This window comes from Lissotriton vulgaris, chromosome 5 (genome assembly GCF_964263255.1).
Source record: "Lissotriton vulgaris chromosome 5, aLisVul1.2, whole genome shotgun sequence".
Lineage (NCBI taxonomy): Eukaryota > Metazoa > Chordata > Amphibia > Caudata > Salamandridae > Lissotriton > Lissotriton vulgaris.
The window spans coordinates 1,543,906,377-1,544,194,734 of NC_141693.1; the positions used below are offsets into that span (position 1 = coordinate 1,543,906,377).

Consider the following 288,358-nt stretch of genomic DNA (forward strand, 5'->3'; position numbering starts at 1 on the left):
TTGAATTTAAACATCATGGATGGAATGGGATTGTGCTGATTTTGCAGTGTTTTTCGATTTTTGGGGGTGTTCATGGGGAGGGACATGCCATGTGGCTGGTGGCCATTTTGAGTGCAGCTACAGGCACTTGCCATGTGCTGCCAGGCAAGTGGCCATTTTGAATGCAGGCTTTGTTGTTAGGCCTCCAACCATTTTGCCTACTTTTCAACCTTTATTTATGCCAGGGGTAGTGAGTCTTGCATGGGCCTAGTATTTCTGTGGGTTGTCTTGAATTTAAACATCATGGAGGCCATAGATGAATTGGGATTGTGCTGATTTTTCTGTGTTTTTCGATTTTTTTTTTTTGTACAATTTTGTGTTTTTCGATTTTTGACCTGTTGTTGGGGCCTTGACCAGGGGTAGTGAGTGGTGCATGGGGCCTAGTCTTTCTGTGGGCTGTCTTGAATTTAAACATCATGGATGGAATGGGATTGTGCTGATTTTGCAGTGTTTTTCGATTTTTGGGGGTGTTCATGGGGAGGGACATGCCATGTGGCTGGTGGCCATTTTGAGTGCAGCTACAGGCACTGGCCATGTGCTGGCAGGCAAGTGGCCATTTTGAATGCAGGCTTTGTTGTTAGGCCTCCAACCATTTTGCCTACTTTTCAACCTTTATTTATGCCAGGGGTAGTGAGTCTTGCATGGGCCTAGTATTTCTGTGGGTTGTCTTGAATTTAAACATCATGGAGGCCATAGATGAATTGGGATTGTGCTGATTTTTCTGTGTTTTTCGATTTTTTTTTTTTGTACAATTTTGTGTTTTTCGATTTTTGACCTGTTGTTGGGGCCTTGACCAGGGGTAGTGAGTGGTGCATGGGGCCTAGTCTTTCTGTGGGCTGTCTTGAATTTAAACATCATGGATGGAATGGGATTGTGCTGATTTTGCAGTGTTTTTCGATTTTTGGGGGTGTTCATGGGGAGGGACATGCCATGTGGCTGGTGGCCATTTTGAGTGCAGCTACAGGCACTGGCCATGTGCTGGCAGGCAAGTGGCCATTTTGAATGCAGGCTTTGTTGTTAGGCCTCCAACCATTTTGCCTACTTTTCAACCTTTATTTATGCCAGGGGTAGTGAGTCTTGCATGGGCCTAGTATTTCTGTGGGTTGTCTTGAATTTAAACATCATGGAGGCCATAGATGAATTGGGATTGTGCTGATTTTTCTGTGTTTTTCGAATTTTTTTTTTTGTACAATTTTGTGTTTTTCGATTTTTGACCTGTTGTTGGGGCCTTTTCACCAGGGGTATTTGAGTCTAGCATGGGCCTAGTCTTTCTGTGGGCTGTCTTGAATTTAAACATCATGGAGGCCATGGATGGAATAGGATTGTGCTGATTTTGCAGTGTTTTTCGATTTTTGGGGGTGTTCATGGGGAGGGACATGCCATGTGGCTGGTGGCCATTTTGAGTGCAGCTACAGGCACTGGCCATGTGCTTGGCAGGCAAGTGGCCATTTTGAATGCAGGCTTTGTTGTTAGGCCTCCAACCATTTTGCCTACTTTTCAACCTTTATTTATGCCCAGGGGTAGTGAGTCTTGCATGGGCCTAGTCTTTCTGTGGGTTGTCTTGAATTTAAACATTATGGAGGGCATGGATGGATTGGGATTGTGCTGATTTTGCAGTGTTTTTCGATTTTTTTGTGCTCTATAACTGAACTGATGTTCCTCTGTCTTCCATTTTTTTTAGGTGCACAAGACTCAAGAGAACCACCAGTGCCAGGAAGAAGTCCTGCAGCGGTGTGTGTGTGCAGCATAACGTCACGCGACGTCACGTCTGGCCTCAGACAACTCTACAATTCGTGCAACTGCGGCCTGCTGTCTGACCTGCTCTGAAGAAGATGGCCCCGCCCCCAAAGAAAGTTCTCCGTAGCTCCTCTAGCAAGAAAGTTGCTAGTAAGGAGCAGAAGAAGCAAGTTACCAAGGAGGCTGGTGTGTCACCCGCCACTTTTTTTGGGAGCAAAAGAAAAAGTACGCCTGCAGCAGCAGGATCTGCTGGGGACCAACCTGAGAGCAGCACCCCTGCTCCATTGGGTTCAGTGCCTCCACCACCACGCCAACTTAAGTCAAAGCCCTTGAGTGCTTCAGAGGCAGTCAGTGTACTTCTCCAATCACCATCGACCAGTGATGTTGGCTCATCGCAAGAAAGTAGCAGCAATGTCCCTGAATCAACACAGGTTGTTGTAACTCATCTGACAAGTGTTGAACAACCACAGCCGCAACAACAACACCATGTGCAAGTACACGCCCAAGTACATGTGGAAGGAGAGGCAGCAAAAGGAGATGCGCAAGCAAAGGTGCATGGACGTTCACAAGTGCCCACAATAGTTGTTCCTCCCGAAGTAGGGGCACATTTGGAAATCGACAATGAAGCTGAGGTATCATTGGAAGCCACTCCTCCTGATGATCATTCATTGTCTTCCACATCCCTAGCAAGGAAAAGATCAAGGGGGGTGTCTACATCTTCTTCAAGCCCACCTCGTTCTGGTGCAAGTGATCTGTCTTGGGAACCACGACAACTGCGGTCTGACAGTGAGGCAGAGGCACACCATGATCTGCCACCGGTACCTAAGCGTAAAAGGAAGGTCGTCCAAAAACTCAAACCTATGGAGTGTGATGAGGCTCAACAAGAAGTGACAGATACTGCTGGTGATGAAGCCTCTCACGATGACGACGAGGCAGTCATCACAAAGGTCACTGCAGCCCCACCGGGCATGCAGCAAAGAGACATTTTGACCCTATCCCGAGAAGCTGCTGAGCGTGATGATGATGTCGGCGAGGAGGCAATGGAAATGGAATCATTAGATTTGGAGTTAAGTAGTACACCAAAACCTACCGCTTCCATATTTCTTCCTCGCAAGAAGGTACCCACCTCGTCCTCGACCTCAATTCGTGGTGGTGAAAGTGCAAAACGTACTGAAGTTCGGCAATCCACATCCTCCACTTCATCTGTCATTAGCAGCAGGACCACCACCACCAGTATCGACGCCTCCTCCGGCGGCGGCCCCCGAAGACATTTCAAGTCTCCAGTTTGGGACTTCTTTAGTGTTTGCCCAAAAAAGGCAAACGTAGCCATTTGTAGCCTTTGTAAGCTTCGATATAGTCGTGGTAAGCTTGGTTCTAACTATGGTACCGGAGGCCAGAGAGGTCATCTTGAGAGAAGGCACCCTCTCGAATGGTTTCCGCACCTAGAGGCGGTCAAGAAAGCCGGAATTGCACGTAATGAAAACGTTGATTTGTCATCTGCTGATGACGAGGAGGTAGAAGAAGACGATCCAAACACTTCACTTACACCCAGTTCCCATGTCAGCAGCACACCCCATGGGAGCCACACTAAGAGTGTGGGAGAGAGTGAGACATCAATGCGGAAAAGTTCATCAGCGAGCGTAACTGGGTCGAAGAGATCATCATCCCGTAAATCATTGGTCCAGGGCAACATTAAAAAGATGTTGTTTACAGAAGCGCAATATGAACGCAACCACCCAATGACCCGTCTGTATAACACTAAGCTGGCTAAAATGCTAGCTCTGGACCTTCTCCCTTTTTCTTTTGTCGAAGGGGTTGGTTTTCTAGAATTAGTGGCAGTGCTCTGCCCTAAATGGAAGGTTCCTAGCCGGTTCTATTTTGCCCGAGTTGCGGTTCCAGCACTACATGAAGATGTTCTGAAGGCGATTGGGGCAGCTTTGCAGAAGAGTGCTGTTCACACTATACATCTGACAACAGACATGTGGACCAGTGGCGCAGGCGCTGATTACATGTGCATCACTGCACACTGGGTCTCTTTTTCAGGGGCTAAAGCAAAGCTAAACTCAGGTGTTGACACTAACACTGTTTTTAAAGGTGCTCGGAAACATGCAACACTAGCCATGTTTGGTTTGGAGAAACGTCACACAGCAGAAAACATTTTGGATGTCTTTAACACAAAGGTCCTTAACTGTCTGTCCCCACTAAAACGCAAGGTTGGTTATGTTTCCACGGACAATGGCTCCAATATAGTTAAGGCCATGAGGGACGGTTACTATTTCAGAGTGCCGTGTTTGGCGCACTGTATAAACCTGGTTGTCCAAAAATTCTTGGGTAATAAAGACAGTGCAGCGTGCAGTGTATTGGAGAACTGCCGAAAAATTTGCAAGCATTTCAGGCATTCTTTTAAGGCCCGCAAGCAGCTGAGGAGCATGCTATATCAATGTCAAATGCCAGTGAAAGCACTCATCCAGGAGGTGGTAACACGTTGGAACTCAACCTTCTACATGCTTGAGCGTCTGTATGAGCAGTATACGCAACTCGATCAATATTTCTTGAAAGAGGGTATAGAGGAGCTGAGGATGGGTGGGCCGCAATGGAACATAGTTGAAAGCCTAACACGCATGCTTCGTCCTTTTGAGGTCTTCACGCGTGCAGTCAGCAAGGAGGACTCTAATTTGGGAAAAGCTATCCCATTGTTGTACATGCTGGAGGACCAACTGAAGGAGGTGTGTTCTGTGTTTCGAAAAGATGACAAAAAGAAAGGCTCTTCTTTGCTTCTGGCTGAGCAATTATTAGAGCTCCTACAAGGTGATGAACGTCTTCAAAAGATCCACTCAGAACAGCATTACATTTGTGCTACTATTCTGGATCCACGCTACAAAAAGGCGCTGGCAGGCAGAGCATTCTTTGCTTTTGCTGATGAAGATGTTACAAAGTACAAACGTTGGCTAGCCTTGTCAGCCAAGAAGTTTGAAACAGAACGGCTGGAAATTGAAGGAAATGGCAGTACATCAGCAGGCCATCCCCAGTCAAAACAATCCACTTCTGCACCTGTGGCTGTGGCACAAGTGACCTCTCAGCCGTTAAAGACACCGGCAACCGCATCATCTGCACGAAAGACAGCAGAAACATTGGAGGCTGAAGAGGATTGGCTAGCTCTGCGTGGGTTTGGTTCTCAAAAGGCCAGAGGCACAGCAAGAGCTACGCAAAGTGGAGGAACCTTGGAGGAGGACCTTGAGTCGATGGTGAAGGACTATCTGAATGACTCCACAGAGGTCTATGTTAATTCTGACCCATTGGCGTATTGGCATGGGAAAAAAGAATTGTGGCCACAGCTCACCAACCTGGCTTTAAACTACTTGTCTTGCCCACTCGCAAGTGTGTCTTCTGAACGGGTTTTCAGTGCGGCTGGTGGGATTGTAACTCCCAAACGGAGCCGCCTCTCGCCCAAAAATGTGGAGAGGTTAACAATGATCAAGATGAATCAGCACCTCATACCACCAGATATAAGAGTACGAGAGAGCGTGCCGGATGAAGAGGAGGTGGCCAGCACCATAGATGAGGGAATTTCTACTCTGTCAGGTGGCACTGACCTCACCCGGGCTGAATTCGCAGAGTATGATGACGAAGCCTTATTCTTATTCCTGGACCGTGATTCCGACTTCGAGCCCTGAAAATGAGACAACGAATCAATAACTTTCTTTTTCATCCTTATTCACTTTTATTCCTGTGTGTCTGTCTTTCTTTGTTGTGCACAGTTAATATAATTCAAACTTTAATCAGATTATCACAAAGACAAGCCCATCAGCAGAACTGTCTTCACTTGTTTGCTAATTTATTTGAAGGTGCCGCAGTCTGCATTCCTCAGGTTCACAAGTTCAGAAGAACATGCTCCTCTATCCTCCTCCTCCAGACTCCTATTTCCATCAAAGCAGAGGGCTGGTTTACGCCCAATGAAGAAAGACTCAGCACTTGTGGGGGTGTTGTTCTACCTCTTTGCAGGTGAGTTGACGGGTCTGGGGCCATTGCTGGGAAGCACTAAAAGTGGTTTGTGCCAAATCCGAGGCGGAAATTTTTTTGTGTTTTTGATGACTTGCTTGCCTTTGAGGTGCTCTTAGGGGGGGTTCCGTCTGTTTGTGGGTGAGTTTCATGGTCTGAGAGCATTGCTGGGACACTCTAATCTTGATTGCATTTGCTTTTCAGGAAATCCGTCGTGCCAACCCCGACTTATGGCCTAGCTACGCAGCGCGTTTGGACCGAAGGCCCAGAAATATTGCAAGTATGAGATTTTGCTTTTGGCCTGTTTGGGGGTGTTATGCTTCTTGGCGGGTGGGTTGCCGGGTCTTGGGGCATTCCTGGGAAGGTCTAATACCGGGTAGAAGTGGTTGGGACAAAATCCAGGCCGATTTTTTTTTGGGCTATTTCAGACATTTTGCTCTATGTAGCGTTTTCGGGGGCCTGTTTGGGGGGCTTGCTGGTGTTTGCGGGTGAGTTTCGTGGTCTGGGAGCACTGCTGGGACACTCTAATCTTGATTGCATTTGCTTTTCAGGAAATCCGTCGTGCCAACCCCGACTTATGGCCTAGCTACGCAGCGCGTTTGGACCGAAGGCCCAGAAATATTGCAAGTATGAGATTTTGCTTTTGGCCTGTTTGGGGGTGTTATGCTTCTTGGCGGGTGGGTTGCCGGGTCTTGGGGCATTCCTGGGAAGGTCTAATACCGGGTAGAAGTGGTTGGGACAAAATCCAGGCCGATTTTTTTTTGGGCTATTTCAGACATTTTGCTCTATGTAGCGTTTTCGGGGGCCTGTTTGGGGGGCTTGCTGGTGTTTGCGGGTGAGTTTCGTGGTCTGGGAGCACTGCTGGGACACTCTAATCTTGATTGCATTTGCTTTTCAGGAAATCCGTCGTGCCAACCCCGACTTATGGCCTAGCTACGCAGCGCGTTTGGACCGAAGGCCCAGAAATATTGCAAGTATGAGATTTTGCTTTTGGCCTGTTTGGGGGTGTTATGCTTCTTGGCGGGTGGGTTGCCGGGTCTTGGGGCATTCCTGGGAAGGTCTAATACCGGGTAGAAGTGGTTGGGACAAAATCCAGGCCGATTTTTTTTTGGGCTATTTCAGACATTTTGCTCTATGTAGCGTTTTCGGGGGCCTGTTTGGGGGGCTTGCTGGTGTTTGCGGGTGAGTTTCGTGGTCTGGGAGCACTGCTGGCTATATATACTTTACTTTGCAAGAGGTTTGAAGCAAATCCATGGTGGCTGAGGGGACTTAGGGCCTAGCTGCAGAGCGCGCGCGGAGTGATTTGGGAAATTTGTGAAAAAGTGACTAAGTCCCCATTTTTGTACTTTTGCTCTTTGGCTGTTTGGGGGTCTTCTACTCGTTTTCTCCTGGGTTGACGGCTCTGGGGCCATTGCTGGGAAGCTCTAATACCGGATAAAAGTGTTTTGGACCAAATCCCAGGCGGAATTTTTTTTGTGTTTTTGATGACTTGCTTGCCTTTGAGGTGCTCTTAGGGGGGGTTCCGTCTGTTTGCGGGTGAGTTTCGTGGTCTGGGAGCACTGCTGGGACACTCTAATCTTGATTGCATTTGCTTTTCAGGAAATCCGTCGTGCCAACCCCGACTTATGGCCTAGCTACGCAGCGCGTTTGGACCGAAGGCCCAGAAATATTGCAAGTATGAGATTTTTCTTTTGGCCTGTTTGGGGGTGTTATGCTTCTTGGCGGGTGGGTTGCCGGGTCTTGGGGCATTCCTGGGAAGGTCTAATACCGGGTAGAAGTGGTTGGGACAAAATCCGCGCGGAAAAGCCTTTAGTTTTGGCACTTTTTGTAACTTAGGGTTCGTTAGGGTTAGCCCTAGCACCAGGATTGCATGTGTATCGGGGTGTTCTAGATTTTTCAAACTGAGTTCTGGGGTCTTAGAGCACTCGTGAGAATGTGTAATTTTGGTTGCAAGTCATTTGAAGAAAATCCATGGTGGGAAAGGGGGGATTTGGCATAGTTAAAGAAAGCCTTTGCCACTATTCTTAACTTAGGGTTCGTTAGGGTTAGCAGTATTTCTATTGCATGTGTTTGAGTGGGGGGGATTTCGAGTCTTGGAGCGATGCTGGCTATGGCTACTTTTGCTTGGTTGCTTGCAAGTGGTTTGAATACAATCCACGGGGGGTAATGGGTAATTAGGGTACTTCGGCCTACTTTTACTTTCAAAGTAAGTTTTGTCTCCAGTTTTCTGCTCGGCCTCGTTTTTTGGGTGGGAGCACTGCTAGGAAGATCTATTTTTGTTCTAAAACACAGTTTACAGTACACCTAGCTTGAGGGGCAAGATCCGCTACATTAATTTGCCCATACTTACTTATCCTTCAAAAGGTGACTCAGAGTACGCACTTTCAAAAACATTGTACTGTCTGTCTACTAGGAAAAACAAATTGTGACTTTTTGCACTCCACAGCCTACATACCTTATATTTATTTATCAGTGGTGTTGTAATATTATATCACTTCCTGTTTTTCGTTGAATAATTACAGGCCGGGTTTCAGTCTCTGCAATGGGGAAAAAAGGATGGAGTCAGGCTTCACAGTAGCGAGCCACAATTCAGCATCAGGCAGGCAGTGGACAGGGTGTCTTCTGGTGACCAACATCGGTGGACGAAGCGTCGGCTGCAATGGAGGAGTGCCGCTAATAGGAGGATTTTTTTTCTGCGGGCAACTTACTTACCACTTCCAACAGGACCACTACAACCACACATAGATACAGTATCCCTTGCCTTTTTCTCTGACTGTGACTGCATTTCTTTGCTCTCTCTCGGCTTCTACATTGATCCCTTAACACATCACTTAGTCCACTCCACTATCTGCACCACACATAGTCATTTGTAAGTGCTCCTACGTAATTCGCAAGTCGCAGCACGCCCCAGGCCGTAGAGGACTGGGATGGCCCCAATGATGAAGCATGTCACCAAGGGGCAACCCTGGTGAGTGAGGGGACACCTAGAAAAAAAGCAATTTCTCCTTTTCTATCTACTATACCTTCTGTCAGGTTACGCAGCCCCTAAGCGCCTACCGTACTATGAAACTACATTTCCCATGAGTAGGCGGGAGACTTGCAGACTATTTAGTGAGACTATATGAGAGTACCCTTGTATGTTAGGACATCACTTCACTGATGCCTGTCTTGTCTTCTCTTACAGGTATCCTTTCCCTGCTGACCCTACCTTTACCCATCCCACATTTTTTATTTTAGTTTGTTATTTTTCTCCCTCGCCTAATGCCTCGAACACCCTGTGTTTACACTTCTGGGTGTTGGTGACATTTGGAGGTGGAACCATATTTGCATCGACTGGATCACGGGGAGTAAACGTGACACCTTCCAGACCAACCCCATTGAGTGTTGTTGTGAATGGATTTATAGTGACCAGCAAGGCTCTCGGGTATCTGGCTACAGAGACCTTATGTTGAATATAGTTATCAATAATTCCACACAGGCCCTGTACTGTCGCATTCTTTCTTTCCACAGTTGTCGATGATATATTCTTACTCTGCTTGACAAAGAACCATTGCTAATGTGAAAGAACTTCAACCGAATTAGTAGTTATACTTTACCATTTGTTAGGCTACAATGTGGCACTGCTCTACTGTACTTCTGTCACCTGCTATATTCTCAGTTGTACCGTTGAATTGCTCAGGAGGACAAACCAGATTTCATTTTCTTTTTTTTCATAGGCATGCAACTGCCACTGTGGCACACCACTACTACCACCGCTATGAGGAAATTTTATCCGACCAAGATTGCCAACGTTATTCGGTGTTTCCCGTGGAGCCAGCCCTGGGCCTAGCCCTACTTTCAAACACAAATTACAGGTAAGATAAGCGTTTGGTGGTTTGGGGGTATAATGGAGTATTAGTACGAGAGACGAGAGCCTGAAGGTAGTACTACTAAAGTCCTAGGACTCTTGGATTCACTTCACTTAGTCTGTGAGAGGCACTTAGTGTTGAAAACATTTGGGCATTTACACTTAAAGGAAGAAAATGGAACTAAACTTTCAGGAAAACAGTCAACGTTAAACCCCCACCCACCAGGCAAGCAGTAAAAAACAGGTATGCTCAGATAAAGTTTGAAAAAGTATATTTATATCCCTAACAAAATAATCTCCCGCAAGACCCTCCCTAACCCCAACGATTGTCCTTCAAAAGTCCCCAAAAACCCAACTCCCAATTCCCACCCCCCAAAAGTCTCTAAAAAAGGGGCAAGGGACACTAGGGGTGGATGCTGTTCACTTTTTGGGCCAGGGCATCATGCTCCTCGCGGAGCAAGGCGAGCTCCTGCTGAAGGCGGGACACCATCAGGGTGGTGCGGCGCAGGCGTGCCTTCACTGCCTTGCAGGTGCAAGGCCTGTGAGAAGCAGCTGTTGGCCTTGCTGCTCGGCGGTGGCGTTTGCCTTTGGCAGCCCGGCTCAGTCTCGGTGGACCACTGTGCTGGGTCACGGTGGCAGCCGGTGAGGCCACGGAGGACGACGTTGTCGTTGTTGTCGACCGCACACTTTCCACGTCCTCCAGGGCCACCAGCCGCCGATATTCCGCAACAGTGGCCTCGATTCTCCGTTGCCGGGCCGCTCTAGCCAGCTCCTTCCTCCTTGTTCGTTTGGAAGGAGAACCTATATGAAGAAAGAAAGACATAGTCTGTAACCAATGCTCTTTAAGATTAACTCAATCATTCAGCAGAAATGTGTGCTGCAGTACAACTAGCAACTTGCAAGCGCATTACATAACTATTGAGGCCAGTATCTATCTAACCTCACACTTCTTCATCCTTGCTCTAACATTAGTGGGAGTTTAAGGAACAAATTCTATGAGCACTGTGGACTTCCATTGGAGTCGACTATGAAAGTACACCAGTCTTATTCTTCTTCTTGTCTCTTGTTTTGGAAAATTGGTACGTTATTTTCTGCAAGCCGGCATAATGCCAGCGCGGTAAACTTGCACCCGAGAAAAAGAGACGCACGCCATGAGGAGTGACCTAGACTTGCGTTGCCGTTGCGTTACTGTACCCGTCCAGTACATGCAGGTGGTGAATCTCTTACTTTTCTATTACGGGTGGCACTGAGAATACTCTGTTACAACTCAAGGGCTACTGCTTAATTAATTTAACTTTCACCCTACAGTGGAAATGAGTACTAGAAATGGAAAATTGAAGAAGATAAATAATCTGATTATCTATCACTTCACATGGGATGTTTTTGCTTATATATGGGATGACTTTAGGTGCTTTGCTTTTTATTGAGTGACAGGCAGTGATACATCCACACATGAATGACTGAGTACTACTAAACTTATTAAGAGAGGTAGGGAGTGGCCACCATAATAACCGGATCTATGCAGTGCTTGCAATACAAACTACTGCTACTATTTATGGTAGTATTTGGACAAAATTAAAAGTTCTTTTCCTTGCCTTTCCTACACTGGAACGGACGTGCGGGTGCAGTGTTAGTGTTACATGCTCTTCAAAGTTACACTTACTTCATCCACTGACCGTCTACTCTCTCTAGATCATGGGTACTCACAAACTTTCTCTCAGGGGCTACATTTACAGTGTAGTTTGGGGCCGAGGGCCGCACTGGTGGGGGCGGAGTCAGAGGGGGCGGGGCTAAAGCAAAACGATAACTTGTGACCATGAGGTTGCACACAGGTCCCTGCAGCAGATGCCCTCATCCACTGAGCCACCAGACCCAGCATTTACATACATCTCTCTCCCTCCTGCTGTCCCTCCTGCCCTCCCTCCATCTCTCTCTCCCTCCTGCCCTCCCTCTCCCTCTGTCATCTCACTGTGTGTGTGTCTATCTGTGTCAGCCTTCAGCCCGGGTTGAGACCGCTTCCTCAACGCGCACACACAGACAACAACACCAAAGTACTTAACAGGTCTTTAAAAGACCATTAACATATTATTGAGGCTTTGTTTGTTTTAGCGCCCCTGCTTCTCCACCCTGACAATCACTGCTTGCCCGGCCCCACAGAGCAGAGGCTTAGTTCTATTTCACCTCTTTGTGGCCTTGCATCTCCACTCTGCTCTGTGGGGGCCGGGGGAGCAGTGATTGTCAGAGTGGAGATGCAGGGGCGCTAACAGGTGAAATACAAAAAAGCCTCTGCTCTGTGGGGGCCGGGGGAGCAGTGATTGTCTGCAAGGTCAGCGCACCGCCAACGAAGGCTTGCCGGGCCACCACCGGCCCGCGGGCCGTACTAGGAGTACCCCTGCTCTAGATACACATATGCTATCTAAGAGTCAGATAGTAGCATGATCCAGGTATATGGACACATACAGTTTCTGTGTCACCCACCCAGGCTGTTGTCCTTCCACCCATCATTGCTTCATCATTCACCCAGCCATGCATCTCATATTCTTGCCTTCCCAGCTAGTCTTCAATCTCAATAAGTAAGGAATATATAAGAGCTTACCTCTGGCCGCCACCACCACCGTCTCAACTCTCACAGCTGCCGCCGCCGCCTCCTCCCCTGAAGCATCGCCCGATTCGCCCTCCGCCTCGGTGTCGAGCACCACCACCTCCACACTGGCCCCGCCACCAGATGTTCCACCTACAAAGTACATTTAAGAATGTTAGAATAAAGCAGTCACTAGTATTTGGTCTAGGAATGAAGACATGTGAAAACAATGTAATTTGTGACTGTCGTTAAAGTTAAAAAAAAAATGTCCCTTTTTCCAGGGAAGGTTGTCTTGCTGCACTTTTTGGCACAACTGATGAAGGCTGTTTTTTTAACACGCACCATTTTTCTCCACACAGACAGAAGATGGACTTCTAACAACAAGATCAAGTTGAAACCAGGTGAGAGCTCGGCTCGACCACAAGAAATGTCTTCAATTAATCGTCAGCACTAACCACTTTTCCATTATCAGTTAAACGTTTAGTTTTATTATGACTTCATTTTAATAAATGTGTTTACTTTTAATAAAGCTTTTAAACTTAAATACAATCTGTGTTTTTTGGTCCAGACTAGAGTGACTGAGCGAAAGGTTTTGCAATTTTTGCAAGCATGAGTCCAGATAGAACACTTCAAAAGACATTATGGACAATCCCAGAGGACTGCACTAAGTTGATAGAGCTATTGCTGACTAGAATCATGGGAGTTTCGCCAACCGTGCAATCTTAGTTAGCTACACAGACAGACTAATAAGAATAATCTAGTAATACCACAGGGAGTCATAGTAGAGGCAGGATAAGAATTTAGATACAGTCTACAAGAAGAGCAAAGACAATTTTGAAAAAAGTCAAATGAGGAACGCTAGGAAAAATAGGTACTAGTCTAAAATGAAAACTTACTGGGGCCAGCAGAGGAGCCCTCGCCTGCCCGATCCTGGCCCTGTTGATGAACAGCATCCGCCGCCTGCTGCTCCTGTGTCCTCCTCTCGCCCCTGGGGGGAGCTGACGTACAACATGAAAGAAAGAACAGAAAACATGGATGATTGTTGCTTGTCAATGTCAACCAAATCAAACATTTCAAAAGAACAATAACAAAATATTTCTGCGAAATTATATTGATTATGGTTACTTTTCATTTATATGCGGACCTGTGACTTCGAAAGTCACGTAACTCACTAAACAAAGTACTGAAACGTTCACCTAGGACTGGCAGGCAGCAGTCCGCAGGCAAGACGCAAAGTGACAGACAAACTCCATTGTGATTTCAGTCAGATCAGTGACAACACTAACAGTTGCCTGCTACATTACCAGTCATTTAAATAGTCAAACTATCAATCCACCGCCACTATTTTTCTTATTGTCAGGGTTACAAAGGAAGGGGCAGATTTAAGCCCTTGCGGCTCTTTTGCGCCGTTCTTGCGTGACTTTTGTGACGCAGCAGCTAAACAAAAAAGGGCGCCATGGTGCGGCGTATAATATTATAACAACGTGACGCATTTGGGAGATGCATCCCGTTATAAAGCCCTGCGCCATCAGGGGGCGTTCCGGCGCAAGGGAGGGCATTCCTGCGCTGGAACACATCCTAATAGTGGCTGAGGGAAATCTACAAAATATCAATCAGTCACCTTTAGGACAATGATGCGTCACACAAACCCTGCACCTGCTTGAAGCAGACGTACGGCTTGACCCAGCATTGGGGAGATAGGGTACCCCAGAGCATTGATGGAGCTGCGCCATCGTTGCGACGCAACTCCAGCAGTAAAGCTTCGGTGACGTTTTGGGCCCATGGGGCGCCGCCGCCGCATTGCAAATACGGCGCACCATGTTTGGTGGTGGTAGCGGGCCGCACAATTAATGGCGCATCCCTGCTACTTTGCAGGGATGCGACGGTAATTGCAATTCTGCCCCTTAGGGGCATACTTACTTACGCGTTCTGGCGCATCTCCAGAGATGCGCCAGATCAAATGCGTCACGCAAAACTACCCTTGCGACACGGCAGATGTGCCTCATTTACAATGCGGCGCGCCCTGGCGCAAGGGTAGGCACTTGCGTGACGCATCTCGTCACGTAAGAGCGGCGCATCGCTGGAGTCACGTCGCCAACGCAATGCAACTCCAGTAATGCTCAGGGCCACCCAATACTTTACATGCTGTGTCAGTCCTTTCGCCTGCTTCGAGCAGACATAAGGAATTGAATTGACGTAGCAGCGTCGCAGAAGTGCCTGCGTTAAATCTTGTAGATTTCACGCAGGCAATTTTGCGAGGCGCACAGCCGCTGGACCGCCCACCCTGCGTACTAGGAACGCACCCATTGTGGTGCAGGCCCATGGCTTTATAACGTGACGCATCTCCCTAGATGCGTCATGCTGTAAATGACTTGCAGGGATGCGGCACGTTTACGCCGCTGTTGCGTCACGCAAGGCAACGTAAACGTGGCGCAAGGGGCTTGTAAATGTAATCTGCCCCCTAGTGTCTAGCATTACGCAGTTCTGTTAAGTACACTCATACATAATAGTTACTCAGGCCAATGAGACCACGAAATAGAAAACAAATAAGCATAGTAGCAACCCCACTGAGAAGGAGAGCAGTGCACCTGAAATGCACAGAAGATTTTGAAATATAATTTAACTACAATGTAATCGTCATCAGCGGCATTATTGGCTTGCTCCATGTAAAAAACAAATATTTGCAATACAACAACACAGAGCAGGAGAAAACATCATAGTAGTGAGTGATTAAATGCCAATGGCTACTACTACTCACCAAGGCCGGGGATCTCCAAGCCGAGCTGGTCCAGCAGGTCGCGCTCGCGGTCCAGGAGGTCCGTCCAGCGATGGGTGACCTGGCTGTAGGTGCGCTGGACCCCGTAGAGGTGGGATATGGCCCAGCACACCTTCTCCCACCGCTTCCGGCGCTCCCGCATGTTATAGCCGCCGGCCGCGATCCTGCCGCCTCCCGCGATGGTCCTGGGCAGGCGGCGCTGGACAAAGTACACCAGCGCGCCCACTTCCTCCGGGCTGAATATCTCCCGGCGCGTCACCTGCTCCCCCCTCGATCTCACGCCTGCTGTCCTGCCACTGGGTCCAGCACTACTCCCCGCCGCCGCTGCGGCCCTCAAGTGCCTGGGCAGCTTCACGGCGCCTGGCTTGACCATGGTCTGGGCAGGTAAGGTAGGAAGAAGTAGAAAATTAAGAAAGAATAGGATAGGGAAGAAGAAAAGAAAAGAGTTTACAAAAGTAGTTTAAAAGTAAAGAAAAATAGCAGAAAAGACAAAAATATACAGCTAGGAAAAGAGAGGGATAGATAAGAAGCAAAATCGTAAAAAAAAAACTGAAAACAAGCAAAGGATGGGAAAGATATCAAGAGGATTAAACACCATGCCCAGACACAGGAAATGAATGAAAAACAAGATGGCCGGCGCCCGTTTCCGAGCGCGAAAGTCAGTTCGCGCGAGATTTTCCTCGCGATCTCGTGCGAACCTCTAGATTTCCCGCGCGATCTCGTGCGAACCTCTACTCGCAATGCGCTTACTGCGCGAGATTATACATAGCGGGCGGAAACGGAAATACGTCACGCAAACAAAATGGCCGCGCCCGTACTCGACCTTGGGGTAAATTCGCGTGTTGCGCTGCAAGCGGCTCGCGAATACTGCAAAAAAACTCGCGAAACAACAAGCCGCAAAAAAATAAAATGCTCATTCGCACGAATTGGCGGCTTCCGCGGTCGGTTTCGCACGACGCCGCGCCCCGCGAATAGCGCGAAAAAAACCGCAAAACGATTTCAGCAAAAGCAAAAGCAATGAGCAGGTGCAAAAGGTCAACCTCATGATTTGTAACGATTCTTTGTATTGCTTCCTGAGGGGGCCCTCCAGAATTCGGTTGCCTGCTTGCAACTATTGTGTGACCCTGCTCTGACCTTAACTGTATGCCACAAAGGTCCTGATTTACAGCTAAAGGAGCAGACAAGCAGGTGCCAGGCTGGAACTTTAAATTCTTTCAGTGACACATTAATTAGCCCCTAATTCATTATTGTCAGTTGGGGCAGGGCAGGTGTTGTAACTAATTTTGCAACAATGAAAGCACTTAGCAAGTGCAAAAGATCACTAATCAGGGCGCACTAAGGAAGCAGGTGCCAGCTAAAAAAATATTCTGTGACACATTAATCAGCCCCAAATTAATTCAGGTCACTTGAGGCAGGGAAGGTGTGCTTTGCTTTGCCGAAAATAATGTACACTGGACAACCAGAGGGTGTGGTGATGAAACAGAGGGTGGCATGGGTGGGCCAGAGGGTGGCATGAGTAGTCAGAGAGTGGCAGTGGTGACAGAGAGTGGCAGTGATGAAGAAGAGTGTCCCAAACAGGCTGGACATGTAGAAACAACAAGTTCGCAAAACTTGCGACCCGACAGGTAAGTTCGCAAATTGCGAAATTGTAAAAACCCTCGCGAACTGGCAGAAACACGGGCGAACACAAAAAAAAAAAAAAATCCGCAAATTCGCGGGAATTCGCGGATTTTGCGGATTGCGAATCCGCAAATCCGCAAAATTCGCGAACGCGAGATCCGCAAAATTCGCCCATGCTTAATTTGAGCATTATTTTTGAAATTATGATCAGAAGTCTGGTTATTCAAACATTTGAATAGGCATTGAAACGCCCAGACTGCTGAAACGGTTAGTAAGAAAAAAGAATTCTGGATCAAGTAGAAGATAGATAGAAAATGCAGCTAGGAGAAGGCACGTTATGAGTTGGTCACAAGAAGAATTACATCATCAGACAGCAGGAAACGCAGGAGCACTGACATTAGATTGGCAGCACCAAGGGAAATTATACATATACAATGAGAAGAACCAACATGACATTACCTTTGTAGGAGAAAGTAAATGTGATCATACTTTTGAAGTTCAAGGAACGTGAAAGTTATTTCTGGACGGAACTGCCCCTGTGATTCCTGGAGTTTATTTTGTTTGTGGAAAGAATTCTTATTTTAAATTGCTGAATAAATGTTATGGTACGTGTTATTTAGGAGCAGTGTTTCCACAGTTTTATCATGTGGAGAATTTTGATAATCCTGTTTTGGCGGGTCAATATCTAGGTCGAAATGTATGCTTGTGCTGGAGAGATTGTGAGAGATATCTTTGGAGTGATCATATCAAATGTAGGGATAATACTGAATGACATCACGATAAGAAAGCTTTCTACTGTAGTTGATAAGCTATCTACTAATACAGCTTGAGTGTTGCTGCTTACAAAGACTGAGATGATTGCTATTAGGGCTATGGTTTTGAAGTACCATTTTGCGTTAGATGTTTTGCTCCCAAAAGAAGGCAGTGTATGTCAGATGTTAAAGGCCCACCGATGTTATACTTGCATCCCAGACAAATGTAAGGATTTGCAAAAGTGCTCACATTCACAATGAGCTGAGTGAGTTGACAGCAGAAGGTGTTTGGGATTCAGTTGGAAATGGATTTAGTGTTGTAGGAAGATGGTTTGCGAACTTGCAAAGGGGTATAATTGGTTAGATCTTGTGAACACTGCTGACTATTGCACTTTGTGTAATAATATGGATTGTGGGTGCGAAGGTTTACAGGAGATACAAGGCAAGAAAAGGAGTCACTTGAAATAGAGGAGACATACTGTTATAATGAGATGAAGAACTTGGAAGAGTTCAAAAGAAAAACAATTGCCATGACAAGGGTTTAACTTGTTTAAATCAGATAAGATCAAGAGATAAGATAGGGCGATTGTGTGATGGCTTTACACGACATCAGAAGGGGATTGGAGACCAGGTGCAGCCGGCACAGGTAAGAGCGCCAGGGTGGGGTGGGGCAAGGCAGGGTAGGGAGAAAGTCGGCAGATGACGGGATAGGTAAAATTAAATAAATATAAATAAAACCACTTATCTTGCATTCGCCACATCGTGAACTCGGTGATACAGCGAGCGCAAGGTAAGTGTTTTTAAAAATGTTTTATTTACTTTTGCCTAGCCCATCATCTGTCGAATCCCCTCCGCCCTGCCCCCACCCCTCACCACCGCTCATACGTGTGCTTGCGGAGGGAGAGCATTCATTCGGTCTTTTTCTCCTCTTAGGAGAAACATCTTGAGACTTTGTAGGGTGCAACCATATGCTCTGCATATGTGGCCTTATGCTACTTCACTCAATGCTTGGAGTACTTCTACTGAAGACTCCAGCAGTTGAACACCTTTCTTTTTTTATTCCCATTCTGAATTCTAATACGTGTTAGAATAGCTGGTCCCCATTAGAATAGTATATGGAAAGACAGGACTAATGTTCTCTTTTGAAAACCGATCGATGCAATTTAACTCACACTTGTTTTTTCTTGTTTTCTGTTTGACGATTATTGAATTGGTATTATTCTTCCTTCTGTATAGGGCACATATGTTTAGGAGAATTGTTCATGTTTTGTTTGTTTTGCACTTTTATATTTTTTTGTTGAGATTGGTCTATGTAAACTTATTTCTGAATTTAAGAGTAAAATTACACTAATCCCAATTCCCCATTATCTCTCAGAATTCCAAACAAGCATTTACAATGCAATGGTTTTGCCTTTGACAAAGTTAGAGCTATTGGCATTGTCAATGACAAATGTTTTATTTATGTGTTGGTTTTAAAAACAGATAAATTAATGGCCTTGTCATTTACAATGCCAATAGCGTAATCTCACGCAAATGGACGATGGTTACAAAAAATTTGGAAAAGTGCTCTATAGAATCAGGAGGAGTCTGGGAGGGATAATGATAGATAGATAGAGCCAAGAAGGAAAAACAAATTAGGGTGAGAGAAAGTGGTGCATTGGAGAGAGTTAACAGTGTGTTGAAGGGAGAGTGAGTGACGGGATGAGAGTATGAGCAGAAGAGAGAGAGGCAGTGAGAGAAGGAGAGTGTGGTGAAAGGGAAGAGTGAGTGACGAGATGAGAGTATGAGCAGAAGAGAGAGAGTCAGTGAGAGAAGGAGAGTGTGGTGAAAGGGAAGAGGGAGTGACGGGATGAGAGTATGAGCAGAAGAGAGAGAGGAAGTGAGAGAAGGAGAGTGTGGTGAAAGGGAAGAGTGAGTGACGGGATGAGAGTATGAGCAGAAGAGAGAGGCAGTGAGAGAAGGAGAGTGTGGTGAAAGGGAAGAGTGAGTGACGGGATGAGAGTATGAGCAGAAGAGAGAGAGTCAGTGAGAGAAGGAGAGTGTGGTGAAAGGGAAGAGTGAGTGACGGGCTGCCGAAGATCACACGCGGTCCCTCGCCTCACGATTGGTTTCCCTGTGGCTCACATTACCCAGAGCAGTGTGTATTGTAAGACTATGATTGGGTGAAATGCACTCTGACTAACAGACAGTGACCTAAAAAAAACAAGCATTTGCAATGCAATAGGTCTCGCATTTACGCGAGTTTAAGCTATTGGCAGTGTAAATGACAATGCCTTTTATTTATGTTTTAAAAACGAAAACAAAAATAAAAGGCATTGTTATTTGCAATGTCAATAGCTGAAAGTCGCCTAAATGTGAGACCTATTGAATTGCAAATGCTTGTTTGGATTGAGAAGGGTTGGGGAGGGGTTGAAAAGGGAAAAAGGTGGCACATCTGATCACCGTGACAGACATCTCTCACCAGCACTTTTCAGATCTCAACTGGAAACTGAATACAATTATGTTTTTCCTGGTATGTGGACGATCGTTAAGAATTATGAGGTGCTTGGAATACAAAAGTGCAGGTACTCGCTAGTCACTATCCTTAAGTACCTGTATGTGCACCCCTGCACAGAGAAGTACAGGGACTTTTCCCTTAAAATTAAAAAAATACATGTACTCGGTATCTGTGAGTAGACACTGGTTTAAAGCGCTGGAGTAAGCTCCATCTGTGTAGTGCACATCCACAATTTCCTATGGCCTTGTAGTGCTGTTTGGAATGACGTTTTCGGTACGGTTCTGACACTCTTCCTCCCAGTATATCAGTGTGCCTACAGTGATGTGAATGATTGGAGTGTTGTTGGGCGCAATGACATTGAGCCTTCAGCAGCGCGTATTCAGTATGTAGTTTATTGGAAGTAAACCTGTGAGGGTCGACCTAGGTGCAAGGCAGCCAGACTCCTGCAGGATGCTCAGGATGTCCAAATTAGATATATTTACGTAATTAAATAGAAATAATCTAAATGAAAACTATTTACAAAGGCAGCGGTTATCAGGAAAAAAATATGCAGGACCTAGCCTTCCTGGACCTGTGTTAAACACCCCTTGAAAGCACAGACCCAGTGATTAGCATTTATTTTGACTGACCAAGTTCAAGTCATAACAGGTGACCTTACATGCCCTTTGACCCGCAAATGACATTGCAGTGCTGAATCGTAGTTTTACCTTTAACCCCTAAATAACATCCTTTGTTTTTGTTCCAAAAGGGTGATGTGGTGGAGGGGGGTCGGCAAGGTGTTGAAACTACAGCACCCATGTTCACCAACGAGTGGATGCCAAAGTCCTCTACAGTAAACAAAATATATTGCAACTTTGGGTAGCACGGAGGCAGATAACCAGATCTTAGAGAAACTTGCTCCCAGCAATGACATCAATATGTGGCCTAGTGCCCTGGAGCCTAACATGTGACCCCTCCAACTGTGGTTCCCAAGGTCTGTGAACCAGAATAATATATACAATTTCCTATTGAAGTAAAGTCTACAACCACAGTATTACGAGCTGGCCAACTTATGTGTGCCTGATCCTCGGCATTTGTGCTGTATAAAGGAAGGCCCTTTGGTTATGCCTGATATGAAAGCAGAGCCACAGCAGTTGCTCCAATGGTGCTGGTGCATCTAGAGGCCTGTCGCTGCCTCTGATTTACAGCTGGCCGTGATTATGAAGATTGCAGCTTGCAGCTAAGAGACATTAGACTCCCTCACTCACTCTGCAAGCTTTAAGGTGGCCACCTGACTCCAGCTCATTATGAACACTGCTTCCAGCCCTGAGCTTTTGTGTGGGAGCATAATGCATTCTGGGTGTTGTAGTCTTGTTTTGCTTACATTGAACAAATTAGACTAACACCTTAAATCAGACATCTGTAGATGAAAATGTCAGCCCCACAAACAGCGGCTGTAATGACCTAAAGTCAGGGGGTCACCCTGGCAGGATTCAGACATCATGAGACTTCAAGCATCTAAGACCATTCACCTGCCGAGTGAGAGCAGGCTGTGTGCAATGCTACCAATTCAGCACTTTCAAGATTTATATCACAATATTTTGCCCTTTAGTTTGGTTTTGCAGCATCTTTCGCGTTATTTTGTTTTATTAAAAGTCTAATCCTTTATTGTTCCTTTTCAGTTTCTGTCTTCTTTCGTTGCCTTTGGACTGGATGAACACATAATACACTTTTTGGTGTGACGACTCTGGCTGAGAAGCACTGCATCGCCATAGCAAACCAGGTGCAACGAGTTGCACGGGCATAAGTGCACTCTGAAAAGAGAGGCATCCCCGTTCGACCATCATTGTCCTCCACATTCATTTACTGGAGTATCAGTCTGAACTTGTCGTCGTGGAAAACATATTTCCCGTGCCTTCTGGACTGTGGCGAATTGGCTCATAGAATCACGTCTAATAATAGTTGTGTCTGTTACAAGGTCAGAAGTGGCATTCGCTCGAAAACAGGGGCAGATTGCAGGACAGAAACAATATCCAGCGCCCCCTTTGCAGAAACATATCAGCAGATGTAGACAAGATTTTAATGGCTACATAAAGAGAAATGCATGACAAGCTCATTAGGGGGAGGATAATAGCCCCGCAGGATGCTGGGAGGGGACAATATATCAATGTCTGGTTTGTTACAGCTCCGCCAAGGGCTGGAGTTTGCCCCCTCACAATCTTTCACTCGGTTTCTATTGACCTGCTTTTCTGTAATGCTTCCCCACCACGGGCCTCCCGGCCTCCTTTCAGCTGCCTCACAATTGCTGACATAACTCTCTGAACGCGGGCGAATCCGGCCCGCTCGGTGACAGTAATAAACAAGCATTTGACAAATACATCACCGCAATGAGCAAAACAACACTTACTGTCCGAAAAAAAGGATGGCGTTCAACTGGGGCCGCGGCGGGACTGGGGCTTTCCCCGGGGCTCCTCCTTCGCTCGGGAGCTCCTCCGGATGACGTGGCGGAGGCTCGGCCGGCTGGGCCAATCCCAGCGCGGCCCTGGCTGGAGGCACACGGCTGCTTCCCTATACAAAACGGTGGCGGAGTTCGCTAAATGCCCCCGCACAAGCGCACATATTACCATCTACCTGAAGGTAAGCGGCGCGAGGATGTTACTGGGACGAGAGACACGTTTAACCCCGAGTCTACTTCATTTGCGATACATTTACCCGCGCGCATGCTCAGAAGTCTTTTTTCCTCTCCGATAGCGTCGTCACAGCAGTTTATCATGAGGTTAGGAGGAGACCGAAGAGCCCACGTCTGAACGTTTGCATTGCGTAGGGTAGCTTTATAGATACATCGTCATTATTTCATGGCAGCTTTATAAATACATCGTCATTAATTCATGGCAACATTTAGAGTGCCGTCAATGGCGGACCAGATCCGGGGGCGTTCTCGGCTTTTGGCTGACGTAGCGTGACGTCGCCAAAAGCCAAAAAATCTCGGGAACGCCCCCGAATCTGGTCCGGCATTGACGGACAGTTACCTCTCCCAATGGCTAGCCTCCATTTATGGAGCTAGCCAATGGGAAGAGGGGGCGGAGACCCAACGCCACATACAACTCATAAGGTTTTTTGGCACATGCGTACTGCAGTACGCATCGCCAGTCAAAACCTAAAAAGGATCATCGCATGTGGGTAAGAGTGAAAAGGGGCTGAAGCTCTCAAAACTGGTATCAGAGCTTTAATAGGGGAAACGGCCTCTACAACAAAGCCGTTTCCACAAAATCATTTACCACGCATGCACTACAACGCATGCGTGGTTACAACGAAAGGGTTTACCACGCATACCTTTACTACGAAATACGTAGTAAAGGCATGTGTGGTAAATGAAAAGAAAAACGAAGGGGGGTTTGGGGGGTCTCCCCCATAAAAAAAAATAAAGGTCTGGGATAAAAAGGGGGGCTGGGGGGGTCTCCCCCCCAAAAAACAAAACTAACCTGAGGAGCCGAAGAAAAAGCCGAAACCGAAGCTGAAGCAATCAACGTTGTTAGGGAGGAAACGGAAAGTAACTTCCGCTTCCTCTTAACGAACGACCGACGTAACCAGAGAAGATGGAGGGAAGGCGAGTTAAATATTAAGGGTTAAGGGTAAATATAAGGAGTGAGGCTGGGGGAATGTAAGTGGAGAGTTTTAACCTTTATCAAGAGTATGCCCTCACCATGCATACATTTACAACAAAAAACGGTGTAAATGTATGCGTGGTAAAGGAATATTCGAGGTAAAGGTTAAGCGTGGAAAACGAATTCCGTTGTAACGCATGCGTGGTAAAGGCATGCGTTGCAACGGAATTCGTTGTAACGTCATACATTCCTTCAATAGTAGGTAGCAGTGGGTGAGCCCCAACACATGCAAAGCTGATGTGTGCGAGTTCTCAAACACTTCTGGTACAGAGGCCACCAGCTGAACTGTTGTGTGATGTGTTTAGTAGAAGATCTGCTAAATATTTTTTTTCAAGTAGTATTGTTGTAGCAGGGTGCCTATGTCCGAGGATGGGTCCCCCTCAACATTTCAAGGCTGTAATCAGAAAGCGTGAAAGCCCTCTCAATGCGGCCTTTCCGGTACTCCCGATGCAGAATTTCCGCACTATGTAATTCCAAGATCTCAGTGTGTAGTAATTTCTGGGTGTTATCTTAGACTTCATTACAGAAGGGGCAATTACTATCTATTTCTGCACTGATTTCTGTTTGTAATTCACAAATTCAAGGCTGTTTCTGAGGACACACTCTTTACCTTGTAAAGTGCCTTCTAAATACTCCAGAGTGCTGGAATACACAATGCAGTAATAATATGCTGGTTTCCACCTGAATCAGTAATTCTGTTACACTCAAAATGAGGGCCTTAGTGTAATGAAGATCAGTGGCATGTCCTGTGAGCAGAAAACACTTTCAGTAAATAGCAACAATGCTCAGTCACTCTGTCACACATACGAACACCTCCGAATTTACCAACCCCTAATCGAGTCCATTCTGGGTATACACACGTTGTTGCAGGATCGCCAGATTATGATGAAGAAGGATGGGGACATTCCAAACAGTTGAAGAGTTACAATTTTGCATAGCCCGAGGGACACAGAACAACGTATTGACAGCACTGGCCAACATTGAAAGCAAAGACAATGAGGTGCTAAGAGAGATAATTAAACAATCTATACACACAATATCATCTGTGTTGATTTACAAGGCGGCATTAAGCCACGTTAAGTGGCTTAACCCCGCCTTATAAATAAGGTGAAGTGAAGTTCTGGTGGTGTTATGTCCTTGTAAATATGCCCCTAAGTCTGAACCAATTAATCTGAGATGAATGGTTCAGTCTAAGCAGATGTCGGGGGATCTTGAGGGAAGGATCTCAGTGGAAGAATCTCGGGTGAGGGAAGTATAACTATTTGGCAACAGATCTCAAAAAAACCAGAGTCCAGAAGGAAATCATGCTACCCATAGGCTGCTCAGCTCAGGGAATTGATTAGCAGCATCAATGAGAAGAGATTAGCGCTTCGTTTCAGAAGTTTGCAGAATTGGAGAAAGAACTGGCAAGGATGGTGGCTAGATCCTTCTAGAGTTAACCCCTGCGAGTTTCTCCATCTCTGCAGTGTTAAGTGAAGGTGGTTGAATTGAATGGCTCTGGGGCATATTTACAAGGATATAATGCAACGCGGAGCTGTGCCAAATTTGGCAGCGCCATTTCCAAAACACAGGGATGCCCTGTAAAAGGATGCAGCGCACCCCTGTGTTTTCCCTTGTGCTAAAAATAGCTGCCTATCGCCATTACAGACACCCTTGCTCCATAGTGCAAAGGTGCCTGTGTTGCAGGGATAATCGTTTATGTGCAGGAGTGTCCCTTCCTGCACATAATGGTGATTTGCTCTTTCTGTGTGTGCTGCAAAATGCAGCATACATAGAAAAATAAAAAACGAGGAGAAATAAAAGTATTTCTCCCCGTTGCACCAATCTAACTCCTGCTTTTTCATGGCATTAGCTTTTGGCATGGGGTGTCAGATTTACATATCCTTATAAATTTGGGGCAGCATCAATAAGCAATGGGTTTTGAGGTGGAACGCCCACAGCAACACCCATTGCATGCCACTTTCACACAGAAAACTGTGTTAAAGGGTACCATATTTACAAACACAACTTTGTAAATATACATCAGGGCACCAGCGGAACGTCAGTAAAAGTGACGTTCCGGTGGCGCAATGCGCTTGTAAATATGCCCTCCAGTCTTTACAATATGGTCATGAAAAAGGTGTGGCTTAATTTGGGGTTAACCTTAGTAAAGACACTAATCATACAGGACCAGCAGCAGACAGGCACCAACGAAGAACAAATGGTCCCAGTCAGTGGCAGTCCTGATACGCGAGAGACCCTCCCTACAAAGAGTCACATCTGCTGCAGAATAACTCTGCCTTTTAGGTTTGTTCGAGGAAATAATAGAACCAGACAGTCTCACTATGAGTAAGCTTATTTTATTTAATGAAAATGCATTAATGAAAATTGCAGTTAAATATGCTACACAGCAAAGCCACTACTAATATAAACAGACTTTTGAGAGCTAAGTGTGAACTACTGAAATACAATGGAATGTGAAGAATCAAAATGCAGGAATGCCCACCATGATACAGTATCCTTTTTAACAGCCAGTCACAGAAAGCGTGAAGCCAAGGGCACATTTACTGACCCGCATTGACAAGAGGTGTTAATAATGCTTGAGAGACCCTCACAAGTTGCCTTCCCACAAACAACCCCAGACACTTATTATGTACACTCACATAGTAATCCAGTGTTTAATTTGAGCCGGTGGTTGCTGGTGGGGAGCACCAGCACTTATGATTGGGAATCGGCACTCATTTTCCCACATCAGACACTTCCTGAGTGCAAGAGAGGGAAAAACGCACACATCTGAAAAATGCAAGAAGTAAAAGATGGAACGCCATCACAAGGCAGAAGGCAGAAACTTGCAAGAGTGAAATAATGAGTCAGGGAGTGTTTGGAAGTGATTTAAAGAGGCATTTGAGTTGATTTAGGACTACCTGTGAGTGTAGGCCTTCAGTGTGCCGCTATATAATTCCACGGCTGTGGGCATCTGAGCCGAACTTCAGCCACTGGCACTCACTCTTTTACAAATTAGGCACTGCACAACCTATAGTGAAAAGAGCTGTCCCAAAAAACGACCTCCACCCAAGGATGACCTCTGAAGATGGATTGTGGGATCTGCTTATGAGGATGTAAAGGGGACAGCACAGACGTCGGACATCCCCAAGCCTGAAAGATGAGCTAAGTCCAGAGTATCTTAAAAGATGTAAACAGACCCACCAAAGAGCTGTAATTATGACAATCTAATCCAAGGAATCTGATGAAGCGAAACATGAGGAAGAAAACAGTAATCCATAGTGTTTTTTTTTTCAAAGGCCCCTCATATGGAGTGATTTCTCTTTTACAAACTAAACATACATGTTTCAAGCACACTAGTGCTACTTACCTAGCAGACTGAACTTGTGGGAGGGAAACTGTGGGTTTTGTGTTTTCAACATAGCAGGCATGCAGAAATGTTGCAAGACCAGCTTTTAAATAGGAATATATATTGTTTATTGCTTGAAATGGAAGTATAAAAGTGCAGGTACTCACTATCCTAATCTTCCTGTTGAGAAGTGCAAGTACTCTCCAACTTAAAGTATTGTGGCTCTGCTGGGAAATTATAATAACCTCCACATTTAAGAAATGCAAGTTCTCCCTACCTAACAGTACCTGCCCATTTAAAACACTGGTTGACTGTACAGAGCATAACAACACATGTGAATAGCATACAAACTCACTGACATTAACTTCCACTCTGGTACTTGGAGTGTGTGGATGGGTGTGAGTGTGTATTTAGGCGGTAGACCAGTATGACATAACAAATATTGGAACATTCAAACATAAATAAGGAACGTTCTTTTTGGTGCCAGCACTGCTTGAGCAGCTGAACTGCAGCTGGCTACCACGTCACAGAGCAGCTGCAAACCCCAGCATCGATTACTACTGTGCAGAGACTCCACACACAAGTGGCAATTCACCTCTGTATTAAGGTTTCTCTCTTCATTGTCTCTATGGGAAGTATGCCAAAGCCAGGTTTCAGACGCAGCACTGTGTGAGCTGGCTTATCTGTGCTGGCTTCAAAGGCCACGAGTTTCCCCTGTAATTGGGAGTTATACCACTTGTTTTCATTTCTTCCTTCAAGAGCTTAGAAAGGAGTGGATGAACCCGAAGATGCATGCAACTGTCAGAGAACATACAGATGTTTCAGCATGTGGGTAGATTCAATGCCCATGGCATGTGTGCATCCAGAGGAGGCCACACACGCACTACCTGCTAAGTTCACCTCCAGTAAATTGCTTGCGTTCTGTCAAAGACGATGCAACGATAAGTCACATTTGGGTAATCTTCAGAAAGGAAAATATGACAAAAATCCAGCTTCTTTGGCAGAGACTGAGTGTCAGACATGGGCACACTGGGACACCTTGAGGGGCCCGGCACGAGATTCCTTTGGCTGCCCTGCATGCTTTGAGCATGTGCAGCATTGTGTGGGAGGGGGTCAGTGTGTTATCACATTTAACTAGGGGGGGGTGTAGCACAGAAGGTGGCCCACTACTTGCAGCATTAGAAACACATTATTTACCCTTGGGAGTGCGAATGAGCAAGCATCTTATCACCTACAGTGGAGTGGCACTGAAACTGCAGGCAGACCCCCAGGATTATGCAATTTTTGTGTACAAATAAATCGCCACTTTTGTAGAAATTCCACGATAATTAACAAACCTGCTACAACTGTATATTTTTTATAAAGGAAAATGGCACCAACTGTCCTTTTTTTGCACTGTTTTGCCGCTGGTTCAATAAAGGGGGACGGGGATGAGCAGCAAACACGAGATGTGACTCCTCAAGACGACCCCTCCTGATGCCCATTGGCACTTCTGGCCCCCTCTCCTTGCTGTTCCATGTCAATTCAAGCCCCTCACCTCACTTTCCCATGTCACCACTGGACATCCTCCTCTAGCCCTGTGTCTCCTATGCCCCTTCTTCCCACGCCTCTTGTGCTTCTCACCCATAACCTTAGGCTTCCTCTGCTGCCATACGCCCATGTTTCCTCAGCCTCACGTGCGATCCCTGGTCCCCCTCTCGATGTAGCCCCTTGCCTCTCTAACCACCGTAGGTCCATGCCTTCTTTGCCCCTCACCAAATGACTTGTCTGGCCCACCCACCTACCCATGTAGCCCAGTGCCTCATAAGTCCCCATCTCCCTGTCTCTTGCACCCCGCTACCCTTTATAGCTCTATGTCACCAAAAGAAGAAGGAATGCCTGGTCCATAGAAAGCACAGCTCTCACAAATGCAATGTCTCTGGCACCAGGCGTCCTCCTGTTCCGAGGCATAGTGATGCTGAAGACTCAGCCAGAATAATAGACCGTGGCATTGCAGAGCCTCCCGCAGCGACAGACCACATGCTAAGCAGTATTTGTGTGACAGGATAATTTCTGCTACTTTCAAAAAATAGCACATTTTGGAGGGTTGCACTGTGCATTTAGCTTTTATACGCAACAACTTGTCAACCCGGGCAACAAAGCTTTTATGGATCCTTTACTATTGCTCGGGCTGTCTGGCATTAGCTATTTGGAGTTTTGGTATCTAACAGGTTAGAAGTACTGCATGCGTGAGCAGCTGTCAACGCTGGGGGAAGAAAAGCCCTGAAGCCTGAGTGGCAGAGTAACTCTGTACTCTAAGCCCATACAAATGTTTCAACTCTACAGGTTTTATGGGCAGTAATATATACACAGCATGTATGAATCCGCAGAGACAGGTAGATTGCTTTCTCACCACCTACTAAGCGAGGTCCATGCTTCTCCTGCATATGGAACAGCCTAGAAGTAGTGTTGCGTGACCGTGGAGCACAATGATGCTCCCTACAGGTAAAAAGACACTAATTTTACCTAACTTGAAAGATAATCCAAAAGTGCACTTGGATCTTTCTTAGACCACTCTCTACCAACAGGAAAGAGTGTCCTGCCCTAAACAGTGGTCATTGGTTGACTCTTCTAAGCCGTACTATCAAAAAGGCATGTGGCGTGAACAATGCCTATTTCTAACCAATAGGAGCTTTGATTCATCGCGACTGGGCAGCTGGTACCTCTAATGAGTGGAAAGTGAGCCAAACTGTGCCCATGGGTTGCTTCCAGGCAAATGCCCAGGGATAAAGAAAGCAAGGAACATATCTCACTGTGACTGACTAGCAACCAAGACTGCTCTGGTGGATCCAAGTACAGCCTGTAGCTTAAGATTTGAGAAACACAAGGCAGCATACTTAGGACAGAAACATCAACAAAGCTTCCCTCTCTGCTGTCCGCTTTGGTTTGAGGGGATGATATATGTTGCCTATTCATGATGCTTAGGATACCCAAATGTACAAAGTGCACTTGCACTCACCTGCTAAGCTAGCACTAGGGGTTTCGCATCAATTCCGTGAGAGCGCTGCTTGCTCTTAAAAAAACATAGATTTTCAATTATTCTCAAAGGGGAAGGCATCCCAAAGGGAACCCTTCCCATTCGTGAATGGGTTACCACCAACTTTGAGTTGGTGGTAAAGTATGAATGTTTTGCAAATTCATTTTGGTCGCAATAAAAAAAATTAGTACATACCATTCATATTCCCTATTTGGAAAGGACGCAGTAAACACATCCCTTCCAAATAACGGTTTTATTTTTGGGCGCAAAGCCAAATTGCAACTCGGTTACAAGTTACCAAATCGCAATCTGGTGCTTGTAGATTTTAAAAAGCAACGGCCTAATTATACAAATCGTGACGTTTGCAACACCATCTGGCCCTAGATTCCTTTTAGAATTATTCTTTCTAGAATTAACTGTGTTCACTATTAAGAGCCCCTTGGCAGCAATTAAAGCTCTTAGAGGCACATTTTCGTCTGTTGACAAACTAGATACAGGAGATTTTTTCGGAAGTGTCTGATGGTAGACTCACATGTCCCTTCATGTAATTTAAATCTAAGACTCCAAGGCTTTCAAGGTCATGTGTTTGAGCATCTTCGAACGGTAGAGCTTAAGATTCTGTTTTTGGTAGTAATTTGCACTGGACGCTATGGAGAGTCTGGAGCTCTTTTCTGCGAAGAGCCTTATTTAAAATTCTTCTCTGATCAAGTTGTTTTGTGTCAATCTCAAACCTTTAAACTCAAAATGAATCCAGTTCTCTGCTTTTCAGGATTTGGTTTTCCCATTTTGTTTCCATCTCCTTTGTCTGAGATTGAGCAAAAGTAGCACTGCTGGGATGTATGTAGAGCTCTCTCCATTTACAGAGAGAGTACTTTTGTGTTTGTCTCTTTTGGAATTGTTGCAGGGCAGGGCCTTCTTCCTCAATACTAATCAAGATTCATTTGTTTTGCTATTTCCTTAGCAAATCAGACAAAGTGTTTTTATTTGTCAGTTGCAGTTCAGGGCTCCTCCACAAAAGGCATGTCCTCTCCTCAATAGGAAAAATGCAATGCTGCATCCTGGTCCACCCTTCACCAATCATGCCCCATTATCACTTACAGGCAGGGGGTTACTCAGATAACTTTGCAACTCATGTTGTGAGTGCCGTCAACTCATGAATTCAGTTATTGTTTTTCAAATTTTCATTAGTAAACCCAGTCATTCAGAGATTGTTGTAGTAGATATTAATCTCTACCTCCTGGGACAACTGAACTTAGCTTGGTTGTAGGGACAGTGGCTAGAAGACTGAAGAGGAGGTAACAACCCATTTACTTACTGATAACCTTCATTGCACTGGAGTCTGGGTTTTCTTCTCCATAATCATACATTTCCACCCTCTTCTCCCCTGGTTGTCATAGGGTTTGGTGAGAAAAGGATAAACTACCTATACTTACCATGCATGGTAAAGGCATGTGTGATAAAAGCATATGCTTGATAAAAGTATGCGTGGTAAAGGCATGCGTGAAAAAGACTTTGTGGTAAAGGATATTTCCTGTATTTGGGTCAATAGTCTACGCTGGTTCCTCATCAGCAGCAACCTATGTTGTCTAGTGATCCTTGGTCACTGGGATTACACTTGAGCATATCAGACTGGGACAGATTAGGAATGTTGAACCCAAAAGGGAGCAATGTGGTACGCGCAGTTATCACAAGAAGCCCTCAAAGTCTAACTAACCATATATTCTATGCTAAGTTTAAGTGCAAGTAGCGGCAGAAAGTAAACCAGCTGTAAACTGCTTGGCCCTCTAAGGCAGATCAAGAGTGGAGTAAAAGACCTATTTCAGAGTGGGAGGGCTAAAGGAAGGAAACCTGGCCAAACGAAGACTGTTGTACATTGCAGAATGTACGCAGGATGGATGACTGAATTGCAATCAGAGAAATACATTGTTTTCCAGTGAAACGGTTATATAAGGTGTACACTTAGACTAGCACTTTAAAGTAAACTGGCAACGGGGAAAGATTGGCAATTATTCTCATCTCACATTTCCCTGGGGGCGGAGTTATTGGAGACCAGGTTTTGATGGTCTGCGCTGGTGCCACAGTCACTCTCTCCTGCTTCCTGGGGTACCGTTTATTGCAATATGGGCAGTGGGAACATAAGAAGAAACTGAAAGAGAGTGAACGCAACCAGAGACAGAGGCAAGGGGAAGAGTAGAAGGAAAAAGAGAGACTGGAGAAAAAGAGAACTGAGCCAGAGAATGGATGGATGGAAGAGAAAGGACCAAGGAAACGGGGATGGTTTGAACATTGGTGCCAAGGATGCATTTGGCTCCCAGTCTAGCACTAACAGGAAGACAATAAACAGTCAGCCAAACTCATTCTATTGCCTTTGGATGTGAAAGTCAATCCCCATGATACAGGTACAATTGTGGTGGCAAGGACCTATGGCATCCAGTTAATCCGTGACACGCACTTAGTCCACAAGAGAACGCCTATGATATACCAGGCTCTCTGCTTGAGCACTCTGCACATGCCCATGGGGTGAAGCACTCACTACAGTACTATGTGAAATGATACTCCTGAAGACCTGGAATAGGCTACCAAGGACCAAAGGAGAGGTGGAATCAATGGTTCTCACATTGGAAAATGCAATGCACTCAATGGGAAACCTTTTCATGAAAGAGGTTTACGGTAATGTTTTCATAGTAAAGTTTCAACAACAACCCAGTCATCGTGCTCTTTGGAATGTAATGAATATCAAAAAACACCAATGGAGTATTGACCTTCAACGGTGGGTTTGGCGTCCACAGCCGCCTATGACAGTGTCCAGTAGATGGCAGGCCAGGTCAAAAGCCCAGAACTCCGACCACTCCCACTCCACAGGCCTTTAATTGACATTGTTGGACTCGATGCATGGCAACAGCGCGGTCACCACTTTCTCCATCATCTTGCTACTGTCGCTGCCGGCTTTGAGCACTTCCTCGTGGTTGACTCGTGCCTCGCTGTTGTAGTCCATCACAGCCTGGTTGGTGATGAGGGAAATGCCAAGCACCCGCAGGCCACAGTGTCGAGCAACAACGACCTCATGAGCAGTGCTCATTCCTGAGAAAAAAACATGAGAGGTGGAATGAAGTGTCGCACAGACCAGTAAGCAGGTCTCAATACCTTAGTAATCAGGGGAGTTGCACACCTATTCATCCTCTCACCACCCCACAAAGAAACACTCAGGAACCAGGAGCAGCCAGCTGTGATTCAAGGCAAGGCATAGGCAGTGTCACTCTGGTTAAAGTCGAATTACAATAAGATGTCATTCATGCAAAGAGGTGCACGGCAGCATTCGGCAGTGGTTTGTTGTGCTGTTTATTGACAGTCCCCAAGTATTCAACTGTGCTTGTTTCTTCATGTTTCCTTTTATCTTATCTTAACTGGCTGTTTTATTGCTATTTCTTTTCTTTATGTGAACATTTTTACATTTCTTATACGCTCCAGGTGTTTTTTCCTGCAGACTAACTAATGGTGATGACGATATCAGGGTAGTCTCCTCAAAAAAGCACTTCCTACTCTCCAGAACCAGGACTGCAACTCCAGAGACAAACTAGAGTTCTCATAGTTCAAATGTGTGATTAACAAAACGAAAAAGATTGTACACAATGTTCTTGTGTTCTGGCTCTCTCTTATTCCCAATATGGAGGATGCCTACTGGCCAGGTCGTGGCTAATGAAGTTACTGTAGCAATCTGAGCAGCAGGGAGCTCGGAGACCGTATGCCAGTTGGTATTCAGTTTGGGCATTGTGGTAAGCATGGCAAAAAAGCAACAGGTAGTTGCAATTGGATAGAGAAAAACAAGTTACATACCTTTAGTAACACTCTTTCTGGTGGAAACTTTATCTAACTGAAGATTCCTCACTTTTAGAATATTCCCAGTAGTGACGGCTGCCACCGAGTAGCACAGGTGAGGTGGGACGGGGTGGGGGGGTAGGGTGGGGTATAAACAAATCAATGTAAAAAGTTACTAACCTTGCTGCTGGACCACCGGCTCGCATCATCCTCTTCTGTTCCTTCTTAAAGCAGGAAGCACACACAAGCTCTCCGAACCCAATCACAATGCTGCATTCACAATGCTGCGATTGGTCTGAGCGCCGTGGTTCAGCGCTCAGACAGGCAGTGGGAATCTGTGCATGTTCCTCACCAGGCTGGTGGGGTACATGCAAAGAGCGCATGATGGTTTGGCCGGCCCAAGACGGCCAGCCAAACCATCATGCACACTCAAGTGTCCACCACTCCTCCCCTTGCAGGCAGTGATGGCAGCCAAGCCCCACCCACCTCCTAAACCTGCCTGACAACAGAAAAATCAAATCATAATAAAGTAGTGTTATTATCACTTTATTTTTACTTTTCCACTGCTCAACATGCAGTGAGGCGGCGCTCCTCTGCCTTTCCGGAGGAGCCGCCGATGATCCAAAGTCAGGCACCAGACTGTATCTGGAAGATTTCAACGGCAGTACTACCATGTACCGATGGTGGCATTGTGTGGTGTTGTAAATAAGTAATCTTCAGTAGCCAGATGATGTGTAAATATATATTGTAGATTTATTAATAAGTAGACAGCATCAGAAAGTTACTGGAAGATGTTAAGTCCATGTGATGCCCCACCAGGAGCAGCCTCTGTCCTGCTCAGCCTGCACACTCCGAACTGACACTCACAACCTCTTCAGGCACCCATGCATTCCACGACATCATCAATCATCCAACATTCCAGACATCTCCAGGCACACCAACACACATTCTGGCTGAGCAGTAGAGAAGAGATACATAGGCAAGGGGAAAGGCAGCAGTAGATCATAACATGTGGCACCACGCCTACTCCGCCCCATCCCCTGAAGTGATACAAGGAGTTGCATAGAAGCACCATCCCTTTTCCCCAAAAAGCCTGCACTCCTTAGAGCAAGATAGACAAGTGCTACTCTGAGAAATGTTATGATGTAAGTGGAAGGTACTGCAGGCCTAAAAGTAATGGCAATGTATAGTCCCGATGGATGATCCGGAGGACCCACTAGTTGAGTATTATCTTTTACCACCCTTTGATGAAGTATCGGATTAGACCTCCCAAAGAGTGGTCATATACCGCCAAGGTCAATTTAAAGCAGATTGGAGGTGGATGCTGGAGGCGGCAAGGTACCGAAGGTTGTGGTCCCTCATGGCCTGGGTATTACCTGTGTGCTCCTTGCCCTAGACAGGACTAGGGTTCATGTTGCAGTGACAGAGGGATTAAGTGTGGACAGTACACTAACCCTCGGGAGTAGACTCGAAAGGAGTAAAACTGTTAATGACACTGTCTCACTAGGGTAGGAAGGCCTAGGAAACGTGCAGTGCCCTGACTTTCCTTGAAATGTTTGTTGGACCTGTCCCTTTCTGCAAAGTCATCCCAGCTATTTATCTTGCTCTGCCTTCCTTTGCTGAACCTGTTTTTGTCAGCTTTTAGGACTATGCACATTTTCCCTACTAACCAGTGGTAAAGTGCTTTATGCTCTCTCTCCCTAAAACATGGTAAAATAGACCAACACTTGTTTGGTACATTTAATTTACTTGTAGGTCCCTGGTATATGGTACTACATGACCCCAGGGCTTGTAAATTAAATGCCACTATTGCGCGGCAGCACTCATGGTGGCACCTACTAAAGTAGTCTTTTGGAACATTTCTCAGGCATGCCACTGCAGCCTGTAGTGCAGTTTAAAACTGCCATTTGTAACTGGCAAAATAAAAAGTTGTCCAAGTCTGACTCTTCCTTTTTAATACTTATATGTCACCCCTAAGCTAGGCCCTAATGACATTTAAAAGGTTGGGCATGTGGATTTAATGTTTTACATATCCCTGCAAGCAAAAGCGCCTAAAGTCGTTTCTCAGTGCTGTAAGGCTGTCTCTCCCATAGAATAACACTGGGTTGCTTTAATACACTTAATAAGTGGTAACGTCAGATTGAGAAGAGATACACTAAAAACAATTGTAATTTTAAATTCTTCTTTATGGTGAAGTAGTATTTTAAGTTACAATTTTTAAAATGCCACTTTTAAATAGTTGAAAGTTTTCTACCCACACCAACTATGTTTTCCTGCCAGTGTCTTGGGTCACATAAAGGTGAATGGCCATGCTGTTGCTGGTTCTGCATTGCTTCCAGACAATGAGACAAAGGAAGCCCCGATGTGAGTGATGATTGTCTTCTTAATAGGATAACTGAGCAAGAGCTATAGCCTGCTCCGATTGAACTTCAAGGGACCCTGTCTGCAGCACTTAAAAAGGAACGTGATACCAGGCCTTCCATGGACTTTGTCACCCTAGACAGTTAGGGCCAAAACCCAGGGAAAGTGGAAGGACTGACCAGAACCAGCTTTGGCGGTAGGTCTGGTAATCCCCCCCTCCCACCCCCCCCACACACAAAGGCTGGCAGCAGGAATAAAAGTTACGTTTTAGATCACTTGGGGCCATATGTATCAAAGGGTTTTACCCATTCTGTGTCTATGAGAAAATGTGTTCTACATATGGCCCTTGGCTCCTGGGACATAAAGGCTTTCACTGATGACACATGGAATTTCCTTGTATAAGGTTACACTGTCCATGGCCTTGGTATATAGAAAAGTATACTTTTCAGTGCGGGTCTCATACTTTCTGGAACACAAAGCCCCCCTAGGGAGGATCCCTGGCTGGTATTGTCATACTTGCAGGACAGTCGGTTCTAAAATTTGTGTCCAAAGCTGGGCACCTCTTTAATCTGCGCTACCAATACACCACTCAGGTTTTTCATCAGGCGCTAACACTATGCCCCCTCACTGCGTTCACTAAAGACATCTGGCAGTGTTCACCATTTTTTGTAGACATTAAATAGAGATCCGACACGGCAAATGCATTTACTCTTTAGCCTTCTGGCCCCCTTATTGCATTCACTATAGACAGTATTCGTCATTACTGGTAGCCACAATAACAAAGAGAAGCCACATGGCTCCTGCTTTTACATCTTAGTCTCCATCAGACTTAGCCAATCCTGTGATTGGGTTACACCTTTCCTGTGTCACTGACGAGTATAAACTCCTCCCGGATAATTTACCGGGTAACCATGACGACCGACGCACGCGCGGTGCATCATCAAACCTGGCCACACCTAGGCCCCTGTTAGTCTGTTGTCTATGTCCTTTCACCAACAGAAAGCAACGTGAATGGAGCACATCTGCCCCCACCGCAGGGATACATAAGCTCCTCACAGACCGAGGCCCCCACCGACGGAGATCCGAAGCAGACGAACACGTCTTCACATGGGTACTGAGCTGCGTTGTAGTAAGTTGACACAGCTCTTCCGCAACACAGAGGGTAAGCCTTTCATTTTCAGCGAATCACGATGGCAACCATGCAAGGGGGGGAGGGGTTGTCTGAGGAGCAGTTTTTGTTGAGTTTTTGTTTTACACTAAAACTGGACGAGATCTCTTTTATGGGCAGCTCAGGTGGGGAAGGGATCCAGTGTGGGGTGTTTTTGGTCAAAAATGTTTTGATAGGTTTGGGTGGGCTACAGGCTGGTTCTAAGAGGCTGCGGCAGCCTGTCACTTTTGATTTACTTCAGCAAATGTGGTCACAGTTGCCTTCTTGCTGTTAAGATGATTTTGAGTGCATCAAATTTAGGTTGTGTTTTGTATGGTTATTTTTGGGGTAATTTGGGCTTCAGAACCCTTGGGTCTGCAACATAGGTCTGGCATGTCTAGTACTGAGGTTTTTGTGGAAGGGGATAGATTGCGCCTTTGGCTACAAGTCTCTAACACAGATTCATTTGGGTAGGGGTACGTGGGTTTTCCTGGGGAGGAGTGGTTTGGTTCTTGTTGCCCGGTTCGGGAATGGGAGGTTTTCATGGATTCTTCTGCTTTTAGGCCGGTAGTTATTTTTGCCATGCGGATGGCAGCCCGATTTCTGTTGCCCAGTTATTGGCCGTTTTAAAGTAGGTACTTTTGAGGTTGGGGCAGAATCCTTTACACTTTGGCACTCATTCTTTTAGGATTGGGGCGACGACTGAGGCTGCCAGATTGGGGTGGGATTGGTCTCAGATACGCAGAATTGGGAGATGGAGGTCGAGATGCCGCGATTAATATGTTAGAAAGTAGTGCATCTTCTTTTTGTTAATATGTGTTCTTTCCCCTAGGTCTTTTGCACTGGATGGTCAGAGTTACAGGAGGGTTTGGATTGTTGGGCACTCCTTCTTGAAATGGGCCGCAGTCTCTGCAGAACGCCATAATTTGTGGGTGGTCTCTTGGTCTCAGCAGTTAACACATGAAGTGTATTGGCATGGTAAAGGGGGAATGTGTTAGGGGGATTGTTTCATTTTGTCTACACTCTGTGAGGGCGGGTCCACCAGTCTTGCTAGTAATACCTGGGTGAAAATGATCTGGTTTCTCTATCTGGTCTAGCTTTGATAAGAATGATGAAGATGGATTTGGAAGTCATCAAGGACGCCTGGGCGAGCACCATGGACGGAATTTGTGCCACGTCTACGCTGGAATGGAGCTCTGAATCGCACAGCTATGGACAGAGCGAGGAGGAAACTGAACCAATCTATGCAACTGTTTTGTAAGGGCATGATATTTTCAGGTTGGCTCATCTTCCTTACAAGTTTCTGAGCGTCATTTGTTTCGTGAGGATGGGGTTTCACCTTTCCCAGTTGGATCAGTCCTTTTATTTATTAGATTTATGTGCTTTTATTGCCAAATTTTTGGGATGTTCAGTTGCGGTGTTCTCAGAGTTATGTTTAATTTGCTTTCTAGGTGGGGCAGGAAAACTCTAAAGGTTTTCCTGGATAGCGGGTTTTTAGTGGGGGGTGGGCAGCCTGGAGCGGGTTGGTCCATCCTCAAAGGGCAGGTAAAGGACAGGAGGGGGTAGTACAGGAGTTAGTTGCCTTTGGTTTGTGAGGTTTTACTTGGTGGGGGTTTACTTCTTATTAAGGTTGCTCAGTGAGCTGAAAGATTTGGGTTTAATAAATAAATAAATGAAATATGTTGAAAGATGTTTTGGTTTCACACCTGTCTTAATAAAGTGGCCTTTCTTGCTTACTAAGAAGTTGTGGACAGTGAATTCATGCGCGAGCAGCGATGCGCATGCAGTCTGTCTGTACAGCTGTTCCCCCCCCCTGCCTTTCCATTTCCAGCTTTTATTGGCTCAGCACGCGCTCCACAGCTGTCCCTCTGCCTGTGGAGACCGATTCTAGCCTTTCTTCTGCATTCCTTTGCTCTGATGGAGAGCACACTTTACAGTGCCTCTGGGGCACAAGCATGGTAGACTAGTTTTAGGACTTGTGCCCTTCCTGCAAATAACTATAACAGAAATCAAGTAAAATACAATGAAACTACACTCAAATGTGTACTTAGAGGAATACAGCAAGTGTTAGTCTAATGCCAATTGGAAATAAACATAGATATATATATAAGCATGTTTCCTTCCAAATGTCTGACAGAAAAGCACAGTAAAGGTATTTTCTCATTGCTAAAAGCATCTAATTATGCCCGAAAGCAGCAAGGTGTGTTTCTTTACACAAGGTTAAATAAAACACTAACTTATATAACACAATTACCACATTCCTCCTAGACGCCGATCAGATTCAGTTTGTGAATTGTCTGGATGACATGACAACAAAGAAGGACGTGACATTGAGATAAACGTACTTCCTGTCAGTCGACACCCGGAGTAAGTTCCAGATGCTGGCAGTGGCACAGTCGTAGAGAGTGACACCTCCGATATGGAGCCGTGAGCGCCCCAGATACAGGAAGCACAAAGTCACCAATGCAGCCGCAGCTTTGACCGGCCTGTGTGGCCTGAGGTCCCAGATCCCTTCCTGGGAGCTAAGAGGGCAAGATGAACACTGACGTGAAGTTAGACATCCGCTACAATTACCCTTGGTGCAAACTGCTGGCCAACATCAAACAGGTACCCGCTATGCATAACATCCTCCTATTATATACTAAGAAACACTTTCTGCCTTTAATAGTAGACGTATGATTGGGGCGTGGCTTGACTGGGGACGTTGGTGGATGCTTACTTGAGGAGCTCCGCACCAGCCGTTCATTAATCCTGTTGCCAGAGCTAATTGGGGCTGCTCCAATCCGCCCTTCTGCTACAACAACACCTGGAGGGTGGCTGGCGGCCGCTTTGCTTCCTTTGCTTCCGCCCGATATTGTGATTCACGCAGTGGCGCACTGCCGCTTTCACTTACAACTCTGCCTGTTGCTCGGACCACTGGTTGGAGAGGCCCTGAATTACATGATTGTCGGTGTTCTCCTGCGTTGGTCTGATGGGCTGGTGGTCCCACATTGGTTCAAAACAGAAGTGGCCCCTGATGGGCTGACTTCATTTTATACTTTGGAACGTGCCCACAAAGTCCAATAGTGGTCCGCCTGCTTCACTTCCGGGATAGGGACATTCTGCTGCAGAGAGCAAGGATGGAGGGCCTCTTTCGGGTGGACAATAGTAAGGTCACTCTGTTTCCGGATTATACTCTGGAAGTTCAGTGGAAGCAAGCTTCCCATATGGAAGTCGAGAAAGCTCTGAGAGATGAGGGGCGGCAGTACTCCCTGATGTTCCCGGCCCGGCTGCGCATTGCGCTCCTCAATACCACTCGCTACTTTGATTCTCCTTTTGAAGCGTGGGACTGGCTTGAAGGCTACAAGGAGGGCCTGGCGACGGATGTGTCCTGGGAGGGGACGACTGCAAGGACCAAACGTCCTGGATCACGTGGACTACGGAGATTAAGGAGAAGAGCCCTGGTGCCACCTAGCACAACACAGACTAAGAAGGAGCGGGCGGCAGGATTGAAGGCAGTGATATCCTTATCCCATACTCGGAGTCTGCCTCCAACGGATGATGACGTGGGGTCCGAGAAGGGATCAGCAGACAATGACAGACACTTCGAATGTTAGCAGATTGAAATTGCCAGAGATAACATCCCAAAGTGTAGACGATATTGTGGGACCTAGCTATTAGTTCCTGGCAGTAGTTTTTCACTCTCCCTCCATTACTGTAATATTTTGAGTGGGGTCCCTGAGCTTGCTTTGATTCATTGCAGCTGGTGCCCCATGAACTGGGTACATGTCCCTGGTCAGTTGTGCCCACCACTGCGTCTGAAGTAGTTGGAGGCTTCACTTAGTTTTAGTTTATTAAGGGTTTGGATGGGAGCACGTTTCATAGTTACTGTCCTTGGGAGGGGGAGTTGGGGTTTTGGGGATGTTTTATTGGGACCCAGGCATGACACCGCTAGTACTCGGTATGACTGTTGGGCGCAGATAGAACCATGGGATCGTTGGTGGATTTAAAATGCATATCTTGAAATGTTAGGAGCCTGCACACAATGGACCGCCATTATAAGATACATGCTTATTTAATACGTAGGGGGATTCAGATAGCCTTTCTCCAAGAAACGCATATCACGGGCTGAGAGGGTATTACACTGCAGCGTAGATGGAGAGGCCAAGTGTTTCATACCGCTTATTCTGCTTTCGCACGGGGTGTTTTATTTTGGGTTAGAGCAGGGTTCACTTTTCAGCTTGTACAGCAGCTCACGGACCCTGAGGGCAGGTATGTGGTGGTGTTGGGCCATCTTAATGGCAGGGATATTAGGCTGTGTAGAGTTAATGCGCCTAATATTGATCAACCGTCCTTTTTCGCTCAACTCTTTGGGAAACTGGCACCTTTTTTGACCGGCGCTGTTCTTATGGGAGGGGATTTTAATTTGCTCACTGATGTACTGCTAGATAGATCTTATCCGCCCCTCTCTCCTGCTCCTACTCATAAGATAGCTAGAGCTAGGAGGGCCTGGCAGGAACACTTGGGACTGGTAGATACATGGAGAGCTCATCACCCGACTGACAGAGACTATTCATTTTTTTCGGCCCTTCACAAACTTCATGTTCGGATTGATGCTATACTCTGCTCCCCAGAACTGCATACTATGATCACGCTCAGTGAATTTCTCACCAGGACACTGTCGGATCATAGCCCATTACTGGTCAGTGTTAAGTGGTCTCAGGTGTGCCTGGCGATCCCAAATTGGCGTTTAAACCCGGAGCTTTTAAAAGATGGAGTCTTTCGGGAGGCTGTGGGCACTGGGGTGACTCAATATGTTTTAGAGAACGAAGGCTCAGCATCTTCCATCGCTGTGGAATGGGACGCCTTTAAAGTGGTGGTGAGGAGTCTGTGCATTTCCAATGTGGTTGGGGTCAGAAAGACCTTACTCCAAGACCTAGATACTGCTGATTGATGCTTACGAGAACAGGAGCGTGCTCGACCTGGTCAGCCTCAAAGACACAGGGCCTTACTGGAAGCAAGAGAAGCAGTCACTGTGGAAGTCAAAAGACTGCGCTGTTTCAATTATAGGAAGTATGTTGCACGCGCTCATACTGAGCGAGACAAATCTGGCACCCTACTGGCTTGGCTGACCCACCAAGAAAGGCGGGGATCACTTATTTTAGAATTATATTGCCCATCAGGGGAACTTTGTCGCACACAACAGGGAATAAATTAGCAGGTCCATGCTATTACACTGAGCTTTACCAGAGTAAGGTCATGATGAATGAGGTGATCCTCGGAGAGTTTCTGGCGGAGGCCGATCTCCCAGTAATCGCTAACTCAGAAGCTGAACAACCCCCCCAAGACATCACATTGGGAGAAGTGAGAGGTGCGATTAAACATATGGTGCATAAGAATACCCCCGGAGCGGATGGGTTGCCGGTCGAATTTTATCTCACCAACGTAGATCTGCTTGCCCCTAAATTAGTGACCCTCTATAATGTGGCAAAGAAGGTAGGACATCGTCCTGCCACTACCCGTGAAGCAATAATAATCCCCCTTTTGAAACCAGGAAAGTCACCCTAAGATAGAACTGTGTACCGGCCACTGTCTATGCTTCCTACCAATTATAAGATCTTGAGTCAGGTTGTAGGAAGGTGGATATCTGACTATATGGTTACCCCAACTTTTTGCCTAGAGTTTTGCTGGTTTTGGACTTAGTTGGCCTGGGATCCTGCTATTCAGTGCCCCAGGCTATCTGCTCTCTCTATAAAATGGACTCCATGTACTTTAGGTACATACCTGATAGGGTATTGGGTCACCTTGTGAGCCCCTGTATAGTGTACCATAGGTACCCAGGGCATAGGAGCACCCAAGGCCTACCAGGGGCTGCAGCATGTAGTATGCCACCCCTGGCTTGCCATCCAAACTGACACCACAGTCTGATCACTCAGCTTGGGTAAGGTGGTGTAATTACCCCTTACTTAGATATAGTATATCTATATTTACCTTACATATAGACACATAGTAACCTATAAGTCACTCCTATGGCAGGCCTTGACAATCCTGGAGGCAGAGTGTTTGGTTTTATGTGAGAGGGTGCCCTAGCATGAGCTGAGCCCCTCTGCAGCTTTCGGAACCATCTCCTTATAGCTGTTCTATGATATAGCCATACCATATACTCTTAAGTGCATTATAATCCTCACGGTTAATGCTAACTTTGGTTTGGCTTTATCAAAACATGTTGTGTAAGGTGTCAAACACTTTGGAATACTACCCCCCCGCCAATTCTGGCGGCGGGGATAGCATTCCACCCTCCTAGAGGAAAAAGACATGTATGTTACTGCTTTACCCGGTTAAAGTTAAACAGAGCCTCAGCATCACAAAATGGATGCTGCTGCCACAGACACGAGTCTGACCTCCTGCTGCTGCTGGATGAAACTCCAGCAAGGGAGGCCTGGACAATAGGTTTCCTGTCGAGGGAGGTGGTAGCACCTCCCTAGACAGCCTGTAGTGTATTGGGGCAGGGAGGGTTGAATGGAAAGATGCTTTTCCAGACACCTCCTGTGGCACACAAGGTGCTCGATGCATAGCCCGGTTCAAACCAGTTGCTGGGGCACTCCAGCCCCGCTCTGGCGTGAAACTGGCCAAAGGGAAAGGGGTGTAACTAATGGAGCAGGTATTCGCACATTACGCAACCTGCTTGTATTCATGAACCTCGAAATACGTTAACCTCATAACCAACCTGTTTGTCTTGTTAATATTGTACTTTTACACTCCACGCGGGTGTCCCAGTGATGCTTGCCTATGTGTTTACTTATCCTAACTACGCTTGCATATAAAATGGTCGCTGCTTTGCGGGATTCTAGTCTGCGCATGCGTTGGTCATACCCATGTGATGTGACGCACTCGCAGTTCTGGAGGGAAATTGTCGCTCATGCACAGTACAGCTAAAAATGGCTGTTTTGTTCTCACATGCTCTTTGCTTGCCCCGCTGCTTCAGCAGAGCTGTTTCTTTCTGCTTAATTCCTAATGCTATAGTTATTATAAAGTAAGGGATGTAGTATAGAAAATGATGGTATACAGTGTATTCAAATTTTTCTGTGTTTCTAAATTGTTTTCGCTTACTTTTCATGTATCGATCTTTGTGGGCCTGGGAGCGGTGCACCACTCCATCTTTGAAGCCCGTATGGTACTAATCACGTGATGAAGGGAAAGAGAGTCTTACAGCAGTGGAACTCAGCCAGCTGGCTGCCGAAGCTAAGATGTTCCTGGGAAGCTGACCTGCGCCCCAGCGAGAAGACTCAAACTCATACCTGTATTTGCTACATTGTAGTTGTTGTACTCTGTACGCTATTGTTTTCTGAATTTCTATGCCATGGGAACTGGAATGTAAGGGGTGGGTTCGAGAATTGAATATTAATATGGGAAAGTCAAAAGTCTAGGTGGTGTTATGACCTAACCACCTCTCCTGTCCAATCCAAAGTTGGGGATCCTTTCATTTACAACATTTGTGGGTGGTACACTGACCCGAAAACAGTATAACTAGCCTAGGTTTAGCTAGAGAAATTGTCCGACTTGTCCGAATAGCTGACCTGTCACTGACCCAACGAACTCTATAGGTGATTTATACAGAGAGCTGCGGAGCACTCTGTCCGTAATTTCCACAAACTCAGTCGGAGTTTGAGACACCTTAAGTGCTGGCGAAGCACTTTGCTGGGAGATTCAAAAACCCAATCGGGGTTATTGGCAGATTCCTTGCAGAGAGGGAGTAGCACAGGCGTTGCATCCGAAGCTGCAGGTGTTGGTCGTACCCTTTCTGATCCAAAATCCTGGGTTATCCTGTCCTGACTGTCCATGAGCTGTACCTGCTCGCCTACTGGCATCCTAAGTCCTTGAGGGTCCTTTTCCCGCTTTTCCAACTGACCCGTGGCCAGGGTTAGTCTCCATTCTGTCCTAGGTAAATATAATCTCCATGTGGGTGTTTGTCCATCTAAACATTTCCTCTCCGTCTTAAATAAAGCATACTTGCCTATGTCATTTTCCTATCTTCCTGTATAATTTGACTTTTTCCATGCAAAGTGTTTACTAGTATGTTCCATTCTTTTCCCCTACCTTTAGTCAAATACTGAATCATTGCATATATAGTATGTTCCATTTCTTACCTTCCCTATAGAAATTAAGTATTACATTCATGAGCTCTGTTTATTCTCAGCTGTTAGCATATTTCGAAAGCTTATAGTAGGTTCCCTTTTCTTTACCCGCCTTCAGTGACGTTGTGAAAACCTGATAAAAATAAATAGCGTGTTCCTTATTTTCCCTTCCCTTTATTTTTCGCTTATAAATGATTCTTACTCTGATTCATAGTTACACTATCTTCCTGATTTTAGTTATTGATAGTCTGATCTGTGTAAATTTCATTCTCATGGCATATGAAGAAAATGATGATTAGATAAAGGTTTTAAAACTTCTTGCGTTTGTGGTTATTATAAAAGTGTCAACTTATTTTAATATACATGGTATTATGTTTGGGGATTTTAGCTCCTGATCTATCGTAATCTTAGGTACCTGTGACATGGATTGGTAAGTCAGGTACACAGAAGTAATCAGTGAAGAACAAGGGTTACTGATAGTAGTGTGCAGGTTGTCCGACTTATTACACATAGTAGTGAATATATTATGGGCCCAAGTACACATTATTTGGTAAAATAAGAGTCGGGTGACCTGCGCGCTCTATCAGTGTAACCACCCCCATTCCAGGTCCACCCATAGGAGGGACCTAGTAGGTAATTCAGCCCATTTTCCTAGTATAAAGATAGGTGCTGTGTCCCCAAGACTTTAGATTATCCTGGAACGAAACTCTGATACGAAACTTTGGGACCTTCAACGTTCTATTTCGACTAGAAGACTGAAGACATTCCCCTTGTGGTCAAGGAGTGACCATCCTGCGCAAACAGGCACCACCAGTAACTTGCCGGTTTGCTTTGTCGATGCCTCTGCCGAAACCCGAAGACTCAGCGACACAGGAACTGGACTACCAGACTTCTCTGACTCCGATCCACATCCATAGCAAAGCTGAGACCCGTGGCCGACAGGAGAGATGTGGGACCGGACACCCTGGACTTTCTGCATTTTGCTGACTGCATCGACTCCTGAGATAACTCGTAGTTTTGCATTGGGGTACGAGAAGCCCCAGACCTGAGGGCCATTTGCACCCAAGCTCAGCCCTCCACACTCCACGAGTACCACGTGGGTCCTGCTCCTGCACTTCAGCTTGACGCGTCTTCCCGGTTGCCAGCCCGCTGGCTAGTTAGCCCTCTGATGACTTCGTTTTGAATTTACACTGCTGGCCTGGTTGCTCCAGGCTTGCTCCAGCTTCTCTGCAGCAGAGAAGCTCTCCAGACCTTGCTGGTCTGACTCAAAGCCAATCTTCACTTCCTGCATGGGTTGCGGTTGCCAAGGCTTGTTGGGTCCAATCCGGATACCGACACCGCAGTCAACTAGATCCTTCATGGGACAGCTCGAATCCAGCTCCTGGTCATCGTCGACGCCTCCTGGTCCTCGTGGCTTCAGAGACAAGCTTCACCTTTTCACCTGAAATCACCTCAACATCGCCTGGTTGCTTCCTGGTCACTGGCTAGTGACCCAGACTCTGTCCCCTCTGCTTTCAGGTTCTTCAGTTCCTCGATTCACCCTTGGATCCACCCGGACACTTCATCTGGTCGCCTGCAGCACTTCTTTGCAGATCCCCATTGAAACGATTGACGAAACCCGACTTCAAAAGGCACCTATGCACCCGGCTTCCCTGGGTGAGGTAACACGAGTACTCCGGTGCTCATGTGGGTCTTGACGCTCGAAGTGTCCTATTCTAAAGTTGTGTTATTGTAGTCCATCCGGAAGTGCCCGAAATCTTTAACTTTGTAACTTTTACCAGCGATTCTCTAGAACCTAGGCCTACTCACTGTTTCTGAAGTGGTCTTTATACCACTTACTTAGTATATGGTTTGTGAGGCCCATAGGGCATAACTGTATTTGTGCAACTTATAGTATGCTAATTGAGTAACTTGTGCTGTACTTCGATCTCTGACCTCATAAAGAGTGCAGAGGGGTTGTGTTAGAAATAAATACATATATATTTGATGTATACCTTGTGTGGTGTCCTTTCATTTGGTATTCAAGGGATTATAATTGGTAAAACAAACAGCTTCACATGCTACAGCTTCACATGCTCTTTAGAGTTTAGCTTAAGACTGCTGGTCCATGCTGCCACTAGGATTGACTTTACAACCACCATCAATAAGGGTCGTTTAGACTGGTGCAAGGTGCCAACTAGAATAGTGGACATCATATGCCAGGCTAACTTCTCACACAGATACTGGCGGTCCGGTTGCTCCCCCACATGACCCACTTAGTCCCGCAGACCAGGCTGGATTTATTCCGACAGCTACTCCACATATTGGAATCTGACACATACTCGAGGACATCAGCTGCCAAATTCTCGGTAGATATCGAAAAGGCCTTTGATAGTCTAGAATGGCCTTTTTTATTTCAGGTTATGCGCACATTTGGGCAGTGGGGGAGGACTTTGTGAATTGGACAGCATTGTTATATAGGTCCTCTATGGCACGCATTAAGACAGGGTGGTTTGATCACAAAAACATGTGCGGTGAGCAGAGGGACTTCGTCAGGGTTGCCCACTCCCCTCTATTATTTGCTTTGGTTATTGAGCCATTGGCGGCCCATGCCCAGACGAGACATCAGTACAGGGGTCTCGATGTCCATGGCGGTATTCAATACATTGCACTTTAAGCTGATGATCTTCCTATGTTTTTAGTGGACACAGGAGCTGCCCTCGTTGTGGCGAGACGGTTGCTCCGAGACCTCGAACTGGTAGCGGGCCTTAAGGTGAATTGGGAGAAGTCCTGCCTATTTCTTGCTGCTCCAGTGAGGGAGGGTCCTCCGAGTACTAATGGAGTTTATTGGGAATACAATTGTTTGACTTACCTGGGGACCCGTATTTATCATACTCAGGCAGATCTGTTGGAGGGAAATGTGGGCAGGACCATCCGGGGGCTTCAGGGCAGTATGGAGTTCTGGGGGATGCTCCCGCTATCTGTGGCTTAAGATGGTGGCACTGCCTAGGCTCCTATATTATTTTGGGACCCTCCCCATCTGGATCCCGGTGACGGTCTTTAAGCGCCTACAAACAATGGTCACTGGATTTATTTGGCTCACAGGCAGGCGAAGTGTGGCCCTGAAGACCTTCTTGTGGCCGAGTGGAGAGGGTGGACTGGCGGTACCGGACTTCGAGTCTTATTATTTAGCAGCCCTACTGCAATGGCTTACCCAAGCAGAGGTTCTGGAATTCAGAGTGGGCGAGAGGGAAGACAGACGGGTTCCCAGACAGATATTATCCTGCATTATCTTACAGCAATCACTGTGTCTCAAAACAATACCTACGGAATACAAAACTTTTAGGGTGTGTTGGAACAGAAGCCAGAGGAGAGCGCAGATTGCGCGCCCTTATGCTCCCGAAATCTCCATCACTATGTGTATGATACTTCCTCACGGGGGGTAACTGGTCAGCACTGCATCAGTGGAGGGACCTGGGCCTGACAGCGCTAGGTGACCTGTATGTTGATAATGCCCTTATACCGTTCGAGACTCTGAGGAAGCAACATGATCTACCTCGCAGGGATTATCTGCTCCAATCGGCCCTTATAGCGCCCATTAAGAAGCACTGGGGGAGGGTCCTTCTGAGCTGCAGACTTCCATAGTTTGCCAGTATGTGGTATTGGCGGCGGGTACTATCAAGGCAGTCACGTGTTTATATAGAGGAACAACTCAAGAGAGGCTCGCTCCACTGGTGGACCTGCAGCGGAAGTGGGAGGAGGACTTGGGCGAAGAGATCCCTGAGAAGGGGAGGTCTGAGTTGTGGAAAGGCCTTGGAAATGCACTAGAAACGCTCAACTGCAACTGGTTCCATTTTTTATCTTGCATAGGGCATATCTGACTCCAGCAAAAATGTACAAATATTTTAATGTGACCACAGCGCTCTGCCCCGATGCAACAAGGAGGGGGCAGATCTTTGCCATATGCTCTGGGATTGCCCCAAACTGACAAGTTACTGGGGGGAGGTAAGGGAGCTGCTCTGTGACATCACCGAGAGGATGGTAGAACTACTGCCAGGCCCCTGCTTACTCCACTGGTTCCCTCACACCTCCAAAACCAAGATCACTAGCAAATTTATAGACATGGGTCTGGTGTTAGCCAAGCGAGAGATCACAGCGCACTGGAAATCTAAACGAGGCCTGAGCTTCAAGAGGTGGAGGGTTGTTCTTCTCTGGGCGGAGTGGGAGGGCACTGCTAGGATTCAAGCAGCTAGTCGAGCACATAGCGAAAAAAGCCTTAGAAACTGCAAGGGCTTGGGAGGCGCTCACGCTTTTATTGAAGACATCAGAGGTGGACTTGGATGTAGACTCTACCACTAGGGATCAGACTGTCCAGAACTGATGACAACTTAGTTAACACGCATATGGAGGAGCGGGGGTTCCCCTGTCAGCCTGTTATCACTCATGGTCTTGTTGCAGGCCTACACCACCATCCAGTGTAAAGTTGCATATTGTCCTCTAGAAAGATGTATTTAGCCTGACTACTGTAGTTATTAGCATTGTTGTTTTACGTGCCATGCCTGGGGGAGGGAGGGTGGGAGGGCGATGAGGGTGGGAGAGATCTTCTTTTGGTTGGGTTTGTCTCAAATATGGTCATCAGTCTTCTCTATTATGGACCATTTTATACACCAGCAATTATTTCTGACCAGCACACGCAATGGTATGGGGAGGCACCATCATCTATGGTTTGCTTGATTTGGCATCCCCAACTGCAGCTCATACCTATGTAACATACTACGGTCGTTGGACTCGTTTAAATGCCTGAATGATGACTGAGGAAATCATATTCTGTATGTGTCAGTTGATTTTGATGTTAATTGAATAAACATATTTTAAATAGTAGATGTATGCTTAAAACGACACATCTCAAGCTGTGCACATGAATTATAAAATGGAAATATTGCATTATTACAGATTATGCAGGTTACTTTTGGAAATCTAGACGGCGCGTTATACAGGGAAGACTTTTACAAAGTGCCACTGAACTCCTACTGGAATTATAAGGCTGTGGAGGGGGGAATTGTGCATGTAAAGAGATATTGGACTCACTGTAGGTAACTGCAGTGCCGAAATAATATTAGGTTTTTATAAAAGACCCCTCACACACCAACCTGGTTGGTGTCATACTTCATCATTGGGGTCCCAACCGGGTTACCGAGTGCCGCCCGGTTGTGCTACAATGCCTGATTACAGCGGAGCTGGTGTGGTGTAAGAGCGTGATGTGGTAATGTGCTGGTTAAAAATACCTCTGGGAATCCTTGCCGGATATTTAAATTCATGGCGGCCCAGGATATGGTCAGATAAAAAAGGGGACAACTAGTGGAGTAGTTTGACTCGCAGTTGTCAGAGTAGGTCTACATGTTTCAGCCCCAAAGAAATAAAGTGTAGGGCTTTCGTCAGGACCAAGTGCAAAAAGGTGAGTGGCAAAATCACGCCATGTGAGTGATAAAATCTCAACACACTAGCTAAAGTGTGTTGAAAAGGAAGATGTAGAGAGTCGGTACTTACGACCCCTGTATCGTTACCTGTAAGAGAAAATGACAAGACAAGACATATAAAACATTTAAGAAGCAACATAAAATGCAATGTTTTGCGTGATCAAGTGCCTGCCTATGTCTCCGAGGTAGGCACAGGAGTGAATTCAGTAGAGTAGGCGAGTGATAAAGTGCTTATGACAAGTCATGGCATATGGCATATTAGTCGGCTTTGAATTTAAAATGCGTGCTTATGATGTGGTTGATTCAGGGCATTAACACAAGCATGCAGCATGCTGGGTGGTACTTTGTGGGGCACAGTTAGCCCACTGCCACCCGCCGGGTGTGGAGAACATCTATACTGACATGGTGGTGTTGCAGATGTGTCGCTTAACATAATGTATTAGCAGAATATAGCGGTGCGTAGAAGTGAAGTTACACAGAACTTGGTTATGCTAGATAATAAGTGAGGTTTTAAAAGAAAATAATTACACGAGGTGGAAGCGTATGGCAGCGTATCGGGGCCCGGGAGGGGAACTGCCTGTAGTGCCACTCGTCGGCAGAAAAAACAGGAAGAAAATGAGGGAGAAACACAAATAAATAATGAGACTTTTCTCAGAGCCAGTCGGAAGCCTGTCAGCGTTAAAAAAATGATATGTGGAGTCTAGCAGCGTGCACGCTAGGGGTCCTGTGTTACTTGGTTGGGGCGAAGTTCCCACTGGAAACTTAATTTGATCTCCGATTGTCCTGGCTGCTGGCGCCTGTGTCGGTGTCAAGGTAGCAGGGGCAGCGGAAAGCGGAAGCGCGTGATGACGCGCATCTGTGGGAGTACAAGAGGGTATGGGGAAGGCGTACCGCACATGTGCGGGCGCAATGTTGGTAGTCCCGGAAGGGACCATGGACCGTGGATGTGACCTGATAATGAGAGGGCAGCTAGAGCACCTGGCAAAGGCGAGCGCTATGTAGAAAAGTGCCTGTGATGTTACAACGGTTGCTTGTGTGCACAAATGTGGGCGCGTAGTGTGATGGAGGAAAGCTGTTACACTAAAAGTGTGTAGCAGGCCAGATGTATGTGGGCGCCAAAAGGTGGGTGGCTAGGCGAGCACATAATTGGCAGCACAGCCAGTATGGAGTGGGCCAAACTTCCATGGGCATGCTGCTAAAGATAAAAACAAAGAATAAAGAAAAACAAAAAGTCGGAAGTGCCAAAGAGGTAGATTCAGAAATTTCATAAGGATTTGAAAAAATTCTCCTATCTCAAAACCTATCTATATGCTGAACAGGACTTCAAACCGAAAAAATGCTGACACCTCTGGAGGCTCCGCAGACGAGGATTCATCTTTGATCAGCGGCTCCAGTACCGGGAGCTACCGCAACAGACAATGGGGAAGAGGTAGGAACAATGGCTGGCAACAACGATGACCACAATCCCCCCAGAACGGAACATGCAATTTCAAGCACCATACCCCCAGATGAACCCTCACTTTATGTATGGGTGGAACCCCCCCTTTGGGCCCCCACCATACATGAATCAGAACCAAGGGTTTCATTTTTTAGGGGGAGGCCGCCGCAGACGCGGCAGCAGACGCAGACAAACCCAGATCCAGTGGGAAGACGACCAACAATCAGGCGCACAGACAAGGAGCAAGACAAAGGAGCAACAACCAGGTCTGAGCTCCAGATAAAGCTGACCAATCTGGTGACAAATCTCTCCTCATACGAACTCACCCCAATTGAGGAAAGCATCCTCAATAAAGAACTAGGATTTGCACCAACCACGAACCTGGATAAGTTCAAGCTACATTACGAGCTTACGGAATTCTTCCGCAAGCTCAAACTCAAAGCCTTCTTTGAAATTCTTTCTGAAGCTGCAGACACAAGACAACAAGGAGACACTCATTTAAAAATTAAATCCACCTCCATGCCTCCGTCCAGCACCATACCACCGGAAATCTTGGTCCACGAGCAAGCAGTCTTTAAAGAGATTGAAGCTCTCAAAGAAGAGCACACCTTTCAAAACATGAGCAACAAAGAGCAACAGGCCATAAAATCACTCACTCAAAGACAACAAAAGTATAATCATCAAACCAGCTGATAAAGGGGGAAGCATCGTCATACTGAACAAAGAGGATTATCGCAAGGAGTGCAAACGCCTTCTTGATGACACAAAAAACTACCAAAGACTCACAGAGGACTGCACTGCAAATCTCAGAACCAAAATACATGACTTGGTGAATGAGGCAAAAGACACCGGACAGATCACCAGATCATTACCACTGAAGGAAAAGGTACGTATTTCAACACAGTCCCCAAAATACACAAGACCCAAAAAACGCCACCGGGAAGCCCTGTTGTCTCCGGCATAGGGTCATTACTGGAACCCCGTCTCCCGCTATTGTGACTTCTTCCTACAGCCATTGTACAGCCTACCAACATCTACCTAAAGGACACCAAGGACCTGCTTAGATTGCTTGAGAATTTACCATACAACCCAGTAACCTCCTTCCTTGTCACCCTGGACGTGGAGAGCCTATACACCCGTTCACCACAAGACGACACTCTAAATGTACTCAAAAAGGCTCTGGACAACACAGCCTGGGATTACCACACACCAAAACAAGTCATCTTAGATTGTGCGTCATTGGCACTCAAAGACAACTACTTTGAATTTGAAGGCATACCATACCTGCAAAAATATGGAACTTCCATGGGAAGAGTTTTTGCTCCCAGTGTAGCGGGACTCTATGTCCATCACTTTGAAATGACTCATCTCTTCATCCAGAATAGACCGAAATTCCCTCAGGTCGTATTCTATAAACGCTACATCATTGACATCCTTCTCATATGGGAAGGAGATGAAGCGTCAAAACTTCAGCCATTGGATCAATACATGTGACGCGAACCTCAAGTTCACACATAACATCCACAGGCACAACGTGGTGTTTCTGGGTCTAGAAATTGAAGCGGACAATGGAACACTCAAAAGTAAAACACACTTTAAACCCACATCTCACAACTCACTATTACACTTCTCTAGCTTTCATCCCAGAACACAACGGGAAAATCTCCCCTATGGGCAGTTTTTACGTTTACGTATAAATTGTAGCGATGTACACAACTTCAAGGCACAGGCGAAAGCCCTCAGCACAAAGCTACAAGCTACCTTTAAAAGATAACAGCTAAGGCTCAAAAACGTGCTCGCAATCGGAGCCGAAAGGGACTGCTTGAGACAACTAAACGCATTGAAATCTCGACCCCCCCCTCACCTGTGTGGTCACACACAACTCTGTCGCTAACAAAGTGTCACAAATCAAAAGAACTGAAACATACTGCACACTGGGAAACTAAAGTGGGACAAACCCCTGCTATCCTATAGAAAGTCAAGATCCCTAAAAGACTCCCTTGTTTCTACTCGACCAAAACAACCCTCTCGTCATAACAACCCCATTCTGACATAGTGGGGTATTTTCCATGAGGGAACTGTAGCATGTTCCATATCACTGAAACAACCAAAACTCTTTCACTGGAACAAGGAAAAAACTGTACCATAAGAAAGCACACCAATTGCAACACAGCACATGTCATCTACCGCATTGTCTGCCCCTGCGGCCTCACGTACATTGGCATGACTAACCGAAAAGTCAAGACCCTCATTTGCGAGCACCGCAGCACAATTCGCTGCAAGGAAAACATCACTAGGATGACCAACCACTTCTTAGACGCTGGCCATACCACGAACAAGATGTGTTCGGTTGTGATTGATACATTGGAACCAACCACCCCCAACATTCAAAGTTGCCTCCTGGAAAAACAACAGCGGTGGATCTATCCCTTATCCAGCCATCTTACCGGACTTAATGTCAATATCCTGTTGAATTTCCTGAGCAAGTGACATATGCAATGTTATGCATAGCACATACACCTGGTATATACTGTGATTGGTGTCAACCATATGACACTACCATTACACATGCTACTGTCATGCCCTTCCTCTCTATTCTGTTGATGCCACCTACCTGCCCCCTCCTAACTTGGAGCACTTTTTTTCGCACTTTTGTCTTTTTCTTTATTCTTTGGTTTTATCTTTAGCAGCACGCCCATGGTAGTTTGGCCCACTCCATACTGGCTGTGCTGCCAATTACGTGCTTCCCTAGCCACCCACCTTTTGGCACCTACATACATCTGGCCTGCTGCACACTTTTAGTGTAACAGCTTTCCTCCATCACACAACATTGTGCACACAGGCAACCGTTGTAACATCACAGGCACATTTCTACATAGCTTTCGCATTCGCCCAGTGCTCTAGCCACCCTATCATTATCAGGCCTCAATACACGGTGCCTGGTTGCTTCCGGGACTACCAACATGGTGCCCGTGTTATGTTGTGATTTATTCATTAGTGCAGCTTTAAGGCTCGTGCTGTTATGAGCTTCTAGAATGTTTATCCTTGCATGCATCGACTGTATTCTCTCTGTGGTCAGTTACGTCCTGCATTGCTTGGCTATGAGATGTGTTGCTGGCTCCGCCTGTGCTTCTATATTCTGACTTCAATAAACTACTTGAAGAATCTCCACTTGGACTCCTTACTTAACAACTGGCGACGACGAGGGATCTGAACTTTAATCTCTTTTTTTTTTTTTTACGTATTTTAAAAAAAAAAAAAAAAAAAAAGAAGGAAAGCATCTTGGGACACTTTAACCCATACCGGAGGATTCATCAACCTTTTCTACTCTCCCCGCGCCTATGGACCGCTACTTCGCCCTCTCTAGCACAACCACGGATGGACTTTGTAAGGCTGCTTAAGGTAGGCCCAAGAAAAATCGTTACCACTTACGATTTTAGACGGCACCCGCCGGCATCTTTTAATTGCCGAACAAAGTTCCACTCGCGCTCCATGCTGCGCGACCACTGCTACCTACGGGACTCTCCTACGTCATTACACTCGCAATAACGGAGTGACGGAGGCGCGTAAGGTCACGTTGCGTGACCCTGCGTAGCGGCCATTTTGGGGAATTACTTCAGCGATCGGCGTTTGTCAATTTCACACGCCGTTTCACGCTGCCTTTCTTTCAGCGGTCAGCGTTCGTCAATTTCACACGCCGCTTCACGCTGCCTTTCCTTCACAGTGCCAACACGGAACAGGCACATTCATTATTACAAGCGGAGTTATTTATTGACCATTCTTCACGAGGAGCACAGGTGAGACTGTCGGAACACTTATTTTTACATTTACGTGCAGTATCTTATTGTACTTGTACTACTTTTCTTTCATTTTATTTCGTTTATGGATACTGGTGATCAAACCAAAGATACTGCAATGGCCCAACAAAATTTTGTTATTAGTCCCCCACAACCTTTTTGGGCTACAGGTTCTCAACCTGACATGAAGTGGGTGGAATGGAAGGAGTATTTTAATAACTATATTTGTGCCATTGATGAAAACGGAAAAATGAAACCTGAGCAAAAGAAAAGGATACTATTACATTCCTTGGGGCCTAAAGGTTTAAAAACTTTCTCACGAATGCAAAAAGTGGTGGATACTGACTTAAGTGAGTTTGATAATGCAATTGCTGATATGGACAGGTATTTTGCTCCCAAAGTATGCATAGGTGTTGTAAGGCACAAATTTTTCCAAAGGAAACAGAAGAAAGAAGAATTGGTTGATGAGTGGTTGGATGATTTAAAAAAACTGGCTATTGACTGTAAGTTCGACAACCTTCATGATGACCTCATTAGAGACCAATTGGTTATGCATAATGACAATTCACCAATTCAAGATCGACTTTGGGTCAATGGTGATGCACCTCTTGATGATGTACTTGCAATTATGAGGAAGTCGGAAATGTCAGGGAGATGTGCTACTATTGTCAAAGACACAGTGAAAGAATTAGACAAAACGTCATCTGCCGTTTTCAAGATTCAAGGTACAACAAAGAATCAGACCAAACAACTTCACAACAAGAACTTTAATCAACCATTCAGGAATCAAGCAAGGGACCACAAGCCAGAGGACAGGAAATGTTACCGTTGTGGTAGCAAGGATCATATGGCTTATTTCAAGTCGTGCCCTGCCTTACGGAAGAAGTGTAGTGTCTGTGGTCTAATAGGACATTTTAGCAAAATGTGCCGCAAACGCAGCAATGTCAAATGTATTTGGAATGATGATGGCAGTGCAAGTGAGAGTGGGGAGGATGAGGATGTTTGTGTCAAAAATGTAAGTGGTAATTACATGCTAAATATCACTGATGAAGCAATGGAAGGTAAACCAATTTGCGAAGTGTCTTTGGGTGGCATTAAGGTAAATGTATATGCTGACTCGGGATCCCCATACACAATTATAAATGAGGAGGTATGGAGGAAGAAATTTATTCACAAATTAGGAGATAAGTTAAATCCTTCAGATGTCAATCCTGTGAGTTACACAGGTGATAGAATAGGTTTATTGGGTTTTAGGTGGCTCACTTTCCTATTTAAAGGTAAAGTGTACATAGCAAAAACGGGACCATCTGTCCTTGGTTGGTTCGACCAGAAAAACCTCCACATCATCCTAGACCCTAATAGTAAGGAGAAAGTCTTAGTTGTAGATGAGGGCAGTAAGTTTGAAGACGCCTTGAAACGTAAGTTCACTAAAGTTGTGAGCGGTCAATTAGGCAAATTAAAGGGTTTTGAGCACAGGATCATGCTCAAGAGTGACGCTCTACCTAAAGTACATAAGGTCAGACCTATTCCCTTGTTGATAAGGGATGAGGTAAAAAAAGAAATTCAAGGTCTTCTTGCCAAGGGTGTTATAGAAGAGGTAGATTCCTCAGAATGGATTAGTCCAGTAGTTGTAGCTAGAAAATCCAATGGCAAGATTCGTTTGTGTATCGATTTACGCCACCTTAACAAGAATATAGTAATTGAACGTTTTCCTTTACCAAAAATTAACGAGATGGTTTCTTCCTTAAGAGGGGCAACGTGGTTCTCCACGGTGGACCTTTCAGCTGCTTACCACCAGGTAGTTTTAAGTCCTGAATCTAGACACTTGACGGCTTTTATCACGCCGTTTGGCTGTTTTCAATTCATAAGGATGCCATTCGGCCTTGCATCAGCCGCAGCTGTTTTTCAGCGTTTAATGCACAAATTGTTCGGCAATATGGATGGCATTTGTTTCTTTCAGGATGATGTTTTGATTGCAGGTAATGACAAGGAGGACCATGATACTAAACTCTGGAAAGTTTTTGAGACACTTAATTCTGCAGGGTTAACTGTTGAATTGTCCAAATGCAAATTCGGTGAGAGAAGCGTTTCTTACCTTGGCCACATAATCAGCGAGGAGGGTGTCAGGCCGAAGGCATCTCTTATTGAAAGCATTGTTGTTTCGCCTGCACCTGAATCTAAGGAAGAAATCAAATCCTTTTTGGGAATGGCAGAATACTGCGCTAAGTTTGTTAAAAACTTCGCTTCTAAAGTATACCATATCAGGTCCTTGCTAAAAAAAAATGTGAAATTTGAATGGACCAAGGAGTGTGAACGTGAGTTTGCTGAGATTAAGTGGGAACTACAGAAAGTGAATGCCTTATCTAGCTTTGATCCCAATTTAGATTGCTGTTTGACAACCGATGCTAGCGACAAAGGTTTAGGCGCTGTCTTATCACAAATTGGGGAAAATGGAAAGGAGAGGATCATTTTGTTTGCTTCCAGAGCCTTGTCACCAGCAGAAAGCAGATACCCTATCATAGAAAGGGAGGCCTTAGCTTGTGAATGGGCTTTAGAACACTTTCGTGCCTTTGTGTGGGGTAAGATGGTCAATATCAGGACAGACCATAGACCGTTAGTCCACATTTTGTCCTCTGAGGGCACGGCAACTGCTTCGGCTAGATTAGCCAGGATCTCCATGCGCATGAAGGAATATATATATAACATCACTTATGTACCTGGGAAAGACAATGTGGTAGCCGATTGTTTATCAAGGTTACCTTCCCCTCTAGAGGAGTGCGTGGATGACCCGTGGGGGAAATTCACTGTGGCGTTTGTACACGATTCTGGAGCTCCAGCCATCAGCAGGGAGGATTGGTCTAAAGAGCATGGGTTGGACAAGGATTTGGTACAAGTTTCTAAGTTTATCTGTCAAGGGTGGCCTAAAGAAAGGTATTTGTCAGGCAGTTTGAAGTCATTTTGGGAGATCCGTTCTGAATTATCATTAGAAGGAGACATGTTGTTGAGGGGTGATAGAATCGTCCCACCTGTAAGTTTGAGGAAAAGGGTTTTACAAATGTGCCATGAGGGGCATTTCGGCATAGTAAGAACTAAATTAGCGGTCAAAAATTTGTTTTGGTGGCCGAAAGTTGACAAAGAAGTTGAGACCTTTGTTAAAGCGTGTTCTGTTTGTAGTTCAGCCGACAAGTCCTTGAAGACTTTGAGACCAACCATGAGTGAGGGACTTATTCCTAGTCTTCCGTGGGAGACTATTGCGGTGCACATTTTTGGTCCAGTTGGGGATGAGAAAGTATACGGATTAGTTGCCATTGATCTTTTTACCAAATCTCCTATAGTTAAGTTCGTAGGGAATGTGGACACTAAAACTGTGTTAAAGTTTTTAGACAAAATTTTTGTGGTGGAAGGACTACCAGTTAATATCCTAACGGATAATGGAGTTCAATTTTTATCAAAAGATGCTAAAGAGTACTTTATTAAATGTGGCATCACACATAAAACCACCTCTTTGTACAATCCCAGCGGGAACGGGACAGTAGAGCGCTTTAATAGAGTTATTAAAGGTATTTTGCAAGCTGCTAACAACAAAAACTTGGATTGGAAGTTGGAGGTACAGAAGGCTGTGTGGTCCTACAAAGTCACTTTGAATAATTGCACTGGTGTCTCCCCCTTTGTTATGATGAGAGGTAGATTGCCCAGATGCAAGTTTAATCCAGGTTGGGTTTTCAAAGACAGTGTTCAGGAGTGGTCCCCTGAGGAAGTTAAGAGAAGTCTGGTTTTGGCTCACGATAAAAGCAAGATTTACTATGATAGACGTCATGGTGCTAAGGATGCTGTTATAAACGCTGGCGACTGGGTAAGAGTTAGGAAACCTTATAGAGTAGCGAAGGGTGAGAATAAATTTGATTCACCTAAGATGGTTGTTGAGGTTCTCAGGAATTCTGTCAGACTTAACGATGGCAAGGTTTGGAATTTAAAGGATGTTGCTTTTGATGGTTGCCAAGACCACGGGGTAGAGAACGTGGAGCCAGAGAAGGTATCTTCTGGTGATTTTGGTTGGATTGAGGATTATTTTGAGAATACTGATTTACAGTCTCAGCTAGCCCCGAATTTGTCACTTCCTCATTTAGGGGAGGGGGAGGTGGTGATCAGTGATCCTAATGTGTTTGATACTAATGCATCTTCTTGCCCTGCTCTCACTCATGCTGATCCTGTTCCAGCCTTACCTGTCTCTGACAACGCTCTCACTCATGCTAACTCTGTTCCTGCTTTACCAGTCACAGATAACTCTAAGAGGTTAAGAGTTTCGCCTGGTTGGCTTAAGGATTATGTTAGGTAGACCTTATTGGTAGACCCCTGTTTTTTTATTTATTGTCCTTGTGTCCTCTCCCTTTTCTCGTCCACCCCTTTTTTCCCCGGTTTTCCTTTTGTTCCTTGTAAGGGGGGGGGGATGTGTTATGTTGTGATTTATTCATTAGTGCAGCTTTAAGGCTCGTGCTGTTATGAGCTTCTAGAATGTTTATCCTTGCATGCATCGACTGTATTCTCTCTGTGGTCAGTTACGTCCTGCATTGCTTGGCTATGAGATGTGTTGCTGGCTCCGCCTGTGCTTCTATATTCTGACTTCAATAAACTACTTGAAGAATCTCCACTTGGACTCCTTACTTAACAGCCCGCACATGCGCTATACGCCTTCCACATAGGCTCTAGTTCTCCCGCACATGCGTGTCATCACGTGCTTCCGCTTTCTGCGGCCACAGGCGCCAGCAGCCAGTACATTTGGTGACTAAATTTAAGTTTCCAGTGGGAACTTCTCCCTTACCAAGTAAGACACGACCGCTAGCACGCACGCTGCTCGACTCCCAATATAACTTTTTAACACTGGCTCTGAGAAAATCCTTGTTATATATCTGTGTTTCTCCCTCATTTTCTTCCAGTTTTTTCTGCCGCAGAGTGGCAGTTGAGGCGGTTCCCCTCCCGGGCCCCGATACGCTGCCACACGCTTCAACCTAGTGTAAATGTGTTCTTTTAAAACCTCACTTATTATCTAGCGTAACCAAGTTCTGTGTAACTTCACTTCTACGCACCGCTATATTCTGCTAGTACATTATGTGAAGCGACACATCGGCAACACCACCATATTAGTATGGATATTCTCCACACCCAGGGACTGGCCATGTACAAACCGTGCCCCACATAGGTACCACCCAGAATCCTGCACCCTTGCATTAATGCCCCAAATCGTCCACAGCATAAGCACGTATTTTAAATTCAAAGCCGACTAATATGCCCTATGCCATGACATGTCATAAGCACTTTATCACTCGGCTACACTATGGGATTCACTCCTGTTCCTACCTCGGAGACATAGTCAGGTACTTAATCACACAAAAGATTGCATTTTATGTTGCTTCTTAAATGTTTTATATGTCTTGTCTTGTCAGTTTCTCTTACAGGGGTCGTAAGTACCAACTCCCTACATCTTCCTTTCCAACACACTTTAGCGCATGTGTTGCGATTTTATCACTCACATGGCATGATTTTGCCACTTAACCTTTTGTACTTGGTCCTGACGAAAGCCCTACACAATTTTTCTTTGGGGCTAAAACATCTAGATGTACTCCGACAACTGCGAGTCAAACTACTCCACTACTTGTCTCTTTTTGTATTTTAACATATCCTGGGCCGCCACGAAAAAAGATATCCGACAAGGATTCCCAGAGGTATTTTTAACCAGCATATTACCACATCACACTCTTACACAATACCAGCTCCGCTGTAATCAGGCGTCGTAGTACAACCTGGCGGCACTCGGTCACCCGGTTGGGACCCCAATGACGAAGCATAACACCAACCAGGTTGGTGTGCGAGGGGTCTTTTGTAAAAACCTAATGTTTTTTTGGCACTGCAATTACCTACAGTGAGTCCAATATCTCTTTACTCAATTTCTGGGTACGCCCACATTGTTTACCGATAACTGAAGTTTTCCACAAGGAAAACATGTTATGTGATTAAAAGAATATCATGCAATATGTTCCGTGGCATTCTTATTTGCTGTTTTGACACAGTTACGCACCTTCGTACAAAACTGATCGTAGTGCTGTAAAAATACATGGATTTCTTAAGAAAGATAACTGCTCTACAAATACCTACCTCGCCCCTTGGTAATAAAACTATAACTAACTGGTCTATTTGTGAACTTACATATTTGTAGTAGTAAAGGACTGGTCTTCACGAGACAATATCAATGACTGATAACACATGTCCAAGTAACTAAATTAAACAGCATCCATAGTGATGACATAATACTAAGTGGTGATCAGTAATATCAGCAGCGATGTGACCAGTCTTTTCGGATGTGTGAGGTCTTAAAGTGGCCATTTTGTGGGGGATTTATGGTGTGAATGGGTCAGTGGCGATTTCTGAGTTTATGTAAAAGGTCATAACTAAAGAATGTGGGAGTGCTTTACATTTTGTTATGGATTTTTAGCCTTACTTTTAACTGTTTCGTCACAGAATGTCTTTTTTTCCCATGTGACTTTTAGTGTTTGCAATACCTGAGCTATATCTTCATTTTAACAATTTTTCTGTGAACATTAGTTAGTATTTCTGTCTGTAGTTGGTACTTTTGGATTCCAGATAGTGTGCATGGTGCAGCATGTTGGGGATTATTTAAAGAAAAAACTGATTATAACGGCAGGTTTAAGAAGAGTCAGTGACATGCACACGAAGACAAAGAAGAGAAAATATTTTTCCACCTGGGCTACATTACATTTCAACTGTTTCAGATTGTTGTTTCCTGCTGCAGGCAGACAACCCCCCTTCCATTTAATTAATTTGGAATGTTTAACCAAATTGGCACTCGTGTAATTTCCTGCAAGCAACACAGAGGATGCTTGTGCACATACAAATTATGCCAATAGTGCATATAGTAAACACACTTCGAGTCCCACTCATTCCTTTTCGCATTGAGTGACCACATGTTTCCTGTGAACACACAACGTCAATTTTGCCCAGCACACGTTACACAAGTACTGTGCTTTTGAAGTGCAAAGTTTCAGTTCAGCCCAGGATTATTTATAGTACTTTGGGTTCTTTTACCTTTCTGTGTAAGGAAGTGTGAAAGAGGTATGTGTAAATATACAAAATCATGTCCTGTCCTTATTTATTGTGCTCACTCTCAGCCTGAGTTATGGTTTGTGTACGTACCCTAACTGTTGTTGTCTGTTTTACATTGGAGCTATGACATTTTCACTTTGTTTCTGATTTTTTTAGGTCATGAGCTATGTTAGCAGTAACTTTAACAAATTATTTACAGTGAATTTGTGTGTGTTTTGTTTAATATTCAATACTTCCCTCTCCGATATTCTTATATTCCTCTATGCCAAACACACTGAATAGTGAAAAGCACTATTCACTGCCTTCATCCATGTTCAGACAAGGTTGCCTTCAATGCCTGGCAAGCAGCCATGTCCGGAAACAGCCCCAGGCACTCATGCCCTCAACTAAGCTGTGTGAAGCATGCATTGTAGTCTGGGTGCAAGGCAGACTGACACCAGCTTCCATGCCACTTTCCCCATTCTTGCCTCAACCCTGCTGTGCTCAGTATGCGGATTCACCTTCACCATCCCTCCTGCCACCGAAGCCACTTTATATGGCCTTCGGCTCTCCTTGTTTTGTGGCCTTGCCTAGTTCCTTCAAGGCTGCCTTGGTCAGTGGGCTGTGGGCCAGGCCATGCACCAGCCTATGCTCATCGAGCTTCAGCTGTGGTGAGCTGTCCCTGGATGCAGGGCCTGGTGCTGGGCCATCTTACATGAACAATGACTGCTGCGCATAGCTTTCAGTCACACTCTCTGGGTAGTGGCCCCGGGCTCTAGTCAAGCCTTGTAACAGTCCCAAAGAATTTCAGCCAGGCACAGCAGGCTCTTTGTGCAGGGCCTGGCTGCACAGTAGTTATTGAATTGAAAAAATATATTTTTTTTAGAACTTGCATATTAAATCTTTTGAAAATATAAATACCTGGAAAAATGGTTCCTTTTTTGGGAAGGCCAGTATTTAGTCCTCCGAAAATCTATCTCCTCCCCACAATCAGCCTTACAGTTAGTGAAAGCTCCCTTGCACCCTTAAGCCCCCGCATTTTTTTTCAGAGCAGAGGCTTTAAAGATTGTTATCCTTAAATGGCCTGTGGAGAAAAAATGTTCAATTGCTGCCAGTCAGTGGGAGTTATTGGATTCACTCAACCTCCCAGCCCAGATATACATAAGAATTAACCCTTTGCTGCCTTCCTGAGTTCTTTTGTAACTCTCATTTCATTCATGCCAGGTTTTCTGTAATACGTGTCAATGTTTCTTTTTCTTAACAGAGCTTAAAAGTTGCTTTTAGAGCCAAATGGACAACACTTATTTTGACCTTCTATGAACTTTTTACAATGAGCTAGACATGCTAACATTTCACTGGATGAGCCACGTGAATGCTGAAATGTGTGCCTACTCTTCACATGAAACCAGAAAATGCTCTTTAAGCAGAAAGTACATCTGAACCATAATTACAAAGTAGCCCCTGCTGATGACTGGGGCGTAACGGAGGCCCCCTCACATTGTGGGGGGTGCAGAGATTCTTGTTTTGGAGTGTGGCCCCCTCATCGGCCAGCATGCTTTGCAGAATTTTTGAAATGGCATTGAATAAGAAATGCTTGAATGCTCAGGGAAGCCACTGTGTTTTACCAAGCAGGCCCCTGCGGTGTAGGAGGGTCCCACCCATTCAGGGAATCCACACTACGCCCAAGACCAATTAATATCTGTCCCGTCTTTTAAGCGCCAGGGTGCCTTAGTACATTCTGGAGGGGGGGGGCTCATCATTTTGCATTAAGCACTGGCAGATTCAGCACTTTTTTGTAGCTAAGTATCAGCATTTATCTCCATGCAGACTTATTTTTTGTGGTGGAAGAACGAGAACGGCATCATAGACAATGTTGTAAGTGAGCATATAAAGCACCTGATTACACTAGCCAGTGTGTCCCCGTGTTGTACCGCTGAGGAACCCATCTTGTGAGGCACCACTCATGGGCACCCCGAGGTGAAACCAGGCATCCTTAGCGATTAGGGCCACGGTGGAGATTAAGTAAGCTATTGCCCAGAGTTGCAGAGTGGGACCCAAGATTAGAGTAGGCACCGTGGCGAGAATTATCAGGTCTGCAGACATTGAGCCCAAGACCCTGCCGCAACGGGAATCGAACCCTGGTCCCGGGTCAGATCTCTGCATGAGGGTATGCCGCTCTAACAAGTGAGCCACACTTCTCCACTTCTTGTATATGATTCAAACTCAGACTGGATTACTTCTAAACTCCTATATTTGATAGTCATACAAAATACTCTGTTAGGCAAAGTGAGTTGCCTATGATATCACAGTTTGGTTAAACAGTTAAGCAGGCAAGAGGGTATTTGGTCCCAAGTTTACTAGTCACACACTGCAATTCAGTCACTGGCTGGTATCCATTTTCTCTCCAGATTATCCCCAAAGATACAATGGTTGATGCATTATTTTTCAGGAGCTAATTTAGTACACTGCGCTCAGTATTTCTGGCTAACAAAATACTTATTGTATCAGATGAATTTTACACTTACAACTATGTTGTTACTTTGCTTACATCTCAAAAGCCCAAATTACCCAATAAATTAATCATTGGAACAGACAAGACAGCCCAAAAAATACAATGCTTAAAATGTATACGTGTTGCTCTCGCTTGTGCAAAGGATTAGGAATTCCGATTATTCTATTTCAAGGTCGAGCCTAAGCAGCGCACATGCGATGTCTGCAAGACCTGCTGTACTCGATAGAGGACGTAGCTCCCGCCTGCGGCCATCCCATTCGTTCAATGCAGTGTCGCTCTACTTTGCGGCTTCTTAAATGATTCAAGCAGCGATGTCCCGTACGTTTTTTCGAACAAGAATACCGCTCAAATACAGTCTCTTCCGCTTCCATTATTCATGTGTTGTTTGGGAACTGTATGTTCATGTATGGTGACAGCGCCTTTCTTTTATTCCACAAAGGGGTGGCCCGCCCAACTTCATGTTTTAATGACTTTCAACATATTTTGACTGTCAGCATGCCGCTTATTTCAAGAGCACTGCGCTTTATCTTGTACCTGTTGCTTCAGCGCTACATCCGTTTAGGCCTAGGATTACCAATGCGCTGGAGCTCAAAAGAACGGGTGTGAGCACTTCTCCTTTAAAAGAGAAGTTGTTGCAACATCTCTGTTTCAAAGCATCTTTTTCTGGCCAGGACAGCACCTGGTTAAGTGTTTGCTGCCATCAGAAAACCAGCGCGGGCTGGTCACCATCAATCCACGGCAAAAGCGGGGCTTTACATGAACACACAGTGTTACATTTCTAGGCAGGAGTGCAGTGTTGAGGTACCCGCAGCCTTTCGCACACTGCTGCAGCGTCTTCCAGGTGGCCCAATTACCATGAAATCAAGAGCAGGCCAAGCCTGCAAGGCTCAAGCCATTGGCCACTTCCCTGGATCAGGTGCGGGTGATCCGCCATTTGCCCAGTGCTGCATCTGAAGTCGCTGGCCTCCTTTCATGCTCCAGGGGAGCTTGATGCTTGTCCTGTGCTTCAACCACAGTTGGCAAAAGCCACTTGGGCCAGTAAATCTGCCCTGATATCACCAGGATAGACATGGCTTGGTAGTTCGGGCTGGACTGTTCCCATGAAGCACAGGGTCAAAGCTGATTTGCATATGGCCATGTCTGAACTGGGGCGGTGTGGAGTGCAAAAAAACGATGGATTTAGGCCCAGATCTCTGTACTGGGGTGAATGTATGACATTGTTCTGCATTCTGTCCATCAACTGTTGTTTTTGCATTTGTCACCCCGAGTGGGATGGGTATGCTCAGACGTGAGTCCCATGCTCTCCACACCATTGGAGTCAAGCTATCCTGGCAGAAGACGGCTGATAGACAGAAACCAATCCTAGAATGCTTGATTCTGGTCCAGGAAAGACATGACTTGGTAGTTCGGGCTGGACTGTTCCCTTGAGGCACAGGGTCAAGGCTGATTTGCATATGGCCATGTTTGAAATGGAGTGTTGTGGAGTGCAAAAAAACGATGGATTTAGGCCCAGATCTCTGTACTTGGGTGAATGTATGACATTGTTCTGCATTCTGTCCATCAACTGTTGTTTTTGAGCTGATATCATCAAAGCCGTGACTCCATCCTGCGCTCCCCTGTTGTCATGCAGGAAGGGAGCCATCGACTGTGACCCGTGAAGCTCCGAGAAGGCTCCAAGCTCGCCAAATCTTGGGACAGTGCCCCACCTCCACTTTACGGGGTAGACTTCTAATGCAGACCCCAAGAGGAGCAGGAGACAGCTTTGGGTAGGTCAATACTGCATATGGTTGCAGAAAATGTCGTAAGGAAGCTAACGGAAGCAAATTCACATCTGGATGTTTACTTCATACATTTAGCGAAATAATTTAAACCTGCATATTTCAAGACGTACGCTACGCATGAATGAAAAATCACTGTAAGTACTGTAACTCACATAATAGACGCACAGGTGCCTCTTGGCACCTAAGCTTGCTGGCTGTTTACCAGATAAAGTTTAGTAGCATGCAGGTACAGTTGGCTAAAAGGCGAAAGGAACGACTCACAAGTTAGCTCCAATGATATATGTGGTTCTGTGGCAAATCTCTGCTTTCTAGACATGTGATCTCTGGGGCACCTTCCATGCCTCAGCTGTGCAGAGACATTAAAGCATTGCGCCTTAATATTTAAATCACATTATTTTTATCATAAACAGGGAGGTAATATGCGTGGCTTCAATAATGTGCGTGGAACTGCTGTTCAACAGAGACATTAAAGCATTGCGCCTCTGATACTGCATTCAATAGAAAGCAGTGCAGGAACAAAATCATTTAGTAGGCTGCATTAAAGGTGCAGTGCCTTATGTGTCTAATAGAGGTCCCTTTAGAACTCCAGATGGACACCTAGTAAATAGCCTTTTGTAATGCAGCCCTTTCCTTGCTCTGTGGATTTTCTTTTATTGCTTATGCTACTGCTGAGATGTTTTTTTAACAACAAAACATAACTAAGAAACATTGTCATTTGCAACACCAGTAGCTCTAACTTTCAGTAATGCGAGACTGATTACATTGTAAGTGCTTGTTAATACATATAAGCCAAGCACCATCTTTTCAAGCTACACCACATAGCCCCATTGAAACTAAAACCAGAGTAAGGTATAAAGGGCCAGATGTACAAATATCTTGTTGCAAAATACTAGTAACAATTGGTAACCAGTATTTTTTGTGACCAGTACATCATTTTCTGAAACGCTTCATGTATAAATACCTTTTCTGAATGGGTTACCGCCCCAACTTAGGGGCTGGTAACTTTTCAATTGTTTACGACTGCTATTGGGGTCCAAAACCATTGATACAAATGGATAGGAATTGGTATTTGAAAGGGGCTCCTTAAACACGCCCCTTGTAAATAGCAAATCCTTATACATTTGCAAGCACATTTTAAGAATTGGAAAAACATTTACAAACCCTTCATGTTGGTGTAGTACACTGCAAAAACATTTTTGCACTCACAAATTGGAGTGTTTGTGACCACAAAAATGCTTTGCACATTTGAGGCGTATTATGGATAGGGCCCACTTTCCCTGTTTGTACCACAGTGCACCTTAACACAGGTGCGCCTGTCGCAAACAGCGAAAGTGCGCCTAGTTACATTGAATGCGCTGCCCCAGGCCTGCTGTGAACACGTGCTGCCCTGGGGGCAGTCCATTCAATTGACAATCAGAGTGACTTTGAAGCAGCTGCTCCGTGTTACACTGTGCACTGCACTTTTAAGAGGGGAGAGAAATCCCCTTGCAGGCAGGTGCAGTGAGTGACTGCACCTGCCTGCAAGGGGGTGTCAGGAGGGATCCATGGAATGCCCCTTTTCCCCCCTCCCGACGGCTGCCTGTAGGGGGCGCACTGACAGCTTGTGTGCATTTCCTCACTTGCATGGGGCCATGCAAATTAGGGAACGCCCTCAGGTGATAGTACTGGGGCACTTTCGTAATATGGCCCATGGTCTGAAATGCGGTAGGTGCTGCAGCCCCTTCTCTTTCATTCCCATGCAGGGTTAACTGTGTGTTCAGTGACTACCAAACGTCAACTCTAAATGAGAAGAGTTGTGGGAGAAACTTCTTAGGAACTGCTGCTAATTTGTTCTTCAGGTAGATAAAGTTTCTATTTGTCTGCCAGCAAAAATCTAATTTTTCCAAACTAGAATGTTTGGAACTCGATCAGGAGTGGCCCAGGAGAGGTCGACAAGAGGGTGAAAAAGAAGAGTTATATAGGTGTGAATGAGTAAAGGTTTGAATGTATGACTGAGGGTATGACTACGTGCACAACTCAATCAGTGAGTAACTGATTACATGATTACATGGAAATAGAATTAGCGCAGGGAGGAATTAATGAGTTTATGGAGGAAGGGTTGAATGAGTGTAGCTGATGAATCAGTGCATAAATGGATGAATTTGTGAAAGAGTGCAAAAGGCATACAGATGGGTTATAGCAATATCACAGGCTAAGGCTATTACGACAATGTTTGTAACAATGTTATATAAATTACAAATTACCAATTGTTTGCCACTGCCAGAATTACCTCAGCGATGGGCAACATCAGGCCAAGATAGCTCAAAATACATCACATGTTAATTTAATGCCATTGCAAGCACTACACAGGTTTAGAAACCATGATGCTAAGAATGTCCATAACCTGTCAAGGAGTACCACGGTTATGCATGCATGCTCGGAGTAACACCATCAATCACTAATCCTTAATGTACGTTCAGACATGCACCATTACTCATTGATCTTGTGTTTACATCTGCCCTATAACTTAGTAATTCTTAGTATATGTTCAGATTGACACCATCACTCATCCATGTAATGTAGAATGCATGTTTCATTGTGCTCATTTTATTTAGCATTCTTAGCACCATAACGTTTTGATCAGAAATGTTGACCGGGGGATTGAAGAAGGTAAATAGGACAAAGTGGAGTTGTTTACACATAAAGTCAATATAACAGATTTGTTGTACTGAAATACACCAATGTCTGGGTGTAGTTGGCTAGGACAGCAGAAAGGACAAGAATATTTCAAACGAAGTATCTAAGATCTAGGGGTCCATGCCTTATAAATGCATACAGTGGCAGGCTGTTATCCAGTTACTTTCTCATGTCTCAGTCCAGCAGTCAAAGCCCAAGTGACATATAGTAGGTCGTACCAATGGAATGGGCCTAGTAGGTAGTTGGCAAGATAGTTCGAAGCAGCAAATAATGACTTAGGAGAGGTAAAAAAACTGATATTAGTGGATCAAAAAGTGCACAATGGCATGCATATAGCTAGGGGTTGTCCAAGATTGCCTGTATGTTTGTTGATTGAAACACACATATTGTAAAAGTGTAAAGTGCTCTGTTTTGGCACTTAGCTTTCCTAGTTTATTTATTTAGGAGTTTTATATAGCGCTGGCAGGACCCGGGGGTATCAGAGCGCTTTACATTAGCATATTATTACAACATGATAACAAGGTATGTCAACTCAGTGAATGTTAAAACAACAAAGTAACCAGATAAACAGCTCAAGTAGGTCAGATCAAGTCAACTCTGTGGTTCAGTATAGGTAAGGGGAAGTTGCGGGGGGATTTTCAAGACGCGATGAAGGTGGAGACGTAGTCTCATTGGGTGGTGGGTTTTTCGTTAGTTGAGATGCCGATTAATTAGGAGATAATTTAACTGCCTCTTAAAGTAAGGGAAAGAGGGGTTTGTCCTAATATGTAGTGGTATATAGTTCAATATTTATGAGGGTTCTGAGGTTTTTTTGTTTGTCTTGTCCTTTTAAGCTTTGAGACGAGGTAGGTTGGTTTTCTGGTGCGTAGGGATTTGTGGGTAAGACAGGCTGTTTTGAAGCTACAGCGCGCTTCTGTCGAGAGCCATCTCAGACCTTTCAGGGATTGGGAGATGTGGTCGAATTTTCTGATTCCTGTGACCATTCTGGCTGCTGCATTGAGAGTGGTTCTGTTGGACGCAAGGTGGGATTTGGCAGCGCCTGTGAGGGAGGCATTTCGGTAGTCTAGTCTCGACAGTAGCAGTTGGTGGCAACAGATTTAAATAGTGCTGGGCCTGTGAAGGTTAAATAGATTTCTACTCCAACATCTTGAACCCTGGCACAGACAGGTACTTAGAAGCCTCAGCCGCATGGTCACGTTGGCACTATCAGTCATCAATGGATCTAGTACCTGCTCAAATTTGTCTCATTACTCATCACTAATTAGAGCATGTTAAAATCCCAAACCATCACTTCCTTATTCTCATTACATACACAAATACATTTTCACTACTGTTTAGTTATATATTAATTTATAGATTTTAAATGTCAACGCATGTTACCATTTAATTATTTCACAATACTAGGGGGAAAATGCCAACATAGAGTGTGAAGGGAAGAGTAGAGTCAAATCAGATAAGGCAGATGTCCATGGTGAGGTTCCGTGACAATTGTAAGTGGTGTTTTCGACTCGCTCGAATATAGACGAGTTTGGTATCTATGAACCGCAAATGACGAGTTTGGTGGGTGTACGCGTTTTCGCTACGCTAACCTGAACCGTTCATCTTGTTCGTGGGTTTCTTTATCTGAACCCACGGGTTCCATTTTAGATGCGGCATCCATTTTGTTTCTTGCCCTCAAGTAGCCAGCGAACGGACGCTGTCCGCTTCGTGACCCTGGGATTCCCAAATTCTTGCGGAAGACACGTGTTCCTTTGAGGGTGTCTTTATGACGAGGGGGATGACACAGCAGAGGCAGATGGCCTCGCTCGAGGCTCATCTTGCCGTGCCGGTCTATTGTTTCAGCCGTGCATTCATTAGGCACGTCTCCTTTGATCCTGCAATCGTGGTCCCGATATCACCCCCCTTATACTCTTTTCAATCTGTTGACTATCTTTTTCTTCCCTTACACCTGTTCTTGTCTTCTACTTTAACTCGTTTACAGCCGGAATGGAATGTACTCATGGTGGGATAATGTACTTTTACAGTTGGGAACCGGCGATGCCACTGTAATTATGTTATGTTATGTAACTGTATAAAGGGAGCGATCCACAGATGCAATTTGAAGCAGTCTCCTAGAACCTACATACGTTGTACATCTTGTGACTTCTGTGTTCCCTGCAGTAAATAAACCTTGATCTTTGACGCCGAAGGAAGTGTCCCGTGTCTCTGTCATTTGTACGCCGGAACAGGTAACCCACGAAGGTTTCAGGTGTTGTCCCCTGGCACCGCTGGGTCTTAGAAAAGCCCAGTCCTTCAGTTGGCGCCCAACGTAGGGCGACATCAGCGGTACCGGTCCAAAGCCCGACGATCGTGAGGAACTTCGTGTGAAATCTCCGAGGGAAGGTGCACCCCGCTTCATCGATCCTGTTGTCGAAATAAGTGGCCCGAAGACTTTTCCCGTGAAGATCCCCTGCCTCTTGACGGCTGCGACGGACTGATGCCCTGACTGTCGACCTGTTTTGGCGCCTGGCGTAGACCTTTGTACAGTGAGACGATTGACGGGCCTTCCTGGTGACGCCATTGTCCTTTCAGTTAAGTATTTGTGGGTCGCTCCCAGAGTCCTTAGTTGTTGTTGGTGCTTAGTTGTTGCATGGTTCCATTGCATTTGTGGTTCTTCGTATTTTGTTCTTAGTTATTCTATTTGACGATTGCAATCGCCAAAGACCGAGGGTCTTGCATTTTTGTGAGGATATCGTAAATAGATAACCCTTGAAGTTTGTGAAACTCGGTTAGTGTGCACGATGCCTGGCCGTAGTACTTAGTTTAGTTGCTTTAAAAGTTGTGGTGCGGATTCCCGATTGGAGGACTCGTGTCCGATACCTCCAGTTGGAACTCTGGTCTATGAGTTATATAGTCGCCATGGTGTGGGTCCTATCACATATAATGAGTGCTGAGTCCGTTATACTAAAGATGACGGTGTCCTTAGTTGACCACCTCATGGTAGTTTCGAAACAGCAATTTTGGATAATCTAGAAGCAAAATTGTTCAAAAAGAAAGCAAGGCCGGCCATGTTTGATTCCTTTCGGTTATGGCATAAAGAAGCCAAGCAGAAAGAAATCAAACAGCTTAAACGTAATAAGAGGGAAGGTATCGTTACGACGATGAGAAATGCAGAGCAGTTTCAGCGAGATAAAGACGAGAAGGAAAAGGAAGTTTTTGATAGATTGCAACGTATAGCGGTGGATAAGTGTTATCCCGCTCTACCATCGATTACTGATAAGAAGGGAGAGGAAGCAGTGGAGGATCCCTTGTTATCATACCTATTGAAGTCACCACCTCCATATGCACAGGATACTACAGTGCCTGTGGTTCCCCCTGTTCCTCAACCTGTTGTTCCGGCGGCTGCTGGTCAGCCTGTCGTTGGCCCTGTTCCTGGGAATCCTCTTGTTCCTATTCCTTTACCTGCTTCTGTTCCTACTGCTCCACTGCCTATGTCTTCTCAACTTACTGTTCCCGTCACTTCTGCTCTTGTGGCTACTCCTACCGCTCCTACTGCTCCTGTATTTAGTCCTCATGTCGTTGCTCCTGTACTTTTTTCCTCTTCTCCGTCTGTTCGAAGACGCATTCCTAACGCTGTTGCTAACCTTTATTCTCCTTTTGCACCGATTCTTGGGTCCGATGTTTCTGATGTTCCCCAACGACGAAGTCAGCTTCCTGGTGGTAGGGAACGTGATACATTAATTCGGATGGCGCGTAATTGGATTAGGTATCCCCTTAAAAATCCCCCGCGCATAATTTTTGAGACCTTCTCTCAATTCAATGAGCCCACACAGAGATTCGCGTTTGATGAAATGTGCAAATTTTTACGTGAAGCGATATCAAATGATGAAGTAAACGAAGTACCGATCGATATAACTGAACTACAGCTTCAGTTTTCGAGTGGTATGATTGTGGGTAGCAATGTTCGACGTGCTATAGAACATCTTCTATCCTTTCGTCCCACTGTCATACCTCAAGCATTGTTTAAAGATGAATATGAGAAGTGGATGGCGATGCCTGGTCAGTGTCCCATGCAAGAAGTTCCCCCAGTGTGGATGCCAGGTGATGCCAATGCCGTTCCTATTATTCCGCCACACTTCCAGAGAGTTTGGATACACCTCCCATGGAAGCGATCGGAAGTCTTGCAGGTTAAGCAATCTTTGCCTGACCCTCGCAAAAATCCAGCAGGATACTATAAAGAGTTGTCCCAATTAGTGGATGCTACGATCATGAATCTCGCCGACATCAACATGTTGTTCGGCAATGTAGTACCTCAACCGGTGTGGGTGAAAATACGTTGTGAAGATCACGCAGCTGAATTAGGCGGTGATTGGGCTGCGCTTACAGCGGCTGACGGATTGCAGGTTGGTGGGGCTAAGCCTGAGCAGTTATTCACGGCTTTGCCTCAAAGAATCATTACCTTAATGAAGACACTTATGCCAGCCATGAAAGTTAATTGGGATAAACTGTCTGCGTGTAAGCAAAAGAAGAACGAGAGTGTCTCCGATTTCTTTACGAGATTTGAGGAGGCATTCATCGACCACAGTGGTCAAGATATGAGCACTGAGGGAGGTCAGAGGCTGTTCGTAGATAAGTTTGTAGCGAATTTGTTGCCTGATCTCAGCAACAAATTGAAAAATTCTGAGAGCTCGTGGGCTGTTTCTACTTCCGCTCAGATATTGGCCACGGCTCAGTATTACGAAAATAGGGAGAAGGAGGAACATGATCGTGCGGATAAAAAGACGAAAGATCTCAAAACGAAAGTTCTGTTGCAACAAGCGTATCCTTCGCGCTCAAATCAGAATGACTCTCAGCAGCGGAATAGATCGCAATTACAGTCTGCTAGGTCACAGTCGCGGAATGACTCTTCTACACAGAGATCTATGCTAGGATATAACCCATGCGCATATTGTAGAGGTGAGGGTCATTTGAAGTTTGATTGTCCGGTTTTGCGCGACCGAAATAATGGTGGTTCATCTAGAGGAGGTCGTGGTGGTCCTCAGATGGCCTCGCGAGGTAGAGGTCGTGGGGTTACTCAAAATCAGAATGAACGTTCTGATAATTCGTCTGATTCTACTAATTGCTTTGATCAGCGTGGTTCATCGTCAGGTAGATCTGCACAGTATCATGTGGATGATTTTTATATCGAGCGTGATACTGATGACGGTAACTACTAGGACAGCCATAGACAAAGGGAGGGAGTAGTATCAGTTCCGGTTGATCAGAGAGGGCCTTACGTCGCAGTTGCCACATCGGGCGTAGTTGAGCCTTTTCTGTTGGACACTGGTGCAGCGAAAAGTTCCATCATGCATTCGAAACTCCCTGGTGCACCATTGTCTGGCTTAACGAATGTTTCCGTTGGATTCTCTGGCGCCCCCGTTAGCAACCCGGTTTCCAGCCCTTTGCCCCTTACAATTGGGCCTTGTGAGCTGAAAGCTCCTTTGATTTTGACTACTGGTTGTGGTGAGAATCTTTTGGGCCTGGATTTGCTGAAACGGTTATATGCGACTCTGTATTGTTCTCCTGCGGGAGTGGAGCTTACTTTGGGTCAGAGAGTGATCTCTCCCATGTACTTGTCATCTGATAAGCTCCCACCGGAATGGAGTTCTCTTCCGGCATCTTTGTGGGCAACGGTTCCCAATGACGTGGGCCTGCTTGACATCTCTCCTTATGTTGTTCAACTGAAATCAAATGTGCGATTGCCACGTATTCCCCAATATCGTATCTCCCTTGATGGTGAACGTGCGTTGTTAGCAATCATCTATGATTTGATCGAGAAAGATGTTATCGAGGAGACTCTGGGAAACGTGTGTAATAGTCCTGTGTTACCTATCTTGAAACGCACTGATCCGTCCAAGCCTCCTGTTTATCGTTTTGTTATTGATTTGCGGGAGGTGAACAAAATTGTGATCCCACAATTTCCTGTGGTGCCTGACATTACGGCTTTACTGACTCTGATTCCAGCCTCTGCTTCTTGGTTCTCAGTGATCGATCTGAAAAAGGCTTTCTTTAGCATTCCGATTGCTGAGGAAAGTAGAGATCTATTCGGTTTCTCGTTAGGAGGTCGCAGCTTTAGGTTTAAACGCGCTCCTCAGGGCTACTGTGAGAGTCCATCGATATACAGCCAAGCCCTGAAGAGTCAACTTGATGCATTTGCTGGTGCGGCTTTGATCCAATATGTGGATGACTTGCTGGTGGCTGCTGATACAAAAGACATCTGCAAAATTGCCACGGTGTCGCTGTTACAGCATCTCTGTGACTTACATCACAAGGTATCACCTTCTAAACTGCAATATTGTTGTCAAGAAGTAACCTATCTAGGTCACTTATTGTCAAAGGAGGGAAGAAGGTTGACCCCAGAGAGAATTGCAGCGATCGCTCGAATGACTGTGCCAACAACTCAGAGAGATGTGCGTGCCTTTTTAGGTATCACGTCATACTGCAGGCAATGGATTCCGAATTTTTCCTTGTTAGCGAAACCATTGGTAGCCCTCACGTGCAAGGATGTTCCCACTCCTTTGCCATGGACGGAAGAGTGTCAGAAAAGTTTTTCTGAATTGCGTGATGCGTTGTGTTCGGCTCCTGTGTTAGGTACTCCTGACTACAGTAAGCCGTTTACACTATACGTTCACGAGAGAGAGGGTTGTGCGTTAAGTGTGTTGACGCAGCAATTTGGCGGTAAACAGCGTCCATGTGCATATTTTGCCTCGACTTTGGACCCTGTAGCTAGAGCGTTGCCGAGTTGTCTAAGAGCGACAGCAGCGGCTGCGGTGTCCATTCGACAATCTGCAGGATTGGTCATGGATAATATGCTTACGGTGATGGTTCCGCATGCAGTTGACACTCTCTTAAATCGTACAAAAACTCAACATTTGACGAGCGCAAGGTTGTCCGGTTATGAGTTGACGCTTTTGGCAAGTCATATTCAAATAAAGCGCTGTAATGTCCTAAACCCGGCGACGTTGTTGCCAACTAATATGGAATCAGATGACGTACTACCACATGATTGCTATTTGCGAACTGAGGAAGAAACGAAGGGTCGTGTTGACCTAAAAAACACTCCATTGGCAGACCCCGATGGCACCTTGTATGTTGATGGTTCGTGTTTTAAGTTGCCGAATGGTGATGTGACGACTGCGTATGCTGTGGTAACATTGAGTACGGTTGTGGAAACTGCGAGGTTGAATCAGAATTCTGCGCAGACGGCAGAGTTGATTGCGTTGACGAGAGCGTGTGTTTTGTCAAAGGGAAAGCGAGTGAATGTGTTTACTGACAGTCAGTATGCTTTTGGGGTTGCGCATAGTTTTGGTCGATTGTGGCGAGAGAGAGGCTTTATGACATCGCATGGCACGAAGATCCAGCACGGACAGCTTGTGAACGAACTTTTGGATGCACTTACATTGCCCAAGCAGGTGGCAATTATTAAGTGCAGTGCGCACCGTAAGGTGACGGATGATGTTGGTCGTGGTAATGCGTTTGCGGATGAGATCGCTAAAGAGACAGCTAGAAATCTTACAACTAGAATGTACGTGACGAGTTCAGTAAGGTGGCCTACAGAGACTGGTATGTGTGAGGACACTGTTGAGAGTGTAAAAGCGATTCAGAATGAGGCCACCGAAACTGGAAAAACTAAGTGGAAGGAGAGCACAGGAAAGTTGGATGCGAACGGATGTTGGATTGATTTGTCGGAAAGTCAGAGGTGGATGTTGCCGGATGCATATGTGCTGGCTGTTGTGACTATGACACACGGCTTGTCACATATTAGCGCGAAAGGTATATGTAAGTTGCTGTCCCCTGTATGGAAGAATGATGGTATTGCTAAGTGTGCTGAGAGAGTGGTTAAGAATTGTATGGTATGTATGATGTACAATCCCGGCAAAGGCACCCCTACACCACCTGGCCATTTTGCTCCTCCTACATGTCCCTTTGAGGTTATTCAACTAGACTTCATCCATATGGAGAGATGTAATAACCTGAAGTACGTTTTAGTTGTGGTTTGCGCATTCTCCCGATGGATCGAAGCCTATCCTCTTAAAGATAATACAGCCCTGTCCACAGCGAAAGTCCTACTGAAGGAATACTTTCCTCGGTATGGAATGCCACGGATTGTATGGTCTGATAACGGAAGTGAGTTTGTGGGGAGTGTGATGAAGAGTGTGTGTAAGGGCCTTGGAATTACACAAAAATTCCACAGCGCCAATCATCCCCAGTCAGCGGGTTTGGTTGAAGGGTACAATGGTACTCTAAAATTGAAACTTGCAAAGATTCAGGCTACGACTGGTTTGTCATGGCCTGATGCTCTGCCCCTGGCTCTCTTGTCAACCAGGGCGACTGTACACTCTCGAGTAGGGCTTAGCCCATATGAGATTGTGTTTGGCCGTCCTGCAAACATTTGGGGGGTTCCTAGACCTGGGTCCTTTAGCAGTCTTGAGTACCTAATGTTAATTTATTATCTTCATGATCTGACTGCTAAACTGAGGTTAATTCATCAACAGGTCTTTGAAGCACTGCCAGCACAGACAGAGGGTCCTGGACATCGGCTCCAACCAGGTGACTGGGAGGTCACCAGAAATTTTGGCCGCAAGCGGAATTTGGAGCCGAGATTTGTGGGACCCTATCAGGTTCTACTCGCCACAAGACCGGCATTGCCGCATCAGAAATAGAAACTCCGGTGAAATTTGTGCCGTTCAGTGATGCTCAGCCTGTAGGAGACACTTCAGTGCAATCAGATAACTTTGTTGAACCTTCACCATTGGGAAACTCAAAACTTGAACTATCGTCTGACCGACAGGACTCTGTTCCGCAACCTGAACAATTATTTGAAAAGCAGACTCGTCCTGGAAGAAGCAGATATTTTCCTCGTTCTCATACCAAAGACTAATAAATATTTTTTCTGCTTTTTCCCCTTTTTGAACTTCACGTTACCCCCTCATTATCATCTAGAACATTTTTTCAACAATTGTAGTCTCCATTAATTCTTGAGTTCTTTTCCACGTGTGTGTTTTTCCACAGCTAGGAGATTTTGTATTATAATTGAACATTTTGATTAAAGAACCTTATATCCGGGTTGACCGTAGGGCCGTGCGGGTACTTCCTTCTGTTTAGCAGGTTCCTGACACTAGGTCGGTACTTTTGTCGATTCCTAGGAACTCCTGGGGATTGATAATCGCTACTCAGAACGAAGTGCGTCAAGAACGTTGCGGACGGTGTTTAGAGGATGGAATTCTCAAAGTTGTCGGAAGTAGAGAAGACTCTAGCGCAAAGATTAGTATTACACAGGGTTGTAAAGACTAAATGCTTTCTGTTTCAGGTGTTCCTACTGTTCTTGACTGTTTCTATGCTATTGGTGGGTGGAGTATATTATGGAATACTATCGTTATTGCCTTCAGCTTCACCTACTTCTTCCTCTGAACCGAAATCTGTTCCTACTGTTTCCCCTCATTCCTTTCACCCTCTACCTCAACACGAACAGGTTAGACGTGCGGATTTCATGAACAATTCCTTTGTCCAGCTCCTACATCAGCATCAGTTGGTGATGAATACTACCAACTGTTGGGTGTGTGGTTTAATGCCACATACCATGGATAGGGGAATTCCGTACTTGGTCCTTCCTTATAGTTCCCAGGGGTCAGCTCGAGCATTCCAAACTATGTTTCATAGCGCACTAGATTCCGACCCCCATCGAGAGCCGCGCACTGCAGATCATGGTCCTGGCCCGTACCACAAGCCTTTGGCAAGAGCGATTGCCGATTTAGATAGGGATATTTTTGACGCATCGCTCATCCCAGAGGAAGAGGTGCGAGCATACAGAGATCTGAGTGAGGCTGAGTATAGCATATCAGTGTGTGATCGGCAGCTTAAAAGCTCGTCTCCGATCTGGATCGTACCCCATCTCGGTAACTTCTGTTTGAAAGGTCTTGGTCGAAGTCCGCGAGCCCAGCTCGGGAGGAGTGCCTGTACTGAAACGTATGTTTTACCAACGGCCTCTTCCCCTGTTCTTTTGACTGCCAAGGGTACATACTTTGTCTGTTATGACCGCGCATATACATGGTTGCCACGTGACTTTTCAGGCACCTGTTATATTGCGAATCTGTTGCCACCGACTTTCACCGTCGGGTCAGACTATCACAAGACCAGAGTTGTGAGAGGTGTTATTAGCGAAGAAGACACTGCTGGTCAAGAAGCAGGTGACTTCTTTAAGGGTTTCTTGCCGTTTTGGGGACCTATGATCAATAGTAGGAACCTGAGACAGTTGACTCGAGTGGTGGAATCAACTGCTAATATCACTGCCAGTGCCCTTGGTAATATAACAGCGGAGCTGCAGGCGGACAGGCTTATGACGTTGCAGAACCGTATGGTTTTAGACGTTGTTCTTGCAGATAGAGGTGGAGTATGTAAGTTGATCCATTCGAGTTGCTGCATTTTCATTCCTGATAACGCTCCAACTGTCTATCAAGCCATCTCGAAGTTGCATAAGATCTCCGAGTCCATACACGTGGACGTAGGTGATTGGATGCTACTAGGATGGTTTTGGGGCTTGATGTCGACGTGGGGTTGGAAGATTCTGATGATCATTGGGGTTGTTGTAGCATTTCTGTTCACGTGTTGTCTTTGTATGCAGTGTGGTCCTGCCTTATGTGGCCTCTGTGCTACGACGTGTATAAGACGGCCACCTGTTACCAAGGAAACATTGATGGATAGAATAATGTTGCAGCAACATCTGGATGGTCTGATGAATATCGAGATCGATTTTGATATCGACTAGTGCTTGCCTACATGAGGGCAAAAGGAGCGTCTGAGGTTCCGTGACAATTTTAAGTGGTGTTTTCGACTCGCTCGAATATGGACAAGTTTGGTATCTATGAACTGCAAATGACGAGTTTGGTGGGTGTACGTGTTTTCGCTACGCTAACCTGAACCGTTCATCTTGTTCGTGGGTTTCTTTATCTGAACCCACGGGTTCCATTTTAGATGCGGCATCCATTTTGTTTCTTGCCCTCAAGTAGCCAGCGAACGGACGCTGTCCGCTTCGTGACCCTGGGATTCCCAAATTCTTGCGGAAGACACGTGTTCCTTTGAGGGTGTCTTTATGACGAGGGGGATGACACAGCAGAGGCAGATGGCCTCGCTCGAGGCTCATCTTGCCGTGCCGGTCTATTGTTTCAGCCGTGCATTCATTAGGCACGTCTCCTTTGATCCTGCAATCGTGGTCCCGATATCACCCCCCTTATACTCTTTTCAATCTGTTGACTATCTTTTTCTTCCCTTACACCTGTTCTTGTCTTCTACTTCAACTCGTTTACAGCCGGAATGGAATGTACTCATGGTGGGATAATGTACTTTTACAGTTGGGAACCGGCGATGCCACTGTAATTATGTTCCGGGACCCTGAATACATGAAAGCGACCCTTTTTTTGACTTTTACTGTGGGAACCGAGTCGTAACCTTTTGTTTGTCATGTTGTTCTATGACGAAAAACTGTATAAAAGGAGCGATCCACAGATGCAATTTGAAGCAGTCTCCTAGAACCTACATACGTTGTACTTCTTGTGACTTCTGTGTTCCCTGCAGTAAATAAACCTTGATCTTTGACGCCGAAGGAAGTGTCCCGTGTCTCTGTCATTTGTACGGTAACCCACAAAGTTTCAGGTGTTGTCCCCTGGCACCGCTGGGTCTTAGAAAAGCCCAGTCCTTCAGTGGCTGATATTCTGTGACTGTGGCCCTTGATATGTCCAAAGCTCAGTAACAAAATTGTTCTAAATATTTCTGTTTTCAGGAGGTTCCTGAACTGCTCCTGATTGTGCTCAGACCTTATGGTAAAGTTGAGGGAATTTCAAAGTATAGGACCGAGCACTACCAGGGAAGTGCCTCTGTGTTTCATCCTCCTGAATGAACATTGATGGGACAAGTCGGCTGAAGATATGCTGAGGTTCCAGGCAGGAATTCGGTGTGGGGGTACATTCTAGAGATGCTGTGAGACTCTGTACAGTGGGATTTATGAATAGTGCAGAGAATTTGAATTTGATTCTGACTTTGACTCAAAGTCAATGTTGTGCTTTAAGGGTAGAATTGACGTAGTCACCTTTGAGGACTAGAGGACATGTTCTGGCTGTATGGTTCTGTAGCTTGATAAGAATCAGTGCATGCCTGTATTTGTGTCCGCAAACAAATATTGAGCATGTGACCAGATTTCAATGTTTATTCAGAAATTTTCTTTTTTTTTTTACTTCTTTTTTTATTGTTAGCAAGCTGACAAAAAAAGACATAGATACATTCATACATGTATTAAAGGACATCAAGGTAAGTATGTTATATAACACATGAATTAATATATAGAGACAATGAGAGAATTCCAAATTCATAATCAGTCAATAAAAATAAGTTTCTTTACACGTTCGTAAAAAAAATTAAAAAAAAATAAAAGGTAGAAAATTAACAATTGTACAACATTGAGCAGAGTTTTACTCTAGGAAGGTTCCCCAGTTTCTATTAAATTTAATCAGTGAGCGTGTTCCCCTGAGATTTGCTAGGGCTAGCTCCATGGCATGTATCTCTGTTGCTAGTGCCCACCAGTCCCAAACCGTCGGTGATTCCGTACAGGTCCAGGCTCTGGCCAGGGTTAATTTGGCACAAGACATGAGTATAGTAAGTAAAGCAGATTGTGGAGATGACAGGGGATAGGAGTCTAGTAAAACCGAGGCAGCCGTGAAGGTAGGTAGCAAAATATTCTTTATTCTCAGAACATTCTGTATGTGCCCCCAAAAGGTCTTAAGTTTGGGGCATGAAAACAGCATGTGTACTAAATTGGCTGCATTGGCTAAACATTTAGGGCATTTAGTGCGATGGCTATAAGCGGCGTTAGGGGACCATCTAGAAATTCTTTCAGGGGTATAGTAGAGCATGCAGGTTGTTCTGAATTGTTGTAGCCTGAGGCTGGATGACAGTACAAGCTTATTGATATTAGCCAGAGAGTGCTCAATTTGTTTCGGGGTAATATTTAAGCCCAAATGAGTGCCCAACTTCGCAGCTAGTTTATCACCATCATTCACTTTAAAGTTACTGAGTGATTTGTATGCCTCACTTATAACTGATTTGTTCTTATTTGAATATAGACAGGTCCATACATCGCATTCAGTAATATTTTGGATCTTTTTTTTATTAATCAAGTAATCGTGCATCTGTAGATGTTTGTATCTTGTGGCTTCCGGTAAGTCATATATCCGTTTGAGCGTATTAAATTCCAAGAACCCCTGCATGCCATACAAATCTGCCAAAACCCTAATCCCAAGCGCCGCCCAATTATGAGTAATATTATCCGTAAAGATAGCCGGGAGACCTGGGTTTCCCCATAACGGAAGCTTTGAGTGAAAAAAAGATGTTTTGCAGAATGTTAGTACATTGCCCCAGATCCTAACAATGTCTGTAGCGGTCTTAAATCTCACCCTCTTGTAGTAATTCGGATCACTAACTCTAAGCAAAAACAAATGTGAGTCTTGTTTCAACATAAAAGAGTGAAAAAATAGAACTCTTTCTCCGTGAAGTAAGGAACGCAAACGTGTAAAGAACGCAGACCAGAAATACAATTTAAAATCTGGAAAGTTCAGCCCTCCCTCATTTGTATTATTTTTTAGCATTTTTAATGACCTTCTCGACTTTTTGTAACCCCATATAAAGCTACTCAATACTCCATCTAGATGTTGAAAGAACTGATTATTTAGTGCCAGTGGGATGGATCGAAATAAATAGACAAACTTTGGCAAAACCTTCATCTTTATGAGATTAATTCTACTAATCAAATTCAAGGGCAATCTGTTCTACTTTTTTAATAGTAAAATAGTTTGTTTGATCAGCTCGTTGTAGTTTATATTGTTAATATCTTGTATTTTGGTCGTTATTTTGACCCCTAAGTAGGTAGCATCTTTGCAAATCTCGGGGACAGCCACGGTAGGGGAGTAGTTGGCTATGACTTGTGTCTTCTGTGGATTAAGTTTATAATCAGACACCTTCCCGAATTTCCCAGCCTCTATAGAGATCCCTTTCAATGCTTCAGCGATGTCGGAAGTATAAACGGCAATGTCGTCCGCATAAGCTGTCATTTTCAGCTCCTGTGAGCCGGAGCTAAAATGTACAATCAAGATTTGGGAGTGAAGGGCAAGCAAAAAAGGTTCTAGCGAAAGGGCAAATAAAAGAGGTGAGAGGGGACAGCCCTGATGGGTCCCACGCATAATTGGAAATTCTGAAGAAGTCAAACCCGCGTAGCAGATGCAGGCAGTGGGCTTATCATAAAGTGCCTGTATACCCTTCAGGAAGTTCCCCCCCGAAACCCATTTTAGACAGCGCGCTCCAGAGATAGTCCCACCCCACTCGGTCAAAAGCTTTTGCAGCATCTAATAAGATCATGCCGAGTGGGGTCGACTTCGTCTCCGCAACATCAAACGCCGTGATGGCCATGTTTACATGTGTCGTAGTATCTCTCCCGGAGATAAACCCGTGTTGTTGTGGGTTAACGGTTTGGGGCATGATAGGGACTAGTCTAAGTGCCATATTTTTTGCGAATATTTTCGCATCAGTATTTATCAGGGAGATGGGTCGGTATGACCCTCTCTCCTCCTTGGGCTTATGTTTCTTTAAAAAAAAAAAAGTTTTGTCCTGTTCCAAGATTTGGGAGCCGTTCCAATTAGCCCAACTGATTGCATAACTTCCAGAAGTAACTGTTCAAATTCCATTTTACAGGCTTTGTATAGTTCCAGAGGTATTGTATCCTCTCCTGCCGCTTTTCCGATAGGCAGGAAGTTGATGGCCTGGTGTAATTCTGCCAACGTTATATAGTCGGACAGTGAGCCCATGCCTGAGATGTTCTCTGTGTTCATTGAGTATTCTTCAACATATTCCCGGATTAGATCATGGTTTGCAGGGTTGTCTGGGGTATGTAGATTTCTGTAGTAATCGGCAAATTGCTCAAGTATATCTTGTGGCTGGTTGTATAATTTGTTGCCATGCCCCCGGATATTAGAGATTAAAGTGTCTGCTCTATCTTCGGCGACTTTATAGGCCAGGATTTTGCCGATTTTATCCCCCCCCCTCGTATTGTGCAATTTTAAATTTATGGATCTTGGCGCTACTTTTTTGAATAAAATTAGATTTTATGTCATTTTTAAGCGCACTGAGTTTAAGGCTGATTTCTGTAATTGTTGGGAGATTAAGCCGAAGCGCAGAGGCCAGCAGTTCTTCTTGTTTAGTTATACTTGCTATTAACATGACCTTGTGCTTCCTTCGTTCTGCGTTTTGCCTGATCACATAAGCTTGCGTAAAACCCCTGATACTAGCCTTGCAGGCATCCCATACCATACAACACCCAGCTGAGTTCTTATTAATATTTATAAATTCATTGAGATGGGCTTTAAGCTGCGTCATATAGGTTGAGTCTGAAATTAAGTATCTAGGAAAAGAGAATGGTCTAGGGGGTGTCCTAATGCTTGGTGTATCAAATGTCAATATTAATGCATTGTGGTCTGAAGTAATTTGGGGGCATAGAATCATGGATCCAAGATGGCGGAGGCTCCGTTCTCCTCTCCCGAGCTCGCAAGGATATGTAACCTAACGGATGGAACCAAAACCGAATTGAACTGAGTTGAGCACATAAGCGCTGAATCAATAAATATCAAAAACTCTCAAATCTTTTAAACAAAAACTAGGTTGGTGGCTTTTCTTCTCATAACACGCCGATGCTCCTGCTCCCTGACTCGGCCTGGCTGCTTCGGCGGATGCTCCGCGACTTGCTCAGCAGCTCCGGGATCGGTTGGATTGGGCTCAGTCTTGGCCGGCGAGTGACTGCCGGCGTTTTGCGGTTTAGGAGAATGTCTCCCAAGAACCCGAACCCGCCACGTTTGACGAGTAACAGCAAGCAGGCGGTAGCGGCCCCCCCCCACGGCTCCCTCCGCTACAGCCGCTACAGCCGCTACAGCCGCTCCAGTAATTACAGCGGCAGCACCACCTCCGCCGATTGGGGAGGCTATGATCGAGGGCGCCTCATTAGAAGACAGCAAGGGCCCCGCTTTGCCAGGAGGAAAGAAAGCTGCAGTTGCCGCATCGTTCGTAGAGCCGGAGCCAGCTGCTACCACCAAGAAGCTGAATCCGGTTGAAGATCTGGCCAAAGACAAACAGGTACTGAGACCGCCTACCCTTTTAGTGGGGACACAGCCTAAAGGCTCTAAGGGCTCTACTCCTAAGACAGCCAAAACTGGGCCTAAATTGACTGTCAAAACGGGGGGGTCGGCAGGAGAAATAGTTCCACAGTCTCTAATAAAAGCTGCTACAAACCACAATGCAACTCAGGAGGGGGGAAACCAGCAATGCTTGCACATAACCATGATGCTGATATTAATGCTGATACTGACTTTGAAGGACTCTCTATTAATCCCTCGGGTGCGCAGCCATTGATAGGGGGGCATAGCAATGGTGACAGAAATGGTGACAGTAATGTTGACGCTGAACAGCCGCTGCTCGAGGGGGGTGACCCTTCCATTCCAGCCCACATACCACGGCCTGATCCCACAAGTGTCACCCAGCCAGCACCCTGTGATTCGACCCCAAACAGTCTAGAAGCCCACTTGAAGGATGAGGAACGTGGGGCACAAAACGAGCATTTAGCGCATACAATGCCTACAGTGGATATTGAGCTGGACTCTTAGGAGGATTATGAGGCTGAGACTGAGACCGAGGATGACTTTACTGCCAACCCTCTTGTAGGGGGGTGTATCTCTAAGGTTAAGGCTAAGGGCAAACAAAAAGCAAGGAGAGGTAGCAAGGCTGGTGCTATCTCTAAACGGTAAAAACCAAGCAATAACCTAGCTTTAAGGAAGAACATGCCAGACAAAAGCCCACTCAGAAAATGGATCGAAGCAAAGGGCTTGGTCAAAACCATGACGCTAAGGCTCTCAGGAGCAAGCCCCACAGACTCTATACCTGTACTGATCACTCCGGACAAAAGCATCTTAACTGACCCTGTTAGTCTGCCTCCTGAGGACTTGACAGAGGAAGCACAGTCTCAAGTGCAGGGGAATTTGCCTGCTTCATCTGATACCTCAGAACCAACACTGGCCTACACAAATGACGTTTTGCATCCTAACATTAATTTAGTTGCCCATACAATAGGCAACGCCAGCTTTCCTTCTCCAGAGGGGTCAACCTCCGGTCCTGCTTTGGCCTCTTCTTCACCTGTTAGGGCCAAAAACAGGGGCAACCCACCAGATGAGGGATCACCGAGACAAGACTCAAGAACGGAAGCAGCCAACTCCTCCCCTCTGGATGAAATACTAATGATACTGAGCAAGCAGTTGAGCAACCAACGTGCAGAAGCACAGGAGTACTATCTCCAACTTAGGGAGGATAACAACAAGATGCAATCCTCTCTATGCGACCTTACTACTAAAATTGAGGGGATCTTGCAGGAAACCACGGAACTACAGCAACAGGTGGTAGAGGTGGAGGAGTCAGCCACTAAAATAACAGTTGTAGTGGAAAAGCACGATGACCAGCTGACTGCACTACAGTTAAAAGTCGAGGATTTGGAAAACAGGCAGAGACGATCTAATCTAAGACTATTTGGTATTCCGGAGAGATCCGAGGGCTCAGACCCAAGGGCGTACATTGTAGGGGTACTCCAGAAGGCTTTTCCCGACTTGGCAGATAGGGATTGGGACTCACAAATTCAGCGGGCCCACCGTCTGCCTTTGTTTCAAAGAAATAGAGAGAATCAGTTTCCACGTCCCTTTCTAATTTATTTTGTCAACTTTCTTTTGCATCAGTTGGTTTGGCAGAGAACCCGCCCTAACTCTCCAATAGCTGTAGGGGAGTTCTCGTTTTTTGTACAATCAGACCTAAGCAGGGACACCATGGATAGGAGGTGGCAGCTCCGTAAACTGATGGACCCCATTAAGGCTTGTGGAGGGCATGTGTTCCTCCAAGAACCCGCCCGTCTTAAGGTTACTAGAAACGGGCGGACACATATCTTTAATGATGCTAAGGAAGCAGAGACTTACCACTCTAGTATCAGCTCTAACCAGAGCCAGAGCCAGACTTAAAATACCTACAATTAGCCCTAAGGGTGGTGATTAATGTATCAAAAAGTGAGGATGAGGGGGGGGGGAGGGGAGGGGGAAGGGAAAAAAGGGGGGGGAATAAATAAATAAATAAATAAATAAATAAATAAATAAATAAATAAAATAAAATAATAAATAAAAAGAGTACAAATACATAATTTTTTAAGAAACAGGATTTAGCTTAGAGGGCTTAATAGAGGGTCACCTCTTAGTATATGATAAATCTTCATTTAGTTCCATTCTTATTTAATTCTTGCTTAGTATGCACAATGATGTTTGATAAGGGGGGGGGGCAGAAGCCTCTCAGGGTGATCCACCACACGAGCTGCCTCACCAACGGCAGCTGTAGCTGGAGGGTGGTTCTTCCCCGGCTGGGGTGAGAGCCAGGGGGGTGGGAGGGGGTGGGACCCCTTCTCCGCAGGTTGGGGGCAAGGGGAGGTGGGGGGGGGAAATCACATAACATTTGTTCGCTGGCTGACAGGGGAAAATATGATGAAGAATTTGATAAAGACATCAAATCACTGTTTATTGAATGGTTTATCGGCTGTGTTAGGTGTTTGAGGGACCAAGACCTATTATTTGATTATCTGAAGATGGGTTTGATTTTTCTGCTATTTTATAAATGCATGTAATAAAATGTCTAGCTTGGAACGTAGCGGGGCTCAACAGTAAAAACAAAAGATCTTTGGTGTCAGAAGAGCTAAAACTACATAATCCCCATTTTTGTTTATTGTCAGAAACTCACATTATATGGAAGGATAGGAAAATATTAAGTCAAATGGGGTATGACATTTTGGTCTGCTCTACCTTTGGGAGCCCCCCAAGAGGGGTAGCTATCCTCAAGGATAGGCGATTTAGGGTTGAAGTAATGCAAACTGCCCACGATAAGGACGGCAGATGGGCTATTGCACAAATTAACTATGAAAACAACAAATATGTTTTGTGCGTGGTGTATGGTTCAAACTTAGATGAACCAATGTTTTTCGACCAATTAAATATGAAACTTTTGGATTGGAAGGGGGAAATTAGTATAATGGGGGACTTTAATTGCATCATGGACTATAAAATTGACACAACTAAGCCGAGTACTCATCAGAGGATGCATAAGACCAGGTCATCTATATTAGACTTATGTCGGACTCATAATATTAAAGACGCTTGGCGGCATCTGCACCCAAAAACACCAGGGTATACATATTTCTCAGCACCCCATAAGCTGTGTACCAGATTGGACATGGCATTAGTTAGCGATAATTTACTGCAAACTAGTTTATTCAGAAATTTTCATTGCAAATGTTTTCATCCTTACTGAAAGTTCAGATTTACACAGACATTCATGAATCCTAAATGTATGTTTGGATTATCCTATTACCTCCCAACGTCTTCTGCAGCAGATGCCTCTGAACTCTGCACACAGAGGCCCACTGCTGCTGCACTGCCCAAGAAATGTCCTTTTATGTTGAAAGTGTGCACACAAACTGCCTGAGGCACTGCACTCACTTCAAAGGAGGAAGTTTCTCCAAGGAGCTGCTTCTGCCTAAAAGGCATGACAGGCAGACAGAATGCTCTATAATGCCACACTAAATGTGTTTGCCTTTCATATTAGCAAATAATGCATAATGCAGTAAATGATCTTACATTTTGTGGTCATACTGGAAGGGTGATATACCCAATGTATCTCATCACCTTTAACGCAGAGAAGCATCGTCAACATATGACTATGGGTAGGATTTTGTCTGGAGAAGCAAATGCATACTTACCCACAGCATCAGCACCAAGGCGGTTCAACAAACGGCTCTCCGCGATGGTCTCAAAGCAGGGCCCACCAACACTACAGTATACACCTTCATGCAGTTCAGCAGAGTAACCCAGGTCTCTGCATACGGCCATGGCTATTTTTCGCAGGTCGCGGTCATAGGCATCTGACATCGGGAGAAACCGAGGGCCAAACCTACATTCACAAACATCTGGTGATTATTACCATAATAAACTGACTGCAAGGGGAAGAAGTAAAAACAATATGCTCGGAAATGGAGGGGATAGGAGTGAGGACTAGGAGGAAGGCATTGTAGAAGTATATAGAGGTTAGTGTATGAAGTGAGGTTTAAGGGCATGCAAGAGCAATGGAACACGGAGAAGGAAATAAGGGAAGGTTGTCGAGAAGGCATGAAGAGAGGAGAGGTGAGGGAGGACCAAAGAAGGATCAAAGAGGGTGGGGCCCAAAAAATGGATGCAAAAGAAGGAGACAAAGAAGGAATAGAAAAAAAAGTGGCAGTCAAAGGTGGGGCCACAGAAGCAGAAAAAGCTGGGACCAAAGAAAAAGATGGGCCAAACAAGGAATGGGAAATGGGACCAAAAAAAGTGGAAGTGGATGAACCAGGAAACAGAGAAAGAGCCAAAGAAGGGGCAGGGGTACGAAAGAAGACATATGGTAGCAAGGAAGGGGGTCACAGAAGATATGGGTGGCAGAGAAGGAGTGGGTAGGGGACAAAAAAGTGAAGAAAGACACCAAAGTAGCAGGAAAGGGCGATCAAAGATGGAGCTAGAAGCCACAGATGGAATGGGGAGAGGCAAAGAGGAAGTAGAGATGGGAGCCAAAGGGGGAGTATGTAAGGGGGCCAAAGAGGGATCAGAGAGCGGAGTCAAGAGGGACACTCAGACAGAATGGAGAGGGGGCGAAAGAGCAGGCAGGAATGGGCTCAAGTGGAAGTATAGGGTGTCAGTGAGGTCAGGAAAGGGTCAAGGAAGCAGAGGAGGTCTAGGCCGGGTAAAGCTGGAAGGTGGAGGTCGTCAAGGCAAATGGAGAAGATACAGTGGAAAATAGATTACTGTGCCATGAGGTTTTGTGGGGGATGGTAAAGGCAAGAAGAGGTGCAGAAAACAAGATAAAAGAGGGGATATCAGGAAATTTTAGAAAGAGGGAGATGATGACAGTGGAAAAGCACAGGTGAAGAGATAGGAGGAGCAAAATGCTAGGGTAAGGAAGAAGAAAGGCTATTTGAGGTGAAGTGGAGAGTCAGGCAAGTAGAGCTGGTGAAAGTAGGAAGGGGGAAATATTCGAATAGGTGACATGGGCCGTGAGGGAAGCAAAGGGGAAGGGGAGTTCAGGGGGAAGTGGAGTAGATGGTGAGGCGTTGGTGAAAGAAGGAAAGGATGATGGAAGTGAGAAGGTGGCAGAGGAGTACTAGTAAAAGAAGGTAGTGTGGACAGAGGTAAAGAGAAAGGGTGGGATGAAAGTAGCCCTAAGAGAGGATGGACATTAAAAGGGAAAAACCACAACAGACTGAGAAAATGAGTAATAGACAGCAGATCTGATGCAGGTAAAGATCTCCTGCTAGGAAGGTAAGTATTCTCACCGATCCTCGTTGGGGCCCATCAGCGGGCTCTGCCCAGCAAACCCCAGCAGGTTGATCTGATCCTTGATCACCATCATATGACCTACTCTGTAGTCCTCGTTGAGGCCTCCAGCTGCATTGGTCACAATGAGTGTCTGCACACCTATGAGGTGGAACACCCTGACTGGGAAAGTCACCTTAGAACAGAAGAGAGGCAATCAAAAGTCAGCAAGAGCAACAACTTTAACATACCTGAGTGGGTTACAAAATGTGTTGTCCGTGGTTTGGCAGGGCTTAGGCTGCAAATTGTACCTCATGGGTAGATGTAACTGAGGAAGTGTACAGTTGAATTAAACATAATTGAAGACGTTACAACATTTGCAGTGGGGTTACAAGATGGCTGTGGTGATCAGAGAATGTGCCATAAGGATTCTAGAACCAACAGTGGAAGGAAAAGCAGTTTGATCATAGAGTCCTGCACTGTGTGGGGGTGATGATAAAAGGTCAGATGCAAATAAACATAACCAGGCCAAATGAGTCAAGAACATCATAGGAGAACAGGACGCAATGGCAACCAAACCAATCATACTAGAGAACCATGCCTTTCTGTCTGTAGGAAGAAAGATCTTTTGACAAATAACATGATAAAGTCAAGTCAAGTCAAGTCAAGAAATTTATATAGCGCGCTACATACCCATAGGGTCTCAAGGCGCTAGAGGGAGGGTGGGGAATTATTTGTCGAATATCCAAGTTTTAAGTTGCTTTCTGAATGCCAGGTGGTTCTGAGTGAGGCGAAGGTGAGTGGGAAGTGAGTTCCAGGTTTTAGCTGCCAGGTAGGAGAAGGATCTACCTCCCATGGTGGTTTTGTTGATGCGAGGTACCGTGGCAAGGGCTTGGTTGGAGGATCGCAGCTGACGGGAGGGGGTGTAGAAGGACAATCGTGTGTTGAGGCATTCGGGCCCAAGTTCGTAAAGTGCTTTGTGTGCGTGGGTTAGGAGGCGGAAAGTAATCCTCTTATTTACGGGGAGCCAGTGGAGGTTTTTCAGGTGACCAGAGATGTGTTCTTTACGCGGGATGTCTAGTATGAGCCTGGCTGAAGCGTTCTGGATGCGTTGGAGTTTATTCTGGAGTTTTGAGGTGGTACCGGCGTATAGTGTGTTTCCGTAGTCCAGGCGGCTCGTGACCAGTGCGTGGGTGACCGTTCTTCTAGTTTCGGTGGGGATCCAGCGAAATGTTTTTTTGAGCATGCGAAGAATGTTGAAGCAAGATGATGAAACGGCGTTGACTTGTTTGGTCATCGAGAGTGAGGAGTCCAGGATGACGCCCAGGTTCCGTGCGTGGTCCGTCGGGATGGGGGCTTTTCCAAGGGCTTCTGGCCACCAAGAGTCATCCCAGGCGGAGGGGGAGGTGCCTAAGATGAGGACTTCTGTTTTGTCTGAGTTCAGTTTCAGACGGCTGTGCTTCATCCACTTGGCTACTTCTTTCATTCCTTCGTGTAAGTTGGTTTTGGCGGTGTTAGGGTCTTTGGTGAGTGATAGGATCAGTTGAGTGTCATCCGCGTAGGAGATGATGTTGAGATTGTGTTGGCGAGCGATGGCCGCAAGGGGGCTCATGTATACGTTGAAGAGGGTGGGACTGAGTGACGATCCTTGTGGCACGCCGCAGATGACTTCAGAGGCCTTTGACTTGAATGGTGGGAGGCGGACTCTCTGTGTTCTTCCGGTGAGGAACGAGGTGATCCATTCCAGTGCTTTTCCTTGGATTCCTACGTCTCTGAGGCGCTGTAGAAGGGTGCTGTGACAGACTGTGTCGAAGGCAGCGGAGAGGTCGAGGAGGATGAGGGCGACCGTGTCTCCATTGTCCAGTAGAGTTCGAATGTCATCTGTTGCTGCGATGAGGGCGGTCTCAGTGCTGTGTTTGGCTCGGAAGCCGGACTGTGAGGAGTCAAGGGATTTGTTGGTTTCGAGGAAGGCGACGAGCTGGTTGTTGACAGCTTTCTCAATGACTTTGGCCGGGAACGGAAGAAGCGAGATGGGGCGGTAGTTTTTGAGTTCGGTGGGGTCAGCTGTGGGTTTTTTCTGAAGGGCGCTGAGTTCTGCGTGTTTCCAGCTTTCCGGGAAGGTGGCGGAGTTGAGGGAGCAGTTGATGACATCTCGGAGGTGTGGTGCTATGATGGAGTCTGCTTTGTTGAAGATGTGGTGAGGGCATGGGTCAGTTGGGGATCCTGAGTGGATGGAGTTCATCAGGCGGATGGTGTCCTCAGTGGAGATTGAGTTCCAGTTATTAAGGATGTTCAGGGGGGGTGAGGGTCCTGCAGAAGATTGGGTGGGTTGGTCTTCGGGTCGGTTGTCGAAGCTGTTGTGGATGTCTGCGATTTTGTTGTGGAAGAAGGAAGCTAGGGAGTCGCAGAGGGCTTGGGAGGGGGTGATGTCGTTGGAGTTGGCTGATGGGTTGGTAAATTCTTTGACGATGTTGAATAATTCCTTGCTGTTGTGGGCGTTGTTATCTAGACGGTCTTTGAATGCGGCTTTCTTGGCAGACCGGATTAGTTGGTGAGTTATTTATCTGTTGCTACAAAAATTAAGTGGTATCCCATAAAAGTCAGCTGTGAAGGGCTAATACATTTAACAGCAGAGTTTCTAGACTAAATAACAAAGTCAATTTCACATTTCTCAGGGAAGTGGGGAGATGAATTCAAATTCAAGATTAAACAAAAATACCTAAGCCTGGAGTCAAGCTTGAAGTTGTTCAGAGATTACTTTCAATATTTGTTCTATTGTATTTTTAAATCAAAGGTGTTATTTAAGAGAGTTAGGGGACATTGTGACCTCATTCAAGAGACGCGATTCCATTTGTATTATTTCAGTGATTTTACAAAGAGACAATTAAATACTGCACGATCAAACACAATAAGATATAAACAACTATTTACAGAATACATTTATTATTTTTATGTTTACATCATGTTCAAAGTACTCAGATAAATTGCTACTGGATTTGTTGGTGGATGGGTGGGTGTCTTGGTGGTGGGTGTATCATGTTGGGCCGCAAGTGGCTACCTGGCGAGGATGATTTACACAATGTTGGCCCTAGTGCTTTGTTTTCTGTGTATCTGTTTCAGGCCCTATAGACCTGGAAACTAGATCCTATTGGGTTATAAATTATATTATACCATAAGGGTCACTAAGATGCAGGCTCAACACTCTCGCAGTGTTGGAATGCTTCTCTTCAGGTCCTCAATCTCTGGTCATTCTGGCTAAGGCCACAATCGTTTCTTTGGTTGATTCTTCTTAGCTCGGTTGCATGACATTTGTGACTTCTGACAACTCATTTTCTTCTCATACAGGAAGTACAGCTACCTCTTTTCGAAGGTATGATACTACAACAGGGCTTCTAAAGAGTCTTGCCCTGGTAGGAACTGGAAACCAGCAGGATTTTGTTCCTGGCAAATCCATTTATGGACTGGTGCAGAGAGTCTCTTCAGAAGTCCAGACAAAGAACAACTACTAGCTGAAAAAAAGCTGTCTATGTTCTGCTTTGTGAACACTGACAAACGTTGGGAGCAAACACGGCACAAAGGCAGGTAACAGACCATGATGCATGTTTTTGTTAAGGTGAACCTGGGATAGTGGTAATATGAAAATAATACAGCAAATAATAAATGTGCAGAATTAACATGTTAGCTTAAATGAAAAAAAAAGCATTAAAATGTAGTAAGCAATCATATCATATTTATTTGTACTATGCCTCAAATAGTTAAAGTAATGCTGCTTGAAAGCCTATCTTGACTAGAAATGCTAAAACACGCATTAAATGTGTATTTCTTGACTTCTCCATCTGCATGTTTTTTTTTCATAATAAATAATACCTTCCTAAAATGTTTTCGTATATTTCCACAGAATTGTTCTACTTACACAAAGATCACTGTTAACAAATGTTTAGACATTAGTCTTTTAATGGGTTAAAGAAGAGTTTATATATGAAGATGCAGCATTTATGAAGAATATTAACGGATGTTATGCTAAATGTTTTCTTTTCGTCATTTTAGTGTTTCAACTTCTACGTAGACCATTTTTAAGAAACTTGACATATTAGAAGGTTAGAAATGTAGTTTAAACATGAGAAAGTAGACATGAATGGGAACATTTCACACATGAACTTAGAATCTGTATACCTTAGTACAAATCTAACAGTGCTGACTGTGGACTATTGTTCTCTTGTGAGAAGAATAGGAGTGATCCTGTTCCCATGAAAGAATTGAACGCTGATTGGCTGACTGGAGACGGAAGAAGCAACATGTTGCAAAGCTTCAGAATGTGACGTCTTTAATAGTGCGTATTCCTAGAGCAGACATAGACACTCTTTACCACTCTTTTCCGGACACTTTTCAAGAGTCATTTCACACAGAACCAAACCTTAAGCCACTTGCTCTGAGAATCTACTGAGTTTCTAGAACCTCTCCTTATGCGGAGTTCTGCTTTGAATTATTTTGATCTATGAGATGACTTTAATGCTAAAGCTTCATGCTTTTCTCACTCTATCGAAATAGAGCTTGTGATGGGTTCTGACTGACTCCATTTTTAACAGATTCTTGGAAAAGGGATTAATTCCTTCATGGAACATGCTTTAATGCATTTATTATATGATCTGATTGGCTAATATTGATTTTTCCCATCTGTTCATATGTCGATGATTGGGATTAAGAAGAATTAACTTGTGGTCTAATAAAGATGGTTTACTAAAAGATTTGATCAATAAAACTGTTTAACTCATACCATTTTCTCAATATTGACTGAAAGCTGATTAGTGAATGTGATTAAAATGTATGTGATGTTCAGCTCTCCTCTTCTCTAAAACAATGTCAATGATCCATCGCCCTAGACAAAATACAAGCGTCGGGGGTGTATCTCTGATGCTGGTAAACCATACTTTATTTCCCCTGTTTTCACTTCAGAAAATCAATCTCATTCGGAGTTCTGTGAACTAATATTTAAGATCCAGCACAATGCAGCTAGGAAGGGAAGGGATCTCAGGTACGGTCTTAGGTCAAAACTCGCTGACAGGGCAACAGGATGTTCTGAACCCACTGGAGACATACATGGTTTTGGGCAGAATGTCTAGCACAATATACATATAGGGTGGCTGGTCCATAGGGAATAGTCCCACTGAGCAAAATGCTACACTCGCACAACACTCACGTAAAAAGCCACATACACAGTACACAGCACTGAGATCATAAGAGGGAAAGAAAGGACCACAGGCATTGATGTGTTTTACATGGGCGAGTCCCTAAGGACCAGATTTATTGGTAAAACCTTAAATCAATGGCCATACCATGTTAGCCAACCTATAGTCAGGTAGAAAGGGGCAGTAGATATCCTTGACAATGGCTGGATATACACTTTTAGTGCATCTCCTTATGAGAAAATTCCCGACTTTGAAATCTATCTTCTTAGGAAACAAAGAGTACTTTCAGGGGAAAAAGATTGTCAGAACCACACCACAATATAATCACAGGGCAGGCCATAAACCCGTCACAGTGAAATAACTCCCACAACATTTTACGACCGTTCCTCCTAAAGGCGTCCTCTTATGAGGCGTCCAACTCACTTGGTTTATTAGGCCAAAAACTACCAGACAGCACAGCTGTCTGGTTTGCTAAAGACAACATGGGGACATTCAGAAAGCTGACCCAGAAATGCATTCCATCCATTGCATAGTGGTTTGTAACTCACATTTTCTGGTTTTATATTTGTTGGCATTATTTGCTTTAGCTTGAGTTTGACCCTCCCTTTGAGCAAATATTGTTTACTGTATACTTCCAAGAGCTCTAAACAGGCCTTTAAATATAGATCTTATCTTGTCACATTTGTTGTGCATTCAAAGACAGAGGTCAAATGTCAAGCTCTAGCTTCCTGAGGGAGCTTGATGGTTGCTTCAGACTTCAGAGTTAGAGAATGTATGTGCCAATCATGCTGAGAATCCATGCAAGAGGAAAGGGTGTATGATGTTTTTTTTTAGCACATAAAAAAAGAGTTGTGCTGATGTTTCAAAATATATCAGAATTAATACAAATGAAGGTCTTCTTTTTTTTTAAATTCTGAAATGTAGTGGAACGAAATATTTGAATACGATCACAGCACATCAACACATGAGGTGATCACATTTGCACACCTATTAAACTGTATTTTGGTGTGAATGCAATGGTCATTTCAATTGAAAATGTGTTGTCTGTAATGGCAGTGTGCTATCACACCATACATACTCCAGACTATGCCACTCCACTCTATGCCTTCCCACTCCACGCACACGCCACTCCATTGTATGACACTCCACTTGAAGATTTATCCTCTGCCACAAATTATTGTTCTCTTTTTATTGAAACCTACATGTACTAATGTATTGAGATATTTGGGGAAATTAGGTAAATGTTGATGTGGCAATACATATTTTAGGAAAATAAGGGTGTCAATTTAATTAAGGTCCTTTTATAATTGATTTTAAACTGTCAAAGTTTGTTTTACTGAAAACAAAAAATAAAATTTGATACACATGTAATCTATGGTCGTCACATTGGAAATTCTTTATAAATTGTTATAATTTTGTTCTATGATTAAGTTGATACTAGCTAAGCTGTCCTTTGCCTAGGATTATATTTTCTGTTGTACTTCACTCTACATGCCATTCCACTCTACACCCTTCCACTCTAACACACTTTCGACACGGCACACCACTCGACTCAATGCCACTCCAATCTACTGAGACGTAACTCCACTGTACGCCTCCCTACTCAACACCACTTATCCAACTCCAGTCTACCCCTTTCCATTCTGATCTATCCCACTCCACTCTAATGTATATATGTATGGCACGCATTCACTATCTTGATCTGAGACATGCTGTATCGACATCTTGGCTTCAGCCAACCACAGCCTTCCCATGCTGGCACCATCGTTGCTCCATTTGGCAGTATCTCCGATCCTCAAGGGCATACGTCATGCCCTTTCCGCTGTTTACCCCTCCCCAAGAGCACCAACCAACTGCTGTTTTCTTATACAGCAGCCATTGTTTGGGCACTACCTTTTTAATTTTGTGTTATAAATGGGTGACCATTCTGCCACACTTCTGATGGAAACATCTGCCAGTGTATTCCTCACCTTGCGAATATCCCCTTGTGTCAGCAACATTCAGAAATTCTTTTTGTAGCTTTGCGCCGAGGTTGGCGACGTCACAGAGGCACGACACCGCACGCGACTCCGCTGATGTCACCGACTGCCTAATAGGCCGACACCGGCGTGATGATGTCAGTTCCCTTTTTTCCGTGTTGTCGATGCTGACGGTTTCTTGGGATCCTCTGTAGCTGTTGGTAACTTTGTTACTGTTTGTTTCATTTCGATGTCCTTTTGCTTCTTTGTGTCGAGATGTCCACGAAGAAGACTGGATTCAAGCCCTGCGGAGAGTGCGGCAAGACTATGTCTATTATGGATCCGCACGAGTGCTGCGTTTGGTGCTTGAGTTCAGACCATGACGTCGAGGATTGTTCATCCTGTAAGAAAATGAATCCTAAGACTCTCTGTGAGAGGGAGGCGAAACTCCTTGTTGCAAAGTTGAAGAGCAAAAAGGACAAGAAGAGGTCGAGGTCACGGACTCGTCGTTCCAGGTCGAGGTCGAGCTCGAAGTCACGTTCGAGGTCGTCTTCGGTGCATGTTTCGAAGTCATCAAGGAAGAAGCACAAGATGTGATCTCATGAGTCTCATCATCACTCTGAGAAGGACTCGAGCTCGAGACCGAAGTCGCTGGTGAAGTTGCTTCGCAAGGATGTGGAGGCTCCGACTCCGGAGGTGTAAGTCTCCGATGGCGAGGCTTCGACTGTGAATTCACCTGTTTATTCTCCGAAGCCGATGTTGAATCCTTCTCCGGCTTCTGACCAGGAGGGTGAGGGAGATGAAGAAGATGGAGGAGACAGAGGAGGCTCTGTTGCCTGCGGGTTTGTCGACCCCGGTGCGTCAGCCTGAGGTGGAGGTTGAAGTTGAGAAGACTCCGCTCCCTGGAGAGCAGCCTGTGGGCTCGTATCCAGCTTTTCCTGCTCCAGGTCAGGATCCTACTCAGTTCCTCAATGCCATGTATGGAGTATATTCAAAAGCTATGTACCCCTCTGGTGCACTGGTTGGTCCCAAGGGTCCATTAGCATACAATCTGGGTACCCCCCAGACTTACTCTCCTTCGCCTTTTATGCCATTTATGCCGGCTCCAATGCCGCCTTGGCTTTTCTCGACGCCAAGACCATCGACGCCGACTCCCTCGACGCCGATGCCGAATCCGATCCGACCTCGTGTTTAGCGGTCTGGTCCTCCGGCTTCGGGCTCGACGACGGCGACGGCTCCGACAGTGTCCATTCCAGATCCGTCAACTTCATTTATGAAGGAGAGGTTGAGCCGTGAGGCACAGAGACTTCTGGAAGAGCAGAGGTACCGTGAAGCAGAAATGGAAGAGGGTGAGCTGCAGGATTCAGAAGATCTTTTCGATGATCTGAGAGAGGCTAGTGGTCTTGAACTGTCCCCTGATTGGGATTTGCCCTCTGTTTCTGACGCCCCTTCTAAGGATGTGACACCTTATCACGTGGTTATAAGGAAGGCTGCAGACTTGTTGAATTTAACACTTCCTATTGCAGTGTATAAAGCTAATATACTGACTGAAGTCCTTCATTCGCCTACCTCTGTGGTTGAGCCTATGCTCCCTTTTAATTATGCTTTGGCGGAGCCTATATATGAGGTTTGGAAAAGACCGCTAACCATCCCTGCTGTTTCAAGGGCGGTTGCAGGAAGGTACAGGGTGGCGCCTGGTGATCCGGACTTTTTATCCACACACCCCTTACCAGAGAGCTTGGTTGTGCAGGCAGCCTGCTCGAAAAAATCTGTGGACTTTTTTCCACAGGTTCCAGGGGATAAGGAATCAAAGAAGCAGGACCAGGCTGCTAAAAACGTCTTTTTCTCTGCAAGCATTGTGCTCAAATCGACTAATGCTACTTGTCTTATGAGACGCTATATCCATGCGTTGTTGGATACAGTCAAACAGCTGGTTCCAAAGCTTCCGGAGGGGATAGGAAGGATTTTCAAGAGGTTATTGTTGATACTCAGGCTGCCGCTAGACAGGTCATTCAGAGTGGTCTGGACACTGCTGACTCGGTGGCAAGAGTGATGGGTTCTTCAGTGGCCACAAGAAGAGCGGCGTGGCTTAAACCCTCTGAATTCTCTACGGATGTCCAAGCTGCCTTGATGGATTTGCCCTTTGATGGGTAAGGATTGTTTGGAAAGAAGGCTGATGCTGCTTTAGAAAGGTTCAAGGACAGCAGAGCGACAGCGAGATCTTTGGGCCTACAGTCCAGAGGTACTGCGGTGAAGAGGTTCAGAGGTTTTGGCAGGTCTTCCTTTCGGACCCACAGGCAGTCAAAACAGCAGCAGCAGCAGCAGCAGCAAAATACGCTGTACATGCCGTACAGAGGCAGGCAAAGAGCTCGTCCTAGGGGTCGCCAAGCCTCCTCCTCCTCCTCTACCTCTTCCCAACTTCCTGCCACCACAGCAAAGCAGCCCTAGTTCCGCCATTCCGGATCATGTGGGCCCAGTCGGGGGGCCGGCTTACCCATTTTATACGAGATTGGGAATTGATTACATCAGATCTTTGGGTTCTCACTCTCATGGAAAAGTAGAAGACTTTGCCCTAGTAGAGTGGGCTCTAATACCCTCTGGAGTAGGGCGTAGCAGATCTTGATGCATAGAATTATCCATCTTGAAAGTGTGCGCTTGTGCACGGCTCTTCCTTTTCTGCAACCAGCAAATCCAACAAACAGCTGGTCATCAACTCGATAGTCCTATCAAGGTAAAAGCTCACCGCCCTCTTAGGGTCCAGACGGTGAAGCCGCTCCTCCTCCTTGGAAGGGTGAGGGGGAGGATAGACGGTAAGAAGGGTAATAGACTGTCCTAGATGGAAGGGAGTTACCACCTTCGGCTGAAAAGCAGCCCTGGGCCTAAGAACCATTTGTTCAGCATGAATGGTCAAGAATGGGGGCTTCGAACTAAGAGCTTGAAGCTCACTTACCCTCCTTGGCAAGGTAATTGCAACTAAGAAAACCGTCTGAAAAGACAACAACCTCAAGGGACAATTATGGAGAGGTTCGAAAGGGGAAGCCATTAGAAAAGTAAGCACCAGATTCAAATCCCATTGAGGCACAATAAAAGGAGTAGGAGGAAACTTATTTGTAAGGCCCTTCAAAAATCTTAAAACAATAGGAGATTTAAAAAAGGACGGCTGATCCGGCAGGCAGAGAAATGCCGACAAAGCCGAAAGATAACCTTTCACTGTAGCCACAGCAAAACCTTGCTGCGCTAAAGAAAGAGCATATAGGAGTATATCTGACAAACGAGCCCTCAAAGGGTCAATGGTCTTCTCCCCACACTAAGTCACAAATTTAGATCATCTGTAAGAATAGATTGACCTTGTGGAGTCACGCCTGGCCGACAGAATGACATCCACCAGATCATGTGGGAGAGAAAAGGAATTCAGGTTGCCCCGTTCAATCTCCAGGCCTGAAGGTGTAAGGTCTGGAGGTGGGGGTGTAGAGCCTGCCCCTCCATCTGAGAGAGGAGATCTGCCCTGAAAGGGAGACGGAGCGACGGGCATGAGGAGAGGTGGAGAAGATCTGTGTACCACACCCTTCTTGGCCAATCCGGGGCCACCAAAAAAACTTGTGTCCGGTCTTGGCGAATCTTCCTCAGAACCCAAGAAATCAAAGGTATGGGAGGAAACGCGTAAAGGAGTTGCGAGTCCCAACTCAACTGAAAAGCGTCCCCCAAGGCTCCCTGCATCGGAACTGGAGGCTGCAGAACGACGGGCAGTGAGCATTCTCTCGAGCGGCGAACAGGTCCACCTGAGGAGCCCCCCACGTCCGAAAGACGTGACAAAGTACCTCTGGATGAAGCCTCCACTTAAGATCGGCTGAGAACTGCAGACTGAAACTGTCTGCACGCACGTTCTGAACTCCGGCTCTGAAGGGCAAATACACCAGCGCGTCAGCAGCAAATAATGAAATCACAGGCTTGTTGGCCCACACGTTCATGCCCAGGCCCTGAAGTACCGATAGGAACATACACACCAATGGCTCAATTTCCAAGGCAAATAGCAACGTGGACAGCCCTGTCTGGTCTGGTCCTCTTATGCACACCCAGGCCAAGGGATCACAATATAACAGCTACACACACAGGAGGTACGAATCTCCAAACCCCATAGCCCTAAACACCTGCCATAAATACTCCCATAAACTGTAAAGGCTCTAGAAAACCACAACCTATGTAGAGCACAGCAACTGACAATTATGTCTAAAAAAATTGATCACATTTTTCAAAAAGACTCATGTGCTCTAAGGCTCTAAGGCGTATTAGTTTATCATTCAGTAATCAATCATATATTACATGTGCGATACATGAGAACAAAATCAACAATATTTAAAGTTTATACATTTGGTTATAATGCATTAAATATTAGAATCACATTTGCAAGTTCAAAAAACCACAAATAATTTTACGTAATTAACAGATTTCTACAGGACAATCCCAATGCATTTCGGGTTCAAATTGAACCCTTTATCAGGGGATAGATGTTGAAGCTTGAATCGTACAGCTGTGTCCTCCTCAGGGACCTACAACACAATAAGTTTAAATGTCACAGGTACAAAACAGTTACCAATATAGTACAATAGAATTTGGACTCCTGAAGAGCATATAGGTGAGCAGCAATATGTGTGTTATAGGGTATGTCCCCGACCGGGTCTTTTGATTCACCGGGTTCCTTTGGTTGGTTAAATACACAGCTAAATCAGCCTGCCCACGGGATTTTAAGGGAAAAAGTACTGTTGTGGTTCTCGTTCATTGTATTTGTGTCACGTTCTTTTGATTTTCTTTGAACTTAGACATCTCACAAAGGGTATGTCGGGGACATACCCTATAACACACATATTGCTGATCACCTTTCTGCTCTTCAGGAGTGCACAGCCTATCTCCTTATGGAGACTTATCGGTGCTCAGGGCCTTAATTGCTGCCACAACCTCGGATCTATCTATGAGGGAATCCATCACTCTTATCTTCTTCTGAAAGCCAGGCCAGCTGGAGCGCTCCAGATAGTCAGCCACCTCAACTCCTGTGCGTACATATGCATGCTGCATACAAGGTGCAAAAGTGTTCTGGACTACTTCATTGATGGCCTGTTGGAAGCACCTCACCTCACCTTACTTCCCCTATCCTTAATTCCTACAATAGGAACCCTGGGTATCTCATTTTTGAGGAGGGTTGCCAGTAGTCGGCCTGCCTTGTCACCCTCTGCAAGAAGTCTCTGCTGAAAGGCTACCATAGCAAATTTGTCTAGCCTATGCCAGGCCTACAGCAACTTCCCTTTGCATTCCATTCAATCCCTCAGTATCTCAGGCACCCCAGTAAGGGCACTCTCCAAGCCAGTGGTCCGAGATATGCCTTGCTAGATAAGTGTAGCATTATGCACCATCCCCCATCACTAAACAGTAATCCAGCTGACAATGTGCCCAGCAAGAGCAAGACAGGACTGCACCTCCAGATTGCGCTCCCTCCAAACATTGTGTAGCCCCAATACATTCATTACCTCCTATAATGCCCCAGTCATACCCAGCTTAGTATCGTCCCATGGAGGAGAAAGAACCTTCCAACTACCTATCAAGTACACAGTTAAAATTCCCAGCCAATTTCAAGTCCACTCCCAGGTAAGGTGTCATGGCACCCTCAACTGCCCCAACGAATCTTGCATCATCCACATTAGGTACATATAAATTTGTGAAACATATGTCTCTGCCATCCAGGGACACAAACAGGACTACAAATCGTCCATCCACATTCACGCCCTTCTTGCTAAACGGCACAGCTGTGCCAATCACATCAGAGGCCCTCTGGAAAAACCGACATTTGAAGTTGCATAAACTTAGCCCTGCCACCTCCATTTCAGATAACCATTACAGTCACCACACACATGTTCCTGAAAGAGTGCTACTCTTACCTGTGAGGAAGGTATATACCCTAAGGCCCTTAGCCACCTGTCTCTGACAACGCACATTCAATGCAAGAACTTCCACTTGGTATCTATCTGGTCTCTTGTGGCCCCCCTCCCCACATTGTCAGTATCAAGTGGCTTCCCCACCTGAATACCACATCTTCACATGCGCTTCAATACAGTGGAGCAAATTTGTTTCACTTAACTATTTCCAGAACAATATTAACTTCCCCTGGGACTCCCGCCTACCATCAGGCAGTGAACCCAAAGAAGCACAGCCTGCAACCAGCAGATCAGCAACCAGCATCCACAGCCCCATCCACCCCAGCGAAGCTGAATCCTCGGCTTCCCCACATGCACCTTGCAGAGAGAAAACTAGTCCCCAGGAGGGATCGCCTCCATCCGTGGTCTCAGCCAGCCTGTAAGTCAGATGGGCACCCATCTGTGTTCCACCAACCACGGAGTCCAGCAGCACCGCATGCCCAATATTTAGCTAGCTGACATAGATTGCACCACTCCTACCACAATTACTAATGAATGACAGCAAACGCCCAACGAAGCAGCGCCCGCATCTCAGGGTTCCGCGCCCACTGGTTACTCATCCACTTTGTATGGATCCATGCACTCTTTGTCCATAGTATTAGGCAATCCATTTAGTTTACTCCTATGAGGGGACCCCGGATCTGTACTTTCACTCGGAGAGTCTCGGTCGCCCACATGACACAAAAAGGAGTCCATGGTTTCAGGAACGCAGTCTGATTCCAGCCAGAGTCCCACCGGGCAGATTACAATCCTCCCCTGTAGTGTTCTGCTTGGCTCCACATAGCCGACAGAATGCCTTCTCAGCCACGCAAATTTCCTATTGGGGTCCCAAAGAAAGGGTGGTTGTTTGCAGTTGACTGCAGGGGTGCCAGTATACCCAGTGTGTCCGCCCAATCTCCTGCCTCCCCAGGTGTGTAGAAAAGAAAGCCTTGCCTTTTTATTGAGGCACCCATATTATATTATATTGCTATCTATTGCCCTGCCTCTTAAACCGCCATTCTCATATCTATTGTAATTAAAAATGTCTTTGGACTAGGCTGGAAGATATTAACTTTCCCTAATCTGGAGCTTTCTGTTTACATCTGTTGAAGCATGTAGGACTTAGGTATAAAATGAAACAAAAACCCAGTTCATTCATTTAATAAGCAAAAGCATTCTTCTAGTCATACTTTATATTTATATCAATGTAAGAATTACAACACAAGTTCACAATTATACATAGCTGCCAAGTTTCCCAGGTCAATCCATTAATAGTTAGGCCAGTTGTAGAATTCTGGGACTTGTAGTCTGATATAGTAGGACTTCAAGTCCTAGAAAGAAAAACTAGGACTGGGTTCACTAGTCAAGCATATACCTGGTAAACTTGGCAGCTATGGTGTGCATCAAAAGGTTGAGTTAAGACAAAACTATAAATTCCAGGACCCAATGGATTGTAAAACAAAGTACAGAGCTGAAAACCTCTGTGTGCCCATTAACATTAAGTCATCTGGCAACGTAACACATAGCTGCCAAGTTATCCAAGTCTTGATAGGCCAGTCCTGTTTATTTCATGGAATTCTGGGACTTGCACGCAGTCCTAGATTATATAAGCCTATTAGTCCCAGATTTATGAGGGACTTGCCTAACTAGTCATGCATGGACCTGGGAAATCTGGCAGGTATGTATTGTCCAATATCAAGTTGCCGTACATGATGGCCAGAGGGGCTACAATCGCACCTTGCAAGATGAGGAGCTTCAGTGGGAAGATCACCGCAAGATATGTGATGGCAAGTGAAATATGTATTTCCATTGCGCCCAGATTGAAAAAGTGTTGGTAAAGGCAAAAAGGTCTGGTTTGTTAAAAAAGGTTGTGTAATTATATATAATATGTTTGGATATAGAAACAGAAAAAAACCATTGTGTTGGATCAGTCCAGTCATTCTATACAACAGCAACTGGTATTCAAGGACTTGTAGTTTTGCTTTTTATTCTGTAACTTCGTGTTGAAAAATCCCAGAATCTAACGTACTAACCCTTCCACAGACAGTAGTGCATTTCTGCAGATAAGTGCTCAGACTCTTCAACTGGAGAAGTAGCCCTGGTGAAAAGGAGGGACTGAAAGCTGCTCTTTGTATGTATATGCACTGGGGCAGCTCCTCTGCCAAGGTGGAGGAGCTTTGCCCCACTGCCTTTCAGCATGGTAAAAAAGGAAAAATAAGATGATAATGCAATGTTATTTTCATTTTGCTTTTCTGTGCTGAGACAGTTTTGTGGGGCGGGATTAGGCATTTAGGGGGACAAAAGTGTCCCTGCAACAGGTGTATACCCTCTTTGTCGAGGGACGCCTGGCTGCCAAGATTACATCAACTACCTCTGGAAGGGGGATCCAAGGCATTCATCTGACGCCACTTATTCTCCATGCATGAATGTGAGATTGTGAAGGATGTGGTGAAGAATCAGACATTTCCGCTGCAACAGCAAATCCTCCCATAGGAGTAGACTGATCAGAGGACAGATGCTGATAAGAAGTTTTAGATACCATACTCTCTGCACAGTCTGGAGGCACTAGGATGCTGGATAAGTTCTGATCTTCTTGAGAACTCGGGCAGGAGCACTATTGGAAGAAAGGAGTCCTGAGTTCCAGTTGAGGCAGAATGCATCTCCAAGTGAGAGATGACTTTAAAGCTCAAATGCCCAGAAGTGCTGGCATTGTATACCACCTCTGGGTGTAACTGACCCTCGTGATCCACTGGGTCCAGTTGGCTAAGTTTGTCCGTCGTGGCATTCAATGAGCCCGCCAGGTGTTTCACCCCCAGGAAGATTCCTTGGAAAGTCCAGCCTATTACAGTGGTGCAAGGCCTCCTGGCATAGGGTCAGAGACCTCACCCACCTTGTTTGTTGCAGTAGCACATGACGGTTGTGTTGTCTGTGGGCACCTGTACCAGCCACCTTTTGATGGACAGCAGGAAGACTTTTTGCACCATGCCGGAGGCCAGAGGCTTCTGATCCCCATCTCTCTCAGGAGGCCGCCCTAGGAGTGACACATTGGTCACCACTGTCAGCTATGGTTGGGGAAAGGAGAGGGGCCTGCTGCTGACCTAATGCAGGCCCAGTATCCACCACTGGAGATCTTTCACAGTCTCTTAAAAAATATGGACTTGGTTTGAGAAGTCCTCTAGATGTCAGGCCCACTGACACTTCAGGTTCCCCTGTAGAGCCTGTATATGCAACCTTCTGTGCTCGACTAGCAGGATGCAGGAGGACATCAGTCCGAGCGGCCACAGAGTTAACCTCACTGAAATCCAAAACCAAGGCTGAAAGACTTGCTGGTTTCTACTAATTACACACCAGCATGGATTCCCCTGGGTGTCTAAGATTATAAAAGTAGCCAAAGTTGATACTTTTCTCTAGGTGCCAGCCAACTCTGGGCTGAAATGTTACAGCCATCACCGTGAAAGGGAGAAGCAACTGGCTTTCTTTGGGCATAGCTTTGACATACATATGGCACTCTGTGTAAGAAAACATGCTGGGATCTATGCAAGCGGCAACACAGCAGATTCCCCTGCGTTTCGAATTTTCAGAAAGAGCTGGGTTGATAGGGTTCCCTTGGTGCCAGTTGACTCAGAGGTTGAAAACTGCAGCCATCTTATATGGCAAATGAAAATAGGCTACACTGCCTGCACCTGGGCACCAGAAATCTTTCTGCCAGCTCATTGGGGAAGATAGGAAGATTAGTGGAGATTGGAAGGCCACCTCCAATATTCATACACTAGGGGTCATAAAGCACACAAGATACCAGTGATTGATGCCAAAAAGAGGAATAGTGTAGGGTAGTACAAGCCCATCTTGGCATCAGCTCCTACGTCTGGCACCAAATAGTCTTTCTGAAACTCAGTGGAAACAGAAAAACCCATATATCTTAACTATGCCCAAAGGATCCAAATTACCTCTCACCTGCCTTTCAGACAGCTGTGGTGTTCACTGTGGGCACTGTCTCAGTGTGCCCTTAATTAATTGCACGCAGAGGAGGTTGAGATAATAAAAAAAACCCTGTATTCGGCACAGAAGATTATGACAGTCTGATGCTGCACTGAGGAGATTACGTTAGTGAGAGAGGGCCAAAGGTCGAAACCACTGCTCAGTCTTTCACAGAAGGTGGGCTGGCTGAACTATGAAGAGGATTAGAGGCATATCCCTGTTAGTGGAATGCAGGTTGGGGGATTCTAAGACCCATGTTCCCTCCTCCCATGTAACACCAACATAGATGCACTGAGTGTGCATCACGTCTTTGTGGCACACAGTCAGTGTGCCTTCTGACAGGCACAAAGGCAAGTCTTCCCTAATTTGCATAGAACCAGGCCCTCATGTAAAATAGGAAAGACCGCCTTAAGATCAAATCACACAGAGAGCTGCACTGGCAAAGTCCCATATTACAGACTGAGTCATATCCGCATCTGTGGGACGCTCTGTAATACCCGAGTGCCATTGAGGAGTAAGGAGCTGGTGCAAATACATGTTGCTCCCCCAGGACACTATTCTGTAATATGGCCCCTAGTGTCTGGTGTGCTTTCTGCAAGGTAACCACCTCTCTAATCTTCCACCCAGTGGGGAAGAAAGAGTGTTTGGGATCTAGGGGTGGCGGATGTGGGCAGAAGCTATCCCCCACGGCGACCCTATTCAATTTTTATGAATACAAATTGAATCCCTGGTGTCTAGTGTGCTTTATGCCCCACTGAGTAGGTTTGATGGGAGCTAAAACCTCAATCTAAACCCCTGGTGGTCAGAAGGATTATATTACTTACAATGTAAGCATCTGTTCGTGTCATGTAGTGCTGTAGATTCACATGCTCTGCATACTCCTGCCAGCTAGTGTTGGGTTCAGAGTAGTGCAAATTGTTTCTCTTCAAATAATTGTTCCGAGTCTTCTTGGTGAAACTGCCAATGGGCTTCAACTACTTTGTTATATATATCACAGGAGGGTTAGAAAGGACTGTAAGAAATGTGTCACAAGTAGAGATGGCCATGCTAATATATGAATATATCATAGAGATGTGTGAAAACAACTACAATGGCCACAAGTGTCGGGGGAGGAGGGAAGGCACATGTGAATCTACAGCACTACATGCCACAAATAGATGCTTACAAGGCAAGTAACATAATCCATTCAATGGCATGTGTGGCAGTAGATACACATGCTTTGTATAGATTGTAAAGCAGTCCCTCCTTAGAAGTAACTACGGGTGGAGAGTTCCGCTCCGCCCGCGGAGTATGCAGAGATATGCCTACTCCACGTTCCGTGGAGAACGCAGAGTAGGCAACTCTCCGCACACTCCGCGCAGCGGAGTTGACCATCCCCTGCCTCCAACCCCTTGCGAGAAAGACGCATGTGCGGGCACGCACGCATGCACAGATTTTCCTTTAATGTCTTTTTATTTAATTTCTTACTAGGGGGAGTGGAGGCAGGCAGTGGAGCGGAGCGGAGTTGGTTCACAACTCCGTGGACCTCCGCATAGCCCGCTCTGCCAGCTCCACCCAGGGTTACTTAGAAGCGGCATTTAGTGCGTGAGAGTTGCAGTAGTTTGAAAAAGGAAATCTAGCACTGTCTGGCCTACATTAGCTTGTTGCATGTGAAAACATTCACACAGTAGTGTTTTATAAATGTGTGCAGTGTAGAACATGTAGCTGCTTTACAAATATCAGCTATTGAAATATTTCCTAAAAAGGCCCATAGTTGCTCCTTTTTTATGAGTGGAATGTGCTTTGGGAGTTACATAGAAAGGTTTCTTGGCTTTGAGGGGCGCTAGAGGGCGCACTAGCAACATGGCCGCACTAATGTGAGGCTCCTGCAGCCTGGAGACGTTATCCTTCAATAATCCTATATTACCACCGTCTGCGCTAACTTTGTCCATGTATCCTGCCTGCGACTGGACTGCTGTACCTTCGTTTCAAATTTCGTCGATTTACGACGCTCTTATCCGAAGTTACAGGCGATGGAAGAGCTGCCCGAGTGGTGTTCTGGGGACGCCTGATCCTGCTGGCCGGCCTGCCCCTCTACTTGAGGCCGCGGCGTACCACGAGGCGTGAAGGCCTTTGCGTGCGCCTTTCGGTGGAACCTCCCGGCGCGGTCCAGCTGTGAGCGATAATCACCGGAGCGGAGGGACGGCTGTTGAGGATCCTTCTCTTTGCCTTTGGCGAACCGCTGTACTGCGCTGCAGTTACTGATGCCTGCAGCGCTGCGTTGCTGCCTTTGAATCAAGCGGCCGGGAGGAGTGGCGGCCATTATGTGGTACAGGTGAGGCGGGGTGTATTGCCTGCTCGTGCCCCTGGCTGCTGTGCCTTCTCGCTGTACCCCCCGAATGCTGGCTAACCTTCGACTGTCAGCCTTGATTTATTGACATTTTGTCTGGCGCTGGGTCTTTCTGCCTTCCCGGTGCGAGCCTGCTTTATTATGGTGCTGCTGCCCTTGTGATCCACGTGGAACTGAGGAGGCTCGACATGAAGGGTGCCCCTGTCGGCCTCAATTACCGCCGCTAGCGGGAATCACTGCCGGCTTCTGATGGAGAGCTGATGTGATTGTATTCCGGATTGCTCTCGACTCAGCTGCTGGTGCTAAGACAGTGCTGCGAGGCCCTTTCCCGCCTGATGTGCCTGCTGAATGAGGTATTGTTGCTTGGGGTGTCCATTCAATGACTCTGGGCTTTGTATTCCGACCACCTGGAGAGTGAGCTGCGGCTGGAGACTGGCAGACTCTTTGTTCGTCTGCATAACCACAGTGCTGGAGGTCTGCTTCTAGGGTTGGGGGTGAACGCACGGAGTAACCTGCTGCTGTGAATCGCGACTCCCCTCCTTTTGATGCCATTGCTCTGAACTGTGGCTTGGATGCCCCGTCTCTGCTGGTGATATTACATGCATGTTGCGACATTCCTTAAGTCTCCTGCGGACGGTGAGCACTGAGCAGTCGAGGGGGGGGCCCTTTACTTGTGTTGCCTTGTGACTCTTGGCTACTTTTGGTATCGTCAGTCTCCCAGTATTTGCCTTGGACGGCTACAGGCATTTGGCCATGGGTAAACCGGACAACAAACAGCCGAAGCTGTCCTTTGACTCACTGGCGGCCAAGAGGGGATCGCGAATTGCGCAGGATGCGGGGGGCTCCCGCTCCCCTCCTGCTTTTTCTGACGCTGTGCCCCACCCTGTTGCCCCTGACTTTCAGCAAATGATGCAGGAAATGAGGCAGGGGTTTGCTACTATAGTGGACAAAGTGGATAAATTGTCATTGCGGATTGATGCAGTGGTGCAAAAGATGGACGTACATGAGGAGCGCATCACGGCGGCGGAGCAGCGTATTTCCGACCATGATGACACGGCGGCTACCCACACAACACAATTGGCGCGCATGGATAATGTGCTCCGAGTCATTGCTGCGAAGAATGAGGGGTTGGAGGCCAGAAGCCGTCGCAATAATATACGCGTGGTAGGTGTGCCGGAGACGACCAATGTGGGTAGGATGGAGACTTATGTTGAGAATATTCTACTTGGCGCGATTGGCTCGGAGGCCTTCTCTAAGCAATTCATCGTGGAGAGGGCGCACCGTTCCCTTGGGCCACGACCTGCCACCGGAACCCCGCCACGGCCGATTATCGCCCGTCTCCTGAACTATCGGGACCGAGACACGGCTCTACGTGCGGCTCGCACCGCCCGCACACTCTCTTGTGACGGGGTCAACTTTTCCATCTATCCGGACTTCACGCCTGTGGTACAGGAACAGAGACGTAAGTTCCTGGATGTGAAGAAGAAGCTTAGGGAACTGCAGGTGGACTATGCCTTATTGTATCCTGCAAAATTAAGAGTGACACACCAGGCGAAACAGCACTTCTTTACAAATCCGCAACAGGCGGAGGACTTCATGAAGCGGCTTAAGAGGGTGCGTGCTGCGGGTCGACGAAATGGGGATGATGGGCAGGAGGGATTCCATTCGGCCAATGAAGATGAGTGATGCTGCCTACTGACTGGTCGGTGTTGTACATTGCACCTCTGTGGTCCCGCTCTGTTGTCTCTCCTTTCCCTTTCTTTTTTGCTGTCTGAACCCGCTGCGGAGAACTGCGGGATGGCTTTATAGTGTACTGCCTGAGGACACTGGAGGAGCGTTGGACTACGGTGGTAATGTACTCCAGGCACCCCCCCACTACCTGGGCCGTGCCTACTTGTGACATAAGGGTCAAAGGCGAGGTGTGGGGGGTGGTTGTGTGCGCCTCTAGCTCACACCCTGAAGGGTATTCCCCACTGACTTTGGTGCTTCTGATGCGAATGTTATGTTGGGGGGTTTTTGCTGCGGGAAGGGGGGGGCTTGGGGGCCTGGCAGGTTGGGGTTGCACAGGTGGGTGGGGGGAGGACGCGCCTGCACTACAGTGCGATGGTACCTTGGGACTGATTCTTGCTGTTTTACTGTTTTGTACACTGCTGTGATCCTGACTGCATTTCTACACCAAGGGTTTGGACATACTTGTGCCTTACCGGGCCCCTCTTGTTATGTCATGCTCTGGCATGGTCTTGTGCTTTGCACTCGGATCTGACCCTACTACCAGAGGGTGGTAGGATGCTGCTGGGTGTCTGCTGCGAGGTGTGGTGTGGATGCTTGCACTGGGTGCCTTGCATTGCTTGCACGGTTCTTGATTGGGGCCTTGTGTTCTGCGGTAGCGTGTACCTGGTATGTGCTGGTTGGGGGTTGTCGAGTTAAGGGGGGGGGGTGTTTGCGGTGTGTGTGTGGTGCAGATTGGGTGCGGATGAGATTGCATAATGTCTCTTTACTACTCTGCTCTTCGCCTGGGTGTGGCTTTGGTGCATGAGAGGGTCTGTGTTGATGGTCTGCTACATGGATGATGGCTAACGGCACGCTGGATAAACTATCAATCATGTCCTGGAATGTACGGGGCCTCAACGATACCAGAAAGTGTAGGAATGTGCTGGCGTACTTGGATAGACATCAGGTGCAGATCGTTTTTTTACAAGAGACGCATCTGCGCCCAAGGATTGACCCTAAATTTGCTACTGATTGGGCCTGTGTTCGGAAGTTTTCATCATATTCGTCCTATGCTCGTGGGACCGCTGTGTTGATTAAAAAAACACTTATTTTTCAGGAGCTGGGGGAGAGGTTGGATCCTGATGGGCGCTATGTGATTTTGTGGGGTAGACTTGGGCTAGATACTGTTGTGCTTGTGAACTGCTATGCACCCAACATTGACACTCCTGACTTTTTTCTTACTCTCTGGGGCCACGTCATTGCCATAGACGCCACACACATTATATGGGGCGGTGATTTTAACATAGCGCTGTGGCCTGGGGCGGATAGATCTGATGGGAGCAGCCAATATAACACTCAAGCGAAGGATGTCCTACGGGGCATACTAGAAGAAGCTGGGCTGGTGGATAGTTGGAGGTTTACACATCCTGACAGCAGGGAGGGCACGCACTTCACGACACATGCACGCACCTGGGCGCGATTGGACTATTGCTTTTTGTCGCGAGGGTTTAGCGTGGGCATACACAAGGTGGAACATCTCTCCAGAACTTATTCAGATCACTGCCCAGTTAGGGTTGTTGTGGCGATGCCCGGTCTCAACAGGCCGCGTCCCCCCTGGAGATTGTTTCCCTCAGTACTGTTGGATCCCATTTTCAAGGCGGAGCTTGGGGAGGAGATAGAGGCGTTCTTTCCCAGGAATAAGGGATCAGTGGATAGTGTGGAGCTGATTTGGGAGGCGTTTAAGATGACGATTCGAGGGGTTACGATCTCTAAGAGCTGTGGGGTACTCAGAGATATTGTTAAAACCATAGCGAACCTAGAAGCAGACTTAAAAGACCTAGAGAACAGGATGATTACTGATTCGGACCCGGAGCTTAGTCATGCGTTTAGGGGTAAACTATCGGACTTTGAGGAGGAGGCTGCTAGGGAAGTGAAGTATAGAGGGAAGTATTGGACTGCTAGGAAATACTGCGAGGGTGAGAGGCCGGGTAAGGTACTCACTGCACTCACGAGACACCCACGTTTTAGCACTGGGATCCTAGAACTGGTACTGAAGGACGGCACCCGATGTCAAGATGCGGTAGGGATTCAGAAGGCCTTCATGCACCACTATGAACAACTGTACACCTCACAACAGACGGGGAGGTCAGATATGGGGGCTTCCTTGACGATGTTGCATTGTGTTGGCTTTCTGATGGCCATAGAGCATTTCTCGGTGGTCCCCTGGAAGTGGAAGAAATAAGAGACGCCATAATGTCTCGGAGTAATGGGAAGGCAACGGGTTTGGATGGACTCCCTGCCGAGTTCTATAAATGTTATATTGATATTATGGCCCCGGTGCTTAAGGAGGTCTTTGAGGAGTCCCTGGAGGTAGGCATTCTGCTGGGGTCGATGAGAGAAGTGGCAATTACGTCCCTATTAAAACCTGGCAAGGACCCTCTAGACATGGACTCTTACCGTCCCCTGTCGTTACTTAATTGTGACTCAAACATTTTAGCAAAAGTACTGGCATCACGGCTATCTCTGCTTATGCCCACTATAGTGCTTCCGGATCAGTCGGGCTTTGTACCGGGGCGTGCGACTACCCCTAATCTACGTACTCTCTTCTCTTTGCTTCCGACTATTGCTCCTGAACTCCCTGTTGCCGCGGTTTTTCTAGATGCTACGAAAGCATTTGATTTGGTTGAATGGAATTACCTAGTCGATGTCTTGTGTAAAATGGGCTTTCCCAAAATATTTATTGTGTGGGTGAAATTACTGTACACCCAACCAGTGGCCAGAGTGGTGGTTAATGGTACTCTCTCCCCTCAATTGCCTATAACGAGAGGTACCAGACAGGGCTGTCCTCTTTCCCCACTTTTATTTGCTTTCGCCATAGAACCGTTGGCATGTCGAATCAGGCAACTACATAAGCACAGTGCGTTTAATTGTTTTCAACGCCAAATAGGTGTGTCACTTTATGCGGACGACATCACCTTATATGTGAAGAACCCGCAGGTGAATCTCAACCCGATACTGCGGGAGCTTCTCGTTTTTGGCGGTATATCCGGTATACACGTATACACATGAACTGGAAGAAATCACAATTCTTCCCGCTTACTGCGGCTGTTGAGAGATTTCAATTGGATTACCCTCTGGAGTGGTGCGATACCGATCTTCGCTATTTAGGTATAGTGATCTCACTGGATAGGGAAGAGACGATCAGGCTCAATTACGGAGTTGCTATCACTAAGTTGGCTGACAATGTTACGCGATGGATGTCTTTGTCACTTTCTATGGCGGGAAGGGCTTCATTGGTGAAAATGGTGGTACTACCGCGCTTTCTGTATTTGTTTCAAAATGTCCCATACTACTCCGGCTTTATTTTTTTAAACGCCTTAGGTCGGAACTCCTTAGATTGTTCTGGGGTGGCAAGCAACCGAGGGTGAAGTGGTCCACTTTAACGCTGCCTTATGATAAGGGGGGGGTTTGATGTCCCGGATTTTGAGGTCTATTATCAGAGCACTCAGTTGCACTATGCCTATCATTGGATGCGACCCATGCCCTTTATGCCGCAGGTAGCAGCTGAAGAATGGATTGTACATCCCCTCCCATTGGAAGGTATGGTACTGGGGAGAGTCGGTGATGTGGAAACGCAATCCACCACGGTGACGTGCACAATAGATGAATGGACTCGTATTGCAAAAACTCTAGGGCTCGTGCTGCTTTACTCACCGGCATTGCCACTTGCATACCACCCTAAACTGTCACTGCTACAGGAGACTGGGTTCCAAACCATGTGCAAACGGAACAAGATGCTTACATGGGGCGACCTGTTTCTTGAGGGTACTCTTCGTACAAGAGATCAATTCTTCTGTGAGGAGCGACCCTCCCCCTTGGATGTTTTCTATTATGTGTGATTTCAGCAGGGGCTCCGTGCTTTGCTGCCCCAGTTCCCGGATGAGCCCGGGGTTGCCTTGCCGCTGCACGCCCTGCTGGTATCTGATGGTCGCCATTTGGTCTCGAAGTTGTACAACACCATTAGGACGCAGCGAGATACTCCGGCTAGTCATGCGCGTGACCAGTGGACTCTTGAATTAGGCGTCAATATCACTGATGAACATTGGGCTTATTGCTGTGGCGTCACTGCCAATATATCATCTAGCTGTCGCTTAAAGATAATACATTATAAATTTGTCCAGAGATTTTACTATGCACCGGCTAGGAAATTCAGGTTTCGCCTGGCAGAGGATGATAGATGTGCTCGTTGTCGGGCAGAGGGGGCTGGTTTTCTTCACTTGGCATGGGAGTGCGATGCGGTACGTGACTATTGGATCCAGGTTCACGATGCACTACACATCATGACTGAGCAGACTGTGCCGTTTGATCCCCTGGTTATGCTGTTGGGATACACAAAGGACATACCGGTGCCTTACCGCAGGTTTGCAGATGTGTCTTTATTACTAGCGAAACGGAGGATAGCCTGTAGATGGGGAAGAGGCAGGGCTCCGAAATTTAAGGACTGGCTGGATGATATGATGTATTGCCAGGATCAATATAAAGTATATGCTGACTTGATGCCTGTGCGGTGTAGGCCTAGAGACTTTTGGAGCCCATTGCAGGTCTACTGGCTGACCAGACCTGCGCAAAGTGAAAACTCTGATGGAGATGGCCGGGATGGCGTGCTGTAGGGGTATACTCTTTGCTGACTTTGCATCGCTGTGATGGCAGGGCATCCATTGTCAATGTGCGCATTGTCTATACCGGAATGCCGAGGTGGGTATGTAACGGCTACTGACTACTGACACCTGATTAGATTCTGGGCTACTGCTGTCCACTGTGTCCCTAATATCATGTGTCTGCCTGGGATCCCTGTTGACTAATGGGGGTTGTAGATATTTACTGATGCTGTACATTGTGTGCTACACTATGCTGGGATTCTACTGGCTGTACTATCCCTCCTTTTACACATTGTGACCCTATTGTGCAATGCTTCTTGCTTTATATACTGACCCGTACCACTAAAAGCAATGTGTATTGTCCAGTGTGAAGAACGCTCTCCTTCAATTACTGATTCTAACATTGTGCCTTATATTCTTGTAGCCAATCTGTATGTGCACCACTGTTTGGTTTTTGCTCTAATAAAGGTTTAAAAAAAAAAAAGGTTTCTTGGCTTTTATGTAACACTTTTGAATGCATTTAACTCTCCTCTTAGCTATGCTTAATTTGGATATGAGATAGAGTAAAATCTACAAAGAGTTGTTTTGTTTTTCTTAAAGTTTTAGTTCCCTCTTTGTAGAACATGAGCCTTCTTTTTACATCCAGAGTATGAAGAGCTCCTTCTGCAACAAAATCATGGTTAGGGAAAAACAGGAAGCTCAATAGATTGATTGGGATGAAACTGAGAGACTACTTTAGGTAGGAATTTAGGATAAGTATGAAGAACCAGTTTGTCTTTATGTATTTGAAAGAAAGGTTCTTCTAAAGGTAATGCCTGGAGCTCACCAACATTCCTGAGTGAGGTAATAGCAACTAAAAATGCCACTTTCCATGATAGAAATTGAAGAGAGCATGAACGCAAAGGATCAAAAGGAGGACCCATGAGCCTAGTAAGTACAATATTTAAGTTCCAAGAGGGTGCTAGAGGTATACAAGGTGGAATAACTTGTTTAAGCCCTTCCATGAATGCCTTAATGACTTCAGTCCTGAAGATGCTTGGAGGCTGTCCATTCTGGAAACTAAGGCAGCAAGATGCTATCTAATGGAAGTATATGCTAAATTGGATTTCTGTAAATGTAGCAAATAACAAATAATGTCCTGTACTGTGGGTTTAGGGGATTTATTTGTTTAGGTTGACAGTAATAAACTAAATGTTTCCATTTTGCAGCATCACAAGCTCTAGTTGTGGGTCTGTGTGCTTGTTTAAGAATGTCTGTACATTCTGTCGGTAAAGTCAAGTAGCCAAATATTAAGACCTCAGGTGCCAGATCAATGGGTTGAACATCTTGGGGTATGGGTGTCTTATTTGTCTATTGTCCTTAGTGAGAAGGCCCAGCGTTTTTGGGAGCTTCTTGTGTGGGCTAAGTGAGAGATTTCGTAGGGTAGTGAACCAGGGTTGACATGCCCTGGAGGGAGCTACAACGATCTTGTGCAATGATGTTTGCCTGAGTTTCCGAACCAAAGATGGAATGAGAAGGAGAGGTGACAAAGCATAGGCAAATATCCCTGACCAATTCATCCATAGTGTGTTGCCCTTATATAGTGGGTGTGGGAACTTGGTGGCAAAGTTTTTGCATTTTACGTTTTCTGCTGTGGCGAACAATTCTATTTGAGGGAACTTGTAGATTGAGCTCCCATTCATGGGTTTGATGGTGCATCCTGCTGAGCAGGTCCACCAGAATGTTGTCTATTTCCGGCAGATATTTCGCCACGAGATGAATGTGATTCTGAAGCGCCTAATTCCACATGGTCTGAACGAGGTGTGACAGCTGAGATGACCATGCCCCCCATGCTTTTGTATATAGTACATGGCTGTTATATTGTCCGTCCGTACGGACAACCTTGTGTAAAAGATGAGGAAGCAAAGCTTTCAGTGCTAGGGGGACTGCCTGAAGTTCCAAGTAGTTGATATGAAGGGATTGTTGTTTGCTGTCCCATTGACCTTGTATCGTTAGGGGTTGTTACTGATCCGTCTGTAGTTAGAATGATATGATGCACTGGGTCCACGAAAGCCCCCACCCTTCAACAGATTGTTGGAATTTCACCATTGCAGAGAATGCTGAGTGTGGCAGTCTATCAACACTAGGTCCTGTAGGTGACCCTATGCTTGAGACCACAGGTGAGAGACACACTGTTACAGTGGGCACATGTGTAGTCTTCTGGATGGAACTATAGCAAAGCTAGGCTCCATCACTCCCAGTGGACGCATGCCAGTCTGAACTTTGAGAGTTATGATCGGCTGGAAGTGAGGTAGAATTTCTTGAAAATGTTGTATGCTAGCTGGAAGGTGATAGGCTATCCCCAACTGTGTGTTAAGTGTTGCCCCTAAGCCAAGGTTGAATCTGAAGAGGCTGAAGGTAAGATTTGGGGATATTGGTGGTGAATTTCAAGCTGTGGAGTAGATCTGCTGTCAACTGAGAGTGGTGTTGCGATTGGTGATGAATACTGGCTTTGATGAGCCAGTCGTCTAGGTAAGGGAATACATAAAGGTTTTATCGTCTTAAGTGTGCTGCCACTACAGCCTTGCACTTAGTGAAAACGTGAGACGCGGGCAGTAATGACTCCAAACAGAATATCTTTGAATTGGTAATATTTTCCTGTTATGGCAAACCTGAGGTTCTTGCAATGAGCAGGGTGTATGGGTATGTGAAAATAAGCGTCCTTTAGGTCTAGTGTGGCCATTAAGTTGCCCTGTTGAAGAAGGGGAATGACATCCTGCAGCATGACCATGTGAAAATGTTCTGAGAGCAGGCTATATCAGTTGTCTGGTTGGCTTTTCCCCCTCTTCGGGTGGGCGACTGGGGGCAAGTTCTCCAATCTGCACCATGGGACACAAAAACTGTATAGGCACTAAGGGTGAGGGATGTGCAGCAATATCAGGATGGACTGGGCCCAAAATATATATATATATATTGCTACTGACTGGTAGGCTTTCTGACCAGGGTAAATTGTGCAATAACTTCCCCAGGGTGGTGGAAAAACTGTAGTGTTCCTCGTGGGTGGGAATAGGAGGGTCAATTGGCCATGCCTGAGGGGACACGCCCCCTTGAAATCATGCCTGATGGCTAATGGATGGATCTCTGCTTGGGAACCACCCTCCAGCCGCTAGCCCCTAGCAGGGGTCCACCAAGGAAAAGTATAACTGGAAAGGGGAGTGTGTCCCTGCAAGAAATTGAATTGGTAGTTGACTGCAGTGTATCCCCAAGTTAACCTGTGCTCACCCCCTTGGTAGCTTGGCACAGAGCAGTCAAGCTTAACTTAGAGGCAATATGTAAAGTCTTTGTACAACACTTTAAACAGTGAAAACACACCACAAAGGAAGCCCATAACAGATTTAGAAGAATAGAGTAATTTTTAATAAATAAAACAAGAACAAATGAAAAAATCCAATTTGTCAAACTGGAGATATTGAATTTTAAAGTTTGTAGCGAAAATAGCACCAAAAAGCACAAAGCGCTACTGTGGATATCTGGTTGTACTGGACCGGGACAAAGTCACAAGTTGAGGCCGATCGCAATGGAGCGTGGGCTGGTTACAGGGACCATGTTAGGCCTGCTGAACAGAGTACCTTAAATCCTGGTTACCGAGCGTAGCGTGGATCCACGATGAAGCTGTGCCACACAGCCATATGATGCGCCAGTTCCAGGATGCAGCAATGCTACAGTGCGAGGTCCTGGTGCGTCAACATGGAGGATCCCATTGACAAGACTGGCAATGTGCAGTCTGGCGTCAGGGATGCAGCGCACAGCTGGCCATGCATCGGTTCAGAGGAGATGCAAGGCTAAGATATGGAGTTTGTTGCTGCCGTTAATGAGACATGTGAGGACCTGGGATGTGGACACACCATTCCGTCAGGGCGATGCAACGATTCCAAGGACTGCGGGGCTACAATGTGGGTCATTTGCGACTGGTCCAATCAACACTACAGTGCCGATGTCTGGGTTTTTGCTCAGGGATATGCCTCTCAGCCGAGGAGATACATGGGTTCTACTTGGGGATGTCTTGTTCAGCTGAAAAGATACATTGGTGCCGCTGGCAGGCACCTGGTGCCCACTTCCAAGTGTCCAAGTCTGGGGTGGCACCACGTAACAGGGCAGACTCACAGATGGCAGAGTCAATGTGCAGGTGCAAGATGGTTGGAAGCCTGTTATGTCCCTGAGGCTTTAGATCAGGAGACCAGCCAACTAGCCCGTAAAGTCACTCTGGGTTCTGGGTTCAAGAGATGCAGGTCCAGTCCTTCTCCCCCAGGCAAGAGGGCAGCAAGCAGCAGGTCAGCAAAGTAGGAGTCCAGCAAAGTACAGTCCAGCGAAGTGGCAGTCCTTCAGCAGCACAACAGTCCTTCCTGGCAGAGTATTCACAGGCCCAGTAGTGTACTGAAGTGGTGGTGTCTGAGGTCCTTCTTTTATACACAGTTGTGCCTTTGAAGTGGGGAGAAACTTCTAGAGACAAGCCTTTCAAGTACACGTACAAGTGACTTCTCTACATTCTGTCCATCAACTGTGGTTTTTGCAATTGTCACCCCGAGTGGGATGGGTATGCTCAGACATGAGTCCCATGCACTCCACACCACTGAATTCAAGCAAGCCGGGCTGAAGACGGCTGGAATGCCAGAAACCGGTCCTCAGAAGCTTGTTTACCGTCCAGGGAAGGCATGGCTTGGCAGTTCGGGGTGGACTGCTCCCATGAGGCACAGGGTCAGACTGATTTGCATATGGCCATGTCTGAACTGGGGTGTATGGAGTGCAAAACAACGATGGATTTAGGTCCAAATCTCTGTACTGGGGTGAATGTATGACATTGTTCTGCATTCTGTCCATCAACTGTGGCTTTTGCAATTCTCTGCGCTGGCACCAGACTAACTTGAGGGGGTATGTAGCACTTTGAGTGGGGACAGGACACAGTCTATTCAGGTGTAATTGGAGCTGGGCCCAGCTATTCTCTCCGATCCTGACAGTGATAGCCCATTCAGTCAAACCTAAGCTCCCACTGTGTGTGACTTTCTAGGGGGAATACACAAAGCCCAACTGCAAACTACATCCCAGTCATGTAAACAGCGACAAGCTGCAGGTATCAAATGGCTAAGGAAAGAAATTGCCAACTTTCCAAAAGTTACATTTTCAGAATTGTAATATAAAATCTGACTTCACCATAAATTGGGATTTTAAATTAGGATTCTGGAGACACTAAACTTGGATATTACACTGACAAAATGTAATGAGGTAATTCCAATGTCATCCTAAGGCAGATATAGGCCTTGCAGTCGTGAAAAATTTACTTAAGAGTTTTTTTACTACCAGGACAGGTAAAACTTAAAAGTACATGTCCTACTTTTTAAATATATTGTACCTTGCCTGCTGGGCTGGTCAGGGACTACCCTAGGGGTGGCTTATATGTAAAAAAAAAAGGTTTGGGTATGGTTAAAGTTTCTTTTGCTAGGTCGAAATGGCAGTTCAAACTGGCCACAAAGGCATGTGCAATGTCAGGCCTGAGACATGTTTATCTGACTTTAGTGGGTGGAAAGACTCAGTGCTGTAGGCCCACTAGTAGCATTTAATGTACAAGTCCTGAGCACATGTAGTGTACGTTACTAAGGTCTTATAAGTAAATTAAATATGCCAATTGGGTATGAGCCAAAATTACTGTGTTTAGCTGAATAAGCACATGCACTTTAGCACTGGTTAGCAGAGACAAAGTGCTCAGAGTCCTAAGGCCATCAAAATGAGATCAGAAAAATGGAGGAAGCCAAAACATCGTGGGGAAGACGACCCTACAGCTGACAGGTCTGACACTCTTTGCAATGATATCTCTCCTGTTTTGATCAGTGCTCGGATGGCTGAGCTGGGCTCTTTAACACTGAAAATGGATCCTTTTACTTTCACTTGCTACAGTGATGTCAGTTTGCTATGCACCCTGACCATTAAAAAAAAGCCTCAGGCAGCTGTTGAGGTGGGGGCTATAAAAGGAAATCCCTCTGGTGCTTGCTCATAATGGAGGGATGCAACGTTTACTCACTACAGAAGTAGAGTGGAGGATGTGAATGGTCACATACATGCGCAGAAGGTGTTAATATCCACGGAACGTAGGACTGCTTGATCAGAGGCAGCACACTACCTAAATTGGTAGAGTGGGCAAGTATAGCCAAATAAAAGATACATAATAAGTGGCGCTATACTGACAGCCTAGAACAAGCAGAAAAACTAAACACTTGTGTATTACATGAGAAGCTTGAGACAGTCGATTTACACTCCGATTATTGCTGCACCACCAGCTCTTGTGTGCCAGGAGAACAGCACCTCTTCAGTGGAAATCAAGGGATCACAAATGCAAGGCTCCCAGCACTAAAGTGCACCACAGATGCTACTGGTCCTCTGTGTATGGGGCTTACCATTGCAGTGTCATTGGGTAGTGCTTGCCATAAAAAATGTCTAAGTATACAAAACAGTGATGGACAGAATGCTTGAAGTAATCTTAATTACTGGTAGTTACTCTGACCCCATCCCTGTCCAACATTATCTTGAACACCATGACACCTCAGTTTGAACCCAACAATATGCAAACCAGTCTTGCCCCTACTCCATCAGGAACGGTCCAGCTTGATCTGCCAAGCACGGGTCTCCCTGAAAGGTATCACAAGCAACCCAAGACCGATTTTGCCCCCAACCGATCTCATCCACTTCCCACTAATCCACAGCAGCACCAGCTCTTGGCTGCTAGGGGCACTGTGGTGATTAGACCCATAAAGCTATACAAGCAGCATGGCTCTCAGATCTGTATCTGTAATTCACCGCTGGTGCTGCTACCCACCAAGATTGACTTGTGTGCCAACTGCTATGGGGCGCGGGGCTGTAACGGGGAAAGAGGAGGAAGCACCCTAGAGCATTCAAACTGTAAAGTGAATAGACAGGAGGCAGGGGAAGAAAAGACAGAAGCAATCGCAGCAGAGAAACTATGGCCAGCTTCCCAACTTCCTGGAACCGCCACTGTGTGATGCATCTCCACACCAGGACCTCGGATCGCCTCTGCTGAGCGATGCATCCTCGATGCTGGATCTCACAACACTTCACAACCAGCATTTAAGGTATTCTTGTTCAGAGGGCCTAATTTGATCTTTGTGTCCGGCCCATACCCCATCGCGGTCAGACATCATAGATACTGGAGCCAGCCTCACTGTCAAAAAGAATATTTCCAAGCTGTCGGATAAGATGTGGGCCAGTATCAAGGAGGAGGTCTCCAAGATGCTGCTGCTAAGGGTGTTTGAGCCCTCTAACCATCTCTGGTTTAGCCAAGTGGTGCTGGTACCCAAGGCTACCCACTGGGTTCCACACCAGAACTTGCTTGTACAACTGAGGACTGAATTCTGTCACTAAGACTGACGCACACCACATCCCAAGAGCTGATGAGCTTATTAACCGGCTAGGTACTGCCAAGTTCCTCATAACCTTTCATCTCACAGTAGGGCATTGACCGATTGCTCTGATTGATGGGGGCAAAAGAGATATCAGCATTCTCAACCCCAGAGGGCCACTTCCAGTTCAAGGTGCTGAAGGACTGGACCTGCATTTCGAAGACAGGACCACCAGTGTGACTCCAAGGACGAGTGTGCTGGCCTCCGGACCACAGCCTCAGGAACTGAATATATTCAATTACATCTTTAAAAGTGCATATCTCTGGTTAGACTGATTGGATTTTTGTTTTTTTGGTGTCAAATAATTTATTACATTTTACCATATTTTTCTAAATTGGTCTGGAATTTTTTTTGTGTTTTGTTTTTACTTTATTACTGTTTGAAGTGATGTATAAATACTTTACACATTGCCTCTAAGTTAACCCTGTTTGCATGTGCTAAGCTCTCAGTTCAGGTTAAACACAGGTTGTTTTGGGGTTTGCTAGGGACTTCACCCTCATAGAAATTGTGATCGCTGCTTGAATATGATTTCACCCCCTCAACCAGTAGCCCAATTTTCAACAGACACCTTTGCTGGCAAAACACAGACCTTAAAAAAAAGATTGCATTCAGTATAGAATGCATGAATTAAATAAAATTAAATATGACAACAGTGTGACAGTTGAGTGTGCCTTTTAGATATGAAATAGTCCCTTATACATTGCAATGCATGTTTTCCACAGGAGGTGGGGTTATGTTATGTTATGTTATGTTATGTTATAATGGCTTTTGTAGAGCGCGCGGCTACTCAAAAAGAGTGTCCCGGCGCTTTAAAAAGAAAGGCTGCAAACTGCTAACATAACACATTAAAAAAGAGAGAGGGTGATGCGTCAATCAGCCAATAACATGTGCAGAGAGACAAATGTGGTTGTAAAAGCCAGTAGTTGAAAGGGGCTGACCCAAAGTACTTTCTGTGTATACTGTAAGCAAATTGTCATTGAAACAACTATACTCTCAACTCGACCTACAAAAGCAGATTGTATTGTTGTCAGTGCATGTTCAGAATTGTCCATGGCATACAAACAGTCCCCTAATTGGCCTAACTTATCCCAGTCCAGACCCACCCCCTGTTCCCCACCCCCAGAGTTATCAGAAACTGCCACCAACTTATGATCTGGCTGTATTTGCTGCGACACTGCAGCAGAACAACCAGCCTGCAGGGTTTCCCTCGGAAACCCCAGACAGTCTTCAGGAGCCACCCCTTCTGCCCATCAATTTCACCCCCAACCTCTCATGGAAAGGTTACATTAGTCTTGTTAGCCATTCCAGCATTGATATTTGTGGTGTTGCATTCTAGTTCTCCTCCTGCATCATACATCCACAATGCATTGTGGATGTACTGACGTGGGCAGTGGGTGTCGAGCATTAGCAGTTAGCATGAGCAGCCCTGTCTCAGCACTCCACTTTCCCTCTCAACAAAGACGTTTGCCTTCAAGCTGCTGCCTCCGAGTGCTTCATCCAGGGTTTACCTACTCTACAAAGTGGCAATGAGGATTGTGGCATAGTAGGACACTTTGCTAAAGTGTGCAGAAGAAAAACATGCAACGCCACAGTAAAATGTGTATTGTATGAGACAGACTCTGAAGACCAAGGGGATGATGTCAAAGAAGATTGTGTATTGTGTATTGATGAAAATGTCATGGGCATTGATAACAATGTACGAAAAAAAACTTCATGTGTAGTGGGCATTGGAGGAGTGCACACATCCATGGTGGCGGACTCAGGCTCGCCGTACACCATAATTCAGAGGAGTATATGGGAAGGTCATTTTGCAAGTGTCATAGGCAAACATCTACACCCTACTGATGTACATCCAGTCACATTCACTGAGGACAAGATCCCCATGGTGGAGTTTAGACAGCTGAGATTTGATTTCAAAGGAAGAGAAACTACAGGGAAGTTGTACGTTGTGGAAAAGGGGCCTTCCGTCCTGGGGTGGTTTGACCAAGGAGCTTTGGGCATCACACTAAACCCCAGTGGGGAAGACCAAGTACTCATGACAAGCAACCCATCAACACTAGAAGAGGATTAATTTAAAAGAGAGTTCCCTGATGGTTTTGGTGGGAAAATAGGGAAACTTTCAAAGTTTACACAAAAAATAATGCTAAAAGATGGGGCAATACCTGTCAGTCACAAATTACGCAATATACCATTCAATACCAGGGAAGCAGTACAGCTTGAGTTAGACCATCTTGAAAGAAATTGTATTATTGAACCTATTGAAAGTGAAGAATGTTTGGCACCCTTGGTAGTAGCATGAAAGCATAATGGCAAAGTGCATTTGTGCATAGACTTGAGAGAGCTGAATAAAAACATTATTGTGGACAAATTTCCTGTACCCAAGATAAATGAGATGTTAGCGCAAACTAAAGGGATAAAGTGGTTCTCCACAGTAGATTTGACAGCAGCCTACCACCATATAGCCCTCCACCTTTCGTATGACTCCCAAGAAAGATATCATTGATGCCATCAAGTCTGCTCCAGAACCAAGATCGAAGGACAATGTAAGATCGTTTCTAGGACTTGCAGAATTTTATAGCAAGTTTGTGAAAAACGTTGCCACCAAAACCCACAGCATGCGCCAGATTCTTAAGGAAAAAAGGGTCTTCGTTTGGAATGCAGAGACTAACCTAGAATTTGAAAGGATCAAGAATGACATCTGTGATGTGATACCTCTATAGGGTTTCTATATGTCATGTTTGAGCATTCTAACTACTGATGCTAGTGAGAAAGACCTTGGGCCTGTCCTATCTCAATTGTCGGAGGAAGGAATAGAAACAACCATAGGATTTTCATCTCGTTCTCTCACCCCCTGTGAGAAAACATTTTCAGTAATCTGGAAGGAGATGTTGGCGTCCATCTGGGGCATAGAAAAGTTCAGACAGTACTGATGGGGCCAAAAATGTAGAATCAGGACTGATCATAAATCTTTAGTAAAAGTCCTCACATCCAGTGAAAACATAAAAGCAACTCCCGCATTGCCAAGATGACACTGAGATTACTGGATTTTGTCTATGATGCAGAGTACCTGCTGGGAAAGAAGAACAAAGTTGCACATTACTTAAGCCGTTCTCCAGTAGGTAAAGCAGAAGTCCCACACAATGAATGGGAAGATTACGGTGTAGCGTTTATGGAAGATAAAGAAGATGTTACAACAGCCTCCTATGGTGCGGGCTTATGGGGCATTGAGAAGGACTACTCCCTGCAGGGTTGCAAAAACCAATTTATTTGTTATCTATTGGGAGTGCCTAAAAGTACCTCTACGTTTATGGCGCATATCGAGGCAGGAGTTAAATACCTTAGTGACACCATTAAGATGTCCCCAATCTTGCTGTGGCATAAGGTGTGGGTTACACACGAAGCTAGTTTCAACAGGGATCTCATTGAAGACTGTGTGGCCTTAGATGGGGTTGCCAACTTTAGATGGTTATCATATGTAAGATCAACATTTACTGATCTGGGTCACCCAGAGTACTTTGAAAATCCTAGAACCTTAGAGGGTATCCAAAGATCAGTTCTTAAAAAAATGATGACCATCCACTTAGAAACTGCGAGATGGAACCTTGAAAAATTAAGACACACTGTTTTAAGTTTCCAGGAAATTACCCCTAACGAAGGCTTGCAAACCTACCTGGCCGTGGTACCAAGCCCGTACCACCGAATGCTTCTGTCCCGCCTGCGCCTGGGGATTTTTTATCGCATGGTTACTCTACCTAATATGAACAACTGGTCATCCAGTAAGTTGATTTGCCCATGTGATAATATCGCTGTGCAATCTGACATACACATTATGTTTTTCTGCAAATTATATACAAACCCTAGACAACAATTTTTGAAACCTTTATTAAAACGATGGGGGTTAAGAAATTGCAGACCAGCATTCCAAAAACTGTTACAGCTAGAAGATGACCATGTTATTTTTGCCGTCTCATGTTTTTTAAAATCGGTAATAAGGTATAGAAAATCTATGTGGCAAAACATTTCTCCTCCCGGTACTCTGACGCCTGCCGTTGTCGGATGATATTGAATCTTAATTTTAAAATAATGGTGTCTTATTTCGTTTCCCAAATGAATGTCTTTTTTTAAATGTTTTTGTAAGCGACTATTTGTACCAAACATGTATATGAATTTTTAATTGATGAATTTGTTGTGCTTTTATGATTTTATCTGAAAAAAATCGAATAAAGCTTACTTACTTACTTACTTAGTTAAGAAGATGTTATAGGTGCTCAGGATTGGGAATCGGTGTATGACAAAGACACAGCATTGTCAGAAAAGAAGAAATTGAACGAGGAGTAAAAAAATATTGGGAACTACGAGAAGAATTATCTATTAGCGATAATGTAATGTCTCTTATGAGGGAAAACAAGGTGGTCCCTCCGGAAGCCCAGAGAGCACGCATCCTTGACATATTGTATGGAGGACACTTTGGCATCGTCAAATCTAAGAGGAGAGTGAAGTCGTCCTGCTGGTGGCCAGGCATCGACAACAAGATCGAGAAAAGTGTAAGAGCATGCGTCCAGTGTGCTAACACTGACAAATCTTTAGTCATGCCATTGGGGGAGTACTGCAGTCCCAAAAATCCATAGGAATAACTCTCAATCGACATCCTAGGTCCCGTTTTTGACTCATGGGGTGTGGCCAAATATGTCATTGTATTTATTGATCGATACTCCAAATGGCCTGAAGTGGAAGTTTGCGAGAAAGCGGACACTTCAGCAATTATAGCATTCTTAACTAGCACGTTTTTGCGCGAAGGTATTCCTAGGAGCATAATGTGCTACAATGGCACACAATTCACATCGGATAAATGGACTGCCTTCATGCAGTGTACCACCCAACAGGGAATGGATTGGCGGAATGGTTCAACTGCGTCTTCATGGGTTCGATCCAAGCAGCCATAAATGCAGGAATAATTGGGAAATGGAGTTGGAGAAGACATTATGGGCAGATCGTATAACACCGACTCTTACCGGATACAGTCCTTTCAAGATCTTACATGGAAGGGAGCCCCACACCAGTGACAATAATGTATGGATGAACCTCAAATTACAAAGCAAGTGGTCCCCTTCCATAGTAAAAAAAGCAACTTTGAGAAACCACAGAAAATATATAGGGAGTATTATGATAAGAAACATGGGGTGAAAGACGTTTCCCTAAATGTGGGGGATTGGGTTAAAGTCAAATTGGGCACTTTGGGCCAGATGTAGGTAAATTCAATTTAGTGAGTCCTTAATAGTGATTTTTACCGAATCGCTATTAAGGACTCGCTAAATTGAATGAAGGTAAGAATCGCTAAAATATTAGCGATTCCTTAATATTCCTTAATAACAAATCGGTAATTGAGATTCGTTATTAAGGAATACCTAGCCATTCATTCCTATGGGCTAGGAGGCCCATAGGAATGAATGGGAAGATATTCACTATTTGCGATTCGGTATTACAGAATTGTAAATAGCGGGAGCTTTTTCGAGGGTGCCAGGGTGTCCAAAAGACACCCTGTTGCACCCCTGAAATGTGCATGTGTGCACATGTGGCACACATCCATGCCCTAAGGGCATAGATGTGTGCCACATGGCACTTTAAAAAAGCAAAAAGTGCTTTTTTAAAGGAAATCGCGACTTATCACCAACTTGAAGTTGGTGGTAATTAGCGATTCCTTAAGGCTGAAGTACACTTTTTTTGCATTATTTACATTGCATTTAAGGAATCGGTATTTCCGATTCCTTAAATGCAAGAGCAAAATAAGGAATCACATTTTTGCGATTCCTTATTTTGCAAGTAGGTTTAAACTCACCTACATTGCTATCAGCCAAATACCGCTCGGTATTGGCCACCTACATCTGGCCCTATGTATAGGAAAGGCAGCAGCTGTTCAGCGAGCCCCAACAGATTAAGGAAATCTATTCCCGCTCTGCTATGCTGAGTAATGGGAAAATTTGGTCTCTGGCGAGAATGGCAAAATGCAATAAAGTTTTATGGTGGGAGAAGGATTTTGGTGATAAAAAGGGAAACGATGGGAGGTGGTAGTCGGAAGTAGAAAGCCTAGGGCCCACTGCTAACAACTGGAAACTATCCCCCAGTGAGGCACAGAGCAGTTCCCGTGAGGCAGGGGAAACAGACAACTCAAATCACACACCCAGCTCACCTCATCCTGAACCTATTGTAATTGGCAATCTTGAAACAACAAGTTATTATGAGGAAGACACTAACGAGGAGGAGGTGACTCAACCTGAGGTGGGATCCCAGGAAGGAGAGGTACACTCACACTATTCATCTCCTAAGCTCACCCGTAGGGGTAGGAAAATTGTGTTACCAAAAAAATATGATGAATTTGACATGCTACCTACTTGAATTGTGTCAAGCTGTATATCCTAGCCGGTAATCTTGTTTTTAGGCTGTAACCATTTATTTATTCCACAGTTATTTATTAGGGATTTTCTTCCTTGCTCAATCTTATTTATTTTAGCTGTTACAGTTATCCTGTATTTACTGGATTCTTATTGACTATTTATTATACAATTATTTATTAAGAATTGTTCATCGTGCTCTTTCCTATTTATACAGGCTGTGTACTCACACCCTGTATTTATTGAATCTAGGTCCATCGTAGTAGGTTACATTCGTCTTTGCAACTAAGCTACGACCATATGGTGTTACCATTTTTCCTTCAGCCTAGTTGCTACTTACCTTTTTATCAGTGTTGCGAAGGGGGAAGATGTGTGGTGTTGCATTCTAGTTCTCCTCCATTGTGGATGTACTGACGTGGGCAGTGGGTGTCGAGCATTGGCAGTTAGCCTGAGCAGCCCTGTCTCGGCGCTCTGCTCTCCTCAATAAAAACGTTTACCTTCAAGCTGCTGCCTCCGAGTGCTTCATCCAGGGTTTACGTACTCTACAATATTCAATGTTGAAAGGAGATCAATGTTGAAAGGAGATAGCCTCTGCAAATAATTCAGTACTGTCCCTTATGTGATTTGCTTGATGAGGGAGTTTGAATCCACGCATTCCCAATAACTCAACAATTGAGGAAAACATAGTACCACAGGCTGTAGCAGATTACAGTGAAGTAAAAAACATATTAGCTAGCATATATTCTCTTTTCTCCTTTGTTACTGGGGCAACTCAACAAGACCTCCATTCTCTCAACTCAGAGGAACAGAGATGTACTTACCTACATCGTTCTGTCACTGTAACTCACCCTGCTCCAGAGGAAAACCTTATGGAGGTGCATGGTACCTCTATACATTTTGTGTGCTGTGACTGAAGGAATATGAAACCCTGAATAATATGTTTTAACTCGTGGCTCACTTACAAAGCAGGTATATGAAGACTATCACTCTTGAAATGATCTCTTTGAGCACCAAGCTGAGATGGCCACAATTACATGTTGTGTCACCCAGTGTAATGTACATACAGGTTCACCATTAGATTCAACATGTTAATCTTGAGAACTACAAATATCATACAAGTAGAACAAGGAACACATGCACTCACCTTCCACAGGGGATACCCCTCATACAAGTGAAACCTCCCCTGCATACAAACACATGGTTTGCCATTCAGATCGCCGAACACCAACTGCCCAGCGTGGCCCTGCACTGTGTGGAATAGAAAAAAGACGGTCAGAAGAAGGTCGCAGTTCACAGCATGCATCATCTGGCAAAATGGAAGTGGTGAATGTCTGTGTTACACATTAATTTTAAAGTAAGTGAAATACCAACCATGTAACCAGAATGGCAGCAACACAAAAACAATGAGCACTTCCATGTGAGTTAAGATCTGAAAGATTTTACAAGAAACTATTTGCGGTACAGCATATACAGTTACACAGCATCTGATTAACAGAGCACCATCACATCTATGCCAAAGAGGTCGTTCTCTGCCATGTTCCCTTCCTAGATCCACAACCTCAATAAGCCAAGGACGGCAGGAAGGTGATAGTGAAATGTTCACATCTTGTGACACACATGCAGATGCACTGAAGAAGGGAGCATCCCACCACAGAAGGTGGCAGCTTTAGGGTTAAACTGCCCATTTACATCGTCCTGTAAACAAATTCTTAAATGCTTCAGGCAGGTTACGATTTGTCTGAAGAAGACCACCACCACTCCCATTCAAAGTATAGGGTAAAGAGAGCTTCCCACTAGAAGGGCACTGGTCTCAGGGATGTCCAAGGATGGATGGTGGTCTCAGATTTAACTGCACCTATCCCATTCGCAGATCCAAGCATGGGCCAGCCTGAACACCTGGTCTGAACACCTTGTTTCACCTGCACAGCACTTCTCCCCATTTGCAAGCCCTGAAATATATTAAGCAGGGAGGCATAAACAGGAGTCTATGGATATTTTTTATGAGTCGGATAACCATCCTGGAGATAACTCTACTGTGTACCATAAAACTAAAGAAGCAGCACTATGGATTACAGATAATCAGTTCCTTTCCAGTACTCAAGTTGCTTTCACTTCCACAGAGTGTGCTTTAAACCTTTCTCTTGTGTACCTATGCAGGTTCAGACATCCAGCACACAGTCAAGTCTGTGACCAAACCACTGGTAAAAGTAGTACTCTGTCTACATCCCAATCACAGATGACATCTTATTTGACAACCAGTTCCAAGATACTGGTCCCTATGACCTGGACAGGAGGCCCCCTACCTGTGCTCTTGGGAAAGTTGGGAATATCCTCGTATTTAAAGATCACTTGTTCTTTCAGAAGGTCTGCCAGGGTTCCTAGCCCAGATCCACAAATGATTGCCACAGTGGGCCGGTGGTTGGTGTTCGCCAGCAGCCAGTCAGCCGTATGTTTGTAGTCCTCATAAGTGTTCCTGGAAGAGAGTAGGGGAGAGGTAGATGGCAAAAGGCCCATGCAGGTATGCTCCAAGTACACTCATTCATAAAGGAGGGTGTTTGGCTTCCTCATATGGCAGAAGAGCAACCAGCTTGAAAAAGGAACAAACCTTAAACCACCAGCCCTAAAGACCTTTGAACCTCATCACGTGTTATACAAATTTTAGGGTTGTCTTTTTTAAGAGCAAGTTTATACAGCGATATAACAGGCCAAATGTAGAAACACACTGGAATGGGAACTGGCACAAGCATCTTAACTGACTGATCCCACCCCAGAGTAGTTTATCCCTGGGATCGAGATAACCAAGATAAGTTGGTGATCACATTGATATTACACACATCACACACTATGCACATGTGAAATGGTTTAAAGATGAACACTTTGTTAAGTTGGCTGAGTGTGGGCCACTAGTGCCTCCGGTATAAATGTGTCTGGTTCTATTGCCAAGGAAGGCCAAAGCATCATAACCTTGAGGTCACACCGAAAACATCATGAAAGGAACAAAAAGTAACCACTAGCTTAGGCGAAAGGTTGACACCGCTAGACGACTGGAACGAGGCGTTTGCTCTTCCTGGTGGCACAGTGTTCAGACACCCATTTACACCGAATAACACCAAGTACGTAACACTGCTCATGCAAAGATAGAGCATTACGCCACCCCTTAATACCAAGGGAAACGTTGTCCTATGTATTAAGTATATTGTTTTTTAAACAGGGACTGGAGGCGAACAGAAATGGCAGAGCTTAAACACGTCTGTCTTAACCTAGGTTAGGTTGCTAGTAAGGCACACCGACAAGTCTCTGGCTTCCAGCATATCCTATCACCCCTTGCATCATCATACAAAAATTCCAAAGAGTAGGTGATTCTACATCCAAGAATGGCGACACATGTTGTGTGGCACAGTCTCAAAGACAGTGGTGGTTTCGGGGGCACCAAACTAAGGGGAGGTATGCCCCTGGGAGTTCTGGGGTATGTCGTTCAGTGCAGGCAGCTGCCAATAGGAATTGTGGGCTACTTGCCGTTAGATGGGTACCCAAGGATATAACCATCCTGGTTGGGCTATATCTCTACCATTTTGAGGCTGGTGAGCTGGTAGCTGGTTGAGAGGTAGGGTAGGGAAGGAAACGTTTTGGTGGCTTAGTGTTTTGTAGCAGGATGGAGGTGGATAAGGTGGCCCAGGCTCTGAGCCTGTTGAGGGAAGCAGGGAGCCTGGATTTAGTGGTGGCCGTCACAGATGCTGTGTCCAGCCGCCCCCTGCATAGAGCATCGGAGAGATTGGCACCTGTGGTCTGGGCTTATTCACCGCCATGGAAGGCCCCAAATGTTCCAAAGAAGGCAGCACAGGCAGGTGCAAGTTGCCTCTTGAGAATTCATTGAGCAGCCACTTTAGTCAGAGGGCAGTCCCACGGTGAGAGCTGGCCCAATGCAGTGTGTGTGGTTGCGAGCAATCAGACAACGGCACAAGTACAGGCAACACCTGTGTGCGCTGCTCTGCGTAAGAGTACTGGGAAGCAGCAAGGGGCTATGCTGCGCCAGACAGGGCCCTCAGGGAAATGTTGGCAGTGGCTGGAGCCTGTTAATGTCTGTGAATGCCAAGAGGAGCAAGGCAGTGGCTAGGGAGGCAAGGTCCTGGGCAGTGGCATGGTAGCAATGTCAGGGAGCATAAGGGAGCGGGCTAGTTCGGCCTCATATGGAGGAGTCGTGGCCAGCAGTGCAAGGGGAGGCACCAGCGTGCCTACAGTTAACCTCTACAAGAGATGGTGGTTAGACAGGTCCCCTCAAGGCCTGTTGACACAATGGGCAAGTGGGTCAACAAGGGTGGGAGGGGACAGGAAGCTCCCAAGGGACTGATGTGCACAACAGGCACAGGAGGAGAGTGGGATCAGGCAAGGCAACAAAGCCTGTTGACGGCATCTGCGGCTGGCAGGGGTGCAGCATCTACAGTGGTGGCTGCACTCCTCGATTGGAGTGAGGACGAGGAGACAGGGGTGAGAGGTGAAGTGGATGAAGTACAGATAGTCATGAGGTGGTCGAGCCTCAAGAGTCAGAGCTGCGAGGGCCCAAGAGAATGTACTCCCGTGCAGAGCGAGGGCGTGGTGTCATGCCCGCAGGGAGAGGGGAACATTCAAGAAGGGGGGCTGTGGAAAAGGGTGCATGCCCCGAATGCAGAGTGATATTCCCCATGAGCAGCGCGCATAACATTGCAGTGGAATAACAGGTAAGGGAGAGAGAGGAGCGAGGCAGATGGTGTTGGTTGCCAGAGGTGAGATCATAACAGATTTTAAGGGTGCAGGTGGCCAACACACCAACACTATCATCTATTTACAGGTTGCAGGGAGTGGCGGCACAGCAGACTCGGGCGAGTTAAATGCAACATGGGCACCCCAAGGGGAAGTGAAGGCAGAGCACGGAGCGGCCAGCTGGATGGCGTCGTGGGAAAGGGTGCTCACTGACAGAAGAAGGTGGTTGGTGCTTCAAGCAGGTTCAGAGAAGCCTCCAGCGATCAGAGGTACGAGTCCAGATGGCCTGCATTAGTGGGACAGACACGAGGGTCCATAGTGGCCCCACAAGATGGTGTGGAGCAGATACCAGTGTTGTGGAATTATGTATTCAAGTAGAGGCAGGATCATGCAGGCCCCAGTTGGGCTGTGGAGGATGAGGTGGAGGGTGACATACAGATAGATTAGAAGGAGGAGGACTTGGAGGAAGGGGAGTTGTTAGACATGTGCTATATCTGCTGCTCAGCCTGTGTGTCTGTGGAGCGGAATGTTGGTGTGAGAGCTGGTTATGGAATATTGGATGAGAAAGAGTGCGAGTTATTTACATCAACAGTGAAACACCCTTGGAGGTGGAATAGCGGCGGTGGCAGCAAGGATCAAAAACAGTGGGGAGAGAATGTGCTAATCCTTCATTGCTTAGTGAGTTACAGGGTGCGGTCAGGAAGCAGGTGATGGCCATCAGTGCATGGTTATCAGATGGGGTCCCCCGGCTAGACGTTTATAAGCAGGCACCAGGTAAGATGAGGCGAGTGGTGGTGAATGATCATCTGATGGTTCCCACAGTTGCAGATGCTGGGGAGGAACATGAGAGTGAAGGAGTGAGGTTGTTAGAGGGCCTGTAAGTGAAGGATACAGGAGTGGACACGAAGCATTACAGGCACAATGGCAAAGCGAGACAAGAAATAAAAATTGATGATGGCAAACATGAAGGGTGCAGTCAGGCACGAGTGGTGTTACCGTACTCGGTATCACACGAGTGGCGGCGTCCTGAGTGATGAATTCCGGCTTTAGCCTTTTATTACAGGGCACATCAGAATCCCTGGATGCTTAGGAACTTTTTTGAGGACGCCACTAAAGGATTGAAACGCTTTGTGGGTTGGAAATATCACCACAAATTGAAGGTTTCTACAGAGAAGAAATAGCCTTGAAAAAGTTGCAGGACTACTTTCCCTGTAAGCGACGAAACACGTGTCGGCTGTCTGAAGACCAACAAAATAAAAAAACAAAAGAACAAAAAAGAATATTTATTATTTTCTTTGTATAAATTGTGCTGATATTGTGCACTGTTAAATAACAAGTCTACACATATTCGACATGTGCTGCTGTGTGTCACTGCATTCTGTTGGCTCAGGCCTCAATCTTGGGGAGAACATTTAAACAAGGAGTATCTCAAAGTGTCAAGAAGATTTAAGCAACACATTTTTGCCATTAAATCATAGTCCAAAACCAGCGATGAAATAATATCCAAATGCGGGTGTGTGTTCTTCCTAAATTCAACTTTAATATTTCTTATGAAGAAAATACAACCTACGCGTTTAGTCCCTTCAGGGACATCATCAGGGCTGTAAAAATACAAAATAAAAAGATATAACTAATGATTTATGTGATTTTCACAAAATTATTCTAATCACAATCTTTAAATTGTCCTGCCTACATGCCATTGTAAACGTTATTCCGAATATCAGGTCACTTTGTCTGCCTATATAACAATCTACTTTGTTTTCATATCACAATGCCAGAAAGCAGATGGAAACATAAAAAAACAGCTCCCACCTGGTAGGAAAGTCATTTGCTAAAATGTTTGAGTGATTTATTATTTGATTAAACTTATATTAATATTTTTTTAAATTAGATAGGGGGAAATTATATTCATAACTACTATCTCATATCTGAGAAACTCAATCTCGTCAAATTAAATAGATCTCACCTCACCATTGAAATAAAATGTATTCCCAATTCCAATCTCTGCCTCAGTTTTAATAGAATAACTTCTTTTAATCTTCCTCTGTAGTGTGCAACAAGAATGGGCCATGGACCCGAAGATATTGTAAAAAAATGGGCTCAAGGTTAACTCTATTTTTCAAAAAACAAGTTTCTGCACTCACCTAGAACAATTCTTAATTAACCTCCAATTTTGGTATCAATTTGTTCATTCTTCTCATACGTTCTGTGAAGTATCACCTTTCTAAAAAATCGAATCACAGGTATTTTGTCTACAAATAAAAATTTAAACGAAACTCCATTATGGTTTCACATCTCTTAAAGACCTATTCACTTCTAAACAAGTCTCTAAAATAACTAAACGAGTTACACTGCTAGCTCATCTTAAATTAACGCTGTCAGTTATAGTGATCTGTGGCGATATTAATCCTGGTACAATCACCCTCCTGCAATATCCAAAAGGGAACCTGATATCGTCTTATTCTCAAACTCCCTGCAATACAAACAAAATCATAAACCCTCATTCGTTCAAGCAATCACTGCTTATTCCTTCTAAACCCGTACCCAATCCTACCTCCATAGTTTCGCACATCGATATGCCCAGCGTTTCCTCCGATGACCAGTTCGATAAATCCTGCCGTATTGTTACAGGTAGCAGTGGTGGATATTTAAAGTGTAAGCCAACCAATCAAAAGCTGTCCATTTTCCCGCGTTAAAAAGCATGTAATGCTTTCCTCGTTCTCTCTGAGGTCCGCTCCTGCATCCCATAACCTGAAATAATATCAATAGTTTCCTGTTGCTGATATCTAACAATCAGAAGTGTATTTCAGTGTTGCACCACCCTCCAGGCTACCGCCCTATGGCCGCCAGTGTAAACGCTACATCTTTCTACCTCGAAAAACGGAAAGGCTTCATATATGCATCCTGTTTCGGAATCAACCAATCAGTGTCACCTATTCCTGTTGTAAGAGAATCCAGAGCTCCTGCCAGTGTGAACGCTACGTCTCTATACCCCGTAAATCGGAAATGCTTAGTATAGGCATTCTGTTTCGGAATCAACCAATCAGTGTCCCCTATTTCTGTTGCGAGGAAATTCAGAGCTCCCACCCCATTCTTGTACCTGTATTCGTACTGCTAACTTATCACAACGCGTATACTCACGCGCTTTAAGCAGTATCATCATATTCCCTGGAATATTGATCGATTTGCTAAATGAACCTAATATTGAAGATCAGAACATTTCCCTACTACTCTGAACCCAAAAATTACTGGTTGTTAGTAGTTACAAGATAAAAAAGCTTTGCCTGTGGCAAAAACGATATGGCGTCAAACCCAACATCTCCATGCTTTCATTCATACTATCGTTGTTACCAATCCTGTCAGCCTGGTCTTGTAATACAATACGAAAAGCATACTGTCCACTTGTCTCTCTGACGTCAGCCCCCTACCAATACCTATGGTGACCATGCAGTACTGTGATGCTTATGACTTGTCAATGTTTCCAGTCAGATATTCTATATTCTCTAAATAACTAATATTTCAGAAATGAGCATCATCCTCATTTGTCCCTACAGCATCTGCCCATGTGTCTGTTAAGAATATCCAATCCGCTTATTGACTTGCCAGTGACTTGGTAGTTGGACGAAATAATTTAACTTTTGATCCTTCACTGTGAGTACATCATCCAATGCGCTATAAGAAATAGTGTAATTCAGAATCACTATTTAAACCCAACTTAGCTGATCTGCAGCGACTGATCCATCTTGCCTCCTCTTTCCTTATCTTTAACTCCCAGTCACCTCCCCTGTTTCCACGTTCTATTTTTTGAATTCCATGAAATTTGAAATCCACTCGTGTACTGTGGTTTTCCTTCATGTGCTGATAAATAGGTGATTTAGGATCCTGATTAATGATAGCTTGTCTATGTTCTTGAATTCTGATCTTAAGCTGTCTCTTAGTGCTCCCTATATAGGTTTTTTTACATTGACAGATCAGTGCATATATTACACCTGCACTATTGCAATTTATGAATTCACGAATGCGGTACAATTTTCCAGTATTACTCCTGAATTCTTGGATACGATTGATTCCCGCATAACAAATGCTGCAAGAGCCACACGTGAAAAAACCTTTAGGTTGTTGTGGCAACCAACCTATTGTTGTCTGTTTTTGTGGTTCTATATAGTTCCTCATAATTAAATTACCTATTGTAGGGCTTCTTCTATACACTATCTTGGGGTTAACACCAATGTTTTCAGGTAAACCTGGTACTCCCAGCAGCATGTGCCAATTTTTCTTTAGTACCCTATAAATCTTATCTTTCTGCCCATTATAAGTGGTGACCAGAGCCAAATGTATCCTAGTATCCTTTTTGTTTGCTTACTGCTTTGTTTAAGACTCCCTTTTTATATCCCCTGGTTTTGAGTCTAACGCATAATTTCTGTAATTTCTCCTTAAAGCAATTATCAGTGCTGCAATTTCTTCTAATCCTTACCATTTCGCCAAATGGTATTCCGTTGATTACTGACGCTGGGTGTTCACTGTCAGCTCTCAAGATGGAATTTGTCGCAGTATCCTTTCTGTACAGTTTACTTCTAATGACATCCCCATCTACAAATAGTTCCACATCCAGAAACTCTATTTTTTTGCGTTGGAAATTCATTGTCAAGGTAACATTGAACTCATTCTCATTCAAAAATTGTAAGTAATCATCCACGTCTTTTCTTGTACCCCTCCACAATATCAAAATGTCGTCAATGAAACAACCCCAAAAAAAAAATCTGACCACTTGGCAGCCACGCAGCTCCAGGCATGCTCCCTCTCATACCAACCCATAAATAGGTTGGCATACAAGGGAGAAAACCTGGAGCCCATCGCCGTGCCCCTAATCTGATGGCACCAGTTACTTTGGAAAAGAAAAAAAAATGTTGTTTAGGATCAAGGAACTCATTACCATGAGCATATCAGAGTGTTCTATTAAACTAGCGCTTCGATTACCCAAAAAGTGTTTGAGTGCCCGATCACCCTGCTCATTATTTATGCAAGTGTATAACCCTACCACATCTAGGGTTACAAAACACATTTCCTCATCCCATTTCACATTATCCAATTTGTTTAAGACATCCATAGTGTCTTTTACATACGAAGGTAAATTACAGACTAGCGGTTTGAGAAACAAATCAACGAATTCTGATAGATGTTCTGTCATACCTATGCTAGAGACAATGGGTCTGCCAGGTGGATTAAGTCTTGATTTATGAATTTTAGGCAAAGTGTAAATAAATGGGAATGAAGGGTTAGGTACTCTCAGATATCTAAATTCTGCATCGTCCAACAATCCCGCCTCTTTCCAAGAAAATAGCCGCTCAGCAATCGCTTTTACCGCCCCCTCTGTGGGATTACTACTCAACCTTCTATAGCAATCTGTGTCCACCAGATGCCTCTCTATTTCTGCACACTATTTAGCTTTATCCTGTACGACAATGTTCCCCCCCTTGTCAGCTTCCCGTATCACAATGGTGTTGTCACTCCTAAGACTTTTGAGGGCCTGTCGTTCTAAGTGTGTTAAATTATCCTTCCTGTTTTTCACAGTATTTAGTCTTAATTCATTATCTTCCATCTTGTGCAGATCATCTAAAGTTTTTTGTACAAAAATATCAATGGCCACATATTGTGGTCCTTGGGGCGTGAACTTAGAAGTTGGATGTAACCCACTCGTAATACCATATTTTTCACCTTCTGTTAGGGACATTAATAATTGTACTTCTCGTAAACGTGCAATGGTCATTTCAGAATCTTTAATCACAGATCGAGTATTAACATTTTTGTTCAAGACAGAAGAGAAACTTTTTAATTTTAACAATCGAGAAAACTTAAACAGGTCAATTTCAAGCTCCGTGTAATTACATGCATGTTGGGGGCAGAAAGATGATCCTTGTTTCAATACAGCAATTTTGTTCTCATTTAATTCTCTTTCAGAAAGATTAATGACTTCCAGTTCATGATCAGAACCCTGTTGTGCCTATTTCCTGACTTTGTCTTGACTCCTTGTCCCCATCCTTGTACTTTTTGTGTTGCCTCCTCCCCCGTCTTGTCCTGTAGGAAACTTTCTTTTCCCCCTTTTGATTCGACCTATTTCCTCCAAAAAAGAAGAACTGGTTTCTGGTGTTGCAGTTCCTCCTGTTCCCCTTTGTTCATCTATTGATTAAATACTAGAACTACTGTCATTAATGGAGCTTAACTCACTGTTTGTCTCACTTGCCGGTATCTTCTTGGATTTCATCACATCATTAAATCCTTTGGAAAAGGTAAAAATTCTGCCTTGCTTATAGTCCCTTTCATCGTGTCGTATTTTGCTCAATTTTTTATCTTTAATTTGCATCTGATGTCGGTTAATGACATTATTTAAGATTGCATAATTCTTTTCAGTCGCTTCTTTCAAATTCATATTTTCAATTTCTTTTTCTAATTCAACTTTCTCCTGCTTGAGTTTGTCAACTTTTCTCTCAGAATTCTTGATAAGAATATTCATCATGGTGAATGAGGAGGCTTATAGGTTTTCCTCCCAATCTTTCAAAAGATCTGGATCTAGATCGTCAAATGTAGGGAAGATCAAAATTCTTAACCCTCTTGGGACACACTTCTGATCTAAATAGTTCTTGAGAGTCATTCCATCACACCATTTTGAGAGTTCTGCTTTCCTTAATTTCTCAAGTTTTAAAAACTTGTTTTTTAAGCCTTCATTAGTGGTTGATTTAGTGGGGATCCCCCCTTCAATGGTTTTGGATTGTTGAAAACCCTCGGCTGCCCATATTTCCCTGTCATCCTCCATGTTTTAATTACTTAAGTTTGTTGACCCACGTGCTACACTGCCAAACCTCAATCTTGGGGGGGTTGGTGGTTCTCCTCACCTTGCAGCACCGTCACCAAGATAAGTCACTTATAGGTACTTTGATGTGCAATTCTCCTTAGTGGCACCAGTTTACCTTAGCGGCATACCACTGTTCGGATTTTCTTGACGCCAGGTAAGATGGGACGAGCATTGGTGAATGATCATCTGATGGTTCCCACAGTTGCAGATGCTGGGGAGGAACAGGAGAGTGAGGGTGTGAGATTGTAAGAGGGCCTGTAAGTGAAGGATACAGGAGTGGGAATGAAAGATCACGGGCACAATGGCAACACGAGACAGGACATAAAAATGGATGATGGCACAGATGGAGGGTGAAGTCAGGCATGAGTGCAAAAAAGTCCAGTGGAATAGAGGGAACAGCTGGGCATTTTGAAAAAAAGTGGAAGCGGCAGAAGGGGGCTTAGGGGATCAACGTTGGTAGCGGACAAGGGTTGAAAGCAGCCAGGCCTGTCAGCAAGGAATTGAGAGCAAAAAAGCTGACATATATGGGTGTTACAGCAAACAAATGATGGACGAAATTCTTCTGCTACTGCTCTGCAACCACCACACTAAGATTTGAGCTGGGCTGCTGCCTTCCACAGCTATTTGAAAGCACAGGACACCCTGACCTCCATCGGACCCCGGCAGCCCAAGTTTGCTGCCCCCTATTCCATCTATGTATCAAAGATAAACATGTTTATGATTACATTTATTTTTGCACTAATTTAAACGGTGCAACCTCTACCTGACTCAAAGGTATCGGAGCGCTTTTATGTGCGTGCCAGTTACATGATCTATGTTTACCTCATTTGCCAAGAGGATATTGCGTGTTTTGCAGTAGCCTCCCTTCTGCGCTTTCCTTCATAATACTGTATGTGCTTCTCTGCACCAGCGCTCCAGTTTAATGTTTCCAATCTGTTTTTGCTCCCTCCCATAACTCTCCCACACCTGTACAGCCTTCTACTCTGTGATTTTTTTGTGGCCCTAGCATTTCTTGCTCGTATGTGTGCTTCTCCTTGCCGGCCACTTTGCATTAATACCACCCGTTTTAGTTAAAACTTCTAAATTTTTGCCCTCAATCTCTGTGAAAACAAAATCTTAACTCTGCACTGCCTTTAGTGTAACTTCAAAGACACTGGTTATAGTTCTTTCACACTCATTCTTTTAGAACTGAAGCATTGTCAATGTTCTATATATATATATATATACAACAAAGCCACGGTTGTTATTACTTTTTGTATTGTATTCAACTACCAGTCATTGACAAAACTAAGAGGCCAGGCTTGTTGTAAGTGTAATGTTACTTGTTGTATTATATATCTGGATGCAATTACAGAAGCAGCAAAATACCAGTCAGGCGGCACACTATGCTAACTAAGCACAGATTTTTTCTTTAACTATTTGTAAGCCACGTCCTTAATTACATTGGCCACGTCCCTTTGAGAGACCCCAACCCCTCGTTTTTTCATCACAATTAAAACCCAGGCTACGAGGATGAAGCATTCAAAGCACCTAAAAAGGCCCTATGTCATAAATCACCGTATTGGTATTGCAGTAATCAGCACAAAATTATTTAAAAAATATTACAACACATTGTTGTCTGTTTTACAACAACTGTTGAAGTACTGATGGATTTTGTGCAAAGATTCTCTGGTTTCCCTAAGCAATTGTTTTAGTGTTACTAAACATTTGTAAAAAGGAACTTACTACATATCAGCCCTTCTAAGAAATATTGTTGCCCATATTATACACACTATCCCATTTTTCTTTGGATTTTAATTGTTATATATTTGCTTTTTCATTAAAACACGCTTCCCTATTAGAAAATGTGTGCTACATTATAGTAACACCTCATCTGCCACTGTAAACACACCATAAAAATAATTCGTAATTTTGCTTCCACAGTAGTGGGACAATATTAAAAAAACTACAAATCATTTTTTATGTTAATTTTATTTTTAATAAGGTCGGTCAGTTGTACATAATATCTTCTTGGCTATATATAAGGTAACAAAAATGCTTATAAAACTTTTTTTATTCTAACCTTTCAACATGCTGCACAGCAGCCACAATGCTCTACAACTTAGCTCGAACACAATGGCAAAGCTAATAGCTCTGGCTAAACACTTAGAAGGTCCCAAAGGCGAGACCTATTGGCTATGCCAATGCTTGTTAATACATATAAGTCACCATTAACATAGGCCCTAAAAATCCCATAGGGCAGGGTGCATTGTAATTAGAAGATAGCACACATGTATTTAAGTTTTACATGTCCTGGTAGTGAAAAACTCCAACATCAGATTTTCAATATTGTGAGGCCGACCTCTCTCATTGGATATTTTTGGGTTACCATATTATATTCAATTAATGCTAACTTTGGATAGGAAACAGGTAGAAATGTCATGTTTGGTCTCAAATGAATTGTAATTTAAAATCCTCTTTAAAAGAAAAGTCGAATTTTAAGTCAAAATTTAAAAAAATCCACTTTTGGAAAGTTTTCATTTTCTTGCCGTAAACATTTGGTGCCTTCAGTCTGGGTCCTGAGTCACATAACTGTGAATAGTTGGCAGTTGGCCTTTGTGTATTCCTCCCAGATAGTGAGATTAAGAGGGACTAAATGTTGATAGTACAGACCATCCTGCCAGGATGGATGGGACGGAGCTGTTCCCTTCCTCACTTACATTTCAAAGGGCTGCCTGCAGCACACTCATAAAGGAATTTGACACCAGCCTATGTCACACTGGACAATTTGGAGCCAGGGCAGACGATGAAGAAAACATCAGAACCAGATGGGCGAGAGTGTAGAAGCTTCTCCCACTTCAAAGGTTGGCATGAGATATAAATATTGGATCTTCAGACCAACTCTTCAGTTCACTCTGTACCTCAGAGAACTGCCATGCTACTACTAGATGACTGCCCTGCTCAGGAGTCGCCCGTGTAGGTAAGAGCGGTGGGGCAGGGTGGGGGGGGGGGGGGGGAGAGTCAACAGATGACGAGGGAAAATCACATTTAAAAAAAAAGAAAAACATTCCTTGAGAAGGCAGGTAAGTGTTTTTTAATATTTTATTTTCCCTCATCGTCTGTCAGCTTCCCATCACGCTGCCCCACCGCTCTTACCTGCACGGGCATCTCCTGGCCCTACAGCCTAAAGCCTACCTTATATTCTCATAGGACAGCCCTGCTGCTTCAGGACTACATTGCTGCTTTATCCCAGGACTGCCAGAGGACTCCGAGGGCTAGTTAGCAGGCGTCCTGCTCTGAGCTACAGAGACACAAGCGCCAACAATCTTGAACCCTGCACTTGGACCCTGCCTGAAGTGAGTCCTGCCCTTCAAGTGGTGTCCAACCTGTCCTGTACCATTGGAAGTGGGGTTAAAGGTGCCCAAACAACTAATTGCCGAAATTTGGGACTTAGACAATTTTCAATTAAGAAGTGGCCTGAGAATCAACAGGAACCCTTTGACCTACCTGCTCGCCGATCCGTCCAAGGTGTACTGCTGGTCAGCATAACTTTGCTGTAGCTCCAGCTATGTTTTTCTCCACAAATGCTAATCCTTTTCAGTGAGACCTATCATGAAGGCATTGTGGAGCCCTTGTCCGCTACAGCCTGTATTTTATTTATTCTGGAGATTCTTGACTTCCAAAAAGGTAACAAAGTCCAAACGTAGAAATCTTCACCATGACTACGTCCAAAGGCTCTCTGACGATGATGCCTCCTCCTAAGACACCGCCAGCTGCCTTGCGCTACTGAACATTACCTTCTCAGAGACTTTATCTTGAAAATTCTTCCATGTTTGAAGGTAACTTGAGACCAGGCCCAATCAATCCACCTTGTTATCCGAACTGTGCACCATCTTGGTCGACCATAACTTTTGACTTGTGTTGTAGAAGGTATGGGAGGCTGCGTGCATTTGTACTTGATGCAGTCAAAGTTTGTGCCAGTAGCTGGGAAATTGACAGTTAAAAATTGGTGCACCAGGCCATAAAAATAAGCCCACCAACACCAAAAATTAGCCCACACACAGGTCTGGCACTGCCAGATGGGGATATTGCCTAACCTGATTGAAACTAAATACTCCCCCAGGACTGTAAATGAAAACCCTGTTGCATTCCTTCCAAAACTTGTCACTTCTTTAAATGCTACCTCATTCTCTTGAAATTCTCACCCAGTGGCAAGGTCGGTCTGTCCCCATTATGGCCAGGCCTCCTCCTCAGGGCTCCGATGTTCTGTCCAGTATCATGTTCTAATCTGTCGGCTTTCTTTGGTTTTCCTGAGTGCAGCTCTCAGATAGTTCCTCCCCGTTCTTCTATCAAGGATATAGGGGGGTTTGCCCAATACATCTCATTTGCCTCTCTCGGTCTGCGGCTGTACTCAATTTGATCTTCCTATCAGACATTGCCCTGGGCCTCATCAGTAGTTCATGAGTGGGATAGCAGGGCTGGTAGGAAAGCAGATGGTGCCCTTTTGTAGTGTGCTCCAGAGAGATCTAAGCTGGGGACAGGGCATATCCGGAAGACAAAGGGAAACTATTTCACGCCTGGCTCTGCTCATTTTTGCCAGGCACCCCTTGCTTTCAGAAAGAACTTGCAAAAGTGTTGAAAGATTAGCAAGGCTATCTGCTGCAGGGAATGCACACATAACTGCAGTTTAAAGCCATCTGGATTCAATTCAGAGTCAGCAATATCACTTTAAACATTTAAAACATTTGTTATACTCATTGAAAACCCTAATCCTCATCCACCCCTTATCCTCTCCCTTCACCTCTGTTATGAATGTTGCTTGGTAACTGCATTCTGATGCTCGAGTATTGGAATGCAGTAGAAAGGCTGTCCGAGGCCATTGAAGGAAGTATACATACAGGCTGTGCTCCAGACAATAAATTGGTATACATAAACTGCGTCTAGTGCATTTATACACAAGAAAAACTGTTGATTTCTTTGTCTAGAGCTGTACCCATGCTGATAAAATTGCCACGAACATTTTGAAGCGATTTGTTTCTTCTACTGTTCTGGCTGTTTATCAATTGGAAGTTAAAGCCTGTCACAAGACTTCATTTTTTTTCTGTAAGGGATCTATGCCGGAGTACTCATTTGGATACATGCCAGCCAAGTTATCAGAGAGCTATTCTTGAACTATATTTGTTGTTGTGCGCCATATCTTGGTTACAAGATCAAATGATTTTTACTTTGCCAAAGCTGGTTCCTGTTTTTTTGTTTGGATGATGGTTATCGGTATGTTACGGGTGTGTGCCATGTACCGAGTCCTACGGGACTCAAACGGAAACTGTGCCAGGCTGTGTTTTAAATTACAAAAGGAACTATTGATGGACAGAATGCAGAACAATGTCACACATGCACCCAAGTACAGAGATTTGGGTATAAATCCATCGTTTTTTTGCTCCCCATGATATTCCAGTTTGAACCCAGCTGGTAGATCTGCTTCTACCCTATCTTCCCTTCCGCCAGCTGCACTCCATGGGACAACACCTGGTGGTGGTTCCCCCAGTCAGGAGGGTTTGTGCCGGAGGCCGGCCCTTTCGGAACAGAGCAACTTTCCTTTGGAACCCGCTGCCGGAACACATTCGGGGGCTTGATAATCTCAAATTCAGGAAAGCCATAAAAACCTTCCTCCTTCCCTCTTCATAGGCCCTCCTGAGTCCCCTTCTATCTTTTCACTTCATTGCTGTTCAGCGCCGGGACGCCTCTTTGCTGAGGCAGCTGTTGCGCATTATAAACCCGCTAACATAACATAACATCTTTTTGCGTGTTTCCCCAGACTTTTTGCTTTCTGACCTCTCAGTTTTGATTCTGTTTTTTCTGGTTTAGTGGATTTGGATTTGCTTTCCAAATGGCCTGCAGTAACCATTGATGACAAGGTGAACACCACTACTGTTAGAATTTATGGACTCAATTTTCATGTCCGAAGGTTTGCCTAACTCCATTCTCAGTGATAATGGGGTGCAATTTGTTACAAAAGAGTATATTCCATTTCAGGAAGAAGAAAAGCAGAATCCAGTAGAAAGGTAAAGCGGAGCTTTATTTTACAAGTAATCGCCAACACGGTACATCTATGAATGCCGCTAAACCGTCATTTCGCTACGTATAACACACTCGGTCTCCATTCAAACCACAACACACACACACAAGACACATAGTCTACGTTCATACAGCACGCGAACAACAACACGCGACACTCACACTTTCAAACCACAACAAAGAATGCACATTGTTTGTAGATGACGCGCATGCGGTCACGCGCGTCATTCCAAACAATAACATACCACACACCTCCCTCCTTTATTTTTTATTTTTTTTAAGTAAGAATAAAATCTCTGAACCGATTTGGAGCCCTGCGACTTCTTGAACTTCTTAATAATTCTTGTGTACCAGAATTACAACGATTACCTGAAACAACAGTAGATTCAGACAACCCCAAACTATAGTGACATCTAAAAACACATTAGATGGATCATCCTCAAAAAAATGCTTGCTATTATTAAATTTTGAAACTCTACTAAAATGCCAAACACTTAAGTACTCTTACAGCATTCCTAAATACCTCAACTACCTCAATTGGGTCAGACCATTTTGACAACCCCTTATGTACAAAACTTCCCTTTTTTAATCTCACAGAATCCCATACCTGGATAGAAACACAACTTCTTGTCCCCTTTTTTGACAAGTCATTCTTCATTTTCTCCTTATAAGCATCAACTTTCTTGCAAATGTCTCCAAAATCAATTTCTGCAAAATCAATACGACCACTATCCTTGTTCTTTAATCACCAAGGAACAAGATTGGTACTAGGTTTTCGCCCTCTCAACAACTCAAAAGGAGACAACGAAGTAACTACATTGGGAGCAGTTCTGTATGATAATAACATGGACTGTATCACTTTATTCCAGCATAAACCACCTTTGACAGCCAACTGAATAGCTTCCTTGACTACTCTATTGAATCTTTCTATCTGGCCATTGGCCTCTGGGTGGAATACCGCTATTCTTTTGTGAGAAATACCACACCTACTAAAATAACTTTCCATTTGCTTACTAACAAATTGTGGACCGTTGTCCGTTACTACCTCTTGAGGGATACCCTCTCTACAAAAAATATCGTCCATAAATTGTATAATGGCATCACTAGTAACTTCTCTAACCATCTTTATTTCCGGCCATTTCGAAAAATAGTCTATCAACACTATGCCAAAAGAGTGCTGTTGTGGCAGCACACTAAACGGTCCAATAATGTCAATACTAAGTTTATTCCAAGGTGATGTAGGTAACTCTACAGGTTGTGGCACACTGGGTAAGGCCTTTGCTGTTTTATCACTATTAGCACATAATCCACATAACCTCACTTGTTGTTCTACAAAATAATCAATGCCAGGCCACCAAAAATTATTTTTCAATCGCCTCCAGGTGATTGATATGCCAAAATGCCCTTCATGAGCCAAATCAAGAAATTTCTTCCTGAGACCAAAAGGTGGGATGAATTTGTCACCTCTTAATAAAATACCATTTCTATGGCAAGTTCATCTTTAATTGTATGATAACTCATTAGACCAGCAGTAAAATGTTCTCCTTCAGGCCAACCCTTCAATATATATTCTTTCACCTTTTTAAGTTCTAAATCCTTGTCCATTTCTTCATCCCATGATTCCTCTTGTACCACAGAATTCTCTCCAAATACCAGATTGACATCACTAAAAACATGTGCAACTTCACACTCCTCTTTATCGACCACATCATATTCCTTGCACGCTAAAGGGAGTCTTGACACGCAATCCGCATGAACATTAGATTTCCCAGGAATGTATTCTAAAGAATACTGAAAATTTTGTAACCTAGAAGAAAGTCCTGCTAATCTAGATGATTGTACGCCCCCCACCAGGTGACAATATGTGCACCAAAGGTTTATGATCTGATTTGATAATAAACTGTGTTCCCCACAAAAAAGATCGAAAATGTTCTGCTCCCCAAACACACGCTAAAAGTTCCCTTTCAATTACAGAGTAATGTCGTTCCGACTCTCTTAATGTCCTTGAAGCATATGCCACAATCCATTCTTTGCCCCATTCCTCTTGAACCAACACAGCACCTAATCCACAGTTACTTTCATCAACCATTACAATACATTTCTTTCCAATCACAAATGGTTTAAGACAAGGTGTTCTAATAATCATTGGTTTCACAGCATTGAAAGCTGCTGTCATAGCATCTGTCCACTCAAACTTAGCATTTTTCTTCAAAAGCATTCTAAACGGTTCAATTACAGTTGCATAGTTTTGAATAAACTTAGCATAAAATTCTACAAGCCCCAAGAAGGCTACCAACTGTTCCTTGTTTTGATGAATAGGTGCTTTGCTAATATTTTCCAAATGTGATGCTTTAGGTTTAATTCCATTTCCACTAATACAATGTCCAAGATATTCTACTTCCTCTCTCCTGAATTTACACTTGGAAACACGAAGTGTTAGTCCTTTATCTGACAATGCATTTAACACTTTCAATATGTTTTTGTCATCTCCATCTTTCCCAAAAACTAGAATATTATCCTGAAATGCAACTGCTCCTGTTAAACCAACTAAAGTCTCTTTCATCAACCTTTGAAATACTGCAGCTGCACTTGCTAATCCAAAAGGCATCCTGCAAAATCTATATAAACCCACAGGTGTGATAAAGGCGGTTAAATCCCTTGAGTCTTCATGTAGAACCACCTGATGATATGCACTTGCTAAATCCAAGCAGGAGAATACTTTAGCATTGTCCAATGTGGAGACCATTTCATGTAAGTTAGGTAGAAGATGTGAATCCACACAAATAGCATTATTCAAACTGCGTAAGTCTATGCATACGCGAAGATCTCCCCCCGATGTAATTGAAATCACAATAGGTGAAATCCAAGGAGATGATTCTATAGGTTCTATCATTTTCTTCTCACACATATCAGTGAGCATTTCTTTTAACTTTAATCTATATGAAAGAGGAACGTTCCTAACTTTGTGACGGATGGGCAAAGCATTTGCATGTACTTTTATCCGATGTTCAAATCCTTTATATCTTCCTAAATCATTGCAGAATAATTTAGGACATTTTTCCTTGATTTCTGAAATTAATAGATCTTCTTTCCCTTTGCTTAACACAGAGATACTTGGCTCAGAGTCAATAGAATAAACAGGAGGATCAGCGTTTGGATCAAGCTTGATGCCAAGTTGTTCTTGGTGTGGCCAACCTAAAAGTGAATCACCAGACTTTGTAATATATGCTTTCCCACGTGTAGAACGACTTTTGAAATTAAGTTCAGCTATAAAATAACCAATAAGTTGCAATTTATGACCAGTATAGCCACTTGGTGTAATGTCTGGTTGCATTAGATCAACATTAGACCAATTGGATCTAAATAAAATGTCAGGAAGAATAGTGTACCATGAACAAGAGTCTACAAAACTTTAGTAGATACACCATTGATAATAATGTAACAAGAAGGACATTTTTTGACTTTTGGTTCCTTGGTTATGCACATTATAGTGTTAACGTCAAATTCACAGTCACTTGAACTCTCTTGCTCCTGATCTTGGACTAAATTGACTTTTCTTGGTGCTGATCTACAGACTTTTGAGAAATGCCCCTTTTTTTCACATCTCGAACATACTTTGTCTAAAGCCGGGCATGACTTTGAATTCCCTAGATGGTAACCACTTCCACATCTAAAACAATACATGTTGTGTACTCTTGAGTCTGATCTTTGCCAATTATTCATCCTTTGATCAGATATTTGCCAACTGTTCATTCTCTGATCAGGTTTTTGCCATCTACTTTTATTTTCACTTTTGTATTGGTTGTCATTCCTTGGATTGATAGTCTTTTTATACTTATCCGAATCCTTAAATTTGTCATTTTCTTTATTAAGAATTAAAACATCTGGTTTATTGCTGTTTTGTGATCTAATGTCATCCACAATTTTTTCAGAGTGTTCAATTAACTTGGCTATCTCAATTGCAGCATTAAGAGTCATGTCAGAAGTTGTCCATAACCTCTGTTGTATTTTTTATTGTTGGTACACATGAGGATTTGATCTCTTAGCACTTGGTCATAATTAATGTGTTCAAAGTCACATGTAACTGCTAATGCTCTGAAGGCAGAGACATAGTTGTCAATAGACTCATCACTTTGTTGTTTCCTTGAGTAGAATTTAAATCTTTCCATGACCATATTAATCGTCTTCCCATATCTAATTGAAAGTTGTTTAGCTGCAATTTGATATACATGGAGATTAGAAATATCACTTAATGGAGGTAAGCTTTTAAATTCTTTGAGTGCAATCCCTCCAAGACAATGCTTTAATAAAGCTAATTTCCGTTCTGCTCCACAATCTTCTTCCCCTAGGACTTCAACATAAGCTAGAAACATAGGTTCCCAAATGTCCCATTCAATTGGAGGATCACCTTTAATAGTTAAAAAAGATGGAGGAGGCTGAATCCCAGCCATAGTTATATAGATATTTATATTAAAGCAAGTTTAATCCAAAAACAAAATAAATTATATATATTGTTGTACATTAAGTAAAGTATTGTTTATTTGTAGTGCTTTCCCTTCCTTTAGTATAAAAGAAATGTGACTCGCAAATTTTTGTGTGCGAATCACAGAAGCTACTTACTGTTCATCAGATAGTGGTAGTGAAGATTATCTGCATCTTTCCATCGTATGTATTCCAACGATAAAAGTAATTGAATTGGTCACAATTTCCTTGTTGAGGATTACGATGCAGCGATGACCAACTGAAAAGTTTTAACTGTAAACAGTGAATACAAAAACGATTTCTCACCAATGCAGCATTGCAGAAAAACATCCAATGAAAAGACGTTTAAGATTCATTGCTGCTATCATCCAATAGAAAGGAAAAGCAACATCCAATGAAGTAAGCCAAAAGAGAAATCTTCCGCATCAATGACCAGTGAAAATACAGTTTGATCGAAATTCAAGAAGATTGCTCAAAATCCGTAGTAATCCCATGCAAAGGTGTGTTCCCGATCGTCGCCAGTGTTACCAAAGAGTATATTCCATTTCAGGACGAAGAAAAGCAGAGTCCAGTAGAAAGGTAAAGCGGAGCTTTATTTTACAAGTAATCGCCAACACGGTAAATATATGAATGCCGCTAAACCGTCATTTCGCTACATATAACACACTTGGTCTCCATTCAAACCACAACACACACACGAAACAAATAGTCTACATTCATACAGCACGCAAACAACAACACGCGACACTCACACTTTCAAACCACAACAAAGCATGCACATTGTTTGTAGATGACGCGCATGCGGTCACGAGCGTCATTCCAAACAATAACATACCACACAATGTGTGTCCAATGCTGCCAAAGAGTACTTAAAATGTGTGTGGTAACACAGAAAACCACCTCTTTATACAATCCAAGTGGGAATGGAACCGTTGAGAGGTTCAACCGAGTGATTAAGGGGGTTATCCAGTCTTCAATAATCAACAAGTTGGATTAGGGAAATTCAATTGTTCAAAGCTGTTTGAGCATACAGGTTTAATAAACATGATACTACGCGGTTAGCCCGTTTCATTTTGATGAAAAGGCACACCCCCAGTGGTTTACATAACCACAATGGTTCTGTAAAGCTGATGTACAACATTAGTCCCTGGAATCTGTCCAGCGTAGATTGGCTGGTAACCAGTCTAGAACGAAAGTGTATTAAGATGCAAAACTGGGTGTGAAACCTGTAAATATTAAAGTGGGGGATTGAATTCGAGAAAATAAACCAAAAAAACTAAGGAAAGGAGAGAGTCAATATTTTGAAACTGAAAAAGTAGTAGAAGCTCTTAAAAGTGTAGTTCAGGTGTGTTGGACTTGGCCCTTTTTGCAGGGTCATCCCTAAACTTTTTGCCTTCCTCCTCTATTTTTTCTGACCTGTTGTCAGCTGTTTTATGACTCTGGGCACTTTACTACTGCTGACCAGTGCTAAAGTGCATATGCTCTCCCTATTGTAAAGTGATGTATGGATTAGTGATTTGGCTGATTTGGTTTACTTGTCAGACCCTAGTACAGTGCACTGAGTGTGCCCAGGGCTTGTAAATCCAAATGCTGCTAGTGGGCTTGCAGCACTGGTTGTGCCACCCACAGAAGCAGCCGGTAAAAGTGTGTCTAAGGCCTGCCATTGAAGAGCCTGTGTGCAGTCTGGTACTGCCATGCTGACTGGGCAAGTACACCCACTTGCCAGTCCCTAAACCTTCCCTTTTCTTCATATCAGACACCCCTATGGTAGGCCCAAGGGCAGGGTGCATTGTAAGTACAGGGTAGGACATGCCCTGGTGTGTGTGGCATGTCCTAATAGTGAATTACAGCCATTTTCAATTTTCCATATTGCAAGGCTACCTGTTCTCCATAGGCCAGAATGGGCAATTAGATTATTACATCTTATAATCCTAACGGACTCCGGGAAGATGCTAAAAATTTGAGTTTAGTGTGACTGAACTCAGAATGATAAAATAAATATTTTAGTGTAGTTGGTGTTAACATTCTGTGATTGAAAATACCACTTTAAGAAAGTAGGTATTTTCTTGTCTAACTATCCAAGCCTGCCTCTACTAGGTTGTGTATTCCTTGTCTAGAGTTTGAGTGACAGGGCTGGGGATTCCAGGAGCCAGGGTGAGTCAGACCAGAGGTGAACAGAGTGATCTGCTAGACGGGAGGGAGGAGTTGCACCTGGGACCTGAATAGGACTGTGCCTTTCCTCCTCAATACTGGCTCCACCTCCTGTGGTGTGTCTGATGTCTCTGCCCTGCACTGTGAAAGGATAGAAGGAGTCATGTAAACAGAGTGCTCCAGGACTGACCAGAACTGATTTGGACTATTAGGACCCTGATCCCAAAACTGTAGATCACTTTTGGACAACAAGAAGAAACCTTTGCTGAGGAGAGGAACCTGAAGAAAGTGAGGAAAGACTATCCCTAAGCTGAAGTGCTGCTTGGGGGATTGACCAGCAGTGGTTGCCTGACTGCCACAGTAAGGAGAAAGGACTTTGTGTGCACTTTATTAAACTTGTGAAGGATCTCCAAGGGCATGAGAGAAGAGCTTGCCTCCTGCTGGAGTCTCAGGAACATCAGACTTCAACCACCAGCTCCCCAAGAGTTCTTTGGAAGTGCTGCTGCTGTTTTGGGCCTTCTGAGGGACTACGTGTCGCAAGGAGCCGGAAGCGCGACTCAAGAGGGAGAAGCGTGTCGCCATCGCAGCCACTGCGGTCGCATCGTGGATGTTGCCGCTGTAGCTGTCACATTTCACTGTATCTCAAGAAACGTCATGCAACCCCGAAGAAGCGTGTCGCTGTTGCAGTTGCTGCCTTCGCATTGTGGATGTCGCCGCTGTAGCTGTCGCATTGCACCGCATCAAGAGAAGCATCTCGCAACAAGGAAGAAGCGTGTCCACATCGCAGCCGCTGCCGTCGCATTGTGGATGTCGCCGCTGTAGCTGTCGCATTGCCCCGCATCAAGAGAAGCGCCTCGATTCCACAGAGAAACGTGCCGCTGTCGAAACTGCTGTCGTCACATCCCGGAACGAGTGTGTCGCCCCTGCAGTTGTCGCATCGAGCTGAAGCTTCTCGCATCGTCGGAAAAGAGTGTAGCCGCCAAAGCCGCTGGCTTCACATCACGGAACAAGGGTGTCACCGCTGCAGCTGACGCATCAAGTCGAGACTTCTCGCAACATCAGAGAAGCGTGCCGCATCAAGAAGAAAACAATTTCTTTATTTCTTTGCACCGGATCTTTGCCGCAACACCATCTTTGCAACACTTTCGTTGCCCTGCGTGTCGCATCTTAAGGTATATTGACTCAAAGTGTCGCATTTTAAGATCTAAAGAGAACTAAGCTAAACCTACCATTTTAAGTGCAGTTTTATCGATTTTTGTCGTTTTTGGTCTTGTGTTAAATCTGTATAAAGAATACTTATTTTTAATATAAAACCTGTGTGGTGTCCATCTGTAGTGTTATCACTTGATTACTGTATGTGTTCACAAATGCTTTACACACTGCCTTTGAGATAAGCCTGTCTGCTCGTGCTAAGCTACCAAGGGGGTGAGCAGGGGTTATTTTAGGAGTGTACCCCCTTACCCTGTCTAGAGGCAAGGGTCCCTATTTGTCACAAGTACCTACCTGTGCCAAATCTAACAAGGTGACTAATGGCAAAGTTTGGAATCTTAACGTGTGGCTCCTTTTTTAAAGAAACAATGGGGGGAAGTTCCCAGTTACGATCTGTGAAGCTTTTCAGTGGTTGGAAACGTGTCAGGTTACACTGTAGGTACACTAACCTTTTTAGACAAATCCAGCGGGGGCATTGCAAAGATCCCAAAGCCCCTTAGCACTACCCCACAGGGGGATGTCAAACTCTCCAAACTGCAGTGCAGTACACATCTGCCCCCATGTTACCCAAGTCCTTAATCATTCATTATGCACGGCAGTATTTCCGAAGATCTGGAAGAGTGCTACAGTCGTTCCTTTGCTAAAAAAAAACAGGTACTGATGCTCATAACCCAGTCAACTACAATCCTATTTCCCCACTACCCTACCTATCCAAAGTGATGGAGAAACTAGTGAATAGGCAGCTGACTCATTATCTTGAAGCCAATGAACTTCTGGATATTTCCCAGACGGGTTTCAGAACTAACAATAGTACTGAGACAACACTTTTAGCAGTACTGGACAACATCAGATGTGTGGTAGATCAGGGCAAAGCTGCTGCCCTGATCTTATTAGATCTGTCAGCAGCGTTCGATACTGTCTCACACAATCTCCTGCTGAAAACAATATCCACCAAGGGCATACATTCCAAAGCCCTACAATGACTCCATTCATTTCTGACTAATAGAATGCAAACTATACAGCTTGGTACTTTCTCTGCCTCACCATCTCACAACAAACAAGGCGTACCACAGGGTGCATCCCTGAGTACCACTCTTTTCAATATTTATGTATCCTCTCTGGCAAAAATATGTGGAAAATGGGACATCAATGTATGCTCCTACGCAGATGATACCCAACTGATGGTTACTCTAGATGGACATGATGACACTAGGACCAGACTTACTAGCTGTCTTACAGAAATGGCAGCATGGATGTCTGACCACTGTCTGAAACTAAATGCAGACAAGTCTGAAATCTTATTGTTTGGGGGGCTCAGCAAGTCTGGAACACAACTTGGTTGCCCTCTACCCTGGGCAAACCCCCGGCCTCCAAACATGTGGTGAAAAACCTGGGAATTCTTGTGGATAATACACTCACCATGCAGAATCATGTACATGCACTCTGCGAGAAAAGTTTCGCTATCCTAAAAATGCTAAAGAGAACATTCCAGTGGATTATGCTAGAGTGCAAAAAGACCCTGGTCCAAGCACTGCTTATTAGCAGGCTGGATTATGGGAATGCTCTTTTTGTTGGGATGGCGGACTACCTTTTCTCTCGACTTCAGTTAGTCCAGAATGCAGCTTCTAAAGCAGTGTACAATAAGAAGAGGTATAGCTCAGCCTCGGAATGCGTGAAGACTCTACACTGGCTCCTAATGAGACAAAGGGCCATGTTTAAACTACTGTGTCATGCACATAAGGTCCTGCATCATGCCGGACCTAAAATTCTCCAAGGCAGAGTGAAGTTCTATCTTCCCAATATACGGATGAAAGTTGCGCTTTATAAATTAATAAATAAATAAATAGGGGAAAACATAACAGGGAATAACGGAAAGAAACTCTGCTGCCCTTTTCATAGCGAATCACCTGGTTCTGGGCTTCCAGGAATACGTGTACACTAGGGTAGTTCCATCAGCTTCTCATAGCATGAGGTAATTAAAACAACAAACAGTCATTACTACAATAAGTACACACACACCCTCTCTCTGTCATTACTAGCTGACCATCTTTCATTCTTTTCTGTATTTGAACTTACATGCGCTCCTAGTAGTAACATCTTTTGTGTGCAGGTAAGTCAAGATAAGAAAGAAAGTAGAATGTTAGTGTGGAAAAACTCTCTCCTTGAGAACTTGCGCTATTTCTAGAATAAAGCAAAAGTGTGCACAGTTGGTGTGATACATCTTACACTTGCGGACACAATGATGAAGGAGCTCAGCAGCGCAGCATATCAGCGCAGAGCCTAGATACTCTCTGCGCTGGGGGGAATTGTCTCACAACTAATGCCCCTCTACTAGAAATGGCTAAGCAGGTTCTGCTAAATAATGTGAGCGAGTGAGCGTTGAGACGACGCACTCCTTGCAATAGGAATCCCAATGTCAAATATCTTGAGGGCTCCCGGCTGTAGGTGCATGCTCGTGGGACACCAGGGAAACCAGGGAAAGTTCAGAACACCCGGTTCCTACCACGCTCATGCGGGACCCCAGGTGATTCAGCGAAAGATCTGTTAATTATCCAGCATGCGGGCAGTCAAGAGGGGTTTGGGGGGGTAGCCGACCACAGAGAGGTCTCCCCCCGGGCGGTTTTGGAGGGGCGAGAGGCGGATTTCAGGCCCTCCATTTTGTTTTTGGCTATATCTGTTTATAGCCCAAACGGAGACCAATTATAAATGTTTTGGACTCCTGCTCCCAGCTTCCATTTTAGGTTTGGTGACCTGGTTGCTGGGAGTGTTGGCGTTAGGTAGTTTTTGAGGTCGTTTTTGGGTAAGGATTTAGCAGTAGTGTGTGTTCAGTGTAGGTTAGGTGAAGATATTTTAAAGGTTGACTGACCAAGTGATGGCGGACCATCGAGTTTTGGAGGCTTTGCAGCTACTCAGCGAGGCCTGTGGGATAGAGCTCATCATCCCCGAGGTGGTGGGGCCAGCACGGCCTGCACGGCAGGCCTCAGCGGGGGTAGCGGCGGCCGTTGACAAATATACATCCCCTAAGCGGAGAAAATCATCCCTGGTAGGTGAACGGGCTGCCCGCGTGGTAAGAAGGCACGCTCTGGAGCTTCTTTGAGGTCTGTGGGCAGGGAGGCCGTGGCGGAGTTGGGGGCGGGGAGCATGCTCACGGTTCCACTGGTTCCGGTAGCTAAGCCTGGGAAGAAGAGGGCTTCGATGTCGGCTGCTGCCGGAAGGCCGGTAGGGGCCTCCAAGATGGGTGAAAGGGTGGGTTCTCCACCCGCTGCAAGCAGGAGGGTGGGCGGGGGAAAGGCGGCCGGGAAGACAGCTGGAAGAAGGCACGTTTGTCTTTTGGGCTTGGGGCCTCGAGCTGGACAGCAGGTGTGAAACCGGTGGCAGCCCTGGCTCCCGCGGATGGTTTCTCTGGGAGCAGAGTGCGGGGCAGAAGCGAGGAGGGCAGGATTTGCATGTCCGGGGCAGGGGGGAGGGAGACAGAGCTTTCTCCTTGGCCGGTTCCTTTCTGGGGGAGCTGTTTCTTGATAGCAGGGTAGATCTAGGGGAGCTGTGGGTTCATTTGGCAGGGGGTTTGGTGGTCCAATCAGAGCAGTCTTCTGGGCCAGTGGAGAACAGTTCTTTGGGGGAGCATTCCGGGGGGATGGAGAGGGGGCACAATTGGGAGGAAGGGAGGGGACTGCTGGGTGCCTCCTTCCATGGGTGAGTTGCAGGGGGATTTCAGCACTGCCCCGCCTGCCAATTGGGTTGGGGCAGGGGGCTGCTGCACAGGGGGTTGGAGATGGACTGGGAAGAGGTTGAAGGGGCAGCGGGCAGGGGTACGAGGATTACATGCCGGGTGAGTTAGACTCGGCGGGGGAGCAGGCCTGGGAGGGTTTGGACATTTTTGAGGAATGGAACGAGGAGGTGCGGGGACTTGACAGGGTGGGCCGATTAGATGCGTATATGGCATGGGGTGGGCCTTTGGCGGTGGGTGCACTGACCTGGGAGAAGGTGGGAGGGGTCGGCAGGCGTGGGGCTGTTGGAGGTCCACAGGGTAGGGGGTCTGGCAGGGGTGTGGGTCAGGGGTTGGGGGCCCACCTCAGCAACAGCAGTGGCTATGCTCGAGTGGAGCGAGGTGGAAGAGGGGATAGTTCTCTCCCCCGGGGAGCAGGCAGAGAGGTCGGGCAGAAGAGTCAGGTCAGGGAGGGCCAGGACAGGATGAAGTTTTGGCAGGTGCAGGGTCGCAGGGCAAGCATAAGGGTTGGGGTGAGGGACCCAGCACATCAGTCCAAACTTTTTTTTTGCAGGGCTAAGGCCATCGCAGTGCTGCTGACTCAGCAGGGCTAGGAGAGGCCTACTGGCACCGAGGCGAACGGAGGGTGGAGCCTCGCTCGGAGCACCCGGTGCCAGCAGGAGAACCCAGCGCTGCCCGCACACAAAGGTCCAGAATGACCTCACTGGCCCCAACAAAAGGCAGGTCACAGTAGACCGCTGTGCCATCGCAGGCTGATAAGGAGAGGGGAGGATGGTCAGGGGAGTAGTGGGGTGTACAGTTGCCCTCCACCACACTGAAAGCATGCTGGGTCTGGTAGGGCCTGCAGGGAAGAGTGGTCTTGTGACTGTCCCCAGGTGGAGGAGCTGATAGTCTAAGATTATGATGAGGAGAGTTGAGGAAGGGGAACTGAAGGAAGATAAGGGAGAGGGGGCAATCTCACGTGTTACCTAGTGTTGTACAGGCACCTGCGGTGAAACCACGAAGAGAGCACGTCACCCAGTGAGGACTCCGCGGATTGTGGAAGGCAAAGAACCAGAGGCAAGGCAGACTGCAACTGTACGGACACCCTCCTTAGAGCCAGGTAAGGCCGTTAGAGTGCAGGCCTTTGATGGTGTCCGTGGGAACAGTGGGCGAGGTGGGCCGGCGGGAGGTCAAGTGGCGCTTGCAGAAAGGAAAGTACGTGATGGATATTGGGGTAGGAACGTGGGACGTGGGGGACACAAGTGGTACCAAGGTTGAGAGCAGGACGGATACAGTTGCTGGAGATCAAAAAGAGGGCCTGGAGAGTAAAGAGTTGAAAATTATAAAACTCCCTTATATGGGAGTGACGAAACCCCTGGGGGTTCATTTAATGTTGGCGACCAAAGAGTGCATTTGGAAAAGGGAATATGTAGAAGTGTTAAAGCTTTTTTACAGACAGGTAAGGTCAAAGGAGGGTCTAAGGAAGAGGAATATAAGCTGGCCAAGAGGCCAAAGGTGCAATTGACTATAGGGAATTGGGCAGCAGCATTCTTGATTTATGCTAGCATATACTGTGAAACATTCCCGGAGCGCTGCGTAGCTTTATTTAAGTACATAGATGTAATCAGAAAGGCCTAGATCACCGGGGTGGATACGCATGGGCACAATATGCTGATGAGTTTAGGGCGCAAACGGCCTGAGAACTGGAAGCAAAATGGTGGGAACTGGACACGGATCTGTGGCAACATACTATGGGGGCAGCGAAATGGGGAAAAACATTTTACAGCCAGTGGTTTGCCTATAGTGTACCGGCTCTTTCAGGGAAAAACCCACCCGGGGAGGGGTGGGGGGCACTGCCAAGACACAGTCAGGGACAGGTGGGGCATGCTGTCCCTGACTGTGAGGGACAGCATTGCAGGTTTCAGCACAAATGTTAAAAATGTGGCGGCCGACACGCATTGGTTAACTGCTGGGTCGGACAACAACAGGGTGGCCAGCCGTGGCAGCAGCCAGGCCCCGGCACGCCAGGACAATCACAGCACTTCACAAACACCAGAGGTGGTAAGGGGCCACAGGGTCCTGGTCCCAAAAGCTTGTCTGCCAGTTAAGCTAGAGAAGGTGGAGGAGGGGCTGCAGGGGTATGAGAATTTGAAAGCAGCACAGGTTCTTTGGGAAGGGTTCAGATGGGGGTTTCATTTGGGCAACTAGGGACCAAGGCTGAGGCGGTGGGCAGACAATCTCAAATCAGCTTAGGAGCATAGACAAGTGGTGCGGGACAAACTGAACAAAGAGGTGCTTGAAGGGAGAATGGTGGGCCCCTTTGATGATTGGCCAACAGAGAACTTAATAGTCTCACCAATCGGGTCATGCACAAAAAAGAGGAGGGGCAGTACAGATTGATTCAACGTCTGTCTTGGCCAGAGGAGACTTCAGTCAACGATTATATTGATGAGGAGGCAGCCTCAGTTTCTTACTCTTCAGTTAACGTGGCCCTGTCACTGGTAGTGATCGCAGGTGCAACTACAGCAATGGCAAAATAAGACATAAAAGTCAGCATTTCAGTTGCTTCCAGTCCATCCAGATGATTGGAATCTACTGGGTATCCATTACGAAGGGAAATGGTACGTGGACAAGGCTCTACCGATGGGTTGCTCTAAGTTGTGTGCACTGTTTGAGTGCTTTACACGTTTCTACAGTGGTTATTTACTCGGCCCACAGGTAACACTCTAATGACGCACTATTTGGATGATTTCTTCTTTGTGGGTTCACCGAGCTCCACGGAATGCCCGGCAGCGCAGGACACTTTCAATGAGCTAATGGAGGAACTTGGTGTACCGTTGGCGCCGGAAAAGACAATGGGACCCAGTACGGCATGTCTTTCTTGGGCATAGAAATCGATTCATTGGCAAAGTGGGCTCGCTTACTAGCTGAGAAAAAGGAGAAAATGTTGGCGTTATTGAGAAGAATGTTGTCAAAAGAGAATGTCATGGTTGAAGACATCCAAATACTTTTAGGGCATCTCAACTTTGTGTGCAGGGTGGTTCAGGCTGGGGCGACTTTTTGTAGGAGAGTGGGGTGGGCACTGGCAGGACATCACCTACCTCTTCACCATGTGCGCCTTTCGGCTGGTGTAAAAGAGGATTTGTGGATGTGGACAGTTTTTCTGCAGTCTTTTCATGGAGTGCCATTAGCGAGGAAGGATAACGTCACATGGGACGTACACATTTTTTCTAACGCAACAGGCAGTGAAGGCCTTTTTTGGTAGGGCAGATGGTGTACTTAACAGTGGCCGCAACAGTGGAGACATGGTGGCAGGAGCATAGCCTTTATGGAACTTTTCCCATTGGTGGTGGCAATAACACTTTGGGGGGATGAGTTGGCCCACAAGAAGGTTTTGTTCTGAGTTGACAACAGGATCAGGGGAGGAGGCAGTCTTTTTAACATGTGAATGGGCATAGGGCCACTGATTATCAGCTGTGTATGGTTTTGAGGAAGGCTTTACAAAGCTTTGGTTTGGACGGGCGCTTTACGGGATGCATTCTTTTTTGATTTATTTATTTATTTATTTATTTTATGTGCTTCTATAGCGCCTGACTAAATCCCCGAAGGGATATCTCTGCGCTTGATTGGGGCGGCAACTGAGGCAGGCAACAGGAGTTGGTCCTGGGAGGACATTATGCGGCTTGGGCGCTGGTCATCTGAATGTTTTCGGCACTATGTTAGACGGGATGTGGGGGAGGCGCTTGCGTCATCACCCATTTTGTGAGTTTCATTCTACCTTTTCTCATTTCAGGTTTTGTGTCCTACCCGCAGACGGTGGAATTTAACATCTGGATAGTGGGACGCTCGTTTGTCAAATGGGCGCAGGTTCAGGCTTGCCGGAGTTATTTTTTTATTTTTATTTTTTTATTTTTGAAAACCTTTATTGCGCAGTATAATCAAACAAATACGGGCCTACAACCATCAGGCCGGCCTCGACATCTTTTGAAGCACAGTAGCAAGCAGTATGGCGACTCAGTAGTATATCGGAACAAAGCACAAGCAACCTGAGTTACACTGGAGGTATTTGCACTACCGAGAAGTAGGAGAAGTTAAGGTTTATTTTTAAAAGTTTTTTAAAGTAAGTTTAAAATAGCAGGAACTAAGAAGGATCAGAGTCATACAATCCGTCTAGGACATAAGTGGGCGATTTCCACCAGAAGAAATCTAGCAAGCAGTAAAACCTAATCAGAATGGCGGCATATGGATAACACAAAAGGATTAACAATCACACATTATGTTGCACGTCGGTCGCTACCCACCTCACATCGATCCACCTTATGACCCAAGGAAGAAACAAGAGAAGAAAAGAATATAAGAATAAAGGAAAAAATAAGGCCCATAGAAACTGAAACGGACAAAAATAAACCCCCCTCACCCCCCACCCTACACGCATGCAGAGGCTACGGCCTACCCCCCCACCAGCAGTGTGCCTGTCGCCCAAAAAAGAGTACCCGAAATACAGAAGTAAAAGAAAGGAGGAAAAGAAAGAATCACATAAGACCGGAGGAGGGCCAAACGTATGTGAACAAAACAACCAACATGGGTATTCTCGGCCGCCCCTCCCCGGACCCCCGAACCGATGCACAACCAACGTCTAACTCCCCCGTCTGTCCATCACAGTCCCAGCAGTACAAGCAACAGGAAACAAAAAAGGAAAAACATCTTCAACCTTGTCCCTTTCGATCTAGCGTGTCGACGAGGTCCAGTTGCATAGCAGCCATCTTGGATGGGATAAACAGATGAAATGACCACAACAGAACAGGGCGCTGTCCACCAAGGTCTGTCCAACACAAAGCCATGTGGTCTACGGCTGTACAAACAAGCATTAGAAATGCAATAGGTCTCGCAGCATTAGAGTTAGTGCTTTTAGAATTGTTTATGGGTTTTTTTGTAAATCTTTAGCATGAGGTTGAGGGTGAGTGAGGGTGAGGGGTTGAGGGTGAGTGAGGGTGAGGCTGAGGGGTTGAGGGTGAGGGTGAGTGAGGGTGAGTGAGGGGTTGAGGGGTTGAGGGTGAGTGAGGGTGCGGGGTTGAGGGTGGGTGAGGGGTTGAGGGTGAGTGAGGGTGAGGGTGAGTGAGGGTGAGTGAGGGTGAGTGAGGGTGAGTGAGGGTGAGTGAGGGTGGGTGAGGGTGAGTGAGGGTGAGGGTGAGTGAGTGAGGGTGAGTGAGTGAGGGTGAGTGGGGGTGAGTGAGGGTGAGTGAGGGTGAGTGTGGGTGAGGGATTGAGGGTGAGGGGTTGAGGGTGAGGGGTTGAGGGTGAGGGAGGGTGAGGGGTTGAGGGTGAGGGAGGGTGAGGGGTTGAGGGTGAGTGGGGGTGAGTGAGGGTGAGGGGTTGAGAGTGAGTGAGGGTGAAGGTGAGTGAGGGTGTGAGTGAGTGAGAGTGAGAGTGAGAGTGAGGGTGAGGGTGAGGGTGAGGGTGAGGGTGAGGGTGAGGGTGAGGGTGAGGGTGAGGGTGAGTGAGTGAGAGTGAGTGAGAGTGAGTGAGAGTGGGTGAGAGTGGGTGAGGGTGGGTGAGGGTGGGTGAGGGTGAGTGAGGGTGAGTGAGGGTGAGTGAGGGTGAGTGAGGGTGAGTGAGGGTGAGGGTGGGTGAGGGAGGGTGAGGGTGAGTGAGGGTGAGTGAGAGTGAGTGAGAGTGAGTGAGGGTGGGTGAGGGTGAGGGTGGGTGAGGGTGGGTGAGTGAGGGTGAGAGAGTGAGGGTGAGAGAGTGAGGGTGAGAGAGTGAGGGTGAGTGAGAGTGAGGGTGAGTGAGAGTGAGGGTGAGTGAGAGTGAGGGTGAGTGAGAGTGAGGGTGAGTGAGAGTGAGGGTGAGTGAGAGTGAGTGAGGGTGAGTGAGGGTGAGTGAGGGTGAGTGAGGGTGAGTGAGGGTGAGTGAGTGAGGGTGAGGGTGGGTGAGGGTGAGTGAGGGTGAGTGAGGGTGAGGGTGAGAGAGTGAGTGAGGGTGAGTGAGGGTGAGTGAGGGTGAGTGAGGGAGGGTGAGGGAGGGTGAGGGAGGGTGAGGGAGGGTGAGGGTGAGGGAGGGAGGGTGAGTGAGGGAGGGTGAGGGAGGGTGAGGGTGAGTGAGAGTGAGGGTGAGTGAGAGGGTGGGTGAGTGAGGGTGGGTGAGAGTGAGTGAGAGTGAGTGAGTGAGGGTGAGTGAGGGTGAGTGAGAGTGAGTGAGGGTGAGTGAGAGTGAGTGAGGGTGAGGGTGAGTGAGAGTGAGTGAGGGTGGGTGAGGGTGGGTGAGGGTGGGTGAGGGTGGGTGAGGGTGGGTGAGGGTGGGTGAGGGTGGGTGAGGGTGAGAGAGTGAGGGTGAGTGAGGGTGAGTGAGGGCGAGTGAGGGCGAGTGAGGGCGAGTGAGGGCGAGTGATGGTGAGTGAAGGCGAGTGATGGTGAGTGAAGGCGAGTGATGGTGAGTGATGGTGTGGGTGAGGGGTTGAGGGTGAGTGAGGGTGAGGGGTTGAGGGTGAGTGAGGGTGAGTAAAGGGTGGGTTTTGACATGTGTGGTTTTAAGCTAGTAGGTGGGACATCATTTTTAAAGGAAAATTTGCTGAGAGCTAACCAAGTGGACGAAGAATTCGAGCAAGATCGTTGGCACTAGCTGGAGGGATTTGATAATTTAGTTACTACCTTGTTTCATGTCCAGTTCTGTGGTTTATCTGTAAACCTATTGCACTCTGGGAGTTGTAGTCTGGGTTTACTTAGATATTCAACCAATTGCACTGCACGCCTTGAAATGATACGTGTAGTTTTTAAGAGCCAAGACCAGGGATGGAACATGGATTCTTGCTGAAATGGAGTGAGGTTGGAACCCTAGCGGCATAAGAGGAAGTCCTCACCGGGGTATGTCGATGCTGCTGGATCTGAGCAGTCGCATTTATGAAACCAGTGCAGCATGGGGTGGAGACATGGGGGACCACAGCGTGGGGACTGAGCATGTTTGAGAATCTATGAAGTGGTCAGCAGCGGCATTTGGAGGTGGTGACTGTAGGAGAGGACTCTCACTGAAGGCCATGGAGCAGTTAAGGTGGACAAGGAGGTTATCATGGTTGGCGTGCCCGGGGTGGAGAGACGAGGCATGTGAGAGGGCTCTTCGTCCATGGACTGGCCGGGGGAGAGCAGCCGGAGGGAAGAGAGGGGAGGGGGGAGGAGAGCGAAAGGATCGGAGACACGGCGGGTCAAATAAACAAAAAACAAGCTGGAGGGAAGAGAGGGGAGGGGGAGGAGAAGTGCGACAGGGGAAATGCGAGACGGCGGGAAGGGGAGGGGGCGGAGCGGGTCTGTGCAGTATGGTATACTTCAACGTAGTACTCACATAACCTGGAGTTTGCATTTCTTTAGTATTAAAACCACACACTTAAATGGCTGTTTCTACAATACATAAAACACCAGTGCCGTGCCAGCATGTGTCGGCTGTGCATGTAAAGCAGGAGTGGCATGCCAAAATCCACATTACTTTAGCATGCAGAGCCCAGACTCATGCAAGAGACCACACTAGGTACGTGTAGATACCACTATCCTGGCAGAAATCAAACTGTCCTGCTATGTAAAGCAGCACTGCAGTGCAAACAAGCACACTGCGCAGGTTCGTACCAAACCGATGTCCCTTTGTCTAAAGCTCCATTTCGGCGCGAGTGGCATTGCCAGCATGCTATCCCATCTACCCTCGTTCTCACCTCTCCTCACATGTGCAAGGGGCAGCTGGGATTGAGTTTGATGCAAGAGACTAAAATAGCTCAAGTGTGTGGATTCAACATGCTGATTCTGGCATAGATGGAAATCCATGTTTTCTTCTTCCTCGGAGGTTCCTTCCATTTTTGCCAAGCACTAAGGTATAGTGAGCTTTCAGCCCCAGGTGTCGGCTCCTGCTCCGGTCTCCTAAAGGTGAAACAGTTTAAGGGCAAACAAATGCCATGTTGAACGATTTTACACATTGTCTGCTTCTTAAGAATATAAAATCAATCTTCCTGTTAAAAGCCTGGTGTTCAGTCAGGAGAGCGAGTGGGCTGCTCAAATGTCCTTTCCCAATTTCCCTCTGAGTGTCTGGGGCTGCGTGCCTCACGCCGGTGGACCATGCGGTGCAGCCTACGAGGAGATTGCTGAAGGGGGCAGGGGAGGAGGGGTCCGGGGAGGAGGGAAGGGCCAGAGGGACTTGATGGGAGTGGTGGGGAGGAGGGGGAGGGTATAGAGAGAGAGAGGAGGAGAGACAGGACAGGGGGAAGCAGCAGAGACACGGCGGGTAAGATAAACAAACAAGCCTTAGGGAAGAGAGGGGAGGGGGGAGGAGAAATGCGACACGGCGGGAAGGGGAGGGGGCGGAACGGGGGCGGAGAGGGGAGAGAGAGAGTAGGCAAGGGTAAACAAACACGGACGTGCACGCGCCCGTGACTTTTAAGGTCAATGCGCATGCGCATAAGCTTAATGCGCATGCGCATTGACCTTAAAAGTCACGGGCACTGCAAGGAATCGCCACGATTCCTTGCAGTTAGATAAAGAGTTGATGAGCCCCTATAGTCTCGCTTGCTCGATGCGCATGCGCATCGACAGGCGAGACCTAAAAAGGGCAACACACAGTAGCAATCCTCGAAAGTCGACTGGCCAAAGCAATAGCAGCAAATCCAGGAGAAGACAAAAAGACACGCCAGCAGACCACGAAGGAATTGCCTGACGTGGCGTCCAGAGGCGATTCCCCAGCCATTGCACAGGTCCAGGAACCCCATACCTCTTCACAACCTTAACGGGCAATACCGCGGCGATATCAAGGTCTCGTACCTCCAACGCCTCCAGGTGCATCTGGGTAGGCAGTGCACGGTAGTCGAGCACAGGGTGTGGCGAAGTGCTCAGCACAGGAAGGCCAGCACGGCCAGTCGAGGGCACTGCAGGCAGGATGGCATCTAGTCGGCCCCCCAGGTCCTGGGCATTGTCATTTAGGGCAGCTCGCAAAGTACCCAAAGCGCCCAGAACATCACCAATCTTTAATGACGCCTCAGGAGAAGAGGATGCTGCAACTCCCTGCACATAGGGCTCCCAAACATCTGTTAGCCCTCGAAACCGTCCGCCGACATCCATTGCTAGCAGCCGGTCATCCCATCGCCGCTCCGCAGGGCACAGCCACGTCGGGGGCACAGGAGCAGCACACTCCATTCCGACACCGCACACAGTTGCAATGCAGCGTCGGCTGTCGTAAACACCCTCAACAGCAGCCTGGGGTCGATAGTTTCAAGTGCCGAGCGCTCGGTTCAAAATGGCACCCACCACAGCGCTGGAGGACGAAAAGGCTTCCAAAGCCGTCTACAGGCTAAAGAAAGGATACAATGTATCACTGGCAGCGGCGATATCGTGCAAGCGTGGAGGTTAACAGGACAGAATGGCTCGCTGGAGCAGGTAATACAGTGCGGCAGCTGCTCTCCGCCGGCCGACCCCGCCCTGTCTTTAGTGGCCGCTGTTGTTGCAATCAGGGCCGGCCGTCTCCGAGAACAAAGACCCGGTCACTGCCATTCAGCGCCAGCAAGGAAGCAAGGACGTCCTGTTGCTTCTGCCGCAGGGAGCACGCCGGGGAGCACACCGTTGGAGTCAGGATCACCTCCCGGTTCCGACACATCGACGCGATCACAGGATAACGTGCAGGATCAATAGCTGTTGCTGAAAACGGGAGGGTCGGCGGAGCCGAGGGTTTAGGCGGCCATCATTGTTGCAGGCTAGGCTCCTCCCCCTGCTGGAGTTATTTTGGTACACATTTGGGTTTTAGTGACCGTTTGTTTAAGATTGTTTGGAAGGGGAAAGGAGGTATGCTTTGGAAGGAATTAATCCCTTGTTTGAACAGATGGATGGTGAGGAGTTAGTATCCAGATGTCTTGTCGTTTCACCTGGGTGAAATCGACTTGTGCAGAGAAAAAGGGGTTGTTTTGATGAGGTTAATGAAGAACGACTTATCCTTATTAAAAGAACAGTTGTCAGGATGCCATGTGTTGTGGATAGAGTTTGTGCCTCGCAGGGTGTGGAGGGGCGCTTTGAACCCTAGTGCTATTGACAAAGTGCAGCAGAGGGTGAATACTGAAATGTCCTATTTTTGCAGAAGGTTAGGTTTTGGGAGAGTAAGCCAAAGGGACATTCAATTTGACGCAGTATAATTTTTTAGGGATGACAGTGTGCATTTATCTAGGATGGGCATGGATCTATATTTATTAGAGATCAGAGAAGTTTTGTCCAGGTCTTTGAACGTACAGACGTAGTCATCATGAGGCATAGTTTAGCTGCCCGTTTTGGGGGCAGAAAGGTGGGGTAGATTCTCTTCTCCCACTTTCTGGGTGGCGGGGTTTACTGAAAGTTTGCCAGGGTTGGTAGAAGTTTTTGGGTCATTGTTGAAGTTGGGTTTATCAACAGGGAAAGGGTAGGCAGGTTAGTTTAAGTGCAGTTAGGCATGTTGGTGGATTTACTGTTGTAAAGAGGCAGGCAGGGGAGGTTGGTTAAAGGAAGTGTAGAATTAAAGGGGTTATGTTTTAATGCAATGCTTTGTATTGTCATATAATATTGTAATGTATGGATGGGGTGGGTTCAAGGAAATCTTAAGGGCGGGGCAGGGGCAGGTATGTGGATGTATTAGTGAGATTTTTAGTTTTGTCAGACGGTTGCCAGGGATGTTTTATGTGATGTGCACCAGTTTCAATAAAGCGGCCTTTTACACACTACTTGGTTTGTGGTCTGCTCCACCCCTCCCTCCCAAGGGAGGTTGGGGGGTAGCCGACCACAGGGTGGTCTCTCCCCCACCGGCAGTTTGGGAAGGGCGGGCTTCAAGCCTTCCATTTTGTTTTGGGCTATTTCTGTTTATAGCCCGAACTGAGCCCAATTATAAATGTTTTGGGCTCCGGCTCCCAGTATCCATTTTAGATTTGGTGACCTGGTGGCTGGGAGCGTTGGCGTCAGATAGTTTTTGTTCTCCCTCTCACCCTCATTTTTCGTTTTTTTGGGGTGTATCATTTTCCTTGTGTTTTTGTTGGCTGGCTTGTGTTGAGACAGGTGAGCATGGACTAGCTATGCATTGTCGCTTGGAACAGGTGCAGTGCGGGGGTTATTGAAAGTTTGCCATGGTTGGCAAAAAAATGTGGGTAATTGTTGAAGTTGGGTTTATCGACAGGGAAAGTATAGGCAGGTTAGGTTCGTTACTGTTGTAAAGAGGCAGACAGTGGAGGTTAGTTCATTGAAGTGTAGAATTAAAGGGGTTATATTTTAATGCAATGCTTTGTATTGTCGTGTAATATTATAATGTATGGGTGGGGGCCGGTTCAAGGAAATCTTAGGGGCGGGGTCAGGGATCAGGTATGTGGATGTATTAGTGAGCTTTTTAGTTTTGTCAGGCGGTTGCCAGGGATGTTTTATGTGATGTGCACCTGTTTCAATAAAGCTGCCTTTTACACACATCTACTTGGTTTGTAGTCTGCTCCCCCCTCCCTCCCAATGCAGGGAAATTTTAGCAGCGTCCAAATAGCTGTGAGGGAATTGTGTCTAGAAAAAAGCCTTACCCGGCTTCTCCTGCGTCCTCCAGATGGCTTGACCAGTGCAGCTTTTCCTAACGGCTCCGTCGATGATTCAGGAAGTAAATGACAAGCACTGTGTCCCCCTAGAGCGGCGGTACTCAAAGTACGGCCCGCGGGCCATTTGCGGCCCGCCAGACCTCTCCTTGCGGCCCCCCATGGAAAACAACAACAGTCATGGACTTGGCCCATTACTGCTGTTGTGATTCCTCGGGGGCCACATTTGCCGAGAAAAGGCCATGAGCAGACAATCAGTGTCTTGCATGCTGACCTGCGGCCCCCCGCCCTCACCTGCCCCAATGTGCGTCGCATCAGGTGAAGGTTTGAAAAGAAAGCCCGCCTCGCCCACCTACCGTGGCAACAATTTCCTGCCGCATCTCCTCGCCTCGGAAAGAAGTAAGTGTATGTCATTTCCATCAGTGTTATTGCTCGCCCCCATTTTTTTTAGTTCTCGGTTTTATCCAAAATTTAAAGATATCCTGGGGTTTGAAACAAAATGTGCAGTTATCTTTCTGGATTTTCGAGGGGGCTATATTTATGCATGTTTATTGCTAAGTTTTGCATATTTATTTATGTGCATGCGACAGTAGATGGCGCTGTGCCGCATTCTATGTACAATTCTGTGTTAGTCATCAGCTTAAATTCTTAATGCTCACAGCACCAAAAACCAGGGACTATTGTGCCACTGCGTTACAACCCGCGATTCTCTAAAAAGGAATACAAGGCAATGTTTATATGTTGAAAAGTGACTTATTTTTCACAGAGTTGCAAATTATTTGCCAAGCCTAACATTTCAAACGAGCAGGTTTTAAATGTACTTCATTATAAGGATGTAAATTGCACGCGCGCTCTGACGGTGTAAGGAGAAGGTGAAAAGAGAAACAATATTCGACACAAAAGAATGAGGGAGAGGAGGGAAAATTAAGACGGACAAATAAAGAATAGGGAAAGAGACAACAAGTAGTGGACAAAGTGCTAAGAGAGGTAGAAAGGGAGAGAGAAATTGGGGTATGAGAGTGAAAGAGCAGGTAACCCATGACGGGTGTAGGGGCTGCCTGGCAACCCAAAATATTTTTAGAAAGTTTTAAAGCTGCCCCTTCGAACCTCAAGCTATTAACCACATAAAACTGTGTTGTTAAAGCATAATTTACCCATGCCGGTGTCCAAAATTCAGCCCCTACGTTACCACCACCCGTTCACCATCAAGAAAACCAGTAAAAGAAGCCTGAGTCATTCAGTCCCATTCAAGGAAGATTTTTAAGAAGCACAACGTTGAAAGTTAACCACTTGCCACTGGCTAATGGTTTAAATACTGGTGGACACCAAACATCTATTATTTAGAACCAAGGTGCCCAAAAAACTTTTAGTCATTTGTATCAGTAACTTGGACTTGCACATGCAAATGGGCTTGCAAACTGACCCCATACGGTTTTAAGACTTACAGATTCCTCAAAAACCACCTATAAAAATAATTAATCTAATGATTAACAATCAGAAGCCTTTTCTGCAGAAGCTCATACTTTTTTGAGGCTGTGGTCTTTTTCTGCTCAAAGGAAAGGTCTCCAAAGTTGTGTTTCACATTAGCCAACAGTGGGGCAACCAGCTTTTTATATTTTTATCGGGGCGAGACTGACTTGTGCCGGGTTGCTTGATATCAGTGGTCTACTTGGTTGGCAATACCAAATTCTTGATTGACTGTGTCTTGAAAGCCCAGCAGTAGATAAAGGCTGACATAAAATGTATTAATATTTCTACTTGTTTCAGATGTGGAATGGTGTGTTCTAGTGTCTGTGTTTGGAAATTGACTTAAGTTGAATTTATGAGGCCTCTAATGAGAGTATCTTCACGTCTGCAAATAGCCAGCATAGCCCACAGGCTATACAAGGGAGGGAGGGAAAGGGAGGCAGGGAGAGCGAGGGAGGGAAAGGGAGGGAGGGAGGGAAAGGGAAACAGAGAGAGGGAGACATAGAAAGGGAGACAGACAGAGAAAGGGAGACAGAAAGAGAAAGGGAGACAGAGGGAGGGAGAGGGGGACAGAGGGAGACAGACAAATTGAGACAGAGAGAGGGCGACAGACAGAAGGAGGATGGAGGCAGAGGGGGGAGGGAGAAAGAAGGAGGAGGGAGACAGAGGGAGGAGGGAGACAGAGGGAGACAGAGGGGGGAGGGAGACTGAGGGAGGGGGAGACAGAGGGAGGAGGTAGACAAAGGAAGGGTGACAAAGAGAGGGAGACCGAGACAAAGAGAGGGAGACAGACAGAGGGAGACAAAGAGAGAGAGACGGAGGGAACCAGACAGAGGGAGACAAAGAGAGGGAGAGGGAGGGAGACAGAGAAAGGGAGAGGGAGACAGAAAGAGAGAGGGAGGTAGGGAGACAGAGAAAGGAAGGGAGGGAGGGAGACAGAGAAAGGGAGAAGGAGGGAGACAAAGGGTGACAGACAGAGGGAGGTAGGAGGGTGACAGACAGAGGGAGGCGGGAGGGAGGAGGGTGGCAGACAGAGGGAGGAGGGTGACAGACAGAGGGAGGGAGGAGGGAGGGAGGAGAGTGACAGACAGAGGGAGGGAGGAGGGTGACAGGCAGAGGGTTGGAGGAGGGTGACAGAGGGAGAGGGAAAGAGAAAGAGAGGGAGACAGAGGGAGAGGGAAGGAGAGAGAGAGAGGGAGACAGAGAGAGAGGAAGGAGAGAGAGAGAGAGGGAAGGAGAGAGAGAGGGAGACAGAGGGAGAGGAAGGAGAGAGAGAGAGGGAGACAGAGGGAGAAGGAAGGAGATAGAGAGAGAGAGAGGAAGACAGAGGGAGAGGGAAGGAGAGAGAGAGGGGGGAAAAGAAAAATGGGAGAGAAGGAAGGAGAGAGAGAGACAGGGAGATAGAGAGAGAGGGAAGGGAAGAGAGAGGGAGACAGATGGAGAGGGAAGGGGAGAGAGAGAGGGAGACAGAGTGAGAGGGAAGGGGAGAGAGAGAGAGATGAGACAGAGAGGGAGAAGGAAGGAGAGAGATGGAGACAGAGGGAGAGAGAGAGGGAGAGGGAAGGAGAGAGAGAGAGAGGGAGACAGAGGGAGAGGGAAAGAGAGAGAGAGAGAGCGAGAGGGAAGGAGAGAGAGAGAGAGAGACAGAGGGAGAGGGAAGGAGAGAGAGAGAAAGACAGGGGGAGAGGGATGGAGAGAGAGAGAGAGAGGGAGACAGAGGGAGAGAGGGAAGGAGAGAGAGAGGGAGACAGAGGGAGAGGGAAGGAGAGAGAGAGAGAGAGAGGGAGACAGAGGGAGAGGGAAGGAGAGAGAGAGAGAGACAGAGAGAGGGAGTGAGACAGTCCGAGTGATACAGAGGCAGAGAGATGGAGATGGAGATGGAGATGGAGGGAGAGGGAGAGAGAGATGTGTGTATGCCGGGTCTGGTGGCTCAGTGGACGAAGGTGTCCGCTGCAGGGACCTGTGTTCAACCTCATGGTCACAGTTTATATGGTGCTCTAGCCCCGCCCCCTCCCCCACTGACCCCGCCCCCATCGGTGCGGCCCTCGGACACAAACCACACTGTAAATTTGGCCCCCGAGAGAAAGTTTGTGAGTACCCATGCCCTAGAGGAAGGCTATATATACCAGCCCAGCCTACAGGGAACTGCATTCTGATGTTCGTGCTCGAGTATCGGAATGCAGTAGAAAGACAGTGAGCAGCTGGCAGAGGTCGCTGAAAGAAGTATACAGGTTGTGCTCCAGACAATAAATGTGTATACATAAACTGCTCCAGTGCGTTTATGCACAAGAACCTCTGAAACCTCATACCTCGACGCCTCCATCATCAGACTCTTGCCCCTCCGTTCTGCCCTCTCTCCTCATCTCTTACTGTCCAAACCGCCACCCAGACCCTGGTCCTCCATTCGCATACCAGCCACCCCTTCATCCTCAACCTCTTGCATCCTTGATGCTTACCTCCCTGCCTCTCCATACTCCTACCTTCTACCTCTTTTCATCCATCTCAAAATCACCCCATATACAAATCTGTTTCCATCTGTTCATCTTCATTTCCCTCTCTCTAACCATCTCTATATCCTCATCCACACTCCAGCCTATTCCCCCTTCATCCTCCTCTCCCCTTCCATCCTCGTCTCTTCCCCATATCATCACCTCTCTCCATCCATATCTTCACTGCCTCCCTCCTCTCTTTTAGAACTCCCTCGCTCCTCCACCAGCAGGTCCCCGCTGCTCCATCCCCCTCTCCTGTACATTCTCATTTCCTCCTCATCGCCATCTCCATCAATCCGACTGTCGCCATCCCCTGCACCTAGCCAGCCTCCTCTCCTCGTATCTCCACTGTCCTTGTCTCCACATCACGCGCCCACTGTCCCTTCCATGCATCCTCTTCTCACAGCCCCTTCCATCCACCCTCTCCTCACTTCCCTTCCATCCACAGTCTTCTCACTGCCCCTTCCATCCACACTCTTCTCACTGCCCCTTCCATCCACCCTCTCCTCACTCCCCCTTCCATCCACCCTCTCCTCACTTCCCCTTCCATCCATCCTCTTCTCACTGCCCGTCCGTCCATCCTCTTCTCACTGCCCCTTCCATCCACCCTCTCCTCACTTCCCATTCCAGCCATCCTCTTCTCACTGCCCATTCCATCCATCCTCTTCTCACTGCCCCTTCCATCCACCCTCTTCTCACTTCCCCTTCCATCCACCCTCTTCTCACTCCCCTTTCCATCCACCCTCTCCTCACTTCCCCTTCCATCCATACTCTCCTCACTGCCCCTTCCATCCACTCTCTCCTCGCTGCCCCTTCCATCCACCCTCTTCTCACTCCCCCTTCCATCCATCCTCTTCTCACTGCCCCTTCCATCCACCCTCTCCTCGCTGCCCCTTCCATCCACCCTCTTCTCACTCCCCCTTCCATCCATCCTCTTCTCACTGCCCCTTCCATCCACCCTCTCCTCACTTCCCTTTCCATCCATCCTCTTCTCACTGCTTCTTCCATCCACACTCTTCTCACTCCCCCTTCCATCCACCCTCTCCTCACTTCCCCTTCCATCCATCCTCTTCTCACTGCCCCTTCCATCCATACTCTCCTCACTTCCCCGTCCGTCCATCCTCTTCTCACTCCCCCTTCCATCCACCCTCTCCTCACTTCCCCTTCCATCCACCCTCTCCTCACTTCCCCTTCCATCCATCCTCTTCTCACTGCCCCTTCCATCCATACTCTCCTCACTTCCCCGTCCGTCCATCCTCTTCTCACTGCCCCTTCCATCCATACTCTCCTCACTTCCCCGTCCGTCCATCCTCTTCTCACTCCCCCTTCCATCCACCCTCTCCTCGCTTCCCCTTCCATCCACCCTCTCCTCACTTCCCCTTCCATCCACCCTCTCCTCACTTCCCCTTCCATCCACCCTCTCCTCACTTCCCCTTCCATCCATCCTCTTCTCACTTCCCCTTCCATCCACACTCTTCTCACTTCCCCTTCCATCCACCCTCTCCTCACTTCCCCTTCCATCCACCCTCTTCTCACTTCCCCTTCCATCCACCCTCTCCTCACTTCCCCTTCCATCCACCCTCTCCTCACTTCCCCTTCCATCCACCCTCTCCTCACTTCCCCTTCCATCCATCCTCTTCTCACTGCCCCTTCCATCCACCCTCTCCTCACTTCCCCTTCCATCCACACTCTTCTCACTCCCCCTTCCATCCACCCTCTCCTCACTTCCCCTTCCATCCACCCTCTCCTCACTTCCCCTTCCATCCATCCTCTTCTCACTGCCCCTTCCATCCATACTCTCCTCACTTCCCCGTCCGTCCACCCTCTTCTCACTGCCCTTCCATCCATACTCTCCTCACTTCCCCTTCCATTCACCCTCTCCTCACTTCCCCTTCCATTCACCCTCTCCTCACTTCCCCTTCCATCCATCCTCTTCTCACTGCCCCTTCCATCCATACTCTCCTCACTTCCCCGTCCGTCCATCCTCTTCTCACTCCCCCTTCCATCCACCCTCTTCTCACTGCCCCTTCCATCACCCTCTTCTCACTGCTCCTGCATTCTTTTCTCCCCTAAGCTTCCAACCTTCTCCCACTTCCACTTATATCCTCCCCAGAACCTCTCAATCTTCCTTTCCCTCCACGTCTCAATTTTCCCGCCCCCCCCCCCCCCCCCCCCCCCCCCCCCCAGTGCGCTCGGTGAAAGTATTGGTCAGTCCCATTTTCTCCTTCGTCTTTCCGCCCTTATGCTCATCCGCCCTTCCATCCTCATTCCTCCCTAGTCTCTCCCGCCCTCCATCCATCCCCGCTCTCTCCTCGCACCCCACGTCCTTCCTCCTCAGCTCAACTCCCTTTCCATCCACCCTGCGTCTTCAGCTCGCTGCCCAATCGGTGCCCACACATCAGTCACGCAGTATTTTGCTCAGCCTCTGCCTAACCTATTCTCACCTGCAGCTGTGGGACTGCTCCTCCTCTTGGTGCCCTCGTCCTCTCTCCGCTGAGGTTTTTGAGGCTGCGGAGCCATTGGGAGTTTGAAAGTCGAGGTACAGCACGCGAGAAAGAAAAGGCAGACCCGGGGAACAGAAGTACATCAACTTTAAGACCCAGACCAGACAGTGAGGAGGATAGACGAAACGCTTTCACTCGCGGGCAGCCGTCGCACTCTGGGGGCTGGCCCATGGCGCTGCCACTGAGGCTCTGGCTGAGAGCCAGGCGCCGCTCCCACTCCGAGCCCCCATCTGGAGCCCGGCCACCCAGCTGATGGAGCCGCCCCATGTGCAGAGCTTTCCTTACTCAAGTTCACTGCGCATGCCAGAAGGCACCGCCCACCACAAAACAATTCACTTTCTCAAAGCTCCTGCCAGACTTGGACGTAGCCTGGGAGGACCGCGAACACACCGGCCGCACCACACATCACAGCTTCCCAGGAGCTCCTCAGCTCTGCGACTCGCGCCTTCTGGCTCCGAGCCGCCTATCTCTCTGAAGCTTTACACATACAGTGCCTGGCCGGTATCCTTGTTGTATCTCGTTTCGTTCATACATATATTTGAAATGAAATAACAGGGAATGAGTCCTTAGTTGGCGAGTTTGATTTGAATTGCCGGCCCGTGCCGCCTCCGGTGGATCGGTTGCTCAGGAAATTGCTGGGCGCTCGTTTGCACGAAATAAAAGTCAGTGATGCTCACCGGTATGCTTCCATCATAACAATCAACTAGCAGGTGTTGGGGAGTTCAGCTGGCATGACATTGCAGAGCAGTGGAGGGGCCCTGGAAATGTCCCGTTTCCATAGCACCACCAAGGGAGGGACTGCGCTCGGTGAAAGTAGTGGACCATTTAATCTCTGACGTGAGGGACTGCATGTAGCCTCCGGTTCTGTTTTATTTTCTGGCGGAGAGACATCTTTAGACTTTTCACGAACCTCTTTTATGTATTTATGCTTTATGCGTTTTTAAATAGCACGAGCTTCACCCGAAGGTGTCGGAGCGCTTTACAATAGAACCAGTTACATTACATAAGGACTTCAAAGTACACGAATAACATAAAATATACGAAACAAATAAACTCTAAACTCACATATGAAAGGTAGTAAGTTCATATATCTACTATATACACGTTGCAAACATTTTAACTAAGAACAGTTGAAGCTATTAGGGTTGGACAAATATATATTACATATTTACAGAGCATGATATTCTTTCTTGTCATTGCTGGGGTTCTTGCTGTGTACATTCAGCCAGGCCTTCAGAGTGCTGTTGCATTCATGGGCGGTCTTAGCTGCCAAGGTTTCAGATTGCTATGTGTGACATTTTCATAATGTCGGTGTAAATATGAGTGCCATTTCAATGACTATGAGTGACACTTTCTCCCGAGCAAAATCAAGCAATGAAAATGAGGGAAACAGATAAATATTCGAAATGACTTCCATTTAGGCAGTAAGAAACTCTAAAAAGATCTTAAAACGGCAGCAAATCACTAGAAATGGAAGGAAGGGCACTAACCGGAGACAGACTGCATTCTCAGTGACAGACATTTTTTCCCCCCCGAATTAAAACCCAGCACTTAAGTCCCTGGAAAAAGCTAAATATCAGACATTAAGCCCTTTAAAACAATAAGCTTTGGAAAGACTTTCAAGCTGCTACAAAACCCCTGAATTGCCAAGTTAGTAACCTACTTGCCCTTTCTAAGATGATTGTTACAGGAAGGGGATCTGTAAGGAGCCATTTCATATTTCAGGCTAGCAACAGGCTTGTCTTCTAAAATTGCATGGAGGTAGAAATTGCACATAGATGATCATTGCAGGTAATTGAGAAACACACTTTAGAACCATTAATTGTGAGTTGTAGCTTAGTCCATGTGGGATTTCTTTTTAAGGGACCATTTCTCCCTTTTCTGTTTTCATACTGCTTTTCAAAAAGGGTTTTGTTTTTGGCATATATAAAAACAGAAGCGTTCATGTCTTACAACCAATATGCTGCTTAGGGGGCCACATGTGGAGAGCAGAACCTCACATGCGGATCGCAGCACTCAGTAACATGAAAACTGACACCAGAACTCCCAGCACTTTTTGGTGACCTCAGGACGCCATAATGCACTAAAAACCAGCCAGTTGAAAATAAAATGTAATTGTTTAGACAAAAACGCAGTAATGGAGATCAGAAGCACTCAGAGCATGTGCATAGCAAGAGGTGTTCAGATTTAAATATACTAGAGTCACTACTAAACAATTCCAAAGCAGGCCTTGACAACACGTCTGACTTGCATAACGTAATGTAATGCGAATGTAGAGCCCGCACACTGTCCAGATGAACAGAGGAGCTCCTGCACATATTTGTTTTCAGTTATGGCTGTCACACAGCTATTACACTGACACTCAGTAGCAAGCACTGACCATTGAAATCAAAAGGATCAGCAGCACTAGTGACGCGGTAGCGCTATTAATTAAAACAAAAATTGACAAAGTTTTATGTAGCGCAAACTTTACCCAGTATTGGGTATCGGAGCGCTTTACAAAGCACCAGTTGAATTACATGAGATTAATAAAATCGAAAGTGCACTTTGAAGGAAAGAGAGATACCTTGCTGAGGCACAACTTACTCAGTGAGTCGACTTGAGGAACAGCAATAGTACGGGCCGCACTTCGCTGCAGAGTCCCACCACAGCAAGCACCAGCCCGGGCATGATTGGGCTGGTGTGCTGCTGGGGAACAACACCAGAGGCTGCCACGGTCCGTGCAGAGTTCAGCTGATTCGCTCGTCGGGACCTTTGTGTGTTTGACTGAGATAACTAAGTCATGCTGTGAGCAGCGTGCCGCGGCCACTACCACTGAGGTTCCGTGACGATTTGAACCCGTGTTTTCAACATTGTCGTAAACTCATAATTTTGGTACCAGTGAACCGCAAATGATCCATTTAGCATATCCTGGTGTTTTCGCTATGCTACGAGCAAGAGCACTCTTGTTATAAACACATTTCTGATTTACCCATGGCATCCATTTTAGATTATGGCAGCCATTTTGTATTCTTGCCCTCACATAGTCAATGGACACACAGTGACCTCTGATCAACCCATTTCACTTAAGGACACGTAAGCTTTAGCCGGCGATTCACCTCTTTAGTGACACGTGCACCTTAGGACAGAAACGCTGTGGCCGCATGATTCGGCAGAAGCTGCCTCCTCTGCCCGAGGCCAGTCCTGCTATACTGGTTCTCGTGTTCGTTGGCCTGATCATGATTAGGTGGCCGAAGCTGGTAGCCTTGCCCATTTACGACCCACAAACATCTCTTATCCTGCTTTTCTATCTTCTGCACCTGGCTCTGCTCCTTTCCTTCTGGGCCTTTATTAGGGGGAGGTAACGAAATTTACGATGAGGCGGTCCGGCTCTTGAATGAAAAGTTGACATGGGATTATGATGGAACAGTGGGAACCCCTCGTTTGTAATGTTTTGACATCAGATATTGTTGACGATTCTTGTGCAACGCCAAATATTTATTGTTTAGGACATGAAGGTTTAGAAATGTACTAGCATGTGAAGAATGTTGCCCCAAGCTAAAAATTTTGTATTTAAGGAGCAACCCACTTTGTACAGATCGAACAGGCTCCTAGAATCTGCCCGTGTGTAGTTTCTGTGACTTCTGTGTCCCTGCAGTAATAAACCTTTGGTCTTTGACGCCACCATCGAGAAGCCCGTGTTTCTGTTTATTTGTGCACCGAGACAGGTAGAACTCAGGGGTCTTCGGGTGTTGTCCCTGACACCTCTGGACAGTACCAAAAAGTCCAGAACTCCAATTGGCGCCCAATGTGGAGCGACGTCATTCGGTACTGGTCCAAAAGCCTGAAGAGTTCGAGAAGCTTCGTGTGAAGATTCCGGAGGGAGGCGCCCCACTTCATCGATCCCGGCATATCGCAAAAGTGGCCCGACGTTCTCTTCCACGAGGGTTCCCGTTCGGACGGCTGCAGTGGTCCGCTGCCTTGACTGTCGCCCTGTCTTGGACCCGAGGTGCAGACCTTAGTACGGCGAGACGAGACGGGTTTCTCCTTGGTGACGTCTTCAGTGCCTCAGTTAAGTATTAAGTGGTTGCTAGTTGTTTGGTTACTTCGTAAGGGTTTGCTCCTGTTTGGATAATCCTTTTAGTTCTTGGTTTGGTTTGGTTTCGTAAGATTATCACTGGTTGTTCTAGTTACGATAATCTTTTGGTTTAGTTTGGGTATCGATACATTTGTTCGCTTTGGTAGGCCTAAGTTCTTGGTTCGAGTGCGCACCTTTGTTTGTGTCTGTTCTGTGTTCCGGTTTATAAAATGGTAAGTCGGAAAAATTGTATGTTGTCGTGTTTTGGTTGCAACAGGGATTCCCGGTTGGAGGACTCATGTCTGGTTCCTCCGATTGGAACTCCTCTTTATGATCTGTACTGTAAACATGGTGTGGGTCCTATATCTTATAATGAGGTATGGATCCGATACACGGAGAAAGATGGTGTCCTTAGTTGGCCACTGCATGGTAGTTTTGAGCCTGAAATTCTTGATAATTTAGAAATGAAATTGTTTAAGAAGAAAGCCCGGCCGGCAATGTTTGATTCTTTCCGTTATTGGCGAAAAGAATCCAAACAGAGAGAAACTAAAAAATTGAAGAAAGAACAGAAAGAACAAGAGTTGACTTTAGAACAGTCTGCCAAGCAGCTGCAACTCAATGAGTCTGAGAAAGCGATAGAGGTGGCCAATAGAGAGCGTAATTTAGCGATAGACAAGTGCTATCCTGCCTTACCATCAAGTACAGCTAAGATATTAGAGGACCCTGAAAAGGATCCCCTGTTGTCTTATTTGTTGAGGTCACCCCCACCGTATGCACAGGGTGCTACAGCTCCACCGTTACCGAATGTTCAGTTACCGGTTGCTGGACAGCCTGGTGCACCTGCTCCTGCTCCCCTGAATCAAGCTCCTGTACTTCCTGTGGTCAATATTAATGTTCCTCCGGCACCCCCTCTTTCTGGGTTGCCGCGTAAAAATCCAGCTGGATATTACAAAGAGTTGGCGCAAACAGTTGAAGCTTGCGTAATGAATTTGGCGGACATTGACATGTTATTTGGCAATGTAGTACCACAACCAATTTGGGCTAAAATTCGTAAAGAAAATCATCCAGTTGCCCTAGGTGGTGATTGGGCAGCTATAATAGCGGCAGATGGTCAACAAATAGGTGGTTCTAAACCCGAACCTCTAATTGCTGATTTGCCTGGTAGGATAATCGATTTAATGAAAACTCTGATGCCAGCATTGCGCGTTAACTGGGACAAGTTATCCGCTTGTAGGCAGAAGAAGGACGAAAGTGTCTCCGACTTTTTCACAAGGTTTGAAGAAACTTTCGTAGATCACAGTGGCCAGGATATGAGCACGGAAGGAGGACAGAGACTATTTGTTGATAAATTTGTGCACAATCTGTTACCAGAGCTCAGTAATAAATTAAAAGATTCTGAAAGTGCGTGGGCTGTCTCTACGACTGCGCAAATACTTGCAACTGCCCAGTACTATGAAAATAGGGATAAAGAGGAAAAAGAGAAGTCAGATAAGTAAACAAAAGATTTAAAAACTAAAGTTCTTTTGCAGCAAGCATATCCGCCTCGCACGAATCAGACAAATACACAGCAAGGGCCACATCAGAGGACCGACTATGGTTCTCAGAGACCACAATACCAATGGAATCAGTGTGCTTACTGCAAAAAGGAAGGTCATTATAAGAATGAGTGTCCAGTACTGGCACAAAATAATGCTGCAGCAGCTCAGAGAGGTCGTGGTGGTTCTACGCAAAATTCTAGAGGTCGAGGACGAGGTGCTATGCCTCCACAAACGAACGATCGCCCTTCTAATTATTTTGATCAGCGAAACGGACAGTCTACACAGCCAAATAGATCTCAACAGTATCACGTTGAGGACTACTGTGAAGTTAATGATGAATTTCAGCAAAATGAGTACTAGGACAGCCATGGACAAAGAGAGGGAGTAGTATCAGTTCCAGTAGATCAGAGTGGGCTTTATGTCGCAGTAGCCACATCAGGTGTAGTCGAACCGTTTCTGTTGGATACTGGTGCAGCAAAAAGTTCTATCATACATGCGAAACTCCCTGGCGCACCTTTGTCTGGCTTAACAAATGTTTCAGTAGGTTTTTCAGGCGCCCCTGTTCACAACCCCGTATCTGGTCCTTTGTCTATTTCTGTTGGACCTCGTCAATTGAAAGCACCCCTGATTTTGACGACTGGTTGTAATGAAAATCTGCTTGGTTTAGACTTGTTAAAACGCCTGTACGCGACTTTGTACTGTTCTCCGTCAGGAGTACAGCTTACATTAGGTAGAAGAATCATCTCCCCGATGTATTTATCAATGGATGCGTTCCCACCAGAGCTGCGTTCTCTCCCTGATACTCTTTGGGCGACTGGTCCTAACGATGCTGGTCTTTTAGAAATTCCACCATATGTAGTCACTTTGAAAGCGAATGTCAAATTTCCACGAATTCCACAATACAAGATCTCTAGTGAAGGTGAGCGTGCGCTTTTATTGATCGTGCAAGATTTGATCAAGAAAGACGTAATAGAGGAAACTAGAGGGAATGTCTGTAACAGTCCTGTACTGCCTATTTTAAAACGCACTGATCCTTCAAAGCCTCCAGTCTATAGGTTTGTAATCGACCTTAGAGAGGTTAACAAAATTGTGATTCCACAGTTTCCTGTGGTACCAGACATTACTGCATTGTTAACGTTGATTCCTGCTACAGCCACATGGTTTTCAGTTATCGACTTGAAGAATGCCTTTTTCAGCATCCCGATAGCCGAAGAAAGCAGAGATATTTTCGGCTTCTCTCTAGGAGGCCGAAGCTTCAGGTTTAAACGTGCTCCACAAGGCTATTGTGAAAGCCCATCCATCTACAGCCAGGCATTAAAAAGTCAGTTAGATTCCTTTGTACTTCCTCCTGGTTCTGCTTTAGTGCAATATGTCGATGAGCTCTAGGACACCCCTGCGCCGCACGGCCACCAGCTGCTGCGTGCGTGTTCCCTGCCTTCTGCCTCGCTAGCCGAGCTTCGCCGCGTGACCACGCCCCCTGCCTTCTAGCGGCGTGGTCCGCGACCTGCCCCCGTCGTTATTGTTGTTTTTACTGTATTTACTGTATTTTGTTTCTTGTTGCCTGTCTCCCTGTATCTTGCCGAGTTTTGCCTTCTGTTTTTCTTGCGGCGTCCAGCCCCTTCGTCCCCCCTCCCCGCTCCCCGCTTCCCGCCACCGCCGCTAACCCCGCCCCTTTTGCCTTCTGTACCCTCCCCGCTCCCGCCTCCCAGCTGCTCTGCCCCCCCTGCGCACTTGGCCATATATGGCGACCGTGCGACGCAGGTGAGTGTGACCTAGCTCTAGGACACCCTCGCGCCGCACGGCCACCAGCTGCTGCGTGCGTGTTCCCTGCCTTCTGCCTCGCTAGCCGAGCTCCGCCGCGTGACCACGCGCCTGCCTTCTAGCGGCGTGGTCCGCGACCTGCGCCCGTCGTTATTGTTGTTTTTACTGTATTTTCTGTATTTTGTTTCTTGTTGCCTGTCTCCCTGTATCTTGCTGAGTTTTGCCTTCTGTTTTTCTTGCTGCGTTCAGTCCCTTCGTCCCCCCTCCCCGCTTCCCGCCACCGCCGCTAACCCCGCCCCTTTTGCCTTCTGTACCCTCCCTGCTCCCGCCTCCCAGCTGCTCCGCCCCCCGCGCACTTCGCCATATGGCGACCGTGCGAACGCGCAGCGGTCACACGCAGCGGGCGCGCCGATTGTGCGCCGAAGGCGCGCCAAAGGTAAGCCCGTCTGCGCCCATCCGCGACCGGACCGCGCCCAGCGCCAGGACCCCTGGTCCACGAGGACCCCGACCGACCCGCCTGACCTAAACCGCCGCCACCCTCATCGCACTCAACAACGGCCGAACCCCAGGATGCTACCGAGCCACCCCACGACGCTCCCACGGACCCTTCAGCTGCCACGCCTGCAAGTTCACCTGCATCCGGACCTGCCAGGCACCAGCACCTGCCAAGCCGAACACCAGCAGGAACCACCTCAAGTGCATCCTCCTCAACACCCGATCCGTCCACAGTCACGCCATCGAACTCTGGAACCTCCTAGACGCCACAGCCCCTGACGTTGCCTTCATCACGGAGACCTGGATGAACGCCGCCTCAGCGCCCGACATCGCCATCGCCATCCCAGAGGGCTACAAGATCACCCGGAGGGACCGCACCGCCAACCAGATGGGAGGAGGCATCGCCATCATCCACAGGAACACCATCCGAATCACGACTAGCACCGACAACATCCTAACCACCGCCGAACACCTGCATTTCCAGATCCACACCGATCCGAAGACCACCCTCAGAGGCACCCTGATCTACCGACCCCCGGGACCACGCACTCAATTCAGCGAGGACATCGCCGACTTCGTGAGCCCGCATGCCCTCCCCTCCGCTGACTACATCCTCCTGGGGGACCTCAACTTCCACCTAGAGAACAACAATGACCGCAACACCAGCACCCTGCTCGACAACCTCCCCAACCTTGGACTCAAGCAACTGGTGAACACCCCCACCCACCTCGCCGGACACACACTCGACGCCGTCTTCTCATCCAGCAAAGACATCGCCTTCAGCCACGCCACAGAACTCCGCTGGATGGACCACAGCTGCGTACACTTCACCTTCAAAAGAACGACGATCCACTACCACCAGCAACAGGTTGCCCGCAGAAGCTGGAACAAGATCACAGCCGACCAGCTCGCCACCTCCCTGAGCCAGCGCCCTCCTGCCAGCTCAGCGAACCCCAGCCAGGCCGCCGACAACCTCACGAAGTGGATCAGCAACTGCGCGGATGAACTCGCCCCTCTGAGGACCCCACCCAGCAGACCCGGCAGCAAGAAAGCCCCATGGTTCACCGACGAACTCAAGAGCTCCAAGAAGAACTGCCGAGCCCTCGAGAAAGTCTGGAGAAAGGAACCTACACCGGACAACATGACCACCCTCAAACTCGCCACCCGGAAGCACCACCAACTGATCCGCGCCACCAAGAAAACTGCATTCAAGGACCGGCTGAACAACAACACACACAACTGCAAGGAACTCTTCAACATCGTCAAAGAGCTCTCCAACCCCAACGCTGGAAACAACGACATCACCCCCTCGCAAGACCTCTGCAACTCCCTCGCCTCCTACTTCCACAACAAGATCGCGGACATACACAACAGCTACAGCACCCAACCGACGCACGCCACGACCCCAGCAACGCCGCCCACCACCACCCTCCGAGCCTGGACTCCGATCAGCACCGAAGACACCGTCCGCATGATGAACTCCATCCACTCCGGATCTCCGACCGACCCCTGCCCTCACCACGTCTTCAACAAGGCCGACGCTGTCATCGCACCCCACCTGCGGGACATCATCAACACCTCCTTCGACACCGCCACCTTCCCCGAGAGCTGGAAGCACGCCGAACTCAGCGCTCTTCTCAAGAAACCTACAGCAGACCCCACCGAACTCAAGAATTACCGCCCTATCTCGCTACTCCCGTTCCCAGCCAAAGTCATCGAGAAGACCGTCAACAAACAGCTGGCCGCCTTCCTCGAGACGAACGGATCCCTCGACCCCTCGCAGTCCGGCTTCCGAGCCAACCACAGCACCGAGACCGCCCTCATCGCCGCCACCGACGACATCCGAGCCCTGATGGACAACGGAGAAACAGCGGCCCTCATCCTCCTAGACCTCTCCGCGGCCTTCGACACTGTCTGCCACCGAACCCTAGTGCAACGCCTCAGCAACGTCGGAATCCAGAAGAAGGCACTGGAATGGATCGTCTCCTTCCTCAGCGGAAGAACACAGAGAGTCCGCCTACCACCGTACAAGTCAGAGGCCACCAAAGTCATCTGCGGCGTCCCCCAGGGATCCTCGCTGAGCCCCACCCTCTTCAACGTCTACATGAGCCCCCTCGCGGCCATCGCACGCCAACACGACCTCAACATAATCTCCTACGCTGATGACACCCAGCTGATCCTCTCCCTGACCAACGACCCCGCCGCCGCCAGAGCCAACCTACACGAAGGGATGAAGGAAGTAGCCGAGTGGATGTCGGCCAGCCGCCTGAAACTGAACTCAGACAAGACGGAGGTCCTCATCCTGGGCTCCACGCCCACCGCCTGGGACGACTCCTGGTGGCCCCCCGCCCTGGGCACCGCACCCAAACCGATGAACCATGCACGCAACCTGGGCTTCATCCTGGACTCCTCCCTCTCCATGACCAGACAAGTCAACGCCGTCTCCTCAGCGTGCTTCAACATCCTGCGCATGCTACGGAAGATCTTCTGGTGGATCCCCACGGAGACCAGGAAGACCGTCACCCAGGCCCTCGTCACCAGCCGTCTGGACTACGGCAACGCCCTCTACGCCGGAACCACCGCCAAGCTCCAGAAGAGACTTCAGCGGATCCAGAACGCTTCAGCCAGGCTCATCCTCGACATCCCACGAAACAGCCACATCTCCGGACACCTGAGAGACCTGCATTGGCTCCCCGTCAACAAAAGAATCACCTTCCATCTCCTCACCCACGCACACAAAGCCCTACACGATCAAGGCCCGAGCTACCTCAACAACCAAATCAACTTCTACGCTCCCAAACGCCACCTCCGATCAGCCAGCCACGCCCTCGCCGCCGTCCCACGCATCCGTAGAGCGACAACAGGAGGAAGGTCCTTCTCCTACCTGGCCGCCAAGACCTGGAACTCCCTCCCGACCGACCTGCACCTGACCCAAGACCACCTCTCCTTCAGGAAGAAGCTCAAGACCTGGCTGTTCGAGCAGTAACGGCACCCCCCCATAAGCGCCTTGAGACCCTAAGGGTAAGTAGTGCGCTCTATAAATGCCTTGATTGATTGATTGATTGATCTTCTAGTGGCTGCCGATGACAAGGAAACTTGCAAAGCAGCTACGATTTCCTTATTGCATCATTTGTCTAATTTGAATCACAAGGTGTCACCTTCCAAAATGCAATACTGTTGCCAAGAAGTGACCTACCTAGGTCATCTCTTGTCAAAGGAGGGAAGAAGGTTGACCCCAGAGAGAATAAAAGCAATTACGCAGATGAGTGTTCCTAGCACACAGAGAGAAGTGCGTGCGTTTTTAGGTATTACTTCATACTGCAGGCAATGGATCCTAAATTTTTCTCTCTTGGCAAAACCGTTGGTGGCTTTGACTGGGAAAGGTGTTCCGAGTCCGGTGCCATGGTCTGCCGAATGTCAGCAAAGTTTTTCTGAATTACGAAATGCACTGTGTTCAGCTCCTGTGTTGGGTACACCTGACTACAGTAAGCCATTTACACTCTATGTTCACGAGAGAGAAGGTTGTGCGTTGAGTGTTCTGACGCAACGATTTGGTGATAAACAACGCCCTTGTGCGTATTTTTCATCAACATTAGATCCGGTAGCCAGAGCGTTGCCTAGTTGCTTAAGAGCTACAGCCGCAGCTGCAGCGTCCATTCGACAATCTGCTGGTTTGGTCATGAACAACATGCTAGTGGTCATGGTTCCACATGCCGTGGATACACTCATGAACCGAACAAAGACGCAGCATCTTACCAGTGCTAGATTATCAGGCTATGAGCTGTCACTGCTAGCGAGTCATATTCAGATTAAAAGATGCAATGTATTGAATCCAGCAACATTGTTGCCGACTAGTCAGGAGTCGAGTGATTCCGAACCACATGACTGTTGTTTCAGAACTGAGGAAGAGACAAAAGGACGAATTGATTTCAAAGACACCCCGTTGTCAGATCCGGATGGCACGTTGTATGTTGACGGGTCTTGTTTTAAATTGGAGAATGGTGATGTAACAGCTGCCTACGCAGTAACGACTTTGAGTACGATTGTGGAGACTGCAAGAGTGAGTCAGAATTCTGCCCAAGCTGCAGAATTAATTGCTTTGACTAGAGCGTGTGTTTTAGCTAAGGGAAAGAGAGTGAATGTGTTCACAGATAGTCAGTACGCGTTCGGCGTAGCGCATAGTTTTGGCCGTTTGTGGAAGGAAAGAGGTTTTATTACGTCCCATGGGACTAAGATCCAACATGGTCAGCTCGTCAACGACTTGCTGGAACCTCTAACCTTACCAATGGAAGTTGCGATTGTAAAGTGCAGTGCTCATCGAGCAATCACGGATGATGTTGGTCGTGGAAATGCTTTTGCTGATGAGACCGCTAAACAGACAGCTAGGAATACGATGAGTAGGATGTATGTTGCAACGTCTGCAAGATGGATTACTGAATCAGGAATGTGTGAGGAAACAGTGGAAAGTGTGAAAGCAATTCAGGAAGAAGCGACTGAAGAGGAAAAACTGGCATGGAAAGAGAAAACGGGTAAATTGGACTCGAATGGATGTTGGATTGATTTGACGGAACAACAGCGTTGGATGTTGCCTGATGCGTATGTGCTTGCGGTAGTAACGATGGCGCATGGAGCAGCGCACATCGGTTCTAAAGGGATTTGTAAGATGTTGGCTCCAGTCTGGAAGAATGATGGAATTAGTAAGTGTGCAGAAAGAGTGGTGAGAAATTGCATGATATGCTTGATGCATAATCCTGGCAAGGGAATCCCCACACCAGCTGGTCACTTCGCTCCTCCTTCTTGCCCCTTCGAAGTGATTCAGTTAGACTTCATTCACATGGATCGTTGTAACAATATTAAGTACGTCCTGGTGGTAGTCTGTGTTTTTTCAAGGTGGATCGAAGCCTATCCACTCAAAGACAATACTGCTTTGTCCACTGCCAAAATTCTCCTAAAAGAATACTTCCCCAGGTTCGGCATGCCACGGATTGTATGGTCAGATAATGGAAGTGAATTTGTAGGGAAAGTTATGCAGAGTGTGTGTGCAGGCTTAGGGATAAAACAAAAATTTCACAGTGCGAATCACCCCCAGTCTGCAGGTTTAGTTGAGGGCTACAATGGCACCCTCAAGCTGAATCTGGCCAAGATACAAGCCTCCATGGGCTTGTCCTGGCCAGATGCACTACCTTTGGCCCTGTTATCCACAAGAGCGACTGTACATTCTCGAGTAGGGCTTAGCCCCTATGAGATTGTGTTCGGTCGACCTGCAAATGTTTGGGGGGTACCCAGACCGAAAGAGTTCAAGCAACTGGAATACCCAATGCTAATTGATTACCTTTTTGACTTGACTGCTAAATTAAGTCTCATTCACCAACAGGTTTTCGATGCATTGCCAAAGCCACCGGAAAGTCCAGGTCATCAGCTGAAGCCCGGCGACCAAGTCGTCATCAGGAACTTTGGACGGACCAGAAATCTACAACCCAAGTTCGTCGGACCATTTCAAGTTCTTTTGGCGACAAGGACTGCTATACGTGTGGCTGGCAGAAAGAATTGGGTCCACGCGACACATGCAAAGCGTGTACCCCTTCCACTTCCTTATGATAACTGGGTGAGAAGAGGAATTGGTGCCTCTGAAACCGAACCAGTTCCTAGATACGTTCCTTTCAGCGATGCAGAACTAATTACTGATTCACCGAACTCTGACTCCCCTTCTGAAACTGCTCCTTTGAACACTGAACATTTGTCCTCAGCATCAAACGAACCTTTGACATCTGCGAACTCGAACATTGCAACCCCTGCTGAAAATAGACTATTTCCAGATCAAACAACTCCAGGAAAATTGAGATACAACCTACGTTCTCATTCTAAGGACAAATAAAGCAGGAAGCTGCCTATTTTACATATTTTGATCATTTTGATCTGATGCATTGCCTCCAGCCAGGAAGTTTGCTAATATTTTATATTTCTCTATGTATATTTTGTTGTTTTAATTGCCTTGCCGTCTGGGTAGCCGTAGGGTCGTGGCTTTGTGCCTAGTTGAGTCTGCGGGGGCCAGACACAAGGTCGGTCTTTCTGTTAGTTCTGGGAACTCCCAGGGCTGATAGAGGCATTTTCAACTACGTACATATCATCAGTGGTCACGAGCGGTTGTAGAAGATGGAGCTTCCTGAGCTGCACTGAGAGAATGTAATTTATGTTCGCAGAAATAGACTCTACAAGATTCTTCATAACAAATGTTTCCTGATGCAATGTGCAAGTACGTTTTTGATTGTTTTAATAACGTTGGTGGGTGGAATCGTCTTTGGCATCCATCTGATTTTTGCACCGATAACAACTACAGTACCTCCCCTTGATCCTGTTTCCACTACTATTGCTTCTTATCATTCCTTTCATCCGTTTCCTAAACACAAGCAAGCTCGCCGCTCAGAATTCATAAATAACACTTTTGTACAGCTCTTGCATCAACACCAACTGGTAGTTAACACAACAGACTGCTGGGTATGTGGTCTGATACCACACACTATGGATAAAGGCATTTCCTACCTGGTCTTGCCTTTTAGCTATAATGGATCATTTCAGGCCTTTCAGACTATATTTGTTTATGCCCTTGAGACCTATCCCCCGCGTCCACCACGTTCCGCTAAATATAACTCCGCTAATAAAGCTTTAGTCAAGGGAATCATTGACATGATTAAAGACGTCAATAACACCCCATCTTATCCTAGGGATGAACTACGAGTATATCTGAGTTGGAATTCCACGGAGTATCGCATTAGTTTGGGTGAAAGCAAACGTAAGAGCTCCACTCCAGTTTGGGTCGTGCCTCACCGAGGTCAAGTCTGTTTGCAAGGTAATGGGAGAAATCCAAGATCTCAACTAGGGAAGAGTGACTGCGTTGAAACTTATGTGTATCAGTCTAACTCTTCCCCTGCCTTTCTTACTGCTAAGGGTACCTACTTCATTTGTCAGGATAGGGCATATACATGGTTGCCTGCTGACTTTTCAGGTTCATGCTATATTGCTCGACTATTGCCTCCAACATACACTGCTTCCCCAGATTATCACAAGACCAGAGTAGCAAGAGGTGTTTTCAGCAAAGAAGATACCGCTGGTCAGGAAGCCGGAGACTTTTTCAAAGGTTTCATTCCGTTCTGGGGGCCTATGGCCAATAGTAGAAATCTACGTCAGGTAACACGGGTAGTTGAATCTACTATTACAGAAACTGCTGGTGCCCTTAGTAACTTAACAGCTGAGCTCCAGGCGGATCGTCTCATGACGTTGCAGAATCGTATGGTTCTTGACGTAATACTTGCAGATCGAGGTGGGGTATGCAGAATGATCCAATCGAGCTGCTGTGTTTTTATACCCAATAATGCTCCGACTGTATACGAAGCGATCTCTAAGCTACACAAGATTTCCGACTCTATTCATGTAGACAAGGGAAATTGGTCCTTAATGGAATGGCTTTGGACTCTACTATCAGCGTGGGGATGGAAGGTTCTGATGGTCGTTGGTATTATCCTCGTATTTCTATTCTCGTGCTGCCTTATTGTCCAATGTGGTCCCACTTTGTGTAGCCTCTGTTCTGCGACCTGTTTCCGAAAACCGCCTGTGTTTGGAGACAAGGTACGAGAAAGGATGATGATACAACAACATATCACTGACCTAATGAACATCGAGATAGACTCTGACATAGACTAAGTAATTGCCTATGTAAGGGCAAAAGGAGGGTCTGAGGTTCCGTGACGATTTGAACCCGTGTTTTCAACATTGTCGTAAACTCATAATTTTGATACCAGTGAACCGCAAATGATCCATTTAGCATATCCTGGTGTTTTCGCTATGCTACGAGCAAGAGCACTCTTGTTATAAACACATTTCTGATTTACCCATGGCATCCATTTTAGATTATGGCAGCCATTTTGTATTCTTGCCCTCACATAGTCAATGGACACACAGTGACCTCTGATCAACCCATTTCACTTAAGGACACGTAAGCTTTAGCCGGCGATTCACCTCTTTAGTGACACGTGCACCTTAGGACAGAAACGCTGTGGCCGCATGACTCGGCAGAAGCTGCCTCCTCTGCCCGAGGCCAGTCCTGCTATACTGGTTCTCGTGTTCGTTGGCCTGATCATGATTAGGTGGCCGAAGCTGGTAGCCTTGCCCATTTACGACCACAAACATCTCTTATCCTGCTTTTTTATCTTCTGCATCTGGCTCTGCTCCTTTCCTTCTGGGCCTTTATTAGGGGGAGGTAACGAAATTTACGATGAGGCGGTCCGGCTCTTGAATGAAAAGTTGACATGGGATTATGATGGAACAGTGGGAACCCCTCGTTCGTAATGTTTTGACATCAGATATTGTTGACGATTCTTGTGTAACGCCAAATATTTATTGTTTAGGACATGAAGGTTTAGAAATGTACTAGCATGTGAAGAATGTTGCCCCAAGCTAAAAATTTTGTATTTACGGAGCAACCCACTTTGTATAGATCGAACAGGCTCCTAGAATCTGCCTGTGTGTAGTTTCTGTGACTTCTGTGTCCCTGCAGTAATAAACCTTTGGTCTTTGACGCCACCATCGAGAAGCCCGTGTTTCTGTTTATTTGTGCACCGAGACAGGTAGAACTCAGGGGTCTTCGGGTGTTGTCCCTGACACCTCTGGACAGTACCAAAAAGTCCAGAACTCCAATTGGCGCCCAACGTGGAGCGACGTCATTCGGTACTGGTCCAAAAGCCTGAAGAGTTCGAGAAGCTTCGTGTGAAGATTCCGGAGGGAGGCGCCCCACTTCATCGATCCCGGCATATCGCAAAAGTGGCCCGACGTTCTCTTCCACGAGGGTTCCCGTTCGGACGGCTGCAGTGGTCCGCTGCCTTGACTGTTGCCCTGTCTTGGACCCGAGGTGCAGACCTTAGTACGGCGAGACGAGACAGGTTTCTCCTTGGTGACGTCTTCAGTGCCTCAGTTAAGTATTAAGTGGTTGCTAGTTGTTTGGTTACTTCGTAAGGGTTTGCTCCTGTTTGGATAATCCTTTTAGTTCTTGGTTTGGTTTGGTTTCGTAAGATTATCACTGGTTGTTCTTACGATAATCTTTTGGTTTAGTTTGGGTATCGATACATTTGTTCGCTTTGGTAGGCCTAAGTTCTTGGTTCGAGTGCGCACCTTTGTTTGTGTCTGTTCTGTGTTCCGGTTTATAAAATGGTAAGTCGGAAAAATTGTATGTTGTCGTGTTTTGGTTGCAACAGGGATTCCCGGTTGGAGGACTCATGTCTGGTTCCTCCGATTGGAACTCCTCTTTATGATCTGTACTGTAAACATGGTGTGGGTCCTATATCTTATAATGAGGTATGGATCCGATACACGGAGAAAGATGGTGTCCTTAGTTGGCCACTGCATGGTAGTTTTGAGCCTGAAATTCTTGATAATTTAGAAATGAAATTGTTTAAGAAGAAAGCCCGGCCGGCAATGTTTGATTCTTTCCGTTATTGGCGAAAAGAATCCAAACAGAGAGAAACTAAAAAATTGAAGAAAGAACAGAAAGAACAAGAGTTGACTTTAGAACAGTCTGCCAAGCAGCTGCAACTCAATGAGTCTGAGAAAGCGATAGAGGTGGCCAATAGAGAGCGTAATTTAGCGATAGACAAGTGCTATCCTGCCTTACCATCAAGTACAGCTAAGATATTAGAGGACCCTGAAAAGGATCCCCTGTTGTCTTATTTGTTGAGGTCACCCCCACCGTATGCACAGGGTGCTACAGCTCCACCGTTACCGAATGTTCAGTTACCGGTTGCTGGACAGCCTGGTATACCTGCTCCTGCTCCCCTGAATCAAGCTCCTGTACTTCCTGTGGTCAATATTAATGTTCCTCCGGCACCCCCTCTTTCTGGGTTGCCGCGTAAAAATCCAGCTGGATATTACAAAGAGTTGGCGCAAACAGTTGAAGCTTGCGTAATGAATTTGGCGGACATTGACATGTTATTTGGCAATGTAGTACCACAACCAATTTGGGCTAAAATTCGTAAAGAAAATCATCCAGTTGCCCTAGGTGGTGATTGGGCAGCTATAATAGCGGCAGATGGTCAACAAATAGGTGGTTCTAAACCCGAACCTCTAATTGCTGATTTGCCTGGTAGGATAATCGATTTAATGAAAACTCTGATGCCAGCATTGCGCGTTAACTGGGACAAGTTATCCGCTTGTAGGCAGAAGAAGGATGAAAGTGTCTCCGACTTTTTCACAAGGTTTGAAGAAACTTTCGTAGATCACAGTGGCCAGGATATGAGCACGGAAGGAGGACAGAGACTATTTGTTGATAAATTTGTGCACAATCTGTTACCAGAGCTCAGTAATAAATTAAAAGATTCTGAAAGTGCGTGGGCTGTCTCTACGACTGCGCAAATACTTGCAACTGCCCAGTACTATGAAAATAGGGATAAAGAGGAAAAAGAGAAGTCAGATAAGTAAACAAAAGATTTAAAAACGAAAGTTCTTTTGCAGCAAGCATATCCGCCTTGCACGAATCAGACAAATACACAGCAAGGGCCATATCAGAGGACCGACTATGGTTCTCAGAGACCACAATACCAATGGAATCAGTGTGCTTACTGCAAAAAGGAAGGTCATTATAAGAATGAGTGACCAGTACTGGCACAAAATAATGCTGCAGCAGCTCAGAGAGGTCGTGGTGGTTCTACGCAAAATTCTAGAGGTCGAGGACGAGGTGCTATGCCTCCACAAATGAACGATCGCCCTTCTAATTATTTTGATCAGCGAAACGGACAGTCTACACAGCCAAATAGATCTCAACAGTATCACGTTGAGGACTACTGTGAAGTTAATGATGAATTTCAGCAAAATGAGTACTAGGACAGCCATGGACAAAGAGAGGGAGTAGTATCAGTTCCAGTAGATCAGAGTGGGCCTTATGTCGCAGTAGCCACATCAGGTGTAGTCGAACCGTTTCTGTTGGATACTGGTGCAGCAAAAAGTTCTATCATACATGCGAAACTCCCTGGCGCACCTTTGTCTGGCTTAACAAATGTTTCAGTAGGTTTTTCAGGCGCCCCTGTTCACAACCCCGTATCTGGTCCTTTGTCTATTTCTGTTGGACCTCGTCAATTGAAAGCACCCCTGATTTTGACGACTGGTTGTAATGAAAATCTGCTTGGTTTAGACTTGTTAAAACGCCTGTACGCGACTTTGTACTGTTCTCCGTCAGGAGTACAGCTTACATTAGGTAGAAGAATCATCTCCCCGATGTATTTATCAATGGATGCGTTCCCACCAGAGCTGCGTTCTCTCCCTGATACTCTTTGGGCGACTGGTCCTAACGATGCTGGTCTTTTAGAAATTCCACCATATGATGTCACTTTGAAAGCGAATGTCAAATTTCCACGAATTCCACAATACAAGATCTCTAGTGAAGGTGAGCGTGCGCTTTTATTGATCGTGCAAGATTTGATCAAGAAAGACGTAATAGAGGAAACTAGAGGGAATGTCTGTAACAGTCCTGTACTGCCTATTTTAAAACGCACTGATCCTTCAAAGCCTCCAGTCTATAGGTTTGTAATCGACCTTAGAGAGGTTAACAAAATTGTGATTCCACAGTTTCCTGTGGTACCAGACATTACTGCATTGTTAACGTTGATTCCTGCTACAGCCACATGGTTTTCAGTTATCGACTTGAAGAATGCCTTTTTCAGCATCCCGATAGCCGAAGAAAGCAGAGATATTTTCGGCTTCTCTCTAGGAGGCCGAAGCTTCAGGTTTAAACGTGCTCCACAAGGCTATTGTGAAAGCCCATCCATCTACAGCCAGGCATTAAAAAGTCAGTTAGATTCCTTTGTACTTCCTCCTGGTTCTGCTTTAGTGCAATATGTCGATGAGCTCTAGGACACCCCCGTTCCGCACGGCCACCAGCTGCTGCGTGCGTGTTCCCTGCCTTCTGCCTCGCTAGCCGAGCTTCGCCGCGTGACCACGCCCCCTGCCTTTTAGCGGCGTGGTCCGCGACCTGCCCCCGTCGTTATTGTTGTTTTTACTGTATTTACTGTATTTTGTTTCTTGTTGCCTGTCTCCCTGTATCTTGCCGAGTTTTGCCTTCTGTTTTTCTTGCGGCGTCCAGCCCCTTCGTCCCCCCTCCCCGCTCCCCGCTTCCCGCCACCGCCGCTAACCCCGCCCCTTTTGCCTTCTGTACCCTCCCCGCTCCCGCCTCCCAGCTGCTCCGCCCCCCGCGCACTTGGCCATATATGGCGACCGTGCGACGCAGGTGAGTGTGACCTAGCTCTAGGACACCCTCGCGCCACACGGCCACCAGCTGCTGTGTGCGTGTTCCCTGCCTTCTGCCTCGCTAGCCGAGCTCCGCCGCGTGACCACGCGCCTGCCTTCTAGCGGCGTGGTCCGCGACTTGCGCCCGTCGTTATTGTTGTTTTTACTGTATTTTCTGTATTTTGTTTCTTGTTGCCTGTCTCCCTGTATCTTGCCGAGTTTTGCCTTCTGTTTTTCTTGCTGCGTTCAGTCCCTTCGTCCCCCCTCCCCGCTTCCCGCCACCGCCGCTAACCCCACCCCTTTTGCCTTCTGTACCCTCCCCGCTCCCGCCTCCCAGCTGCTCCGCCCCCCGCGCACTTCGCCATATGGCGACCGTGCGAACGCGCAGCGGTCACACGCAGCGGGCGCGCCGATTGTGCGCCGAAGGCGCGCCAAAGGTAAGCCCGTCTGCGCCCATCCGCGACCGGACCGCGCCCAGCGCCAGGACCCCTGGTCCACGAGGACCCCGACCGACCCGCCTGACCTAAACCGCCGCCACCCTCATCGCACTCAACAACGGCCGAACCCCAGGATGCTACCGAGCCACCCCACGACGCTCCCACGGACCCTTCAGCTGCCACGCCTGCAAGTTCACCTGCATCCGGACCTGCCAGGCACCAGCACCTGCCAAGCCGAACACCAGCAGGAACCACCTCAAGTGCATCCTCCTCAACACCCGATCCGTCCACAGTCACGCCATCGAACTCTGGAACCTCCTAGACGCCACAGCCCCTGACGTTGCCTTCATCCCGGAGACCTGGATGAACGCCTCCTCAGCGCCCGACATCGCCATCGCCATCCCAGAGGGCTACAAGATCACCCGGAGGGACCGCACCACCAACCAGATGGGAGGAGGCATCGCCATCATCCACAGGAACACCATCCGAATCACGACTAGCACCGACAACATCCTAACCACCGCCGAACACCTGCATTTCCAGATCCACACCGATCCGAAGACCACCCTCAGAGGCACCCTGATCTACCGACCCCCGGGACCACGCACTCAATTCAGCGAGGACATCGCCGACTTCGTGAGCCCGCATGCCCTCCCCTCCGCTGACTACATCCTCCTGGGGGACCTCAACTTCCACCTAGAGAACAACAATGACCGCAACACCAGCACCCTGCTCGACAACCTCGCCATCCTTGGACTCAAGCAACTGGTGAACACCCCCACCCACCTCGCCGGACACACACTCGACGCCGTCTTCTCATCCAGCAAAGACATCGCCTTCAGCCACGCCACAGAACTCCGCTGGATGGACCACAGCTGCGTACACTTCACCTACAAAAGAACGACGATCCACTACCACCAGCAACAGGTTGCCCGCAGAAGCTGGAACAAGATCACAGCCGACCAGCTCGCCACCTCCCTGAGCCAGCGCCCTCCTGCCAGCTCAGCGAACCCCAGCCAGGCCGCCGACAACCTCACGAAGTGGATCAGCAACTGCGCGGATGAACTCGCCCCTCTGAGGACCCCGCCCAGCAGACCCGGCAGCAAGAAAGCCCCATGGTTCACCGACGAACTCAAGAGCTCCAAGAAGAACTGCCGAGCCCTCGAGAAAGTCTGGAGAAAGGAACCTACACCGGACAACATGACCACCCTCAAACTCGCCACCCGGAAGCACCACCAACTGATCCGCGCCACCAAGAAAACTGCATTCAAGGACCGGCTGAACAACAACGCACACAACTGCAAGGAACTCTTCAACATCGTCAAAGAGCTCTCCAACCCCAACGCTGGAAACAATGACATCACCCCCTCGCAAGACCTCTGCAACTCCCTCGCCTCCTACTTCCACAACAAGATCGCGGACATACACAACAGCTTCAGCACCCAACCGACGCACGCCACGACCCCAGCAACGCCGCCCACCACCACCCTCCGAGCCTGGACTCCGATCAGCACCGAAGACACCGTCCGCATGATGAACTCCATCCACTCCGGATCTCCGACCGACCCCTGCCCTCACCACGTCTTCAACAAGGCCGACGCTGTCATCGCACCCCACCTGCGGGACATCATCAACACCTCCTTCGACACCGCCACCTTCCCCGAGAGCTGGAAGCACGCCGAACTCAGCGCTCTTCTCAAGAAACCTACAGCAGACCCCACCGAACTCAAGAATTACCGCCCTATCTCGCTACTCCCGTTCCCAGCCAAAGTCATCGAGAAGACCGTCAACAAACAGCTGGCCGCCTTCCTCGAGACGAACGGATCCCTCGACCCCTCGCAGTCCGGCTTCCGAGCCAACCACAGCACCGAGACCGCCCTCATCGCCGCCACCGACGACATCCGAGCCCTGATGGACAACGGAGAAACAGCGGCCCTCATCCTCCTAGACCTCTCCGCGGCCTTCGACACTGTCTGCCACCGCACCCTAGTGCAACGCCTCAGCAACGTCAGAATCCAGAAGAAGGCACTGGAATGGATCGTCTCCTTCCTCAGCGGAAGAACACAGAGAGTCCGCCTACCACCGTACAAGTCAGAGGCCACCGAAGTCATCTGCGGCGTCCCCCAGGGATCCTCGCTGAGCCCCACCCTCTTCAACGTCTACATGAGCCCCCTCGCGGCCATCGCACGCCAACACGACCTCAACATAATCTCCTACGCTGACGACACCCAGCTGATCCTCTCCCTGACCAACGACCCCGCCGCCGCCAGAGCCAACCTACACGAAGGGATGAAGGAAGTAGCCGAGTGGATGTCGGCCAGCCGCCTGAAACTGAACTCAGACAAGACGGAGGTCCTCATCCTGGGCTCCACGCCCACCGCCTGGGACGACTCCTGGTGGCCCCCCGCCCTGGGCACCGCACCCAAACCGACGAACCATGCACGCAACCTGGGCTTCATCCTGGACTTCTCCCTCTCCATGACCAGACAAGTCAACGCCGTCTCCTCAGCGTGCTTCAACATCCTGCGCATGCTACGGAAGATCTTCTGGTGGATCCCCACGGAGACCAGGAAGACCGTCACCCAGGCCCTCGTCACCAGCCGTCTGGACTACGGCAACGCCCTCTACGCCGGAACCACCGCCAAGCTCCAGAAGAGACTTCAGCGGATCCAGAACGCTTCAGCCAGGCTCATCCTCGACATCCCACGAAACAGCCACATCTCCGGACACCTGAGAGACCTGCATTGGCTCCCCGTCAACAAAAGAATCACCTTCCGTCTCCTCACCCATGCACACAAAGCCCTACACGATCAAGGCCTGAGCTACCTCAACAACCGAATCAACTTCTACGCTCCCAAACTCCACCTCCGATCAGCCAGCCACGCCCTCGCCGCCGTCCCACGCATCCGTAGAGCGACAACAGGAGGAAGGTCCTTCTCCTACCTGGCCGCCAAGACCTGGAACTCCCTCCCGACCGACCTGCACCTGACCCAAGACCACCTCTCCTTCAGGAAGAAGCTCAAGACCTGGCTGTTCGAGCAGTAACGGCACCCCCCCCATAAGCGCCTTGAGACCCTAAGGGTAAGTAGTGCGCTCTATAAATGCCTTGATTGATTGATTGATTGATTGATCTTCTAGTGGCTGCCGATGACAAGGAAACTTGCAAAGCAGCTACGATTTCCTTATTGCATCATTTGTCTAATTTGAATCACAAGGTGTCACCTTCCAAAATGCAATACTGTTGCCAAGAAGTGACCTACCTAGGTCATCTCTTGTCAAAGGAGGGAAGAAGGTTGACCCCAGAGAGAATAAAAGCAATTACGCAGATGAGTGTTCCTAGCACACAGAGAGAAGTGCGTGCGTTTTTAGGTATTACTTCATACTGCAGGCAATGGATCCTAAATTTTTCTCTCTTGGCAAAACCGTTGGTGGCTTTGACTGGGAAAGGTGTTCCGAGTCCGGTGCCATGGTCTGCCGAATGTCAGCAAAGTTTTTCTGAATTACGAAATGCACTGTGTTCAGCTCCTGTGTTGGGTACACCTGACTACAGTAAGCCATTTACACTCTATGTTCACGAGAGAGAAGGTTGTGCGTTGAGTGTTCTGACGCAACGATTTGGTGATAAACAACGCCCTTGTGCGTATTTTTCATCAACATTAGATCCGGTAGCCAGAGCGTTGCCTAGTTGCTTAAGAGCTACAGCCGCAGCTGCAGCGTCCATTCGACAATCTGCTGGTTTGGTCATGAACAACATGCTAGTGGTCATGGTTCCACATGCCGTGGATACACTCATGAACCGAACAAAGACGCAGCATCTTACCAGTGCTAGATTATCAGGCTATGAGCTGACACTGCTAGCGAGTCATATTCAGATTAAAAGATGCAATGTATTGAATCCAGCAACATTGTTGCCGACTAGTCAGGAGTCGAGTGATTCCGAACCACATGACTGTTGTTTCATAACTGAGGAAGAGACAAAAGGACAAATTGATCTCAAAGACACCCCGTTGTCAGATCTGGATGGCACGTTGTATGTTGACGGGTCTTGTTTTAAATTGGAGAATGGTGATGTAACAGCTGCCTACGCAGTAACGACTTTGAGTACGATTGTGGAGACTGCAAGAGTGAGTCAGAATTCTGCCCAAGCTGCAGAATTAATTGCTTTGACTAGAGCGTGTGTTTTAGCTAAGGGAAAGAGAGTGAATGTGTTCACAGATAGTCAGTACGCGTTCGGCGTAGCGCATAGTTTTGGCCGTTTGTGGAAGGAAAGAGGTTTTATTACGTCCCATGGGACTAAGATCCAACATGGTCAGCTCGTCAACGACTTGCTGGAACCTCTAACCTTACCAATGGAAGTTGCGATTGTAAAGTGCAGTGCTCATCGAGCAATCACGGATGATGTTGGTCGTGGAAATGCTTTTGCTGATGAGACCGCTAAACAGACAGCTAGGAATACGATGAGTAGGATGTATGTTGCAACGTCTGCAAGATGGATTACTGAATCAGGAATGTGTGAGGATACAGTGGAAAGTGTGAAAGCAATTCAGGAAGAAGCGACTGAAGAGGAAAAACTGGCATGGTGAGGAAATATAAATTTTGGTCGAGTTGTGTTCCCTAGCGTGTACCCCACCGTCTCCATGTACGAGTTAAAGTGCATGTAACTTCCCTCCTGTGCCAGCTATGAAGACGCAAATACATTTGCGTCCAACGTCAACATGTCCTCTTTCAGACCCACCCTGAATGGGTTGGATAGTCCGTTCCTAAGTATGCTATGCCAACGTCTTTTTGTAGTGTACTCTACATGTTTCTCAGCTCTGGCAAAATAGGCCCAGAATCTCTGCCATCGAGCCTTTTCCTTCCTTCTGACTCTGAAAGCCTCAGCCCAGGCTGCCCCCGTACCCGTGAACTCTGCCTTACTTCTAGCGCGGCCCACCACGCTTAGCTCAGCCTGCTGCCTGCCAAGACTGACTACAACCTTCGAGTTATCTGTTCCGCTCCTCGAAAAAACATTCCTGCCTACTAGCTTCAGTAAACATCCCCCTCAGCTGCAGAGCCAAAGGGTCGGCCTGTCTCCGTGCAAGTAATTCATAGCCTCTGTTACCATGCTCCCATGGAAGGCCCATGCCCCCACGCTTCTCATGCAGACACCCAGGTGCTTATACACGCACTCACAGTCAGTATAGAATAGCTTCTGCCCCAGAGACCCTTCCGCCCAGATAGCTCAGTTCCTAAACACCAGATATCAGATATGATAGAAGCACAAGTTGATCTGACATGCTAGACTTCTGTCTCTTTCCGTCAGTGCAAATGTCAAGCCCCCTGCACCCTCCAGTTTCACGTCAATCACACGTCATGCAGCTGCGCGCGCATCCAAGCCTCTGATTTCTGCTGACATTGCAACTTTCTGCTTAGTGCCACCCCTTTGTGACACCTATCTGTGACGTTTCTAGCACACACCTTCAGTTACGCCTAGTCCACGCCTTCTGATTACGCACTAGTAGCACGTGGATGCTGTTATCTTGTCTACTCTCAGCTGTTACGCCTACTCTATTACTTCCTATGATGTAAATTAAGTATATAAGCTATGTATTGTCAATAAAACATTGCTCTATCCCTTCTTCCACCCCTGCGGTGGGAAGAACATGATATCCTGGTCTTGACCATTCCTTTTTAAGGAATAAAACCCCTAAGAACTCTAACACCACGGACTCTGTCTTCTTTCTTTCCGATTGAGTTATTATTAATTAAGTACTTACCTGCATAGAAATTACGACGGTAAATTATATATTTACATCATTTTGGCGCCCGAATAGGGACCCCTCCCCCACCTCACGCGCCGGTTGGTGCGTTGTAAGCTCTGTCCCCTGCCATCAGTTAGAAGGAAACTATGCGTACCGGCAGGATTTCCTGTATCTCCCTCTGGCCCACGGAGGTGACGAAGATTACGATCAGTACCCAGACGAGGCGTAGAGGAGTGCGGAGGATCCCGACCAGAGCCTAGCCGAAAGAAGCAAGGTCCGAGGTGTCAAGAGGCCCACCAGTTTTCCAAAGTTTTCCGAGGTTTTCCGAAGTTTTTCCGAAGTTTTCCGAAGTGTCGAGTCCAGTCGAGTTTTCCGAGGCCTTCTGTTTCCGTGCTTCCCGGTGAGTACCATTGCTGGGACGTATCTAGACGGGTTTGGGTACACAAGTCCGGTCTGCACTGTTTTTTAGACAGTGTATCTGTACTGTTTAGCAGTACATCCGTTATTTCAAGTTTCTGCACCGCTTTAGCAGTGTATCTGTGCTGTTTAGCAGTACATCCAGTATAGGGGGTAGTCATATATGTTTCAAAAATGTCTTTTTCATGTAATTAATGTCGTGGTATGAGTGTGACTGTTTCCTAATGTGCATTAATGTGTTCTTGTATAACTAGCTGTATTCAGTATCAAGTAGCAAGGATCGAGCGTTCAGTACCGAGTAAACAAGATGCCGTTTTTTAACAAGTTAAAGCAGATAGGAACTAGGAAAGGGATACTAGAGGAAGAAATTCCTATCCCCCCTAGGGACACCCCAGGTAACTTTATGTACCATAAGCATGGCATAGATGCCATATTATATCTAGATTTATGGGCTGACTATACTAAACATCTAGACGAAAGGCACAGATGGCCCGTTACCGGAACATGGGATGCCGAGTGCATCATGAAGGTAGAGGAAGCACTATGGAAAAAGAAAGCCAGACAATCTCAGAAAGACGCCATAGAGTTTTGGCGTAAGGAATCACATAAGCGTGCTGAAAGAGCACTACGTAGAGAAGACAGACTTAAAGAATCAGAGAAAGCCCAAGAAAACGAATTAGTTACCGAGGGGATCCAAGTAAAATCAGAACAAATAGACCGCGCACGAAATAACCTCGTAAACGGTATGTATCTCGCGGCTGAGGGTTCACCTGAGGCCATTTCAGAAATACCGAAAGACCTACCGCCACCATTGGTTCCAACTAAAGTAACTCATAGGACCACTAAAGACATATTCCTGAATTCCTATCTAGAGGATGTAGCACCCGCTTACACCAACCTGCCTGTTCGCGCCCTGCCTACCGACGGGGACGGGGGTGGTAACCCGCCCCAAAATCATATTCTGCCAGTATCACGACAGGTTTCCCCTGTTCCACCAGCTCCACCACTTCCCGTACCTAAAGTTGATCTACCGAAACCACTTCCACCTGATCCTACTAAAAGACAAATTCAAGTTCAGGTACAGACTCCACAAAGAAATAATGCTCAAGCTTCTGCCTCAGGGGGTGCGACCGGGGGTCTTCACACCCCGCCACCGACACGCAGGTTACCGCTCGGGGACTTGCGAAATCCTTTTTCGTTCAAATCACCCCGTCTTGACATGTTTAAAGAAAACCTTTCAGTTTGGAGATATGATCCAGTACCCGGCAAAGACGATATAATGGTGATGGCATCACTACGGTTAAGATCTGCTACTGATTTCCTGCTGTGCTACGCAGGAATGAAGGAGCGCCTAGATAGAATATATGAGTTTGTTCAGACTGGGAAGGACCCCGACAGTATTAAGGATGCCATGGAGCATCAGAAAGTTGACGTTCAAGCACAGATATTACGTTTTTTCATAAATTGCCTAATAAGAGAACGAGACAGGCCTGGGACCGATCAGAGTGAATTAGATGCACTAAATAAGTGGGGTCAAAATATATCTGAAGGAAAACACGACAAGGGGACTTGCATAGCCAGTATGTACAAGAAAATTAGAAAAGCAGTGATAGAAATACACCAAAAAGAGAAAGAAAAGGCTTCCTCCGAGGGGGAAGAAGAACATGAAGTACCAGAAGAAACTGCAGACACTATAGCATATGTAGGTAAAGGAACTTACCTTAGGAAAGGCATCCGTCCAGAAAGCAAGAGAGTTCTTTTCTGTGCCTTAACAAACCCGAATTCTGCTGAACATCAGTTCCAGGAAACTGATAAAAGGCTTCGAGATCGAGTAGGGTACCATGTACTAAATTCTATGGATGAACAAGAACTAGCCCGGTCAGCCATATCATGGGCCGAAAATCCAGACATATATAATGATGACACCGTAGCGCAGACATTTCTGAACCTCTCCCCAGACGAGCAGAAATTAGCAGGTGTATACATGATTCAGCACCTCCTTACAAAGTACAGAAATCAGCATTCTGACCCAGGTCCCTTACCCGAATTATTAGAAGCACTACTCATGGACAGATGGAGAGGTTTAAGTACCAAATTAATTCAAATGATTCTAGAACAACGCCATAGATATGACACTTTCATAAGCCCCGAATATGTCCCCGCCCCGCCCCCAGAAAGGAAAATGTATCATATGGAACGTCGGCATGGCATTGAAAGTCAGAACCCCGTACGAGAAGTACATCCAGTTATGGGTGAAGATCGTACCTTGAAACGCGTGTATGTACACACGCCACTGACTAAGTTAGAACTGTTAGAAATGAAGAAACTAGTACCCTGCCATGATAAAGACCCTGCAGGTTTTCACAGAGAGCTTAAAGACATGTTACTGATGGGAGATTACACGTACGAAGATATCATGAAAATGTTAAAGGTATTACTGCCCACGGGCATCTACGAGAAATTAAAGGAAAAAGAATGGGAGGTGGGAGACAAAAAGATTGCATGGGCAGAAATAGAAGATGAGGAGAACAAGCGGGTCCCAGGGGTAGGCCTTGGGGAGAAAACTAAAGCACTACCAGGTCTGATAGTACAGGTTCTGCCAAGATTATTGACAACTAGAAAAGAAGACTGGGATGCAATCTCAGCATGTAAACAGAAACCCGACGAAGATACTAGTGACTTCTATTCAAGATTCGAGAAATGTTTCATTATTAATAGTGGTCTTAAACCAAGTAGCGAGTCGTACCCGCATCTTTTTGTATCCAAGTTAGTTGAGAATTCCCTGCTAGCAGTTAAGAATCGTGTATACAAGGTTGAGAGTACATGGCAAGCAAACACGCCATCACAGATGTTACAAATGTTACAATACCATCAGAACAGAATTAGAGAAGAACAGGATCAGGAACAAAAACGTATGAAAGACACGAAAATGAAAATGTTAGTAGCCCAGTCGGTCCATACCGACGGAAATAGAAAGGGTATGACCCAGACAGGTCACGCCGCAGCTCCCGTTAAAGGGACATGCAACTATTGCAAGCAGCCAGGTCACTACGTACATGAATGCCCCGTTCTGAAACATAACATAGCGACAGGTAAAACTAAAGAAAGACCGCATCCGCCTAGACAAGACCACAACCAGCATCAGTCTTCACAGAACATGCAGCTCATGCAGAATACACAGCCTACGCATGCTTCTTCACCCACAACACAGACAGTAGCGGTATCACAGCCGCAGCCCATTGCCGCGTCTCAGCAAGTTTCACAACAGATGTACCAGTATGCCCAGTCCGCTTACCCCGATTATCCACGATATACATGAAACAGCCTAGAGAGGGAGTTTGGCTTGCCTCTTATTAAGATTCCTGTAGATCAAGAGGGTCCTTATGTACACAGTCAAGTATTGGGAAAAGACAGAAAGTTTTTAATTGACACAGGGGCAAGCCGCACAACAATCAGTCATAATGAAGTCCCAGGGGCACCCCTCTCAGGCTCACAGAATGTTTCCCTTGGTTTTTCTGGACAGCCCATTGTAAATGAAGTATCTGAACCAGTCCCCCTGGCTGTAGGTCCATTATCACGTGTTACAGACTTGTTACTTACGAAATCATGTCCAGAAAATCTGTTAGGAATTAAAACATTGAAGGCTCTAGGAGCCATAATTTGCTGTTCTCCGGAGGGATTTAGACTCTTTCTGCGGGATTTCAAGGGTCATTATATGTTGCGTGAGTTTGATGTCAGACTGAAAAATGTACCAGACCACCTGTGGGCAAAAGGCCCAACTGATGTAGGTTGTATGCACATTACCCCATACCGTGTTACACTCAAAGAAGGTGTAGTTCTACCCCGAATCAGACAATACAAATTACCGCCCGATGCTGTAGTGGCTTTACTGGAAATCATTGACGAGCTCATTACCCAGGGAGTGGTCGTAGAGACCGACTCCAATATCTGTAATTCGCCCATCATTCCGATTCTTAAACGTACCGATCCCAATGCACCGCCAGTATATCGGCTGGTGATTGATCTAAGAGAACTGAACAAATGCATTATTCCACAGTACCCTGTGGTTCCCGACATCTCATCCTTATTGACTGCTATTGATTCAGAAGCAACGTTCTTTACTGTAATTGACCTCAAGAACGCATTCTTCAGCGTACCTATTGATCCAGAGAGCCAATATCTCTTCGGATTCAGTTTAAATGGACGCAGTTTCAAATTTTCACGCGCACCTCAAGGATTCACAGAAAGCCCCAGCATCTATAGCCAAGCACTGAAAAGACAACTTGATTGTATCACAATGCCAGTTAACACCGCTTTACTGCAATACGTCGATGATCTGCTGATCACCGCACGAAGTGAGCCCGAATGTGAACAAGCATCACTGACAGTTTTACATTTTCTGGCAGACAAGGGACACAAGGTGTCTCCTTCGAAGCTACAATTCTGTGTTCAGCAAGTTGTGTACTTGGGTCACTTGCTGTCCAAAGTGGGGAGACAGCTCACTCCCGATCGCATTCAGTTAATTGCAAATATGCCACAACCCCAGACACAAAAAGAAGTGCGGGCCTTCATAGGCCTCACCTCGTACTGTAGACAATGGATTCCTCAGTATGCATTTCTAGCTAAACCACTCATTCAGTTAACCACGCAGGAGGCAGCGACTTCGACTGTCCTTCCTTGGACTCAGGAACATACACAAGCCTTTGAGGAATTAAAGAAAGCATTATGTCAAGCACCAGTTTTAGCGACACCATGTTACAGCAAACCGTTTACACTTTTTGTTACAGAACGTGATGGTACAGCATTGTCTGTCCTCACTCAAGACCAAGCAGGTTCACATAAGCCTTGCGCTTATTTTTCAAGTACATTGGATTCAGTAGCCCAGGCACTCCCTGCGTGCTTGAAGTCAGTAGCAGCAACAGCACTAGCAATCAGACAGAGCGATTCAATTGTTTTAGGCCATCAGTTAACCGTACAAGTTCCACATTCTGTGGAGGTTCTTTTAAACAGAACCCAGACTCAACACTTGACTATAGCACGACTGACAGGTTATGAATTAACGTTATTCCAGCCACACATAGAAATCAGACGCTGCAGCATTCTGAACCCCGCAACACTGTTACCTACAATTATGACAGATCCAGCCCCGCATGATTGTATAGAAATCATTAATGCAGTAACAAAGCCACGACGAGACTTAACAGATGTCCCACTGACAAATCCAGACCTGACACTTTATGTGGATGGTTCATGCATGAGAACAAGTACAGGAGAGTTAGTGGCCGCGTATGCAGTGACCACTGAAACCGAAGTTAAAGAAACACATCGTATTGACACACTGTCTGCTCAAGCGGCAGAGCTTATTGCTCTGACCCGAGCCTGTATACTAGCCAAGAACAGAAATGTTAACATATACACTGATTCCCGTTATGCGTTCGGAGTCGTACACGACTTCGGCATGTTATGGCAAGAACGAGGTTTCTTGACCTCTCATGGTGCCAAGATACAACACGGTCCCCTCATTCAAGCACTGTTAGAAGCAATACATCTGCCCTCAGGCATATCAGTCATGAAGTGTAAGGCACATACTAAAGTTACGGATTCTGTTTCCCAGGGTAACGACCTGGCAGACCAGACAGCAAAACATACAGCATTGACTCACATTCAGACAACTGACATGACAAAGACAATAGGACCGACAAATTGTATGACAGTTAGGGATCCCGCACTAGATGTTATCGATATTCAGACACATGCTACCCCAGATGAAATAAAGAAATGGATTGAACTAGGAGGGATCCAGACAGATCAAGGTTGGATGACGAAGGGAAAATCTACATGGTTTCTCCCTGACTCTATGGTTCAAGTCATAATTAATACAGCACATAGTCCAGCACATCTAGGAGAAAAAGCGATGTTAGACAGTTTACAGAATCTCTGGAGTAATAAACACTTACGAGCAGCAGCAAAACAGAAAGTGCGTACTTGCATGATCTGTTGTCAGTTCAATCCAGGAAAAAGCATCCCTGTAGAGCAAGGTGGATTTCATCCTCCCGATCATCCTTTTGAAGTCCTCCAGATGGATTATATCCAGATGGACCGTTGTCGAGGATTCAAATATGTCCTCGTAGTTGTTTGTGCACTGTCCCGTTGGACCGAAGCCTACCCAGTCCCAGATTACACTGCTCCGACCACTGCCAAGCAGCTGGTTCGTGAATTCTTCCCACGGTACGGCATGCCTCGTGTCGTGTACTCAGATAACGGTCAGCCATTCTCATCCGAATTAATGAAGCAGGTTTCTTTACTGCTAGGATATCAATGGAAATTCCATTGTGTCCGACACCCCGAAGCCGCAGGCCTTGTAGAAAGGCATAATCAGACACTAAAGACACGCCTTGCTAAAATATGTCAAGAGAAAGGGGTCGACTGGATAGTCGCCCTGCCAGTGGCACTGTTCTATATGAGAATGGTCGCCCATTCGAGATCAGGACTATCCCCGTACGAAGTGGTCTTTGGTAGACCACCGAATATGTGGGGGACGCCCATTCCTAAGAGAATTACTGATGTTGATTGCAATATGTTGACAGATTACCTTGCCTCCTTGATGTCTGCACTCCAATCATGTCGTTCACAGGTTGCCGCAGCCTTCCCTGACAACACTGATGTAAAGCCGCATGATGTCCGTCCAGGCGACCTGATTCTCATAAGGAACTTTGACAGGAAAAGTCCGCTGGAGCCCCGCTGGAAATCGCCGAAGACCGTTCTACTTACTACAAGGACAGCGGTGAAAGTTGAGGGCCGAAAGGGGTGGATTCACATGAGCCATGTTAAATTATGCAATGAACTGAAATCCGATCCAGGCTCGTCCACCCCTTCCAAAGACTGTATCGAGCCCAGTGACTTTGAAGTTTCCGAACGAGAGAAAACTCCCCAAGAAGAGTATAGACTCAAGCTTCGATCTAGCAAGTCAGACAGTTTAATTGTTTAAGTCCTCCCCTAGGTGAATCGGTTAAATAGTTTCTGACATGTATCCCCTAGATCGAGATAGAGAGAGAGAGAGAGAATTCAAGAAACGTACATACTGCAAATCACTGCATAGTCACTGTATAGTGACATTGTTAATCATGTTTTTTCTAAGTATTCTGATCATCGTTGCAAGTGTACTTCTTCCAATCTATTGCCCTATTTTCAAGCGTGAACAATCTGCTTACAACGTTTCTGCTGAACACTCTTTTAGCGAGTTACCTCCACATGAACTTTCTTACAGACTTGCGCTGCGCAACAACACATTCATTAGTATGTTACATCACTCCCATCAAACTAATAACGCTACAAACTGCTGGATATGTGGCCGACTCCCTCCCTACCAGAATTACAAGGGAGCTCTGCCCCTCTTTCCGTACCCGTTCACTCACAACGGCTCCTGTGGTGCATGGTTCAAAATAATTAATTCCTTAGATCCTGATATTGCTGTCCTCGACGGGAGCTGGGTTTGGGGAAACCTAAACTTAGTCCTGCTCAACGTCTGTTACCCTGATAAGGAGGGACTCCCTATTAGATTAGGAACTGATCTAGAAAATGAAGTATATGGATTGAGTAATTACACAATTAACCTTATGATTCTTACTGTTGAATCCGAAGCTACACCAGTCCTGCCCGCTATGTCAGTACTACCAGTCACTGGTGAATTATGTGTCAGAAAGAAAGGTTCAGTACACTTAGGTCATAGTAAATGTACTACTGTGGTCGAATTCAGTGATCATGGTAAATCATCCTTTAAAGTTACCCGTCATTCTTATTTTGTTTGTGGTCATACCGCATACATACGTCTGCCTCCAGATTGGGATGGTACCTGTTATATTGCATTCCTACTGCCACCTGTTTTTCTAGCCCCTCCTGATTACCACAGAAACACAAATCTAGTAAAGAATAGACTCCGAAGAGATCTCCCGCTTGTCGACTATACAGAAACGGCATGGGAACAATACACCGATTTTAATAAAGGATTCTTTTTCTTTTTAGGTCCCGTCCAAAACAGTAAATTAATACGTAGATTAACTAGAACCCTTGAAGCTGTAGTACATGAAACTGCCTCCGCCTTAGGTAACCTAACAGAGGAGCAATCTGCCATGCGGGTTGTTGTCCTTCAGAATCGTCTTGTTATTGACGTCATCTTGGCAGATAGAGGTGGAGCCTGTAAGGTCATCGGGTCAAGTTGCTGTGTTTTAATTCCACAAAACGCGCCTTCCGTATATCAAGCTATTACACGTCTGCATAAAATTGCAAATCAGATACATCAGAATCCAGGCACCTGGACTTGGTCCGGTTGGTTCTGGACAACGTTAACTGCTTGGGGATGGAAGATCCTATCCTTCCTAGGCTTTGGCCTTGTCATAGTATTCAGCTGCTGCCTGTGCCTACAGTGTGGGCCGGCGATATGTGGACTATGTGCCACATCGTGCATTGAACATTCCAGTTTTCTCTCAAACAGACAACGGAAGAGAGACGAACAAATTATGTTACAAGAACAAACTGATCAATTTATGATGATCGATATATCATGAAGGGTCCGTAAGGAACAAGGAGGGAATGAGGAAATATAAATTTTGGTTGAGTTGTGTTCCCTAGCGTGTACCCCACCGTCTCCATGTACGAGTTAAAGTGCATGTAACTTCCCTCCTGTGCCAGCTATGAAGACGCAAATACATTTGCGTCCAACGTCAACATGTCCTCTTTCAGACCCACCCTGAATGGGTTGGATAGTCCGTTCCTAAGTATGCTATGCCAACGTCTTTTTGTAGTGTACTCTACATGTTTCTCAGCTCTGGCAAAATAGGCCCAGAATCTCTGCCATCGAGCCTTTTCCTTCCTTCTGACTCTGAAAGCCTCAGCCCAGGCTGCCCCCGTACCCGTGAACTCTGCCTTACTTCTAGCGCGGCCCACCACGCTTAGCTCAGCCTGCTGCCTGCCAAGACTGACTACAACCTTCGAGTTATCTGTTCCGCTCCTCGAAAAAACATTCCTGCCTACTAGCTTCAGTAAACATCCCCCTCAGCTGCAGAGCCAAAGGGCCGGCCTGTCTCCGTGCAAGTAATTCATAGCCTCTGTTACCATGCTCCCATGGAAGGCCCATGCCCCCACGCTTCTCATGCAGACACCCAGGCGCTTATACACGCACTCACAGTCAGTATAGAATAGCTTCTGCCCCAGAGACCTTTCCGCCCAGATAGCTCAGTTCCTAAACACCAGATATCAGATATGATAGAAGCACAAGTTGATCTGACATGCTAGACTTCTGTCTCTTTCCGTCAGTGCAAATGTCAAGCCCCCTGCACCCTCCAGTTTCACGTCAATCACACGTCATGCAGCTGCGCGCGCATCCAAGCCTCTGATTTCTGCTGACATTGCAACTTTCTGCTTAGTGCCACCCCTTTGTGACACCTATCTGTGACGTTTCTAGCACACACCTTCAGTTACGCCTAGTCCACGCCTTCTGATTACGCACTAGTAGCACGTGGATGCTGTTATCTTGTCTACTCTCAGCTGTTACGCCTACTCTATTACTTCCTATGATGTAAATTAAGTATATAAGCTATGTATTGTCAATAAAACATTGCTCTATCCCTTCTTCCACCCCTGCGGTGGGAAGAACATGATATCCTGGTCTTGACCATTCCTTTTTAAGGAATAAAACCCCTAAGAACTCTAACACCACGGACTCTGTCTTCTTTCTTTCCGATTGAGTTATTATTAATTAAGTACTTACCTGCATAGAAATTACGACGGTAAATTATATATTTACATCAATGGAAAGAGAAAACGGGTAAATTGGACTCGAATAGATGTTGGATTGATTTGACGGAACAACAGCGTTGGATGTTGCCTGATGCGTATGTGCTCGCGGTAGTAACGATGGCGCATGGAGCAGCGCACATCGGTTCTAAAGTGATTTGTAAGATGTTGGCTCCAGTCTGGAAGAATGATGGAATTAGTAAGTGTGCAGAAAGAGTGGTGAGAAATTGCATGATATGCTTGATGCATAATCCTGGCAAGGGAATCCCCACACCAGCTGGTCACTTCGCTCCTCCTTCTTGCCCCTTCGAAGTGATTCAGTTAGACTTCATTCACATGGATCGTTGTAACAATATTAAGTACGTTCTGGTGGTAGTCTGTGTTTTTTCAAGGTGGATCGAAGCCTATCCACTCAAAGACAATACTGCTTTGTCCACTGCCAAAATTCTCCTAAAAGAATACTTCCCCAGGTTCGGCATGCCACGGATTGTATGGTCAGATAATGGAAGTGAATTTGTAGGGAAAGTTATGCAGAGTGTGTGTGCAGGCTTAGGGATAAAACAAAAATTTCACAGTGCGAATCACCCCCAGTCTGCAGGTTTAGTTGAGGGCTACAATGGCACCCTCAAGCTGAATCTGGCCAAGATACAAGCCTCCACGGGCTTGTCCTGGCCAGATGCACTACCTTTGGCCCTGTTATCCACAAGAGCGACTGTACATTCTCGAGTAGGGCTTAGCCCCTATGAGATTGTGTTCGGTCGACCTGAAAATGTTTGGGGGGTACCCAGACCGAAAGAGTTCAAGCAACTGGAATACCCAATGCTAATTGATTACCTTTTTGACTTGACTGCTAAATTAAGTCTCATTCACCAACAGGTTTTCGATGCATTGCCAAAGCCACCGGAAAGTCCAGGTCATCAGCTGAAGCCCGGCGACCAAGTCGTCATCAGGAACTTTGGACGGACCAGAAATCTACAACCCAAGTTCGTCGGACCATTTCAAGTTCTTTTGGCGACAAGGACTGCTATACGTGTGGCTGGCAGAAAGAATTGGGTCCACGCGACACATGCAAAGCGTGTACCCCTTCCACTTCCTTATGATAACTGGGTGAGAAAAGGAATTGGTGCCTCTGAAACCGAACCAGTTCCTAGATACGTTCCTTTCAGCGATGCAGAACTAATTACTGATTCACCGAACTCTGACTCCCCTTCTGAAACTGCTCCTTTGAACACTGAACATTTGTCCTCAGCATCAAACGAACCTTTGACATCTGCGAACTCGAACATTGCAACCCCTGCTGAAAATAGACTATTTCCAGATCAAACAACTCCAGGAAAATTGAGATACAACCTACGTTCTCATTCTAAGGACAAATAAAGCAGGAAACTGCCTATTTTACATATTTTGATCATTTTGATCTGATACATTGCCTCCAGCCAGGAAGTTTGCTAATATTTTATATTTCTCTATGTATATTTTGTTGTTTTAATTGCCTTGCCGTCTGGGTAGCCGTAGGGTCGTGGCTTTGTGCCTAGTTGAGTCTGCGGGGGCCAGACACAAGGTCGGTCTTTCTGTTAGTTCTGGGAACTCCCAGGGCTGATAGAGGCATTTTCAACTACGTACATATCATCAGTGGTCACGAGCGGTTGTAGAAGATGGAGCTTCCTGAGCTGCACTGAGAGAATGTAATTTATGTTCGCAGAAATAGACTCTACAAGATTCTTCATAACAAATGTTTCCTGTTGCAATGTGCAATTACGTTTTTGATTGTTTTAATAACGTTGGTGGGTGGAATCGTCTTTGGCATCCATCTGATTTTTGCACCGATAACAACTACAGTACCTCCCCTTGATCCTGTTTCCACTACTATTGCTTCTTATCATTCCTTTCATCCGTTTCCTAAACACGAGCAAGCTCGACGCTCAGAATTCATAAATAACACTTTTGTACAGCTCTTGCATCAACACCAACTGGTAGTTAACACAACAGACTGCTGGGTATGTGGTCTGATACCACACACTATGGATAAAGGCATTTCCTACCTGGTCTTGCCTTTTAGCTATAATGGATCATTTCAGGCCTTTCAGACTATATTTGTTTATGCCCTTGAGACCTATCCCCCGCGTCCACCACGTTCCGCTAAATATAACTCCGCTAATAAAGCTTTAGTCAAGGGAATCATTGACATGATTAAAGACGTCAATAACACCCCATCTTATCCTAGGGATGAACTACGAGTATATCTGAGTTGGAATTCCACGGAGTATCGCATTAGTTTGGGTGAAAGCAAACGTAAGAGCTCCACTCCAGTTTGGGTCGTGCCTCACCGAGGTCAAGTCTGTTTGCAAGGTAATGGGAGAAATCCAAGAGCTCAACTAGGGAAGAGTGACTGCATTGAAACTTATGTGTATCAGTCTAACTCTTCCCCTGCCTTTCTTACTGCTAAGGGTACCTACTTCATTTGTCAGGATAGGGCATATACATGGTTGCCTGCTGACTTTTCAGGTTCATGCTATATTGCTCGACTATTGTCTCCAACATACACTGCTTCCCCAGATTATCACAAGACCAGAGTAGCAAGAGGTGTTTTCAGCAAAGAAGATACCGCTGGTCAGGAAGCCGGAGACTTTTTCAAGGGGTCATTCCGTTCTGGGGGCCTATGGCCAATAGTAGTAATCTATGTCAGGTAACACGGGTAGTTGAATCTACTATTACAGAAACTGCTGGTGCCCTTAGTAACTTAACAGCTGAGCTCCAGGCGGGTCGTCTCATGACGTTGCAGAATCGTATGGTTCTTGACGTAATACTTGCAGATCGAGGTGGGGTATGCAGAATGATCCAATCGAGCTGCTGTGTTTTTATACCCAATAATGCTCCGACTGTATACGAAGCGATCTCTAAGCTACACAAGATTTCCGAATCTATTCATGTAGACAAGGGAAATTGGTCCTTAATGGAATGGCTTTGGACTCTACTATCAGCGTGGGGATGGAAGGTTCTGATGGTCGTTGGTATTATCCTAGTATTTCTATTCTCGTGCTGCCTTATTGTCCAATGTGGTCCCGCTTTGTGTAGCCTCTGTGCTGCGACCTGTTTCCGAAAACCGCCTGTGTTTGGAGACAAGGTACGAGAAAGGATGATGATACAACAACATATCACTGACCTAATGAACATCGAGATAGACTCTGACATAGACTAAGTAATTGCCTATGTAAGGGCAAAAGGAGGGTCTGAGGTTCCGTGACGATTTGAACCCGTGTTTTCAACATTGTCGTAAACTCATAATTTTGGTACCAGTGAACCGCAAATGATCCATTTAGCATATCCTGGTGTTTTCGCTATGCTACGAGCAAGAGCACTCTTGTTATAAACACATTTCTGATTTACCCATGGCATCCATTTTAGATTATGGCAGCCATTTTGTATTCTTGCCCTCACATAGTCAATGGACACACAGTGACCTCTGATCAACCCATTTCACTTAAGGACACGTAAGCTTTAGCCGGCGATTCACCTCTTTAGTGACACGTGCACCTTAGGACAGAAACGCTGTGGCCGCATGACTCGGCAGAAGCTGCCTCCTCTGCCCGAGGCCAGTCCTGCTATACTGGTTCTCGTGTTCGTTGGCCTGATCATGATTAGGTGGCCGAAGCTGGTAGCCTTGCCCATTTACGACCCACAAACATCTCTTATCCTGCTTTTTTATCTTCTGCACCTGGCTCTGCTCCTTTCCTTCTGGGCCTTTATTAGGGGGAGGTAACGAAATTTACGATGAGGCGGTCCGGCTCTTGAATGAAAAGTTGACATGGGATTATGATGGAACAGTGGGAACCCCTCGTTCGTAATGTTTTGACATCAGATATTGTTGACGATTCTTGTGTAACGCCAAATATTTATTGTTTAGGACATGAAGGTTTAGAAATGTACTAGCATGTGAAGAATGTTGCCCCAAGCTAAAAATTTTGTATTTACGGAGCAACCCACTTTGTATAGATCGAACAGGCTCCTAGAATCTGCCTGTGTGTAGTTTCTGTGACTTCTGTGTCCCTGCAGTAATAAACCTTTGGTCTTTGACGCCACCATCGAGAAGCCCGTGTTTCTGTTTATTTGTGCACCGAGACAGGTAGAACTCAGGGGTCTTCGGGTGTTGTCCCTGACACCTCTGGACAGTACCAAAAAGTCCAGAACTCCACCACTGCCGCTGCCACTTCCTGTAGCCACCAGTTTATTCAAACTGCAGCCATCACTCCCACTTGCACCTCGGCATCTCTCCTGAACTTATAGACATTAATGATGCTGTGGCGTGTATCTGGTGAATCTATTACATTGTAGCAGCTTATAGCTGCAGACTCGCCCCCAAGCCTGCTGGAAGATGCGCGCACTACGCGCTGCCCCTCAGACCACATCAGCTAGCTTTCATTTCAGTCATCCGGCAGTATTGGTCAAGTGCATGATTACTTGGCGCTATTATGCATGACTTCGCATTTCTGTACGGTGATACAGACCACCACACTGAAATGCATCAGTCTAACACCTGATGCGTAGTACTTGGAAGGGGAAGGCGGTGATCTAGGGCCTGGAGGGATCCTGGAGCTGGTCATGTGGAGATAGCCCCCATGCCCATTATCCTGGTCGGCTGAACAACTCCAAAGCATCAGCAGGAGCCATGTTCCACATCCTAGATCTGCTTTGGAACCCCTGGTCAATTGCTCTTTTTATCAGGATGAAAGCGTGTGGGGGAGAGAAATTGTTAGCCAATCAATAACTACAGTTCCAATGAACTATGACTCCAAAGAAGCACAGACTCCCGATTAGGTTTAGTTAGTTTATTACAAAGCCAAGAACAGTTGGACATACAAGCACCTCAATATGAGGGTGTAGAAATATATTGGAACTAATACAAAGCCAAACCTACGGGTGAAGTTAAGGTGGTGCAACATGCACAGAATAATCAGTTCAAGAACCAGAACACAGAAAATAACTGCACAGACATGAACATTCCACTTCATTGGAGGTTCGTAGGTGTAAAGCATAAGTCTGTCCCTACACTATCATTAGCGTGACATCCCTGCTTAGCATTTACCAAGGCATGGTTCTTAAAGATGTAAGCGTGTGAAGCATCCAAAGAAGTTATGTTATGTTAAATAGTTTCATAGAGTGCATTTTTACCCACAACTGGGCATCTTAGCGCTAATGGCAAGAATTCTAAATATTATCAATAATCTGAAAGCAAAAGGAAACCCATCTTTAAAGGGGTACCAACCCACTGGTCCAAGGAAAAAAAAACGGGTTTTTAGATCCTTCCTAAATTTCAAAAGGTTTGGTGGAGCTCGTAGGTGATTCAGCAACAATTTCCACTATTTTGCTGACATATAGGAAAAACTTCTTCCACCCTGATAAACTTTCTTTATTCTGGCTATTTGTACTTTGCTAGTTGTACTAGATCTTAAAGTATGTGGGGGAACGTAACAGTGAAAAATTCCCTGCAAAAAGAGTGAACAGTCATGATGTAAACCCTTATGCGACCAACAAAGGGCTTGGAACTGGATCCGATCACTAATTGGAGGCCAATGAAGTTCCCTAATGGATTTAGAAACTGAGCAGAATTTTGGTAACCAACAGAACTCTCACTGCTGCATCTTGCAGAGTCTTAAGTTTATTAAGAAGACATACGTTACATCCTACAAATTGTGCATTACAATAACTATTCCTTGGTAATACAAAGACAATGATTACTATTTTCCTATATTCTAATAGTAAGAATGGTACGATCTTTCTATAAAAATTTTAATGTAAAAAAGCAGGAGGAGGTCACCTGGTTTGAATGTTCTATGAAGTTTAATCTGATATCAAAAATGACACCTAGTTTTCTCAGCTTCTGGGCTTGAGTGGGCAGTGAATCCAAATTAGATGCCCACCAGGTGGAGTTCCCAAAAAGTGCTGTTTGTTGTTGCTGAAAGTCAACACCTCCATTTTAATCTGAGTTAAGTTTAAGAGAGTGCATGTGCTGAACTGCAAGGTTACTTTCTCTGGGTTAGATAAACTAGCTGTGTGTCGTCAGCATAAGAATAGACAGAGAAACCATGTGCTCTAATTAGCTGAATAAGAGGGGAGATGTACACATTAAAACTTGTTGGACTTAAGGAGGACCCATGCGGGATCCCACAAGGAAGATTAAAAGGAATGGAGGTATAACTTCTGAGTCAATACTTGCTCTCTATTCGTAAGAAAGGATGAAATCACTTTCAGAGCCTCTCCTTTTATGCCTATTTTCTGAATATGATTGATTTATGCAAGGTGATCCACTGTATCGGAAATGGCGGACAGGTCTAATAAAATCAATGCCGCATTCTCTCCCGCATCATGAATCGATCTGATCTTTTCTGTGGCTGCCAGGAGAGCTGACTCTGTGCTGTGTCCAGGCCTAAAACAGTGTTGTGTGGAATCAAAAAGATTACTGGCATCTAAAAAGGAGTTAACCTCTTTATTCATCGCTTTCTCCAATGCTTTTGTTGGTAATGTTAATCGAAAAATAGGCCTATAATTTTTCACATTGGAGGAGTCTAGGAATGCTTTTTTAATCGCGGGTAAGATAGATGCTTTCTTCCATGTTGTCGGGAAATATCCCAAATCCAATATATTATTTATGATACTCGTGAGGTGAGCAGCGACTGTATCTGAGACTGGATAGAGTACCTCCGGGGGACAGGGAGCAGTCAGAGATCCTGACTTAATCATTTTTAATAGAGAAACCCTTTTTTCTACTTTACGATGAGTGAACAAGAGCAGAATCGTGGCAGGGGCAGAGCAATTTTGGTTTAACGTAGCAGTATCACTGAAAGTACCTGGAATATGACTTTGACCAATAAATTGACCTTGGAAATCTTGAAAGATTTTGTTAACTTTGTGAAAGAAAAAATTAGCCACTTGATCGCAACATTTTTGACTAGATGTCACCTTGTATTTATATTCGAAGGTAGAGAGGACTTTCACTGTTCTAAATTATCCCCTTGAGTAATTGCTGGCTGCTTTTACTTTGGCTGTGAAATAATTTGTTTTATATTTTTTAATCAGCTTTTTAGACTCCGTTATAACATTTCTATATTTTAGTTTATCATCTTGATTATACTGCCTTCTCTATATCTGTTCGTGGTACCTACATTAAGGTCCCTAAGATCTTGTGAGAACCATGGGGCAGAGGGCATTTTCTGATATGTTATCCCTCTATTTCCGGGGGCTAGTTGGGACTCTGTACCATTACTCTATGAATCGATCATTGAGACTTGTTCCAGAACATCATTAACTACCGAAAGTGTGTCTTTTAATAAATTATCAAATTTCATTGTACCAATTTTCTTCCATGCCCTCTTATTACTCACCACTCATGTTGTAGTTTGGTCAATTAGGGGAGTAGGGGTGTAAAGTTTAAACAGTACAACTTTAAGATCCGTCCAGATCAGAGGTAGTAGTTTATCAATCTTAATATCTGAATGATTAGAAAAAATACCATCCAATCTATGACCAGCAGAATGAGTGGATTGCTGAACTAGTTGTTTAAAGGCATAACTTATAAGATTATCAATGAACAGGTCTGTATTTTTATCCTCCAAACATTCTTCACGCAATAACTACACTCCACGCTGGTTTGAAGTGTAAAAGACCATTTATTAGGACATGGTTATCAAAAACTTCCCAACGTTTCTTAAACATAACAATCCAAATCTATAACTTTAATCAACAATAAACCCATCCCCTTATCCATTCTCCATCCGTCTCTCCACTCTCACTCCTCCCATTCCTGCTGTAAAGTTCCCTTCTCACCTTCACAGCCCTCTTAGGCATCTTCTCTTGCTTTTCTTTGGCTGCACCTTGCATCCTGCGCTCTGGCCTCCTACACCTGTGTACCTTCCCGCCTGGCCGTGACTCACCAACCCTCCAAAGATCCGCGAACCTGGAGCAGTATTGCGTGCCCTAAACTGGCACGTATAACTCTCACCCCTTGCCCCATTAACTGTAGTGTGACTGGGTGGATCACTTTTTACTTTCTTAAACCCTCCCTAACTCGGTGGTGTGAGGTGCTAAGAAAGAGGCCAGAACCTCTCCCCAGCACCTTTATAAGCACAAATGGTCTGCCTCCAACCCCACCTCTTGACCTCCCACCCCACCATGTCCCTCCGTGCGCGAATATCCCCAGGGAAGACCAGTCTGTGAACCTGCTTCCCCGGGGCCCGACATCACGCAATAACTACACTCCACGCTAGTTTGAAGCGTAAAAGACCATTTATTAGGACATGGTGATCAAAAACTCACCAACTTTTATTAAACATAACAATCCAAATCTATAACTTTAATCAACAATAAACCCACCCCCCTCATCCATTCTCCATTCGTCTCTCACTCCTCCCACTCCTGCTGTAAAGTTCCCCATACATCCCTCCTCACCTTCACAACGTTCTTAAAGCATACTCTCTTGCCTTTCTACGGCTGCACCTTGCATCCTGCGCTCCGCCCTCCTTTACCTGTGTACCTCCCCCCCAGGGGTTACCTGCCCCATACTTCCTGGTGCACCTTTCGAACCTCACACCAGATGGACTCATTCCAAGGCTTGCTGATTGTATCCCTCATCTCCATCATATAATATGCATTACCCATCCTCGAAAGGTGCACCACATCATCCCTGTATAGGACCAGCTCTTCCAGTCTCACACCCCCATGAGCAATCAACTTAATGTTTCTTGGTAAGCAAAAAACCCTCATTGCTCTATTCAGTTTTTTCCTCGCCTTGTCAATAGCTACATGATTGGCAGCTCCTCTCCAAACTCTCCTTGGCACTAGTTCAGTCCACACTAGACATGTGCCCAGAAGGTTTTTCTTCAGAACCTCCAAGTCCCTTTGCATGTCCTGCAGCAATGCCAGGCCTGTCAGCCGCACCAAATCATTCTCCCCTGTAACAGGGATTCTGCGCAAACACTGAACTGTGCACAGAGATTTAGGACCTCAGTGAATTAGGGTGTGCCAAAACTCACCTTAGTACCCAAAATCCCCTACCAGACTAGCAATCAGTGTCACATTAGCTTCCACAGCAAAGAAACCTATAATTAGACGACCTAGAACATGCGACCTAGAACCATCTCAGGAATAGTGGGAAGTGAGAACACTCTTTTGTTATATGCTCATACCAATCCACAATAGGAGTAAAATAGAGACACAGTAAGATTAAAATGTTTATTTTAACGATGTGATCTCAAGCGCAGTATTTTAATCAACATCAGCATACTTATGGATAATATTAATACGGACAGCATGGTTACAATTCCATAAAATACAAAAGGAGGAATCATGTTACAATGATAGTACAAACAGGTGATACGAACACCTATTTAAACACCCTCCCTATCTAGGAACTATGTATTATAAAACTATAGAAGGTCTCTGGAGTTATCTCAGGGGGACCCCATTTACCTGTCCGCTCGGTAAGTGTACATTACATCAGGATCGGCTTGGCTCTCTGCATGCCTGGAATCTTCCAAGTGTGTGCAATTCTGGCAAGTGTGCAATGGTAAAGGTGTCAGAATCATACTCGGCTTGCAGCTGCCAAATTGTTGTGTCTAGAATGTGTTGCATGGACAAGTCAATAAACAGGCTTGCGTTATGATAACCATGGCAGCTTAGCACTCACAGTACAGACTGGGGATACAAAGTATGTCTAGAGATGTAAAAAAAAAAACCTTTTCCCATGTATAGACCTTCATTCAACTAAGTCAGCGAAAAGAGCTAAGCAGTGTCGTGTGCATAAGCAGCTAAAGGGAAAAAATGGCGTTTAAACTTTGAATAAGCCATGTTAACTTAACATACACGCAAAAGAGGCCCATAGACCATACAACACTCACCCCCATGTTCAGGGAACACACAGCACCCAGGGCAAACATGCTAGAACACAGAGTTTAAGTTCGAGGAGGACAGAACCAAGTTCAGAAAGTTTGCCGAATTTGAAATTTAGGAGTGAAAATCCAAAATATATTCAAATCAATGGGAAAACACCTCAGCTTCGTAAGGAAAAAGCAAGATAAAAAGTAAAAATATTCACTAGCACAGCACATGTCTATGAAGTTATAAAAAATGTGCAATACTTCAGTCCAACAATGTGTAAGCATCAAATGTTGCAACTGCTTTCAACAAGAAGTCGTTGTTCTCATCCGTGAACATTTCAGCCATCCAATCAAGCAAAGGGAAAGAGCATACATGTTCCTCGATCGCCAGAGCCTCTAGCATCATCAGAGGACAACTCGGGCATACTTCAAGATAACTGCAATCCAGAAAGTAATTGGCCGCAGTCCAAATGTTCCAATTGCCTCGAACCCATGTGCCGCTGCGCAGGCCATAATCCCAGGACCAGAACAGGTCATTTCATGAGCAACTATGGGACTCATTAGTAGATCAAAATCCAGACCAGGAGACACCGTGTTGCCGAGTCACAAATCCCGGACCCATTTGAATTCACAATCCAGGCAATGAAAAATAGGCTGCACGCAAGTGAAAAAAGAGAACCGGAAGGATAAACCATACACTACGCTTAGAGTCGCCAAAGGCAGCGCTCCATAGTATTCTAGCATCCTGTCACGCAGGTTGAGCAGCCGGGACTGAACGTCTAGGGGTACATACAGTGCATCCATTTTGCAATAAACAAAATAATAGCAGAATGCCGGTGCCCAAAGCCAGGAGCAAGGGAAAACCTCCAAAGAAGCTTGAAAAAATCGAATGAAAAAATGCAGAGATCACACCGAATATAGTCTGAAATGAGGTAACAAGGCTAGAGCATACTACTTTAAAAAAATAAGCCAAGCCAGTAGTCGACGAGGCATTCAGGATTGTGTGGATCAAAGCAGCGAAGTGCAAAAGCAGGTCCCTGTTTATTAAAGCATTACCTCTGTACAAGTATTTGCAACGTGAAGGACGAATGTCTCACGCGCAGATGTTAATGTTAATGTTAATGTTAAATGGACTTGTACCGCGTACAGCTGCCCCAGCCAAGGGGCGTCTCGGCGCTTGCTGTAAGAAGTGTGTCAGTAAAGAGTGTTAGTTCTGTCACAGTGAGGTAGTTGTGCATTAGCAGAAAAGGTGGGTTTTTATCGCTTTCCTGAAAGGTAGAAGCTCTACAATTTTTCGCATATGGATAGGGAGTCCATTCTAAAATCTTGCGGCGAGATGTCTAAATGGCCTACCTTTGGGACAATAGAGCTCTTATTCTGCTCATCTTGTTAAACTCTGCTTTCAAGGTCCGAATCGAGGACCAGATGGAAGCATCAAGACTGCCATGCTGAGGAGTAAAACAGCACATTCTTGCAACAAGTAACACGCTGGGAAACGGTAACAATGTAAGCAATACCGGTGGCTAACCGACAGCACTCCTCGTTATTTAGTAACAAATAACTACCATTAGCAAGCAGTGTGAATGTTGGAGTAATGGCCAGGACTGGGGTGCCTTTTAAAACAAACACTAAATTTGGTGCAAGTACATTACATGAGCTGTGCAATTGAAGATTTATGCATGTCAATGAATGATCGAGACCCAATCTTCACCATTTAAAAACAGTTCCTTACCATCCCTTAAACATCTGTAAGTGAATGGGAGTTTCCAAACTTCATGAAGGAATGCTCCACTTGGGGGCTCAAATCTGCCTATAGCATAGTGTTTAATGCAATTCGCGAATTTAAAAAGAGGGAACTGTAAGGTTATTAACCTGTGAATGAGCCAAACAGACACATTTTTCTCTGCTACAGAAAACGGCAATGGTTCTAATTTTTCAATCTGCACCAGGGAAAAAGTGGCATCTTTCATTGAGATAAATTGCTGTTTCAAAGTCAAATTAAAAGGCAGAAATAACAAGCTCGTGTTCATGTAATCCCATGGAACGCAACCATTCTTAAGTGTTTGCAAAGTCCATGCAAACTGCATGACAGAACGCAATTGATTTTGCCCATGATACAACACTGCAACATCCTCTTGTACAATATCGACCACAGACGACACAATATTATTCCAAAGTGTAAATTCGGGAAGAAAGTTTGTTAATGCTATTGTCTACCACGGCTAGCACTTTTTCTAAATTCGCTTGATCTATAGCTCTAAGCCTAGAAGCAGCTTCAATCATCTGAGACAGTTTCCAAACTTCATTGTAAGCAGCATATATCCATATTTTCAATCTGCCACCCGCAGGGCCCTTAACAAAATCATTTAAATTGACAGAGTCAGTGAGTTTGGACAAATGCGACTTGACAGATGCCAAGGATGAATGTCTGAGCCAACTCTGGCACAACTTGCCAAGAGAATAGGTGGTTACTGAATGGTGAGTTAGAAAACGAGGATCAACTCTAACCTAGGTGTAGCCAGGGGTCAGACCCAGAAAGCGGTGCTGGCAGGAATCTGCACTTTTTTGCCATAGCAACCAGCCCTCTGGATTAATGCTGGAAACATTAAAAGAGGAATTACTAAGCAATGCCTGTATTTCACTTAGGGGTGTACTAGTAAAATTATTCCAATCAGGATATGCACCCAAATCAGGAAAGGAAGGAGTATTCAATTTTTGAGAAGTAATCAATCCAAAGCATGTCGTCTGTGAAATAGTGTCATTCAGAAACAGCATATGGTTCGGGATGAGACAAGCACAATGCAAAGCCTCAGTGCCTTGCACTTGCCAGCTTATAGAACCCCAAACAGATTGAAGATCAAAAGTATCTCTCCACAGTTAATTGCCCCGAACAGCCAATTGGTCAATAAAGGACTTCAAATAAAGTAATTTGTTGTGGGTAAGTCTAACCTTGGAAAATGACTCTCCAGGCAATTTAAAATAAAATGCATTAAGGTTGGATTGATTAAAATCAGTAAAATAGGAAAACTTTTTCAAAAACGTTTTGGAGCTGCCTTCCACTGGTTCGGGACAAAGTTCCCACTGTGTGAAACTAACTATGCTCCTGATTGTGCTAGTCTTATGCAGAAAGTGATTGTCAAAATGTTGGTAGCAATACAAATCACCATGAGTATAAACCTTTAACATCGAAGGCAGCATAATATTTCAAATCAGTAAATAAAGCTTCAACCGCTTTAACATCCCAATCATCAGAGCGAATATTCTGTTTAACCGCACCCCTTAGAAACACGGAGTACATTGGGAACATTAATAACCTCTGTTGGACCATGAATCTAGAACTTCACAGCATCCCATACAATCCCGTCTAAAACTGGCCAAGCAGTTATATTAACATAAGTCTGGTCCCTCTTCATGATGCGCGAAGACGAGTGGGGAGCCAAAGTTCCATCAATCACTCGAATTGACGTTCTTCTGACGTGTCAGGAAAGAAATTGTGACTTTTAGAAATGATCAGTCAATGATATTCATTAAACATAACAATCAATTACATTGGGAAAAGATTTTAAATTAATATTTCCAAATATTGAACATAGAATATGTCATGCTTCTAAAGATGTTATCAATTAATGATATATGCGGGAGGAAGCTGACAGGTAGAAGGCTGTCAACATTTCGACCCAGTGCTGAGTGCAGGCAGATGCTGGCGCCTTGCTATAGGATCTTCATCAGGACGGATAGGGGCTTTTTACCTAGTGGGGATAACATAGTATGGAAGAATAAGAAAAATGGTCTTCTCGTGATCCAAATGTTTATAATCACAGAACTGGTAACAGGGTATTTACCATGTGGTATGGAATAATCAGTACATGGTAATGCAATCTCATATAAGCGGTACACATCCAATGTCTGTAGGGAAAGGGAGAATAGAGGAATAAGGTATCTACACTTAAGAGTTAAAAAACAAGTGGTCAAGTAGAGTGCACTCGACTTACATGGTGCCTGTGGATCAGGAGAGTTCACAATAAAAAATTTATTTTTCCAATGTAATTGATTGTTATGTTTAATGAATATCATTGACTGATCATTTCTAAAAGTCACAATTTCTTTCCTGACACTTCCTCCCACACTTTCACTTCCCCTTCCCTTTTCCTTTTGGGGCACTGACTGTGTTTAAATTGAATTACTGTCTGTATGACACTATGCAATTGAATATGTGTGCACATTGTGAATAAATAACAATGTAGCCGTACTCCTATAGTTTGATACAAATTATTTAAATGAATGGTTCATATTATCCTTGACTTTGTTCTGGGACCACTTTGTTTGTACCTTGTATAAAACCGAGACACTCGACACTCTGTTGAGCGTGGAAGCCAGGTTTATTAGCTGCAGCTAAGCACAGTTGTCCCAGAAGTTACACACAAGGTGGATTCTAAGGAGACTGCCACTTCAATCCGTGGCGCACAGTCTTTTATAGCAACATATTTACAGCATCTCACTCCTTATACATACAAAACGAACCAATGAGAAAAGTTGAAAAACAAGCTATCAGGTGTCTCAAATACGCCCCTCTCTCAGACCCCGTGTGCTACTCCTCCCAACAAATTAATCAGTGATGGCGTTAACAATCCCTTCTTGCAGGTGGCAGGACGTATTTGTGTGCCTCAAATGATAGTTGTGTAATAGGAGTATACAAGGAAAGAATAACGAAGGCCAGTCGGATAAGATAGTATAAGGAAAGAATAGGAGAGGACAAATAGTCGGCCGAGACAGGGATCAATCGAGCCAGACATGGATTAACGAAGTCAGCCAGACCCTGACATTGGTTTTCCTGAACAAGGGCAATGGAGTTACCTTTTAACTGAAAGGACACGTAGCAGCTGGAAACGCAAAAACACATTGTTTGCCGTGCTGCCTGAGTGAGGGCAACACAAAATTGCGGCAGGACACAAAATGGCGGCTAGATACGGACGAAATAAGAAATCGTAGAACCTCAGTCTGGGGCCAGCGTGCAGCAGAAGAAGGCTTAATTTGCTGACAAATGCCACATTGAAGGACAAAATCACGTGTCTGTTTGTACAAACCCCGCCACCAGTAGCATTGTTGAAGGAGAGATACAGTAGCTGACACGCCGGCATGCGCCGAAGCCATCCCCACATGGGCTGCTGTAATCAAAGCCTGTCTGCGGTCCGCGTTGGGAATCAGTCTGTCACCAACCTCATTAATTCTCACATAAGGAACTTTATCGGGACTTGAGTGATAAGTGTACTTTGAAGGGAAACCCTTAGTATAATTACCTCCCTTCTCAATCGCGGCAATAGCTGCCAAGTTGTCATCATCAATCTTACTTTTGGAACGTGTAACCGCTGCCACTGCAAATGTTGCTACTGCTGTCTTTGCAGATTTACCTGCAAGACAGTTGCCAACAGCGTGAACTCCCACCCGCTGATGACCCAGAGTATGAATTACAAAAACGAGTGGGAGACGTTCTTTAAGTTCTGCCACTCAAACCCAGATCATTTTATGTTTTATTGTGCAACCTTTGGACCTTTGGAGTCAAGATAATTATTTTCAGTCCAAAAGGGTAGATTGTCATTGAAAGACTGTACACAGTAGTAGGAATCACTCACAATAAGAGTAGTCACACTGGGGTCCGCGTACTCCAATGCAAGCATCCGAGCACGTAGTTCTGCTAACTGGGCGGTACAGTCCCCTAATGTCTGTGTATGCACAAAATCGGACTTGAATTCACAATCCACCATTGTACCATCCACAATTGCACAGGCCGCGGAATACACGTGTCTTGAAACCGTAGCAGCTTGAGCACTTCCATCAGTGTAAATGATACAACGAAAATCCTCCAGTGGTCGCATAGTCTGTGGAGAAGGATGAACAAACTCATACTGCAAAAACTCCTGAGTCTGCAAAGAGGAATCGAAAACGAACGTTACATCCGAGGATGTCAAGGGTATAGCCCATTGTTTCCACTGAGGGTGCAAAGCCTTGGAATTTGGTACACTGGCCTTCGTCACTGCCTCCAAGGCAGGATACAGAGTAACAACCACAAAGCGTTTTCCCTGCGACAGTGCACTTTCCTTAAGAATCGCCATTTGCACCGCTGTCTAAAGTTTTTCCACAGTGGAAAACCGCAACTCCGCCAAAGTGTGCAGATAAGCAATAGGAACTGTGTCTCCCTCATTAAAAGTTAGGTACGTGAAACCCACTGCCACGATTCTTATCACCAGGATCGTGTGGTTATCACAAGTCAACAAGAAGTTAGTTTCAAGTAGGTCAGCCTGCGAAGTTTGCAAGACGGCTGAATGTTCTGGCAGCTAGCACAATTTGGGGAAAGTAGGTTGTATCAACGCATAAAGCAGTTTGATACGCTGGGCATATTCCGGAATGTATGTACGGCCGAAATTCAAAAAGCACAGTAAGGATTGTAGTTTTTTCAGAGTTGTGGGAGCGCGCAGAAGAGCGCATTTCTCCAAGAAGTGAGGAGCCAAGCCTCTACCTTCATTGTTGAGCTCATATCCCGGAACAACACTGTGTATTCTGCAATGTGTGATTTTGCAAAGTTGAATTTATAGCCAAAGTCCGTAAAACGTCAAATTATTAGATTTTCCCCCAAAAACCCTTTTATGGTACGTTCTATGTCTCCTTCAATCACAAGGACTATGTCATAAAGTCTTTCAGGGGGAGCCACTCTGGTGTCTGCTGTCTCAACAACAACGAAGGTGTCAGTCGCTTTCACCTTCAATAGTGGACACAGCGCCTCTCGAATGATGGTAATCTCCGCCACGCTGTCCAGCAGGGTCAGAGCCAATGTCAGATTCGGAAGCTGCGTTTTCACTATCTGTGGCATATCTTGCTGTTACAGCAGCAACTTTCTTCTTCTAAGACTGGGGTCTCTGACGCGGTGTCTCATCCAGCTTGCCTTTTCCGTCAGCCTTACGAGGCTGCTCATGGCTTTGTTGGGCACCTTGACCTCTGCCGCCGCCTCCTCAACCGGTGTTGTTACCGATGTTTCCTGCAAAGAGCGAGGAAAACATTGCTCAGGAACCTGAAACCTATCAGGCCACTTAATAGTACTGCGGTCGCACAAATCATATTTACGCTCAACAGGGGCAGGTGTAGGCGAAGCGTGACGGGAACCCTATTTCTGCTGCTGCTGCTTTCCCTGCTTTTTGTTCTCACTCCTAATGTGTTTCTGAACTTTCGGGAAGTCATCCTTATCAGATGACCCTTGCTGAGCTTGCTGTTGCTTTTCTTTGTTCGCGAAAGGCTTAACACCTAAACTATTATGGCCCACGGTCTCATAAGCCTCCGTAATAATTTTCGGCACCTGACGGGGTTTGTCGGCCTCTGGCACCTCGCGCAGAGCATTAGAAACTTGGAAACTTACAGCATCCCCCTTGACATTTGCAAGGACGAGATCACGTATCATATCAAAAGCTTCCACGAGGCGCATTCCCAACTCCACTGCTGCCTCCGGCCCGTGCTCATCCTGAACTCGCTTGATCACAGTGGGCAAAACAGTCATTGACGGGGTGCCAAAGCACTGAGTGTAGACTGCTACAAAAATCACCCCTCAAGTTGTACACTCAGTTACGTCAGGCACTAAGTCTTTCTGCAAACTCACGGTGAGAATCCTGTGTTTCTCAACAGGACTCGTATTTGGGAACACTGCTTCCAGTTGGTCAAATTTCTCGGTAAGCCAAAAAGGCATTTCTTCCTTATCCTGGGGACGCTTGCCCATGACCGCTTTAGCCATGACGGGACTAAGTTTAAGTCTGCCACTGCCAACTGGATGTGTTGCACCAGCCGGTGCCCCACCCGGGAGGTTGCGAGTAATGTAGTGAACTAGACCCCTGATAACTGCTACTGAAGAAGCATCCAAGGGTCGCAGTTGTATGGCTGTCAAAGCACCCGCCTGGGGATGCGGAGTGTAAGCAGCCAACACAGGCCAAGTAGCGCCTGCAAATGGACAACGGTCCTTGTCTGAACGCTGTAACGTGTGGGAGGGCGCCATTAAACCAAACGGCATGCTGCCAAACAGAAATCGGAATTCCTAATGTTCGATATGGAGCGTACACTGCAGGAGCATCAGCGGGGGTATACAAGTGATAAACACCAGAAACAGGATCCACTGCGGGAAATGTGACACATGAGTAATATAACTCAAACGGGTATGCCACGTCAGCAGAGACTACAAAAACCACCGCCTGTTCCTCAAGAGAAACAAGGTATTCCTGCAAATTATTAGGCACAGCTAAAAAAAGCCAGGATATCAACCGCAGCCATATTGAAACAGCAATAGAGAAGCACTAGACAATACTAAACTGCACAACTGGGTTGTAATTCAAAGAAGAAACCTTTGAGAAATATCAAGCTTGAAAGAACCTATGTAAATATAGGTAGGTTTTTATCTATCACCACCGCCAACCGGAAACGATAGTGATGGGGTTGTAGACTAATAGAAGCACTACTCAAGTGTCTCACAATAAGACCACACTCGTTGGGGGCGCCATGTAACAGGGATTCTGCGCAAACACAGAACTTTGCACAGAGACTTAGGACCTCAGTGAATTAGGGTGTGCCAAAACTCACCTTAGTAACCAAAATCCCCTACCAAACTAGCAATCTGTGTCACATTAGCTCCTATAGCAAAGAAACCACTGATTAGACAACCTAGAACATGTGACCTAGAACCATCTCAGGAATAGTGGGAAGTGAGAACACTCTTTTGTTATACGCTCATACCAGTCCACAATAGGAGTAAAATAGAGACACCGTAAGATTAAAATGCTTATTTTAAGGACGTGATCTCAAGCGCAGTATTTTAATCAACATCAGCAACATCAGCATAATAATAATATGGACAGCATGGTTACAATTCTATAAAATACAAAAGGAGGAATCATGTTAAAATGATAGTGGAAACAGGTGATAAAAACGCCTATTTAAAACACCCTCTCTATCTAGGAACTATGTATTATAAAACTTTAGAAGGTCTCTGGAGTTAGCTTAGGGAGACCCCATTTACCTGCCCGCTCAGTAAGTGTAAATTACATCAGGATCGGCTAGGCTCTCTGCATGCCTGGAATCTTCCAAGTGTGTGCAATTCTGGCAAGTGTTCTATGATGAAGGCGTCAGAATCCTACTCGGCTTGCAGCTGTCAAATTGTTGTGTCTAGAATGTGTTACACGGACATGCCAATAAACAGGCTTGCGCTATGATAACCTTGGTGGCCTAGCACTCACACTACAGACTGGGGATATGATGTATGTCTAGAGATGTCGAAAAACAACCCTTTTCCCATGTATAGAGCTTCACCCAAGCTAAGTCAGCAAAAACAGCTAAGCAGTGTTGTGTGCAAAAGCAGCAAAAGGGAAAAATGGTGTTTAAACTTCAAATAAGCCATGCTAACTTAACATAAACCCAAAGAGGCCCATAAACCCCCCCCTCGGTGGATAACCAGCATATTTGGCCGCGGACGGTCTTTCCCTCCCTCCATCATAATCGGCCCCAGCGGCCTGGCTATGTTACGGGTGACCCGTTAAGCCTGGAGTACATTACGATAGCGGACGGTCTTTCCCATCCGCGGACACACACACAGGCAGGCAGGAGCCCTACCACGAAGGCTCGGGGTGTGAAGCACTTTCGATCCCGGCCATCTGGTCGCACGGTACCGCTCGGCCATCTGGTCGCACACAATGCTTTCCAATGGGGCGACCAGATGGCCAAACTTCCCTGGAAGTCCCCATGAGGTGCCATTTGCCTCCCCGATCCCAGCGAGGGCTCCAGGAGGTTGGGTACTTTCACGCCTTGGGTCCCCTCTGTCACCTTGTGTGCACGGATTACAAGAAATGGGGGTAAAATTCCTCCGGATTACTAGGGAGAGGGTCAGTCAGACCTCCGTGTGGTCTGGTGATTCTGAATCAGGGGAAGGCAGGACACCCCTCCCAGGCTGGTGGTTCTCTGCCATGGGGGACCAGATCAGGGATGCCTGGGCAACACCTCCCTAGGCCCAATGGGGCTTCCTTCCTCCAGGCCGACGGCATGTCAAAGTGCCCAGGACGGGCTCCATGCGTCCCCGGCAGTCGTCCCCCGGGTCTCCAGGCCAACGGCATGAGCAAGTGCCCAGGTTGGACTTCATGGTTTCACGGTAGTCCCCACGACGGGCGTCCGTGGCACCAGGCCGACGGCATGTCAAAGTGCCCAGGACGGGTCTCCAGGCCGTCGGCATGTAAAATGTAAATTGATGCTTGTATAGCCCATTACTCACCCGCAAGGGTCTCAAGGCGCTTGCACAAATACCGCTGTGGAACCTATCCTGGCTTTCCCTGTGAGGGGTCCACTCCTGGGCACCCCCCAAGGTGGAGGCCAGGCATCTTTAGCGTGGGACTCCATGATTGGAATAGGCACTGAGGCGAAAATTATCATGTCCGTGGAATTTCGAGCCCAAGACTCGCCGAGGCAGGGAATTGAACCCTGGTCCTGGGCTAGACCTCTGCATCAGGGTCTGACGCTCTTACCATTGAGCCACACTTCTCAGCTGCATTGCCGAGTGCCCGTGACGGGCTCCATGGTTTCCCCAGTAGTCCTCCCCTGGGCTTCCGGGGCTCCAGGCCCAACGGCATGGGTCCACCGGGGCCCGGGGAGGCTGTGTCCTGCCTGGCATGGGTTTCGGAAGCCGCGACGGGGACCGGGCCAGGGCGCTCGAGTTCCGTCAGGCGGGCCCTGGGGTTGCAGGAACCCCACCATGCTGCATACCTTCACTTTCATGTCCGTTGCCGCCCGGGACGGTCTTTCCCGTCCGCCGCGGACGGTCTTTCCCGTCCTCCATCATAATCGGTTAGCATACAGTAAACTAGCACAGTATATGTTTTGCCCTAGGGGCCTCACAAACAATATACCAAGGAAGTGGTATAAGTACCACTCTCAACATAGAGACCAGGCCTAGAGCCTGTAGATACGATGGGGCAACCAGGAACCGCCCAAAGTAGGGATGCAGGAGACCCACGGGGGACGTGTGTAGTGTCTAAACACAGTCTCCAATCACCATTGACTTCTATGGAGAAAGTTAGAGTTACATTTATAAAGAATAAGGACACTTTGGAGTTTGCTGAACACTTTGAGAGTCAAGACCCACGGGAGCACTGAAGTACTTGTGTTACCTCACCCGGGGAAGCCAGGTGTATAGGTGTCTTTTCGTGTCGGGTTTCGTCGTCAATTCCAATGGAGAGCTGCAAAGACGTGCTGCAGGCGTCCAGGTGAAGAGTGTCCGGATGGATCCAAGGGTGGATCGGAGATCTGAAGAACACGAAAGCAGAGGGGACAGAGTCTGGGTCTCAAGTCAGTGACCAAGAAGGTGACAAGAAGATGCCAGCCGATGTTGAGTGCTTTGAAGTGATGTAGGTGAAGCTTGACTCTTCAGCAGGAGGTGTTGACGACCAAACCAGGAGCTGGAATCGAGCTGTTCTACGTTGAATGCCAACTGCTGCAGCATCGGTATCCGGATTGGACCCAACAGGCCTTGGCAACAGCAACCCACACTAGATGACAAGATGGGCTTCAGAGCAGACCAGCAAGGTCTGAGGGACTCACCCTTTGAAGGGGAGTCGGGGCACATCTGGAGCAACCAGGGAAGCCAAAGAAACAAAGTGGAGTCCTTCATGGGGACCCACTAGTAGACGGACCAGGGATCGCGAAGGGGTTTCAAGCTAAAATGCAGGAAGCGGGCTCACGGAGCACTCGTAGAGTGTAGGCCTCTCAGCTTTGGTGCAAAGGGTGCTCAGGGCTTGAACTACAAGTAGCCCAATGCACAACTTCAGGAAAGCTCGAAAAGTTGATGCACTAGCAAATGTGCCATATGTCCAGGAGTTCTGGTCTCTTGTCTCTCGTGATAGCTACAGGTCTCAGCTTCGCTGGGGCCTCGTGTCAGCCTTGGTAATGTCTGGAAGTCCATGTTCTGTGTTGCAGATACTTCAGGATCCGGCAAGAGCCTTGAAAATGCAGACCGGCAAGATGCTTCTTTGGTGCCTGTTTGAAGAGGGGAGTCACTCCTTGACCCCAAAGGAGATTTCTTCCGTCTTCCAGTCGATATGGAATGTCGGAAGTCCAAGATTTCTGTTGCAGAGTTACGTCCAGGGTAATATAAAGTCCTAGGGACAGGGTTCCTTTACTTATACTAAGTTTCGGCGTTGAACTAACTTTAGGGTCCCACCTATGGGGAGGACCTGGGGAGGGGGTGGTTACAACCCTTCTCCTTTGTCCAGTTTCATGCCAGAGCTGGGGCTGAGTGCCCCCAGCACGGGGACACCTTGTGTGCTCCAGGCACTGTCTGATAAGCATTTACTGAATGCAACCCACCCTGCCCCAATACACTAAAGCCTGTCTGGGCAGGTGCTGGCACCTCCCTGTACAGGAAACCTATTGTCCAGGCCTCCCCTGCCGGAGTTGCATCCAGCAGCAGGAGGTCAGACTTGTGTCTGTGGCAGCAGCATCTGTTTTGTGATGCTGGAGGTCTTTTAACCGGTTCCATGCTCATGACGGAGCCGCTCAATTGAGCTGTGCTCATGACGGAGCGGTTCCGTCATGGCCCGCTCGGCGCGCCTGCACGGCGCGAATTCCGCGCCTGCGCTGGGCGTTCCATTGAGCGGGCGGGCCATGACGGAACCGCTCCGTCATGAGCACAGCTCAACCGCGGCTCGTGACGGAGCGGCTCTGTCACGAGGATGCGAGCGCCGCTCGGGCCCTCCTCCCCCCTAGCGCTGCGGCGGAATTGCCGCCGCAGCGAAGGGGTTAAACATTTACCGGTTAAGTAAGTGTGCACAAGTCTTCTCCCTCTAGAAGGGTGGAATTCTACCCCCGCCACCAGAACTGGTGGGGGTAGGATTCCAAAGTGTTTTACACCAAACATGACATGTTCTGATGCAGCCATTCCAAAGTTAGCATTTACTGCGAGTTTATAATGCACTTAAGAGTATGTGTTATGGCTGTATCATAGAACAGCTATAAGGAAGGGTTTCCGAAAGCTTCAGAGAGGCTCAGCTCATGATTGAGCACCCTCTCACACAAAACCAAGCATTCTATCTTCAGGATTGTCAAGGCCTGCCATAGGAGTGACTTATAGGTTTATATGTGTCTATATATATATATGTAGATATAGGTATACTATATCTAAATAAGGGGTACAAGTACCACCTTACACAGGCTGCAGTAGCAAACATGTGGTGCCATTTTGGAAGAATTCCCAGGGGTGGCATAATACATGCTTCAGCCCCTGGTAGGCCTCTGGGGTACCTACGCCCTTGGTACCTAAGGTACCATATACTAGGGACTCATAAGGGTGACCCAGTAACCAATCTGGAGTATACCTAATGTACAGGTAATCAATTTAGAGAGAGAACAGCTAGGCTGTGTTCCTGATTAGCTGGGCCACAGCCAGACTAAAGTCAATAAACCAGTAAAACACAGCAAAAAGTGGTGGTAACCATAGTAAGCAGATCCTACTCTCCTACAAACGCACCTCAAAGGCGTCATAACAGCAAAACGGTAACACCCCCAACACTTCAAAAGTAGTGGCTCCGCGCACGGTCCCCCCCATCGCCCTCGCTTCATCCCCCAACCCTTAAATGCTCTGTTCAGCAATTCATCCTTTGCAGGATCAAACTCCAGATACAATTTACTATAGAAGGATATCCCTGCCAACTTCACAGCTATAGTCAACTGTGGAAGTCCCTTGTCAATACACTGCAGCACAAAAGTCAGGACTCCCTGCTCTACCTCATGACGAGTGATGTTCCATGAAACCATGCCGGGGCCCAAAGATTCTCCAAACCCAGGACAAGCTAGCCTGTAACTCCGCCGCGTTGAGTCTGCCAGCGACTTCTCAACCAGACCTATCAGCCTCATTCCCCCCAAGCCCAGATGTCGTCTGGTAAATGCGTCTTGCACTGTTCTGCTCCCTGTGCCAGAGTCCAAAACAGCTGCCACTGGAAATGAGACAAAGCATCCGCCACATCATTACTTTCCCCTAGTACATGCTTGGCATAAAAAAAAAACATTTAAGCGTAAACAGTTCAACATGAACCTAAGCAACAGCCTCTAAACTCTCATGTTCCTTGCTTTCTGCCCTATACCACCAAAGTCACCAACAAAGGAGAGACCTCTAGAAAGGCAATGCTCCGACCTGGGGTCACCCAATGCACTGTCCACTTCTCTGCACACCAACACCAATCCCAAAAACACTCCAAAACCTGAAGCACCCGCAGCATCGGGAAATATCTGCACTTGACACTGACAGACTGTGTTCTCTTCCACAAAATTCAGTGAGACAACATTGAAATCCTCTAAGAAATTTTGCCATACCCACAGATCCACCCGGACCCCCAAAGAGATCCTGAACCTGTGATGGGGCTACACTGCGCCTGATTTGGCCATGCCAAGCCACCTGCAAAACCTCCTCCCAGCTCTCACCACCCTGCGGGCAAAATTCAGAAAGCCTAGCAGCTTCTGCACTGCCCTCAATCTTCTTTCCCCCCATTACTCTTGCCAAGAACGCCTTCATGTCAGTTACTTTGTCATGGGGCAGACGTGCCACCCACCGCACAGTCAAGCAGAATGGGAAGGAATGTCAATGTACAGCTTGGCCCAGCTGTCTTCTCAGGTGCTCACTGTCATGTTCCTCTAAACTCTGACGCACTACTCCTAACAATGAATAGGGTTACTGATGATGTCACTATTGCACTGCTTTATTTAAACTTGGTAACAAGGAAAATAATAAGCTATTTTGGACCAAAGTATGACTGCATTGTTTTCCCCACGTTTCCATTCTTTTGCTCTTATTTCTTTATTTTGTTTAACCCCTTCCCCGCGGTGCTAATTCCCCTGCTGTGCTGTGCGCTGTGGTCATGAGCACATCGCGACCATGCCTCATGACGAGCTGAGCTCATCATGAGCACGGAACAGGTTAAATACTACTGAATTGCAGAATATGATCTCATGTGCAAAAATGCTCTGTTTTCCTTTATGTATAAAAGCGCTTTGTTTATATATATGATAATCACGCTCCAAATGCTCTGTTTGCTTATATGCTAATTACGCTCCAAAGTGTTTCTGCCTTTCAAGCTATTTCTTCCTTCAGCGACCTCCGTACTTGTGTTCTCGCTATTTAAGATGACCATGCCCCACCTCACCCAGCAAGTTATTCCGGTGTCTGTTCAAGAGGCTTTTCCCTGCTCTCATCTCTTGCGCCTCCAGCCCTGTTGAAAGAAGACATTAATCTACTGGTAAGAATATCCGGTTATCCAGTTCGAGTTAGCTGTCTTCTCCAGGTAAGGAACTTTGTTTCCTTTTTAGGTCTCGCCTAGTGATGGCCGGGGGAGTGGGTGGGGCTTCCCTCACCTATAGTGTATACTGCATGACTCGCTTTGCGAGTCATGCAGTGTACACCATAGGTGAGGGAAGCCCCACCCACTCCCCCGGCCACTTTTTCATTGGCTTGTGGCTTTGTTGATTCTAAATACTACCTTCTGATTGGTTTATAGGTTGCTAGACCTGCCTTATAACAGCCATGTCTCCTTCCACGGCTATTGGCCCCTTTACTGCATGTTTCATGAGCACTACTTTACACCTGTCCCACCCCTTCTGCTGTACCTGCCTTCTCTCCTGCCCCTCTTACTCCTGTTTTTCATGCCTTAATCACTCCTGCCCACCCGCACTCCGTCTGCAATGCAAGGGGTCTCGCGTAAATGCGAGTCCTCTTGCATTGCAAAGGCTTATTATATTTTTGAAGGCAAGCTTCAAAGCCTAGGCTCTTAGCAAGGCAAAAGGTGTGTAATCCTCTATTTGGTTAATGTGAATATCGCAGTCCTCACTTTCTACTGTGCCATTTTGTTTTCCTACCTTTATGGCTATGACAACAACAGCAAACTCTGTCCTGGTGTCTCTTATCTATTTCTATGAAGGGTCCTGTCTATTGACGCTCGGTGCAGTATGCTCTCTATGGCACTGCTCTGCCGTGGCATGCTCCAGTGATCCGGTAGTTTGAGTGAGGGTAATACCTAGAAGAAAGAGAAGGAATCGTAACGCTGACAGATCGAGCTGCGGCAGGGTGAGTAGGGGGCGGAGTCAGGGAGAGGGTGGAGCTAGACCTGGGGGCAGAGGCAGCACAATCACAGGCTCCGTAGTTAGTGTCAGCTTCAGCTTGTTAGGTAAGTGGACACACCTGTATGCAATCACTAACTCAGTCCTGTCAAGTGTCACGCAACGCGTGTGACACTCACGCATTTCAGTGCGGTGATCCGCATCACCGCACTGAAATGAAATGTCACGCATTTGCCACCAACGCGCCTGCCACACTGTGCCCGTGGCTCTCTGACTGCTGCGAGGTGCGCCTGTGCCTGTCCCGTAACGTTAACACACTGACACTGCCTGCAGCTGAGCTCTCTGAGACTGAGCCGGCCGTGGGGCTACAAATGTATCAACACACACTCTGCCAGCCAGGGCCTGTTGCCCTGGAAACAGAAAATTTGGCAATTCACGGGCGACGCCAGCAAGGCTCATGACACAGCAGTGTGTGTCAGTCTCATGATACTAGTCTGCCCCAGAGTCAATCACCAACCACAGCCAGGCCGGGGCCGGAATCAGGATTTGCGGCGGTATGCCGTCACGTCCGTCCGGGCCACAGGAACAGGAAGCTAGGTAAGTGGCGCGGGTGGGGAGTGCAGGCAAGGTTGCCAGATTGGGCTATTTCCCGCACAATTGGGTGACTTTTTTCCCAGTTGTGCGGGAAAAACCCATGTCAGGCGGTGGGCTACTTTTTGGGCTACTTTTGCGGTCTTGTGCGCAAAAAAGTGGTTTGGGCGGGCGCCCACAATCACACACACCTCTCTGAGCGCTTAGTGCACAGCAGTCACGAACTGGAGCCTGGAGGTCCGATGATTAATGGGCCTGCCTCTGCGCAGGCCGCAGGCACATGATTACCCCTAATTACAACAAAAGGTATCCAGGAGTCACAAGCATGTTTTTCTCTTAAACAAACCGCTACACGACAAAAAGAAAATTGTGGGTTGAAAACAGTTGGGCATAAACACCATTTGAACACACATCCATGCAACATACAGTCAGGGTAGGAATTTTTCCCATCAGTTGTCTCTCTGTACCACCACTCTTACATCATTTGGGTTCTCCTTACCCAGGAGTTAGTGCACATACAGTCACACTAGTTGTAAAAAAGAGACTGTGTGAGTAAGGAGACTGACGTTGGTTATTTCACTGAGTGGTGTCAGTATGGTGTTGGTGTGATGTTACAACTGAAAAAAGCAGTGCAAGTGAAAGTAAGTGAGGTGAATACAATTAGGTGAAACTGAGTAGAATAGTTATTTTTAATGTTTTCTCTCAGACCCCTAAGTTTAAAAACAAGTGAAAAGTGAAAAAAAGCAGATTTAACATAATATCTACTCAGCAACATGATTACCCCGCCCACCCCTAGAGCAGAAGGCAGCCAGGTCTGTACCGTCTCTGTCTGGCACAGCATCCATCACTGATTGTGGCCTGCCAATGTGGGGGGGCCAGGGAGGCTGCCCGTCATTCGTGTATCATGCATCTCAGGAGCGGCAAGCAAAGAACTGGTCGATGCCCGATTGTGCAGCCTGCTTCTGTTGCAGAGGTTCTTTAGGTGCCAGTGTATTAAGGTATGATTAATTTAGTTTTGAAATGTCCACTTTTCCTGATCTGCCGTTGTCAGCTGCCCCGTCTCTATCTGTCTCGCTGAAACGGTGCTTCGTTCCCTTGTGAAATGGATCCAAAAAAGAAAGAAAAACTTTTGTTGGAAGCGTTTCTGACATTTTCCAAAGTGCAGCCTCGGGCCTCCTGCTCCTTGATGACCTTACTTTGATTGAGGCCACTTTTCTTGCACAAGTTTGCACCACAGGCAGACAACAGATGGAACAGATGAACTAGCTAGTAAAAAAAGTCTATACATGTATTCAACTGCCTGACATCCACCCATCTGTACCCATATGTTTCAAACTCTGTCCTTCTGATCATCTTATTTGCACTCTCAGGGTTCAAAATATGAAAAATAAATAACTAAAGCATTACAGAGTGATCACAAAGTGGCCAGATTAGTTTTATTAACACCCAAACACAGTAGTGCCACTTTACAGGGTTTTCCAGCGAAGCACTGCTTTTTGTTTTCTCCTCTTTCTTTGAACAGCATTGTTTTCCCTGGGTGATGAGGTGCACCATTCCTGGAGGTACTGCAATACCTGGTTGATGGTTGGAGTGGGAACCGATTAATGTGATCCTTATCCGCTTTTTTCCTTATTTTAGTTTATAAAATGCGTACCACAGCTCTGTGTTTAGGAATGTAGTCTTTTTAAACCATACTGCTCACGGTTAATTGGATATAAGCAATGGACCGTGATACTGGTCCCTCCAGGGATCTGTAGTGGTGCTTAAAGTTTCAGCAAAAACACTCTTGATTTCTGGATAATGAGTATAAAAGTGTTAAGGTAGCCATGTTGTTCTACTTACATTTCACATGCTTTACTTAATCTTGCATCCATATGAGGGTTTGCTTTTTCCAGGAAGGTACTTATTTTTCCAGGCAGCATATCACTCTTGTGCATAATTTGAATTGAGCTGCATCCAGGTATATATAGCCGGGCACAACTGGGTTGTAGCTGAAGGCAGTGTGGGTGTCTCAGTGGGATAGTATGGTGTTGATTGGGGGATGTGGCACTACACCAGAGCTGCCGAATTTGGTTCTGGGGAACCAGGTTCAGCCTTCATGAACAGTCCACCAGACCACTCTCCTGAGGGAGCACATTCCCATGGTAGACCTTAGAAGCCCCAGCTAGACCTTTAGAAGCCCAGGCCCAGCCCCACAGCACAGCCCGACGGTGGCACGTGACATGAGTGAGAGCCACGACACCGCAGCCGCACTACAGTGAGTGCGTGAGCTCAGCTGACTGACTGAGTCCGGACTCCGGGGGTACCTCTCCTCAACCTCCGGTACGTGGGTCTGGGTTACGGACGGTCCCGGGTGGTATTAACTTAAAACTGCCCACAGACTTCTCCCACCCTCAGCTGCCAACTGCCAGCCTGGCCTGTAGACGTTGCTGATTTTGCCTGTCTGGTGTCCTATCCGTCTCCATTCACGCTATGTTTTTGCTCTTCTTGTGGTATTTGTGCTTGCTTTAGGGAGTGTTTGTGGTAATATCAGGGAAATCCATTGCAAAAGTTGGCCCACCAGACCATAAAACGGGCCCTCAAAACAGAAAACACGTCTGTATACTGATTTTTCAGACCAGTCCTTCTGGCACTGCTAGATGCATTGTAGGCCAGCCTCCCTGGAAAATGGTAAACAAGAATTGATGCAATTGTATTTAGTGATAATGTAAAACCTAATAGTGATTGTATGTAGGTTTAAGACAACTGTGGAGGGGTAAAGAGCGCATGGTACACAAGAGAAAACTGGCCCACTTGCATTGTAAATGCTTCATGTTATTTAAAAACATAAACCACTTCAAGCTTTTATCAGTTTACAAAGCACTTGGAAGGGCCAAGTCAGTGTCCAGGATCTACTCTGCGGAAACTAAAATAATGACTTCCACAACAATGAGATTTTTTGTGGTTTTAACTTTTGGGCAAGGGCTGATATATGCATGCATGGGAGATGGTGCAATTCTTCTAAGAAGAACACTAAATTTTCGCATTAAACTGGTGTAAGACGAGAAATATCTACTGCAAATGGTTGAGAAATGTCCATTGCAAATGTTTTTGTGCCTGGTTTTCCCCTTTTCACTTATTACAGTATGAGCCCTTAAACTGCTCATTTCCGATTATGCTCGTGAACTTTTCTCCTAGCCCTACCTAGAGGAAATTATGGGGGCAAAAGTGTTGCGAATCGCTCCCCAAAAAGTTGTTCACATTTTATTCCCCGATATATACAGCAGACTTTTTGTCTAGTTTAAAAAATGCCCAAGTATCTTGTGTGAATGGTACTTATTCTGTAATGTTTTTGCTTCGGTTATTACTAGACAACTTGAAATAAGTCCCTAATAGTTATTTACATTTATCTAATAATAACATACATATAACTGTGTTGTGGATAGTGCATATTTACTGTTTCTGATGACTATTTGTGCATAATTTGAGACATGCTAATTTGGGCTGGTTTTGGGGCTGGAACTGGTCTGATTTGGCTTCTTTTGGGCTTCTTTTTGAGCGGCTTTGGGATTGGACCGGGTCTAAAAATCTGGCAACACTGATGCAGGCTGCCTTGCTCACACACACAGCCATCATGGGGCTCCGGCCGCATGGATTGCGGCGGCCCCGCCGCCTGCACCCGCCACCGCAAAGGCAAACTGGCCAGCAGCTGAGGAGAGCCCCACCAGGAGGAGCCGTCCCGGTGGGGTGTGTGTGAGTGTCCCGGTCCCCGGAGGAGTACAGGGGCTGCTCTGCCTGGCCCAGCAGAATCGATGAAGACAGCACCACTGCTGCTGGTGAGTGAGTCTCTGGTTCATTGAGGCACCAGGGTTCATGATTGTTGATGCACTCTTGGGCTGCGTTGAGGCACTAGTAGAGTGCACGACCAGTCTCTGTGGGTTCGTGGGCTGCTCATTGGGGAAGCCAATGTGCGTGCCCGGGGGCAGTGGCCCCACTTCCCTGCCCGGCACCGCCTCTCAATTATCATTGTAGGCCGCGCCGGATGAAGTCTTGCCAATGTTGTCTCAGTAGTGCAAGAGTGCCCCCCGCCCTCCGACCCATGATCTGCCCCCTCGCCCCCTCACTTGGAGCGCACACTGACCTCCTGTGCCCCTCAGAGCAGTGCCAGGATCCTGCAGCTCCTGTCCAGGCTCTCTGTCCCATCACACGTTCGGTCTCCTTCCATTTCTGGTGCTCTGCAACAGTTTCAAGAAGTTCTTGGAGTTTCTTGTTGCTCAATTGGCTGTAATTTCTGATATTTAGACGTATCTATTGTCTTAATTGCATGATTTTTGCTCGCGTGAAAGTGTCACTCATAGTCGTTGAAATGTCACTCATAATTTCACTAAAATTTTGAAAATATCACACATGGCAATCTGAAACCTTGGCAGCTATGCTAACTGCAATGTTTACAGAGACCAACTAAAGTTACGGTTTTACCCTCAGTACAGGTGATATAGAGATATGTCGATAATCCAAAACTCCACATCGATGGATACTATCAATACAATGATTTTCATTAGCTAATCCGAGTTCCCCCCTTAACCTTCACAATTACATATATTCAAAATAAAACGCCAACTATCCAGGCGTTTGAGTCTCCTTTGATTATAACGCTAATACACACATGCGTGCACTCCTGAAGTAATATGCTTACTGTTTAACACATTTCAGTTTCTTTTAGTAGCTCAGCAGTAAGACTGCTTAATGAAAAATTCCCTGAATTAATTTCATTTTTCCTTTCTCTTCTAGCCCAGTTACAACTAGGAGACATAAATCACCGCAGGATTTTTATGTACTCTTCAAAAAACATTTTTTGCGGATTAGTGAATAGGTCACCGTGTTTTATAATAGGGTCTACTCGGCACTTCCACAGGTGTTGACCAATATTTTAAGGTCCTTTAATGTCCTGTTTCTTTCACATTACTCATCAGTGGCTATCCTTTTGTGTTCAAGGTAGAGGAAGTGTTCTTCTTAAATAGTGGGTACTATTTTATCCACATTTTGGCGTCATAATACAATTTCTTTGAAGTCCTGCTCGGTATCACTGACATAAGCCGATGTGGGGATACTTTACAATGACTAGTTTAGTAACAATGGGCCACACAATTACATTATGTCAATCACTTTGATATCTACTTATGTTGAGCTCTTCTAGCTCTGAAATGTCAAGGTCTTATGTGACTGGACAAAACGTGTTGGCTAGAATCAACTGTGTATCGATCATGGGAGGAATTATCAATAAAGAAGATTGATTTGCACTGCACTGTAGATAGAACAATATTTGTAAATGTAGTATACTTGTAAAGCTTACAGCTGCCCCAGCAACAGGGCGTCCCGGTGCTGTATAACACTGTGGAACCCTTCCTGGAGATGCCCCTCTTGGGCACCCCTAAGGTGAAGCCAGGCATCCCAGTGTTGTTGGGGCCGTTGTGGAGATTAAGCGAGCTGTTGCCAAGTGGGACCCATGATTAGAGTAGGCGCCGAGGCGAGAATTATCGAGTCCACAGACATTGAGCCCAAGACCTGCCAAGGCGGGAATTGAACCCTGGTCCCCAGCCTGATCTTTGCTTCAGAGTCTGCCGCTTCTAACCAGTGAGCCACACTTCTCCACATATTTGCGTATGACTGCTAGCAACCATAGAAATTCACCATGACATATGCCTTGAAAGCCACAATTTCTTATTTTGTAAAAAACATACAAATAATGGGTGCCAGTGACAAAAACGTGCTTCTTGCTCTCTTTAGTGCGATACACATGCGTGAATAAGGTGGTCAGTGGGTGTATCAAGCAAACAAGAACATGGCCCGTTTGATTTCAACAAGAAAATTAAATGTAGGGTCTGTATTTTAGGTAAATAGGTTTCGGTCCTATAGTATAATATGGGTTCATAATCAGGACTCTTAGAGCATAGAGGTTAAAGGGGAGCTTAGGATGGAGAAAAAGAATTTGAGTCGCGCTAGAGATAAGAGTTATAAGGAATGGTGATAAGTTGCGCTGTCCATGTTGACAAGCATGAAGGTCCATGGTCTGCTTGCAAAAAAAGTCTCTTATTGAGTCCATATCGGTTAAAAGAATAAAGTCACCAGTAATCAGAATGCCATGTTGAAGGTTTGGGGGCCTGAATCTGTGATCTTCTAGTACATAATTAATGGATAGTGTAGGAGAGTAGGGTCTGCTATCCTATGGTCACCCCAAATTTTTGCTTTTTGCTTCACTGGTTTCTGACTTAATGTGGCTGTGGGCCTGCTAATCAGACCCACAGCCTGCTGCTCTCTCTCTAAATTACTGCCAATGCACTTTAGGTGCATTACGAATTGGAACTGGTTCACCTTATGAGCCCCTGTAGTAGTGTACCCTAGGTACCCAGGGCATAGGTGTATCCAAGGCCTACCAGGGGCTGCAGCATGTATTATGCCACCCCTGGCCTGGCCTCCATATTTGACACAACAGGCTGATCACTCAGCTGGGGTAAGTTGGGGTAATCACCTCTTACTTAGGTCCAGTATGCCTGTGCCTAACCCTAAACTGGACACATATGTTCCTGTCAGCCACTCCTATGGAAGGCCTCATCAATCCTGGAGGCAGAGTGCTTGGAAATATGTGAGGTGGTGCTCTAGCATGAGCTGAGCCTGTCTGCAGCGGTCGGGAACCACTCCCTAAGCTGTTCCGGGATATTGCCATACCATATACTCTTAAGTGCATTATAATCCTCGCGGTTATATGCTATCTTTGGTTTGGCTTTATCAAAACATGTCGAGTAAGGTGTCATACGAATTGGAATACTATCCCCTCGCCAGTTCTGGCGACGGGGATAGCATTCCACCCTTCTAGAGGGACACGACATGTGTGTAGCCTTAACCCCGGTTAAAGTTAAACAGAGCCTCAGCATCACAAAATGGATGCTGCCACCACAGACACGAGTCTGGCCTCCTGCTGCTGACCGAAACTCGGCAGATGGTGGCCTGTACAAAGGGTTTCCTGCCTTGGGAGGTGCGAGCACCACCCCAGACAGGGTTTTGTGTATTGGGTAGGACAGGGCTGAATAGAATCAGACATGCCTGGGGCACACAAGGTGTCCCCGTGCATAGGCCAGTCCAAACCGGTCCTGGGACGTTCCAGACCCAGGCTTGGCGCGGAACTGGACAAAGGAAAGGGGATGTAACCGCCCCCCTTCCTGGTTCCTCCCAGAGGAGGGACCTAGTAGGTGATCCACCCCTCAGATTGGGAATAAGAGTGGGAGCAGTGCCATTGCACAGCAGATCATCCTGAATCAACTTGAAACTAAGAAGACGACTGGACTTCGACATTCTGCTGCTCAGAAGACTGAAGAGAATCTCCCTTGTGGCCTAGGAGTGGCCACCCTGTGAACACAGGTACCAACCAGCAACTCGACGTCTGCTTTGCCGCCGCCTCCCGCCGGAGCCCGAGCCCAGAGCCCAACAAGAACCAGACTCCCAGACCTCTCAGAGCCCGATTCACAGTCCCTGCAAAGAAGGGACCCGTGGAGGCACCGAGTGACGTGGGACCGGACCTCTTGGAAGACACTTGAAAAGCTGACTGCGCAGCTTCTGAGGCATCCTCGACGTTGTGCTTTGGGGACTGAGAACCCCCACCACCGAGCAGCCCTTGCACCGAAGAACAGCCCTCCAGCATCTCCACGATCTGCGTGGGGCCCTTTTGCATTGTGCCACTCGACGCGCCATCCCGGCCACTAGCCACGTGGTCAGCGGCCATCTTGGCGACGAAACCGACGATTTACACAGCAGGTCTGGTTGCTCCAGACCTACCCAAGCTCCTGTAAAAAGGAGCACCCACTCTGACCTTGCTGGTCCGAGTGTTAAGCATCTTTCAACTTCTGCGTGGCTTGCATTTGCCAAGGCCTGTTTGCTCCGATCAGGTCGCCGACACCGCCAACAGCGAGAAACCTGCATGGGACAGCTCGTGATCGACTCCTGGATGTCCTCGACCCCGGTTATCCACGTGGCTGCAGAGAGAAGCTACCCAACAACGCCTGTTTGCACCCGACATCGCCTGGTTCCAATCTGGTTCCACGGTAGTCACTGGCTAGTGACTTTGAACATTGTCCCCTCTGCTTTCAGGTCTTCACATCTTCAGATCCACCCTTGGATCCACCGGAACTCTTCACATCGAGCCGCCTGCAGCATCTTCAGCTCCAAGCACCATCGACCAGTGTGACGAAACCCGACACTACTTCGACCCTGTGCACCCGCTTCCTGTGGGTGAGGTAACTCAGCTCCGCCAGTGCTCCTGCACTGGTACACATCTCAAGGGCCTGTGTCTTAAGTTTCAGCTCCGTAGGTCACTCGGAAGGTTCCTAACTTTCTAACTTTGTACTTTTTACGCACCATAGACTTTGCATTGGAAAGTGCGTGCACTTTGAACACTGCACCCGAGTCCCGCGGGCCTTTCCCGACTTAGTCACTGCTAGTCTCGAATAGCTCCAGCAATTCCCAAGGCCCTAGGCCTGTTCCCTTTCCTATTGGTATCTCTTATACCACTTTCTTAGTATATGGTTTAGGTGGCCCCTAGGGCTCATCCATATTGTGCAACTTTTGTGTATTTTAAACTGTCTTGTGATTTAACGCTTGTGCTTCTGTGCTCATAAAGCGTCCAGGGGATTTTATAGTTAATAAATCAATATATATTTTCAATATATATCTGTGTGGTGTCCTTTCATTTGGTATTCAAGGGGGTTGTGTATGGTAATACAGCTGGCTTCACATGCCTTTCAGAGTTTAGCCTAATACTGCTTTGTCCACGTTACCACTAGGATAACTGGTCTACAAGGTCGAATTACAACCAATCATCATAAGGGTTGCTTGGCATGGTACAAAGTGATCACTAAGAATTAGTGAGCATTATATACCAGGCCAACTTCTCACAGATAGGATAGGCCAAAACCAATTAACAAATGAAGTTTGCAACAATCTCCGCCTTCTCCTGGGACAGTAGGAAGCTGCTACCACCCTAACCTGTACATGTGATGAATCCTCTATGCAGACTTTGTTCCACTTTGTATTCTTTTGCAAATTTTATAAACCTTTTGCATGTCGCTTTTTAAATACTGTTCTTAAATCTCTATTTTTATTATAAATGTACACTACCTTTACAATGTACTTTTTATGTTGGATATTTTCTAAAGTCGGAAGTACGTTACTGCAAGTCGGTACTTTTTTAATTTCAACAGTTTTCCTTTTTTTCCCACTAGTGGATTTATTAATAGACATTTATATTTGTACCCGTTTAAGTTGTACTTTTAGGATTTTTATTTATAATCAAATAAAGAAATTGATCAATGACTGACCATACGCAAAACGTATAGGGTGTAAGTCTGCGTCTGGATGAAACCCAAGTATCTACCGCTGCTTGGAGAACCATCTGAAGAGTCACTCTCCCTAGATGTCTGTCCATGGTCTGTCCAGGAGTACAGTATAAGCTGTGGGAAGGCTACTGTGCTGAAAGAATGAATAAATGAAAGCCATTTCAACTACATCATCTCGAGATGACTCCCTAAATCTCTTCTTTCACATACCTCATTGAGATCTCTTTCTTTGCCCTCTCATTACCTTTTTGGGGGTCTCTCTTCCCCCTCCAACCCATTCTTTATCTCCTGCCCCCTCTTTTCCTGCAGAGCACTGGAAGCTTTGTGACTCCTCAACCAACCATGTCTCACACACCAAGACATCCTTGTATGCTGTTTATTAATTCACTTTTCTTTCCCTCTACTCTCTCACCTGGTTTTCTCTTTATCCCTCTCTCGCTTTCCTTTCCCTACTCCTTTCCTTCTTACTGTTGCCTCTCCCACCCTATCAAATGTTCTACCGCAGGACACATTGTAGCCCATACCCCACTCAATAGTTTCTGCAGCATCCCACTCAGAAGAATGGGGAGCACTGCACAGCACGCAGCAGGACAGCGGACACACTGGCAGGTCTCCGGGCACTCCCAATGGCCTAACCGTAAGGTGGCTGGCATGCCGGTGCAGTCTCTTGCGGTCCTCTCCCTAGGGGCCTGCTGGAAGATGCCATAGGGGTCTCCTCCTTCCTGGAAGAATGGCACCAGGATCCTCTAGGGTAGATTCATGGGTATAAACTGAGCCCCATCCAGTAGGACAGCTCTTCTATTTATTTCTTATGAGAAGTTCCCCAACTGTTATAGCAACAGCATGTTTCAAGAGGTGATTTCCTGTTTTCGGGTGTCCATAAGTGGTCCATTTCCTCTTCCTGCTGGCATCACATCACTTCTTCTCTTCATTTAGTATGTTTCCTCGCTCTTGCCTACTGTTGGATTCTCGTGTTCATTGACCTCTGGTTTCTGCAGTGTTCTTCACTGCCTTCTCCAGTCTCCTGGGCTTCTCATCATATCTGCCTTGCATCATGGAGTCATGCTAACATTGTTGGAGGTGCCTTCGGATATCTTCCTGCCTTGGGGCTCCTTCTGGGAGGCTCCATCTGCTTAGGTGCTTTAAGTATCGGTGGCATGGTGGGTACTGAAAGGGGTCCCCCATACCTCTGCTAGACAAAGACCATCAAGAACTGGGTTATTAGGTTCTGAGGGTGCTCCGGAGTCTATAGACTGCATGGTCTTTGGAGTTTCGTGAGTGCCCATGGTGGGCTGGGTGGTCAAGGGGCTCCTCTGGGTGTTGGTAGAGATAGGCAAGAGGGCTGTGAGAGTGGAATTGTCTGTTTGAGGCTCACAATTGTTGTATATGCTGGTGATATTTCGCTGATCAGTAGGGACAGCTGGGTGCAGAGGGCCTGAGAGGGGCCTCCACTGATGGACCTTGCTGCCAGAGCGGTGGAGTCTTTCACTACGGTAGAGATTTCCTTGGTGCTACTTTCGATGCGGTCAGTGAGCATAAAGCATTTGGTGACTCTGATTTGCAGATGGAACCGTCTGAGGGCAGATTTGTAGGTGTGCTTGTTGTTGGCATTCTGACTGTCTCCATCTGTGTTCAAGTTGCTTGCAGTGGTGTTTGGTGATCCTCACCTCTCCAGTGAACCTGCTTGTTTGCGGTCTCGTTCTTGAAGTGTTGTTGGAGAAGCCAGGGTATCTGTGCAGGTGGCAATCCAGCTATTGAAGTTGGAGATATCTCCAGGTCTCACAAACCCTTAAAATTGCTATATCAGATATCGCTCCTGGCCCACCATGCCCAGTGCTGGGATATTTGATAAGAGGGGGAGATAAGATCAGGAACATATACCAAGCCCTTATAGAAAGAATACCTGATGACCTCGAGAAGCACAAGGCTGCTTGGGCAGATAGATTACAAGATCCTGACATCGATCTCGATAAAGCTTTGGGGCTGGATAAACAACTACTGCGCTCCTCAAACCTGAAGGCTCAACATTTTAAAACATTATTTAATCTGTACTATACTCCATCTAAGTTACATGACTGGGGAATGAGGATAGATAGCAATTGTCCCAGGTGCCAGAAAGACCCTGGAGATCTTTTACACATGTTCTTCTATTGTGAGAAGCTCAGTCTGATAACGACTGAGATTGAGAAATATTTGGAGGGGCTGCTAGGCATAAAGATCAGCCTATCCCCGACGGTGATGATTTTTGGAAGTGATAGTAAAACGGCCCTTGTTAACAGGTAAACTGAGTGTGAGAAGTTGGCCTGATATATGATGCTCACTAGTTCTAGTGATCACCTTGTATCAGTCCAAACAACCCTTATGGTGATTGGTTGTAAGCCAACCTTATAGACCAGCTATCCTAGTGGTAGCATGGACAAAGCAGTCTTAGGCTAAACTCTTTTGGCATGTGAAGCCAGCTTTTCTTTTCCACATATAACCCCTTGAATACCAAGTGAAAGGACACCACACAGGTTGTTATGAAAAGAAACAAGTATTTATTAACGAACATACACCTCTGAACTCTTTATGAGGTCACAGGGCTAAGCACATGACAATCTCTTACGAAAAATACGTTTAAGTTGCACGATTTACAATGGTGCCCTAGGGGCACGACAAACCATATACTAAGTAAGTGGAATGTGATAGTCAATATTAGGAATGGAGCTGTCCAGAGGCTGTACGATCGCTGGGACCACGCTATACTAACTTGAGGTAAGTACTAGGAGGCCCACGGAGCGCGTGTGCAGAGTGTGAACTCACACGCGAGATGCGTACAAACGTCTATGGACAGTACAGTTTAAGAAAAAGGTGAGTACGGACGTACCTGACTAGATAGGACTAAAACGACTGTGGAACTGGACACTAGGAGAGTCAAGCTACCCTTGAGCACCGAAATGCTCGTGTTACCTCACCCACAGGCTGCGGCTGCATAGGTGCCAAGTCGTGTCGGGTTCCGGCGTTGAAGTCTATGGAGCCTGGAGGAAAAGGTGCTGCAGGCGGTCAGGAGGAAGATGTCCGGTGTGATCCAAGGGTGTAACAGTGAAGAGAAGAACCTGAAAGCAGAGGGGACAACGTTCAAAGTCACTAGCCAGTGACTCGAGTGGAACCAGGAGTGGAACCAGATGTCGTCGTCGCGATCGGGTGAAGGTGGACGTTTGTCTCTGCAGCCACGTGGACCAGGTGGTGTCTTCGATGACCAGGATGGGGGCACGAGCTGTCCCATGCAAGCTCTCGCTGTCTGCGGTATCGGCTTTGGATTCGGAGTCAACAGGCCTTGGCAAAGGCAACCCATGCGGTGAGTGGAAACGGCGTCTGGAGTGGACCAGGAGGGTCCAGCGTGCTCCTCTTTTGGAAGGGAGCAAGGGCCAGTCTGGAGCAACCAGACCAGCAGTGAAGTTGTCGGGTTTCGTCGTCTAGGAGGTCACTAGCCAGCCGGCAAATGACCAGACAACGCGTCGAGCAGCAAACAGGCAGAAGGGCCCCACGCAGATCTCGTGGATGCTGGAGGTCTGGTCTTCGGTGCAGGAGCTGCTCGGGGTTGGGGCTTCTCAGTCCCCAAAGCACTTGGACGAGGATGCCTCTGAAGTTGTGCTGGAGCGAAGTGCTGATTCTTTCAAGATGGCCGGTCCCCCGTGTCTTGTCGCACCCACGGGTCTCAGCTGTGCTGCAGATGTAGGTAGAGGTCGGAGAGGTCTGGGAATCTGGGTCTCTTTGGGCTCTGAAGTCTGGATCTGGGAAGGAAGACGACAAAGGGAGGCTGGACGCTGATAGTGCCTGCTTGTGCAGGGTGGACACTCCTTGCCCACAAGGGAGATTTCTTCAGTCTTCTGTGGAGCAGAACGTCGAAGTCCAGAGTTTCTTCTTGTAAAGTTGTTCAGGATAATCTAATTTGGAATGGGACCAGCTCCTACCTTTATCCGGCTAAAGGGGGCTGTACTACCACTAGGTCCCTCCTCTGGGTGAGACCAGGAAGGGGGGTGGTTACACCCCCTATCCTTTGTCCGGTCTTGCGCCAGCTCTGGGGCTGGAGTGCCCCAGGAACTGGTTTAGACCGGAGTATGCACAGGGACACCTTGTGTGCCCCAGGCATGTCTCATTCCTTTCAGCCCTGTCCTACCTGATACACAAAATCCTGTCTGGGGTGGTGCTAGCACCTCCCAAGGCAGGAAACCCTTTGTCCAAGCCTCCCTCGCTGGAAGGACTCCCAGCAGCAGGAGGTCAGACTTGTGTCTGTGGTGGCAGCATCCATTTTGTGATGCTGAGGCTCGAGTTAACTTTAACCGGGGTTCACAGTTACATACATGTTGTGTCCCTCTAGAAGGGTGGAATGCTACCCCGGTCGCCAGAATTGGCGAGGAGGGTAGTATTCCAATTCGTATGACACCTTACTCGACATGTTTTGATAATGTTATACCAAAGTTGGCAATAACCACGAGGATTATAATGCACTTAAGAGTATATGGAATAGCGTTATCATGGAAACAGCTAAAGGACTTGGTTCTGAAAGCTGCAGACAGGGTCAGCTCATGCCAGAGCACCATCTCACATAATATCCAAGCACTCTGCCATCAGGATTGATAAGGCCTGCCATAGGAGTGACTGATAGGAGGATATGTGTCCATTTTAGGGTTAGATATAGGGATACTATATCTAAAGCAAAGGGTGATTACACCACCTTGCCCCAGCTGATTGATCAGCCAGTTGTGTCAGATGTGGACGGCCAGCCAGGGGTGGCATAAAACATGCTGCAGCCCCTGGTAGGCCCTGGGTGCACCTATGCCCTGGGTACCTAAGGTACACTGTACAGGGACTGATAAGGTGACTCAGTATCCAATTGGGTATGCACCTAAGTTACATGGTTGTCAATTTTTAGAGAGAGCACAGCTAGGCTGTGGGTCTGATTATCAGGCCCACAGCCAGGGAAGTCGTAAACCAGTGAAGCAAAAAGCAAAAATCGGGGGTGACCATAGGATTGCAGACCCTACTCTCCTACACTGAGGCTTTTATTTTTCTAGCCGTGGCAGTATTACGCATCTTACTTTCAGCCGCCTGGAAGGATCCTAATGCCCAAACATTCCATATGTGGTTGTCCAGACTTCTTGGTATACATAATATTGAATCCACCTTATATCTCTATAAGGGTAAGAAAATGCGCGTTCTCGCCAATAAGATGTGGGACCCCCTGAAAGTCTGGAGGGATGGGCAGATATAGTTTAAATGAGGCTGGGCCCACTTGTATTTATATTTATAAGGTATGTGTAAATATGTATTTATTTGTATATATATTGTATGAATTCATTTAAGCTGTATCCCTGTTTTATAGAACTATTTTTACTAGGTAATACACCTTCGTCAGTACTAAGTGTATTTATTGTAAAGAAAATATTCTCTGCTGCTGCATCTGTTTTGTATCAATGAATTTTCAATACATTTTTTTTTTTTTTAAATGAAGTTGGATATGGATTTGGGGAGGTTGCTGTTGTTGAAGCCAGTGATGTAGGAGCGGGAAAGTCCAGGACCGATATATATTTTTAATATTTATTTCAACTTGCCCCTACCAGGCCCAGCTTCAAACACCCTCCGTTAGTCCCTTCCCGCTCACCTCTTCCATTGCTTCATCCCCTCCCCCGCTCCTCCATGGCTCTCCACCACTCACAGCTCTTTCAATATTTTTCTTTTGTTGTATGTTTTTTTGGAGGCCACAGTAGCTGCTATCTGCTACTGGGCTGACCTAGAAGCGCTTTGGCGCAATTGCATTTCATTTGTTTTAACAAGTGGCGCCCGTAATAGAGGATTGGTAAATAAAAACAAAAAGAAGGGTGTTTGCATGATTAGTGACGCATGCACATGCATATGTCATCAGGTACTCACGCACCTATGACATACATACCAACACTTTGACATTTTAAAGTGGAAGATGCTTAAGAAAAAAATATGGAATGCATTTTCCTTTTTGTCTTACATTGAAGCACAGGAAGGGAGACAGCTAAAATAAAACCAATTTTGGCTTTAAAAACCCAGAGTCTCCCGACGGATACAGCTCAATTGGAACCTATGTTAGGGAATTATGCAGGTACCGGCAGAAGCCCAGCATTACGCTGATGATGCACTATAGCGGGAATAAGTATTGGCAAATGGCAAACCAAAAGGTCTAAAAAGGCGAGGCTAATTGGCTTTGCCAATGCTAGTTTCAGGTGGATAGGCCCTATGAATTTCAGGAAAAGCCTCGGCCCCAAACCTCATGAGTCATTGCGCAAGCTAAGCCTCTGCCCCGTCAATTCATGGTACGTCTCCTATTTCCACACACACACACACACACTTTATGCCTCCTATTCCACCCCACCGATACTTTACGCCTCTTACTCACCTCACACACAGCTACATTACTCCTTCAACCCCCTTCCCCCCACCCACCGCAATTATAACTCAGTGGAGAGGGGCAGGAACCATAAGGGCTGTTTGACATCAGGACTTTGAGTTCTCTTGTCCCGCCACCCTCGTGAGCCCAGGAAGTGTAGGAGGAGGGCGGGGGGTCTGCGCCCAGTACCTGTTCATTGTCTCCTCGCCAGTCCCCGGTACGGTTCTCCTCGGTACTCCCAGCCTCTCTGCCGCTCCAGGTTTGCACAACACTCACTACCTGCTCGTAATAACAAGCATTTGCAATGCAATAGGTCTCGCATTTGCGAGATTTTGAGCTATTTCTATTGTACATGACATTGCCTTTTATTTATGTTTTGGTTTTTGAAACATAAATAAAAGCCATTGTCATTTACAATGCCAATAGGCCAAACTCGCGTTAAGACCTATTGCATTGCAAATGCTTGTGTATTTAGTGACAGCATTTCTGGCAGCTCTTTGTATTTTCAAAGTTAAAGACATTAAACAGGCATTAGGAAGTCATTAATCGTGTTAAATGTCAACTCGTGTTCTGGCAGAAGTATTCTTAGAAATCTTAGGGAGCATATTTCTTTGACACTATTATTTCAAGAAATTTCATTTATGTAATTAAGAACTATTATTTCAAGACTTTAGATCTAAGCATTCCAGGAATTACAAAACCTATTGAGTGCTAATAGCAGAGAAAAGAGTAAATTGTTTTTGGTATTTATTCTTCTGTCTTGAGCCTAATTATAAGAGTATTTATGCGCTTTGTGATCATGGAAAAGTCAGAGTTCAAGGACTAAGTTGGATATTTTATGAGAACACATTTTGTGAACTTTTCTAAAAGACTTATAAATAAACTTTACTCAAAGTACTTTAATCAAAACATCAAAATCAAGATATGTGCTTATAAAGATCAAACTCGTAATTTTGAAAGCACATTAATCTACAGCAACTACAACAACACTTCGTTTGATGTTTTATCTTTTCAACTAAAAGACTAACAAACATGTAATGTAATATTATGCCTGTGAATATAACTAGAGATTGAAGACCTTCACTCAGCATATATTTCATCTCTGTCCAGATCTCCCTCTCTGCAGTACCCTCCCTAATTCCCTTCCCCCATCTGGCCATCTTGATACTCTGGTGTTTTTTGAGCGCAGAGTCAAGGCTGCATGGAAGTGGGCTTCTTGAGGGAACTGCTCCTGAGGAACCGGTCCTGACAGGCGCTAGCGGTACTTCCAACGTCTTTGCCAAATCCTCAAACTGCATCAACGCTCTCCCACAGACCCCAGAGCCCCCTCTGCCCACGAACAAGAAATCATCCAGGTAGTGCAACACCTCCCTTAGACCACTCTTCTTGATGAACACCCATTGCAGGAATGTACTCAACATCTCAAAAAGTGCACAAGATATGGAACACTCCATTGGCAAGACCTTGTCTACATATATGGCCCCGTGAAACTGCATCCCCAGCAGCGGGAAATCCACTGGATGAATAGGTAACAGGCAGAAAGCAGACTTGACCTCTCACTTGGCCATTTCTGCTCGCCCCGCACGCCCTCAACATTCGGATCATCACATCATCCACTGATGGATCCAGCACCCTAGAGTCATCTACTGCGATGAAATCGTTGACTGACTCCCCCTCCAGCCAGGACATTTGATGAATCATTCGAAACTCCCCCGGGTCTTTCTTCGGCACCACCCCCAATGGTAACACAATCAGGTCCTCACATGGCCAGTCCGTAAAAGGACCCGCCATCCTCCCTTCCGCCACTTCCTTTCTCAGTTTTGTCGCCACCACGTCAGTTAGCTCTTTGGCTGATTTCAAATTATCCGCCCAACTCCTGACTCAAGGACCTTGATGACCCACCAGAAAACCTTCCTGAAAAGCCCCATTGCAAACGCAGATCTGCCTCCCTGTCAGGGTAAACCGAGAGCCATGGGCCCATGGCTTCCAAGTTAATTGGAGTAGGGGCCTTTCGGTCCTGGCTGTCCCCTCCCTTTCCCTGCCCGCAACTGTTAACTTGATGTGGCCTGGGTAAAACATTGGACCAGTGGGTATCTGGCCCCGCACTTTGAACATTTATGCTTAAACTTACAAGGGCGCCTAGTGCAGAACCCCTTGTTAAAATTCCAGCAGGCTTCGGTTATTGTCCCTGGTGGATTGTATGGCCCACCATTAGCCCCCGCTCCCCCACTATTCCCACCCACCCCATGTTGGGCGGGTCGCGCCTGAAAGGACCGATAGGTCACCGGCAGACCGCTAGCCGTATGGAGATGTGCTGATGATTGTGTGGAAGACATCCACTGCATCCACAACTCTTCATCCACCTCCCCCCAAAGCTTCTCAGGATGGATGCTCACTCGCGCCCAAAACTCCTTGTCATAGCTAAGCCATGCGGAGACCCCGAAATGCCTCTGAGCTTTTAGGATTATATCCATGTATTTTAACAAAACCATCGCCCTATCCAAGTATTTTGTGCAGTATATACAGGTGAAAATCAACGAAGCTGAGATCCAATTTTTCATAGGTGATGGGCACCCTTGGCCATCTTGTCAATCCCATTTGTCCTCCTTTGAACCCTCTTTAGACTGTAACTCCCGGTGTAACAGTTTGAAATCATCTACATATTCATGTCCCATATCCTAGTACGTGTCTTCTCCGATAAATGGGAACCCAAAAGCATAGCCAAACCCATATACGGCCTCACAGATTGCACTTTTCTGAGGCGGAAGCCGGGAAACAGTTAAGCTGCCACATTTTAAACTGTCATGTTTTAAAAATACGGCTTTGTACTATCCTAACTACCTGCACTATCGCACTTTCCCCCCTCTCAGCCGATTTAGCGCTCACGCGGGAAACATAGAAATTGAGCCGCCATCTTGGGGGAAGTTCCGGGTTGCAGGTCCAGTTGGTTGGCCCCTCCCACCCTCACCAGTACAAAAGACGCGCGGGGCTCACATGCGCAGACCTCACAGATTGCACTTTCCTGAGGCGGAAGTCGGGAAACAGTTAAGCTGCCACATTTTACACTGTAATTTTTTTAAAATACTGCTTTGTACTACCCTACCTACCTGCACTATCGCACTTTCCCCCCTCTCAGCCAAATTAGTGCTGACACAGGAAACATAGCAATTGAGCCGCCATCTTGGGGGAAGTTCCGGGTTGCAGGTCCAGTTGGTTGGCCCCTCCCGCCCTCACCAGTACAAAATGACTACCCCTACCCAGTCGTGTAGCGGACGCCTGCAGCGGGCGCGCCAAGGGCAAGCCCGTCAGTGCCCGTCCGCGCCAGACAGGGCCTAGGGGCCAGCTTCCCTGCCCATTTCACCACATATTCATCGGAAACCTTAAGAAATTTCCACCAGGCAACCCACTCGCCCTGTTCCACCACTCTCGACCGCCTGACACATCTGGGTATCCTCCGAAACCCCACCAATCCATGGGTCCCCTGCCCACCGCCCCTCGTATGAACCAGCAGCCTATCTCAGCACAAGCTGGAGATCAAAAACTTCAAATTTCCTACCTCAACACCCGTTCCCTAGTCAAGCACCAATTAGATATTTTCCTCTTCCTCTCATCTAACGAACTCAACATGTTTTTTGTTACTGAAACATGGCTCAACACTGACTCCTCCCCGGATATCTTGGCAGCCCTCCCAGACAACTATTATATCCTGCACGTTGACTGAGCCCCAGGAAAAGCAGGAGGGGGAGTAGCAGCCATCATTAACAAAAACCATGTCTTCACTAATATGTCGACATTCGACCTCCCTGCAGCAGATAATCTTATCATCAAACTCGAATCGAAAGCTGGACCACTAATATGCATAATAATATACAGACCCCCAAAACACCTGCCCCTTTTCCCTCTCTCACTGTGCGACCAATTGGCCGCCATGGTTACAGACTACACAAAAATCCTACTAATCGGCGACTTCAATTACTGGTGTAACAGTGATCTCGGTGGCCCTCAGGCCAGCGAACTAATGGAGCTTCTCTCGGGCCTCAACTTCAGCCATCACATCACCTCCGCCACCCACGTTAAGGGACACATAATGGATTAGGTGTGGAGCACCAACCTTACTATTTCACCGCCCATCATATCTCCCTGCATATGGTCCGACCATTTTTTGATTAATTTCAGCATCTCCATCCCAATGTATAGTAAGTCCATAACAACCAAGGGGGGTCTCATTAGAAAATGGGGCACCCTTGACAAACAAGCATTCCTGGAAAGTCTCGCGAACTTTATACCAGCCTGTAATGCAGACCTCGATCAAGCATCTCAAACTGGCTCTCAGTAGCAAGCAACACACATGCCCCACTAAAAAGACTCAAAACCGTCTGCCGGTCGAACGCTCATAAATGGTTTTCTTACGACCTCAGGGCCAAAAAACTAGACATCCGCCAAAAGGAACGGAAATGTAGGAGAGCCTATGACCCCCTTGAAAAAAACCGCTATTTAGTTGCTCGAGCAGACTACATGAAAGCCATCATCCAAGCCAAAGCCTGCTACTACTCGGGCATAATAGAACACTCAGATAACAAATCCAAGGATATTTTCGCTATTGTCAACAAGCTCTCCAACTCTGAAAGAAATCTGCCCAAGCCATTGGTCACCCAGGACCTATGCAATTCTCTCATACTTTCTCGACAAAATTGCCATCATCAAATCCAGCATTTGACCCTTCACTTCCCTCCCCTGCATGTGCCCCCAGCACCTGTTCCCTAGATCACTTTCCACCCCTGGACGCACTCTCCTTACAAGCCCTCCTGACCAGGGTAAAACCTGGCTCTCCTCGAGACTGCTGTCCTCCCCACATCCTAAAAAAACGTATTTTCGATGCTAATCCCTCCGATCCTGACATTTCTCAATGCGTCACTATCTCAAGGCGTGGTCCCTAAAATCTTCAAAGAGGCAATTGTCGTACACCTCTTAAAAAAAACAGGGGCCAACCCCTCCACTCTCTCCAATTACAGGACAATCTCCCTCCTTCCCTACCTGGCTAAGGTATTGGAGGCTCACGTTACCACCAACCTCTCAAGCTTCATTGAACAATCCAACTTTTTGGACCCCTTCCAAGCTGGATTTTGACCCGCCCACTCCACCGAGACATTCATCCCTGCCGTCTTGGACTCTCTCCGCCACAATGCAGATAGAGGAATCCCCCAGGCCCTGGTCCTAGTAGACCTCTCGGCAGCGTTTGACACGGTCGATCATAGTATTCTTCTCGACCGTGCCAAATAGGCCGGCATCTGCAACTCAGCCTACAGCTGGATCAGGTCCTTCCTCAACGACCGTACCCAAGCCATCTGCATGGCCCCCTTCTCAGCCCCCAAAGTACACACTTCCTGCGGGGTCCCCCAAGGTTCCTCGCTGTCTCCCCTTTTGTTCAACCTTTACATGCTCCCCCTGATTCAGTCCCTCAAAGCATTCAAAGCCGTCACATTCAACTATGCTGACGACCTCCAACTCATCTTCACCATCGATAACTCCCCCAAATCCATCCAGGAGTTCCAGAGCACTAGGTTATACATCCGCCATTGGATGGACTCCAACCAGCTGAAATTAAACCCCGGCAAGACCGAATTAGTCCTCAATGGCAAAAGCCAATTATTCTGGGGCCTGCACTATTGGCCACCAGAACTCGGCTCCCCTCCCACTCCCTCCACCTTGGTCAAAAGCCTGGGGGTGTCCATTGACAAAGATTTGTCACTAAAAACCCAAGTGAGCACGGTAGTGTCCACATGTTTCTTCCAGCTCCGCAAGATCAGGAAGATTAGTCGGATGCTCACACAGCCAGCCTTGATCCAGGTGGTGATAGTTCTCGTCCTGTCACACCTGGATTACGCTAACTCTATCTGTCTGGGTCTTCCTCTCGCTCTCAGTAAGAGCCTCCAGATGGTTCAAAACCAGGTCGCCAGGTTGATTCATTGACTGCCTCGCTGGCAGTCAGCAAGGCCTCTGTTAAAACAACTACACTGGCTCTCTACTCCCCAACGAGTCACATTCAAAACGGCCTGCATCATCTTCAAATCCCTTCACGCCCGTAGCCCCCAATTCATCAACAACCTCTTGTCTAGATACTCTCCCTCCCGTAACCTCCTGTCTGTCAATCAAAATCTCCTAACCATTCCCCCTCATAAGCTCCAACGACAGGGAGTTCGCAGGTTTGCCATTTTTGCTTCCAAACTATGGAATTCCCTCCCCCTGGAAATCTGTTCCTGCACCTACCTGCTGATATTTAGAAAACAGCTCAAAACCTGGCTGTTCACCCAGGCTCATGCATAACTCTCCTACCACCAAAGCATCTGACAGTCAGCGCCATGAAACCTCTGGGTGTACGAGTGCTATAGAAAACCTTGTTACCATAACATAACATAACAGCAATTTCTTCTGATGTTTGACCCCCGTCTTGTCTTCTGTGTCCTCCAACCCCTCCTGCATGTCCGTCTGGACACCAGTCCCCACCAGCTTGTCTTTCTGGACATCAGCCCCCACCATACATGACCATCTCCCGCCTGTCTCGCTGTCCAGCGGTACCGACACAGGCACTACCCTGATGCCTACTTCCCACATCTTCTTGTCCCCCACACCCACCGACCGGCAGTATTTACTTTTCGGGTCCATAGGCCCCTCACCACAGGCTGACCACCAATCCCCCATACCTGAGGTTCGTCCTTGTGTTCCCTTGTCGGTGAACCGGCAGCTGTTTTTCTTCTGTTGCACTGCCTTCCCCTAGCTTGTAGTAATCTCCTAAAAAACATAAATTTTCTTGGTTGCCCCCGTGGCCACTGAGGGGTCTCTATCTCCTTCTTCATCATCATGCAACTCCCTCTCCTCCCGCTCGTCATTCTCCTCCTCATAGTCCAACACCAACTCCTCTTCCATCACCACTTGCTCACTCACTCACTCCTATACCCTTCTCTTCTGTTCATGCACCACACCGTCGCACCCTTTCTCCCACTGCCTATTTTGCACACTCCCTCGGTGGCAGGCTGGCCACGGCGGACTGCCCTGTTCCTTCTAACGATGTGCCAAAACCGTGATGCGCACCACCAGCACTACCCTCCCTCTCCCAGCTTCAACCACCAGGGGGAGCCCCCCCAGGCTGCTCCAAATTGGAGAGTCCCCAGCACCACTAGGCCTCACCGCCGTGCAGGCTGTCCCTAACCCTGCACCAAACTGCCCCCTGACTATCCCTGCTCCTGTGCTTGTAGCTGGGACTCCCACATCTCCTCCGCAGCCTCCTTCCCCCACCCAGGGTCACACAAGCCCGCCCTCCCCCTGGCATCACACATGGCCACCCACCTGTCTTCTGTCTCTTGGATCAGGTGCCTCTGATCCTTGATTTTTTCTTCTAAAGTCAACCCAGCCCAGTGGGGCAATAAGTGGGGGAGTGCCTCCCCAGCCCCATCCCAACTGGCAGCACTGCCCCCGAACCCATTTACCCTGAGCCTGAGGTCAATGTGATGCCTGCACTCTGGGGCCCTGCTTTATTTTTGCCTTCTTTAATGCAGGGCCCGGCTAACTGGCAACCTTTCTCCCCCCTTTCTCTGCTTTGGACCTGAAAGCCAGATCCAAGGGCATATTGCCCTCATTCGGGGCCCCAACCCTGTTCCTGTCATACCGCCATCATTCTGGGCCCCCACCCCTACTCCTGCCATGACGGAGATCCACGGTCTGCAACCCTGCAGCCTCACGCAATGGCCCCGCCCCTCTCCCTCCCTCTCACCTTCCTCGTCGACATCTGCAAGTCTCGCCGGCAGGCTTTGCCTCCTGTCATCGCGTTTCTGCTTTGGGCAAATCCTCACCACGTCATGATCGGGCCTGTCATGGCCCCTTCGCAACAGGTATTCGGCAAATAGCACTCAGGAGGGGTTTGAATAAAACCGGATGTACGACATTACGACGCGTACTATAACAACGCGTGCTTTCACAACGCGTCCCTTACAACGCAAGTCGTTACCACGACTTGCGTTGGGGGCACAGATTGAGAATAGTATAATTTACGATTCTAACACCAGTCCCCGTGGACACTAGGGAAGGTGTTGGAATAGTAGATATACTATTCTTAATCCTCTAGTGCCCTCCAGCGCAAGTCGAGGGGTTACGACTTGCGTTGTAACGGACCCGTTGTGAAAGCCTTGCGGAGTAAAATCCGCGTTGTAAAGGATGTTCCCCGAATAAAACCACACCGGCCCTACATACTGCCCGACCCCGCCTACCCTGACAAATTAATGCTAACTGGAGAAACACTTTTTACTTTCTTAAACCCTCCCTAACCCAGTGGTGCGAGGTGCTAAGAAAGAGGCCGGAAACTCTCCCCCAGTACCTTTATACTGCCCAACCCGGCCTACCCCTAAAAATTAATGCTAACTGGAGAAACACTTTTCACTTTCTTAAACCCTTCCTAACCCTGTGGTGAGAGGTGCTAAGAAAGAGGCCGCAACCTCTACCCCAGCACCTTTATGTGCACCATCAGTCCACCCCCAACCCCACCCCTTACCTCCCACCCCACCATGTCATCCCATGCACGAATATACCCGGGGGAATACTGGTCTATGACCATGCTTCCCCCGGGGCCCGACAAAGTAAAAATTAAAATGGCCCACGATGGTAAAATTAGGATAGTCCATACATATTTCCATAAAGCCCAGTAAAGCTTTTAGAAAGTTCTCTTTTGGCTCCAGGGGGCGATAAATAAGTAATCCATTAAACATAAAGAGCATTATGTATTTTTAGTGAGAAAAGTAAGGCCTCAGAATGGAGATGGACGAGGGGTTTATATGTAGCTTTTATATCATTCCAGTGAATGAAAGCTAGGCCCCCACCTCTCCTTAGAGGTCTATCCAGTCTGATTAAATATATACGCTTGGTAGTCAAGATATAAAATCTGGGTCGGGTACTTCATCATCCCATGTTTCAGTTAAAAAGGCAATATCAGTGTTGTTCTGCTCTAATACCTCTGTGAACTCCACTGAGTGTTTGATACGGATCGCATATTAAGAAGTAAACAGTTAACTTCATGGCTGCCATTAGTGGACTGCACCTTACTAAATACTTAAGTATCTACTTTCCTGCTGCAGTTTTGGGCACAAGTGTTGATTAATAATTGACAGTTAATATATTTTAAAAAGGTTCCACTGTGTTACAGTTAATGCGAGGGCTTACAGGCATCTTACCTTGTTTATGTATTTTCCCTAATGCACTATTTGTATAGGTTAGGTGGAAAAAAAGACAGGGGTTCTGGTGCTTGACGCTGTCCTGTCACGGATGGGTGCAGACTGGTTTGCCTGAGTGTGTCTGTTTTTCACACGTGCCGGCATCGGTTTAAATGCTAGTGTTGTTCAAACAACTAGCCTAGTGAATGACGTTTGTGGCGTCAAACTGGAAGTGAGGAAAGTGGATTGGCTTCCTCTGCTCAAACAGGAAAAGTCCAGTGGCAGACCAAGAAGCCAATCCAAAGCATCCAAAGCTCCCAAAACAATAAAAACAAGCATTTGCAATGCAATAGGTCTCGCATTAGGATAGTTTGAGCTATTGGTATTGTAAATGACACATTTTTTATTTATGTGTTGGTTTTGAAAATACCGAAATTAATAGCTTTGTCATTTACAATGCCAATAGTTATAACTTTTGCAAATGTGACACCTATAGCATTTGTAATGCAATACGTGTTGTAGTTACGTGACTTGCATGTATTGGTATTACAAATAAAAAAGGCTTTTGATGTTTTAAATAATTAATACTTAAATAAAAGTTAATGTTATTATCAGGACAAAGGTGAAGTGGGGGGCCAGACTTCCTAGAGTGTAAGGTAAAAACGAGGTAACAGTGTTTGAGGACGTATGAAAGTGAATAAAAAACGAGAGAGAATGCAAGAGAACATGAGCTTACTAAGAGAAGTTATTCACGGTTGGTTAATCAAGGATTGGGGGGCTTGTAAGCTCCATTCAGGAAACAGAGAAATTGAGCCACCATCTTGGGGGAAGTTCCGGGTTGCAGGTTCAGTTGGTTGGCCCCTCCCGCCCTCACCAGTACAAAAGACGCGCTGGGGCTCACATGCGCAGACCTCACAGATTGCACTTTCCTGAGGTGGAAGTCGGGAAACAGTTAAGCTGCCACATTTTACACTGTAATTTTTTTAAAATACTGCTTTGTACTACCCTACCTACCTGCACTATCGCACTTTCTCCCCTCTCAGCCAAATTAGCCCTGACACAGGAAACATAGCAATTGAGCCGCCATCTTGGGGGAAGTTCCGGGTTGCAGGTCCAGTTGGTTAGCCCCTCCAGCCCTCACCAGTACAAAATGACTACCCCTACCCGGTCGCGTAGCGGACGCCTGCAGCGGGCGCGCCAAAGGCAAGCCCGTCAGTGCCCGTCCGCGCCAGACCGGGCCTAGGGGCCAGCTTCCCTGCCCATTTCACCACATATTCATCGGAAACCTTAAGAAATTTCCACCAGGCAACCCACTCGCCCTGTTCCACCACCCTCGACCGCCTGACACATCTGGGTATCCTCCGAAACCCCACCAATCCAGGGTCAAAATCCAAGCTGGATTTTGACCCGCCCACTCCACCGAGACAGTCATCCCTGCCGTCTTGGACTCTCTCCGCCACAATGCAGATAGAGGAATCCCCCAGGCCCTGGTCCTAGTAGGCCTCTCGGCAGCGTTTGACACGGTCGATCATAGTATTCTTCTCGACCGTGTCAAATAGGCCGGCATCTGCAACTCAGCCTACAGCTGGATCAGGTCCTTCCTCAACGACCGTACCCAAGCCATCTGCCTGGCCCCCTTCTCAGCCCCCAAAGTCCACACTTCCTGCGGGGTCCACCAAGGTTCCTCGCTGTCTCCCCTTTTGTTCAACCTATACATGCTCCCCCTGATTCAGTCCCTCAAAGCATTCAAAGCCGTCACATTCAGCTATGCTGACGACCTCCAACTCATCGTCACCATCGATAACTCCCCCAAATCCATCCAGGAGTTCCAGAGCACTAGGCTATACATCCGCCATTGGATGGACTCCAACCAGCTGAAATTAAACCCCGGCAAGACCGAATTAGTCCTCAATGGCAAAAGCCAATTATTCTGGGGCCTGCACTATTGGCCACCAGAACTCGGCTCCCCTCCCACTCCCTCCACCTCGGTCAAAAGCCTGGGGGTGTCCATTGACAAAGATTTGTCACTAAAAACCCAAGTGAGCACGGTAGTGTCCACATGTTTCTTCCAGCTCTGCAAGATCAGGAAGATTAATTGGATGCTCACACAGCCAGCCTTGATCCAGGTGGTGATAGCTCTCGTCCTGTCACACCTGGATTACGCTAACTCTATCTGTCTGGGTCTTCCTCTCGCTCTCAGTAAGCGCCTCCAGATGGTTCAAAACCAGGTCGCCAAGTTGATTCTTTGACTGCCTCGCTGGCAGTCAGCAAGGCCTCTGTTAAAACAACTACACTGGCTCTCTACTCCCCAACAAGTCACATTCAAAACGGCCTGCATCATCTTCAAATCCCTTCACGCCCGTAGCCCCCAATTCATCAACAACCTCTTGTCTAGATACTCTCCCTCCCGTAACCTCCGGTCTGTCAATCAAAATCTCCTAACCATTCCCCCTCATAAGCTCCAACGCCAGGGAGTTCGCAGGTTTGCCATTTTTGCTTCCAAACTATGGAATTCCCTCCCCCTAGAAATCTGTTCCTGCACCTATCTCCTGATATTTAGAAAACAGCTCAAAACCTGGCTGTTCACCCAGGCTCATGCATAACTCTCCTACCACCAAAGCATCTGTCAGTCAGCGCCATGAAAACTCTGGGTGTACGAGTGCTATATAAAACCTTGTTACCATAACATAACATAACAGCAATTTCTTCTGATGTTTGACCCCCGTCTTGTCTTCTGTGTCCTCCAACCCCTCCTGCATGTCCGTCTGGACACCAGTCCCCACCAGCTTGTCTTTTTGGACATCAGCCCCCACCATACATGACCATCTCCCGCCTGTCTCGCTGTCCAGCGGTACCGACACAGGCACTACCCTGATGCCTACTTCCCACATCTTCTTGTCCCCCACACCCACCGACCGGCAGGATTTAATTTTCGGGTCCATAGGCCCCTCACCCCAGACTGACCACCAATCCCCCATACCTGAGGGTCGTCCTTGTCTTCCCTTGTCTGTGAACCGGCAGCTGTTTTTCTTCTGTTGCACTGCCTTCCCCTAGCTTGTAGTAATCTCCTAAAAACATAAATTTTCTTGGTTGCCCCCGTGGCCACTGAGGGGTCTCTATCTCCTTCTTCATCATCATGCAACTCCCTCTCCTCCCGCTCGTCATTCTCCTCCTCATAGTCCAACACCAACTCCTCTTCCATCACCACTTGCTCATTCACTCTCTCCTATACCCTTCTCTTCTTTTCATGCACCACACCGTCGCACCCTTTCTCCCACTGCCTATTTTGCGCACTCCCTCGGTGGCAGGCTGGCCACGGCGGACTGCCCTGTTCCTTCTAACGATGTGCCAAAACCGTGATGCGCACCCCCGGCACTACCCTCCCTCTCCACGCTTCAACCACCAGGGGGAGCCCCCCCAGGCTGCTCCAGCCTGGAGAGTCCCCAGCACCACCAGGCCTCACCGCCGTGCAGGCTGTCCCTAACCCTGCACCAAACTGCCCCTGACGATCCCTGCTCCTGTGCTTGTAGCTGGGACTCCCACATCTCCTCCGCAGCCTCCTTCCCCCACCCAGGGTCACACAAGCCCGCCCTCCCCCTGGCATCACACATGGCCACCCACCTGTCTTCTGTCTCTTGGATCAGGTGCCTCTGATCCTTGATTTTTTCTTCTAAAGTCAACCCAGCCCAGCGGGGCAATAAGTGGGGGAGTGCCTCCCCAGCCCCATCCCAACTGGCAGCACTGCCCCCGAACCCATTTACCCTGAGCCTGAGGTCAATGTGATGCCTGCACTCTGGGGCCCTGCTTTATTTTTGCCTTCTTTAATGCAGGGCCCGGCTAACTGGCAACCTTTCTCCCCCCTTCTCTGCTTTGGACCTGAAAGTCAGATCCAAGGGCATATTGCCCTCATTCGGGGCCCCAACCCTGTTCCTGTGATACCGCCATCATTCTGGGCCCCCACCCCTACTCCTGCCATGACGGGGATCCACGGTCTGCAACCCTGCAGCCTCATGCAATGGCCCCGCCCCCTCTCCCTCCCTCTCACCTTCCTCGTCGACATCTGCGAGTCTCGCCGGCAGGCTTTGCCTCCTGTCATCGCGTTTCTGCTTTGGGCAAATCCTCACCATGTCATGATCGGGCCTGTCATGGCCCCTTCGCAACAGGTATTCGGCAAATAGCACTCAGGAGGGGTTTGAATAAAACCGGAAGTACGACATTACGACGCGTACTATAACAACGCGTGCTTTCACAACGCGTCCCTTACAACGCAAGTCGTTACCACGACTTGCGTTGGGGGCACAGATTGAGAATAGTATAATTTACGATTCTAACACCAGTCCCCGTGGACACTAGGGAAGGTGTTGGAATAGTAAATATACTATTCTTAATCCTCTAGCGCCCTCCAGCGCAAGTCGAGGTTACGACTTGCGTTGTAACGGACCCGTTGTGAAAGCCTTGCGGAGTAAAATCTGCGTTGTAAATGATGTTCCCCGAATAAAACCACACCGGCCCTACATACTGCCCGACCCCGCCTACCCTGACAAATTAATGCTAACTGGAGAAACACTTTTTACTTTCTTAAACCCTCCCTAACCCAGTGGTGCGAGGTGCTAAGAAAGAGGCCGGAACCTCTCCCCCAGTACCTTTATACTGCCCAACCCGGCCTACCCCTAAAAATTAATGCTAACTGGAGAAACACTTTTCACTTTCTTAAACCCTTCCTAACCCTGTGGTGAGAGGTGCTAAGAAAGAGGCCGCAACCTCTACCCCAGCACCTTTATGTGCACCATCAGTCCGCCCCCAACCCCACCCCTTACCTCCCACCCCACCATGTCATCCCATGCACGAATATACCCGGGGGAATACTGGTCTATGACCATGCTTCCCCCGGGGCCCGACAAAGTAAAAATTAAAATGACCCACGATGGTAAAATTAGGATAGTCCATACATATTTCCATAAAGCCCAGTAAAGCTTTTAAAAAGTTCTCTTTTGGCTCCAGGGGGCGATAAATAAGTAATCCATTAAACATAAAGAGCATTATGTATTTTTAGTGAGAAAAGTAAGGCCTCAGAATGGAGATGGACGAGGGGTTTATATGTAGCTTTTATATCATTCCAGTGAATGAAAGCTAGGCCCCCACCTCTCCTTAGAGGTCTATCCAGTCTGATTAAATATATACGCTTGGTAGTCAAGATATAAAATCTGGGTCGGGTACTTCATCATCCCATGTTTCAGTTAAAAAGGCAATATCAGTGTTGTTCTGCTCTAATACCTCTGTGAACTCCACTGAGTGTTTAATACGGATCGCATATTAAGAAGTAAACAGTTAACTTCATGGCTGCCATTAGTGGACTGCACCATACTAAATACTTAAGTATCTACTTTCCTGCTGCAGTTTTGGGCACAAGTGTTGATTAATAATTGACAGTTAATATATTTTAAAAAGGTTCCACTGTGTTACAGTTAATGCGAGGGCTTACAGGCATCTTACCTTGTTTATGTATTTTCCCTAATGCACTATTTGTATAGGTTAGGTGGAAAAAAAGACAGGGGTTCTGGTGCTTGACGCTGTCCTGTCGCGGATGGGTGCAGACTGGTTTGCCGGAGTGTGTCTGTTTTTCACACGTGCCGGCATCGGTTTAAATGCTAGTGTTGTTCAAACAACTAGCCTAGTGAATGACGTTTGTGGCGTCAAACTGGAAGTGAGGAAAGTGGATTGGCTTCCTCTGCTCAAACAGGAAAAGTCCAGTGGCAGACCAAGAAGCCAATCCAAAGCATCCAAAGCTCCCAAAACAATAAAAACAAGCATTTGCAATGCAATAGGTCTCGCATTAGGATAGTTTGAGCTATTGGTATTGTAAATGACACATTTTTTATTTATGTGTTGGTTTTGAAAATAGCGAAATTAATAGCTTTGTCATTTACAATGCCAATAGTTATAACTTTCGCAAATGTGACACCTATAGCATTTGTAATGCAATATGTGTTGTAGTTACGTGACTTGCATGTATTGGTATTACAAATAAAAAAGGCTTTTGTTTTTTTAAATAATTAATACTTAAATAAAAGTTAATGTTATTATCAGGACAAAGGTGAAGTGGGGGGCCAGACTTCCTAGAGTGTAAGGTAAAAACGAGGTAACAGTGTTTGAGGACGTATGAAAGTGAATAAAAAACGAGAGAGAATGCAAGAGAACATGAGCTTACTAAGAGAAGTTATTCACGGTGGGTTAATCAAGGATTGGGGGGCTTGTAAGCTGCATTCAGAGAACCGGTTAGAGGCAAAATAATGTACCTGTAACAAGCAAGAAAAAACCGGGCTGAAAAACATTGGAACAACAATGCGTAGTGAGATAAAAGCAGAAGCTACTGATGTCTCACTTACTGGTGCCGGAAGGAATAAATCATCCCCGTGTAGTACGTAATTACTAAATAGCCGCCAAAGTCGCTCTGCTACATACGTTCTAGAAATACATAAAAACATGGACCCATCATGTGTAATACTAAACAGTCTACTGATTACCACCCCCTTTTCTAAATCTTTTTTGGCCACTATAGGTGTGGCAGGGTATACTCAGACATGAGTCCCTTTCTCACTGCTCCATCAGGATTCAAGCAAGCCGGGCCGAAGAAGGCTGAAATGCCAGAAACCGGTCCCCGGTAGCTTGTCTCCTTTCTGGTGAAGAATTGGCTTGGTAGTTTAGTCTGCCCTGTTCCCATGATGCACTGGGCCAGGGACAGACTGATTTGCATATAGCCAGGTTCTGAGCTGGGATGGGGCAGTGAGATAAATAACGGTGATGGATCAAGCCCTGATCTTTGGACTGGGTAAGAGTGGTCTGTTTAACTCAGACACTCTGTTCATCACCACCCCCTTTTCTAAATCGTTTTTGGCCACTATAGGTGTGGCAGGGTATACTCAGACATGAGTCCCTTTCTCACTGCTCCATCAGGATTCAAGCAAGCCGGGCCGAAGAAGGCTGAAATGCCAGAAACCGGTCCCCGGTAGCTTGTCTCCTTTCTGGTGAAGAATTGGCTTGGTAGTTTAGTCTGCCCTGTTCCCATGATGCACTGGGCCAGGGACAGACTGATTTGCATATAGCCAGGTTCTGAGCTGGGATGGGGCAGTGAGATAAATAACGGTGATGGATCAAGCCCTGATCTTTGGACTGGGTAAGAGTGGTCTGTTTAACTCAGACACTCTGTTCATCACCACCCCCTTTTCTAAATCGTTTTTGGCCACTATAGGTGTGGCAGGGTATACTCAGACATGAGTCCCTTTCTCACTGCTCCATCAGGATTCAAGCAAGCCGGGCCGAAGAAGGCTGAAATGCCAGAAACCGGTCCCCGGTAGCTTGTCTCCTTTCTGGTGAAGAATTGGCTTGGTAGTTTAGTCTGCCCTGTTCCCATGATGCACTGGGCCAGGGACAGACTGATTTGCATATAGCCAGGTTCTGAGCTGGGATGGGGCAGTGAGATAAATAACGGTGATGGATCAAGCCCTGATCTTTGGACTGGGTAAGAGTGGTCTGTTTAACTCAGACACTCTGTTCATCACCACCCCCTTTTCTAAATCGTTTTTGGCCACTATAGGTGTGGCAGGGTATACTCAGACATGAGTCCCTTTCTCACTGCTCCATCAGGATTCAAGCAAGCCGGGCCGAAGAAGGCTGAAATGCCAGAAACCGGTCCCCGGTAGCTTGTCTCCTTTCTGGTGAAGAATTGGCTTGGTAGTTTAGTCTGCCCTGTTCCCATGATGCACTGGGCCAGGGACAGACTGATTTGCATATAGCCAGGTTCTGAGCTGGGATGGGGCAGTGAGATAAATAACGGTGATGGATCAAGCCCTGATCTTTGGACTGGGTAAGAGTGGTCTGTTTAACTCAGACACTCTGTTCATCACCACCCCCTTTTCTAAATCGTTTTTGGCCACTATAGGTGTGGCAGGGTATACTCAGACATGAGTCCCTTTCTCACTGCTCCATCAGGATTCAAGCAAGCCGGGCCGAAGAAGGCTGAAATGCCAGAAACCGGTCCCCGGTAGCTTGTCTCCTTTCTGGTGAAGAATTGGCTTGGTAGTTTAGTCTGCCCTGTTCCCATGATGCACTGGGCCAGGGACAGACTGATTTGCATATAGCCAGGTTCTGAGCTGGGATGGGGCAGTGAGATAAATAACGGTGATGGATCAAGCCCTGATCTTTGGACTGGGTAAGAGTGGTCTGTTTAACTCAGACACTCTGTTCATCACCACCCCCTTTTCTAAATCGTTTTTGGCCACTATAGGTGTGGCAGGGTATACTCAGACATGAGTCCCTTTCTCACTGCTCCATCAGGATTCAAGCAAGCCGGGCCGAAGAAGGCTGAAATGCCAGAAACCGGTCCCCGGTAGCTTGTCTCCTTTCTGGTGAAGAATTGGCTTGGTAGTTTAGTCTGCCCTGTTCCCATGATGCACTGGGCCAGGGACAGACTGATTTGCATATAGCCAGGTTCTGAGCTGGGATGGGGCAGTGAGATAAATAACGGTGATGGATCAAGTCCTGATCTTTGGACTGGGTAAGAGTGGTCTGTTTAACTCAGACACTCTGTTCATCACCACCCCCTTTTCTAAATCGTTTTTGGCCACTATAGGTGTGGCAGGGTATACTCAGACATGAGTCCCTTTCTCACTGCTCCATCAGGATTCAAGCAAGCCGGGCCGAAGAAGGCTGAAATGCCAGAAACCGGTCCCCGGTAGCTTGTCTCCTTTCTGGTGAAGAATTGGCTTGGTAGTTTAGTCTGCCCTGTTCCCATGATGCACTGGGCCAGGGACAGACTGATTTGCATATAGCCAGGTTCTGAGCTGGGATGGGGCAGTGAGATAAATAACGGTGATGGATCAAGCCCTGATCTTTGGACTGGGTAAGAGTGGTCTGTTTAACTCAGACACTCTGTTCATCACCACCCCCTTTTCTAAATCGTTTTTGGCCACTATAGGTGTGGCAGGGTATACTCAGACATGAGTCCCTTTCTCACTGCTCCATCAGGATTCAAGCAAGCCGGGCCGAAGAAGGCTGAAATGCCAGAAACCGGTCCCCGGTAGCTTGTCTCCTTTCTGGTGAAGAATTGGCTTGGTAGTTTAGTCTGCCCTGTTCCCATGATGCACTGGGCCAGGGACAGACTGATTTGCATATAGCCAGGTTCTGAGCTGGGATGGGGCAGTGAGATAAATAACGGTGATGGATCAAGCCCTGATCTTTGGACTGGGTAAGAGTGGTCTGTTTAACTCAGACACTCTGTTCATCACCACCCCCTTTTCTAAATCGTTTTTGGCCACTATAGGTGTGGCAGGGTATACTCAGACATGAGTCCCTTTCTCACTGCTCCATCAGGATTCAAGCAAGCCGGGCCGAAGAAGGCTGAAATGCCAGAAACCGGTCCCCGGTAGCTTGTCTCCTTTCTGGTGAAGAATTGGCTTGGTAGTTTAGTCTGCCCTGTTCCCATGATGCACTGGGCCAGGGACAGACTGATTTGCATATAGCCAGGTTCTGAGCTGGGATGGGGCAGTGAGATAAATAACGGTGATGGATCAAGCCCTGATCTTTGGACTGGGTAAGAGTGGTCTGTTTAACTCAGACACTCTGTTCATCACCACCCCCTTTTCTAAATCGTTTTTGGCCACTATAGGTGTGGCAGGGTATACTCAGACATGAGTCCCTTTCTCACTGCTCCATCAGGATTCAAGCAAGCCGGGCCGAAGAAGGCTGAAATGCCAGAAACCGGTCCCCGGTAGCTTGTCTCCTTTCTGGTGAAGAATTGGCTTGGTAGTTTAGTCTGCCCTGTTCCCATGATGCACTGGGCCAGGGACAGACTGATTTGCATATAGCCAGGTTCTGAGCTGGGATGGGGCAGTGAGATAAATAACGGTGATGGATCAAGCCCTGATCTTTGGACTGGGTAAGAGTGGTCTGTTTAACTCAGACACTCTGTTCATCACCACCCCCTTTTCTAAATCGTAGTTACGTGACTTGCATGTATTGGTATTACAAATAAAAAAGGCTTTTGTTTTTTTAAATAATTAATACTTAAATAAAAGTTAATGTTATTATCAGGACAAAGGTGAAGTGGGGGCCAGACTTCCTAGAGTGTAAGGTAAAAACGAGGTAACAGTGTTTGAGGACGTATGAAAGTGAATAAAAAACGAGAGAGAATGCAAGAGAACATGAGCTTACTAAGAGAAGTTATTCACGGTTGGTTAATCAAGGATTGGGAGGCTTGTAAGCTCCATTCAGGAAACATAGAAATTGAGCCGCCATCTTGGGGGAAGTTCCGGGTTGCAGGTCCAGTTGGTTGGCCCCTCCCGCCCTCACCAGTACAAAAGACGCGCTGGGGCTCACATGCGCAGACCTCACAGATTGCACTTTCCTGAGGTGGAAGTCGGGAAACAGTTAAGCTGCCACATTTTACACTGTAATTTTTTTAAAATACTGCTTTGTACTACCCTACCTACCTGCACTATCGCACTTTCTCCCCTCTCAGCCAAATTAGCGCTGACACAGGAAACATAGCAATTGAGCCGCCATCTTGGGGGAAGTTCCGGTTTGCAGGTCCAGTTGGTTGGCCCCTCCCGCCCTCACCAGTACAAAATGACTACCCCTACCCGGTCGCGTAGCGGACGCCTGCAGCGGGCGTGCCAAAGGCAAGCCCGTCAGTGCCCGTCCGCGCCAGACCGGGCCTAGGGGCCAGCTTTCCTGCCCATTTCACCACATATTCATCGGAAACCTTAAGAAATTTCCACCAGGCAACCCACTCGCCCTGTTCCACCACCCTCGACCGCCTGACACATCTGGGTATCCTCCGAAACCCCACCAATCCAGGGTCAAAATCCAAGCTGGATTTTGACCCGCCCACTCCACCGAGACAGTCATCCCTGCCGTCTTGGACTCTCTCCGCCACAATGCAGATAGAGGAATCCCCCAGGCCCTGGTCCTAGTAGGCCTCTCGGCAGCGTTTGACACGGTCGATCATAGTATTCTTCTCGACCGTGTCAAATAGGCCGGCATCTGCAACTCAGCCTACAGCTGGATCAGGTCCTTCCTCAACGACCGTACCCAAGCCATCTGCCTGGCCCCCTTCTCAGCCCCCAAAGTCCACACTTCCTGCGGGGTCCCCCAAGGTTCCTCGCTGTCTCCCCTTTTGTTCAACCTTTACATGCTCCCCCTGATTCAGTCCCTCAAAGCATTCAAAGCCGTCACATTCAACTATGCTGACGACCTCCAACTCATCTTCACCATCGATATCTCCCCCAAATCCATCCAGGAGTTCCAGAGCACTAGGCTATACATCCGCCATTGGATGGACTCCAACCAGCTGAAATTAAACCCCGGCAAGACCGAATTAGTCCTCAATGGCAAAAGCCAATTATTCTGGGGCCTGCACTATTGGCCACCAGAACTCGGCTCCCCTCCCACTCCCTCCACCTCGGTCAAAAGCCTGGGGGTGTCCATTGACAAAGATTTGTCACTAAAAACCCAAGTGAGCACGGTAGTGTCCACATGTTTCTTCCAGCTCTGCAAGATCAGGAAGATTAGTCGGATGCTCACACAGCCAGCCTAGATCCAGGTGGTGATAGCTCTCGTCCTGTCACACCTGGATTACGCTAACTCTATCTGTCTGGGTCTTCCTCTCGCTCTCAGTAAGCGCCTCCAGATGGTTCAAAACCAGGTCGCCAAGTTGATTCTTTGACTGCCTCGCTGGCAGTCAGCAAGGCCTCTGTTAAAACAACTACACTGGCTCTCTACTCCCCAACGAGTCACATTCAAAACGGCCTGCATCATCTTCAAATCCCTTCACGCCCGTAGCCCCCAATTCATCAACAACCTCTTGTCTAGATACTCTCCCTCCCGTAACCTCCGGTCTGTCAATCAAAATCTCCTAACCATTCCCCCTCATAAGCTCCAACGCCAGGGAGTTCGCAGGTTTGCCATTTTTGCTTCCAAACTATGGAATTCCCTCCCCCTGGAAATCTGTTCCTGCACCTATCTCCTGATATTTAGAAAACAGCTCAAAACCTGGCTGTTCACCCAGGCTCATGCATAACTCTCCTACCACCAAAGCATCTGTCAGTCAGCGCCATGAAACCTCTGGGTGTACGAGTGCTATATAAAACCTTGTTACCATAACATAACATAACAGCAATTTCTTCTGATGTTTGACCCCCGTCTTGTCTTCTGTGTCCTCCAACCCCTCCTGCATTTCCGTCTGGACACCAGTCCCCACCAGCTTGTCTTTTTGGACATCAGCCCCCACCATACATGACCATCTCCCGCCTGTCTCGCTGTCCAGCGGCACCGACACAGGCACTACCCTGATGCCTACTTCCCACATCTTCTTGTCCCCCACACCCACCGACCGGCAGGATTTACTTTTCGGGTCCATAGGACCCACACCCCAGACTGACCACCAATCCCCCATACCTGAGGGTCGTCCTTGTGTTCCCTTGTCGGTGAACCGGCAGCTGTTTTTCTTCTGTTGCACTGCCTTCCCCTAGCTTGTAGTAATCTCCTAAAAAACATAAATTTTCTTGGTTGCCCCCGTGGCCACTGAGGGGTCTCTATCTCCTTCTTCATCATCATGCAACTCCCTCTCCTCCCGCTCGTCATTCTCCTCCTCATAGTCCAACACCAACTCCTCTTCCATCACCACTTGCTCACTCACTCTCTCCTATACCCTTCTCTTCTGTTCATGCACCACACCGTCGCACCCTTTCTCCCACTGCCTATTTTGCGCACTCCCTCGGTGGCAGGCTGGCCACGGCGGACTGCCCTGTTCCTTCTAACGATGTGCCAAAACCGTGATGCGCACCCCCGGCACTACCCTCCCTCTCCCAGCTTCAACCACCAGGGGGAGCCCCCCCAGGCTGCTCCAACCTGGAGAGTCCCCAGCACCACCAGGCCTCACCGCCGTGCAGGCTGTCCCTAACCCTGCACCAAACTGCCCCCTGACGATCTCTGCTCCTGTGCTTATAGCTGGGACTCCCACATCTCCTACGCAGCCTCCTTCCCCCACCCAGGGTCACACAAGCCCGCCCTCCCCCTGGCATCACACATGGCCACCCACCTGTCTTCTGTCTCTTGGATCAGGCGCCTCAGAACCTTGATTTTTTCTTCTAAAGTCAACCCAGCCCAGCGGGGCAATAAGTGGGGGAGGGCCTCCCCAGCCCCATCCCAACTGGCAGCACTGCCCCCGAACCCATTTCCCTTGAGCCCGAGGTCAATGTGATGCCTGCACATTGGGGCCCTTCCTTTTTTTTTGCCTTCTTTAATGCAGGGCCCGGCTAACTGGCAACCTTTCTCCCCCCTTTCTCTGCTTTGGACCTGAAACTCAGATCCAAGGGCATATTGCCCTCATTCGGGGCCCCAACCCTGTTCCTGTGATACCGCCATCATTCTGGGCCCCCACCCCAACTCCTGCCATGATGGGGATCCACGGTCTGCAACCCTGCAGCCTCACGCAATGGCCCCGCCCCCTCTCCCTCCCTCTCACCTTCCTCGTCGACATCTGCGAGTCTCGCCGGCAGGCTTTCCCTCCTGTCATCGCGATTCTGCTTTGGGCAAATCCTCACCACGTCATGATCGGGCCTGTCATGGCCCCTTCGCAACAGATATTCGGCAAATAGCACTCAGGAGGGGTTTGAATACAACCGGATGTACGACGTTACGACGCGTACTATAACAACGCGTGCTTTCACAACGCGTCCCTTACAACGCAAGTCGTTACCACGACTTGCGTTGGGGGCACAGATTGAGAATAGTATAATTTACGATTCTAACACCAGTCCCCGTGGACACTAGGGAAGGTGTTGGAATAGTAAATATACTATTCTTAATTCTCTAGCGCCCTCCAGCGCAAGTCGTGGTTACGACTTGCGTTGTAACGGACCCGTTGTGAAAGCTTTGCGGAGTAAAATCCGCGTTGTAAAGGATGTTCCCCGAATAAAACCACACCGGCCCTACATACTGCCCGACCCAGCCTACCCTGACAAATTAATGCTAACTGGAGAAACACTTTTTACTTTCTTAAACCCTCCCTAACCCAGTGGTGCGAGGTGCTAAGAAAGAGGCCGGAACCTCTCCCCCAGTACCTTTATACTGCCCAACCCGGCCTACCCCTAAAAATTAATGCTAACTGGAGAAACACCTTTCACTTTCTTAAACCCTTCCTAACCCTGTGGTGCGAGGTGCTAAGAAAGAGGCCGGAAACTCTACCCCAGCACCTTTATGTGCACCATCAGTCCGCCCGCAACCCCACCCCTTACCTCCCACCCCACCATGTCATCCCATGCACGAATATACCCGGGGGAATACTGGTCTATGACCATGCTTCCCCCGGGGCCCGACAAAGTAAAAATTAAAATGACCCACAATGGTAAAATTAGGATAGTCCATACATATTTCCATAAAGCTTTTAGAAAGTTCTCTTTTGGCTCCAGGGGGAGATAAATAAGTAATCCATTAAACATAAAGAGCATTATGTATTTTTAGTGAGAAAAGTAAGGCCTCAGAATGAAGATGGACGAGGGGTTTATATGTAGCTTTTATATCATTCCAGTGAATGAAAGCTAGGCCCCCACCTCTCCTTAGAGGTCTATCCAGTCTGATTAAATATATACGCTTGGTAGTCAAGATATAAAATCTGGGTCGGGTACTTCATCGTCCCATGTTTCAGTTAAAAAGGCAATATCAGTGTTGTTCTGCTCTAATACCTCTGTGAACTCCACTGAGTGTTTGATACGGATCGCATATTAAGAAGTAAACAGTTAACTTCATGGCTGCCATTAGTGGACTGCACCTTACTAAATATCTACTTTCCTGCTGCAGTTTTGGGCACAAGTGTTGATTAATAATTGACAGTTAATATATTTTAAAAAGGTTCCACTGTGTTACAGTTAATGCAAGGGCTTACAGGCATCTTACCTTGTTTATGTATTTTCCCTAATGCACTATTTGTATAGGTTAGGTGGAAAAAAAGACAGGGGTTCTGGTGCTTGACGCTGTCCTGTCGCGGATGGGTGCAGACTGGTTTGCCTGAGTGTGTCTGTTTTTCACACGTGCCGGCATCGGTTTAAATGCTAGTGTTGTTCAAACAACTATCCTAGTGAATGACGTTTGTTACGTCAAACTGGAAGTGAGGAAAGTGGATTGGCTTCCTCTGCTCAAACAGGAAAAGTCCAGTGGCAGACCAAGAAGCCAATCCAAAGCATCCAAAGCTCCCAAAACAATAAAAACAAGCATTTGCAATGCAATAGGTCTCGCATTAGGATAGTTTGAGCTATTGGTATTGTAAATGACACATTTTTTATTTATGTGTTGGTTTTGAAAATAGCGAAATTAATAGCTTTGTCATTTACAATGCCAATAGTTATAACTTTCGCAAATGTGACACCTATAGCATTTGTAATGCAATATGTGTTGTAGTTACGTGACTTGCATGTATTGGTATTACAAATAAAAAAGGCTTTTGTTTTTTTAAATAATTAATACTTAAATAAAAGTTAATGTTATTATCAGGACAAAGGTGAAGTGGGGGGCCAGACTTCCTAGAGTGTAAGGTAAAAACGAGGTAACAGTGTTTGAGGACATATGAAAGTGAATAAAAAACGAGAGAGAATGCAAGAGAACATGAGCTTACTAAGAGAAGTTATTCACGGTGGGTTAATCAAGGATTGGGGGGCTTGTAAGCTGCATTCAGAGAACCGGTTAGAGGCAAAATAATGTACCTGTAACAAGCAAGAAAAAACCGGGCTGAAAAACATTGGAACAACAATGCGTAGTGAGATAAAAGCAGAAGCTACTGATATCTCACTTACTGGTGCCGGAAGGAATAAATCATCCCCGTGTAGTACGTAATTACTAAATAGCCGCCAAAGTCGCTCTGCTACATACGTTCTAGAAATACATGAAAACATGGACCCATCATGTGTAATACTAAACAGTCTACTGATTACCAAAAATATAGCGGGTGGGCAATGCAACCGCTCGGTTGTCGAGATAGAAATATCTGTGGGCGGTGAAATGACATTGGATTCAAAACATCCTGAGTCTCCCAAAATGCTGTTTCCGTGCCGGGGCAGAGAGCCGTTTGCGTGATTTGACGGCCGGTTAATTGCAGTGAGAGCAGCGGCGGGTGCACGTAGTCTCACGGTGGATGCGAGGACTAGCAGTGAGGGAAGTCGCTGGAGATGCCTGTACGAGCTTGACGAGCGCCCACCGGGAGGAGAGCCGCCAGATTGCCCCGGGAGCCCCGTCTACACTTGCCTCCTTGCCGCTGTGAGGCCCGAAGGTACGCCGGAAGCGTAGCAGTCCGCGGGTGCTCCCCACACGCCACATATGCCTGAAGTGTACCCCTTCGCACCAACCTGCAGCGTCCTGGAAAGTACGGCGCGCATGCCGCCTGAGTGCACTTGAGTCTTCCCCGTATCCAAAGCGTCAGTGCCATACAGAAGAGCCAGTTCCTTTGGGTGGGACTTCCGTCTTCGGAAGTCCCGCGCACGCGCCCTCGGAGTGCCTGAGAGCGGAGCTCCCATGCCCGAGGGAGAGCCCCGGCTACAGAAGTCCTGAATGGCGGTAAGTGGGGCTTAGTTGTAGGGGGGTGCGCTTGTGTGTGTGTGTATGTATGTGTGCGATGGCGGCGGCGGGGGGAGGGGGGTCTCTGTATGTGTGCGTGCATGTGTGTAGGTGCGCTGGTGTGTGTGTGGGGGGGTCTCTGTGTGTGTGTGTAGGTGCGCTAGTGTGTGTGTAGGTGCGGTGGCGACGGGGGTGCGTGTGTGTATGCAGTGTGTGTGTGCCTGTGTATGCGTTTGGCTGTGTATGTGCGCATGAGTGAGTGTGGCTGTGTGAGTGTGTTTGCGCATGGGAATATGAGGCACGAGAGGGGCACGGCGCCGTGCGCGCCCACGAGGTGAAATCTGCGCTCGTGCCCCTCTCGTGTCCACATTCCCAAATACGGCCAACAATAGGTCTCTGCGCAGACTCTGTCTGCTCGACCTAAAAAGTATCCCCAGTCTTCCAAGAAAGGTGAGCCCTTAATTAAAAATGTGTCCGATATTTAGTTTGCTTTTGTTAAAAAGAGCAACGCTCTAAAATTACTTGCCTTCGATGTATGCTACTCGTCCGTGCCAGCATCAGTTTAACTGCCAGTGTTGTTCAAACAACTAGCCTAGTGAATGGCGTTTGCAGGGTCAAACCAGAAGTGAGGAAAGAGGGATGGCTTCCTCTGCTCAAACGGGAAAAGTCTTGTAGCAGACAGAGAAGCCAATGCAAAGTACCCATTGCCCTCCAAAACAATGAAAAAAGAGATCCCCAGTCCGCAAAGAAAGGTGAGCCCTTAATTAAAAATGTGTCCGGTATTAAGTTTGCTTTATTTAAAAAGAGCAACGCTCTAAAATAGCTTGCCTTCGATGTCCGCTGCATGCCCATGCCGGCATTGGTTTAATTGTTAGTGTTGTTCAAACAACTTGCCTAGTGAATGACGTTTGTGGCATCAAACCAGAAGTGAGGAAAGAGGGTTGGTTACTTCTATTCAAATGGGAAAAGTCCAGCGGCTGTGATGCTTGACACGAATGTTGCCTCAGAAGTACCAGGAAGGTGATGCTCTATCCACTGTCTCCCCTAACCGGTTCACCACCTGCCAGAATGATATCACTGCACAGGAATAGTGATGCCCGTCAAGGGAACACAGGGAGACAAAACAAGGAAAGTGGGGGAAAAAAGAAAATACAGGTGTCGTCTTGCACCGGAGGAGTAACTGTTATTCCTGGAACCACAGAATTTCTGAATACAGGAGTCCTATGTAAATGCAAAGAACAAATGGTTAGTGTAGTAATACTAAGCGTAGTAGAAAAGGTACTGATGGTGAGAAAGTTACCTACGGGGGGGTCGGATGAGAAAAGCTGGCAAGGTGTACATATGGAATAGATGGCAACCAGGAATGGTAGTCTCTGTATCCTGTAATAAAGTGCAAAGTGAGTGACCTATCTCTGTGCTATGCAGGTAAATGAGTAAATGACAACTACTGCCTACCTGTGTATAGGTTTTAAAGAAGCATAAACGCCTGGAACTAGAATCAACACTCCTCTAGTTCCAGGTAAACAATAATTAAGTGCCGGGACTAGTATCAATGCTCCACTAGTCCCGGTCTGTATCCAGGGAAGAATACTGTCTTCCTAATGCATCTTCAATCCACCACGCACCGCGTGGAAAACTAAATTGCAGGTAGTATTTTGACCAATCCCTTAAACTCAGGGAAAACGCCGAGGCTAACTAAACAATACAAACGTACTTGCGTGTTTGTAAACACAAACGCACTTCAGATTTAAATGACATATGCGCACAGCAAGGATCTCCTTTTAGATGATGGTACCTGCCTTGTGAAGCACCGCCGCCCGCCGAAGACCCGACGGATCCCGCTACTCGCCACCACCGTGACCCGGAAATGAGCAACAAGCGACCTCAGAACCGGAACGGAACGTTTAAAGACGGGTATGTTCTATCTGCACATGCTTGGCTCTTCACGCATGCGCCGTGAGTTTGCCAACCAACAGGGGCTGAAGCTTGCCAACCACGTCCTTGTACGCAAGCACAACAGTGGCAGACCGAGAAGCCAATCCAAAGCACCCAATGACCCCCAAAAAAATTAAAAAAAGGTTCCCCAGTCCACCGAGAGGTGAGCCCTTTATTAAAAAGGTGTTAGATATTTTGTTTGCTTTACTTAAAAAGAGCAACGCTCTAAAAAATCTTGCGTTCAATGTTTGCTGAAGTCTCTTCACATCAGATGGGTCAGGTAGCATAAAGGTATAGAGCTCGTTCTAAAATGCTCTCTCTTTCAAGAAAAAGCAGAAGTCCCTGGACTCTGTCGACAACTTTGATACTTCCCTTTCGCAGGTAGTATCCCAAAATGCATTGCAGCATCACACCATCCAATGAAGCCACCTCCTTGTAGATGATTTTCCACTAGGATGTTCTCAGGCCTTTGCAAGATGACATTGATTCCCAGGCTTACTCAGATGAGAAAGTTCAACAGTTCATTATTATCAGTATCAATGTTCAATGCTTTCTCTCCTCCTAAGCCCTAACTCCTAAAACAAAGATGTTATTCTAATTACTCTCCACCTGCAACAGAAATGTAAGAAAGAACAACGTTGACATGCACATGAAATTCACGGTTAAATCTAATGCGAGAGCTCCAGGGGAAAAATAAAATTCAGGCCAATAGAAATAGGTCAACATAAGAAACAGCACAAAGGCCTCATGAAATTACACATCTAAAATGATCATTATTTACTAAGCACATCTAAATAAACATGTTACATAAGCACTTCAATTATGTGAGTACTTGTCAGCGACTTATGCAAATTCTGCATGTTAATGTTTTCAACCAAACACATGTAGTTGCAATGTTAATTTCTTCATGTTCACACTGAAAATCCCTAACATGTCACCCTTCAAGTTATTACAGTTCACGTTTTAATGTTCAAAGTTAATACAATAAAGGATTATATGTAGGTGCGAACTACCTATGATTATAGTGCATCCCTACAAATGGAAGAGCAAAATTTGCTCTCTAATAGACAGCTTTAGACTTTTCACAAACCTCATTTATTTATTTATGATATTTTTGCATAGCACAAACTTTACCCAAAGGTGTCAGAGCACTTTACAATAGAACCAGTTATATTACATAAGGACATCAGAGTGCATGAATAACATAAACTATACAAAACAAATGAACTCTAAACTCACATAAGAATGGTAGTAATTACATATGTCTACAAAGATACTAGCGGTTAGAATTACATATATACGAGTTGCAAATTCACTCAACATTTTAAGAAGAGTTGAAGCTATTAGGGTTGGACAAATATATATTATATATTTACAGAGCATGATCTTCTTTCCATTGTTGGTGTTCTTGTTCTGTTCCATTCACAGGCAGTGATCTAGGACCTGTAAGGATCTTGGAGCTGGTGATATCCTGATGTCCCCCATGCCCATTGTCCTGGTTGGCTCAACAACTCCAAGGCAGCAGCAGAGATCCCCAGGGCCCTGCAGGGTATCGATGGGGGTATGGAAGTTTGCTTCTGTGTTGCTGACCCCAGCACATGGACTGGGGGTTGAGATGAAGGAGGAGGGGTGGCCGAGTGGGACTGTCAGTGGGGATGTCCGAGTGAGAGGGGGCCATGGGCTCACCTTTGGCGTTGAGTAGGTGCCTCCATTTGGCCGCAGAATTTTCCCTGCTACCAGTTGGCTTGGCATGGCAGGGCATCAGCAGGTGACCCAGGGCCACACGGCTGAAGATCAGTGGCAGCCTCCCAAACACCAGATGGGGCACAGCAGTCTCCCTTGCACCGGTCACTGAGCACGGCGGAGCACATCAGCGGACCAGGGACCACCCATTGGGCTAGCCTAGGCCAGGCCACAAAGCACACAACCATCTTGCTGAAGTGGGCTTCACCGCCAAAATGGTTGTCTCCTGCGTTTCCCTCCCCCGTTGTTGCTATGCAGTTCTCGCCATGTTGCCCCATTCCACGATTCTGGGCTCCACTGACCGCCATGGGAGCTCATGCAATCTTCTCCCTTGACTTCCGAACATACAGTGGCTAGATGGAAGGGCTCTGTTGGAATTCTCACCAAAATGGCAATCCAGAGCCAAGGAGCTCCTGACTCGAGCTCCTTAGCAGTCGCCCCTCTTGCCTCATGTGTGTAGCATCCTCCTCAGCCCGGGAAAAGCACATGAATACACCACAGTGGGCACCAACACCTTGCATAACAGCTTAATTTCCTGCAAAAGACTGATTCTGAAACCCTCTCTGAGCAAACTTTGTCAGGGTTAACAAGAATTTCTCCTTACCCTTTTTCTGCATTATTTCTTGTTAATCGCTTTAATATTTTGCAAACCTCAGAATCTCATCAAGCAATTTGTTCTGCCAACAAATCACACTTGGAATGATCTCCCTGATCTCTGGTCTAATCCATTACAAAACGGAGATACAAAAATTTCCATTCCACTTGCATAGGGGTATTCTCTCCTACTGTGTTTTTTAAACAACTGAAGCAAGCTCTCATACTAATCATGCACTGATCTTTTTGGCTCTTGTGAAATTCTCTTAATCTTCACACAATCAATATCTTTCGAAGACACCTTGCCTTTCAAGAAAGTAATCACTGCTTCATACTTCTCCATAACTGTAGAAGATGGTGCATCACTGCGTACCTCTATCGTTTGCTCTTCACTTTCCCATTGCACAACAACCTTACATTCAGCACACAGATCATCTAGCACTACAGTGTCAAAAAATTTATTAAAATCAATCCAAAACACTTTTGAAATGCTTACAAATCTGTGAACCTGTGTGTACCACGGCACTAGATTGTCTCTCAATTTTGGAAAATTGTCTGTAAATGCTGCAAGATCACCTCTGCTCTACAAGATATGGACATATACTCCACCTGCTATTTTTTTATTTAAAAAAAAATGATTAAAGCTTTTAATTATCAAGTTTACACATCGAATATACAGTTCACAGAGGCATCCAGAAAAGGTACCGAAGTGAATATCAGACATATGACAGTTCAGCATAGATGTAGAGTCCATCACTATTTGTCCTCTATATGATGCTGTCTCCTTATTTAGTATGCAGTGCAGCAAGTATAACAATTAGAATATGACAGATCAAAAGAGGACATCAAATAGAATGTGAGTGGCCTCCAAATGTCCATTGGGTGTGATGATATAGGTATTTCCTCAGCAAAGAGCTCAAGCTGTTCATTGGAGTAGACTATACCCCCAGATTCATCATGCTCCTCTTTTGCGGGTCCTTAATAGCGATTATTAAGGAATCGCTATTAAAGACTTGCAAAACGGGATGCATGTAGAAATCGCAAAAGTTATAGCGATTTCTACATCTTCCTTATTTGCGATTCGCTAATTGCTAATCGCAAATAAGGATTGACTCCCCATTCATTTCTATGGGCCTTTACTCCCCATTCATCCAAAGGCCCATAGGAA

The 288,358-nt window shown here is 46.6% G+C and overlaps 1 protein-coding gene across 2 annotated transcripts; it reads right to left on the reverse strand.

Annotated features, from left to right (window-relative positions):
* Positions 1–25,815: 25,815 nt before the first annotated feature.
* Positions 25,816–178,538, reverse strand: LOC147712986 (purine nucleoside phosphorylase-like). 2 transcript variants are annotated; one of them, XM_086923606.1, is made up of 7 exons: positions 178,220–178,538; positions 142,785–142,880; positions 133,386–133,555; positions 132,227–132,330; positions 91,508–91,683; positions 89,912–90,102; positions 25,816–32,920 (listed from the first exon to the last, which is right to left on the reverse strand). In XM_086923606.1, exons 1-7 carry the CDS (start codon positions 178,360–178,362, stop codon positions 32,706–32,708), a joined length of 1,095 nt encoding a protein of 364 aa, XP_086779732.1. In that variant the 5' UTR covers positions 178,363–178,538; the 3' UTR covers positions 25,816–32,705. The 2 variants fall into 2 exon arrangements, with proteins under 2 accessions (XP_086779732.1, XP_086779733.1); XM_086923607.1 differs by lacking the exon at positions 142,785–142,880 and having other exon boundaries at positions 178,220–178,536.
* Between the last annotated feature and the right edge of the window lie 109,820 nt (positions 178,539–288,358).

What these genes read in the sequence shown, in the direction of transcription:
- LOC147712986 (XM_086923606.1), bottom strand. Translation starts at nt 178,362, where the DNA reads ATGTACTTCTGTTCCCCGGGTCTGCCTTTTCTTTCTCGCGTGCTGTAC. An exon ending in GAGCAGTCCCACAGCTGCAG is followed by an intron (nt 142,881 to 178,219) that starts GTGAGAATAGGT and finishes GTTCCTCCCCAG; the next exon opens with CATCTGCAACTGTGGGAACC. An exon ending in CCTTGGTGCTGATGCTGTGG is followed by an intron (nt 32,921 to 89,911) that starts GTAAGTATGCAT and finishes TTTTTTTCTCAG; the next exon opens with GAATGAGCACTGCTCATGAG.